Genomic DNA, 288,358 nt, shown 5'->3' with positions numbered 1-288,358 from the left:
CAGTTTGATATACACATGACATACAGTTCTAATATATTTGTAACACAAGCATCTTATATGACATACACTTCTAATACATTTGTAACACCAGCATCTTGTTAAATTAGTTTGATATTCACAAATGACATAATTATTTACAAAATTCCAGCTAGCTGTGCTGGCAGTACCTCCTTTTGTCAGTCATGTCCCCATAAATATGGATATTGCTGAACCTATTTGTGTGAGGCTGCATAATGTAAAGCTGTTGCCTTTGTTTTAACTTCATTAATTTTGTATCCTGAAAGGATATGAAACTGTCTGAAAATGTTCTGCAACACTGGAATTGTCCTTTTTCTGGTTTTGTCAGGTATAAAATAATATCATCTGGAAGTAGAATCATCTTTTCTTGACTACCGTACCAATTATATCTTTGAATTTATGAGTCCCTTATTTTCTTTGTCAGTGGTTCTAAATATAATGTATATAACAAGGGGAAAAGAGGACACCCCTGCCTGGTTCCTCTGCTTAAGGAGACATTATCTAAGTGGAACCCACCCACTTCAATTTTCACCTCTGATCCCTCATATATCCTCCTAATCAGTCTTATAATTTTATCAGGGAATGCACATGCTTCAATTGCCCTGCTCATAAAGTTCCAGCTTACACTGCCAAATACTTTCTCTCCATCAAGACCCACCAACAGTGGTATTTGCTTATATTCTGCTTCCGTTTGGATCATCAGTGTTCTGTTAATGTTGTCAAATATCTATCAATTTTGGCATCACTTTTGCCATTCTTTTAGCCATTATAGACATAAACACTTTACGATTTCTGCTAAATATCCGAGATGTTAGTGGCTAAGATTTACCTATAATCAACTGGACTTATAAGCTAAATTAAGTACACTTCTATTTGCACTTTTTTCTTATAGTATTGCATTTTATTTGTTCTTTTCACTGAATATTAATTGAATTGAATACTGTGGTCTCTCTCTCTGTCTCTACAGGGAGCTTGTTGGACATCTAGCCAGTGGTAGCAGTGGGAGTAGTTTCACTTCTTTTATATTCTGTTTAACTTCTAGCCTAAGGGGTTTGTCTTGCCATGTAAGTGTTGCATCTTGTGTTATTTCTGCTAAATAGCTGAGCTGTTGGTGGCTAAGATTTACTTGCAATCAACTGGACGTATAGGCTAAATTAAGTACATTTTTATCTGCAATTTTTTCATATAGTACTGCATTTTATTTGCTCTTTCCACTGAATATTAATTGAATTGAATGTTGTGGTCTCTCTGTGTCTTTACAGGGAGCTTGTTAGAAGTGTAGCCAGTGGTGGCAGTGGGAGTAGTTTCACTTCTTTTATATTCTGTGTTTAACACCTAGCCTAGGGGGTTTGTCTTGCCATATAAGTTTTACATCTTGCATTGTTTCTGCTATATATCTGAGCTGTTGGTGACTAAGATTTGCCTGCAATCAACTGAACGTATGAGCTAAATTTAAGTACACTTTTATCTGCATGTTTTTCATATAGTACTGCATTTTATTTGTTCTTTTCACTGAATATTAATTGAATTAAATACTGTAATCGCTCTGTGTCTCTACTGGGAGCTTGTTAGAAGTGTAACCAGTGGTAGCAGTGGGAGTAGTTTCACTTTTATATTTGGTGGTGAACTCCTAGCCTAGGTGGTTTGTCTTGCCATATTAGTGGTACATCTTGAGTTATTTCTGCTAAGTATCTGAGCTGTTTGTGGCTAAGATTTACCTGCAATCAACTGGATGTATAAGCTAAATTAAGTACACTTTTATCTGCACTTTTTCATATAGTACTGCATTTTCTTTGTTCTTTTCACTGAATATTAATAGATGTGAATATTGTGGTCTCTCTGTGTCTCTACAGGGAGCTTGTTAGAAGTGTAGCCAGTGGTAGCAGTAGGAGTAGTTTCACTTCTTTTATACTTTTATATTCTCTGTTTAACTCCTAGCCTAGGGGGGTTGTGTTGCTGTATAAGTGTTACATCTTGTGTTATTGATTATGTGGTTCTGTTTTGGGAAGGGACTGACATGCAGTTTCTAGCTTTTGTTGATTACCTACATACCACCACATCTTTCCTAAAGTTTACTTGCCATATATCATCAACGGAAATAACTTTCTTGGATCCACAAGTGAATAGAAACACACAGGGTAATTTTTAACTAGATTATATAGAAAGCCATGCAGAAGAAAAAATATTTTAAAGCGTGATAGTATGCATCCCTCCCATGTATATAACAATATTATGAAAACTCAAGGCATGAGGATTTCTCGTCAAAATAATACAGATGATGGCTTTAATAATGACCTTGAAAAACTTTCCAATGATTTTGCTTCTAGGGGCTATAGTATAAGAGAAATTACTATGAGAGAAGATGTAAAAATTCTGTGGTCTTCCACAACCCTTCCCTACTTTTCTGGCGGGGCAGTTGAAGGATGTCAATCTGTAACCAGGAAAACTGATAGTATGCCATTAGTTTTTACCCTTTGGTAGTGATTTTAGGAGGGTTAAACATGTGGTGGATGCAAACTGGGGTATGCTGACCACGGATAACAGGATTAGAGACATTGTGGGTGCTAGACCCAATTTTACTTAGCCGTTGTTTCAGGGATTTCTTATTTTTCTATGTTATAGGGACTATAAGCAAACGTAAGTTGAGATACCTGCCAGACATCAGATTGCTGGCACTTTTCCTTGCGGTAATTGTAGACACCGTCTTTCTGTTGGCACATCTAATGTTTTTATACATCCTATTTGTAAACAGAAGCTTGTGTTTAACGTGTATGCACACTGTAAAACTAGAAATATTTATTTAGCAACATGCACAGCATGTGAAAGTTTCTTCTTGACTAAATCAAACAGAATGTTTCATGAATGGATCCGTAAACACAAATATGATATAAAAAGGGCAGATTTAACAAATACTCTTGCTAAGCATGTGTTTGAGCTAGGCTCTTCACATTGCTTTAAATTTAAAGTGGTGGAAATAGTATACAAGGGACTAAGAGGTGGTTATTTTGTCAATTTTGCAGAAGAAAGGGTATTGGATCTGTAAGCAGTGTGTTGACAGGAAACCAGGGCTAAATGACAGGGTCTCTTTAAGGACTGTCCTGGAATCCAGGGATTTACATAGATGATTCCAACAATGTTTTTATTGGGTGTGTAATTGTTTAAAAACTTGAATTGGATGGTGCTTTTGTATTCAGTCTGACAAAGAACCTTGTGTTTGAAAGCACTTACTGTGATATCAAATTTATCTCCTCTCAACCGCCTTCGTCGTTGGAACTTCTTTTTGCTTTTTATTTGAACGTTTGCTGTTTTGGGAAGTTCCTCCTGTTTATCCTGTTGGAGGTATTTTCTTTTTTTTTTTTTTTTTTTTTAGTATACACATTTATCTGCACTTTTTTCATATAGTACTGCATTTTATTTGTTCATTTCATTGAATATTAATTGAATTGAATATTGCAGTCTCTCTCTGTTTCTGCAGTTGGTTCCCCACTCCCCTCCCTGTTCTTCTTGTGGTGTTCATCTTGATGGCTTTGAAATTGCACGCCCCTGTTGTAAATTTCTGTTTGGAGACTCCTTCTGGGCCCATCTGATTTGCTCACTCAACTGAGTACAGTGAGATCATATTTTGATTTCAGACACTCCTACTAGTCCCATCTCTTTAGCTTTATCTACTGTGTACAGAGCGAGCATTTGGGAAGGACAACCCCTGTAGCCTCTTAATCCTGCCCCCCCCCCAAAAAAAAGATACTTTATTCAGCTGTTCTTACTGTAACTGACTTAGTTTGCTGTTCTGTGTGCTCTTATCTGTTCACTTGCTCTTACTCTGCACTTATTGCTGCCTGTTAGTAGCCTCCTAATTTACTGCCTTCTACACTTGTTTTTAGTCATTTGTTAATTTAATTGCCTTTCTGTGTTGGAGGGAAGCCTTCTAGCTTATCAGTGAGAGTGGTAAGCACTAGGTAGCCTATCTACCACAAGAGTGGTTTCTGGCCCAGAAATTGTAGTTTATTGGCCGTTTGGGCAGTTTGTCCATCTCTTTCATTTTTCTAGTTTAAAAGCCTGCTTTTGCGCTTGTTTCTCGTTTTTCCTGTAACTAGTCTAGTCCAGATACAGATTTGCTGTATCCAGGACTGTTTGTAAGCTTCAGAGCCCCCCCCCCCAAGCCTTTCTGTGTAGGAGGGAAGCTTTCTAGCTTGTCAGTGGGAGTGGTAAGCACTAGGTAGCCATCTAACACAAGAGAAGTGGTCTCTGGCCCAGAAATTGTAGTTTATTGGCTGTTTGGGCAGTCTTTCCATCTCTTTCACCTTTCTGGTTTAAAAGCCTGTGTTTGCGCTTGTTTCTCACCTTTTCTGTAACTAGTTTAGTCCAGATATAGAGCTGTATCTAGGACTGTTTGTAAGCTTCTGAGCGGTGCCAAAGTCCACTCTTCAATTTTTTCCCTTAGATCTGCTAGTTCTCTCCTCCCCTGCACTTTTATTAACTTAGTAGTCTAGCACTTTACCAGACTTCTTGTAGCATTTATTATAGAATACAAAAGTGCGTTCATCACTAAACATTCTACAAGGAAACAGCTCCAGTACTTATTATTAATGCCCACCTTTCCAGGCATGTCTAAAGGTCAGTTCCCTATGTTGTCTCCTATTAAGCCGGTGAACTTGGGCATCCTGAGGCAATGCAGCAAGTGCCTCATGTACACCGATAACCCTCTCCTCTTACCTCTCAACACTCAGACTTGCAAGAGATGCACTTATATATCCAAATTGGAAGCCACACACTCTCCAGCCAAGACTGGAATAGCTGGTGAAGAGGATAAGGTCAACATTTGCACCACACCACATGGAACACATCGCCCTCCAGAACTCACACCAGCACTGCCTTCACATAAAAATGCAAACCACACCCACTTTCGTGTAGGCCCTCAATAAAAATCTACCCAAACAGAGACCTCCAAGGCAGAAACGCACTTGACTACCACAACACAACACTAATCATGAGACACATAACTCTCCTAAACAGTGTGCCACTCAACCAAAGCCCCTAAGGCAAAACAGCATGCCCAACACACTAGTCATAGGTGACTCAATAGTGAGGCACACTGATGTCCCAGTCACTAGGTTGAATAAGGAGAAAGTAACAGTCAGCTGCCTATCAGGTGCCAGGATCCACCACATAATGCACGCACTCTGTTACCTCAACAACAGGTACAAATATGACTCCCTGGACTACATGAAAAGAGACATGGAGGAGCTCTCGGAATATGTAGCCCAGGTGGGTATGACCCTAGCCCTGAGCAGCATCCTACCATCACCCAGAATGATACCACAGTACACGCAGAAAATGATTGATTTCAACAATTGGCTAGGTTTCTGGTGTCACTCTAAGGGGATCCAGTATCTGTCTGCCTGGGATGATGTGACTGACAGATGTTAATGCTTTGCCAGAGTTGGCCTGCATCTGTCACCCCTGACCTTCCGGATACTGGCCAAGGCTGTTGCCAACCCTATAGTGCCTTTTTTAGGCAGTGTTCCAAAGACCAAATTACCACCATAACAGATACAAACAAATGCAATCTGAGGGTCATACTGCTCAATTCTAGAAGTCTAAATCTCAAAATGCACTCACTCGAAGCACTCCTTAAAATGGAGAACATTGACATTTGTGCTGTAACAGAGACCTTGTTCAAGGCAGCAGAAAGCACCCCTATACTACCAGGCTATAACTCTTTCCACACCTTTTGGCCCCAGAACTTGGACCGAACTCCAAAGGCGGTGGTGTTTCTATATTCATAAAGGATGCACACACCTCCAGACTGATAGCCCAACATAACACATCAGAGATACTTCTGGTGCAGCTAACACTGGGTAAGACAGCGATTCAAGTTATAGCCCCCTATAGGTCCCCAACCATGTCCCAAGACTCGCACTCCACGTTCCTAAGCACCCTGGAGAATATTGGGGTTTAACCTCACAGTCTCATACTAGGCGATTTCAACTATCCCTCCATTAACTGGGAAAACTACTCGTGTACCAATACATTTGCCCAACCTTTCCTGGAGTTCATTAATTCCAGTGCCCTGGACCAGCTTGTTCTTACCCCCACTAGAGGTGGCGACATCCTTAACCTGGTCATTACTAACATGGGTGACCATTGCTCTACATCAGTAGTCAGCTCCTCCCTAGTTAGATCCGACTACAAACTAATCACCTTGGAACCCCCCCCCCCCCGCAAAGGTAACCACCATGAAAAACTTCTCCGAAGCTAACTTTGGGGTCCTAAAAACAGAGGTGGCTAACTTCACAGCATCCATGCAAATGGAGAGTAGTTACATGACTGCCAAATCATACACCAATGCGCTGTACAAACCCAAATGCATGGATCTCGCCATACCCAAAAAGAACCAAGATGCTGTCCTCCAAAAAAGAAAGCCAATCTGGTGGTCTCCTGCCATAAACTCTACAACAGAAGGAGGAAACTGATGCGGAATAAGGTGATGTCCCAAGACTGGAAAAACTCCCTTATCAGCCTCAACAAAAAGTTGAGATCCCTCATCAAATCCTCTAAAGCTAGCTATGAAAACAGAATTGCAGCAGACAGTAAAGACAACCACAAGGCCTTCTATAGTTATGTAAAGAATCTCCACGGCAATACCCAGATTTGCTCTGAGCTACTGCACAGTGGTACCTCCTATACTGAGCTGACAGATATTGCCAATATACTGGTGGACAGATTCAGCGCCAACTTTACTCCTCCCCCCTCCCAAAGGACCAATCACAATACCCGTAGATTGCTAGACACCCAGTATTACTGCTGCTGAGGTTAAAACAGCACTGTCCAAGGCCAAGAATACAGCTTCTATGGGACCTGACAATATCCTTGGCTATGTTCTACATGAGCTACAGAGTGAACTGGCACCTCACCTGTGTGCCCTGTTCAGTCACAGCCTCACCTCAGGCTTTGTCCCTATCGAATGGCACACTGCTACAGTCATCCCTCTCCACAAAGGAGGAGCGAAAAACAGACCCTGGGAACTATCATCCCATTAGCCTAATAAGTGATATGCAGTGCTATGGAACTCATCATCATGGACCTAATAAACAAGGATATAGGGAATCTCCAAACTCTGGATCCCACACAGTTTGGTTGTGTGAAGGGTGATCATGCCTGCTTAACTTGGTCAACTTCTTTGAGTCAGTCACCAGAGCTGTGGATGAAGGCAAGGTGGTTCATACAGCCTACCTTGATCTGGCCAAGGCCTTTGATACCATTCCCCATTCAGGAATCATAGAAAACTCACTAAGCTAGGCATCAACCCCTATATCACTAGGTGGGTTGCAGACTGGCTCACAGAACATAGGTTGACAGCAACCTCTCTTTTTATCACCACATTGCCACTGTGGTCAGAAAATTCTTCTGCGTGGCACATCCCATTGCTATGGGTTTTGCATCCAGAAAGAAAGAGATCATTGTCTCCCTCTACTCTTCCCTCATTAGGCCAATCATCGAGTACAATGCCTCATTTGGCATGTACCTCACTAAACACCTGCACCAACTGGAGAGGCCACAAAAGTACCTTGCAAAGAGGATCCTAGGCCTTAAACTCTTGTCCTGTATGGACAGACTCAAAAAACTCCAGCTATGCTCTGTCCCATTTCACCTACTTTTTAATGGCAATCTCTGCTTGACTTACAAAGCCATGTCTGACCCAGCTCTGTCAGAAATGCTACATTTAAAGAAATCCCAATCCCTCTGCACCACAGGCTTCAGAGACCTCAACCTCATTGCCACAGTCAATGGAACGTACTGGAGGGACAGATTCATAACACAGAGGCTGCCCATACATGTCAAGCAGAGCATCTTGCTGACCCTCTTCAAAAGAAATCTTCATGAGTGGATGAGGAATGGAAAATTCACTCTGGGGATGACTCCAGTGGCTCTACTCGACAGAGGCACTAGGAACTAAGGACAGGTGGCATGATGCCAGGGTAATCCTATGGCTAGGGTTGTAAAGGACCCAGGGCCATTAGCCTAGTACACACCTATGAACCTGTAATCATGGATTAGTATTAAAATGGGCCTTTATGAAGCTGGATCTGATGGGCCTTTAACCTCTTTAGATATTGCAGCTAACACAGTTTTCTTCCAGGATGTTGGTACTTCTTCTCTTAAAATACTGATAAACAATACCTTCCCGATCTCTATCAGTTTTTTCACTCCTAGCTTCCAAACTTCCAAAGGAATACCATCTATTTCTGGGGACTTTTTTGTGGATTTGTTATACATCACCATTTTTATCTCGTCTCCTCCTGTTATAACTATTTGTAACTGGGGAATGGAAAATTCACTCCGGGGATAACTCCAGTGGCTCTACTCGAAAGAGGCACTGGGAACTAAGGTCGGGTGGCACGATACCAGGGTACTCCTATGGCTAATGTTTTAAAGGACCCATGGCCATTAGCCTAGTACACACCTATGAACCTATAATCATGGATTAGTATTAAAATGGGCCTGTATGAAGCTGGATCTGATGGGCCTTTAACCTCTTTAGATATTGCAGCTAACACAGTTTTCTTTCAGGATGTTGGTACTTCTTCTCTTAAAATACTGATAAACAAAACCTTCCTGATCTTTATCAGTTTTTTCACTCCTAGCTTCCAAACTTCCAAAGGAATACCATCTGTTCCTGGGGACTTTTCTGTGAATTGGTTATACATCACCATTTTTATCTTGTCTCCTCCTGTTATAACTATTAGTAACTGGGCTTCATTTACATCTGACTTTTGCAAATTTAGTTCTTCCATAAACATTTCCATTTGTACCTTTTCTTGATTTCCATATTTCTCTGTTTTATACAGGCTGTCATAGACTTTCTGAAATGTTTCTAATACCTCTGTAGGCTGTCTTGTTACCTTCTTTGTTGTAGGCTCACTAAGCTTGGTAACCGCCCTTTCTACTTTCTGTTGCCTGAGTCATTGTGCTATAAGTTTTTGTGCTCTAGAGTTCTTATCAAAACACAGTTGCTTAGCAGCTGTCTTTCTAAACTCATGCATAATTATCAAGACAATCCATTATTTTCTGTTTAGCATTCTCCAGTTGCTCCTCCTCTTGTTCTGTGAGATTTCCCACTCTTCTGCAGTACTAAAACATTTGTCAGTCCTTCTAAGTAATTATTTTATTTTCACCCTATTTTTTAACTCCACTTTTATTTTATCTAACTCCCTAGCTATATTTTCAGAAGAAGTTTCTATTTTCTCTAATAGTTGGTGAATAATTTCCACTACCCATTCCTTGAATTCCTGTCTTTTCAACAGATAGTTGTGAAAGCACAAGCATATCATTTTTATTTCATCACCGAATAGGCGTACCTTCGTTGAAGGTTGTGTGTTAGGGCCGGCAACTCAGCACGTAAAAATCAACTGCCAATCATTAGCAGACCGGAGTCCCGCTGTGGCGACCCCTACGGGTGCATATCAAGACTTTCAATTAAATGCACATGCCCATGTGAAATGTGAATTCTGTCTAGCCTAGCCCAGTTTTTGTATCTTAGGAATAATATGCAAATTCACTCTGAACTCCTAGTACTGAATTCACATCTACCATACCAAATATTTTCATAATTTTTTTCAAAATCTACCTTTCTTAGTTATATTTTCCGTTCTAGAACCCCCAGACACATCTTCACTGCTGCAAATCAAATTCCACCTATAAGTAATATTCCTTGCTGAAAGGTGATTATTTCTTCCAGAATTTTCTTAAGCTCGTTTATAGCAATTTTAGGTGGAATATAAATACATACCAGTGTAATCCTCCTCCCTTGCCAGTAGCTCCTTCATAATGGTACATTTGTAGTAGTGTCTTTTTATTCTCTTCTATCACTACTGGAGCTCCTCTTGCAATTAATATAAGTACTCCTGTTTTCCTTTGTCCCAGGTATTCTTCTGAATAACCATACTAAAAACCTTTCTTTATCATAAGTTCATAGGTAGGTACTAGGCTATCGGCCCTAGGGCCCATACAAGCCTAGCCAAAAAATGTACCCTGGCTTTCGCCACCCAAGAAAATTATTTTCCTGTGCCCCTGTCGAGCAGAGCCATAGAAGTGATCCCCGGGGTGATTTTCCCATTTCCCATCCAATCATCAAGATTTTTCTTGAAGAGTGCTAATGAGGAGCTCTGTTTGACATAAATAGGTAGTCTGTTCCAAAGTATGGGAAGTCTCTGGGACAGGAATCTACCCCTCCAGCATGTTCTGTTTATTGTGGTGACAAAGTTAAGGTCCCTAGAGTGTGTAGCTCGGAGGGATTGGGATTTCTTTAAGTGGAGCATGTCCAACATCTCTGGGTTTGACATAGCTTTGTATGTTAGGCAGAGATCGCCTCTGAGTAGGCGATATGCGATGAAGTAAAGCTGTAGTTTTTTTAGATGGTCTGCATAGGGCATATGTTTGAGGCCAGTAATCCTCTTTGTGAGGTATTTCTGTGGTCTTTCCAGTTGTTGTAGATGTCTTGTGTGGTACATACCAAAAGGGGCGTTGTACTCTATAATGGGTCTAATGAGTGATGAATAGAGGGGAACAATGACCTCTTTTTTTCTGGATGAGAGACCTTTTGTGATGAGATGAGCCATGTAGAAGGATTTCCTGACCACTGTGGCGATGTGATTATCAAAGGAGAGACTACTGTCCACCTGTGTCCCAAGGTCTCTTATCACATTTTCAGCATTAAGTAGACTACCAGCTATTTGGTAGTTCATGAGTACAGAGTTTTTACCAAAGGGGATGACAATACACTTTTTGGCATTGAGCTTCAGGCCATGGCTTTGACACCAGGTATCTGTCTCATTGAGGCCCTTTTGTAGTTTGTCCACATCGTTAGGAGTTTCGATTATGGCTCCTAGTTTGCAGTCATCTGCAAACTTTGTTAGCCAAAGACCTTCTGTGTTGGCCTGCACTTCAGAGAAGTAGATACCAAACAGGAGAGGACCCAGGACTGAACCCTGTGGTACTCCACTTGTCACTGGTCTGATGTCAGATTTGGAATCCGCTACTTTCACAGTGTGGGTTCTGTCCGTGAGCAAGTTGGCAACCCATCTTGTGACATAGGGATTTATACCTAGTTTAGTGAGCTTATCTATAATTCCAGAGTGGGGGATGGTGTCGAAAGCCTTGGCGAGATCTAGATAAGCTGTGTGAACTATTTTACCCTCATCTATGGCTTTGGTGACTGCTTCAAAGAAGTCAGTCAGGTTTAGGAGACATGATCTGCCTTTTACAAATCCAAACTGAGTAGGGTCCAGAGTTTGGAGATTACCAATGTCTTTGTTTATGAGTTCCATGATGATACGTTCCATGGCCTTGCAGACCAGCTCGTGAGGCTAATGGGGCGGTAGTTCCCAGGGTCCGTCGTGGCTCCCCCTTTGTGGAGTGGGATAACTGTCGCGGTGCGCCATTCAGTGGGTACAAAGCCTAAGGTGAGGCTATGATTGAACATGGTACTTGGGTAGGGTGCCTGTTCATTCTGTAGTTCGTGTAGAACGCAGCCTGGGATATTGTCAGGTCCCATGGATGCTGTGTTCTTGGCTTTGGAGAGTGTGTTTTTTAACTGTGCAGCCGTGATTATAGGAACTTTGCATTCTTCAGGTATAGAGATGGGCCCTCTAGGTGGTGAGAGGGAGGTAAAGTTAGCACTGAACCTATCTGCTAGGATGTTGGCAATATCAGTTGGTTCTGTATATTTAGTGCCATTATGCTGTAATTCAGAGCAGATCTAAGTGTTCCCATTTAGATTCTTGACATAGCTATAGAATGCTTTGTGGTTGTCTTTCCAAATTCACATGTTCAGTTCTTTCCAACTGTGTCTCCTGTAGCATAGCTGTTTGCACCCTACATTTTTAAAATAGTTCACTACTCTTTTTTTTTTTTATTTATCTGTGAGGCTATTGACATTTAAAGACATTATAGAAAGCATCATTGTGTTAAAAAGTTGTTATTCCCACCTTTGATGTGTAGCATATTTTTTAAGAGTCTAGTTCCACAAGCATGCACTGTTTGGCAGGTTGACATTTTATATGGTTGTTTCTGGTCGTATCCATCTGAGCCTTAATCACATCTTACAAATCTTTTTGTTTTATTGAAAGCCATCAAACAAAAAAAATAAACACACCCCATACCCCCCCTAAAACCTATTAACTTAATACTAACACACAAAACTATATACAACTTCAAATATTGAAGTTTTCCCCTGCTAATAGGAACATGTGTCCCAGACTGACAGCCACACTCACATACCTGGGTTAACCTGAATGAAAGGTTATGCATGTTTAGATGCATGGTACAGCTTGTGTTTCTACGAAATGCTGTCTGGTTTTGTCATATCTTTATAGTTCTCTCAGTTGAGTAAACACTTGACTGCTTTCAGAAAACATTATTTCCTAGTCATTTCTCTTCAGTGGTGGATCCAGGGATTTGAAGAGGTGGGGAGGCGCATTCTGGAAAGTAGACCAGCAGGGTGGGGGTGGCAAATAGAAGGGTGAGGGCTCTGGAAAGATCACCTTAAACTGCTCTAACAACATGTATGAAAGACAGCAATATAAATTCAGATGCATATCACTGATGTGGCTGTGATGGTAGAGGCAGGTAATTCTTTCCCAGCATACAGCATATTTATAGGCAGTGTCAGCTATTTCAAGGCATTCCTAGATGAGATATTTGGTTACCCATGCCAAGTCAGTCTCCTTTAATGGCATAGCTCATATATACATTATGACAACCTAGCAACGAGTCCCACTGAAATTGACATCACAAGTCCCACTGGAAATTGACATCACAAAAGCAAGTACCATAGTAAATGTTAGTGGGTTTTGCAAGTAAATACTGATTTCTTGAAAACAACGAGGTTTAACTAATTAATAACAGCACAGTAAGTAAATCCCAAAAAGAAAATACTCAGTTCAGGTGTACGCAATGTGACATCTGACGCATGCATAATCTCACCTCTTCTTCAGAATCTGAGACTAAAATTCACTGCTATTACTTTTGTCTTCATTGTATTCAACTTGCAAACTGAGAACATACCAAAATGATCTAAAAATTTTATCTAAAAACTTATTTATTTATCAGATAAATCGTCAGCAGACAAAGAAATCTATTTTTTATACCACACCGTACCATACCATCATCATCATCAACCCCCTCCCCTTTTTTTCCCATTTTCTACATCAGATTGGGGTATTGTCTAAATTCTCACCATCTCTCTCCATTCACTGCCATTTTCCCCTCTCCTTCAACAATCATGCCTAACTGTCACAGATCACCTGTCACACACTCCATCCAGAGAGGATGCCTTCACCTCTTCTCCTGCCTTCTTCTTGTCACTCCCAAACCTTCTTTGCCAGATTGTCTTCTGGTTTCCTGTACATGTGCCTGAATCATAAGGATAGTCATGACATCAACATTGTCTGAACAACTGTCAAGGTACCTGTTACAAGAAAGTATCTTCTCAGAGTCATAAAAGGGCGAAAAACATCATGGGGAATCTGGAAGGGTAATGTGCCCAGACCACACAATAACAGAGCTAATGTAACTTCTAGATGGGAATGGTGGGTGATATAACTATATGCTTTGAATGTAAATGGGATGACTAACCCTATCAAGAAGGAGAAGGTTATAGCTGTCCTAAAAAAGGAAGGGGCAAATATAGCAGCATTGACAGAAACCCATTTAGGTCATCAGGAACATACAAAGTTAGCGAGATGTGGCTATGTTCTGCAGGCAAGATCTATGTATGTGGGAGCCCAAATAAGGAGCACAGTAATTTTAACATCTGCTTCTATTCTGTACAAAATCATAAGTAGTTTAATGATAAAAATGGTCACATAACACATGGATGCCATGTACTTCCAAATCATTTAATTTGCAAGATATACTGAACCACAAACACAGAATGCAGCATGAATGGCTTACATATGTTCACAGAACCACTAGTAAATGTTGTAAGCTGAAGGAAGATCTCTACATGTCAGTTTTGGTATATCTATACCGTTTATTGGCTATACTTTTCATCAAGACAGTAAATAAAACTTATTTTGTTTCTTTTGTTATTGTAACACAATCTAATAGACAACTATCGCATATGTGAGTAGACATGCATAATTTATAAAAGCATTTAACAGTATACTGTCATTGACTTCCACTGTGTATGCCTTATTAGCATATTTAGTCATTATGTAGGTACCATTACCATGAGAGAATGCATGCACTATAAAAGTACATTTTTTGTTGTGAGAGGGGCAAAAACTTTTATGCAATTCACTTTACTGTAAAAGTTACAAGAAAACAGACTTTGCATAGTGCTTAAAATTGTACATATGAACAAACTTGATCAAAGTGTTTTTTAGAGTCGTTTGTCAGCAAACCAGCTATATGTACTGAAAAATGTTACAGTGCTTTCTATATTTGCCAAGTATAAAACTGCCATGAGCTTTTATTAACATATCTCATCATTCAGATATTAATCACTTTATATACAGTTCTGTATCACATTTAGTTCTTGTAACAGTGAACACGAAGCCTCTCAAAAATGTTGTGCTATAGTATTAAAAATCTTATAATTTGCTATTCTTTTTCAGACTATATAATGTACAACATGAGTTAAAGAAGCCAGAGCCATGTAGTATCCTTAATCTGAATTATTTCCTTTCTGGGAATAATGTAGAATTATAGATCTGCAAATTTCTATAGCAGAAGGGAATGTCCATGGTAACACGAATAAAGCATTCAATTAACTTAATTTTTCATATGGTGAGATGTGTATGCTTTAATAAAATAGAGTAGTTAAGCAATTAGTATGAACATTAGTCACTAAGTATTTTAATAAAAGAAAAATCAATCCAGCTTTAAATGTGTGTTACTGCCATAAATAAACTATTCCCAGAGTTACAAAACTGTATTTTTCTTAGGATACTAATTGTTACACAACATTTTGTAACAAACTGACGCTTGAACAATGGGAGAAGCAGCTAGCATAAATACTTATACAATAGCAAAGAAAAACATGGGGACACAAAAATGTTTTACAATAGAGGAAGAAAGACACATAAAGAGGTTGATAGATGTGAAAGTTGAAACAGCATGAAATCTGCTGGAGGGGTTTATAAGGAGCAATGAATTTTGTCTGCTTATGGCGTACTGGGTATGTGTGGGAATTTACTTCATGAGTCTAGCACCCACTCGTGCCTTTTACTAAGAAATAATAAATCACTGATGGGTATTATAAGAAAATAAGCCTTCCTATCACTAGACAGTCCAGTGTTTCCCTATAATACCAACCCTGGAATATATTGCTCTACACAGAAAATGTCTGTCAGTTAAGTTGTTATGCACCGGTTTTATTATTAGTATATATTATTTTAATCTATATACTTTTTGATAAAAAAAAGTTCCTCTGCGTAATATTTGAAGGTTGCTATAGGATATATAACTGCCACTGAAATAATTATTCTGCATACAAAATATAAATGCCATGAAGTTCTTGAACAAATAATTTGCAAAGTCTGTTCACACATAGACATTGACACACACACTTTCTCATATAGAAATGAGTGGATTAAATTACACACACACACACACACACACACACACACACACACACACACACACACACACACTCACGCACACTTACCTTCTCTCTCAACCGAACAGCCATAACTGCACAGGAGCACACACACACTTACCTTCTCTTATAAAAGAACTGCTATTGTAAATTCCATATGCGAGTGTAGAATGTATTTAAATCTGCATTGGTGTATATGCGTGCAGTGACTGTATGGTCCTCCTTAAAGGAGGAAAAACTTTCACCGCAGAGTGAAGAGATTTCTGTTGAAGCCTCCAGGCCAACCTGCACCTGTAAAAGTGGGAGAGCATCCCCCCATGGTTCCAGCATCCCTTAGCCACATTTAAAGGAACTAATCAGGATATGAGGAGCAGGTCACCTGATTGTCACCACTAATTGTTTCTTTGACTTACGAAAGAAATAAAAAATAAATAAATATAACCTACATCATGAAATGTAAATGTAGCAGTAAAGGAGTAAACAAGGAATGGTCTCAGCTCTATACAGTTTTAGCAGTAAATGTTTATATTTCCGATTTCAAAAGAAAACTAAAAGCTTTTTTTTTTTTTTTTTCTGGCACCGGGTTGTGTGGGTTAACAAATAGGGGGAGGCGCATGCCCCTGCACCAAGGGTTAAATCCACCACTGTTCTTTATCAGATTGTCTCCATGGAGACATGAAGACCAGATACAGAGTTGCTACTAAGCATACATTCATTTGCTAGAAAAAAAGATTTATAATATTCAATGTTCTTCGTCATGTACTTGCTTTCTCTTAAAACTTGTTACTAGATCAAGCTAAGGTCCTTAATCCAGTCATTTCTCTATGCAAGAAGGAGAAAAATACATTGATTTTTTTTTCTTTTGTTATGATGTTTTGACCAGACCTTTCTTCTTTTTCTACATTGCTGTGCCTACATTTCTTAGAAGTGAGCAAGGAGAAAGGGATAAAATTACATTTAAGAAAAAAAAATGTTTTACTGACATTTAACTTTCTTCCCCCTCTTCTCCTAAGTATTTTTCTGAACATTAACTACATGAAGTAGGGAAAATGCCTTAGAACCCCCTACAAGTTTATCAAGAGTCAAAGAAGTCCAGATTTTTTTGTTGTCATGTTTCACAAATATAATTATTACTTTGTAATCCCACATTTATCAATTTCCAAGTTACTGGTTTTATTCCTTTTTATCTTCATTTCCCAAATTTTGTCTCTGCTTCATTTCCAACATACTGTTGATTCTTCTAATGAACTCTTGTGCTTTTTTTTCCATCTGTCAAGCATGTTCCATTGAAACATTGGAAAAGGTTTCACTGGCACAGTCTCTATGTATTCTTTATTACCAGAAGAGCAATAAGCAGAATCTCCTGTTTCACAGCTCACTTTTTGTTGGACTAACTTTTCTATTTCCTTCTTAGCATGTACTGCATCAAAAAATGATTTTGTTCTTCTAGGAAGGAACATTTTGAAGATAGCTGGGTACAGGAGTTTGAATCTGACAGCTGCTTCTCGACATTCCCTGCATAGTGGCATACATTTACTCCTCTTTTGCCTGGTGTTCAGTGAGTAATCATTCTCCACAAACACTCTGCTGTCTCTCACTTTTAGCACTTTGTCCTACTGCCAGTTTTGTCAGAATCAACTCCTTCTGCTGGTAGGATTGCATCTTTACTATTAAAGGTCTACCTTGCTTTCTCATAGCCATGTTTTGGGCATTCATGCAATGTGCCCTTTTAATTAACTGCTGTGGATTACCAATTCAGTTCCTTATTTGTGTTTTCATAAAATTAATACAGTCTGTTCCTTCCAGCATCTCTGGTACAGCAGAAAATCTCAGGTTTTCCCAATGTGCTCTGTCGTCCAATTCTATTATTTTTTTAAACATCCCTTCTTGAAAAGCCTCATATTTAGCCAGCCTTTTCTTCATTTCAGCCTCTGATTTTTGCAGTTTTTTTCACCTCATCTGAATATCTGTTTATAGCTTCTTCCATTTTTTCAGTCTTTTGCTATTTAAGTAAGAAAGTGTTTTCTTTCATTGTAATCAGGTCTGTGTGCAGTTGTCTTATATTTTTTTCTAAGTTACTGGAAGTCATGTCTGGAGCTTGCACTGCTTTTTGCTGAACAGCTGCACTACTCTTCCCAGCCAGTGTGTTTTTATTTATCTCATCTTTGTAACTGATTTTCTTTCAGGTCCTCTGTATTTCTTTTTTCCTGGCATCCAGGAAGTGCACTTACTAGCCAGTTGCTGAAATTTATCCAGAAATACAAGTCCACTGGTTTTCTCTGCTGAGTTTCTGTTTTCACACTTGGAGAACTAGAGCTAGGCTGTTACTCAATGTGCAGCCATCATGAGGGGGCCCTTTCTGCAGCATGTATATTGTCTTTAATTATTTTGTTTTATTCATTGCACTAAGAAATTGGTTAATTTGTTAAAATGCCTGGTCTAAACATGTTGTATTTTAAAAGTCTAAGTATGGTGCATTTTAGTAGTATGCACAGTGTTCTTTACAGCCTACAGCATCTGCAAAGAGGTTGACATTTATCAAGCCATGCAGTCTGCATTATTTGGTGTAATGGTCAGAGTCGTCTGATCTTCAACATCCATTCTGTAGTCATTGTTGCTTATTACTGTGGTACAGTCTTCTCTACAAGATGAGATTTAAAGGATTTCTGCATTTAGTTTAAAAGTGTTACTCTGGCAGTTTGTGCAGAGGACTGAAGCACCATGCAGCTTGTTAGTGAGCTGCTTCCTGTGGAAAGGGTGCGAGTTTTGAATCTTTCCACCTTCAGGTACCTGCTGTGTAACATTATGCTAGTCACTTAATTAGACATTGCTTTGTAGGAATTAGGAATTTGGGCTAGATTCATTAATGGCCTGTTGGACTGCATGCCTAGTAACTGTGAACCTGTTGGTTGTTGCTGCTGTTGCTGTTTGCCAGCTATTCCCTATTGCATAGCTGATAGTTAAGGAAACATTTTGGAAATATCACCAACACATCAATTTTCTGACCTTCACATTCTCTTTTCTTGCAGTCTCCCCTGGCCTCAGGTTCACCTCCAGTTATCTGCAAGTTCTTTTGCTCAGTTGCTGCTTTTTGTTTTTCCAACATCGTCTTTAGGAAGTGGGGGGAATATTTTATTGACACCCTCTTTTTCTGATTTTCTTGATTTACAGATGGCTTTGGAGCTGGTCCCCCATCACCTTCTTATTCGGTTGTTGCTGGTTGAATTGCTTGATCCGTTACACTGCCTGATCTGCCTCCATAAATGTCTTTGTGCCCACCGAAATAAAAACACTTTGAATATTGCAGAACACAACTCAAACCTCATTCCAGCTTGCTGTCTCATGACTGGAATAAACATGTTCTGTCAGGTAAATGCTGAATAATCATCTTCATCAAATATTCTGATGTCCCTGACTTTCAACACCTTTTCCCACTACCCTTTTTGTTAACATCTGTTTGTTGGTATGTTTGCATCTTCACAGCTCTTGGTCTCATCTGCTTGAGACATGAACATAGTGTTCCCTCTCTATTATTTTGCCCTGCTGTGGAACACTAGTCCAGTTACTGATATTGGGCTTTATTTTGTTGGTATATAGTGTTCCCTCTCTATTATTTTGCCCTGCTGTGGAACACTAGTCCAGTTACTGATATTGGGCTTTATAAACCTTATGCAATCTGCTGCTGCCAGCATATTAGAGAAAGCTGTAAAGTTAAGATTTACCCTCCTCCCTCAAGCTTCCAAATCTGTTTTCTGGAATGATTTCTCCTGGGAAAACTGATTTTATCAGTCCCTCCTTGATTTCAATCTCTGACGTTAACAGCTTTACCAATTTATCAGTGATTATTCAGTGCTTCCCTTAGTCTTTTGTCTGTTCTCTTTTGACTTAAAATACTTCTGTAGTGTCATAATTATTTTAAAAACCTTTGTTTATCTGAGAGATTAGCTCTTTAAAGTTACTAGAAGCCATATCTTTTATCTGCACAGTACACTGGTCTGCTTCCAACGAAATCCCTGCAAAGTCTTTTGTCTTGCACATCTTACCCCTTTCCCCCTTTCCCTTTTTCTTCACTTTATCCTTACTTCTCCTTTGTTTTTCTTTTCTTTTTTTTTAATATCTTTATTAAATTATCACTTAAAGACACAGCCAAACATGCATTAATAGAAAGGAAAACAACCCATATTTACATACCTTATCCATCACGTATGTTTTCTTTCCTTATAGCTATCAGTCCAACATTACATAAATTACTGAATTCCTGCCTTCCCTAAAAACCTCACTCCTCCTGAAAATTATTCTGCACATATTGTTACCACAGTTTCCATATATCTCTATGTAATTTGCTCCTTCCCTTCTCCAAAGATCTCTTTTCCATTTCTTTTGTCTCTCTTGCTATATTCAATACTTCATATACAATTGATTTAGACTTTGATTTCTGTTTTCTAGTAATTGATTTTTTTGGCAACCAACAGAATTAAACTTAAGGCCTTACTATGTCTAGGCAATTCAGATCATGTGTCCCAGCTCAAAGAATCGTTTCCCTAGTTACAGTCATTTACTCAAATAATATTTCATATGAGTACTTTGTGGGGTATTTTTTTTTTTTTAAAGGGCCGTGGTGGTGCAGCGGTTAGCCTTGTCGCCTCACAGCAAGATGCTCTCCCGTTCGATTCTCAGCTGGAGAGCCTTCTATGCGGAGTCTGCATGCCCTTCCAGCAGTCAAATAACATCTAAAGACATGCAGGTAGGTGCGTGAATGGGTGTGCCTTCTTTGAAGGTTGGGTGTTGGGCTGACAAGTCGGCACCATAAAAATCAACTGCCAATCATTAGCATACCGGAGTTTCGCTGTGGCAACCCCTAACCGGGATAAGCCGAAAGACATGCATACTTTGTAGGGTATTTTTAAAATGTGCTATTTCACTTCGGTCCCAAAACATATGTTCCAGTTACCTATTTCTTCCCCATCCCAACTCCAATATTTGCTGTATGTTTGAGGAAAATTCTTTGAAGTCTGCTTGGGCTATAAAAATGCCAGTGTAAACACTACCAAGCAATAATCCTAAAATTTCTGGGCTGCATTTTATACTTGACAGCTATACATATGTCTTTCCATTGTTCTCTTGTAAATTGCTTTTCCAGGCTCTCTTCCCAATCTTTCCTAATCTCCTCTGATTCTCAACAGTTTGTGTGTGACATTTTATATGCCCTACTAATTATCCATTTTTTTCACAGCAGCTTCTGTTCTAAATTCAACTAAAAACTCTACTAGAGTAGGTCTTTCATTTATGATTCCACATCCTGCTCTTTTTACCTATACTCTGATATCATTCCCTGGTAAGATAAGGCAGTGTCTAGCCTGCAGTCCATAAGTCTTCCTGACCTCATCCCATTATGTTACCTTTCCCTCTCTATTAATTTGCTCCCAATACCTTGGTTCCTTTGCTAGTTTTCTCCAGTAAATTCCAACCACTTCTTGCCTATTTTCAATAACCCTACTTGCAACCATCTCTGTTGGCAAAATCTTTCTTCATTCTTGTGTTGGCTTACTTCTTAGAATACTTTCTGCTACTTTTTAAATATATTTTGTATTGTTGTTGTCATTCTCTTTAAGAATCTGCATGCACAATCCCATTGTCTCCTTATTTCTTGAACTTTTGCCCATTTCACCATTATTCCTTTCCACTTTGAATTACAACTTTCTGCTTTTATATATATATATATCTATATATATATATATATATATATATATATATATATATATATATATATATATAGGCTCACAGGTGTGTACTAGGCTAATGGCCCTAGAGCCTTTACAAGCCTAGCCCATAGGATTACCCTGGCATAGTGCCACCCATCCTTAGTCCCTAGTGCCTCTGTCGAGTAGATCCACTGGAGTGATCCCCGGGGTGAATTTTTTATTTCCCATCCACTCATCAAGATTCCTCTTGAAATCAGGAAATCCTAAACCACCTTGTTCTATTGGACGGCTAAATGTATCCCACTTCTCACTTAACCCTTGCCGTTTTCCTTCCCAGATATATTTTTTTCAGTTCTGTATTGATTATTGTCCACAACTTCTCCTTTGGTCAAAAAATATACCTGACCTCAACATAAAACTAAGGAGCCTAATCTTTTTCATCTGAGGAGTTCTACAGTCTATGCAGATGACCTGAAAATGGGTAAAATGATTACTTGTGTTACAGATAGGGCATATCTGCAAAAGAACTTGAATAAATTGACCATTTGGGCACAGGAGAATAATATTCTGATAAATACATCAAAACTAAGCAAATGAGATTTGAGAGACATAGACTGAATGCTGAATATTTAATACAGCATGCAGTGGTGGAAAATGTAGATTCATTTTAGGACCTGGGTATATCAATTGATCCAGCTTTGAGTTTTTCTAATCATATCAACCAATTGGTTAATGAAAGTTGTTGGGCTATAAGTTGTATAAAAAGATTTATAAAATGTAGGAAATCAGAAATTATGAATTCATTGATAGTTGCATAAGCGCAAACTTGAGTATGGAATAACAATATAGAAACTTTAGAAGAAAATAAGCATGAGCAAACTGGAAATAGTACATTGTAAATGTATCAAGGGCATCCATAGATATGAAATTTAAGTTATTATGAAAGACTAAAATCTCTGAACATTGTCTCGTATAGACATTTAAGTGGGCACTTTATTCAGGTACATAGGTCTTTTAGAGCCAGTTACCTCTGCGAATGTTTGAGGTTATCAAAAAGTAGTAAAGAATCATCAAACAACCTCTGTAGATGAGCATATACAGAAGGAATGACACGTGCACTCGTTGTTTCTGTGAAAGTGTAGCTGTTACATGGAACAGACTACCATATTTTATTAAAGCACGCACTAGTTTAGATATTTTAAGAACAACCTGAACACTTGTTATGGGAATAAGTGTTTTGGTATATTGGCAGGCTAGAAGGGAATTATTGTGTGTTCCTGAAATATTTGTATGTGTGTATTAAGTAAAAGCATTTTCACTGCTTGTATCTTACTATCCACATTCATAAGCAAAGAGATTCCAGTTTTGTTTAGCCTCTTCCTACATATCCTTAACTGCCATAAAGAAGCCTTTCAAATCCATACACCTAAATACTTCAGCTTATTGTGTCCCCATAAGTGCAGGTATTGCTGAACCAATTCATATGTAGGTATATAATTAACAACTATAGCCTTTGTTTTATCTTCATTGATTTTATATTGCCAAAAGACTTGAAACTGTCTCAAAGTGTTTCTCAGCACTGCAATATCCTTTTCTGGATTTATCAGGTATAATACCATCTGCAAATAAATCCTGCTTTTCTTGGGTACCATACCAGTTATACCCTTGAACTTCTGAGACCCTTATTAACTTTGCCAGTGGTTCTAAATATAACCAAACAACAAGGGGAAAGAAGACACTCCTGCCTGGTTCATCTGCTCAGATTCAACTTTTCAGAGAAGAACCCTTCCACTTAAGTTGATGCCTCTAGTCCTTATCCTCCTAATTAGCCTTACTATTGTGTTAGGGAATGCAAATACTTCATTGCCCTCCTCATAAAATCCCAGCTTACTCTATCAGATGCTTTTCTATGCATCAAGACCTAACAGCAGCAGTGGTATTTTTCTTACTTTATACTACTCTCTGGATCCTCACTGTTCTACTAATGTTGTCAAATGTTCACCTTCCCTCCACAAAACCACAAACCACTCAAGAGATTAGGTACAAACCTGTCACCTGGTGGATAGCCAACTGGCTCACAGACAGGACCCAGGAAGTTAGAATTGGGGAGTCCACCTCCACAAAGAGGCCAGTTACAAGTGGAGTCCCTTAGGGATCGGTCCTTGGACTGCTCCTTTTTGGCATTTACTTCTCTGAAGTTTAGGCCAATATCAGTGGTCTCTGGCTGACTAAATTTTCAGATGATTGCAAATTAGGAGCTGTCATTGAATCCCACACTGATAAAAGTGTTCTCCAGGATGGGCTGACACAGACAAATAACTGGTGTCAGAGCCATGGACTAAAGCAAAATGCCAAGAAATGCCTAATTGTATTCTTTGGGAAGTCATCTACCCCTGGTAACTTATATCGACAACACACCCCTGAGAGTTGACCCAGTAGTCAGGGACTTAGGGAAAGTAATCTAGCTTTTGACCATCACATGTCTACAGTAGTGAGGAAATCATTCTATGTTGCGCAACTTATAAACAAAGGTATGGCATATAGGTCTAAGGAAGTCATTGTTCCACTGTGTATGACATTCATTAGTCCTATCTTTGAGTACAGTGCCTCCTTTGGTATGTACCTAACCAGGCATATCCAACAACTGGAATGTCCACAGAGATTCCACACTAAAAGACTACAGGACATAAGTAAAATGTCCTATGCAGACTCCCTCAAGGCCCTACCCCTGTATTCCATCTCCTAGAGGCTGTTGAAGGGATATCTATGCCTGGAAAAAAAAAAAAAAAGTAATCTCCGTGGTATCCCCGAAGTCTCAAAACAACCCACTAAAGTGTAGTGGGTCTAAAAACAAAACAGTGTAAGAAACTTCTCTGTGTGGAAGATTTTCAGTCCATAGAAACTGAGATGCCTCATAAAATCCTCCAAAGCTAGTTATGAAAATAAAATTGCCAAAGATCCCAAAGACAACCACAAAGCATTCTATAACTATGTCAAGAATCTAAATGGCAATGCTCAGATCTGCTCTGAGCTAAAACAGAATGGCATTAAATATACTGATCCGAAGGATATTGCCAATATCCTGGCAGATCGATTCAGTGCCAACTTTACCCCCTCTCACCCCCTAAATGGCCCATCTCAATAACAGAAGATTGCCAAATTCCAGTAATAACGGCCACACGGGTACAAAACACACTCTCTAAAGCCAAGAATACAGCATCCATGGGACCAGATGACATCCCAGGCTGTGTACTACTTGAACTACAATATGAACTGGCACCTCACCTAAGTGCCATGTTTAATCATAGCCTCACCTCTGGTTTCATGCCCACTGAGTGGTGCAGAGCTACAGTTATCCCAATCCACAAGGGGGGATCCACCTTGGATCCTGGAAACTACCGTCCCATCAGTCTGACAAGCCTTATCTGCAAGGCCATGGAGCGTATTATCTTGGAACTTATAAACAAAGACATTGGCAACCTTCAAACACTGGACCCCACCCAGTTTGGGTTTGTGAAGGGCCGATCTTGTCTCCTGAACCTGATTGACTTCTTTGAATCAGTCTCCAGAGCCATGGACAAGGGTAAGGTGGTCCACACAGCCTATCTAGACATTGCCAAGGCCTTTGACACCATCCCTCACTCTGGAATCATAGATAAACTTACTAAGTTGGGCATTAATCCCTATGTCACCCAATGGGTTGCTAAATGGCTTACTGATAGAACCCACACTGTAAAAGTAGCCGACTCCAAATCCAGCTTCAGACAAGTGACAAGTGGAGTACCTCAGGGTTCAGTCCTGGGGCCGCTCTTGTTTGGCATCTACTTCTCTGAAGTACAGGTCAACACTAAGGGACTCTGGCTAACAAAGTTTGCAGATGACTGCAAACTGGGAGCCATTATTGAATCCCCAAATTATGTGGATACTCTACAAAAGGGCCTTACAGAAACAGATGCTTGGTGCCAGAGCCATGGGCTCAAGCTCAATGCCAAGAAATGTATTGTTATCCCTTTGGTAAAAACATGTATCCATGAATTACCATATAGGTGGCAGTACACTAAACACAGAAAGTGTGATAAGAGACTTAGGGACACAGGTGGACAGTGGTCTCACCTTCGATAACCACATCGCCACAACAGTCAGGAAATCCTTCTATGTGGCACACCTCATCACGAAGGGCTTTTCATCCAGAAAAAAGGAGGTCATTGTCCCACTGTACTCATCCCTCATTAGACCCATTATAGAATACAACGCTCCATTTGGTATGTACCTCTCAAGACATCTGCAACAACTGGAAAGGCCTCAGAAATACCACACTAAAAGAATCACAGGCCTAAAGCAGATGCCCTACGTTGACCGCTTTAAAAAACTCCAGCTGTACTCTGTCGCATGGCGATCTCTGCTTAACATACAAGGCCATGTCAAACCCAGAGCTGTTGGACATGCTACACTTAAAGAAATCCCAATCTCTCAGAGCTACACGCTCCAGGGATCTAAACCTTGTCATCACAATAAATAAAACCTGCTGGAGGGATAGGTTCCTGACCCAGAGACTCCCCAGACTCTGGAATAGATTTCCCATACATGTCAAGCAGAGTGCCTCTTTGGACCTCTTCAAGAGGAACCTTGACGATTGGATGGGAGAAAGGAAATTCACCCCAGGGATCACGTCAGTCGCCCTGCTAGACAGGGGTCCAGGAAAGTAAATAATGTGGGAAGAAATAGCCAGGGAATTGTTATGGCTAGGCTTGTATAGGCCCTAGGGCTGATAGCCTAGTACCAACCTATGAACCTATATATTTCTAGTTAATCACTGTATATTAATCAGATCAGACAATAGTAGTAGAAGTAGCGAACATAAACCCGTCAAGTCAAAAAGTAATAATAGAAAATGTAAAATATATAATTCTACAGCATTACTAAGTATTCAAAAGCAATCCAAGCAAGGCAGGCCGTCTGTTTCCAGTCAAAAATCCTTTATTAAGTACACAGACAAGCGATCCAAGTAAAACAAAAATAGAGTAATAATTTCCTCACAAGCTTTCTAAATATATATATATATATATATATATATATATATATATATATATATATACACTTTTTATCAGGCATGGGAGTGGTTTATTGTGCTGTGCATTATCAGACACCACTCTGATGGCCCTCCTACATATCCATAAAACAAACAGCACCAGAATTAACCGTGTCAAAGACTTGAACCTTGCCTGTGATATAAATAGAACCTGCTGGACAGAGAGGTATGTATCCCAGGGACTACCCTGTCTCTGGGACAGGCTTGCCCATCCATGTAAAGTAACCCAATTCAGGTTTAACTTGGACAGTTGGATGGGAAACAGGAAATTCATCCCTGGTTTGGCAGTTTTCTCTAATGGACACACCCAACCTGTAAGTGGTTCATCTCCCAGGCCCTTGCTTGTAAGGGTTTCATCTCCCAAGCCCCTGCTTATACTTATCAAGGGTGCCAGAACTTTTCAGAGATTTGGGATGCATGGCTAGGCTTAAAAAGGCCCTTGTGGTCATTAGCCTAGTAAACATCTATGAGCCTATGAACCTGTGAGCATTGATCTACATCTGTCAATTTTGGCAACAGCTTTGCAATTTGTTTAGCTAGTACAGACATAGATACTTTATAATCATGGTTTAAAATTGAAATAGGTCTGTATGACACAAGATCTGATTGGCCTTTACCATTTTTAGGTAATACAGCCACCACAGCTTTCTTCCAAGATATTGGTTATTCCCCTCCTTTTAAAATACTGTTAAATACAATCTCCCATATTGTTATCGCTTTTTCCCTCCTAACTTCCAAAAAATACCATGTGTTCTTGGTCACCTTCCTGCAGATTGATTATATATCATCATTTTTGTCTCATCTCCTCCTAATGTAACTGTTCATTGTTGAGCCTTATCTTCCTCCAACCTTGGCATAATTAAGTATTTCATAAATATTTGCATTTGTGCTTTTTCTTGATTTTCACATTTCCCTGATTTATACAAATTTTCATATTTCCAAACTATCTCTTAATATTTCTGCAGGTAAAAATAAAAAAATAAAGTAATGCTTTGGTTGCTGAGCAATGATCCGCAAAAAAATAAATAAATAAAAAAAATAAAAATAGAACCACTCATGTTAACACACTCTGAAGTGATTTAGGGCTTCCATCCCTCAAACAGAACCTCTCTATACAAGAGAGGCTCCCCAGATTTGGTAATAATCCTTTATACTGTTGCTTAAGCCATTGTGCTAAAACATTTTGTGCTCTGGATTTATCAAAAATAGTTGCTTAAGAGCAATCTTTCTAAATTCCTCATATTATCTAATTGCTCCTTTATTTAGTCTTTTGCACTCTGCAGTTGCACCTCTTCTTGTTCTATGAGATTCTCCTTATTCTGCAGTACTTTAATCTTTGTCAGACCCTCTAAGTAATTCCTATTACTTCTTAACCGTATCTCTTTTCTCTCTTATTTGTACACTGTTTTAAACTTCATTTTCATTTTATCCCATTCACTAACTATAACTTCTGAAAAAAATTCTATCTTCCCTAATAACTCTTTAATGATTTCCACTACTCATTCCATAAATTCCTCTCTTGTTAAAAAGTAATAAAAAAGTAACTACCTATTGTTGAGTAGATCACCTTATAGGCTGTCCAAACCTGGTAGAGTGGCTGGGTCTGTCCAGTACCAACAAGTAAAAACAAAAGGAAAAGTCTGTTTATTCAAAGTAATACACTGTTGTATTCCTGTAGGTATGTTGCAGGTAGACAGCTAACCAGAGTAGAAAGTACACATTCTTAAGATTAAGTAAAACCCTGAAGCAATCCTTCTTTGAGCTTTAAGTTTGGTTTATTCAAAGTAATGAGCACTTTTGTCTGTCAGAATTTATCACATACAAAAGTCTAGAAAGAAGCACTGATTTTATTACTTGATTTTGAATTAAAATTTTACACTGAGTATACCTGTGATTTTCTGCTATACCAGAGAAACTGGAAGGATCAGACTGTTTTAATTTTATGAAAGTGCAAATTAAAAACTGGACTGGTATTCTAGAGTAAGATTTGTTAATTGAAAGGGCACATTGAGTGTATGCTTCAAACCTGGCTTTGAGAAAACAGACAAGACCTATATTAGTAAACATGTAATAATACTAGCAGAAAGAGTTGATCTTGGCAAAATGTTGGCAGAAGAGCAAAGTATAAACAATTGGAGATGTCAGAATGTTTGTAGAAAATGACTATTCACTGTACACCAGGCAGCTGAGAAACAAATTTATCCCAGCAGTCTAGGGATGTCAAGAGGCTGGTGTGAGGTTCAAGCTGTTGTATCCAGTTGTGTTCAGAATATGTTTTTTTTCCTGGAGGATCAAAATATTTTTTTATACAGAACAGGCTAAGGAAGAAATAACAGAGTTTATCCAACAAAAAGTGAGCCAGTAAGCAGAAGGGACTCTTCTTTTCATTCTTCTAACAATATAGTTCATAGAGGACTTTACCAGTGAACCCCCCCCCCAAAAAAAATGCTTGAGAGACAGAAAAAAAAGAGTTGACTAGAAGAATCAGGATTCCTTTGGACTTGAGTCTGGTGTTAGGAGATCGAGATGAACAGGACAAAGACCAGCAACACTGAATTAGTGAATAAATGGGAGACTATAAAGAATCAATCATATTTGTGAAATATGGTTTTGGAAGACAAAGTGGCAGAAAAAGACTGGACTTTTGTTAACTTTATTAAACTTGTATGGACTGTAAAGCAAATATTCCACTTTCTCATTAATATTTAGAAGGGCAATAAAAGAGAAAAAAGTAACTGCAAGCAAAACAATTTTGGTTCTTATTAGTATTTGTCTAAAAAAATCATTATATAAAATGTATGTTATATATAGTATAGCAGTTTTGTGTAGTGTATAGTCAGAGGCATTTTAAATGTGGTGAAGTCTCTTCAGAGATTATTATATGTGTTAAAGATACGGAAGTAAACAAGTGCTATTTTAGTTGTAAGAAATACAGGCTTTATAGTATCTCAAGAGAAGAAAGGCTGGACAAAAGCAAGTTTAATGTTATGCTGTGGTCTTGGGCTGCTGGGGTGGGGGAGTAAATGTGTGCTAATTGTATTCTAATTATAATTAAGATATTTTCTCTTATTTTTACAAAGTGAATGTCTAGATTAATGCCTTTGGCTTAAGCTATAAACAGGTGTGTTTTGTAAGCGAGTAGGTTTTAAAAATAAGTCAAAATATTTGTAGATGAAGGCAGTTGTACATTCTGTAATGAGTGAAATTTACAAAGATTCATTGCTGAGTACTTTTCCATGGGGTAGAGCTGTCTGAAGGTGCAAGCAATTAATTTCGAGAGTTCCCAGCATTCTTTGTTGAGGAAAATGCAAAATTTGAGGGTACAATGGGAAGCAGTTCAGTGAAAAATGGTTTGAAATTATGGAAAGTGAAGTACTGTAATGCCTTTACTAGAACAGTGTACAGTTTAGTTTTATTTAAAGATAGCCAGTGTTCTTTTCTTATGGCTAAAATGTAATGTTTTCTGAAACCATATAAGCTGTCTTTCATATTTGTGAAGTGAAGAGAAATGAGACAAGAACATACAACAATCATTGTACAGGTTCTAGGATGCACTTTAGCATGGGTGACATTAATTTTGGGTTAGGTAATGCCTGTGAGTGCAGCTGTCAATTCAGAGGCAGTCATTCATATGTGGATGGTTAAACTTCCTTCTTGGGAGATGTACATAGTTTTCTGTGTTTGAAGTTAATAGGGGAGGGAGGTGTTTTGAAGATATATTTAGTTTTTTGTATGAGGGTTTTACTTAAAACAAAAAGTCTAGAAAAATGTGTTGCAGGTTCAAATGGAGACGGGAAGAAACAGCTGTACAAAATATCAGACTGCAAAACATTAGTTTGTGCATGTAACACAAAAGTTGGAAATGCACATTAATAAAACTGTCATGTATAATAGATGGGAAGAATAGCTTTTTGTCATAATGGCTACACTATCCCTGGAGTGTAAGTGGTCTTACAAGTATAGATAAAAAGGAAAGAGTATTGATTGTATATTAACAAATGAAGAAAGCAAATAGCAATGCTGCAGGAGACACATTTGGTAAGAAATGAGCATGTGAACATGTGAATTTGACAGAGGATTTCAGGATGGGTATTCTGCAGAATGTCTGTTTTCCTCCCACATTCCAAAGACATGCAGTAGGTGGATTGAGCACTCTTAACTGGCCATAGGTGGGAGTGTGTCTGTGAATGTGTGGTGTGGATGAACTACTACGGCAGAGCTAGCCAAGCGACGGTGTAAACCTTGGCTCTAGATGATTGTCACTATTGAAGTGACACTTCAACGCATGTACAAAAATGGGAGAAGGGGAGAGTTGTGGATGGATGGATCAGGGATAAAGGAAAAGGGGAGTAATTATTTTAATTGCTAGAGGGGCTCCAGTAGTAATAGAAGAGGAAAAAGACAGTAATGGTACATTTGAGATAGTAAGAGGATATTGGCAAGCGAGGAGGATTACGCTACCATGTATTTATATTCCACCAAAAACTACTAATGTGTTAATCTCACCTTTATTCTCACTGATGGGTTGGATCCAATGTGTCAGATCCATCTCAGCCTTTTTGAAACCTCGAGGTCTTCAACAAAGCTTGTGCACATTCTTCCCTACCCACAATCCAGTTCCCCAACTTCCCAAGATCTCGTTTGCTGTGCTGCGAGAAGGATCTTCTAGCAAGCTCTGGGCTACTCTTTGTCTATTGTTAATACTTTTGATAGTCTTTATATATTCTTTATTCTTATTATCTTTATATTTACTTATTTTTTCACTAGTTCAGTGCCTTCCCTTTTGAGAGTAAATTTTTCCCCTTTCCATTAGCGTCAGATTGATAGAGGACATCTAACTTGCACCCATTTAGTTGGAAGGTGTTCCTGCCCCTTCTAGTATAAGTTTCCTCTTTGTGTTACCGTCTGTTTAAATTGGAGGACATCTGACTTGCACCTCTTTTAGTTAGAGGGTGTTCCCTTTCCATTCCCCTCATTTGAAGGTGGTGTTTGTTAGTTCATTCTTTCTCTTCTTTTCTGGTTACTGTCTGTTTTAGTTAGAGGGCAGCTAACTTAAGTCCATGTAAGTTAGAGGATGTATCCCCCCAACCACAGCTGTTGCTGTTGTACAAAAAAAAAAAAAGAAAGAGAGGTCCTTTCTCTTTTCCTTCGTTATCTAGAATTAGCTTAGCGTGTTGTTTTTCAGTTTTGGATAACTACTCTTTTGTCACTTCTTCTTTCGGCTGCTCCCATTAGGGGTTGCCACAGCGGATCAACTGTTTCCATTTTTTCCTGCCCTCTGCATCTTGCTCTGTCACACCAACCACCTGCATTTCCTCTCTCACCACATCCATAAACCTTATCTTAGTCCTTCCTCTTTTCCTGTTACCTGGCAGCTTCATCCTTAGCATCTCTTTCCCAATATACTCTGCATCCCTCCTCAGCACATGTCCAAACCAACGTAATCTTGCCTCTCTGGCTTTGTCTCCAAACCTTCCAACCTGGGCTGACCCTGTAATATACTTATTCCTAATCCTGTCCATCCTTGTCACACCTAGTGCAAATCTTAACATCTTCATCTCTGCCACATCAAGCTCTGACTCCTGCCTTTTTTTCAGTGCCACTGTCTCCAACCCATATAACATAGCTGGTCTCACTACCCTCTTGTAGAACTTCCCTTTCACTCTTACTGGTACTCGTCTGTCACAAATCACTCCTGACACTCTTCTCCACCCACTCCATCCTGTCTGTACTCTCCTCTTCACCTCTCTTCCACACTCACCATTACTGTGAACTGTTGATCCCAAGTATTTAAACTCATCCACCTTCGCCACCTCTACTCCCTGCATCCTCACCATTCCTCTATCCTACCTCTCATTCACAGACATATATTCTGTCTTAGTCCTGCTGACCTTCATACCTCTTCTCACTAGAGCACATCTCCACCACTCCAGGGTGTCCTCCACCTGTTCCCTACTCTCACTACAGATCACATTGTCATCTGCAAACATCATAGTCCACGGGGACTCCTGTCTGATCTCGTTTCTCAACTTGTCCATCACCATTGCAAATAAGAAAGGGCTCAGAGCTGATCCTTGATGTAATCCCACCTCCACCTTAAATGCATCCATCACTCTCATCGCAGACCTCACCACTGTCACACTACTCTCGTACATATACTGTACCACTCTTACATACTTCTCTGACACTTCTGACTTCCACATACAATACCACAACTCCTCTCTAGGCAACCTGCAATATGCTTTCTCTAAGTCCACAAAGACACAATGCAACTCCTTCTGACCTTCTCTGTACTTCTCCATCAAAACTCTCAGAGCAAACATCGCATCTGTAGTGCTCTTTCCTGGCATGAAACCCTACTTGATCACTAATCATCACGTCCCTTCTTAACCTAGCTTCCACTACTCTTTCCCATAACTTCATGCTGTGACTGATCAATTTAATCTCTCTAGTTACTACAGCTCTGCACATCACCCTTCTTCTTAACAATTGGTACCAAAACACTTTTTCTCCTTTCCTCAGGCATCCTCTCACTTTCCAAGATTTAATTAAACAATCTAGTTAAAAACTCCACTGCCATTTCACCTAAACACCTCCATGCTTCCACAGGTATGTCATCTGGACCAACAGCCTTTCCATTCTTCATCCTCTTCATAGCTATCCTTACTTCCTCCTTGCTAATCCACTGCACTTCATGATTCACTATCCACACATCATCCAACCTTCTCTCCCTCTCATTCTCTTCATTCATCAGCCCCTCAAAGTACTCTTTCCATCTGGTCAACACACTCTCCTCGCTTATGAGTATGTTTCCCTCATTATCCTTTGTCACCCTTACCTGCTGCACATCTTTACTAGCTCAGTCTCTCTTTCTAGCCAATCGGTACTGGTCCTTTTCTCCCTCCTTAGTGTCCAACCTTTTATACAACTCTTCATATGCTTTATCCTTGGCCTTCGCCACCTCTCTCTTTGCCATGCACCTCATCTCCTTATACTCTTTTCTACTTTCTTCATCTCTCTGATAATCCCACTTCTTCTTCACCAACCTCTTTCTCTGTATACTCTCCTGTACGTCTTCATTTCACCACCAGGTCTCCTTGTCCTCCTTCCTCTTTCCAGATGTCACACCAAGCACCTTTCTAGCCATCTCTCTTACTAGCTCTGCTGTAGTTACCCAGCTATTCGGTAACTCTTCACTGCCATCCAGTGCCTGTCTTAACTCTTCCCTGAACTCCACCTCACAATTGCCCTTTTTCATTTTCCACCATTTGATCCTAGGTGCTGCCCTCACACTCATCCTCCGCTTCTTGATCACCAGTATCATCCTACAAACCGCCATCCTATGCTGCCTAACTACACTTTCCCCTGCCACCACTTTACAGTCTCCAATCTCCTTCAGACTGGCCCTTCTACATAAGATATAATCCACCTATATGCATCTTCCTCCGCTCTTGTATGTCACCCTATGCTCCTCCCTCTTGTTAAAATACGTATTCACTCCAGCCATGTCTATTCTTTTCGCAAAATCCACAACCATCTGACCTTCTGCATTCCTTTGCTTAACATCATACCTACCCATCACTTCCTCATCCCCTCTGTTCACTTCACCAGTATGCCCATTGAAATCTGCTCCAATCACCAGTCTCACCCTTGGGTGCAGTCATCACCACTTCATCCAACTCACTCCAAAATTTTTCTTTCTCATCCATCGCACACCCAACTTGTGGAGCATATGCACTAACGACATTCATCATTACACCATCAATTTCCAGTTTCATAATCATCACTCTATCCGACACTCTCTTCACCTCCAAAACGCTCTTGTCATACTGTTCCTTCAGGATAACCCCTACACCATTTCTCCTCCCATCCACACCATGATAAAACAATTTGAACCAGCCTCCGATACACCTAGCCTTGCCCCTTCCATCTGGTCTCTTGCACATACAATATATCAACCTTCCTTCGGTCCATCACATCAGCTAGCTTTCTCCCTATACCAGTCATACTGCCAACATTCAAATTTCCGACCCACACTATCACAGTCCTAGCCTTTACCTGCCTTCGGGCATGCCTTCCCCCTCTTCTCCTCCTTTTGTCACTATGTCTCAAAAAGAAGGGAAGCCCTTGGGTGTAAAAAAATGAGATGAGTGCAATAAAAAGATGCCCTTCAGTGACTCACGCACATTGTGTCTACTGCTTGGGGCCTTTTCATCTGCAGGAGTCCTGTTCCATATGCCACACGTTCAACCAGAGGGCACTTATGGAAAATAAGAATAAGATGATCTTGAAGGGGTTATTAAAAAACAGTTTTCTGAGTCTATATCTGTTGATCCCTCCTCTCCAAAATCTGATAAGTCTGAGAGAGCATGAAAACAGCATTCTCTGGCTCTGAAATCCTCTTCGGAGACAAAAGCTAAATAACCTAAAGTGTCCACTCTGACAGTACCTACAGTGCAGGCAGGAACCTTCAGAGCAGGGACTTCATCAGAGCAGACAGAATCCTTGGCTGCAAGATCCTCTATTGATTCCTTGGCTCCAAAAGACCCATTACCTATTGAATACTGTTATTGGAGCCAATCTCCTTCCTTGGAATCCGTTACTTCTTGGCTCCCTTCTCCATTCTTGACCAGGTCAAGATCCCCAACTCTGTCTACCAGGTCAACTAGGAGTCTTTCTAATGAAGATGTGGATAGGGTGGTGCAGAGGCTTCTCAAGACACCTGCTTTGGCCAAGCTTCTTTTGGATCTGAACCCAAAGAAGTCAGATCAGACTCAACTTCCCCCTTCGGCGCTTGCTCCTCCTCTAAACCATCCTTCAGTTATGGAGCCAGAAGACTGATATCCAGCTGGTGTCTGTATCGGGTCCAGGACCTACTTCTTCTTCATATCTGGTGTCTGCCCCATGTGTGTCTGCCCAGTCAGAGCAGGTGACCTCTGGGAGCTAACACTCTCCGAGTTTTTGGACCTGGCTGGGATCTCCTCAGATCCAACCCTCCCTCTCGGGGCCTCAGCTCGGATGGGTTCAGCTCCCACCTCAGCTTCGGAACTTCTTTCTTCTACTCCACAGGTTCTCTTGGGCCTGACATCCTTTTTGTCAGGTCTAGGAAGTTTCTCAGAGCAGGTGAACTGCTTTCAAAATTATAAGGAGGATGATGGCTACCCCTCAGTCTCAGGCACAGTCCTCATCGGATCTTCCTCCATCATTGGCACAAGTGTATTTACCTTCTCATCCCCATCCACAGGACCACAGAGATCCCAGGCCTCATGATGTCCCTCAGCTGACTCCCCCATCTTCTGAAACTTTCCCAGAATAACCCACTGAGGAAGTCCCTCAGAAGAGATCATGCAAGAGAAACCACCTAAACTCCCCAAAGGAGTCTTTCATTTCAGATACCGACCTCAATGAAGCAGAAGGGTCCTCCTTGGTTGCCTCCTGAGAACATCTCCTATGGAGCCATCCTAGAAATTTTAAAATAGAGGTGACTGGCAGTCCTCATCCCCTTAGGTTGAGGAGTCTGTATACCTGAAGGCCTTTGGATCTTGCCCTTCAACCTCTTGGGTGACTCCGCCTTCTGATGAGCTTATTCAGTTAATCTCTCGGAAGGCCTGGGAGACCCCAGATTCCATAGATCCGACTCCTAGGAGCCCAGACAAGTATATTACAGTCTCTAAGGATCAAGCTTTCTTGACAAAAGATGTAGCAGTTGGTGCCATGGTCGGGGCAGCTGCCATGAAAAAGGAACTTTCCAAAACCAGTTCCTCTAGCCATTTTCATAATAAGGATTTCAGGACTAGGGATAGATATGGGAAGTGCGTCTTCTCCTTAGCAGCCTTTACCTTGCAGCTGCTGAATTATCTTACCCATTTCACCAGACTTCAGAGGGATCTGTTAAAGGAGCTATCAGACTCCCTGGTTTTAATTTCTCCAAATCTTTTGCATTTCTAATACCATGACGGGTATGGACCCTATTCCTAAGTCAAAGTATGATTAAAGTTCATGAAATTAGTATTGTTTCAATCTTTGATGTCAACCAGAAGTGCTGTTCGCAGTACCCGCAGTGTGCCCAGTAATGACGCCTCCTGCAATTTGTACGGGGGTACATGGATTGGTAACATATCTAAATACGGTTGTAGATTCTTTTTTACAAGACCCATTGCTCTTACTACTATTGGAACTTCCTGGGTATCTTTCTTCCACATTGCTGTCATTTCTGCCTGCAGATCCTGATATTTTATGACTTTGTGTGTCTCTCACAACACATTGTAGTTATTGGGTGTGGCGATTTCAGTAATCAATACAACTTTTGTCTTCTTTTCATGGGCTACTATATCTGGTTTTCTAGCATCTATCTTTTGAACTGTTGGTAATGGGTGATCCCATGTTATATAAACTTCATCATTTTCTCTGATGCTTTGTGGCTCATGGTTCCAGTGTTTTTCAGCCACTTCAGTACCATAATGTTTGCACAGTACCCAGTGCAACATTCTTGCCACATTATTATGCCTTTCAGTATACAGTCCTTCTGCCATTAGTATATCACAGACAGCAACAAGGTGTATGACTGTTTCCAGTTCGGTTTTACAAACTCTACATTTGTCTGTTTCTCCCACATGTTCAATGGGCTTTCTAAACCAGTGTGTATGTACCCTACTGTTTTGGGCTGCCAATATTTAACCTTTCGTCTCTTGGTTTTAATTTGCCTCTCCTTAACCATTCCTGCATTCATTCCTGATCAACATGAGGTTCTTTCAGAGGTGTTCTATACTTGCGACTGTATTTATGCATTTTCCACATTTCTTACCTTCTCATACTGGTCATTCACCTTATATTCTTTCTTTCGTTTTTTGGCACATTCAGTTGCTGCCTGATTTTTATCTACTTCTGGTTTAATTTCCATTCCTGCTTGATGCCGATATTTTTCTGCTAGATGTCTTAGATTTATTCTCCTCATGTTTCAACATTTTCACTACATTTGGGTCTTGTGAGGTCAGCAGATATGTGTGGAGTCCCACGATTGCAGATCTGTACATGTAATCAATTTCAAGGAGGCCCATCCCTCCTTCGGAACGGGGAATATATAATCTTGGTATGCACTGATTTTTATAAATCATTTGGTGAGCATGAAGCATCCTTCTTGTTTTCCTATCTAATCTATCCAACACATTTTTGGACCTGTCAATCACTCCAAAACTGTAAGTTAGGACAGAAAGAGCAAATTGGTTTATAGCTTGGATTTTAATCCTAGATGTCAACGCTGTTTTCAGGATTAATTTAAGCCTTCTAAAGTATTTCTTACTAAGCTTTATTTACATTTGTTCATGTTTTATTGTTGATCCTTCATCAGTTCCAAAATATGTATCCACTCCCTCTTGCTTAAGTTTTTTTTTATATCATATTTTTATCCCAAACTGATGCTTTCCTGGTGCTGCAGTTTTCCCGCCTTAAAGGTTGCGTTTGCACATTTAACAAGACCAAATGACATTCTTTTAACTTCTGAAAAAGTTTTAACAACCTGCAGTTGCACTTTCAGTTCCTTATCTGATGAGCTATACAGTTTTAAATCGTCGACAATGAGAAGATAAGAAGTCTTTACACTTTGTTGTTTCTAGGAGCCAGATTATAGCCAATGGCCTAAGCTGTTAAGTAAACAGCTTAATGGGTTAAGGGCTAGGCAGAAATCCCCAATGAATTTTTATCCCTGGGTTAATAATTTGTCTTTTATCATGGCTTAATTGCAAAGTGGTCTAAAACTGTTTCATGGTCACTGTAATGTAGTCGATCAGTGTAGGGTGTATCATATACATTTTTAAGTACTCTTTTATCCATGAATGTGGGATACTATCAAATGCTTTTTTGTATTCATTCCATGCCATACTTACATTCTTCCTCTTTTTAAAGTTCTCCACTATGACTTTATTTAACAACAAATCATCCTTTGTTCCGTATGACTTTCTTTTTTTGCCCTTTTGTTCTACTGCCATAATTGAGTTTTCTTCTAAATGACTATAAACTCTGTCAGCATCAACTCCTGCGTATAGTTTATACGTTGTCGGAAGGCAAGTTATTGGTCTATAATTTTTAGGGTAGCTTGCTGGTTCACTGTTAAGTAGGAGTATTGTTTTTCCTGTTAACCAGGTTGATGTCTGTTCAGGTGTGCATATAAATAGTTGTTACTCATGACTAAATCTTCTTGCAAAGATGTTAATACTTTTAACCAAAAGTTAGGTACTGCATCTGGGCCTGGGGTTTCCAATTAGAGGCTTTTCTTAACTTTGTTTCAATCTCTTTGGCTGTTACTTCATCCCATTTCATATCCTGTACATTTAAACTTCTTATTCTTTCTTTTACTTCTTCTGTCCATTTAGTATCTTTATGTCCCAAAGGATCTTCATAGATACTTCTCGAAAATGTATATGTTTCTTCTTTTTTGGGCAGTCTTTCAATTCCTTTTACCTTGTTTCCCAATTCTCTATAAAACTTTTTTGGGTCATCAATAAATTGCTTATTTTGCACTTTTCCTTTATATTTATGTGCATATCTTCTAAGTTTTTCCATCTGTGCTGAGATTTTTAATTTATTTGCGTTCGTGCATGATAGATCCTGGTCTGTTCTAATACTGTGGATTGCTTTTTTCACATCTATCTTTCTTAGCATTTTTGTTGACCTGTTCCCTCTTCTATTCTTTTAACAGTGACACTTCTTGTCTTGTTTTATATTTTTCTCTATTCGTTACTTCCATGACAGTATTTGATTTCTCTCTTTCCTTTCCCTCACTGCCCTGTGTTCTTGAGGGAGAAATTTATCAGTTATTAATTTAGCTGCACAGTAATATAATCTGTTTACTTATATTATATTGCATTGATCTCTATGGACAGTCCTAATTACTGTGTTCATTTGTTTTATCAGACTTCTGACTTTTTGGGTTTTATTGATCTTCTGCAGTCTATTTCTTTCATTGATCTAAATATATCTATATCTGTTAAATCAAGCAACTCATATCTTAGCTCATTTTCTTCCAAACTGAGGGCACATCCCTTGATTTCCATTTCCTGTGGGCATTCTTTAGAAAGTTCTATACCATCTTCCTGTGGCACATTCCCTTCAATTTTATCCTGTGCCAACCGTCTCTCTGTCATATGGGAGCTCACTGGCCTATCACTCCTCAACATTGACTGCATCAGATTTTCCACAGTTTCTTTTTCCTCCCTTGCTAGCTAACCAGGTGAACATTTATACAGGTTTCCTGTGGAAGGCTCCAAAATATCTTCATATGGCACCTGACCAGTTGCTTCCTGTTCCACTGGTTTCCCCTTAATTTGGATATCCATTTCTCTATCCTGTTGTGGTACTTTCTGAATTAGATTTTCTACACTGAAACCTTCACTTTGCAGGTACTCCATAACCTCAGTTTCTATTTGTTTAGCTTCTCCATTATTAGTCTCCTTTTCTACATTTCCTCTTCGTCTTTCTTATTTTTTGTATTGTAAGGTATTCCATGTCCGTATTCCTTTGCCTGTACTTCTCTTTAAATATCTTTGGTGCTGCTCTTTTTGTATTGGTTAGTTTTGCTTTCTCCTTTGCATAAATATAACACCATATTAAATCTCTTTTTCTTTCCCATGTCCATATTTCTTCTTTAGATGTCTCCTGACTTCTTTAGATGTCTCCTGATCTTCCTGCTTCTTCTTACTTTGGGGACTTACTCCATCATGCTGTGACCTTGTCTGCCATGGGAGTAAGTTTTTCCAAATCCTTCACTTCGCAGGCACTCCATAACTTCAACTTCTATTTTTTAACTTCTACTTTACTAATTTTCTTTTCTACATTCCATCTTTGTAATATTTTTTATTGTGAAATTTTCCATATCCAGATGCTTTTGCTATTTCTCTTTGAATATATTTGGGGCTGCCTTTATATTGATTATTTTGGCTTTCTCCTTTGCATAAATATTGCACCATATCAGATTTCTCTTTCTTTTCCATGTCCATATTTCTTTTTTAAACTTTTTGCATATCTCTAGGTTTTATTGTTTATATTTTCACACTTCTTCAGATGCTTCTTTTTCCAAACAGATCAAAGTTTCTTGATCTATATACTGTTTTTTCACAAATCTGTTGCATTAATGAACACAAATTTTCATTTGAAGCTTCTTACAATTTTTCCTGTAGAGGTATTTTTCTTTCTTCTAATTTCTGTCATAATCATTTTGTATAGCTTGTGTCTGGAAATGTGGGGCTTTTTGCATAATAGTAACAATACATAATTTTTCTTATCAATACCACTTTATCATGTTTATGGCTTTTCTTTGGCCTGTCAGTTTTGTGATTTTTGTGGACTACTACTTCCTTCTACAATGGAGGGGGGGGCATCCTCCCCCTGGACATGGCCTGGCCCCATTATAGGAATGTTTCTGTACTTTGAGGATTCTACACTGTCATCTTTTCCAGTCCTGGCACCAGTGTGCCTACCAGGATAGGGTACTTTTTTATCCTGGGTCTTGTACACCCAACTCTCTTTTTTTAGTATTTAACCTACTTCTGTCCATGATATATGCTATATAAATGCAGTCTATATATCAGTGTTGTCTTGGGAAGATTTTGTGAAAAACAGAGTCCACCTCGCGAAGGTACTTACCATGACCTGAGGATGAATTCAATTTCAGCAATAATACTCTCCTTTCCTTGCTGATTTATCTCTCCATTCAGATTCAGGGAGCTGTAGCTGATGCGGAGGCAGATAAAGTCAATGCACAGTTTGTCACCCTCAATGCCTTTGTTAGCTCGTCCATGCGACTCATTTCATATGCAGCAGATGGAGTGAGTAGGGTGGCGGCTTCAGGTGTCTGTATTCGGAGACATTGGGAGACAGGTATGGATGCGTCTTTGCGATTTCTCGGAGCCCTTCAAGTCTTACTTTGTTAATGCTCCCTTTGATGGCTCATCTCTTTTTGGGCCTAAAGCCAGGTATGACCTTGTCTGCCATGGGAGTAAGTTTTTCCACACCTACCAGACCATTCCCAAAGGGTCAGAAAGGAAGTAGGAAAATGTGATTCAAAAAATCACAGAGATCTTACCAGGACACACCAGGTGGTAGTTCCCCCAGAGGCAGAGCAGAGAAAATAATGACCCCATCCTTGCGGCATAAGGAGGCTGCCAGAATCAGGGCTCTAGAGAATCTTTCTTTGGTAGACCTTTTCAGCATTCCTGAAGGAGTGCCCAACTGTTCACCTTTGGAGGCAGTCAGGGGGACGATTGTCATTGTACCTCAAAACCTGGCAAGAGATAAATGACAAATGGGTGCTGGACATAATATCCAGGGGATATGTGATTCCCTTCTCCTGCCCCACTCCCGTAAACAACTCAGTTCCAGACAGTCCATCTAGTCAAAAGGAACAAGCAATGTTAGAAATGTAAAAGTTGCTGAGAAAGAGTCAGCCAAGAAGTCCCCGCAGACCAGAGAGGATCTGGGACTTACTCAAGGTTCTTTTTAGTTCCAAAGAAAACAGGGGACTGGAGACCAATCTTGGATCTCAGCCAACTAAACAAATCGGCGAAGAAGACCAAGTTCCGGATGGTGACATTGCAGTCAACACTTCCATTCCAGGAAAAAGACAACTGGATATTTTCTATAGACCTTCAGGATCTGTACCATATCCTAATGCAAAAGTGATCCAGATGATTCTTGCACTTCTGGCTAGGAGCCAGTCACTTCCAGTTTTGAGCTCTGCCCTTTGGGCTCACTACAGCCCGCAGAGTGTTCAACAAATACATGGAAGTAGTGGCAGCTTACCCAATACACCAAGGATTCTAAGTGTTTCTGTATCTGGATGACTGGCTCATAACCACCCCACCAGGCATCTCTTGCTACAGGCCAGGGACTACACTTCAGCTTTGCTCCTCCCTGTGCATTACCATAAATTATGATAAATCTGCTCTAGAGCCATCTCAAAACTTAATATTTATAGGAACAGAGATAGATACAACCACTCTGATTGCAAGACTCCCTCACAACAGAGTGCTCAAATTTCACTTACATGTGAAACTCTTAATCAGGAAAACTGGAGCCACTGCAAAACAAGTGCTTCAGGTTCTGGGAAAGATGGCAGCATCTATTGTACTTCTTCCCATACCTTGCCTACATATGAGGATTCTTCAGTGGTTTCTTTCCACACAACTGTCAATCCTAGAATTACCAAATGTCCCACAAGATTCTACTAACCAGCTCCTGCAAGAAAGATCTCGAGTGGCGGATTCACTCTCCTTCAGCATCTCAAGGCTATCCCTTTATTTCCACTCAGTCCCAGGACACAGTGTCCATGGACACCTCCCAGATGGGGGGGGGGGCATTATCTATGCAAGACAGTCCAAGGCACCTGGCAGGAACATGAGGCTTACTTGCACATAAACATCCTAGAGATGAGGGTGGTGCTCTTGGCATTGCAAGCATTTCAGGACACTCTCCCTCTAGGAGCGAAAGCAGTTCAGTCACACAGTGTGTCAGTAGTCTGGTACATAAACAAACAAGGAGGAACCAGAATTTATCCCCTTTGTTGGGAAGATGTAAGGGTTTGGCAACAGGCAACGACCTCCAGCCATTTTCTGTTTGCAACACACATCCCGGGGAATCCAACGTGATTGCAGACAAATTGAGCAGGGACATGTTATGGCCGCACAAGTGGTCACTTAACCAGAAAGTTGCTGAAAAGATTTTCTGAAAATGGGGCCAGCCTTGCTGTGATCTCTTTGCATCACCTACCAACGCCAAGTGCAGCAGCTACTTTGCCCTGATCCCTCCCATGGGGGAGTCACCAAAGGATGCACATGTTCCCGATTGGCCTCCGGGACTCCTCTATGCTTTCCCTCCAATACCTCTGATTCCCAAGTTAATGCAGAAAGCAAGTTTGTTGGAGTCTGCGATAATCCTGATTGCACCCCGTTGACCTCATCAAATCTGTTTTCCCTTCCTACAGCCTCATCTTCTGGATGAACCATGGATTCTGGACCCAGCTCCAGACCTTCTTACGTATCCGTCGGGAATGGGACATCCCAGTCTACACAACCTCAAATTGACAGCTTGGCTGCTCCACTTCCCTTGATCACCAGGTTTCCTTTTCTCTCCTCACTGGTAAAACATATTTTGTTGTCCTCCCATAAAACTTCTACATGAACATTGTACAAGAGTAACTGGAATAGGTTTGTTATCATGGGTGAATGAAAATCAGATAGATCCCCTTTCTGCCCCCATACTTTCTATACTAGAATTCCTAGAGAAACTTTTTCATGAGGATGCTGCTGCTTTTGCTGTTAAAGTCCAGATGGCAGCAATTTCAGATTTTCATGCGGGAGAAAACGGCTCAACGATTATGTCTCACAGACTCTGTAAAGCCTTTTTGAAGGGAACAACAATGATTAGACCTCCATACAAAAACCCATCTTCTCCCTGGGATCTGAATGTTATATTAACAAACATCACCCCCCCCCCTTTGAACCTTTGGCCACGTGTGATGTAAAATTTCTGTCTTGGAAAACACTCTTTTTAGTGGCTATTACCTCAGCCAGAAAAGTTTCAGACTTGCAAGCCTTGTCAACCAACCCCCCCATACCTTATTTTTCATAAGGACAGTTTCTGTACGCACTAATCCTTCCTTTCTTCCAAAGGTTGTCAGAAAGTAACCTAAATCAATCTGTTGAGCTGCCAGTCTTCTTCCTGAAGTACCAGAACAAGGATGAATACTTTTTGCATTTTCTGGACGTTCATAGACACTTACGCTTTTACTTGCACAGAACATCAGGATTCAGGAAATAGGATCAACTCTTTATATCTTCTTCTGAAATTAGAAAAGGTCAACCAGTCACAAAAGTTACCCTATCTTGATGGCTTACTTTTTGTATATCCTACATCTATAACTCTAAAAACAGGACTCTTCCCTTTCCTGTTAAGGCACATTCCACTAGGTTAGTAGCTATATCTGCAGCTTTCCAAGCAAGGTTACCCTGGGATAATATCTGTGCTGCAGCTATGTGGACATGACCTCACACATTTATTACTCATTACAAACTGGATTTGGCCTCCAGGAGTAGAACCTCTTTTGGTTCTATGGTTGTGAGGAGTATTCTCCCTTGAGCCACTCAAGAGTCAGGTTGCTTGGGATGCGGTCCCATCACTGAGAATAAAGGTAAGATTGACAACAACACATAAAGAAGTTATGTACTTACCATAACGTTCCATGTGTTTTGTCCATCTTGACCTTTATTCTCACAACCCACCCTCCATACCCCCTTCCAAAACTCTTGGGAGACTGGGTAGATATTGGATTCATGGATCTCCATAGCCTCAGAAATACTACAACTGGCCCATTGAGAAATGTAGTTCCTGTGTGTATTATTTCATTTAAGACAAGTTTTTGCTCAGCTTATGTTTTCCGGATGGGCAAACAAGATCTGAGGAGGCTGGGGAACTGCATTATGGGTAGGGAAGGATGCCCACAAGCTTTGCTGAAAACCTCGAGCTTTTGAAAAGGCCAAGATGGATCTGACACATCGGATCCGACCCATCAGTGAGAATAAAGGTCAAGACAGACAACACACATGGAACGTTATGGTAAGTACACAACTTGTTTTTATGGAACTTAAGAAGAATTTAGGAGAAATTGATTTGCAGTAGTGAGGCTATATCAGAGGACCTTTAAAAGAAAATATAACAAAAGAGCGTAGACTTCTGAAGAAATTCATGAAATAATTTGATATGGAAGATGTGAATTCAGTAATAAGAACAGGACAGAATTTACATGTCAGTCTCCAAGGTACAATAACTGGGCTAGACGAGATACAAATTATATTTCATAGGAGTTTTGCATTTATTTGAAAGCCTCGACACATAGAATAACTATTTTAAATTATGCACCAATAAAAAACAGTGTAAAAATGCAGTTATGAAGTAAATATAAGACACTGGTGTTTTCCTACCTACTTGTTAAAAGAAAGGAGTTTAAGGAATGAATAGTGGAAATTATTCATGTTATTAGAGAAGACAGAAATGTCTTCAGAAGTTATAACTAGTTAGCAGAATAAAAGGAATATGGAATTTTAAAATGGGGTAGAATTAAAAGAGAAAAGGATATGGTTAAGAAATAGTAGGAATTACTTAGAGAGGCTGACATGTTAAAGGATTGCAAAATAAGGGGAATCTCACAAAACAAGAAGAGACGCAAATGCAGAGGGCTAAAGAGAAAATAAGGGAGTATTTGGATAATAAGCACAAGTTTAGAAAGACTGCTGTTAAGCAACTACTTATTGATAATAATGTCAGAGAACAAAAACTTTAGCACAATGCATTTTTGCAGCAGAAAGTAGAAAGGATTGTTGCCAAACTTAGGGAGCCTATAAATGAAAATAAACAGAGATCCTGTTGTGATTTTAGAGGTATTTTGGAATTTTTTTTTAAATTTGTATAAAGCAGAGAATTATGGAAATCAAGAAAGAGCACAAATGGAAATATTTACACAAGAATTAATTAATTATGCCAAGCACTGAGGTAAACGAGGCTCAACAACTAACAGTTACGAAAGTAGGGGATGATATAAAAATGGTGATGTATAATCAGTATTCAGGAAAGTCTCCAGGAACAGTTGGTATTCCTGTGAAAGTGTGAACGTTAGGAGGGAAGAATGTGATAAAGATCTGGAAGAGTTTGTTTAACTGTATTTTAAAAGGATGAAAAACAACAACATCTTGGAAAAAAACTGTGGTGGCTGTATTATCTATGGACAGTAAAAATCAATAGGACTCAGCTTGATAAAGACCCATTTCAATTTTAAACCATGAAAATAAAGGACTCAGAAATGCAAGGCTATAACTGGTATGGTAATCAAAAAGTTGGCTTTATTTGCAGGTATTGTCTCATTGTTGCAGAACATTTTGAGGCAGTTTCAAGTCTTTAAAGATGTAAAACTAATAAAGATGAAACAAAGGCTATAGACTTAAATTTCGTACCCACACATAGATTGTTTCAGCAGGACCAGATTTATGGGGGGAGAATAAGATGAAGTATTTAGGAGTATGGATTAAAAAGGCTTCTGTCAGCTAAGGATATGTGGGAGGAGACTAAAGAAAAGATAATACAAAAACTGAGAAACTAGAAGCTCCTGTTTATGTATATGAATAGTAAGATAAAAGCAGTGAAAATGTTTTTAGTCCCTTTAATTTTATAAACTGGTTGGGCATATTTTTATCAACCAGAGAAGTTATTGACATTAATTAATAAAGATTTGAATAAATTTGTCTGGGAGGGAAAGAAAGCTGAGTTTTGTGGATAAGTTTATCCTTCCACTAGAACAAGGTGGTTTAGGATTACCTGATTTGAAGGGATATTTTATAGCTACACATTTAAGGCTAATATACATAACACAAGCAGAAGGTTATAATTCAAAGTTGAACTCATTGGGGATATTCATTAAATGTAAGAGAAAGTGAGTTTTTGGATGCAGATACTACAATTATACAGAATATTATATTCATAAAGAAACAAAGTATTCTGTGAACTAAGCCAACACAGGAATGGAGATTTTACTAGCAGGGTTGGATGCAAATAGGATTCAGAAAATAGGCAAGAGGTCACTGGAATTTACTGGAGAAAACCGTCAATGGAACCAAGTTATTGTGAACAAATAACTAGAGAGGGAAAGATAGTAAAGTTGGATGAGGACAAGAAGACGTTTGGACTGCAGGCCAGAGACTGCCTTCCCTAGCAGGGACTGATAGCAGAGTATATGCAAAGAGAAAATGATTGGGGAATCTTAAGTGGATCTTGTCTGGTGGCATTTTTAATCAAATCTAGAACAGTAGCTGTGCTAAAAATGGGTAATTAGTCAGACATATAAAATAATGCATGGTAACTGTAAGAATCAATGAGAGGAGGTTAGAAAATATTGTGAAGAGAGAGTGGAAAATCAAGTTAGAAGAGAACAAAAGGAGGACATATGTATGGCTCCCAAGTATGCAACAAAGTCCAGAAGATTTAATATTTTTGGTTGGAAGTATGTAATAAGTATTTTTTATACCTCAAGCAGTCTTCACAGAATTTTTCCTTGTGTAGATATCAGACATTGGAGGTTTGATGGGGAAGAAAGGTGTAATTCTGAATATGTGCTTTGGGTATATTTTTAAAGTTCCCAATATAATACTCTGTAAAAATGTTGGGTGACCAAATGGCTGTAATTAAGGATATGATTTTTGAGCACGGAAACAGGATCTGAATTACCTAGACAAACTTACTGTTTAATTCTGCTGTCTGCTTCAAAAACAATTTCTAGAAAATGGAAATAGTGAATATTATGAAAGAGATAAAAGAACTGGCAGAGGGATCTTTAGAAAAGGGAAGGAAAAAATGATAGAAATAAATAGGAATTGTGGGAACAATACATGTAGAATAATGTTCAGGAGGAGGAAGGAGGTTTAAGGGAAGAGAGGAATGCAGCAGTTTATGTAATATGGAATTGATGAGTATTACAAAAAAGGAAAACGTGTGATGTATGTCTGTAAATGGAAAGGATGTTGGTATGGCTTGTTTTCTTTTCTGTTGATGTACGTTTTGCCTTTGTCTTTAGTGATAATTTAATAAAGATATTTAAAAATGTAATTTGAGCAGATTATAATTTGCAGATGAACAATTTGCTTGTATTAAAAAGGGTTCTGTTGGACCCATATAATTACTTTTTAACTAGTATTATGAGGGAAAAATCAGCTGCAAACTACAACTTATTTTGAAAAAGTTTGTCACTTCCATCCCAATCATAAACAGTGTTTTTCAGGTTTCTTGTTCCACCCTCCTCAGTTTGCAACAATGTACTAACCTGTAGGGCCATCTTTAAATCCCTAAGATGGAATACAGTAACCAGACCCCCACCCCGTTGAGTATATGATAAAAACATCAAAAGAAGAGCAAGCCATGCCAACTTTTTAAATTTGAAATACCTTAAATCTCCTGTAGTGGTGGTCCATAGGATAAATGAAAATGAGACTTTAATAACATACCTGTATTGTATCCATATGGCTTTTTAATTCCCATAATTTTTTTACGTTTTGCTTTTTAATTCTGTTTGAGTACCGTAAGGGCAATAAAGTCAAACTCCACTAGCTGTACACATGCTATGTTTTGACCTTTTTTCTAACTTTGACAGTACAGCATACATGAATTGTTTGGCTTTACTTAAGAAACACAGAGTTTAAAACCAAACCTGATGTCCATAACTTACCTGCAAAATAGCCCAAATAACATCCAAACCAAAGGGCAAAAAGTTTAAACAAGCAAACTTTTCAGTAAAAACTGCAAGAAAGATCCCACCAAGCTGGGCTCTTCATTGTCTAATATCTTAAACCTCCTATAGGGGAGGCCAGTGGGGTATATGCATATGATCCCTTTATGACATATCTATGTTTTAGCTACATTGTCACTGAATGCCCATAACGTTTTTCATTTTTGGTTTTTAAGTCTTTTTGGTTACATTCAGACCATTATAGTCAAACTCCACTAGCTGTAGACAAGGCATGTTTTGGACTTTCTGACCTTGTCAGCACAGTATAAGTGGATTGTTTGGCTATTGTAGAAAAATACAGAGCTTAAAACCAAGTGTAATGTCCATAAGTATTAAAGTACATACAAAATGTCCCAAATAACATCCAAACCAAAGGATGAAAAGGTCACACAGACTAGCCATCCAGTAAAAACTGCAAGACCCACCCAACCAAGCTTTGATCTTCACTGTGTAATACATTAAACCTCATGTAGGGTAGGTATACTGCTAAGTATATACACAATCATAAAGCACATTTGAGGAATAAGTGGTGGTCATTTGAATTAGTTAGCCCTTAGAAATCCATTTTATGCAGAAATAATTTGTTAAACAAGTGTTATGTGGCTGAGAAGAAGCAGTGTTATAATGACGACCCAGCCTGAAGAGGAACCAACCAGAGGCACTGGACATGCTGATATGTCAGTTTGGTGTGGTTAGTATAACACTTCATGCTGGAGCACACAGGCATGTCTAGAAATGGAGATTCTGTGAGCTTGGAGTATACGTACATGTACAGTTTTTTAAACAAAATATGTTTAACAGCAGTTATGACAGGTTACATTGTGCAGCAGAAGCAGTAGTACAGACACACTCGTATAACATTCTGGCTTCATGGTGATGTACAAATTAACAGGCAAGAATAGTTTTACTTGGACAACAGCAGCACTACTTTTTAAACTTTTATTTATTTATGTGTGTGCTTATTTAGTCATTTTGTGTTTTTGTTTGTTGGTTTACTGGGTTAGTGCACTGATCAAAACTGACGATTTTCAGACACAAAGTGGATAAAGTACAGCAGACTTTGTTCAGGGTTTCAATAAAATAAACATTATTCAAGGATATACTTGGCAATATACTAGTTAATACAAAGCTAATGAATTTTTTTTTCTTTTTACAGTGAATGAGTGTGGAAGATAACTGTGTACATCACCAGGGCCGGTGTTGACACTTGCTGGGGGCCCTCCTATACACTTCCAGTCAAAGTATCACTGCCACTCAAACAGGCTTTTAATTCATGCTGCAAATTTTAGGAGTAGTATGTGCAGACTGATCTGTAACCATGATGCTGTAACATTGCTACAGGCCTGTGTACCACATATTGTTGGCCCACCTCACAGAGGGACATTTACAGTGACTGACATTCAGTTGCAATAATGTTACATTACGACAAGACTATGCAGAGGTACATCCTTAGGTGAAATAGTGTCCTAATGCAGAGGACTCCATGATACCCCCCACTACCTACTGTTTCTCTCTCACACACACACACACACACACACACACACACACACACACACACACACACACACATCCGCCAGTCCTCCCTCCTGTCTTCTCCTATCTCTGGTCCCCCACCATGAAGATTACTTTTTTCTTCCTTTTCTCACCTTTTGCCTTACTGTTCACCTTTCTTTTTTTTTTTTTCTTTCACAAGCCATGGGCCTAGTCTTTTTTCAGTAACCTTTTAGTCCAATGATGGTGTGAACAAAAATATGATTAAGGAAAAAAAAAATAACTGCTACTGTTTAATTTTACTTTTCATTGCATCCTTTCAACACATCCTAACTTCCCAAGACAGCACAGTACTCTATAGTAAATATGCTCTTAAGTACATTTTAGAGCATTTTCCTAACCTTTTGAGCCTGTGAAGGCCTAAACAAAAATCATGAATAAGAGAAGAAATTCTGTCTTATTTTTCCATTCAGGGAAGAAATAAGTTGTTCCCAGGGCTTAATGTTCAAACCTGACAAAAACTATGAAGACAAATGTTTGAAAAGATACATAAATGCTAGCTAGGAATACTGCATACCCCCCCCCCCCCCCAAAAAAAAAAAAAAGACAGTTATCATTTGTGCATCCCTCTGGTGTTAGACTGGGATTAAAGCAAAGACAGAAATGCCACAGTGATGTATTTCAATTGACTGCTGTCATACATATACGTAGTGTGTGTCCTCACATCTACCTCCAAAAGGATACCACCTGTATATGTGCTTGATGTTTAATTATGAGGAAAGTGAAAAAAATAATGATCACTGTAAATGTATTCCATCTGGTTTCCCATAGAGAACACATTGCTCCTACACAAGCTGTAGTGACCTTTTTTGCACACCTACACACCTCTGAGGTCTGTCAGAGAAGTAAAATAAATAATGACCACACTGTCCCCACCCCCAGCACAAGCTATAGTTACCTCCTGTGCACACCCCTGAGGTTTGGTTGTGATTAAATTTAAAGATATAATGACCAGACTGTCCCTAGACCACACACAAGCTACAGCAACCTTCTGTACACACCTCTAAGCAGGGCTGGTTTTAGAATGGGTGGTGTTTAAGGAGGTCTCCAGCACTAAGTGTATGTCTAAATCCATTTTTATAGCTTGGGGTGCTGCCAAATACTAGCAGCTCTAAGGGTCTGATTTTCTGTGATGTATTTTATGCCTTCTTTTTGAAAGATAATTACTGAAGACTATTTTTTACTTCTTCCCAGAAGATTTGCATATTGTCCACAGATAAAAATCTGTGATGTTTTTTATACACACACAGGCACACACTGACAGTGTCCCTGGCAAACCATGTCTGTCGCAGGATGCACAAACATTATGCATTCTCAACTTCAGAGAAACTGGAGGAATGCCAGTTCACCTACAGCATGTCTTTGATGTGCTGGAGAAGGCCAGAGCACATGTGTAAACCTATACAGAGACAGAGGGGGTGTGCAGATTCCACATAGAAAAGCTTCAGGCAAGAATTCAACCAGAGCAAAGCACTGGGGTGTGGCATATCTAGCTACGACACCACTGAGGCAATGAGCAGCTGCTTGCACATGTATCTTGCTTCTGTCAAACAACTACAGATAGTCAAGTTCGACATTTGTGATGGTCAGTGAATTAAGTTATGGCCAACTTTAACCCCCCCCTTCCCCAAGCATAATCACAGTGGTAATGATGCTTGTGATAGAAAGTGGAAGAAATTATGGGCAGCTTGTTATTGTTACACTGGAAACCCTATCTCCCTCCACAGACAGACTACAGACACGCACACACACATACACTCACACAAGCATAAGCCATAGCAGTGCTAGTTTTACACTGATTTCAGCAAATAACATTACATTGTGTGAAACTAGTATTCTGTCACCAGATCAGTGACTACTGGTAAGCAGTCATCAAACAGCAGGAGGAATGAGTCACTTTTATTCATCTTCATACCTCAGCCTCTTAGCACAATAAATCTGGACAAAGCCTAATATAATGGGGGACAAAGGCCCAAAACTAGGGACAGATTTTAAATATTGCTCTTATAAACCTAGAAAATTGCTAGAATAACTTGATTTGTGTTGACATGCATTTTATGAAATATATGAAGTCTGGAACTCAAATGCATATCATTTAGTAACTTCAATCTTCAGTGATTTGCCATAAGACCACAAAATTTATGAAGAGCAGACTAAAAATATAAGGTAAAAATCTGGACATTCTGCAAAAATCTGGATAGCTGAGAGATAATGTTCACCTCACTGAAAAGTAGTGTGTATTAGTCGTCCCTGATTTTACAAAATGTCCCTGATTTTTCTTCATATTTTTTCTCAGTCCCTTGTTAAAGTTTTGAATTGCTGGTAAGTAATTCAGGATTAAGATAGTCAATAGTGCCAGACACTAGACTTTTAAACTTATTGTTCAAAAATGCATGGTGGTGCAAAACATGTTATTCTGTTAGCTTTTTTTTAAGTGACTTAAAGTAATATTTAAAAGTTTTGCTGAGTTTCAGCTTTTATTCTTTCTTTATTTTTGGTTTTGCCCAGAATTCTTCAGAGAAGTTGCGCGTTATAGCATTTGGTGTCATGAAATTATTCATAAAACTCTCTGATAGAGAAACCTGTCTCTGAAGATCAGGAACATCTGCTCTTAATATCTTAAGTACAAACTGAGACAGTGACTGTGGACTGCCAGTATCTAGCATTTATCTTGCTCAAGCTCATTCATTGATTATTGGCTTTATCCTGACAAGGTCATAACACAACCCTGCTTAAGGATAGTGCACGTAATCAGAGAATGAATTATCTTTTTTTCTCCTCATCTTCCCCAAAAAGTGGCAGCTTTTGTGGGGCCCCCACAGTCAAGGGTGTCAGGAGTCCTCTTTCACTGTTGTGGATATTCCAGGTGACTACTGCCAGCTATGATGTTAGTTTCAGTGGAGAGAATGCCCATCAACAGGATGTAACTAAGTCAAAGGCACTATGTCAGTGGTAAAGCATTTAATAAAATTAGAAGCCTGCTACTCGAAAAAAACACTGTCACTACAGCCATAGATATCTTTAAAATCCTTAGGATCATTTATCCTATGAGTTAGTATTATTAAGTACACAGAATGCTGTACTAGCTTTCATTGGTTTGATAAACCTGTAATAAAATATCAAAATAAGGTACTTGCTGTGTTTTGGAGGCCCCCTAATGACCTCTGGGTTCACTGGTGCCTAAAGCTGGCTGTGTACATCACTGGTAGTAATTGAAGCACAGTAACAATAAATTTCCTTTGGTTTGACAAAATGGAGGAGTACAGGAAGTAGTGTAGGGGACACTAGAGAAGTTAAAAGATGGTTCAGTGACATGATCCCTTTGGAGACAGTAGTATTAGGCTTCTTTCAGGAGTTAGATGTTTAAATGTTGACAGACGTTTCAGTATGAAACAAGTTCTAGTACGTGGATTGGGAAAGTTTGCCAAAGTGTAGACATTAGACTGGAGGAGGAGTGTTTGGTGCAGTGTAAACTGGTTGTGGGTCTCAGGAAAGTTGAAGCAGTCACAGCATAACTTCTCAGGTTATAGCAGGAGCTTTTGATTAGTTCAAACTTAAATAACTTTTTTAATTTATTACAGCAGTTGATTCAGAATATATGGAAGGGCAGCTTGCAAAGAATTAATTACCATTTTAATACTTTACAAGCTGTTATTGCCAAAGGGAACAATGAAAAATGTGATAAAATATGCAATCCACCAGAAAGCACTCATGATGAACTTGCTGTGTATGCATGGATGTCTGCCATAATGCTTAGATGATCTCTGAAAAGCAGACCTTGAAGCTGCTCAGGGTAGCTGAGTTAAAAGCTGATGATAATTGTAAGGAAAGTAGTTCTGGAATCTAATTTTGTAAGAACGGCATGTCAAAGACCAACAGGCATGTATTTCAAGGATTTCTTGCTACCACTACTTTGCGTTCACCAGAACAAGGAAACCAAAGCCACGATAAGGTGCTCCCTCCTCCCAATCTGTCCTGGCTGACCCTCTGAATGGAAAGCCTGAGTTCATTCAGAGAACTGAGTTTATGAGAACATTAATACACATGGAGGGGTGAAAAAAGACTGAGAATGGACCTTCTATTGTTAGATGACGGTCCAGAAATACAGAGGTTCAGCTTCACTAAAAAAGATATTAAGTAAATGGGAAATGAAGGCCTAGAGAGTGAGATATGGCAGGAATTGTAGTACCTGATATGAAGTATTGTACAGCACAGCCGTATATGCAGGGCATGTTAATGAGGAGAGAGACTGAACTGTGAGCTGTGTAGTTGTTGTGATCTGAGCAATGCAGGAAAAAGTGCACCTACAAGTTTATATCATGGCATCCATATACTAGACAGATACAGACTTGCAAATGTACTTTCTTTGCATATATTAAACAGATTCACATATGTACATGCCTTGTATATCCCAGCCAGTTACAAACTTATACACATACATGGCTTGAATATATCAGACTTATGCATACATGCGCGAGTACACACACACACACACACACACACACACACACACACACACACACACACACACACACACACACACACACACACACACACACACACACACACACACACACATCTGTGTATTTAATTTTATTTGCCAGTTATTAACTGGGTTGCTACAATGGTGTAAAGACCCTTTTCAGGCATTGTCTGGACCATTTGGCATTAAAACAGAGCATCAGAGAGCTAAGTCACTGCAAACAAATATAGAGTGCACATTCTGCAATTAGATATAATTTTGACACTGCACAGAAACACAAGTTGTAATAAAAGAAGGAGCGAATTATAGTCATACCTACAATAATATTGTTTTATATCAGATTTGCAGTCATAAGCACAGATGTAAGCACTAAATGTTGGACAGAAATGGGGTTATAAAATATTATTCTTAGCTAGGTTTATGAAAACAGTTGCACTATATCATCAAATATTATTATTTATATCTTAAGTGCCTAGTATGGGTGAGTCCATGATTTGTTCTGAGACATTTTTCCAGGCTACTGGTGCAATTTCTGAAGGCTTTTTCTGCCAGTGCCTATGAAAATTCTGGTCTATGCTGATAGAATTTCTCAGAGAATAAAACCTGCTCTTTATCTTCAGCCTGTTTTTGAGATGGACAACAGCTATGGCAAAGAAGTGGGTAACACATGATTTACCCATGGTTGGCGTGGTTTGATTACGGCGGAGAAGCTCGAGTGATTAAACAAAGCCACTCGTGGGTAGATCCTATGTTACCCACATACAACAGTGGCTTATTGCTGTTGTACAATGCCATTAATTAAGAAAAAAAAAATCTTACTTTTTTTTTAAATAATGTCATTGTATTCAAAGTCTTTAGTGTGGTTCTACTGGCTTCCGGTAGTCTGACATATGTGCATGCACGCTGCATGTATACTAGAACAGCTACACACAATTGTACAGTTCCCAGTATGGAAAGCTGTGAGTTTTTCTAGATATATAGGTATATACTGTTGTAACCTGCTCCATGGAGCCGACAAGTATTTTAAGGTTTTTTTAAAACAGTTTAAATTCTCTACTTAGTGGCTCAGAGAAAGTAAGCTAACATGTTTCTTCCTGTAGAAAAAGAAGCTTGCAAATGTATCACTGGAAAGTGCTAAGTGGAGAATTCAAACTACTTTTTAAAAAAATATTATACCAATAGTCTTCTCCACAGAGCTGGTACAATAGAAGCATTACAGTTCATATTCCATTTGAAAAACTGGCCTTACAGCGACTGGACTTCTACTGGTATATGCCTGATGTACAACAGGCACGGTATTTTGTATGTCCAATCAGGATACTCATTTTCGAATAGTAATGGGCTTTTATTGTATAGTTAGTAACTAGTTGCACTGTACACAGTAATGGTCGTGCAATGGATAGTAGTGTTGATAATATTCTTCTATATTTCTATGGTGTTTTATCTTAGTACCAGTAGTTAATTCTGTTTATTTTTATGATTGTAGCAATCTCATATAATTTTGCATTTCATGAAATTAATACTGCATTTGCTCTTGATTTTAGATATTGCATTTAATAATTTTGCAGTAAATGCTATATCTGTGCTTGCTGTTAGATATTTCACTTAATTTTATTTTTATGAAATTAATACTGTAGCTGTGCTTGACTTTACATATTTCATTCACCAGCTTTGCAGTATATGAAACTATTTTCTTTTCACTGATTATTTCTCTGTGACAGCCTCAGCAGGCACTATGAATAGCATACATAGAGCCCAGCAGGCACTATGGGTAGTATAACTAGGGCCCCAGCAGGCACTATGGGTAGTATACCTTGGATCTTAGCAGGCACTATGAATAGTATACATAGGGCCTCAGCAGGCACTATGAGTAGTATACGTAGGGCCTCAGCAGGCATTATGAATAGTATACCTAGGGCCTCAGCAGGCACTATGAATAGTATACCTAGGGCCTCAGCAGGCACTATGAATAGTATACCTAGGGCCTCAGCAGGCACTATGAATAATATACCTAGGGCCTCAGCAGGCACTATGAATTGTATACCTAGGGCCTCAGCAGGCACTATGAATAGTACTTTGGGCCGCAGCAGGCACTATGAATAGTATACCTAGGGCCCTCCTGGCCTGGACCTACATCCATGGTGAATTTAATCTCCAGAGTAGAGACCTTCTTCTGGAACCTTGCTGGTTCAAAATTATTGTCTTTAAACTTTGGAAAACCAGAGTGGTTGCTTGTCTATATTTCGATCTGGTACTGATCCTTTGTCCAACTTGTGGTACATATTAGATCATCCATCCTTTCTTAATATGAATCTGGTCATCCATCTTTCTTGAATGTGGCTGCGGTCATCATCTTTAAGCTTTGCTTTGGTCATCCATCCATCCATCTTTGAGCATGACTGAGATCATTCATCTGTCTTTGGGTATGGGTGTAGTAATCTGGCTTTTTAATATGTCTCAATCTGCCTTGAGCTGACATTGTATGTATGGAAGATGAGCAGTTTGAATCTGGTGTTAGAGCCATTGCAAAATGTAATATTGCCCGTATACTGTATTCATCAGAGGCCCATATCTTAGAGACAGTATAGCTGGCTTCCTTTTGCTGGTCCTCTAATCACATTTATATGAGAACCCCATGCTCTATTCACATATTTATGAGATAACCCCATGGAAAATATTCTTATTGGTGTGTCATTCATGTGCTGATATTGTTTCTTCCGTACTTTGGAAAATGAGGTCCCAGTACGTCTAGTCTTGAGCCACTTAAAGTATGGGTGACATTGGATTAGTATTATGATAAGCAACAAAGATTAAAGTAATAAAAACAACAAAGCCCATAAACTCAATTTTATTCCAACATCTTACAGTGCCTCAGATGCAATAATATTGTTTATTTCTTGTTTTTCGTTAAACATTGGAGTTAATAGTTTTTTTAATTAAAAAGAGAAACAGTTATCACTTATGACATAGGCAGTCATGTATTTATATAAATGAAAACAAACCATATTGACATATTTTTAGTTAAAAATTATTAACATTATTTAACACTTATAATCTATCCAGTCATTACCCGCGGTAGTGGTGCTGGGGTAGCGTTGTCATCTCACAGCAAGACGTTGTCCCGTTCGATTCTCAGCTAGAGCATCTTCTGTGTGGAGGCATGCATGAATGGGTGTGCCTTCGTTGAAGGTTGTGCGTCAGGGCTGGTAACTCAGCACGTAAAAATCCACTACCAAACATTAGTGGACCGGAGTTCTGCTGTGGCGACCCCTAAACAGGACAAGCCGAAAGACACAATAACAATCTATCCAGTCATTATCAGTCAAACATTACATAGTTCATTCAAATCATGCCTTCTTTTAAACCTCATTCCTCTTCCAAAATGTTATTCTGCATGTATTGTTCCTACAATTCCCATTTTTTCTCTATAATTTGTTTGGCTCCTTATTACGTGATTGAAATCTTAGGTTATCAAACACCTAAAGGTAGATCACTAAATGTCGAAGTCTGAAAATTGTGAACGGACATTTCCACACAGGGAAACAAATTGTTTGTCCGTTACGTGGATTTTGTTCTTTCTCCGCTATGGAGCGATCTTGTAGTTGGTATATTTAGTTGGGGGGGGGGTGAAGCCCCCCACTTCATTTCTGTTTAAAACTTTTTTTTTTTAATTTGGCCAACTTCATTGTTTCCCTATGTGAAAGCAGCTGTTTTCGATGTTAAGGGTTCGATATGTCATGATTGTGCTTTAGGTGTTCGATAATTTAAGGTTTTGATCACGTAATATAGACCCATTTGTTACAACCCTTTTGCAAAGATTCAATTTCCAGTTGTTTTATGTCTGTTACTGTATTCACTGCTTCTACTACAGTTGGTTTAGACTTTGATTTCCCTTTTCTAATAACTCCTTCTCTAGCAGCCACCATAATTAGACTCAGCAAGGCCTTACCCTGTCTAGACAATTTCAGTTCTGTACCATAGTTAAACATGTCCTTAGTTATACCAGTATTTCTGATAGAGTAGTCCGTAGGGAATTTTTAAAGTATGCCAACTCATTACATTCCCAAAAATATGTTCCCAGTTATTTCTTTCTGTGCCATCAAACCTCAAACATTTGCATGTATCTGAGGAAAATTTATTTTGAGTCTACTTGGGGCATAACAATACCTATGCAAACACTTCCAAGCAAAGATCCTAAATCTTCTAGTCTTTGTTGCATATTTGGGAGAAATACATATATATCTGAATTGTTTCTTTGTGAATTGCTTGTCTAATCTCAATCCCCATTCCTTTCTAACTTCCTCTGATTGACTCTTAGTTATTATGCATTATTTGATATGCTGTACTAATTATCCCTTTTTTAACAGCAGCTTCTGTTCTAGATTCTACTAAAACTCTACCAGTGCTGGTCTTTCACTTAGGATCCCACTGTTTCTTTCTCTGTCTATACTCTGATATTGATGCTTGATAGGGAAGGCAATCTCTAGTTTGCAGTCCAAATACATTCTTGGCATCTTCCCATCCTGTTACCTTTCCCCCTCTAATTATTTGCTCCCAATACCTTGGTTCCTTTGCCAGTTTTCTCCAGTAAATTCCAGTCTCCCTTTTACCTATTGTCTGTATCCCTAATTGCAGTGATCCCTATTGGCAGAATCTCCTTTCTGCATTCCTGTGTTAGCGTAGTGCTTAGAATACTTTCTGCTACTTTATGACTACAATATTCTGTATGGCTATTATTGTTCTGTTTAAGGATCTGCATCAAAAATCCCAGTCTGTCCTTGTTTCTTGAGCTGCAACCCCCTGTTTTGTCATTTTCCCTTTTCACTTTGAATTATAGGTTTCTATGTGTGCTATGTATAGGAGCCTTAACTGTGTAGCTGAGTGGACAGTTTAAGAGATGCAGCAGAACAGTGAATAATGTGGGAATGTGCAGGTAAATTATAGTGTGAAAATTTGCAGTATCTGCAGTAGAATCAGTTAAAGGGTGGAACAGCAGCATAGAAAGGAGTGAATATCTGCACAAAAGATAAATTGCACATGAAGAAGGAGTTGATCAAAGATGTACAGAGTTGCAGATAAACACTTTTATTCATCTGGGTTGCTGTTTTTGGTTAAGTCTGGTTGTTCCTGGGTGGGAGTTACATTTGCGCTGCTGAGTACAAGCGAGTCTGCTTTTTGTCTGATATGCTCTCCACTAAGACTCATTTGGATTAGTTGACTCGAAGCATGAGCTTTGCAGACTTTCTAGAGGCAAACTCTCGACTCTGTTTTTGTTTGGGAAGAACAGTAAGCAATGCAATGGTTGTAAACTCTTCTGCTGTGCAGTAAGTCTGTCGCTTAAAGCTTCTCTAAAGAGTTGTATCTTGTGTCGTGATGTCTGATGACTACTGTGTCACAATTTACTTTCTCCTACCTTTCACTTTTGTGCCAGTCTTTAATTTAAACACTTTGTAAATATTTTATTAAAGTTATGGTCACAAAAGTGACTTTGTCCCCCTCTGACACCACGGCAGAGGTTACCTGAGGATACATCCATATATTTTAATGGATGCTAACCTGTGCATGTGCTGTGGTGTGTCCATTGACATGCCTTATGGAGATATCATCAAGGGCTGAGTTGGACAGATGCTGGCATGAATTAAAATAAAAGTTTACCAATGGAGTATTTTAAAAACAGCTAAATTATAAATGGAATAGGAAAGTAGACAAATTGTTTTGCTATTGGGTACCACATGCCATGGTGTATGTGACAATTCTTTCCTTTTGTTATACTTACTGGGTTTAAATTGCTGCATCTGACATAACATTTACTATTCAGATTATGTAAAAGTGAGCTGCGTAAGGACCGAAGGTGTTGTAATGACATACTCACCAAATGTGTTTTCTTGTGTTGCAACTCAAGTTTAAACATTTTCATTTACGTTGAGTGCAAACTAGCTGAGCAGGGTTGAACAGTTCCAGAGTATGATGATCTTCAAACTCAGGATCTGAAAATACATAACCTGAAACAGCAGATGATTTACTTTTCCAACCCTTAAACAGTGAATTTTGTATTTCAATGCTATAATATTACCATGTTTTTACAGGAGGCAAACTCGATATTGAGAGAAATGCCCACCTACCCCCTCCCCTACTTACTGTATTTCTATCTGTTGGTGTACCTTGGAGTAGGGGAGTAACCAGAGAGGCTATAACCTTGTATTTAACATATATTCAGCTATTTCAGACCTACCAGTTTTAAATCTCCAATCATTATTATTATTGTATTTAGAATTAAAGAAGATACTCCTGATATGTTGTCACTGTCGGTATGTTATATTGTTTGATTTAAATTTTAATTTGCCTTTTAAGCTGAGTACATACTAGCTCTGCAGGATCCCAAAGGGTTCTAACATAATACTGAAGTTAACCTTTGTGGTGGTTTACATTTTTTTTTCATTTTCACCATTTAAGCTATGCACAAACTAGTTTTGTAGGTTAAAGGGTTCCAGTATATAATGATATTGTAGCCATGTGTTGTTTTGTAATAGTAACATTTGTTTTACTTAGTATTGCAGTCTTATTCCATAAACATAAAAAGGAAAATTCAGCATTAGTATCTGTTTAACAAATGTGGAACTATGTATTGATTAATGCCACTCTTTTCTGATTTTGTTTTATTTTATCTAATCTTAAAACTGTAAAAGAGAAAACTTTGCTGCAGAATTCAATGTAATGACTGCCTCACAAAGATATAATTAGGTATCTTCTAGCAGCAGACTTTTTCTGATTTTTTTTTTTTAAAAGCTGATTTTTAGTTAAGAAAATGTATGCAGGTACTAGATGTGGTAACTTTCAAAGATGTGGTTAACAGTGATTATGTTAGGCAATGTAAGAATGAGGGATTGCCTTATTCTCACAGAACATTTTGTAATATGTTAGTGGTATAATTGCATTCTGCAGATCGTGACTGAATTGTCAGCAGCAGTCTCACATGCTCAGCATGCACATGCCCTCCATAATACAGAGAGTGGTTCTGAAAATTTGTTCTGCAGATACTTCACCTGGAGCTACAGAAAGCAGTAAGCTGAATAAAAGTAGTACCTCAGATGTACAACTCGCAAAGCAGACCTCTCACTAACTGCAATAAATCATGTACAAAAAGTCATGGTAATGTACAGTTGGGAGAGTTTATAATAAAAAAGCCTGAGACTAAAATTGAATCAAGTCAAGCTTGAAAGACGATCACTGTGACCTGGCTTTCCCTAAAACATCCTACTGTAGGAGACTGCCCGATTGATTGATCATACATTACTATTTTATTTAATCTTTTCCTATCCCAGCTATTAATTGTTAAACAGAGGTTCTTTTATTTCTGATTGGCAGTGTGTGTGTGTGTGTGTGTGTGTGTGTGTGTGTGTGTGTGTGTGTGTGTGTGTGTGTGTGTGATGTTCCTGAATGCATGGTTGCTACCTGGGTGTCTGCCAGGAGAAGGCTACAACAAGCCTGCAGACGTCTGCAAAGTCTGGGGAGATATTGGTGATCACCAAAGGGCCTTCTCTTGCCCATTATTGCTAAGCATCATATACTTCCACAGCAAAAATCAGTCACAGCACACTTGTAGACCCCTAATGTATGCTGAGGCTGTAAAGAAAAATTTGCCAAACTCTTCTAGAACTCACTGTAAAATATCTCAGCCTCCAGCACACAAGGCAACACCTACTCCTTTTCCACTCTGCTACATTGCAAATCCACATAACCCACCCAGACATAATCAGGAAAGCAAACCTAAGGCCATAAGGCTCACTACGTTTGCTTTCACACAGGGATATGTTTTAGTCATAGGTGACTCTATAGATAGGCATACAGACTCAACATTCACTAGACTGGACATGAACAGGTTGACTGTAAGCCGTTTGTCCTGTGGCAAGATCTGGGTTGTTACAAGGTCCCTGTCCATGTGGGAGTGAGTGACCTGAGGAGCTCCACCCAGTGTGACTTGCAGAGATACATGATCAAACTTACTATGCATGTGTTAGAGGCAAGAAATACACTGGTTTGAGTAGTATCTTACCTTCACCAAGAATGATGCCTATTTACAAAGACAGGATAATTGGCTTTTACAATTGGCTAAGTCGTTGGTGTCATTCTAAGGGGGCCTGGTATATGTTAGCCTGGCATGATATGGTAGATAAGACTTCCTTTTTTGCCAAGGAAGGCTTGCCCCTATCATACCAGGGCTTCTGCATACTGGCTAAAGTTTTTGCTCCCCCTATAGTGTCTTTGTAGGCAGTCTCCCCACTGGACATTTGTACATAAAAAAAAAATTCAAACCCAAATTTGGAAAACATCAGGGTGACACTATTCAATGCTAGGAGTCTAATTAGAAAGATGATAGAACTTGAGGACCTCCTGCAACTTGAACACATTCATTTTTGTGTAGGTACTGAGGCATGGTTTTAGTGTAATGACAGCACTCCTTCTGTACCAGGGTTTAGCGCCTGTCATGCCTTCAGACCCTTAGGAAAATGTGTGTGGGGGGTAGTATCTGTATTTGTTGAACACCATTACATCATACTAAATTATTTATAACCTTAACTTGGAGCATGTAGAGATCCAAATCACCATTAACAAATCCAGCTGTTAATTCATTGCTTGGTATAGCTCCCCATCAAGGCCACCCAAAGATCATAGAAATTATCTCAACACCATTGACTTATTAAATATCAAACCAAATACCTTCTTACTGTGGGACATCAGTCACCCAAGCATTGATTGGCACACACACACTTCTAAAAATAGTTATGCTCGGTGTTTTCTATACTTCATTAATAGCAGTGCAGTGGAGCAAATTGCAAAGGTGTCTGCTCAAGGCTGTTATGCCCTTGACATGGGTGTTACAAGCCTAGTCCCTGCCTGCATCCTACCTTGCATCTCCTCTTCCCTGGTTAAGTCTGACCACAAATCAGTCATCTTCTCTCTCAGCTCTAGTGGTACCACCTCACAACCAATTGAGACAATCTTTAGGGACTTGTCCAAAGCAAACCTACTTCACCTTGTAGATTTATGAAAAAAATCCCAATAATCCCTTGCAAATGGTCCCAACTAAGAGGACTTCAACATTCACCTCTGACTTTTGCCAGCACCAGAAGAGTTGCACAGAAAAGTCAGTACCCATCTGCCCTAAATGTAACTGTAAATTCAGGAGTAAACCTCACTTGTGAAACTCCCATATTAATAAACTGTTCAACAAAAGGACACTAATGAAAAGCTTTGAGAAATCCACATCTTCCCACCTCAAGTCTACACTGAAGCATGCCAGCAAGGAACTTAAAAACACTATTAGAGAACGTAAAGCAGTCTATGAACTTAAGAAAATTAAAAATCATTCTTCAGTTATGTCAGAAAATTAAGGAATAATATTCAACGCAGCACTGAGCTCTGTGGGACAAACTGATCCTTCCAGCAGAACAAGGTGGTTTAGGTTTACCTGATTTGAAGGGATATTTTAGAGCTACAAAGTTAAAGCTCATATATGTAACACAAGCAGAAGATTATAATTCAAAGTGGAAAGGGATGATGATGAAGCAAGGGGAAGTTCCAGAAATAGAGAGTGTGGAATTTTGGATGCAGATCCTTAACTCATTCACTCCGGAGCAGCTCAGAAAAAGCTGCCTGCTTAATTCCACCATAGGAACAACAGTGCAGCCTGAGCTCATTTTCAGAAAAATCCATTTGTAATACCATACAGAAAACAAATGTTCATAACTCTTTAACTATAAGAGCTAGACTAAAAATGTAATGTGAAAGTTGTTCAGCAGACACTGACCTTTCCAACAGTGTAAATGTTGATAGTGCATATCAAAGTCATTATTAAATATTTGGCAAGGAATGCTGATATTGTGCATATTTTTTACCTTTTTGGAAAAGCAGAGCACAACATCTTGGTCAGTGTACCATGTAGACCCATACAATTTGTATTTAATTTGTTTGTATGAATGTCAGTTTTAAAATGATACATTAACCATTACTGAGTGATGCTTGTTTATGGAGATATTCACAGAAATATGATTAATATTTCTCATAATTGATAAATAAACAAAGCATAATATCTCATCACCTGTAACAGACAGAGGGTACATATCAGCATAGAAGTATGTCTCAATGGCAGCTTCAAAATAATGCATCATTTGTGTCATCACCATGCTCCCTTGTAAAGATATGAGCATAATAATGAGAAGTATTGGAAATGTATAATTTTCATAATCCTACAAGACTAAACATATTGTGATATCTGTACATGTGTACAGGGCACATACACAGTTCTGTTATCATGTTGTAAGGAGTAACACTGTCTTCAAAATGAGGTATTAGTTTGCATGCTGATATGCTCCCTTGCAAAGTTAGTTACCAAAATATAAAAAAAAATCATAATTTCCATAACCTAAGTCCAAAACAAACTTTGATATCTGTACATGTGTACAACATACAGGCACAGTGCTTTTACCATGTTGGAACTATCAATACTGTCTTCAAAATGAGGTATTGCTTAGCACATTCAAATGCGCCCTTGCAAAGTTATTTACCAACATATGAAAAAATCATAATTTCCATAACCTGGGTCCAAAACAAACTTTGATATCTGTACATGTGTATAACATACAGGCACAGTTCTTTTACCATGTTGGAACTATCAATACTGTCTTCAAAAAGGGGTATTAGCACATTCAGATGCTCCCTTGCAAAGTTATTTACCAAAATATAAAAAAAAACAATCATAATTTCCATAACCTAAATCTGAAACAAACTTTGATAGCTGTACATATGTACAACATACAGGCACAGTTCTTTTGCCATGTTGGAACTATTACTACTGTCTTCAAAATGAAGTATTACTTAGCTTCGCAAGTGAGCATCTGAATGTGCTATGTACCAAAATATGAAAAAATCATAATTTCCATAACCTTAAGTCTGAAACAAACTTTGATAGCTGTACATGTGTGCAACATACAGGCACAGTTATTTTTACCAGATTATATGTTTTCTTCAGAATTTCTACAGCATGGAATGGAACTACCACTTGTAACAGCAGCCGCAATAACCATATGTTTTTCATCCTATCAGCATTTACTTTATCCTGGAGTATGATTTTCTTTTCTTCTTTTTTCTTACCACCCTGGATGGTATTCACTTTCTTGTGCTATGTATTTCTGCCATCCTGCAGGAAGGTTTGTTCCAAATAAATAACTGTTGAAAAAATCTAGGACTGAAGCTAAATGGGGAAAAAAAAAAAAAACCTTATCATATTGCTTTGAGAAGTCATCTACCCTACGGAACTATCACACTGGCAGTATGCCCTCAAGAGTTGATTTTGGAACTTATGTGGATAGTGACCTAACTTTCGACCAACATGTTGGATTACCCTGCACAGCTTATAAACAAAGGGATTACGTCTAGATCTAGGGATGTCAGTCTCCCTTTATTTAGGGCTCATTAAGCCACTCATGTACCCCCTTTTGCATGTATCTTTCCAGACACATGCAGCAATTGGAGTGTCCACAGAAATACCTTACTAAAATGATACAAGGCCTAAGCAATATGCCCTACATTAACCTACTCAAAGCTCTTGTCACTATACTCAGTATCCTACAGACTACTAAGTGATGACCTGTACCTGGAATACAAAATATCCTCTGACCCATTACTAATAGATTTACTGCACATCAGCAAGTCAAATGGCATCAGAAATACTTGGTGTCGCAGAGGATTCTGCTGCTCTGGAACACACCTCCCATCTACATAAACAAAGCCCACCCTTGTTCATATTCAAGCACAACTTGGATCTATGGATGGGCAAATCAAATTTTACCCCAAGACTGCTCCCTGTGCAATTAAGAGACATATGCAGCTCCTTAAAGCTTTATTCCATCTACTAGTCTCCTCAAATTATCTATGGTATGATCTCAGTTACTCTCACAATGGATAATATGTAATTATCAACTATGGGATGGGGAAGGCCAGTCTTAACACCAAATGTGATAGGTTAATTTAATTACCAAATAGCAAAATGACTAGCAATGGCATTTAACTTAATACTTACCTATGAGCCTATATAGGACATTTCAGGTACCAGGAAAGCAACAAGATATCGGTAGAGTCAATGACCAAATTTACGAGACACTTTAGAAAGAGGCCAGAGAAGAGAAGTGCAACAACAAAAGTCTAAATTCTGCGAATCGCAAAAGAGCGAACAACTTACCCGAGACCAACACAAACAACTTTCAAACGCAAAAACTATATTAGGAATGCAAAACATTAGGCCAGATTCTGAAAGACTTGCTCTTAGTGTAAGGCCTATCTATAAAGGCAGGCTTACACCAGAGGCCACATTCCAAAAGGCTTGTTCTTGGTGTAACTGACTGACTCTGGTGGGGGCACTGAATGAGTCATCTGATAAACCACGACTGATATTTATCAAAGCTGCCAAATCCCCAGGGCAACACTTCAAGACTGTGCAAGAGTCACAGTGGAAGTGCTGCTGGACCAGAGGAACACGTGCAGCCCTACTGAAAGACTATGTTCCCTGAAAAGGCTATCTGTGGGTAACACTTAAAGAGATTTGCACAACTCTTGTTTTTAATGGATATCTCAATAGGCTTTCAAAAGCATATGACAAATTAACTTGCTAAAAGCCTGCATGTATAGACTGCAGTTAATGAATGGATGTTTTTGCTTGATGACATTTAAACCACAGGTAAACGTAAAATCAAGAGTACTACAATGACCTACATAGTTTACAATTTATGCATAAAAATACATAAACAAGATCTCTTACCTCCATCATAGCTGTGATCTACCAAAATAATTGAAGCCGCTTTGAACTGTGAGTCAGTAACTATCTTCAAGGATATCCTATTGGGAAAAAATAATTAGAAGGAATCTATTACATTACACAAGAGTTGCAGCACTTAAACTCATTTGCTGTACTTATTTGTTTCTCATAGTACACACACTTCCATAAACGTCTTTCGTTGTTCTGTGATGTCTCTTTGTTTCGGTTCAAAGGTCAAAAAGATAGCAGATGGAAGTTTTTCCAGCTGAACTGGAGCGGCTAATCGTACGATTTTTGTTCTAGAGTGATGTTTCTTCTAATGTAGTTCTTTTTATATGCAACAATCTGTGCAGTCTTACATATAGATTTGTTTATGGAATTAGGGCCAAAGCCAAAATAATCAAGGATACTGTTTTTCTCGTATCGGTCACATAAACTAGTGTGAATAAAAGAATTTGAATTAACTTAGATTTTTTAAGAAATGCAAAGCATGTCAGCAACTATAGCGAATATCTTTTTATTGCAAGTTATTCATCCTTTCTTTAAAAATGACATTTTTAGGGAGAACAGGGCAACAATTGTAAGTCAGATATAGTTGCTCCCTATACAGTTTAACTTTAATCTTTTTGCGGAGGACAAAGAAAAACAACTCTTTTGGGTATTGTAAAATTGAGAAACCGTTGCTGGAATATATGTTCTTTTGTATGTTTTATTATACTGTATGCCTGCGCCAGTAAGTAATTTAATTACAAGTAATTTAATATGCAACTTGTGCCTGTTAAATATATACAGAACAGAAAACAAGTTCTTTGTAACTTTTGTGACAGATGATTAAGGACATACTAACAAGAAAAATCAAACCTGCCTGCTCAGTAAAGAGCTCTGACTGTGAACACACACACACAAAAAAAAGAAGCTGGAGCTGTTACGCAAGTGGTGGCTGGGATTGCAAGAATCTGATTGGCTGCCACCACTTGCTTTATCAAGAACCTTTTACACGGAATTTGTAGTAAAAGTTTAATGTGAACTTAATGTAAAACACAGTGAATCGTAACTATATAATGTAAATTACAAGTTCAGTTATGATTTCAGTGTGTTTTACATTAAGCTCAATTAGAAGACTGCACTACAGTTTCTTGCGCTTGTGGAAGGTACTCGGGGGGGGGGGGTAACAGCTTACAATTAGTAACTTCTCATGTCTCACTCTGTGTTAAGCACAGAGGCGCCATGAGAAGGTACTCAGGGTTGATGAGTTAAGGAGAATAATAACAACCATACAGAATATTACATTTATAAAGTAGCAGAAAGTGTTCTAAGAACTAAGCCAATACACGAACGGAGACAGGAGAGTTTGCCAATAGGGATGACTCCATGTGGGGTACAGAAAATAGGCAAGAGTGGGCTGGACTTTACTGGAGAAACCTGGCAAAGGAACCAAGATATTGGGAGCAAATAACTCAAGCAGGAAAGGTAGTAGAATGGGATGAGGCCAAGTAGACATTTGGATTGCAGGCTAGAGACTACTTTCCCTACCAGGGCTTGATCTCAGAGTACAGGGAAAGAGAAAGGGATAGGGGAATTTTAAGTGCAAGACCTGCTCTGGTAGAGATTTTAGTGAATCTAGGACAGAAGCAGGTGTTAAAAAGGATAATTAGTTAGGCATGCAAAATATTGCATGATAATTAGCAATTCCTCACCAAAACAGCCAAGATTTCAATTGCAAATAGCCACCTTATCTCCACCCTACTCTACGCCTCTCCAATATTTACCAACCTAAGGCAAAGTGAGTTAGGTAAACTCGAAGCTTGCTACAACAAAATAGCAAGGTTTGCCACTGGCGCAAACTGTCGTAGCTTACTGAACTAGGCTGGCTAGAACTCCCTCACCTCCTTCAATGGTACCAACTCTCACTCGCCCACAAACTACTAAATCATCCTCTAAAAGTCCCCTCCCTCCAAAATCTACTCCAACCCTATCATACCACCAGACCACTACGCTCCAGCAACAAAAATCAATTACAGGTAACTAAAACCAGGAACTCTGCTGGAGAAGCTGTCTTGTACTCCATACCAAAATTATGGAATACCCTTCCTCACACTACAACGTCTGTGTCATCACTTACTAACATCAAAGCTGCTCTAAAATCTCATCTAAAAGAGTGCTGGACATGCCCCTGTAACAAACCTCTCTAACATCTCTACCCCAACCTCTCTAATCCCTTTTTTCCACCCTTCTAACTACCTCGGATTGCAGCCAAATACATTGCTTGTAAACCTATTTCTCAGCTGTAATCTTTGCCACTGTTATTCAAGGGTAATAGCTGCTAGCTCAGCTATTAAAATACTTGCTAGTCTTTATGGCACCAATGATATAAGTGTTGTACCATTTAACTAAATAATTTCATTTTGAACTATAACTGTTTACTACTACTATTGTTAAACAAAACCTACCTATACTTCTTGCAACTTGTAATTGTTTTTAATTGTTGTTTTTATTGTGGAGCTTTTCTCCCGGGCCTCCGCTGAAAAAGGAACCGTGTCCAGTCGGATTTTCCAGGTCAACAAATGTAAATAAATAAATAAATTATGTGAATTAATCAGAGGAGGTTAAAAAAGATTAGGAAGAGAGACTGAAAAAAATTTGCAAGAAAGTAATGGGAAGGCATATTTATGGCTCCCAAGAATGCAACGAAGTCCAGAAGGTTTACAATCTTTGCTTGGAAGTGTTTTCTTAGGTATTTTTATTCCCCAAGTAGACTTCAAAGAATTTTTCCTCATCTAGAGAGCAAATGCTGGAGGTGTAATGGAGAAGAAAAATGCAACTGGGAGTATACGTTTTGGGAGTATAATGAGTTGGCAGATTTTAAAAATTCCCTACTGAGTACTGTTTCAGAAATATTGGGTGAGCAAATGGCTGTAATAAGGTTAATGATTCTTTTGCGCTGGGATATAGAATGTGAGTTGGCTAGACATAGTAAGGTCTTATTACGTTTAATTCTGCTGAGTGTCAAAAAAGCAATTACTATTAAGTGACAATCAGTCTACATCAGCTGTATTTAATATTATAAAAGAATAAAAGAATTAGAAGAGTACGTTACATAGAAATAAGTGCAAACTGCTAGAACAGTACATGCATAATAATGTTCAGGAGGAGGAATGAGATTTAAGGGAAGGCAAAAATTCAGCAATTTTTTTGTAATGTTGGACTGATGATAGTAGCAAAGAAAACATATGTGATGTATATTGTATTTAAATGGATTTTTTTTTGTTAATGTGTGTTTGCCTCTGTCCTAAGTGATACTTTAAAAAAGGTGTTTAAAAAACACTGCAGTAAGCTCATCCATAATATCACCCATTTCTGATCCTAAGGATATAGTTAAAACATTAGCAGATATATTTTGTGCTAATTTTAACCCACCTGCCCACATAGTTGCCTCCATTGTCTCTGAGAATTTAGTTTCCCTTGTAGTCACCTTGGAATAAATCTTAGAATCCCTGTCAAAGGCAGAAAAATTATTCCATGAAATCAAACATACTAGGCTGCGTTCTCATCAGTGCCAAGAAGGCACTCTCTGTGCCTTTACCCAAACTGTGCAAGTCTCGACCTATCTACAAGGTTTGTTCTGATGCCTGGAGAACAGCCACTGTGACTCCACTATACAAGGGGTGGGGGGCACTGTACCAACCCAGGTAATTATAGTCCCAACAGCTTCACCAGCTGTATATAGAAAGTCATGGAATGTATCATAGCAGAAGTTATTCATGCAGACATAGGCAACTTAATTGATCAAGATCCCCATCAGTTTGGTTTTGTGAAGGGCAGGTCTTGCCTCCTAGTAAGGGTCTTTGAAAAGGTTACAATTAGCTGTGGACAGTGGCCATTCTCTGCATACTGCTTTTCTCAACCAGCCCAAGACTTTTGATACTATCCCCCATGCTGGCATTGAAAAATTAGACAGGCTTAATGAAAACCCCTACATTGTCCATTGGGTTATAGATTGGCTATCCAACATATCCCAACTTGTGAAGGCTGCTGGTTCCCTCTTTAATATGAATATGTAACTAGTGAGGTGCCACAGGGATAATTTCTGGGCCCTCTCCTATTTGGCATTTATTTTGCAGGCATCCAAACCAATATCCCAGAAGTTTGGTTGACCACGTTTGCTGATGACTACAGTCTAGGCACCGTTATCCACTGATGCAGAACAGCCCCAGCAAGGGCTGGACTATGGCATATACATGGTGTATCAAAAATGGTCTCAAACTAAATGAAGAAAGTGCAGCATAGTACTGTTTGACAGAAAGGCTGTCTCCACCTAATGTGTTATAAATGGTACTCTTCTTCAGACATTTTATTTTATGTTACATTTGTTTACCAAGAAGGTCCAACTGGGCAGAGGAGCCTGTTTTCAGCGGAGGACCAGAGAGAAAAACTCCACTGCTAAACATATAAGTACATTATCTGAAGTAGTGTTACTTAATAAGATAAATAGAAATAGATATACAGAAATAAGGAAAGTTACATTGTTGACCTGACATACTGATCAACATGTGGGATCCTATGACGCAGAGTTTTTGGTAAAAGCATAACCTTGTTAACCAAATGACAGTCAAACATAACATACCATATAAGACACTATGTACAGTGATCTATGCTTTACATTTGGAACACGTCACATGATGTGTAGACTACGTACATTCTTCCATGACCAGTAGTGTCTTTTTTTTATAACCTTAGAACATAACACTGTTTTTACCTAGTAGAAGACAAGCTTTATCAACATTTTATTTGAGTGTATGAGAACTGAGATGCATTTATAATAGACCTAAGTATTACGTGGATGATTTTGTCTCATTTGATAATCATGTTTCCACCACAGTCAGGAAATACTTCTATCTTGCTCAGTTTATTTCGAAGAAAATAGCTTCACGATTCAAAGAAGTCATCTTACCACTGTACTGTTCCCTTTCAGACCCTTCATTGACTACAGTGTCCCCTTTGGTGTGCACAAATCCAAGCATATTGCTCAGCTGGAAAGGTCCCAGAGATTTATAACCAAGAAAATTAAAATTCTTAAATCCTTCAATTACCCCAAAAGTTTAGCACAGCTCTTCTTGCGCCTGATAGCCTACAAGTTGCTGCAAGATGATCTGCATCTTGCTTTTTGAGCCATGAGAGATCCAGACTTATTTGATCTCAGATTTGTGGCAAAACCAGTGGCTCTACAAACAGCCACACTAGGGACTTATATCGGCAGCAGCAAATAAACAAGACTTGTTGTAGAGAGAGGTTCCTGACTCACAGTACTCCTACCAGTGGGATACATTACCACTACAGGTCAAAGTACCTCTAAGGCTAGTCCCGATAACTAGACGGGTAGACACATATGTACACCAGGGTTATCATGTATTGTCCTGCTTGTCCTACTTAATTTGGGAGGCAAGTACTATTAATTGCTTGAAAAGTATGACAAAAACTTATCTGCTGAAAGGTGTATATGGCTAGGCATCTTATGGTCCCTATGATTTCTTGCCTAGTATGTTACTATGTTCATCTAACCGTAGCATAATTTAGTCTTCCATAAATATTTTCATTTGTGCTTTTTCTTGGATTCCACTTCTTTTGCTTTACACAGGTTTTCACAAAAGTTCCTAAATAAATACATGTATAGGATTTCTGGTTATTTTTCTTGTAATAGGCTTACATTTGGTGACAACCTTTTCTACTTCCTGTTGCCTAAGTTGTTGTGCTGAAAGCTTTTGTGCTGGAATTGTTATCAATATACATATTTTCCAAAATACTCCCTTTTTTCCATGTAGCACTTTGCAATTGCTTATATTCTTGTTGTGTACAATTCCCCTTTTTCTGCTATACTTAAGCCTTTGCCAGACCCACTAAATAATTCCTATTATTTTCCCATATCTCTTTCTCTCTTATTCCAACAGTGTTTTTAAACTCAATCTATATTTTATACCACTCCCTGGCTATCCATTCTGGAGAATTTTCTATCCTCCCCAATGACTCTAGAAACATTTCCCATTCCTATTCTTTAAATTCCTGTCTCTTTAACAGTTAAGTGGCAAAGTGCCGGTGTTTCATTTTTTCTTCATTATCCTGCATCTGTGTTTTAGTTTTTATTGGTATATGATCAGAAATAATTATTGAATGTGTGTCAGAACTTTCAATTAAATAGACATGCTGCTGTGAAGTATAATTTCTGTCTAGTTATAATAGCCCAGGTCTTGTACTTTGGGGAATGATTAAATTCTGTCAAAGCTCCCACTACTGAATTTATATCTTCCATACCAAACATTCACATATATTTTTTCAGAAATGTGCCCTCTTTTGTTATATTATCCTGCATTAGACCTGACATATCCTCACAATTGCAAATCAGGCTGCATTCCCCACCCATAAATAATAATGCCCGCTGAAAGCTGATTATTTTTATCCAAAATTCCCTTAAGCTCCATAATAGCAGTTTTAGGTGGACTATAAATACATACCTGTGTAATCTTTCTCCCCTGCCAGTCACCCCTTAGTACCACAAATCTACCAATTTTATTTTATTCCCTCTTCTATCACTCCTGGAGTCCCTGTAGCAATCAGTATTACTCCTGTTTTCTTGTCTCTGATTTTCTGCTGTAATACCCACCCTGAAATTCTTACATGCTTATTTTTATCCAAATGTGTCTCTTGCAAGATGGCTATTTGCACCTTATACCTCTTAATATAAATCAGTGCTCTTTTTTTTCTATACGTACATGTAAGGCCATTTACACATTCCATGATAATATGGCTAGAGCTTAATAATAGAAAGCTATTAATCCCAAATAGTGTACATGACAGTGCTTTTTGAGTGTATACTTCCAACTTTTAGCTTATATGTGATCATTAATGTCTGGTAGGCTGATTGATCTCTTTTTTGGTTGCTTCTTCTTATCTCCATTTGAGCGCATGTCACATTTTCAAGACTTTTTCTTTGATAAAAAATATATATTTTCAAATATGTAAAACAAGCACACAAAATTATGTACATTTTTCAATAAGTGATTACTTTTCCAGATGTGAGCAACTGCCATAATCAACAGTTGCGCCTACAGGCATTGCCTAGTCTAAAATTAAGTTGCCCATGCTAAAGCAGTAATGTTTAATGGCTTGCACAGGAGTTTTGATTGAGATCATTTTATCATTTTTGTGGTTGTGACCAAGCACTGCTTATGACACTGTTCTATTAACTGTGAGGGCAACTCCATTTCCTCTGCAACACTCTTACCCACAGTAGAAGATCTGAGGATTATCTAATGTGAAATAACTCATTCTAGTCCATTTTAGTTCACAAATTCCTGAGATGTCAGTGTTTATTCTGGTCATCACAGACAGAAGCAGCTATGCAAGTATGGCAGGTGCAAAGGCCAAAAAGGCAAATAGCCAAAAACAGGCCAGCATCAAATGAGTGGAAAAATAATTTATTAAACCGTGGCAACTCCAACAAGGTGAAGTGGAAAAGCACTGCACCCAAAATCAGACAGGTTTTGTCAAGTAATGCCTTTCACAGTGAAAACAAGAACAATTGTAATACAAATGCTTATATTCTTAATTAATACAAGCAAAACACAATATCATTGGTTAATCATAAGTGATCATTAAGACCTGGGGAGAAAAGTCAACCCAACTTAATAATCCAACTTCTTTCTTTCTTATTGAGTATAGTATGCCAATCTAGTTTATTAGTTCCATCACCCTGGATTTTATCAATAATCAGAAATCTAAATAAAGAAGCACTGTGTTTAACAGTATGTCTATATAAACCACTAGAAAGCCTTTTGTTCCTAATGTCACTAAAATGTTCTGACATATGTATATGGAGTAAATGAGAGGTTTGACCAACATAAAAAGCGGAACACAACCAGTTCGCCAAATAAATTACCCAATCACTACTGCAATTCGCAAAAAAATGTATATCATAGATTGTATTAGTATTTTTGCTAGAGAATTACTTAGACTTGGGCATAAAGTTGCCAAAAGAGCAATGTCCACAAGAATTAGAGCCAATCAACCTGTTCCCAGTAAGTGTCAACTGTTGATGAGATAACGCACTGTCTTTACAATGCTTATAATCGTTAAAGTGGGAGCCCAAGGTTTGGCCCCTACGATAAGAGAACCTACATCTAGGTGTCAGAAACTCAGACAATACATCATTGGCCAATAAAAAGTTCCAATGTCTGTCAACAGTATCCCTAAGGATATTGATATTCCGCCCAAAAGTAGTAACTAATCTAATAGTAGGAGCATCTTGATGAGATCTATCTCTATATTCCAATAAATTAGATCTATCTTGTGTTGATGCCCAGTTACTGGCAGACATAACATCATCTAACCAGTAACCCCTACCCTGCAACTTTCCAGTAAGGTCCTTCCGGTAGTATTCATAGGTATCGTCAGATGAGCATATACACCTAATGCATAAAAACTGGGATTTCGGTATGTTTCTCTCAATATGACTTGGATGGAGGTTGCTAGCATATAATAGGCTATTATATTCTGGATGTTTACAATGCACCTCATTACTAAGAGTGCTATCCAAATTTCTGATTACAGTAACATCCAAAAAGTTCATACGTTCAGTATCAAAATTGACCATAAATTCGATACCCCATTTGTCATTGAGATATTGAAGAAATTCCTGTAGATAAACACTATCTGCTCATCAAACCATCCAACAGTCAACCAGATATCACCTCCAAATATCAGTCTACCCCAGAAAAATATTGTGATTGACATCGTAAATCAGTTGCTCCTCTAAGTAACCCATGAAAAAGTCTGCATAAATGGGGGCAAAAGATGCCCCCAAAGTTGTCCCCTTAACCTGCCAGTAACATTCCCCATGAAAATAAAACACATTTTTGGTCAGGACGTGTTCTGCAAGACATACTAAAAGAGTGTTGAATCCAGGGGGACATAAATCTGCCTTATTCAACCAATACTGTAAAGCCTCCAAACCAGCCCAATAGGGTATGTTGGAGTAAAGGGCCATAACATCCAAAGTGCATAACAGCCACTCTGGATCCAATTGCATATCCGAAATTATTTTCAGAAACTGTGTGATATCTTGAATTGTAGATTTAACAAATTTTAATAAAGATTGTAAATACTGTGTCAAGAAAACAGACAGAGGCTCTATAAGGGACCTTCTGCCCGAAACAATGGGCCTCCCCGGTGGATTCCTAAGATTTTTGTGAATCTTCAGTAATAAGTCTAAATATGAGTGTTGAGGATCTGTAATAATACCTTCCTCCACAGCATTCTGTAGAAACCCATCAATTTCTTGTTTAAATTTGATAGTAAGATCCAAAGACATATGCATGTAAAATCTGCCATCCAATAGTTGTTTTGGGCTTCAGCAAAGTAAGCGGCCCAATCCATAACAACCACTGCCCCACCCTTGTCAGCTAGGAGAATAACAATATTTTTATTGCTACTTAAGTGTCTAAGTTCTTGTTGTTCAATCTTAGATAGGTTATGTGGCAGAATTTTATATTCACTCATCCTAAAATGTAAATCCTTAAGAACACAGTCCTGAAAAGTAGAAACATGTTTATTCATGGGGGGGTATGTAGGTAGATTTATGGAATCGAAATTCAGTAGATCTTTGAGAACTATCATCATGTTGAAAATGTAATTTAAAATTAAGCAGGCGGCAAAAAGCAATGACATCTTTAACAAAAATGTTTTCAGCCACAAAAAAAAAAAACAGGAACATAAGTCCTTTATTCAAAAGTTGTATCTGAGTCTCAGTCAATTCAACACTAGAAATATTGTGTACATTGCATGAATCAGTTATCGGGGTAACATAACCTTGAGCAAAGTTTCAATGTTTGTTTTTCCTATGTTTTCTTCCATCCCTGTGTCTAAAGAGTTATGAGTGCTGCGTTTTTAGCAATAGGGGAGACCTGAGTGTGAGAGAATTCCACATCAGTGGCGGAAGATGAGTCATCACCTGAAGGTCCACTACAGCCCTTCTGAGATTTCTTAAGGATAGACCTATGTCTTTTCCTTTTATGCATGTTAGATACTGTTTCTGAACTAACAAACTTGACACTCTTAGAAGATAAAAAAGGCTTGCCCCTCTGATAGTCAGCCACGTCCCTAGTAAATTTTCGGATTTTTTTATCCTTAAGTTGTTTCTCCAGCAAAAGTAATTCTTTAGTTAACTGATTAAAGCATGCAGAATAATATAGTTCCCCTTCATAATTTTTCACCTCATCACATAAAGATTTAACCTCCAATATACTTTTGTCTATCATACATTCATAATAGGAGGTGAGGATATTCACAAAAGCCATGGATGCATTTTGTTGGGCCTGAGCCCACTCTTCAGCCAACGCATCATCTCTTTGGTTAACTAGGGGTTGAATCCGAATTCTTAATCCTCTCTGAGTAATACCCTTTGTTCGATAGGCTTTAAAAAGTTTCAAATGCCAAACATTTGTCCTCAACATTTTCATACTTTTAGTTAGCTGAACAAGGCATTGGTTACATAAACTCGCTGAATCAGTAACCCCTGCATCTCCCAGAGGAAGGACCTAGGCCGAAGGCCTGTAAATCATTTTTGTCAGCTGAACGACCCTGCAATATTGTAATTAACTCCATGATAATATAATAGTGAAAAATGGTGAGAAAAAAAGACAAATCTTTAATTAAAGCTTTTTAGTGCTTTATATAGACATACTGTTAAACACAGTGCTGCTTTATTTAGATTTATGATTAGTGATGAAATCCAGGGTGATAGAACTAATAAACTAGGTTGGCATACTATATTCAATAAGAAAGAAAGAAGTTGAATTATTTAGTTGGATGTACTTTTTCCCCCAGATCTTAATGATCACTTATGATTAACCAATTATATTGTGTTTTGTTTGTATTAATTAAGTATATAAGTATTTGTATTACAATTGTTCTTTTTTTCACAGAGGAATGCATTATTTGCCAAAACCGGTCTGATTTTGGGTGCAGTGCTTTGCGCTTCACCTTGTTGGTGTTGCCACTGTTTAATAAATTATTTTTCCACTCGTTTGGTGCTGTCCTATTTTTCTTTGGATATTTATTCTCTTCATCTCATCTTATGTACGTCAGGTTTACCTTGGTTCATATTTCTGATGTTCCAGATTCCACTGGTATATAGTTCATAGCAACATCAGACTTTCCTTTCACCTCGAGAATCTCAGCAGAAGGATGTATTTTTGGCTTTAATCTATCTATGTCATAACCTCTAGCACTACTCTTACTTCTTGCTTAAGTTATAGTGTGTAAATTGTATTCTGTTGTAATTAGTAATTGCTTTGTAGTACATAACATTTGTGCTGCCTGTAGGTAAATTGTCTGTATACTAATCTTTATGCCAAGTCTCTTTTTTTTGGGGGGGGGGGGGGTCATTCTACATTCCTTTACAGAAATCATTACTATGAATAAATTATGTTCTGCAAATAATTTTTCATATTGTCTGTTGCTATCAAAGTTCAGTTTGAACCATGCTATTAGCAAATCGCTTAAAACAAATTGCTTTGTATAAGTGTTCCCCTTTGAAAAACATTTTTTGCTTGCATTAAAATAAATTTTTATGCACAAAAAAATCACAGAGATTGCTTCTTAATGTAGTTGATGATACGGTCCGTGTTACAAAAGCACTTCTTAAATTGCCTTAGTTTCTCACAGAAATAGTACTTCTTCATCCACCTCCCTTATTGCTGGTACTGTGAAATGTCTTCTCACCTGCTGTGTTGTATTTTCCTTGCTCCTAACTATGTTATTACCAGTATGGTTTTCCACCTAATCTATTGCAATTCACTGCTATGGTACATGCTGCTTAGGAGAGAGAGATTAAAAAAGGACTTTACTTTGGCCTGAGTGTCTCAGTAAAGGCAGGCCCACCTAGATGTCATGTCAGATGTGCACTTGCCTTGCACTGATAGGATAGTTATTCCATAGAAGCAGCTGAAAAACTTTGAGGTATATTCATATCAAATTATTTCAGAGCAGGAAAAAGTGTGAAAAGTAAAAAAGCCTGAGCTGAGACATGTGAGGATGCCTAAGGAGGGGGCACAACAAGGAGAAGTTAATGTATTATTGTTCTTACAGGCGGTAAGTGAGATCCCCATATGGAGTATTGCATGTTGCTCTTCAGACCGAATTTTCTTAAAGGCAGCTAAAATACTGCAAGCATAAGCTAAAAGAACTTAGGAAGAGCTAATTGGTTTGTACTAATGGCCAGCGGGACATTAAGATTAGCCACATTAATACACATTTACTAGTTCTCCCTGCTGAAAAGAACAGTCAAAAATTCCCAGTGGATGATGATTGTTGGTTATGAAGGTAAATAAGGGATTGTTCTGTTTGATGTGTAAATAGTCTATTCCAGAGGCATTGGAGTTAAGAAACAGTCGTACTGGCAGAGTTGTTAATCCTGTCATGGAGGTTAAGGTCTTTGGAATGGGTATTTGTTAGAATGTTGGCTTTATGAAGGTAGAAACCATGGCCTTAAGCTTAATGCCAAAAAATGCATCGTCATCCCCTATGGGAAAAACTCAGCTCCCACTAATTACCACATTGATGGGAACCCACTGAACACTGAAGGCGTTATAAGAGATCTGGGGACACAGGTTGACAGCAACCTCTCCTTCGACCACCACATTGTCACTGTGGTCAGAAAGTCCTTCTGTGTGCCACCTCATTACCAAAGGTTTTGCATCCAGGAAGAAAGAGGTCATCATCTCTCTCTACTCTTCCCTTATTAGGCCAGTCATCGAGTATAATGCCCCATTTGACATGTGCCTCACTAGACACATGCAGCAGCTGGAAAGGCCACAAAAGTACCCCATGAAGAGGATCCTAGGCCTTAAACACATGTCCTACACCGACAGACTCAAAAAAAACCTCCAGCTGTTCTCTGTCTCATATCATCTACAAAGAGGCAATCTCTGCTTGACTTACAAAGCCATTGCTGACCCAGCTCTGTTAGAAATGCTACAGCTAAAGAAATCCCAATCCCTCCACACCACACACTCATGAGACCTCAACCTCATTACCACAATCAACAGAACATAATGGAGGGACAGGTTCATAACCCAGAGACTGCCCATGCTCTGGAATAAACTTCCCATACATGTCAAGCAGAGCACCTCACTGGCCCTCTTCAAGAAAAATCTTGATTAGTGGATGGGAATCAGAAAGTTCACCCCAGGGATCACTCCAGTGGCTCTACTTGATAGAGGCACTGGGAACTAATGTCTGGTGTCACGATGCTAGGGCACTTCTACGAGCTAGGCTTGTAAAAGCTCCAGGGCCATTAGCCTAGTACACACCTATGAACCTATGGATGAGGTTGAATAGATCAGGATCACTCTTTGCATGAAAAGCAGACACACACACATACATACATAGAGTTCCCTTTCATAACATCGTGTCCCAGTTCGTCGAGTTTGAAAACATTGTAAGTGTAGAAACATGAACTCCCAGAACATCATATTTCTCTCCAGGTAAGTAACAACTTGGCCACCATGGTGAACTTTTTCCTTTATCCACTGTAGTGCGATTTTGGAGTTGATATATTTAAGTGTGGGGGAGGGTGAAGCCACCCCACTTCGATGTGCGTAATTTGCGGTTGTGACGTTTTCAGACTCGACTAACTGGTATGCAAAGTTTTGAAACTGTACTAAATATATCTATATACACACACACGGGTTTCTTTCACATGATCGAACATTCAAATATTCGACTTTCATATGACCGAGACCATATGATCGAACATTTGAATGTTTGAAAATGTGAAAAAAAAAATAAACAACAAAAAAAAAAATAATAAACAGTGCTAGCACTGCACCCCCCCACATCCCCCGCTGTTTAAATATACCAACTCCGAGATCACACTACATTGCGGTAAAGAGAAATCGAGATCCCCATTCAGACCGTTCAAACCCATGCAATGCACACACACACACACACACACACACACACACACACACACACACACACACACACACACACACACACACACACATATTATATCTATACTGTTAACTTGGGGAAAGGATGAGAGTAAGGCCATTTAATTGATCTATAGAGACCAAGAGGGAGCACCTTTAAGAAGGAGATATTTGCAAGAACAAAAGCATTGTCCAATTTTATGTTATGCTTCTTCTGTGATCACCATACCTTTATCAGAACTGCTCTACTAAACAGTTTTCTGCAGTTTAAAAGCCCTATGGCCAATGTATTACCCTGGCACTGAGGTCAGGTATGCCAGGAGCTGTGCCATTATCCATGTGTGAGATTAAAGTTTTTGGTTTAGCCATGCCACTTTACTGTGCATACCTTGTAATGTGCCTGCGGTTGAGTAGTTGGTAGGCATTGCATAGGACTGTCACTAATTTCCATGAGTGTTAAAAGCTTGTGGACACTTGGTCTGCTTGAAACATTCCTCCACTGGCTTTCCAGTCCCCACTCTGAAATGTGAGAGGCGAATCCATTCCTAGGCATGTGCCACTCCCCTCCTGCTCTCAGTCAGCTCCTCCAGCAGTGGGACTACTAACTGATCCCAGGTTATCTGGGGCATAGTCAGGGCTGCATCCTAGTATGTTGCAAAGCTGGCAAAAATACCTAGTTTGAAGAACTAGTCAGTAGCCTTATGAACACTGAGATGAAATATTCTGTCATAGATGTAGAGGTGAGTGCATAGAATATTTCTGAGAATGTGGTGGGGTTTAAAGCAGTGTGAACGTTGCCTGTAGAAGATTATTGCTATTGATGTGGTCTCTGAACCCATGTGCAAGAATGGCAAAAAGGGGTTGTGGATAGATGGATGGTTTGGCTGGATTGATGGTGAAGTTTAAAGGCCTGATTAAAACGCACATACCTGATGGCATGGTCATATGCCTTTGGTCTGTGCTGAGAGTAACACAGGTTTGAGAATAAGCATGTGCTGCAGAACTTTTGGTAGAGGATGTAGGAACTGAACATATGAAGGACAGTGCTCCCTTTGGGTGGATGGATGGCGGTAGGAGGGCTCGCCCAATACATGTTGTTTGTGGTACTAAAAACACAAACATATCCAGGCAAGCATGTAGTAAAATAATTTAGAACCACATCCACTGCATGTAAACAAAAGATTACATCAGGAGGAAACCAAGCAGAGAAAAATGTCGCCACACCAATGCCATTCCATAAAAAAATCCACCACAAAAACATACAAACCAATTGGTTAAGTGCTTTCATCCATATTTCTTTGCTTGGTTTCTGCCTGATAAATCCGTTGTTTGTGTGCAGTGGATTTGGTTCTCAGTTTGTGGTACTGCCAGGGTTAAGCATGTTAGAGTGCAGGAAATGGTATAGACATCTTATGCGGCTTTATGACCATTTACTTTATATATTGATATTGACGCATGCTTGCATTTGTAGAGTCAGGACTCTGAAGGAAAACATTGTGGTGCTCTGGCTCCCCTTTGTGATGTGACCTTTGACACTCAGACCACTGCAGGTACCTTTTATTGGTCATATACTGCTACAGATATCACCAGCAGACAGTCCTGGCATTGGGAAGAACAGCCTTGAGTTGCAGGTGCTGCTACCTGTTGGGGGTCCCACAGTTTGTGGATGACCATGAAGGCCACAGAAGAATGGCAAATGAACAGTGCTAATGAGAACTAGAGGGTAGTTTTTCAAGGTATTGCGAAAAATTAATCTACTGCAGCTTATCGATATGATAGAGGACGTAGCTAGACTGTGTGGACTTAGCATTCCTTTTCTGTTGTCAGCGCCTGTGTCTGTTTCATTCACATCTGTTACAGTCCCATCAGAATTTATCAAATCCACAGCAGGTATATTTCATGTAGTGACACTTTGTGTCATTAAATTGCTTTAAAAGAAGAGCTTATTCTGTCTGGTATTCACTTAATGCCTGTCAGATATTTGCTCAGAAACTAGTGTTCCTAATTAAGGAAGGATTTAATGAAGCTTTTAAAAAATACATGCTTTGCAGAGATCGTATCAGAGGTCTCATTAGTCTAATATGTAAGTAAATGAAAGACTGTCAGATTTATAATAGCTGTAGGCCAGGTTCTCTTATTGACTCTGATATCAAAGCTGACAAAAAAAAATACTTAGTAGTACATTAAAGATGGTTAGCTTAATTAGATGCTGTCTGATTAAGTCGAGTTTATAAAAGACTACATTTTTAAACAGTTTTGAGACTGAATATTTTATAACAGCTGTGGAGTTGAATTTTAGATTGTTTAATAGTCTTAATTTTTAAAATATAAAGCCTTATAATCAGTCCTACACATTTCAATTGGGTATTTCCCCATACATTTTGTGATTTATTCTCAGAAGGCATCTTAGCATGGTTTTCTGTTACACAGATATGGAAGCATTAAGGTGACTATAAAATAATTTATATTATGTGCTGTGCTTTTTCGTTCCATGTTTGGTGGCTGTAAATGTTTTGTTACTAATACTGTACTACATTTGTTCTGTAGTGCTGTGTCATTGTTACTTGTAGTGTCACTGTGCCATTAATATTGTCCGACTAATCTTTGTCAGTTAACGGGCTTAGCCTGACATTGGTCATTGTTTGATCAGTGTTTTACCTAGTTAAACAAATTTAAATGAAAGAATAAACAAATAAAAATGATTTACTTGTTTTGTTAAGTTAGTAGCCCTGAGCCCACTTACAGGTAAGCTCTGAGGCATAATGCATTACAAACTTAGGGACAGTTTTGTTTAATTTTAATTAAACTACCTAATCACACCAAGCAGAATATCTTTCGGATGAGGGTTCTAACCAGTATGCCTGGAGGAAACCCACATAAACGCAGGTAAATATAGAAAATGCAAACAATACTCTAACATTGCACACACCAGCTAATAAATAAATGAATCAGTAATATACCTTCTTTGTAGAACATTTAAAAATGTTTTCAAGGAATGACATAATTAAGCAGTAGATAATATTCTAAAGTTCTTTGTTATAATTATTCATTTAATTGTTTTAAATAATTTGAAAGTGACCAAAACCCATACTACTTTTAAAGTAAATAAAACGTAGGTGTTTACTAGGTTAATGACCACATAGACCTTTTTAAGCCTAGCCATGCATCTCAGATCTCTGACAAGTTCTGATATCCTTGATAAGTGTAAGCATGGGCCCGCCTGGGAGATGAACCATTTTCAGGTTACCTGTGTCCATTAGAGACATAGGTACCAAACCATGGATGAATTTCTGGTTTCCCGTCTAATTTTCCAAGTTGCACTTGAATTGGGTTAGCGAGGAACTCTGCTTCACACGGATGGGGAGGCTGTTCCATGGACAGGGTAGTCTCTGGGATACATACCTATCTCTCCAGCAGGTCCTGTTTATATCACAGGCAAGGTTTAAGTCTTTAGAATGGGTAATTCTGGTGCTGTTTGTTTTGTGGATATGCAGGAGGTCCATCAGAGTGGGGTCTGACAATGCCCTGTATGCCAGGCATGACACCACTCTCCATGTTGTGTCTTTCAGCTTTTCCCCGTTAGGCGTCACCACAGCGGAACTCCGGTCCGCTAATGATTGGCAGTAGATTTTTACGTGCTGAGTTGCTGGCCCTGACGCACAACCTTCAATGAAGGTACACCCATTCATGCATGTTTCCACACAGAAGACGCTCTAGCTGAGAATCGAACAGGACGTCTTACTGTGAGGCGACAACGCTACCGCAACATATTATCTTTAAATGCAAATGGTCTCACAGCTATATATAAATAGAAAGAGTAGTGAATCATATTAAAAATGTTGAGTGCAAATCACTATGCTATAGGAGACTCATTTGGAAAGAACTGAGCATGGAAATTTGATAAAGAAATTTCATGATGGTTATTCAGCATATTTTCGGGGACAAAGGAAAAGGACAGTGCTTGTATTAATTGCTGGAGGAGCTCCAGTAGTGATAGAACTGGAAACAAAATGTAATAATGGTAGATTTGTAGTAGTAAGGGGCTATTTGCAAGGGAGGAGTATTATACTGCCATGCATTTATATTCTACCTAAAACTACTCTAGTGGAGCTTAAGAAAATTCTGGGAGAAATAATCAACTTTCAGCAGGGAATATTACTTATAGTTGAGGACTCAAATTTTATTTGTAACAGTGAGGGTATATCTGGGGTCTTAAAAGGGAAAATATAACAAAAGAGAGTAGATGTTTGGAGAAATTTATGAAAATATTTGGTATGGAAGATGTGAATTCAGTTAGGAGCTCAAAGAAAATTTACGAAAATATTTGGTATGGAAGATGTGAATTCAGTTAGGAGCTCAAAGAAAATTTACATATTATTCTCCAAGGTACAAAAACTGAGCTAGGCTAGACATACATTTTATTTCACAGGAACCTATGTGTTAAATTGAAAGTAACTATTTATTTCAGATTGTGTGCCAATAATAACTAAAATAAAATGCAAGGTAATGAAATAAAAATGAAAAACTGGTGCTTCCCCACCTGTCTGTTAAACAGAGAGGAATTTAAGGAATGGGTAGTCGAAATTCATCAGCAATTACTAGGGAAGAAAGATATTTCTTCAAAAAATGTAACTGGGGAGGGGGATAAAATGAAAGTGGAGTTTAAAAATAAGGTAGAAATAAAAAAAGAGTGATATGGTTAAGATGTAACAAGAATTATTTAGACCGACTGACAAAGGTTAAAGTATTGCAAAATAGAGGGAATCTCACAGAACAAGAAATGCAACTACAGAGTGCTAAAGAGAAAATAAGAGACTACCTGAAAAACATGTGTGGTTTTAGAAAGATTGCAGCTAAACAATGTTTTTTGATAAGTCTAAAGACAAAAGCTTTTAGCATAATGTCTCAAGCAGCAGAAAGAAAGAGTTGCCAAGCTTATGGAGGCTGTAACAAGGAAAATGGCCAGTGATCCTAGAGAGGCAATAAAAATAATTTAGAAATTTTATGGAAATCTGTATAAAGCAGAGGATTGTGGAAATCGAGAAAAGGTACAAATGGAAATGTTTATGAAAGAATGAAATATACCAAGGTTAGAGGTAGGTGAGACTCAATTACTAACAGGATAGGAAGAGATGAGATGAAAATGGTGATGTATAACCAATTTACAAGTCTCCAGGAACTGATGGCATTCATGTGGTACCACACAAGACCGGAATGTGTGGCACAGGCAAAAACACCTCATTAATTACTAGTTAAACAAAAATAGAAGATGTAACGGTGTGTCCAGAAGGAACGACTCTATGACCAAATAAAAAATATTTAACGGCAAATATTAATAGTCAAACACAAACTGTGTTAAGCTCTTTCATCTCATACACTTACACTTGGACTTCATCTGAGCCTAATGCATCCAACATGATGTTAAATTAAAAAGTTTCCAGATCAAAGTGCAAAGGAACATGCATTAAATAAACAGTACTGTTATAAAATAAAATATTTCAAATACATAAGTACATATATGGGTAAAAAAACACCATAAAACCATCTCAGATTACATTTCATGAAATATGAAGGACTTTTTAAAGAAACGTCATTAATGCCAAGAGGCACCATGGCATTCAATAACAATTGCTAAGTTCTTTATATTCGAGTATTCTTGAGCCATCCTTGTTTAGGGGAGTCACAGTGACTGTCCTCCAGGCATCAAATACAAAACCCGTGGATAGGCTGAAGTTGAAAGTTTTAAGTAGGAGCTTCGATATTACATGCTACTCCTATATGAAACATGCATATCCATGTTTAGTGGTGTAAGTGTGCCAGTTAAAGCTTACATAATTGAAATCCATAGCAAAGGTACTTGGTTTCTTATTTAATCCCTCAACGGTGTTAAGGAAGTTTTCATGATCTTTGGGATAGATCAGTTGGGATCTGTAGCAGTGAGATAATAGATGGAATTGTTAATGATAGTTTGGATCTCCAGAAGCTCCAAGCTAGGATGATGAGTAATTTGACATAAGATGATGGTATTTTTGACAAATGGAGTGTGTATGCGAGTGCATGGTGTGGAAGAACTACTGTGCCAGGGCTAGCCACCCCTACCCCTTGAGCAAAATGGGAAAAAGGAGTGGATGGCTGCGTGTTCCTTCACAGTTACTTGTGGGCCTGAAGGCATGATTGGTGCTAAACCCTGGTATAGGAGTGCTGTCACTGCAGTGAAACCATGTCTGACTAACTACTCAAATATGAATGTGTTTGAGTTTCAAGAGGGCCTCAAATTCAGGTATTTTCTCTTTAGGAGAGTGGAACTATAAGAACAAAAGTGATAAGGTGTAAGACGTCTGAGGTGATGGTACCATGGCATATTCCTTTGCTCTGGAGATGCAGCAGTCTTAGAGTTAGTATAGATAAATAGCAAGAGTGCTTTGTTCAATACTCCAGTTAAGTTACAGCAAGACAGTATGTGTGGTCTACCTTTCAGTACTGTCTGCTTGAATGGGATAGTGCAACCCACACAAGTAGTGTAATATATGTGATTAAGATCACAGAGTGATTAGGCTGTCAGCATGAATCAGTTAAACTGAAAAAGGCTTTGCTAATTTTCCATATTATGTTCTGCCTGCCTGGACAGTGACAGTCATACATAAAGATGCAACTACTCTGTTGCTGTGCAGTTCCTTTCCTATATTTAACATTGTGATGCTAACTGAGCTCCAGAGACATGATTTCAAGGCAAAGTGCGGCTGAGTCTCAGACATGGAGAGGAAGAAGTTTTTGACCTTCTTGTTCTTGTAGTCTCATCCATGTCACAGTCTTTACCACAGAAGGCAATGCAAAATATGCACACACTTATTTGAAGATAAAATGATTAATTTATTAGTGTGAGATCAGACTTAAGAAGAGCATGATAATAAACTAATGACAGCTGCAGAATAAATTAATACAGCATAATTTCAGTTAAGTAAGAGCAGATGTAAAAACAGTGACAAGTCAGAAATATACTGATCATATTCTAATGTCAGAGGGTGTAAAACATGAGCCAGAAAAAAAATCTGAGCAACTATGTAAATGTCAAGGCCAGAAACATTACAGAGGTTTCTGAGAATAAGATAGTATGTTTGAGATAACTATGCCTCTAAGAAAATTGCTAGAGCACAGTGACATAATGCAGATTCTGTACTTCTAGAATTTAGCATTGAACATCATCACATTCCATGGCTGCATCTTCAAGCACACTTGGTTTAACACACTGCTGATTAGTATTAACAGTTTTTGTAGGCATAGAATTGCAGTTGTTCACTTGCAGTACTTGGTTATACACCCTGTGATACCCCACCACTGGACCGGAAATCAAGGAGCCTCAGTCCTCACCACTGGCACCAGTGGGGGGGCGTACACTGGGAGGATGACAAGTTATACACACAGTATTTCCAGAAGCAGCTCAGTGCATGAAGTGCAATTTCCCTTAAGAGCACACAGAGACCACAGTCAGACCGGGGCTGGTTTCTCCCTCTTTCTCCAGATCCCCAGTAAGACTCCCCACTGGCACAGCTATAGAGTTGAGATCTCAGCTGAGGGACTAAGCCAAGACCTCAAGACCTAGACTGCCCTGTCTGTCCAACCAGTGCTTCATGTCCCTGCCCAAGTAGCTGACACACCCACTCCTTCAGTTTTAATTTAAACACACACACACACACACACACACACACACACACACACACACACACACACACACACACACCTGGGAAAGGCTGGCATACGTTTACTAACTATGCCCCCTTCTTCCCTGACTATAAGGTAGTTATCACTGCCACCCATCACTCCTTATCAGCTACTTTATGGCCCTTAAAGGGTGTCCAATCTTACTGTGTAATGTTACTATCAATAAATTTGGTAGTTGGGCCAAGAGCAAGGCTATTAGGAGTGGCCCACAATGTCACCAAATAAATATGCAAGTACTCTCAAAACTTAAATATAAATATCTCTAGACAGATCAGCCACAATGAAATGTTTAAATATGTTTAATAATAAAAAGAACAAGAAAATACTCTGTATATAATTACAGTGATGTCAGAGTTCAAAATCGCAGGAAATATTTAAAACAACATTGCAGGGCAGTCTGAAATAAAGTATATAAACTAAGTGTTGCTATATTCGTGACTATATGTAAGATAATTATACTGTTACCTAGACTGACTTACTCAGAGCAAGGCTTAAAAACCTCAGCTTTGGCCGGCTAAGATCTAGCTGTATTCAACTGGACATATTAGAGAATTTAAGTACTTTTTATCCTCACTTTTTTCAAATAATACAGTATTTAAATTGATTTAATTGTACTGCATGAATATTAACTGAATTGGAAGTTTTGACTCTATTCTTCATTTAGTGCTTGCTTGACTTTTATTGTCTGTTATGTGGGGGTAGCCACATTCTTTGATTTCCTGTCAATGCCGATTTAAGTGGTACAGTTTGAAATATTTTCTGCTTAAAAACCTATGCTTTGGCCAGCTAAGATCTAGCTGTATTCAGCTGGATGAATAAGAGAATTACTTTTTATCGGCATCTTTTTCAAATAATACAGTATTTAAATTGATTTAATTGTGTTTCATGAATATTAACTGAATTGGAAGTTTTGACTCTATTCTTCAGTTAGTTCCCCACCCACCCTGTTTCTGTTTTGGTGTTAATCTTAGTGGCTTTGAAACTGCCCACCCTTCTTGTAAATTTGTGTTTGGATACTCCTTCTGGGCCCATCTCATTTGCTCACTCAACTGAGTGCAGTGAGATCATATTCTGATTTCAGGCACGCCTACTGTGTACAAAGAGAGCATCTGGGAAAGAGAACAAAAAACATTAAGCTTGTTTCCTGCCTTTCCTGTTAAGTGGTCTAGACTGTTTGTAGGCTTCTGAGCCCCCGAAGGACAAAGCCTTCTAGCTTAGTTTTGTTTCTTATAACTAGCCAGTTTTAAGTTTCAGCACTCAAATCTGTTTCTTTGAACTCAGCACTTGTTCAGAACTCATTGTAAGCACTACATAAGCTGCAAATTACTACAGCACTCAACTTTCCTCACTTGTCTAGAGGAAAGCAGTTTTTAGTACTTAATAAATAAGCACCTATCCAGGCATGTCTAAGGGTCAGCTCCCAGTGATTTCTCCTGTCTACCTGATGAATCTGGGCATCTTGGGGCAATGCAGCAATTGCCTCGTACACAGACAACCCTCTCCTCCTACCACCCAACGCTACAACCTGTGAGAGATGCACTTATATAGCCGAACTGGAAGCAAAGCTCTCTTCATCCAAGACTGGACTAGACAGTCTAGAGGAGAAGGTAAACACTTGCACCACACCACACTCATCACATAGTCCCTCAAAACCTACACCACCAAATCACACACATAGAAACACAAAACACACACCTACATTCGTGGAGGCTCTCAATAAAAACCTGCCCAAGCATCAGGGACATCCAAAGCATAAACGCAAGCAAACTCCACCCCCCCAACACAACCCAAATGACACATAGCCCACAAACTCAGTGTGCCACTCAACCACAGCCCATAAGGCATAACAACATACCCAACACTCTAGTCATAGGTGACTCTATAGTCAGGCACACTGATGTTCCACTCACTAGACTAAATAAGGAGAAAGTTATTGTCAGCTGCCTGTCAGGTGCCAGGATCCGCCACATAACGCATGCACTCAGGTCACTCCACAGTAAGTACAAATATGACACTGTCATTGCCCATGTTGGTGTGAATGACCTGAGACGTAACTCCGTGGACTACATGAAAAGAGACATGGAGAAGCTCTCCGACCTTGTATCAAAGGCATGTATGACCCTAACACTGAGTAGCATCCTGCCATCACCCAGAATGATACCACAGTACAAGGACAAAATGATTGACTTCAAAAATTAGCTAAGCTTCTGGTGTCATTCTAAGGGGATCCAGTATTTGTCTGCCTGGAACGACATGATCGACAGACCACGATGCTATGCCAGAGATGGCCTGCACCTGTCGCCCTTAGGATTCCTGATACTGGCAAAGGCTCTTGCCACCCTTATAGTGCCTTTTTTAGGCAAGGTTCAAATGACAAATTCACCACTGTAACAGGTACAAGCAAGCAAAATCTGAGGGTAATGCTACTCAATGCTAGAAGTCTAAACCTCAAAATGCACTCACTCGAGGTACTTAAAATGGAGAACATTGACATCTGTGCAGTGACAGAGACCTGGCTCAAAGCTCCAGAGAGCACCCCTGCATTACCAGGCTACTATTCATACCACACCTTTCAGCCACCTAACCCAGAACGAAGCACTAAAGGTGGAGGCGATTCCATATTCATTAAGGATATCCACACCTCTAGGCTAGTTGCACAGCATAATGCATCTGAGATTATCCAAGTGCAACTAACTCTGGGCAAGACCACAATCCAAATTGTAGCTTGCTACAGACCCCCCACCATGCCCCAGGATTCCCACTCCTCATTTCTTGATACACTGGAAAGTATTAGGGTATAACCCAACACCCTAATAATGGGCGATTTCAACTACCCCACCATTAACTGGGAAAACTACTCATGTACCAACTCTTTTGCTCAACGTTTTCTAGAATTCATAAATTCCAATGCCTTGGATCAACTTATTCACACCTCCACCAGGGGCAGCAATATCCTAGACTTGGTCATTACCAACATGGGAAACCGGTATTCCACACCAGAGGTCAATTCCTTGTTGGTCAGATCCAACCACAAGCTAATCAGCCTAGACATCCACATCCCACCCCCACCCCCAATTAGGGAAACCATCGTAAAAAACTTCTCCAAAGCCAACTTCACACTTCTTAAGACAGAAGTGGCAAACTTCATGACACCCATGCAGACGGACAATAGAGGTATGACTGCTGAATCCTACACAAATGCACTTTATAAGCACTTACACGAGTGCATGGATCATGCTATCCCTAATAGAACGAAGATGTTATCCTCCAAAAAAAGGAAGCCAATCTGGTAGTCCTCTGCCATAAACAAACTCTACAACAGAAGAAAGAAACTGTTGCAAAAAAGAGTAAAATCCCATGACTGGAGGAACTCACTGGTCAGCCTCAGTAAGAAGCTGAGATCCCTCATAAAATCCTCCAAAGCTAGTTACGAAAACAAAATTGCCACTGACTCTAAAGATAACCACAAAGCATTCTATAGCTATGTCAAGAATCTCAGTGGGAACACTCAGATCTGCTCTGAGTTACAGCACAATGGCACTAAATATACAGAACCAACTGATATTGCCAACATCCTAGCAGATAGGTTCAGTGCTAACTTTACCCCCCTCTCAGCCCCTAGAGGGCCCATCTCTATACTGCAAGAATGCAAAGTTCCTATAATCACGGCTGCACAGGTAAAAAATACACTCTCCGAAGCCAAGAACACAGCATCCATGGGACCTGACAATATCCCAGGCTGTGTTCTACACGAACTACAGAATAAGCTGGCACCCTACCTAAGTACCATGTTCAATCATAGCCTCACCTCAGGCTTTGTACCCACTGAATGGCGCACCGCGGAGGTTATCCCACTCCACAAAGGGGGAGCCATGACGGACCCCGGGAACTACCGCCCCATTAGCCTGACGAGCCTGGTCTGCAAGGCCATGGAACGTATCATCATGGAACTCATAAACAAAGACATTGGTAATCTCCAAACTCTGGACCCTACACAGTTTGGATTTGTAAAAGGCAGATCATGTCTCCTAAACCTGATTGACTTCTTTGAAGCAGTCACCAAAGCCATAGATGAGGGTAAAATGGTTCACACAGCTTATCTAGATCTCGCCAAGGCTTTCAACACCATCCCCCACTCTGGAATTATAGATAAGCTCATTAAACTAGGTATCAATCCGTATATCACAAGATGGGTTGCCAACTGGCTCATGGACAGAGCCCACACTGTGAAAGTAGCGGATTCCAAATCCAACTTTAGACCAGTGACAAGTGGAGTACCACAGGGTTCAGTCCTGGTTCCTCTCCTGTTTGGTATCTACTTCTCTGAAGTGCAGTCTAACACAGAAGGTCTTTGTCTAACAAAGTTTGCAGATGACTGCAAACTAGGAGCCATAATCGAATCTCCTTACGATGTGGACAAACTACAAAAGGGCCTCACTGAGACAGATATCTGGTGTCAAAGCCATGGCCTGAAACTCAATGCCAAAAAGTGTATTCTCATCCCCTTTGGTAAAAACTCTGTACACATGAACTACCACATAGCTGGTAGTCTACTTAATGCTGAAAATGTGATGAGACCTTGGGACACAGGTGGACAGTAGTCTCGCCTTTGATAATCGCATCGCCACAGAGGTCAGGAAATCCTTCTACGTGGCTCATCTCATCACAAAAGGATTCTCATCCAGAAAAAAGGAGGTCATTGTTCCCCCCTACTCATCACTCATTAGACCCATTATAGAGTACAACTCCCCCTTTGGTATGTACCTCACAAGACATCTACAACAACTGGAAAGACCACAGAAATACCTCACAAAGAGAAACTGGAAAGACCACAGAAATACCTCACAAAGAGAATTACTGGCCTCAAACCGATGCCCTACGCAGACCGTCTCAAAAAACGACAACTTTACTCCATCGCACATCACCTACTCAGGGGTGATCTCTGTCTAACTTACAAAGCTATGTCAGACCCAGAGCTGTTGGACATGCTCCACTTAAAGAAATTCCAATCCCTCCGGGCTACACACTCTAGGGACCTAAACCTTGTCACCACAATAAACAGAACATGCTGGAGGGATACATTCATGTCCCAGAGACTTCCCATACTCTGGAACAGACTACCTGTCTATGTCAAACAGAGCTCCTCATTAGCACTCTTCAAGAAAAATATTGATGATTGGATGGGAAATGGGAAATTCACCCCAGGGATCACTTCTGTGGCTCTCCTCGACAGGGGCACAGGAAAATAATTTTTCTTGGGTGGCGAAAGCCAGGGTACATTTTTTGGCTAGGCTTATATAGGCCCTAAGGCCAATAGCCTAGTACCTACCTATGAACCTATGTGTGGTGAATGGATCTTAATTTTGTCAGGTCCAAGACAAAATACAGAATGCTGTCTCTCTCTCAGACCTCTCAAATTAATATCTCAAATATTACTGCTGGGCTAGCTTCCAGAATGACATAATTTCCCTCTTGGAAAAGGCCCAAACCAAGAAAGGCCAAGAAAAGTAGAACACACCTTAACTCCTTCCTCACCTACTATCAAACAACCACCTCCCACTTCAGTCCACTTGCACACCTGCTGCTGCGGACAACCGTACCCCCCCCCTTTTAATTTAAAGCCAGTCTCTCCTCTCCTCCTCTCCTAAAAAACTCAAAAAAACTCAAACCAACTAGTTGACCACCTTTCCCAAGTGAATTCTTACAAATTGCAACTATCTGATCTCATAATCTAATTCTCCAATGCCCCAGCATGGTTTTTTAGCGCACCATATAGTACAACTACTGCCCTCCTTTCCTTTTCGACTGGTACACTTCTTTTTCCATCTTCATAAATGACCCAATCTCAGTCATCCTAATCCACCTGCCATACAATATTCACGACTCTCCACCTTTTAATCTGCTCCGCGCCTCCTCTCGAATCTCCAAATGACCACTTAACTATTATTTTCCCATCTCCTCTCTTCCCTCCTCTATGCTTCCCTGATCCTTAAAATAAATATAATAATTTCCTGTCATCTGACTCTATCCCAGGTGAACCCCCCCCACTGCTGGAATCTGGCAGTATTTAACATCTACCTGTGAAAATACATAGACCTCAGGTCTTTTGGCAGATGGTGGAAGTCATAAAACAATTTACACTCCTCCATATTTAAAGACAATACAGAAAGTGTATCTAGTACATACATTGTATCTTCTACTGCACTGAAACTGAAAGATACCATCTTTTTATGGCCTAGCCATAAAGTAATTTAATTTCAGCTATTTTTCTGAAGTTAACGTCCTGTATTCCAGTTTCCACTCTTAAAATATACATTTAAACAGTTACAACAGTGCATATATGTTTCTGTTCTATTCCAGTAGGGTACACTGTGGATACATTTCAAACAGCACTTTGTAAAATACCTCTTCAGCACACGTCTGTACAAACCATCTTATATGATATACAGCTGAAATACATTTGTAACACAAACTTATCTGAATTATGTTGATATTCACAACTGACATATAATTATTTATAAAATTCCAGCTAGCTGTACCACCCTTTTACTGAGAATTTTAAACAAACTGCTTCAAATAATGGCCATTTTATTGGTTATAGGCAAAGAAACACACTTAAGTGAAAGTGTATTATGGCCCTTTGTGCATGTAAGCCTGACTTAGAATCTGCAAATTAACTTTAGTAGCAAATTCTATAATTCAACTGCTAGGTGTTCAGAAAACTTAGGTCACTTTACACTACTCACTTACTTTGGCTACTAGGGATTGCCTTTTTAAATTACATATAAAGTCAAGATTTCCAGAATTGTATAGTATTCATATGAATTTCTAGCCGCAGTTTCAACATGTGTTTTAATTCATCTGTTTGTGATCTTATTGTATGTCCATATGAAATGTCCAGTTATGAAAGTGAAAGGAATGCATTTCAGATGAACCCCAGTCTTTGCTGAAATTTCATTTCAGTTTCTGGTAGTCATGTGCATCAGTGTCATCCAGATCCATGTAAATTTTCATTGCCAAACCCCAGTTACATGAACAAGACCAATGTGTTTTGAACTCTGCTACTGGATTTAACTGGAAAAAACTGCAGAAATTGATCTAGCTGGTTCCCCATTGGTGTACATAGGGGCCACAGGTAGTATTATTATTGGCTGTTATTAATTAGTGGTTACATATCAGCTCTAACTTTTCATTGACTGGGAATCAACATGACAAACATGTCTTGAACTCTGCTACTGGACTTGACTGGGGACACATTCTCCTACTATCTGGAAATTGTGCATAACACGGCGGGTTTTGGAATGCATGACACTGCACCACAGTGCACAAGGCAGCAGCAAATACTCATCTTGGTAACTACCCTATTCCTCCCAACTGCTATTTCCTTGACTAGTACACCCTAGTGATGACCTGCACCTAGCTGATACTGGCTGCTTGTGGCAACAGGTTGTGGTACCCTTTCCTCCCATCCCCTACTACCTGGACAGTAAGCCTTAGTGAGCAACTGCACCTGTTTGCACTTGTGTACATGTGTTTGCAGTTTACTGCACCTTCTGAAAGTTGCTGACATTGAAGTTAGCTTTGCTAAGTGTTGCTCCTACTATATATTTATAAACTGTAGCAGATTATTGTTCTTCTATACTGTATTATGCTGTGGCTGATAGATCCAGTGTTGTCTTTTTTTGAATACTTCAACCTCTCAGTTATCAAATGTGACTCTGATGGGGGACTAGCCACATCCAAAGGACTTCAATCCTGGACCTCCACCTCCTCAACCTATAACACCCTGATTGCTGTCTCTCTCTCATCTTATCTCATTTCTCATTTTCTGCCTTCAAAGTCTGCAGCTAGATTGCGAGCTCCACCATGGGTTTCTGTATCCTGTTGTTGTTTAGCATAATTCTCTTCTATGTTTATTCCCTTTCCCTTGTATTTGTTTTGATTAGGTTAGATAGGGTTAGGTTAGGTCTAGTTTGAAGATGGTTTGTTAGTAGTGTTCCCTCCCTTTGGCAGTTTAGTGTGCGTGTGTGCGTGTGTGTGTGTGTGTGTGTGTGTGTGTGTGTGTGTGTGTGTGTGTGTGTGTGCATTTGTTAGTTTTTAGTACAGTATTTTATTGTGTACATGTTAGGTCTTAGATTAGGTGTGTAGATTTTTCTTACAATATGTGTGTGTTATTGTCTGGCACTTTCCTTGGCATGTATAAGGAGAAAGGTTTTAAAAAATATATGACACATGGCCACAAGTTACTGTCTCAAGATGCACACGATGTGGGTGTTTATTGCCTCAGCACCTTGCACTTGGACACAGAGTGCTCCATTTGTGCAGATTTTGGTAATCACACACTGAATGAGCTGTGGGCTAAATTAGTTTTGAATGGCTTGTTGCCCCCTGGAAGTCTTGTCTCTTCCTCCTCTTTTCCCAAGAAAGGTGAAAAGGATGAACAGAGTCGGGGCAAGGAGTGCTCTTAGTGCCTCAAAGTGCAGGCTAAGGGCAAGGGGGCCTGCAAACAAGTCGCTCTTCCTCTTTCTAATCAGCCAAATTCAAAGATACAAAGACCTTTGGCACCTGACTTGGATCCAACTTCTCAGACCCATTCTCCCACAGTGCTGACTTTGAGGAAGGTTGTGTCCCCAGCTTCGAATGTGCCTAGTCCTTTTTTGATTAAAGGGGCAGTTTTAGGTAGGGTTCATTCTCCCTTTTCTCTCTCTACCCTAGGGAGTTTTCACCAGCATTATCCCTCACTATGCCTCAGATCCAGTTGTCGGATCCATCTGCAGGCAGGCAGGCCCCAAGCCCCTGTCAGTAGTGTCATCAACTTGATCAGTCTGCTCATTTAGGAGTCTTAGGTTCACGGATTTGGACCAATTGATGTGATCCTTCTTGCAAGCCCAGATTCAGTTAGGTATTGTTCCCTTAGTTTCAGGTACAAGACCAGAGACATTGGCTCCATCAGTTGTTCTTCCTTCCTTGGGCCCTTTGGTTTCAGGGCTTAGGGATCCATTTGCCTTGCCACCACCAGGGTCAGGTCCGACGGCTTGATCGATTCATGCTTCGACATATACCTTGGCCTTCTCAACTCCAATGGTTTCAGAGATGAGTGGGCAATAGAGCCGAGAGTTCAGGGCAGGGGTCCCAGAGTTGGGATGGACTCTTAGAGTTTAGAATCCTCTCTCCATTTCAGAGCTGCGACACTCAGCAGTTAATCTCTGGTCCAGGCATCAGGGCAGGCCAGATTGGCTCTGGAGACTGGCAACTCACTTGGCTCTTTGGCTGTGAGGGGTGTTGTCCCCAGCTATCTAGCTTTTGTTTCTGCCTTCAATGTCATTGAGAAGATATTCTCCAGGCCAGAGATGGAGTGATGAGTGTCAACTGGTAATCTTCCCCATCGTCATCTGGACCTGCCTCCCGCATGGGGAAGCTCTGGGACAACCCACACCTCCAGGTCTCCAGACCACCCTACTCTCAGGGCTCCCTGCCTTCTTCTTCTCTTCCAGATTTTCCATTGCGGAAGAGTTATGGTAAGAGTTGGTGCAAGAGGAAACACCTAGATTCCACAGAGGATACTGACCTTGAGAAAGGAGAGTGTTTCACAAAGTCCCCCCATAAGGACTCTTCCTTTGGCAATCTTATGGAGCTCCTTCACCACCAGTGTGGGGGTCAGATTGCTGAAGCCCCTTCTCCAGAGGAGTCAGTATTTTTGTAAAAGGAAAAAACTTCAAAGACCAATGCACTTTAGGTTCAAGCAAGGCACCCTTTATTACTTGCAGCAAGGAGATAAAGCATGTAGGTACAGGATTTGTCTGGCTCTTTGATGATCAGTATGTTATTCTTACACAGTTCTCTTCATGTCACACAGAAAATGTTGCTATGCTATTGCTGACATAGTTGGACATAACTTTCTGTATGTTTCACAGAAAATGTTACCAGACTTATTGCTGACTTGATCGGATTATCTGCTATCTTGCAAAAACATTTTGAGAAAAATAACCTGGCCTTGGGCTTATTTTAGCCCACCTTAACTTTTCAATTCTTCAATTGTACAGTTCTAATATATGTGTTACATTTTGTCTAGATTGGAGGTACATTTCTAGCTTTAGTACAAGTAATGCTGACTATGGTTTATACTTTCAAGCATTTATTGTTTTCTTTATCAAAGCTTCTAGCAGCTGCATATTTTCTCTTGGTATAAGCAGAAATGAAATATCTCTTTGTTAAGTTTCATGACATTAGCAGAAATGAAATGTCTCGTTATTTTCATGACATTAGCAGAGATGAAATGTCTCTTGTTAAGTTTCTAATAACTGTGCAGATTCATGCAGTGTGAACAGAATAAATATATTAACCCTTTTAAACCTCAAATGCACTAAGCATGCATATTACTATTATATATTTTTCTAACATTTCCCCCTTTTAATACTTTTATCTACTTTCAAGATAAGCATAAACAGTTGTTTCTTCCCCTAACCTCTTCCTGCTCAGGATTTGCAGTTGAGAGTCATTTAGTTTAAGCTCATGAAAGCATTTTCAGTTTTTTAGCAATTCTTCAAGTTCAGCATCTTGGTATAAGGTTTCTGAAACTGAAATGTCTATAAAATTTTTAATCAGTCTTTTTATGCAGGGGATGCAGCAGCACACACATACCACCAGTAGGATTATTCCTACACAGATGGCAATCAGAATGTTCATCAGGATGCTGCCCCAACCCCCAAACAATTTCTTGAAAAAGTCCGTCAATGGATTTGGTCCTGGTTTGGTCATGGCTGACACCTGCTGAGTCACCTCAAGATGGTTGTCTATCTCATGTTTGTGGTCAGGAATATACGAACAGCACTCCTCCTGGATTAAAGCACACATACCTCCTCTCGCCATTAGGGTAAAGTCAACAGCCATGCGATTTTGAAGCACCACTGTTCTCATGGCAGTCCGTTCATCAGTCACCAATTCTAGGGCAGAAAAGGTTGCATTGCTCATTATTTCGAGAAACTTAGACAATTTTCTCAGTTCCCAGATTGATTTTGTTGCTCCATATGCTGGCAGTACACCTGCCCACGATATAACAGTATCACTCAAGTCCATGTGTGACAGTCCATTGCCCACAGCATGATGGTTTTTCCAGCGCACATTGATTTGCCCCACTGGATTGACAGGCTTCTTGATTTCTCGAACATTCTGAATTTTCCTTTGAGGTAAAACTGCTGTGTGTCGTATGGCCGGAACCAGGTACCCCAAAAAACAATTCTCAGGTAGCCATTTATATGCTTTTCTACCGCATATAAAGTAACAATCTTCTACTTTAGTAGTAACTTTACTATACCCTGACCCTGCATGAAACATTTTTTCGTCAATTATGGACAGTTGCTTATAGAGGTCAGCATTATGTTTTACTTCACCAATTGTCCTATGCATCAGTTCAAGAAATGAATCATAGGTCGTGTTGCAATATGATTCAATGTTATCAGGTTTAGTGTAGCATCTATAGGGAACAGTCACATTGCAATTGCTCTAACCCATCTTGACTGTATCATTCTTATAAAAACACACAGTTCCCTTCTGTCGAACAGACAAGTGCAATGCTACTTTATCTTGTGATGTGACATCTGATGTATCATGAATTAGGTTTTCCCAGGTCTTGTTGGCTCCTAGGGGAACTGAAGTTAACAGTAAACCCCCCCCACATATGCTGTTGGTAAAGCTGTGCAAATCCAGCAATTCGAAACATTGAAGGTTTCAGCATACACAGATTTGATTGCCTGGTAAGTGTTACAAGTTCGGGTGCCACTCTGCACGCTTGTTCAGTTCAATTTGTGTGGCTGAGTAAAGGAATGGCCACAACAAAAAGATTATTGTCACTAGTACAGTCAACAGGATGGTTATGCAATATTTTTGTGGAAATGGTTGTTCTGTATTTCTGTTTTCTCCGGCTCTTCCAAGTAGGTGTATTTGGATCTTACTGGATTCCGTCATTTTAAATTTGGACACGTGCTCTTACTCTCTGCCCTAATAGGACCTTCAGCACCAATAGTTTCTTCACTGGGGTTGAGACGGACCAGTCCTATTGATTTGACCCCCCTTTGTAGCCAGACTTTGTGCTGAGGGCCCCAATGGAGAGGTAAGATTTTTGTCCAACTCAAAGTTCTTAACCAGCTTGCCATACATACCAGTCAGGTGTATCTACAAAGCTCATTCTATCTTGACTACAGTGGGTGTCAAAAGAAGCACCTGGTAGGGACCTTCCCACCTTGGCGAAACCCAATTTTTTCGCTTGATAATTTTGATCCACACCCAGTCTCCTAGCGTCACTGCCACTTCTGATGTTTGGGTTTGTTTTCTATCTGGAACAGAATTTGACTGCAACAGATGTTTAGAACTCAACAACATTTTCATATATTCAGCTAGTGTAAAATCAGCTTCCTGGTCTGATGACATGAGAAGTTTCCACTGGGGTGTATAATAAGCCCTTCCAAATAGTTTCTCAAAAGGAGTCAATCCTTTTGCTGTAGGGACAGTTCTCATGCTCAACAATCCCAGGGGTAAACAGTACAACCAAGTTTTTCCTGTCTCAGCTATTAATTTTCTCAATTTGTTTTTTAGTATACCATTATGCCTTTCAACTAGCCCTGCAGATTGCGGATGGTATGCACAATGATTTTTTAAAGAAATACCAAATTGCTTACTCAACTGCTGTGTGGTTTGATTTACAAAGTGTGTACCATTGTCACTGTAGATTCTTTCTGGAATACCAAACCTAGGAATAATTTCCTTGACAAGTACTTTTGCCACCGTAGCTGCATCTAGATTTTTGGTTGGAAAGGCTTCCACCCATCTGGAAAACATATCTGCAATGACAAGACAATACTTCTTATTTTCACATTTGTTCAGTTCTATGAAATCCATACAAATAGTGTGAAACAGATATGGTGGTGTGGGGAAACTCCCATGTTTGGAATTTATCGCCCCCTGTGCATGATGTTTGTTACAAATCTGACACATCAAACAAAAATTTTTAGAGTAGTTTGTAAATCTGTACGTTGTGAACACCTGGTTCACCAGCTGTACCATCCCCCCTGTTGAGACATGGCACTGCCCATGGCTCAACAATGCTGCATAGTGGAACAAATTAGAGGGTAGTATCGCTTTTCCCTCTCTAGAGATGTACAGCCCCTTTTCGAGGATTCCTCCTCGTTTTATCCATCGCTGTTTTTCAGCTTGCGTAGTGAGTGTCTGCATTGTTTTTAACATATCTAGATCTAAAGTTTCAGAGGGTTGTAATTCCTCATTTAAAAGAAATACTTCTATGGCTGCTTCTTTTGCAGCTGTATCAGCTCTTGCATTACCTTTTGAAATTCTATCTTGTTGCTTGGTGTGAGCTGTGCATTTACAAATGGCTACTTTCAGAGGTAACTGAATAGATTCTAAAAGATCTAAAATAAACTGTGCATGATTTATAGGTTTGCCAGTAGATGTTATCATTCCCCGGTTTTTCCACTGTTGCGCAAAAACATGTACAGTAGAAAAAGCGTACTGGCTGTCATTAAAAATGTTTACACATTTACCATTTGCTAAGGTACATGCCTGTGTCAGGGCAATCAATTCTGCTGCCTGTGCAGATAAATTGTGTGGTAAAGGTTTTGCTTCAATAATCCCAGTATCAGAGACTACTGCATATCCTACTAGGTTCTGTCCTGCAGGAACCCTTTTGCATGAGCCAGCCACATAGTATGTCACCTCGGCATCATCCAAGGGGACATCCGTGAGATCTTTTCTAGGTAGTGTCTTTTGCTCAATTACCTGCAGGCAGCAGTGCGGTGTGCCGTCTGCAGGGGTCAGGAGCAGAGTAGAAGGGTTTAAAGTCTTGCATCGTTCAATTGTCATATGAGGTTGGCTCAATAATATAGTCATACAGGAAAGATGCCTAGCAGGGGAAAGATATGCCACCTTTTCTTGTAGTAAAATAATCACGACTGCATGAGGTACTCTCAAAGTGAGAGGGTGGAACAAGACTACTGAGGCTGAAGCCTGTACTGCCATTGCAGCTGCAACTACTGCTTGTACACAGTGGGGTCAGGACCGTGCCATTGGGTCTAGCTGTCATGAGTAGTAAGCAATGGGGCGTTGCTTATCCCAATGCTGTTGTGTTAACACTTATGTCATGTAACCCTGCTTGCAATCTAAAGTTTGGAAAAAACGTTTATGGTAGTTTGGCAATCCCAGAACTAATGAGGACGCTATTAGCTGCTTTAGTTTACAGAAGGCAGATTCTGCCTCTGGTGTCCACTGTAACAAATCCTGCGCTGCCATAGGCTTTTTATATATAAGGTCAGTCAGAGGTGCAGATTCCAAGGCATAGTTTGGAATCCAACTCCGGCAAAAATTAGTTGTACCCAGGAAGGACATCATTTCCTTCTTGGTAGTGGGTTTTGGTGCTTACAAAATTGCTATTTTTCTGTCCTCATCTAACGTTCTACCTTCCTTGGATATTACATATCCTAGGTATTTGACCTGTTTTTTCCAAAGCTGTAGTTTATTTTTATTTACCTTGTGTCCCTCAGCGGCTAAAAATCGTAGAAGTGCTATGGTATCTTCTCTACAATCCTGCTGGGTGGGGGCCGCCAGCAAGATGTCATCAACATAAAGTAAAATCTGACTGCCTCTTGGTGGGGTGAATCCCACCAAGTTGCTTGCCATTTCTTGTGAGAATATCGTTGGACTTTCACAATATCCCTGTGGTAGTCGCGCATATGTATACCTTTCCCCCTGAAATGTAAATGCAAACCAATACTGGCTGTCGGGGTGTATTGGTATCAAAAAGAATGCATTGCTGATGTCTACCACAGAAAAATATTTTTGTTGAGGTTTTTAATCATTCAACAGGGTGTGTGGGTCTGGCACCATGGGTGCCCTTGGTATTACTGCATCATTTACGGCTTGTAAATCCTGGACCATATGCCATTCTCCATTGACCTTTTTAACTGGAAATAAGGGTGTGTTACATGGTGAATCGGGAGATTCTACTAGTATCCCTCCTTTAAGTAAGGCTGCTATAATAGGCTTTATCCCTGCCTCTGCATCTTTTCTTAAGGGATACTGTCTTTTTTGTGGTCTCAATGCTGACTTTGGCGTGATAGTAACTGGTCCCGCTGTACGAATGAGTCCTACATCTGATTTCCCTGTTGACCAGAGAGTCTCGGGTATATCTTGTAAGGCATTCTCTTCCTCCTTTAATAGGAGTGTCAATCAGCTGTTCTCGCTAGACTGCAAGTGCACAGCTGGGTTGGCCTGAGTTATCCAATTCAACTTTTGTACTTGTATTCCTTGTTCTGACAGTTCTAGTTTTGTCTGTTTCTCCCATCTCGTGACTTTTTCTCCTAGGGCTGCCCATTCTATATTTCTGTTTTTGGTTAAGCTAACATGTGGTAATCAATTAGATTTATAAAGGGCAAAGAACTCCTGGGGCAATGAACAGCTAGCTACACTGTTCCCTTCTGCGTCCCAGTACAGGTTACGCAATATCAATCTGTTTGCATGATTCTTAAAAAATTCTTGCTCATATTCCTTATCAGGTCCTGGTATGTTGCAATAATACAGGGTACAGTGCAACAGGTGTTGCTTATCAATGTCAAGGGAAGGGAACTTGCTGATGGCTGGATCCCTGGACCAGTTATAACCAAGTCCTGGCTGTACCGATAAAATATTTCACCCTCCGATTGCACTACAAAGGTGTTAATTTGTCGCTGTGCTTCAATACCCTGCATGGTTGGGACTACTGCTGTACCAAATAACTGCATGAGGTCTCTGCCTAAGAGGTTTACTGGGCATTTTGCAGAAACTACAATTTTGCTTCTGTGTCAATCCTGAAACTGGATCAGTTATTGCAATGTTACGGGAGAGAGGCTCCCGATACAGCTGTCCATTAGCTGCTTTGACCAGTATGTAATCAGGTGACTTTGGGTTTTCTGGCAGTTTGGAGGGTGTATCAGGGTTCATGATGCCCCTGAGTCACACAAAAATTTGACCTCCCTCCCTTCTACCAAGAGTGTAACTTCTGGTTTTGTATCTGCTAAATAGAGCTCCAAGCTCAATAAAGCTAGGTCTAATATTTCATTTTCTTCGTTGTCACTAACTTCCTGCACTTCCTCTACTCCCTCTATCACATTTTCATTTGTTCTTTCTTCGCTAGCCCCTTCTAGTGATTCTTGACTACCATATAGTCAGTCCTCACCCTCCCTGTCTTCCATTGTTGCCTTCTTGTTTTTCTTGCAATCCCTTGCTAAATGTCCCTTTTTACCGCATTTAAAACATTCTCCCCTTTTTTTCCGCCCTTCACAGTCCTCTGATCGCTGATCAAATTGTTTGTTTCCCTGCGTGTTTTTCTTGCCCTTTTTCCCAGACTGTACTACATAAACTTCTGCTCCATCTTCTACAGAAAATACTTGAGCTTTCTTTTTGCTATTAGAATGCCTTTCTGCATGCCTAGCATATTCAAGTAATGATTGTAACCTGCTTGTACGATGGTCTACCATGTGTTTTGTAATAAAACTGCTTATAGGTGTGCTACTGCCTTTTAAAAATGCATTCTTTAACTGCTGTTCATATGGGGAATCTTGTGTTTGATCTTTAGGTTCATAGGTAGGTACTAGGCTATCGGCCCAAGGGCCTATGCAAGCCTAGCCAACAAGGTTCCCTGGCTTACGCCACCCAAGAAAGTTATTTTCCTGTGCCACTGACGAGTAGACACAGAAGTGATCCCTGGGGTGTATTTCCTATTTCCCATCCAGTCATCAAGATTTTTCTTGAGTGCTAATGAAGAACTTTGCTTGACATAGATGGGTAGCCTGTTCCAGATAATGGGAAGTCTCTGGGATAGGAATCTATCCCTCCAGCATGTCCTGTTTATTGTAGTGACAAGGTTTAGGTCCCTAGAGCGTGTAGCTCGGAGGGATTGGGATTTCTTTAGGTGTAGCATGTCCAGCAGCTTTGGGTTTGACATAGCTTTATATGTTAGGTAGAGATCACCTCTGAGTAGGCGATATGCTACGGAGTAAAGCTGGAGTTTTTTGAGGTGGTCAGTGTAGGGCATTTGTTTGAGTTCAGTACTTCTGTGGCCTTTCCAGCTGCTGCAGATGTCTTGTGAGGTACATTCCAAAAGGGGCATTGTACTCTATAATGGGTCTAATGAGTGATGAGTAGAGGGTAACGATGACCTCTTTTTTCCTGGACGAGAACCCTTTTATGATGAGGTGTGCCACGTAGAAGGACTTCCTGACTACTGTGGTGATGTTACTATCAAAGGAGAGACTACTGGCCACCTGGGTCCCAAGGTCTCTTATCATGCATTTGGTGTTAAGTAGATTGCTGCCTGTGTGGTAGTTCATGCACCTGCATTCCACAGTGGTTATTAAAACATTCTAACAATCTGGCATAATACCGATCAATTGTTTCACCTTCTTGTTGGATGCATTGATTAATGCAAGTCCAGTCTGCCCTAGGTTTCCATTTTTCAGAGATGCGGTCTGTAAGACCTTTTACTCTGGTGTCTAATTTTGCACTGCTATGTGGGAGGGGTCTTTGTGCAGCATCACGGGGATTCCAATTCCCACTAATCATGTACCAATCTGGCCCTACAATTTGTCTAACTACTTTTTCTATTTCTTCTCCGTTTAGGTTATAACTCAACCTCATTCCTTGTAAATCTTCTGAGAATTTTCTGAAATTAACCTTTGGATGGGGAATTCCCTCAGTGGCTTTCCGGATATCTTCCGGAGTCCAAGGTCTATACACTAAGATACCTGGGTCCTGATTGTCTTGACCCGCCTGAGGATTGGGTACTTCTATAAGCGGGCACATTTCTTCATCTTCACCTATAGATCGTGAATTCTTAACTATTTGCCATAACTTGATACCTTCTTCTGAATTACCTGCCTTTGTTTGGGACCTGGTCCCAATGGGATCTTTAATTTTAGTCAGTTTTAATTTCACAATATCTCTATCTTCAGTGACCGCAGGATATAGTGGGGGTGGACTAATCTGTTCACTTGCTTCATATTCTGGTAAGGGAGGCGGAGGTGCTGATGCTATTACTATGTTATTATCCTCCCTATCTAAAAACATTGATTTTGAATCTTTGTTTTTTTTGTTCCCTACGGTTTACTTCCTCCAGCCACCTGTGTGCCTGAGGAAGTCCTAATCAACGTTGCTTTTACCCGACCCTTGGAATCATTTTTGAGCTGTTTGATAAGTGAGGATTTTTCTAATTTCCATAGAATTCGTATTTATTAACCCATTTTGAATAATATCTAATATTGTCGGCACGCTGCGACTGCATATATTTTGCGTCTTCCATTAACTGCGGGTTTTGGGGTCTTTTTGTGCAATTATTACCCATTTTGTTTTACCCTTTGATCGTTACGTAACTTCCAATGCACATTTCTAGCTTTAGTACAAGTAATGCTGACTATGGTTTATACTTTCAAGCATCTATTGTTTTCTTTATCAGAGCTTCTAGCAGCTGCATATTTTCTCATGGTATAAGCAGAAATGAAATATCTCTTTAAGTTTCATGACATTAGCAGAAATGAAGTGTCTCTTGTTATTTTCATGACATTAGCAGAAATGAAATGTCTCTTGCTAAGTTTCTAATAGCTGTGCAGATTCATGCAGTGTGAACAGAATAAATGTATTAACCCTTTTAAACCCCAAATGCACTAAGCATGCATATTACTATTATATATTTTTATAACAATTTTTGAAGTCTTTTGGTGTGGTCCCTCCTCTAGACGTACTTATCGACCTGGTGTCTCGGAGGGCTTGGGGAACTGAATATAGTGGAAAAGGGCAGATAAGATCTTGGCTCTCCCTAAGAACCAGCAGGAATGGAGTAAGCATCTCACTGTTGATGCTATTATAGAGGCAGCAGCCACCAGAAAGGACATTTCAGAAGAGAGTTCTTTGGTCCATCCCCTGAGCAAAGAGTCCAGGGCTTTGGACTACTTAGGGAAGTACACCTATGCATTAGTGACTTTCATGCTGAGAGCGTTAAGCTACTTGGCTCATTTGACTAGGCTTCAGATCTATATTGTCCCCTGTAGAATCAAGGGTAGTGAAGGTGCAGCAGGCTCCAGTGACTCAAAAGACTCAGGAGATGCTGTTGTCAGCCTTGCAAGTCTATCTACAACATGTCTGTGCTCCTGCTTTTCAATGCAGCTGATGGCACATCTCAAGCAGCTGGTGCCAATTTTTCCATACGCCATCACTCTTGGATGAGATTGTGTAATTTTGCAGACTGCTTTAAAGCGCCCTTAGTCAGTGTCCCTTTTGATGGCTTCTGTCTTTTGGGACTAAAGGTCAAAGGCACATTAACCAGGACTGAACAAGACAGGAAGAAGCCCTCTGCCTTCAGAGTGCGTTTTGCCACCCCACAACAGACCAACTGTAGGAACCGAGGGGGGGGGGCAAGCATCTCTTTTTCCAGAAAGTGCAGCAGTCTGTTCAGGAAGCTCCTGCTGAAAGTTCCGCTTCCTGCACGGCAGAGGTAGTCTGCAGAATGAGGGATTCCATGTAGCTTGCTTATGGAGGCTCTTTCAGTACACCTCAAGGGTTGCCCTGCTGTGGATTCATTCAGGGTCACTTGGCTCTCGACCCCAAAGCTTGGGAGCTCATCCCCTCAATTGTATGGGAGTTGAGAGTTGTATTCAGGGGCTATATGATTTAATTTTATTTTTACTGGGAAAAAATATCAAACATCTTCCAGAAGTTCCACCCTATCAGAGAAAAGATGCAGTTGTCGAGATTCAGAAGTTGCTTGCCAAGAAAGTCATCCAAGAGTTTCATCAGACCAGTCTGGGGTCTATTCCAGGTTCTTTTTGGTACCAAAGAAAAACAATGACCGCCGACCAATTTTGGATTTAAGCTAACTGAACAGTTTTCTGAAGCACACCAAGTTCCGGATGGTTACGGTGCAGTCCATTCTGCCTCTGTTGAGGAAAGACGACTTGATGTGCTTGATCTATTTCAAGAATGCCTACCATCCCATAAAGATTGCAAGAGAGCCCAGGAGATATCTCCACTTTTGGCTGGGAACCAATCATCATCAGTTCAGGGCTCTGCCTTTTGGACTCACCACCACCACCCCCTCGGGTGTTTATGAAGTGCATGGTAGTTGTGGCAGATTGGCTCAGGTTGCAGGGATTCCAGTTCCTTCCTTACCTGGACAGTTGACTCCTCGCCACTTCCATGGAGGCTTTGTTAGCCAAGGCCTAGGACTTTTTACCTGCCCATAGGAATCACCATGAACTACATGAAAATCTATTTCACAGCCTTTTCTGGTGTAGGAGTTCATAAGATGTCATTTGAATACAGTGCCCTACATAGCAAGGCTTCTAGCTCACAGAGCAAGTTCCCTTCATGCAGAAGAGAATAATTTACTTTCCTGCCACAAGCCTCCAGATTGTGGCCATATGACCCAGAAGCCTTAGAACCACATTGATTTGCCTGGTCCCCTGGCAAGGTACTATATGGGGATACTGCAGTAGACAGTAGTGACTCAGTGGTCTTATTTAACACATTCCTTGGATTTTCTCACTGTTCTGACAAATGTCTATTGGACCCAGATCAAATGGTACCTGGAATCTCCCTTGGTTTCAATGGGGATACTGTTTATTCTTCCTTTTCTTCAGGGTACAGTCGCTACCCTTCTGGATGTATGTATGGGGGGGGGGGGGCGCCATTTTGAAAGAAAGATGGTCCAAAGGGCTGTGTGCTCAAGGCACACCAGTTTCTTGGAGATGAGCAGTCCAGTGTTACAGGCCTTTCAGGACCTTCTCCCCAAGAGTAAAATCTCCATTGAAATAGACAATTTGTCTGTGGTTTGGTTCCTGAACAACCATGACGGAACTCTGTTCTATTCCCTTTGTCATTAAGCTATGAGAGCAAGAAAATGGGCGATCCTCTCTCAGCAGTTTCTTACAGTAGTACACATCTCAGGGAAATCCAGCATCTTAGTGGATGGTCTGAGCAGGAACATTCTTCCCCACGAGTGGTCCCTGAATCCAAGAGTAGGAGCCCACATTTTCTGGCATGGAGCACTAAGTGCTGTGATCTATTTGCCACCCCTTCCAATGTGAAGTACAACAGCTTTTACACTCTGGTTCCCCAATGGGAAAGTCACCCAGAGGTGCTCTTCTGTATGCTTGGACTCTGGGTCTTCAGTGGGACAGTAGCCCAAATATGCTGTTCTCTATGTTTGCCCCCAAGTCCTCTTTATGCTTACCCTTCTGATTGGGATTCTCATTGCTCTCTTTTGGTCCTGATCAGTTTGTTTCTCATTCCTGTGGCCTCATCTTTGGTACCCTCTTTTGGTTCTAGGTCTCATAATAAATCTGAACTCTCACCTAGCGGGAATTTCCCAGCCCAGTCTCCTGACTCTCAAACTGACTACATAGCTTCTCCAATTCTATTGATCGCCAAAGATCCCATGGTCTCTTTTAGACTTGCCCATATTTTAGCCTCCTCTCAAAAGCTTTCTACGTGAACGATTTATGCTAGTAGATGGAAAAATTCACAATTTGGGTGTCCTCAAAATTTCCTTGTTCAGTATTTTCATTCTGGGTTAACCTGTTCTACTATAAAGGTTCAGGCAGCAGGTATTTCAAATTTTCATATTGGCAGAGATAGTACTCCAGTAGCTGCTCTGAAGATTCCTAAGGCCTTTTTTAGGGGTATGTTCTTGTTACAGCCTTCCATTTGGGATCTCATTCCTCACTGGGATTTCTTCATGTTTTGGCTGGCTCTCCATTTGAACCTTCAGCCACTATCTCCTTGAAGTTGCTATCTTGGAAGAGCATTTTCTTGGTGGCTGTCACTTCAGCTAGAAGGTTTCAGAGCTGCACACTTTATCCTTGGTGTCTCTGTATTTGATTTTCCACAAGGACAGGATTTCCCATATGGCTAATCCTGCATTGTTGCCTAAGGTAGATTCTGAGACTACCTTGAATCAGTTTATTCACTTGTCCGTGTTTTCCCGAATTTTAGTGATGGGGGAGAGTATTTGCTACATCATCTTAATGTTCATAGACAGCTGATATTCTATCTGGACAGAACCAAAACCTTCAGGAAATCAGAACAACTTGTCTCCTTTTCTAAGATCCTGCTGGGCAAATCAGTGTCAAAGACAACCTTGTTCAAATGGCTTTTTCATTGCATTTCTTTTGGATATCATTTGAGAGGAAAGTCTTTACCTAACAGGCCCAAAGGTCATTCTGCTGGAGAGGTGGCTACATCTACATCCTTTTTCTATAGAGCTTCTGTCAATGATAATTGTGATGCTGCAAGCTGGGCTGGTATCCACACCTTTGTGCCCCATTACAAATTGGATATACAGTCACGGTCGAGGGACTTGTTTCGCTCCACTGTTCTGCAGACTGTTCTCTCATAGGGCCAACCTGGGTTAATACATGGCTGGGGCTGTGTTCCACAGGTTGAATCACGATGGAAAAAGACAGCACTGGATACAAACATTATCTACTTGCATAATGATAGATCCATGTTGTCTGTTTCCATCTGATTCAGTCATCACTTCCTCATATCCCCCTGCAGTGGAGTAGTTTGTCCAGGACAGCAGGCAGCTGAGCTATCGAGGTATTCTTTCCATCTGGGTGTCCTTTGCTAATGTCCTGGAGTATTTATATTTTACATATTTTATAATGATGGAAGGGGCAAACGCTATATGAAAGCAGGGTGTTATGGGTGAATGAGGAGGAGCACTAGGGTTGAAGACTTTTGGATTTGGCCAGTCTTAGATCCGAGCCAGCTCCAATAACCCATCGGCTGAACCAGAGAAAAACAGACAAAATGGATTTATTCTTATGGTAAATACATAACTTTCATTGTACAATGATGCTGTATTATAGCTTTGCTATTTTGGCATCATCTCGTTCTGTGATATTGTATACTTGTTCTGTTAAGGGAATAAGGTAGTCTTTCCCCTGTAAATACATAAACATTGGTTAACAATATAGGGCATTCCTTAGGTTTAATAATGTTAAGGAAATGGACAGTTTTCTTTATGATATTATAGTCTATGATTATGTTGTCTACAGTTTAGTGATGGTGTTTGTATATAGTGGAACATAAAATAAGCACAGTTTCTAAAAAATAAACATTTCACTAACTTTTGAAATTGCCAAAAGACAGACACTGCCTTTCAACTGAAATCAAGCTAATGTGTGAATTCCCCTATACAGTGAGAAATACAGGCAACGTAAACTAAAAATGTCACAATTCACGTTATCAGTTGCTAAAAAAAAGACACCACAGCCTGGAACAGGTTCCCAGCACAATCTTTAAATTTTCATGAAAATAATTTAAACAAAATAAGAGAATTTAACTGTACTTGCTTTAAATACTTAGGATAAAGTAATCATATGCAGTATATGTCTATACTGTGTTTCTATATGATTAGGTCTGAAGTTTTCAATTTGTGTAATGTAGAAAGTTTTCTATGTGCAGATTATTTATTTGTAATTAATACTAATGAAAGACTTGTTTATGTCATATGTAAAAATGTTTTCTCTTTTGTAAATGTATGACTGCTACTGCATGTTGTATATGAACCTACTTTAAATGTAACTGTGCTTGCCTGTTGGCCTGCATTATGGCTTGAAAAGTGTCCACTACCAACTCATTTACCTGATTAACAAAATAAATAAACAGGCAAACAAATAAATCCAAGTAAAAAATCTGTGATAGGGACTCTTATCATACAAGTGTGCTGTAAAGAAAATAACTTTCTGTGCTAACTACCATTTTCTGTCCAAGTCCTAGAATCCCATAAAGAATGGGACACAGTCTTTCACTCAAAGTCCAGTAATTTCCTTTTAGGTCAGGAATTAACGTACATAGCACACGAGTACTTCTAAGCAGCTCTATTCTGTCTGGATTCCTTTGAAAGAGGATGCTTAGGTTTTATCAGGTGTAATCCACAATGAGTCTTCTTACTGTAGTACATCATCAAGAACTGATATTCTAGGCACACAGGTAAATTCCACGAAATGCCAACTTCACTCTGAATTGGGAGGGTTACAGCCCTCTTTCTTGTACATCAGTTAATTACCTAATTAGTTCTATTCCTTGACCCATATAGGAATCCTGTCTGCCTAATATGCAATGTCACCTTGTCTTTTTTTAAAGAAGCATTTCTGTTTAGTGTATGTAGTCATAATATTTATATTATTTAAACAAAAACTTTTATTTGTGACATTTGATCACGCAATTTACTTAATTTTTAATTATTTTGAGACTTCTTTCTGGCAGGCTCCAGCGTAGTATGATACACTGCCCCCCCAGCTTGTAGCCCCCTCTTTTGGGCACAGTGGATGAGCCCTAGAAAGGCCATTTGCATTATGACTGGTTGTTCCTAGCTTGGCCTTTCCAGATTTCATCAAGTCTTTTGTAATATATTACTGATGTATAAGATAGGCATGTGGGCAGCATTATCCGTAGTTTCACAGTGAATTTGAAAGGCTGCAAGGAGAAGTGACCACCTCCATAGATTTGTGCTCCAAGTCATTTGTCTGTTCGATCACAGCAGTGGGGCATGGTCTATGACTAAAGTTAATTCTCAACCAAGAAGGTGGTACTTTAATGAATATAATCCCCAATTGATTGCTAAACATTTATTCTCCGAAGTGGAATACCTGGTTTCTGCTTTGCTCAGTTTTCAACTCAAAAGTTATGCGGGATGTTCTTCCCCATCAAAGGTCTCTCATAATATTGCCCCTAAGCCTGTGACTCATCAATATTTATGTTAACAGATCTGCTGAAATCCAGAAAGGCCAAGGCAGGTTCTGAGCATAGTATACTCTTCAACTGATTAAAAGCATTTTCTGCTTCCATAGTCCACTTTATCTTGATGGCATTTTTCTTTTTGTCAGATTTATTTTATGTTTTTATTTTTTTATTTTACATTTGTTAACTGGGAATGTCCACTGGGCACAAGTCCCTTTTCATTGGAGGCCTGGGGAGAAAAGCTCCATATATAACTAACAAATAAGGTCACTATTAGTACAAACTTTACATTATAATGAAGACAGTGAAATAATGCATCATTATAAGAGTCACACGTCTAAGAATTCGACTACATAAGAATAAGCAAAAATATAAACACGATACCATCTGACATATTTACAATCTTAGGTCCTATGCCCATTAATACAACTTAAGGTCTATGAGCAGTCAGGTAGGAAGAGTAGTGAGCAGAGTAATGTAGTGGTGGATCTAGCCTGGAGCAGTACAGGAACACAGCCAATTGTTACTGAGGTGAGTTTTTAGTGATCTCTCGAACTGTGGTAAGGAAGGGATGGTAGGTATATGATTAGATAGAGCGTTCCAGATTTTAGACATGTAATTAGAGAAGAGTGATTCCCCTGCTGTATTATTAGCTTTAGTTGCTTTGAGAAGGAATTTGTTACTGGAGCAGAGAGTCCTGTTACTGGAGTGGGGGAGAAGTAGGTTTTGTTGTGCATGTTTTTTTTCTGGTTGATACAGAATTTTATGAGCCAGAGAAAGTTGATTGCAGTGTAAGAGTTGTGTTGCCAGTTGAGCTGCCTAAAGACTGTAGAGTGGTGAGATCTAAATGAAGAGCCTGAGGCGAATCTAACTATTTTGTTATATCAGGAGTCAAGTTTAGCTAAGTCTGCTTTTCTGAGGTTGGTAAGAATAGGGGAAGCACAGAGGAGGCTAGAGATCAGGTGAGTGCGGGATATGGTTAACTTTGTACATTTGGTAAGATAATGTCTATTTCTATAGAGGGTACTTAGTTTTTTATGTACTTTATTGATAGTCTGGGAGATATGAATATCAAATCTCAAGTTATTATCAATCTCTTCTCCAAGAAGTTTGGTGTGTTCTGCGGGAGAGATAATAGTTTTTTTTTACTGGACATGATGTTAAAGGTGGTGGTTAACGAGGTGGATCTAGAAGGTTTAAAGAGCAGACATTTAGTTTTAGTAGGGTTAAGAATAAATTGGATTTTGGATAGCCATGCTTCAACTGAAAGGAATGATTCTTGTGTTAGTGTGTGGAGTTCATGTAATATAGGAGCTGCACAGATTAGTGTAGAATCCTCTGCATATTGTATGACAGATGCATTGGGAGTAGAAGTTGTTAGTATAGAGGGTGAAAAATAGTGGACCTAGTATGGAACCTTTGGGTACTCCAAAAGTAACTGGTAGAAGGGGTGAGAGTTCTTGCTGCCACAATACTGCTTGCTGATGGAAGGCTAGATAGCTTTGGAACCAGGCTATGGAGGATTTACTAAGTCCTAGATTGGATAGCGCTTTGATAAGTATATCATGTCTGACCATGTCAAAGGCCTTTGATAGGTCGAGAAAGGTAGCAGATACAGATTTACCATTGTTTCTGTGAATGTTTACTGTATTGGTGAAGGACACTAGGGCATTGGTGGTACTATGAAAGGGTCGAAAGCCATGCTGAGTGTTCGACAGGAGTTTATGGGTATGCAAGTAGTCCATAATTTGGGAATGTATGCATCTCTCCAGGATTTTTGCTATAGGGGATACTATAGCTATTGGGCGGTAGTTTGTTAGTTCTGCAGAATTACCTCCCTTATGGAGTGGGATTATATGTGATATTTTCCAAATTTTGGGGACCATGGGTTCTGACACAGATCTGTTAATGAGAATGGATATTGGGTAAGCAACAGCTTTGGCAGCTATTTGCAGGAATTCTCCTGGTAATTTGTCTGATGCCAGTATTGTGGGCTTACATTTTTGAGGCATTTTCTTATCCTATCTATAGAGACTGGCTGGAATTGAAATGCGTTATTGTTGGTATGTGTTGTGCAGGGTTCTAAGGAGGGGGGTTGTTTTGATTGTTCTGTTGGTTAGCTAGGATTAAAATGGTCTCTGTAAAGAATTTGTTAAATTGTGTTGCTATGCTCAATGAATTGTTTTCTAAGGTAGGGAGGGAGTACCAGTTTTGCCTGGTAGGAGTATTCTGTTAATGGCTGCCCAGAACTTTTGAAGGTGGTGTTGATGCTTTATTTGTAGGCTGGAGTAATAGTTAATTTTGTCAAGTTTTGCTTTATTCTGAAGTTTCTGATATTTTTGTTTTGCGACTTGAGACTTGACAGTGTGCCAATGGTCCCAGGCTTTGTCTCTGGCTTTGAGGAGGGATTTGGTATCATTAGTAAGCCAAGGTGTAGCATTAGATTTGATTCTGATGGTTCTGGGAGGGGCATGTAGGTTTACTATGTCTAGAAAGGTGGCATTAAAGTATTTTACTGCCTCATTTAAATCAAGGTGTTTTAGGGGTGCCCAGTTACAGTTTTTTAGGTCAAAAATGAAACTGATATGGTTAAAGTTCTTTTTGTTTCTAATGAGTTGGTAGACAGTCACTTTGGCATGATGGTAGTGCTGTCATAGTAGAAAGGGCAGTAGATGGTCACTTAGACCATTAGGGAGGTACCATTAGGGAGGCAACCTACAAGAGATGGGTGGACTGGTCTATTTGTTAGTATCTAATCTAGGATTGATTGTCTGTTGCCTTGTCAATTCTGGTAGGTGTTTGGATGGTTTGTGTAAAACCATAGAGGTTAATATGATTTGTTGGGTGAGAGAGTTACAGATTAGCCAATCAATATTAAAATCTCCCAAGATAATGGTTTTATTTTGGAGTGACATACAGAACCAGTGGAGTAAGTTTTCTAGATTGGATATATTGTTACCAGAAGGTATATAGCACCCCATTATGTTTTAGTTTTTTGGAGTTGAGTTTCAGTTGGGTAAAATTTTATTTCTGTGTTGTCCACAAAGGGATATTTTATGTTTAATGCCTGCACTGTGAGGTGATTTTTAAATGATATGGCAATGCTGTCACTTTTTTTGTCAATTCTATCTTTCCTTAGGATGATGTATCCTGGAGGAATTATTTCATTATCATTGATGTGAGGCTTAAGCCAAGTCTCCATTATGACCACTATATCTGGAGTGTATAGTAAGAGGGTCTATATTAGAAGCACAAAACTGCTTTTGAGCGAACATGTGGAGAGAGACACATATTCATTGAACCGCATTTAAGCAATTCGATGAATGTCACAGGACAAGGAGGTAGTTGGACAACTGCACGGAGTTGCCCTTTCCTTCGCTGTAGTGCGATCTCAGAGTTGGTATATTTAGTTAGGGGGATGTGGACAAAGCCCCCCACCTGATAATGGTTTAATTTCTATTTTTTCTGAACAGCCACATGATTTTGTTCACTAGGAAAAAATTTGATTATGTGGCCGGCCGCTGTTTACAGGTTTTGCGTACTATGTGTCGACTTTTATGTAGTTGCATATATGTGCATTCATTGTTCTGATATAGACCCATAATGAGAGACTGGCATACAGATCATGAATTTTATTGGAGATGCTTCTAATGTTTATATTTAGTAAGAGTAGGTCAGTTGATTTCCTAAGAAGTTGAATTAAACTATTTGGGTAGTTAGCAATTAGAGAGATGGAAAGGTTTGAAGAAGTAGCTGGTCCACGGTTTGGATGTATATCCCCACAGCGAGATAATTCAGAGGCTATATAGAAAATAGACTGCAAAATGTTTGTAATATGCCTGTCATATTTTAGGGAGATTTGGGGATAGTGGGGGTGAGGTGGTAGTCTTATATAAGCGTAGTCAGTGGGTGATAAAGTGAAAATAGAGGAGGAGATAGGAAAGTGATTTGGACTGCTATTATAGTGGAATGCAGCAGTGGCAGTTTGGTGGGAGGTTTCATGTAAGTGGGTATGGTAAGAGGTAAGTAGGGAAAGACTTGATAGTATAATTTGAGAAGCAATGTGTAGTATTGGCATGTTATAGTGTGAGCTGTACTAAGTGACAATAGTTAAGTGTATGGGAAGTAGTTTTTAGTGGAGTAGTGATAATTATAATATGTGGGTCTAATCCTGGGGAGGGGTTAAGAAAATTAGTCAGATGGTAGGGTTAGTGTGATTGATTGGGGGTGGCTAATCTTAAATTTGGTTGTAGTGAGGGTGGGTGGGAATTGAGGGCAGGGTATGGGGAGCAAAGTGAGCCTGAGCATAACGGGGATTCACCGTCTGGGAGAACAAAGCAAGAAAAAACAATCAGTGGATAAAAACGTTAGTAATGGATGATGTGAAAGAAACACTGACCGAGCTTAATTAGAGTCAATAGGGACAAAGTAGGAAAGAGAATGTTTAGAGAGTGTGATAGTTAAAAAAAAAATACTGAAGAATGGTGTGTAAGAAACACAGGAAAGAATGTAAGAAAGAGAGAGGGTTTAAAGCAGGTTCTGGTGGGTTACAAACTACAGAGCAATGCCTACAGAGAGGCATAGTGGATATGGCTGACATACAAAGATTAAACTGCGATATTGTCTTTGTTTCTAAAAGTTAAATTTGGTGAGACCTGAGGCTGTCCTTTATAGTGGATGACTGATTTCACTGTGGGAGATCAGCACCATGTAGCAGGCTGCTGGACAGGGTTAAAGTAGGTTGAAATCCTAGGACCAGATAAGGCAGAGCCAAGTTATTTCCTCAACAACATAAAGCCACTTTTCGTCCTGCTTTTCTTCTCTTTTTTGCACTGTAATGCCTACATTTCTGAAGAAGGAATATCTGCCTCATCAAGTGGTTTCTTCCCCTGGGCAGATCCAGCAGCATCCCTCGCTATGTCTCTGTATCCCAGTAAAGATGGGTCTTCCATGCCTGGCTTCAGCACTGGAACAGGTGAAGAGTATGTGGCTGATCCCAGTGTGTGATGGCTGAAAGGATTACACCAGAGGAAGCAGGAGATGTGAGCCAGTGGTGTGAGGAATGACTGCTGGTCACTACAGAGTTACTTATTGGCTGATGTGAAGACCGCAGAGTTGGCAAGGGCTCTCTGGTAAGTTTTTTCTTTATTATCAGCAATACTTTACCAGTAAGAATGGCTTCTCAGTTTCTCAAACTGGTTGCAAGAAGGTTTATTACTTTGCTGGTGAAATGAAAGGATTAATCTATGAACCTTGCATTTGTGCAAGTCTTGGTTCACTTACTCAGAGTCGCTTATCTTTTGGCTACAAAGAAGGAGACTGACAGATTTAGTTTGCATTTGAAGCCATCCCTGGTAAATGTAGTGAAATAGCCCAATGGGTGTGATTTTTTTTTCAGAAATACCATATCTGTAAAATGAAAGAGAACTATTTAGCGCACTAGCAATGGTATAATCCAAACATGACTCCAGTTAATCCCCACAAATACCCTAATGTGCTTCTTTGAGCCAGGAGTAGACTGGTTTCTTACAACATCCAGTTTTTTTCTTTCTAGGGCTCGGCAATTCCCCTAACAGTTAAATAACCTAAATATTTACCTGAGTCATACCTAATTTGTGCAAGATAGTCAACCTGGGTGTGTTTCTGAGACTCTAGTATAGACTTCTTGGATGGATGGGAGTCCCAATCCTCTGAGTGTAATATTACATTATCTAGTTAAGTGGGAGCATAATTTACATGTGGTTTTAGAATGCAGTCCATTAGTCTCTGAAAGGCCACAGGGGCATCATGTAGTCCAGAAGGAAGGACAGAGTCTTTTCTTTAGCTTCAGCCATAAGAGGAATCGGTCAGTATCCCTTTGTAGGTCTAATGTGGTAAAGAATCTTGTCATCCTAGGACTTTAATGATGACATCTGACTAACATTTTGATTAAAGCCTTTCCAGTGAGAAAACAGAGAAATTATTTAAAAAGCTATCAAAAGTTGTATGTTTGGGTAAAATTTGATTATCGGATAATAATTACAAAGCTCGGATGGTTGCATAGATAAAATTTGTGAAATATAAATGGGAAATCAACCAGAAAGGAAGAAGAGAAAGCTCTGTAAAGGAAGAACCTGTCAGCTGATCAACAAAAACAGTTCATAACGCAGCTTTAATACAGGAGATGACTTCCAGTAATTTAGAGGAAAAATAGCTATTTAAAATAAGTGAGTCACTGGAGGAATATATAAAAAGAAATGAAAAAGGCTAGAAAAATTGGAGACTTTTTGCTATACCAGAGAAACTAGGAGTAGACTACATTTCCTGTAGGATCAGAGGCATTTTTGGATGCAGAGCGGGCTGTGGAGGGAATAAAGTTTAGCTAACAGTGAAAGAGCTGGCAAGCAGAATGGGACACTGATTTGTAGTCTTCCTGACAATAAGAAAGCCCATAGAGTCTTTGGCAGTTGAACTCTTTTCCATTATACTAAAGGAAAATGCTTGATTAACAGAAGCAGCCCAAGAGCTGAACAGAAGAATCAGAAGTACCTCATAATTGAACCAGAGACTAGTTTTGGGAGATTGAGATGATCAAGAAGAAGACCAGCAACAAAGTGAAATTAGTGAATAAATGGGGAAAACTAAGCATAAATTCTATTCGATGTAGTTTAGTCATGTGTGACCTGGGTGAGACCCCATGTGGTATTTATACTAATTAGGGGAAATTTGGCCAGGGCATTTGGGAACTTCCCCTACTCGTGAGTGGGACCCATTTTGCAGAATGCTTCTTGTTTCCATTACAGATGCAGAGGCAGCCTGTAGAAACAAGGAGGCAGATGGAGAGAGAAGGAGATAATGGCGTGGTAAGAAAATGGGGGAGAAAGTAAATCTCAAGATAGGAGAATGTGTGCAGGATTCTGAGGAGATGTTTCAAAGAAATCTGATGGAGATGAGTCGGCAAATGATGGATGCATAATTATAACCCTCCAATCAGGAGAGCCTCAGGATAATTTACTTAAAATTAATGGTGATGTAGAGTGAGGCAGAAAATGAAGGAGATGTTTCCTGGGGGGGCATTGTGGAGAAAATATGAAAAGAGGATGCAGAGACAGTCCTGAAGAACAGTGGTGAGATGGAAAAGAAAACGTATGTAGCGAGAGTAAAAGAAGACAAAAGGGGCGTTGCAGAAAAAAAAGGCAGATAACTTTTAAAAGTAAAGACAAAGAAATAGACAGGTATGAACTGTAGCACAGTTTAATAGTTCCTCTGCCTGTAAAAGCACACGAGGTAAGAGCATTTATTCTTATTAACAAAAAGACTTTTTGTGACATATTTTTGACTTTTTTTTCAATGGAAAACTTTATTGGGGAATATAAAAAAAAGAAAGACTGTAACCCCTGGAATCTTTATGTAATAAACACATTTAACAGGAAAACAAAAAGAAAATTCATGTACAGTTTTGAACAGAGGTGGAAAGAAAGACTTTGATAGGACATTTGAAAACTTTATGCAAAAAAGTACCGAATATTGCAAAAGTTCATGATAAAAGGGGTTTATGGACTGGTGGATGGGGACTGTAATAAGGACATTTGATAAGTAACTGTGATAAAAGAAATTGTTATATTTGTGGGTAAATGGGACATGATGCAAAAAAGTGAATTGAAATGTTATAAATGTAACAAAATTGGATAGTTATGCATGGATTGCAAAAATGAACATAAGAGTAAGGAAAAAGAAAGAAGAAAATGAACAAAGAGAAGATATTTTTAGAAGTGGTAGAAATAGAAGTAAAAATAGATGAGAAAAAATAATAGAGGACACAGAAGAATGTTCTGAAATAAGTGATGAAGAAGATATAAATTGGAAGTTAGTAAAAAGAATTCTATTGGTAAAAGGGTAAAAGAAAAAGAAAATTTAAAGGGATAAGTACAGAAGAAAAAAGAAAGGAAATGAATGAAAAAGTATATACAGCTAATGATTGGGGTGGTTTAATTGTTAAGGTGTCTTTCTCACAGACACAAGGTGCAGTGTTTGATTCTCACCTTTGGGATGGAAATTGGCTAGGTTTAGAGTGGCCTATTAAGAAAGCTAGCCTACTAATTAGCTATGAACGTATGAAACCATGAATCTAAGGAAAAGGGAAAATTAAAATTTTAAGAGTACTTTCCATAAATGTGAATAGTATTAAGAATATAATAAGAACAGGGATTGGTATAATAAATGTGATGTAGAATTAATTATATTAGAAAGACATAAGATTTTTAATAAATAAAAGATTACACACAGAGAAACTATGGGGAGAAAAGATAATATGGAATTTGGGAAATTTAAGATGTTCTGGAATAATCATATTCTATAGAAATACAGTAATGACATTAGATGTAACTGTAGCAAAAATGTGAAGATTAATAATTATAGATTTAAAATGGAAAGAACAGGTATATAGAATTAACACGATATGTTTATACTAATTGTAAAGAAAGGGAACACAGTTCATCATATTTTAGACTATGTAGAGATAAAGTGTAAATGTGACTTAAGAATCAAGTATAGAAAGAAAGGAAATGATATGAGAAAAATGTCAGAAGTTATAAGATGTGGTAAGTTAAAACTTTGGGACACAAATTCATGGACTTACAAAAGGAGTATGCATAGAACTGAAATAGATTAACTAAACCTTTTAATACTATAAAATATAGCAGAAGGGGAGGTAGTTGAAACAGGATTTTCTGATCATCTTGCAGTATAGCTAGAGATAAAGGAAAACAAAGAATATATACAAATAGACAAATGAATACAATGATAAATGAGAAAGCATGGAATGAAGAAGGAAAGAGATTAATAATACACTTATGGAAAGATCATATTAGTATGAGAATATTTTATAAAATTAGTCTAAATGATGGGTGATATTTAAGGAAAAATATAAATGTTTTTACAGTGGCTATATGATGTGAGAAAAGTAGGGAAAGAAAATATAAAAGAACATATAATGATGTATTGGAAGATTTAGAACATAACAGAAAGCACTTCTGACAATGAAAAATTGTATGAAAGAAATCAGGAAAAATACAAAAAATGTTATATAAGCAAAGATGCTTCTCTTTTTCCTTGCAAAAATATTGAGTTACTTAAGCAGAGTAGTAAAGGAAGATGATAGTGTAATGAGAGAAATAAAAATGTAAAAGGAGAAATAGAACTCAGGAAAAGATTATGATAAAGAAAAAAGAACCATAGAAAGTAAAAAAAAAATAAAATAAAAAGAAAACAAATCACTGGAAAAGGAGACTTCTTTAAATGAACTAGTGAAAGTATTAGGAGAAGTAACTATAGATTCAGCTGCATGACCAGATGGAATAGGGTTTGGAATGTATAAACATTAGAGGGACTGGCAAAAAAAATATTTTTAAAGCTTTTGAATGAACGGTTAAATGAAGGCTTTATGTATAAAGAGTTATGTAGTGGAATACTTAAATTCGTATGGAAGGAGGAGGATAGACAATTAAAAACTGGAGCTCAAGAGTATTGAATAATATTGATTATAATATCTTTATGAAAATAATACAAAAGAGATTTGAAACTAAAATGGAAAATATTATGGAAGATAGTCATCAGTGTTAGAAAAACACTGAATGGCTGGAGACCTTAATAATTAATTTGATACAACTGGGATGTGAAATCTTATGGGTAATAATGAAACAATATAATATAGGCAAGAAAGTTAAGAAATTGTCAGTGTATAGTAATAATAAAGTAAAAATACTACTTGTAAATGGCTGGTTAAGCCAAGAGGTATGTATGAAGATTGGTGTAAGTCAGGGATGCCCAGTGAGTTGTATGTTCTTTATATCAGGTATAAATGTGATATATGTGATAGTATATGAAATAAATTACAAAATGAAGGAGGCAGGTTATATAACACCTGAAGGGCTAAGAATTCCAGTTCTGTTAACATAAGCAGATGACATTATAATAATTGCAAAAAATTGGATAAAAAACTCATAATGTGCACAAATGAGTGTCTAGAGGTGATATGGATGGTTTTAAATAGAGAGAAAATAAATGTTTAGGTGATGTAGTAAAGATACAGGGTATATATTTTACAATGAATGACATTTCTGTGTTCGCTATAAAATTTAGGAATAAGGAAGTAGAATTCAGTGGGGGAAAACAATAGAAAAAAGAAAGCAAACCTGTCTTTTCCAGAGAACATGTAAATTATCATTCAGAAAAAAATGCTTATTTGATAAATTCAGTACTGATGGGAAAATTAGCATACTTAGCAAGTGTAATTTATGTTGTCCACAGTATTTGAAAGGGAATTATTGCAGACTTTTTTTTAAATTTATATGAGGTTCTAGATTAAACACAATAAAAAGAGGAGTTTATGGTTAATTAACCCAGTGGTATATGCTGCTTCATTAAAATTATACAAGGTGTTAAGATGGATAAATGAAAAAGATGAGAGATTAATGGTAAAGTGTAGAAATATAAGTATGAAAATTTGGAGATATGGTAAAAAAGAGGAAAAAAGAGTATATAAATGAAGAAATAAAATGTTACCAAGAAAAACTATTTTGTAGAAAATAAAAAATGATGATACCGAAGAAGATAGAAAATTTGGTATAAGAATGTAATTATAAAACATTACTAGGTAAAACCATGGGAAAATCTAACATATAAAAAATGAAAGCTATAAAAAGAAGCAAGTGATGTAATCAGAAAGTAGAATGTCAAGATTTTTGTGGAGACTGGTAATAAATAAATTACCAGTAAAAGGAAATATGCTATATGAAAAGAAGAGATATATGTTTATATTGTCAAGAAGAAGAAACCATGAAACATAAGTTTTTGAAATGTAAGAGTAAAAATGTTATGGGAAAAACTACATAAAGAAGATTTTTCCAAAGATGCAAAAGAAGTGGATAAAATAAATATGGATATAATTAAATGTGGAAGTTATAGGAACAGAACTATAGAATATGTTAAAAGAATAGATGAAAATGTTCATAGGTTCATAGGTAGGTAGTAGGCTATTGGCCCTAGGGCCTATATAAGCCTAGCCAAAGGTACCCTGGCTTTCGCCACCCAAGAAAATTATCAAAATATATCAAAAAAGTTATTTTATGTTATACGGGTTATATAGAATGAAAGAATAAATTAAATCATGTTTATTGGTAAATGGATTTTAGCAACAGTATTATGTAAAATCAGATGGTTGTTATGGAAAATGCAGTGGAGGTCTAATAATAAAGAAACTTTAGTGTGATTGTAAAGGAAGTTATAAATATGTATAAATAGATTTGTATATCTATTTGTACATTCATAAATATTTGTAAGTATGTAAATATTTTCTTTTTGTATATAAATAAGGGACCCCCACTCTTTTTGATAGGTGTTGTGGGAACTTTGCATCCACCTGTGCTACCACCAACTCAAGCAGATTAACCCCTTTCTCATCCAAAGGCAATAAACTCAGGAGTGCAGCACCCCCTTATGCTGCACTGCTGTATCAGTAATCAATCTACCTGGTGTGGGAATAGAACCCGCAGCCTTTTGCACCAAAGGTGAGTATGCTACCTTTTGCACCACTGACAAACCCCACTTTGTCATTAATGTTCAGAAAGAGACTGAATGGACACGGCTGTAACCAAAACAGTCTTTGTTTGCATTAATATTTCTGTAAATGTTTCCTGATGCCAGTAATGTTATTTCATGAAGTAATTTTATATAATATGCGGTCATAGGCATATTAAATGTGAGGTGGAAGGAGTTTTATGAGATGTTCATCGTGTTTCACTGTTGCAGTCATTACACTTGGGTTATCCGCCGGCAGGCTACCCGCAGTCGTCCCGAGTTCCAAAGTCTTGGTCCGGCGTTGGTTGCTGTCACCTCTTCCCTGACGTCAGAGCACCAGGAGTATAAAAGATGCAGCCGACGCCATTTTCTTCAGTCTTTCTTGCCACACGGTGCCTGAAGCAAAAGCAGTTCACAAGTGCCGGTCGGCCGACTCCTGAGATTTTCGAAATTGAGTTTCAGAACCAAAGTCTTCAATAAAGCTAAGTACCCCGTTGGGGAAACTTTTTCTTGCTCCAGACTGATGTCAGTAAAAGTTAATAATTGTATTTCTTGTGGGAAGCAAATACCTCATAAGGACTTTCACTCTTAGTGTATTCCTTGCCTAGGCCCTGACCACAACATTACTAGTTGTCGGTTTTGTGCTAGATTCAACAAACGCACTATTAAACGTTGGTTTGATTTTGCTTTACATTATTTTGGCTGAAGGTTTAATTACATAATGCCGTCGGAACAACTGATGACTGGAATTTATAAAAAACGCAAAGACAAAGAAAAGGACAGGCATCTGAGGTCCAAAACCGACGGTGAAGCCTCTTCTAGGCCAGTCGCTGGTTTGCCAGTTCTCAGTGAGGTGCTTTTGCAGCCCCTGACACCCGCTACCTCAGAGCCACAGGCCGTATCCGACAGTCACGTGGAGACACCGAGGCCTGTGGAAACTCAAGGTATTGGGCCCATGGAAACTATTCCCTCAGATGGGTCCGGAGCCGCTGAGCAGGCATCGGTTTCTGAGGGTGAGCTCTGGACAGATAGGGAAAAAAAGTTTACACTTCTGCTGCTTTAGCTGTAAGGGTTTTAAATTGCCAGTTTCACATGCTTAAGTATCAACAGTATATCATGTCGTTGTTAAAGCAGAAAATGGTTTCAATCTCAGAAAGTCCTGACAGTAAGGAAATGCGGGATTTATTGCATGCAGCTGAACAAGTGGGAAAGCATACTTTACAATGTGGTTTTTATTCATTAGAGGCTTCTTGTAGAGCTGCAGTTACAGGCTCTGTTATTCGAAGGCATGCTTGGTTGAAAGAACAAAGTTTACCTGACCATGTTAAAGTAAAATTATTGGATGTTCCACTACAGCATACCTTGTTTGGTGTTAAGGCAGAAGAAGTGTTAAAGAAAATGGAGGATAAAGCAGAATCAATGCAGACAGTAAAGGATTTCTTACAGGTTCAACCACCTAGGTTTAGCAGAAACAGGCCTTCAAAAAATTGGTACTTTCCGGTGTCAGGTCACAAAGAGGCAGATACAGATGCCCAAGACGCAGATCTCAGCCCCAAGGCTCCTACAGACCTAAACGATGGGGTGCTTCAGCCCCCAAAGGAGGGGAAGACAAATCACAACCTTATAGGAAACAGTCCCATTGACTTCCCTCTACAGATACCAAGCACTTACCTTTTAGCAGCACCCCTAGGGGGAAAGCTAGCACTTTTCTCAAAAAATTGGCACATAATCACCCAGGACAAATAGGTACTGAATATTGTTTCTCAGGGTTACAGGTTCCACTTTCACACACTTCCAAATCAAGAGGTATGCCGGACCTGCCACAAAACCAGTGGGCAGAGGCACAGAAACAAATTGCTGCTCTCATGGACATGGGAGCTATCCAAAGAGTACCACAGCAAGAACATGGGCAAGGATTTTACTCAAGACATTTCTTAGTACCCAGAAAGGAGAAAGCCTGGAGACCAATACTGGACCTGTCAATCCTAAATACTTTCCTGGATGTTCCAAAATTCAAAATGTTAACACTACAGCAGCTTTTACCCATGCTGGGCAAGAAGGCTTGGCTAGTTACTTTGGACCTAAAGGAGGCATACCTGCATGTCCCAATCAGACAAACTTGCAGAAGATACCTCAGATTCATAGCAGGCTCAATGCATTACCAATTCTCTGCACTGTTCTTTGGCTTATCTACTGCGCCCAGGGTCTTCACAAAATGCCTGGCACCAGTAATTGCATTTTGCAGACAAAAAGGAATTCAAATATATCCCTACTTGGACGACTGCCTTATTCAAGCAGAGAGCAAGAACATTCTACTAAAGCATCTGGCATTTGTAAAAAGATTACTAATTTGCCTAGGGTACACAGTAAACAAAAAGAAATCAAAACTAGTGCCCTCTCAAGAGATAATATTCCTGGGTGCAAGCTTAAATACAACTGCCCAGATGGCTTATCTCACGCCAGACAAACAAAGGCAACTGACTCAATACTTTCAACTGATGGCAACAAAGACCCAGCTCCCTGCAGGAAAACTTCTGCAGGCCCTGGGCTTCATGGCATCCTGCATTCTACTAATTCCATATGCAAGACTGCATATGAGGAAACTACAATGGTATCTAAAAAGTGTTTGGACTCAACATTGTCACAGCCTGGAGACAATCATAACTTTAATTCCCTGCCTACAACAGGAGTTTTGATGGTGGTCCCAGGCCTGTCACCACAACAAGGGACAGCCTTTCAACTTACCCACAGCCAGGCAGACAATAAAAATGGATGCATCGGATTATTCCTGGGGGGCACATATGGCAGAAAAATGTATTCAGGGCACATGGCCCAAGGAACAAATGCATCTTCACATCAATCAGAAAGAGATGCTAGCTGTACAGAATGCCCTGACAGCTTTCAAGGACCTACTACATCCAGGACAACTACTAATAAAGACAGACAATACCACAGTTATGTGGTACATAAACAAGCAAGGGGGCACACGTTCCTACCCCCTATGCAGGCAAGCCATGACCTTGTGGAACACAGCACTAACCGATCAGGTACATCTGCAGGCACAATTCCTGCCAGGAACAAAAAATACACTGGCAGACGAACTAAGCAGAAATCTCATGGACCCTCACGAATGGAAACTAAATCCATAGGTGTTCAGCATGATAACAAGGAAATGGGGACGCCCAGACATAGATCTCTTTGCCTCCCCTCACAATTGCCAACTACAGAAATTCTGCACAAGAACTTATCACTCTCAAGCATGGAAAGTGGATGCTCTTTCATTCAGCTGGAAAGCTCTGACAGTCTATGTCTTCCCTCCAATGCCTCTTCTTACCAAGGTGCTCCTAAAAGTCAGACAAGAAAGGCCAAAGATGATCCTGATTGCCCCAGACTGGCCACGCCAGCACTGGTACCCAATCCTAAAGAGCTTGTCTCAGGGCCCAGCTTGGCCTTTACCTCAAATTCCTCATCTTCTGACTCAACAGAACAATCAGATTCTGCACACTCAACTCAGAACCTTAAATCTGGCAGCATGGCAGATAATGTAGCCACTCAGACTGCACCTCTCTCTAAAGCTGTTATGGGTGTCATTTTAGAAGCCAGGAGGCCCAGCACTAGGAAATCTTATACAGGAAAATGGAAGAGATTCTGTGCTTGGAACCAGGCACAAGGGCTCGACCCACTTGTTCCAAATATACCTCAGATTTTGCAATACCTAACTGAGATGCTGGACAAAGGCCTATCTTTCTCATCAATTAAAATCCATGCCTCTGCCATTTCAGCTCATTACAATACGGAGCCTCCTGTTTTTTCACATCCTCTACTAAGACAGTACCTCCGAGGAGCAAAAAACATAAGACCACCAAGGAGAGCACCAGTACCAACTTGGGATCTCAGTTTTGTTTTAGAAAAACTCACACTGCCTCCTTTTGAACCAGCCAGCACAGCTGATATAAAATTCTTATCATGGAAAACTGCTCTGCTCCTAGCAATAACTTCAGCAAGAAGAGTATCAGAGTTACAGGCATTAATGGCTGTGGAACCTTTCATCATTTTTCACCAGGACAGGGTTTCTCTCAGGACAAACCCAACATTCATGCCAAAACTAGTTTCCAATGTGGCCCTGAACAAAACCATTAATTTACCAACTTTCTACCCAAATCCCCAGAATAAAGGGGAGAGACTTCTGCACACTTTGGATATACACAGACAGCTACGATTCTACTTGGACAAAACAAAAGCTTTCAGAAAAACTGAGCAACTGTTTGTAGCCTATGCTGTAGGATCACAAGGAAAACTTATCACAAAGCAGACAATTTCAAAATGGATAGGACACTGCATCCGCTTCTGTTATGCACAACATGGCAAATCAGTGCCTAAGGTCATTAGGCCACATTCTACCAGAGCAGCAGCCACTTCAGCAGCCTTTCTCAGAGGAGTACCAACCAAAGACATTTTAGAAGCTGCAACCTGGAGCTCAGTGCACACTTTCACCAAGCACTACCACTTGCCTCTCTACTCTAAATCCAGAACAGGCTTTGCCACTGCAGTCCTGCAGGGCCTGATAGCCTCTCCAAATCCAGTCTAGACCCAGCCGCCCAACCTCAGCTTTGGAATTCAACCCAGGTGTAATGACTGCAACATTGAAACACGATGAACATAGTACAGTTGTGTACCTACCATAAATGAAGATGTTCGAGTGTGTTCACTGTTGCAGTCCAGGTTACCCACCCTCCATCCTCCTTTTCATTGCTGGGACTACTCTGTACTTCTCAACTCTATACAACCTATGTGGTGTATTTGCTTATAGATGAAGGAAATGTTTATATTAGTACATGCATGCTGTTTGGCATAATTTTATTTTTCCAGCCTTCCTATCTGGGGGCACCTGACATCTGGGGCAAAAAAAACTGAAGAAAATGGCGTCCGTTGCATCTTTTATACCCCTGGCGCTCTGACGTCAGGGAAGAGGTGACAGCAGCCGACGCCGGACCAAGACTTTGGAACTCGGGCCAACTGTGGGTAGCCTGCCGGCGGATAACCCAAGTGTAATGACTGCAACAGTGAACACACTCGAACATCTACATTTATGGTAGGTACACGACTGTACTTTACTGCTGTGTATGATAAGGATACAATATGTACTAGCTGTACATCTTAACAAGATAAGAAAGTGTGGAAAGAAGCCAGTTAAAGTTAATGTAATGTTATCATCTTTGACTGCTGGGAGAGACTCATTGTGCATTGATCTTATTATATGCAGAATTAAAAGATAATTTATTTTGCAGAGGACCTCAAGAAAGTATCTCCCAAGTTCACCACTCTATCATGTATTGTCAGTTCCTTGATGAGTTTGATCTCCAGTGCTGAGAAGGGTACCTCTCAAGTGACCAGTGCATTGCTTTGAGGTATCATGTATGGATGTGGTTATGCGGGTTTGCGGAACCCTTCAAGCCATCATTTACTAATGCCCCCTTTAATGGTTCCTCGCTTTTTGGACCATCAGACAAAGAAACTTTGACCCACAGTGAGCAGGAAGAGAAGACTGTGTCAGCAGTTGGGATCAAGTGTTCTACCCCTCAAAGGTCCTTCTCCACAAACAAACAGGGAGGTAAGAAATTATGGTTCTGAAGGTCGCAGGGCTCCTTCCAAGATGCTCCAGAAGATTCCTCTTCCAGAGGCAGGGGAAGAGGATTCAATGGCAGATGCCACCCTAGAGGCAGAGAGAGTCTTCAGAATCAGGGCTTCATGGAACCTGTCTCCAAGAAGCCTTTTCAGCTCCCCTGAGGCATTGCCCAACTGTCCTGCCATGGAGGCAGTCAAGGTTGGTTATCATTATATCCACATGCCTGGATATCCCTAACAAATGATCATTGGGTGCTCAAGATCATATCCAGGGGTTACTACATTCCCTTTTCACAACCATCTCTATAGCCCAAAAGACCTCTCCCCAGTGTGCCACCCAGTCTGAGAGAACTGGCCCAGATAGAAGTGGTAGCACGTCTAGAAAAAAAGAGCTATCCATGAGGTCCCAGCAGGACAGAGAGGATCCATATATTATCTTTGCTTCTTTTTGGTTCCAAAAAAAACTGGGGACCTGTGTCTGATTCTGGACCTCAGCAACTTGAATTTGTTCATCAGGAAGTCGAAGTTCCAGATGGTCACTGTTCAGTCCATTCTGCCTCAGCAACTTGAATTTGTTCATCAGGAAGTCGAAGTTCCAGATGGTCACTGTTCAGTCCATTCTGCCGCTGTTGCAGAAGGATGATTGGATGTGCTCCATAGACCTCCAGGATGCCTACTATCATGTCAAGATAGACAAGCGCTCCATGAGACATTTATGCTTCTGGCTAGGCGCCATTCATTTTCAGTTCAGAACCCTACCATTTGGACTTACCACAGCCACCAGGGTGTTTACCAAATGCTTGGCAGTAGTAGCAGCTCACCTGAGGCTACAGGGATTTCAGGTCTTTACATACTTGGACTATTGGGTCCTTACAGCTCCCATGAGAAATGAACTGGTCTCCACCACACAGTATCTTTTGCAGACTTTCAAAAATATAGGCATTACAATCAGCATGGCGAAGCTGAAATTATCTCCTGTGCAAAGCGTAGAATTCATAGAGACCCACCTCAACACAGTCATGGAGATTGCAGCTTTACCCACCCCGCCAAAGAGTATATTTGATCAGCCAACAGGTCAGGGCCATCCTGGAGGTTGTTCCATAGCTGCCAGTCCACCTTATCCTCAAAGTCCTAGGCCCCAAGTCAGCAGCCATCCTCCTTGTACCACTAGCAAGATATTACATACGAGTGCTTCAGGGATGCTGGCAGTCCAGTGGTCCATCCATTCTATATCATCTGATGTCCATGACAATTCTGTTGACACCTACAGTGGTGGCTTTGGTCTGAAGATTTCTTCCGAGGCAGACTATTTTCTCTTCTGCCACCCAAGGCCACACTGACAACGGTGGCAATTCATACAGGCAACATGTCAGTGGTCTGGTACATCAACAAGCAAGAGGGAACACATTCTTAGCCACAGTGCAGAGAAGCCATGAGAGTGGGGGAATGAGCTATCTCTTTTTCTTGCAATGCACGTACTCAGGGAGGCCAACATCTTGGCAGACAGACTCAGCACGTCTTTCCTGACGCCTCACAAGTGGTTCCTCAATCTGTCACTGGTGTCTCAGATATTCAGCCATTGGGGCCAACTTTGCTTCACCCTTTTTGCATCCCTAATGAACAACAAATGCAGCAGGTACTTTGCCCTGATCCCCCAGAGGGGCAGTGCCTGAGAGATGCTTTTGTCCACGATTGGACTCCAGGTCTCCTGTATGCACACCCTCCTATTCCATTGATTCCTAAGGTGCTTCAGAAAGCCCAGAGACTGAAAAGTTCCAAGATTCTCATTGCCCCCTTCTGGCCCTGTCAGGTGTGGTTCCCCTTCCTGCGGTCTCATCTGAAGTATCCTCCTTGGATACTGGATCCCATTCCGGATCCCATCTCTCACCCTTCAGAACAGCAACCTCCAATCTCTTCATCTGACCACATGGTTTCTCCATTTCCCGTAATAATAACAGTACACCCTGGCTTCTACTGTCAGGAAAATTATTCTAGCTTCCCAAAAACTGTCTGTTCAGAAGGTCTATTGCAATAAGTGGAAACGTTTTTCCATTTGGGCTGCGGAAAGTAATCTTTATCCTTTCTCAGCACTGGTGCTAGATATTCTTCTCTTTTTATCATCCCTTTTTCAAGAGGAGGCTACTTTCTCAACTATAAAACTCCAGTTGGCAACCATTTCTAATTTTCATGTCAATAAGGAGTTTACCTTTCCCACTAGATTATGTAGGGCCTTCATGAAAGGCGTCTTTCTTCTTAGACCTCCTGTCAAAGACCTTTCTCCACCTTGAGATCTGACACTGATGCTGCAGGCTCTCACTCGAGTCCTTTTGAGCCAACTCATTTATGTGGTATTAAATTTCTATCTTGGAAGACTGCCTTTCTTGTAGCCATAACTTCAGCTAAAAGACTTTCTGAATTGCAGGCCTTGTCCTCCAAGCCATCATATGTTATATTTCATGCAAACTAATCCTTCTTTCATGTCCAAGGTAGCCACTGAAAGTAATATTAACCAGAACATTCAGTTACTGGTCTTTTTTCCTAACCACTCTAATAAGGGTGAATATCTCCTCCATACTTTGGATGTGCATAGGTAGTTGAGATTTTATTTGCACAGGACTAAATCCTTTAGAAAATCTGATCAGTTGTTTGTAGCCTTTTAGTCACAATCTGTAAATGGATTTCTAATTACATTTCCACTATTTGCTGTCTTAGGAATTTGGAATTGACTCGTCCACCTAAGGCTCATTCTCTCAGGTCAGTTGCTACCTTATCAGCCTTCTTCACTAGTATGTCCATAAATGACATTTGTGCTGCGGCCACTTGGTCTACTCCTCACACCTTTGTTGTTCATTATAAGCTGGATATGGTCTCCAGGAAGAGAGCACATCTTTTGGTTCCATGGTGCTCTGGCACTTCCTTCCTTAGGGCCGCCCAGGATTCAGTCGTAGCTGGGGATTCTGACCCAGTTGTGAGGAATAATGAAGTGGATAACATCAGATCTGTAGTCATGTACTTACCATAACTTGGTATCTGTGTTATCCTATTTCATTATTCCTCACTTCCCGCCCACTTTCACCCTTCCATGTTCTGGAGGTTCTGGAAAGGCTGAGGTCTTGGGCTGTTGCTCTCCTGTCCCATGGGGTACATCTGGCATTAATATGTAAGTGTAGATATGTAGTTATATCTTTGAATATTTCTTAGCGTTCCAACATCAAACTCGATCTGAGGGGTAAAGTTTAGAAAGGGATTATGGGAGAGGGAGGAGCTTGAGCCTTGAATCTTTGTCTGTGAAGTGCTGGGCCGGATCCGACATCGGATCCAAGACCCAGTCTTGGGGAATAATGAAATAGGATAACACAGATACCAAGTCATAGTAAGTACATAACTACAGTAGTCCATAATCTAGTCAAGTGGATCATTTTCATTTAAAATGGGAGTATGTTTACAATTGATTCTTTGTTTGTTTAAAGAATTTGACACATGTTTTATCATAGATGTAGATTGCACAGTTTTAGACATATGTTCATTGCATAACAGTCTCTGCTGTAGTATATTTGTGGCATCCTTACAGTCCCTTTGAAACTTCTACTTTCATAAATTAGTTGGTAAAGCCCTTTTAAATTTATTAGTTGGTAACTTTTATATCATTTTACCGTCAGGATGTAACCACAGTTTAAGTATGTGTTTAAAACCACAAAAGTGGGATTTTAACAATTTTGTTAGATGAAAATGTCCAGCTGTGAATTTTTGGGTCTATATTAGATCAGCGAATGCTGATTGATCGACGTTATGTAAGTGAAAGGTTACAATCGAACTGTCAGATCAGCAATTTTTTTTCCTACGGAAAAAAATCGCTGATCCAAAACACATACACACAACACAAGCACACCAAACAAACAGAAATCCACACACATCTAAAATCTGACACCTAGCCCTACACTAAACTATACACACACCACTAACTATCCATTTACCTTAACCCAAACCCTAACCCTAAGGTCCGTCACTATCGCACACTCACCTCACCCACTCCCTAACCCTAACTCACCTAAACCTGCCCTAACCCTCACGTCCACACAATCACACACATACCTAACTCTAACTCACCTAACCCACCCTAACACTCACATCCACATAATCGCACACTTACCTGAAACCGACCCATAACTTTCCACCACAGCACTGAAAATACTGAAGCAACAGAAACAGACAACCAGATTATTTCCCTAGGAAAAAATTTGGGTTTCTGTTGCTTCCATATTTTGAACATTTGCTTAAATAAGTTCAATCAATCAGCATTTGCTTGTTTAAGCGTTCGCTGGTCTAATATAGACCCGGATTTTTTGAGCTTGGGCTGACAGTGCCTCCCATACTTTCTTATAGTCTTGATAATCAGTCCCTTCCATGTTCATGAATCCTTTTAATGGTCCCCCAGTAAGATGAGCAGAAAGAATCCTAATTCAGTCATTCCACTCCCATCCTTTCTGGTGGGCATGGCACTCAAAGGCCTGCAGTTATGCCTTAAAGTCTTTCTTCTTGCTTATTTTTTCAGTTGTGTTGTCTGTCTTTGGCATTGACGTAGTTCTGACAGTGGACACCACACCCATAGTGGCAGTGTCTGTGGTTTACAAGAGTTGCTCAACTGTGGTCAGCTTGGCATTTTTACAGGCTTGATACAAGTGCAACCTACTCAGAAGCAACACAGCACACACCAGAAAACTTGTCAGTCACAACAGCACTAGTCTGGTTTCTGTCTTTATGTGGGTTAAATGCATGCAGGCAACAAAAAGAAAAATCCAGATTTTTAGCATAATTGCAGGCACCAGAAAGTATTTGCACCCTCCAACAATGTGTTACATTAATATAACAAAGTCTACAAGTTCATAAAATAAACACGTTTATTATAAAATGAGAACAAGTCAGTGGTGAGACTTCTCAAAGAACAAATGCACCAAAGAAAATAATTTTCTGTAGATACTACCACATAAAAATCATACAAAATACCTTCTTTCTTTCCTGTCCCTGTATCCCATAAGCAAAATTACATAGGCTGTCACACAATATTGAATAATTGCCTTCTGGGCAGTAATTAATGTCCAAAGCATGTAGGTGCTTCCAGGTAGCTTTCTTCTGTCTGAATTCCTTTGTAGGATGATGTGCAGGTTTCACCAGATATAATATACAGTGATTATTCTTTCTGCCTCATACTATTCAGAACCTATGTTCTAGACAAACAGTCCCCCTCAATGAGACACCAACTTCACTCTGAATTTGTAGGACTAGGGCTACAGCCATCTTTCTTGTACATCAGTTAGTTATATTATTGTTTCTAGTAACTAAACAATGCAGGAATCATCTTTTTCTGTTGCACAGTAGTACTTGCTTATTTAAATTATTTTGTACACAAAGTTTACATATTTTAAATCAACATTTATAGTTATGGCATTTGTTAATGCCTTGTATGTGATTGTACATTATTTTGAGACACGAGGTACTTCGTACTTAGTGTAATTGATGACTGAGACTTTTTAAAATGAGGAAAAAATGAGACACAAACTGTTGACATGCTTAGTTAAAGTAATCAAACACGTATAACCTGTTCAGAAACCAGTACTTCATTATTGACAAATAAGATATTAAATAGATGAGCGCTTTCGTTCTTAACCGAGCTTCATCAGATTATTTTGTTGAAGGGTCTGTGCCCACACCCTGTTTATTAACCAAGCTTTGGTATTAAACCAGCAAGAAAAAAGAAGAAATAAAAAGCAGGTAAGGTAAGTTAACATGTGGTTTTGGAAGGATTGTATGGTGTGCGTGGTGGAAGCTGCTCATGTGTACTGTGGTAACTGAATTTATAGACATTTCTCCATCCTGTGTTTCTGTAGGGGTTCAATGGTGTACATCTGTGACTGCATTTTAACACTTTTAGTAGAAAACTATGGGGTACAATATAACTCCATCTGTATTATTTTAGCAGACATATTCATGTGATTTATCTTATATGCATGTGCGCATACACCATCTACCAGCTTGGTGTGCAGTAACATCTGACTTCTGCAGCCAGATTACACAGCTGTCTCTCTATAAGAAGTTGTTCGTTTCCAGTGCATTTTCCATGCACTAGCCCTTTGTAGCGTTGAGCATCTCTTTGAGTATTTTTAAAGAATGTATTATATTTTTACACTAAATGTAATAAATACTCACTATACCATTACAAACACTTCTCCAAAATGTATCTGTATGAGCTGTATGCACTAACTGTACGCATCTAGCTTGCATGCACAAATAACAGTGTTGTTTACTCAAACTGGAGTTTCAAAGCTGTAGAATGAAGATTTCACTATTTCAGTAAACCACTTGCAAAACTGCCAGTTCATTAAAGTGTTACAGTGTTGCTAATTGTCTTTTCTTCACCTTAACAAACAATCCATGTACAAACAACACCATGATGATTCTGTCATAGTTATTATATTCAGAAAAAGAAAACGGTACAGTGACATGTTTGTTGTTATAGTAGTAATCACAGTAAGCAGAGAAGGGAGGTGGGCGTGTACCTTCATCTGACTTTAATCATCTGTACATGTCTATAAGAATATTAATCTAAGTACAGTGTCATGTAACATTTTGGTTTTGGGTGACCCCAAAGAAAAACATTTAAATGAACAGTTTGTTAGTGTGAATGTATTGTCTTAGTGAGGAAAGCAACTTCTGACATGGTGATTCTGAGACATCTGTAGCTAGGACTCAATGAGTGAAATTGTGCAAGGATTTAAACTCGCTAAGGCTCAAGTAGCTGAATACAACTCAAACTAGGAGTTGAAGACCTAACAAAAACTCAGAAAATATAAATAAGACTATCTGTTCGTGCATGTACTGAAAATAGCTGGGGGAAAATACTAGATTTTGGGGAACAGTTTAATTGTAGATGTGGGCTACTTAGGTTGAACAGGTTACATGTCCCCATAAAGTCACTCTGAGCGATTAAAAAGAGACCTGCTAGCTTATTAGGTTGGTTTCCTTTCTCTGGCAAGCAAACTAAGGAACACTGAAACCCAAACCAAACTTATAGCCCACAGAGTGTAGTACCTTAGGGGAACAGAGATATATCCACAGGGATACATACTTTATATTTAGTATCAGTACCAGTCAGAAGCTTCAGATTTGATATGCCTTAATCACTCCCATAAATTATTACTTACTATACTTACATGGTCATATACCTTCAGTATGCTAGCATATTGCCAACCAACATATGAAAGTAAGTAAGAAATTATTGAACATGAAGCTACAAACTGATACAGGTAGTAAATGCAAAGCACGCATTGCCGTGGATATACCCTCTTCCCCTGTGCGTGAGATCTTGAAACATCTCAATGCTTTGCACTCGGAGAGCAGATAGTTTGGTATGTGACCTACAGGATTAAAGGCTATGAGCCAGAGAATTACCCTGTACCTTTCGCACAGGGTTTGATTCCCTCACTTTCTACATGCAGACTATATGCATGTAAGTGCTGCAGCCATAGCTCAAAGCAAAGGGCAGCTATACAAATACATGGAACTTTCCCTTTCCTAACTGTCTGAGACGTGCTGCTAGAATAGCTGTGTAATCAGGAGGCCATTTCTGAACTCTTGAATTTCCAGCTATTTCAAATAATGGTCATCAGCATTCTTCAGGTTTACTCTGCTATGAATAAAGCCAAATGAAAACTAATGGAACCATTTTATATAATTTAACTGAATGCTTCACTTACATTCATTCACTGATAACATATTTGATAAATCGATTTTTTAATAACCATCTGTGGGTAGCTGTCTTGTTAAAAAACATGGCCTGTCTGGCTTTCTGATATACTGGAAGGCCCTCGTCAGCAGATTTCTTATGCAAAGGTCAGAATTCACTTAAATCCTAATGGGGTATGTTATCTGTCTTAAATGTTTGACTTTTTATTGATGGAGAACAAATCCCCTGATGGATCTGACAAGTAATATAAAAGCAGTCTCAGGAGTATATTCATAGTCCTGTTAAATGACAGTCAAACTAGCTCCTGTCAGAAGTTTGAGACCTAATTCTCCGAGTCCTTACACTCTGAAATATAAAATACAATCTACACAGAAAAACATACAAATTGTGAAACTCAGTTACCACTTTGAAGTATTTTTTGCAGGGGAATTTCACTCCTTGCACTCACTGAGAAGGGGCTGTGGTCCCATTACTCCCTAACATTTATGTAACCCCTTAACATTTATGTATATTAACTCCAAGACTGCTCCTCCTGAGAGTGCAAGCGAATACTGTGGGTTATTGCACTTTCGGACTTAGTGTGTTTCTCCACATTTATGATTTTTTGCTCAACTATTATGAGATTTGCTGTTGGGGTCCTCAGACTATCAGTATACACCCACTCAAAGCATTCTGAAAAAAATACCGAAATGAATGCAGTACTGATGTGAGAAACATTTTTGTTTGTGTTGCCATAGTAACCTTAACAACTATGTACGTAGTCCAGATTTTTCAAATTGTCACAAATTTAAAAATATGCCTCTTTTAAAAGTGAGCTTTGAAATCAGTTCAGAAATTGTTATATTGCTGTAACTCAAGTGTCAAGCATCAGCAACACTTTTTATTCCTAAATTCTAAGACTTTCATATGCACCACAGGCATATTTTTTATTAAATTTAGCTCCAAGAATTCCCTTCTGTCTCAGGAAATGGGGCTTCCTTTATTTGCAAGTCTATGTGCAGCCTTAATATTTAGCTGTTATATTATGCAATAATTGCAAGCAAGTTAATGTGTTTCCTTTGTGAGGTAGCACTAGTTCATTGTAGACCTTGTTTGTATTCATGGCAATCCTACAACTATATTGTGCCCTTTCTTTCAGTCCCCAGCTCCTAGTAGGGAGCAAAGAAAAACGAGTTTTGGAATAGTTTTCATTTCAAGTCTACAAATTCTGGCTTTATAAATAATGGTTTACCATGTGACCACCTGTTTTTTTTTTTTTTTTTTTATATAGAATAAACCGATGTTAGATTGTTGAACATTTTTCACTAACATATCTGAATATGCTTTGACAAATGACACTGTCAGAATTGTTCAACAAGACTTGATGGAGATTATGTATGCAAACAGTTCCCCTTCATAATATCGAATTCCTGAATGCTCGAAATTCAGTAACTCGAAATTATAAAGTTGAACCAACAAAAATCACAAAACCCACAAGCACGAAAACAAAAAACCCCAAACATACACAATATGCCACCATACAACCCATATAACATAAACTACAAGCCCTACACTACATGTACGCATCACTTACACACTTCCTGTCCCGTAGCTGACATGCATAAGCGTGAATTTGAGATATTTGTTGCGCTTATGCAGATTCGCCCTTCTGCATTTTCGACTTTACAGTCTCGAGTTACTGAACTTTGAGCATTCAGTAATTCGGGATTGTGAAGGGTAACCATGCAAACATGCCAACATAGTGCTGGTCAGCTGAGGATTGTGCTACATAATAAACCATGCATACACGAAAATGGTAGTCACTATGCATTTGGCTTGGCCACACTATGAGAGGTCATATGACTCGGGAGCACTGACATGTATGCAGCATACTTGCCACAATGCTTATACAGAACTGCATTGAAGTGACGCATGTGTGGAACATTTGCACAGCCTAGAGACCATTCAGGGTCTAAATAGGAGTGTATCAGCTTTATTTTATAAATGGAAAGGAAATGGGGTGATAGTCATAAAGAAGAAAGAGGAGACAGAAGGATAAACAGAAGGTCATTGGGTAGGAAAAGTGGTATGAGCTAGTGGAAGGAGGGTAACTTTTTTGTAGGGTAGGTACCCTTTTTATTTTTGTAGAAGAAGGGTATAGGGAGAGGGAGGCAAGGAGACGGAGACGGTGTGGGTTGAAAGGAGGGTATGGAGATGGGCAGGAGGGGAAGACAAATACCTAACAAAGATAAAGACTGACAGGGGAGGTGCTGATACAAAAGTGAGAGCACATGACTGGACAACAAACAGTGGAGAGTGACTGGCACACGAGGAAGAACACCATGATGGAGGACAGGGTTGGCTGAAGACTACACGCCTCTTAAACTCTTAGCACAGGAAGTCTGGACAGACCATAAAATAATAGGGGAATAAAGTCCCAAAATAGGGACAGATTTTAAATATTGGTCTTGTAAACTAAGAAAGTTGCAAAAATCGCAGGTTTTGCATCCACATGTATTATCTGAAGGGTGTGAAGTCTGAGACTCAAATGTGTAATTATTTAGGTCATTATTTAGTGGCTTTAATCCTCAGGTATACTAGAAAACCACAAATTTTATGAGGAACTGACCAAAAATGTGAAACAAAAATCTGGACAGTGGAGAGGTATGCTGCCCGTCTAGCTGTCCCAGCAGGGAGCCCATACAGAAGTCAGTCACATCTGTGGTTGACATCTTGGGAAAGTGTCACCACTGGTGGCCCGATGGTCAAGGTTGTGTGGTTGTGCAACTCTGGCAGTTGCATGAGTGTGCATTCCATGTTGACAGTCAAAGTCTTGTGCCACCGGTCCACATCTGTCTTTATCAGCTGCCGCACCCCCTGCCAAGTGACCCAGAAAGATCCCCACTTGTCATTCCCTGATATGGAAATAGTTCCTCCACCCCACTGGAGAAGCAGTACCAGGAGCCACCAGTGAGGCTCCCATGTCACTTCCTACAGGATGAACTTCATCACCCAGTAGAGAGGCTGGCCTGAGGACTGCTAGAGACCCAGCAGATGTCAGGGAAGCAAGTGCAGGGTGTGGTGGCTTCTGCCACACCACATAGCTCCACAGCTGACACTGCAGAATAAATGAACATAAATGGAGAGAAATAAAGTAAAGATAAAATAAAAAAAAGAAAAAAAAATGACAGAGAAAAAGCAAAAAGTACAGAAGCAGCAGTGGTACACATTCATATGATGTGCCCTGGAAGGAGAAAAATGTTAGGTAAGTAGGGATATAAATGCATGGGGTACTCCTGTGATAAGACAGAGGATAACACTTGTGGATAAGACTGTCCTTGTCCCTGTCATCACTGTGTGGGACAGTGATGCCGGTTTTGCATGACAACCATTGTGTGCTATAGACAGTAAAGGAAGAAAGAAATAATCAACCTACTCAGATGAAATGTACAGCCCTGTGGAAGACAAATGTGTGCGGAGTTATCATACACAGTTTGACAAATGCAGTAATGTGTGGCATAGGTTGACAAAGTGTTGCATAGAACATGCCTAACAGCAGCACAAGTAGACAATGGGCAAGAAATCACCATGGTAACAGTACACCTGGAAAGTAAAAAGTGTCAGTGCAGTGGTACACAGCTTCATGACAGTAGAAACACCCATACTATTCCTGGAATAATTAGCACAGTGAATGACACTGGCATGTGAACAAATGCATAATGAAATGGCAGTCTCACTGGGCAATAAGCAAATATGTGATGATAATTGCATAAGGACAATAGAATGTTGAAGCAACACAAAGGAGGAAAACAGCCTGACTGCACTGGTGCACCCAAGGTTAGTTCAGCTGACATGCAGACAGCAGAATCAGGAATAACTGGCACAGGTCCGGTCAGTAAGACCTGCATAATGAAGGAGATAGTGCTACATAATGAAGTGCTACATAATGAAGCACTAACTGTATTTAAAGCTGTATATCAGTGCTACAAGCAGTGAGCACATATGCAATGGTTAGATTTAAACAAAAATATAAAACTGGTTAGTGCTGCTATAAGCAGGTGAATCAGGTATACACAGTACACTACAGTACACTTCCCCTGCCGCAGAGTTAATCTTTGCACTAATTCAAGCAAAACCTGGATCAGAAACCATAAGTATACCCCTGGTCTGGCATCTGTGTGTCTATTACAAAGAAGATGCTTTTAAATGCTTATCCACACATGCCCAAGTATGTATACCGTCACAATACCCTTGGGAACCAATACCTATCAAATTTTACTGGGAAGCTTGTCTTGGCTTAAAAAGGCTCCTTGGGTCGATAACCTGGTATTTTACTATGATACTATGAAAATCGGGTCTGCCACAAAATGTAGACAAGTGTTTGTTTTCCCTGTGATCTTCTGCTGTGCTTCAAAACATGCACACAAAATAAAAAATGAGCACAGGATAACCATGGACATCATAAACAGCCTATAGCTATGCATTTAGACCTGCTGTAACATGATAAAGTATTAAATCATCATTACTGTAGTAATCTGATTGCTTCTCCATGCCCTTTTTCCAGCTGGTGAGCTTTCTCACATCATTTCATTTATATCAGTACTGCTAACCATGTGGGTGGTGCCTGTGATATCAGTAACTGCATGACAAGTGAATGCCAAGCCTTAGCTTTGTACACAAGACCCTCATTGGAGTCCCTCCAGCAGGTACTCTGAGTTGTATGTGCACAATCCAAGAAAGGTGTTTACCTCCGTGTTCTAACACACAGGAGCCCTGCCATACTCAGATCCTGCAGAGGTCATAGCTACTCAACAGGTCAACTCCAACACTGTAGCATAATGCCCAACTATAGTAGCTCACAACACATGACCTATAGTGCATAGCAAGGCGACAACTGCACTGTCCTGCCCCACAGGTGCTCCTACTCTGTGTGATTTATATGCGCAAACACTCCCTCAACAGGCAGCGCCCATTCACATTACCACTTTGTGATTTTGTAATAGTGCAGCCTTGCTACAAAGCCATGGGCACCTTAAATCATCACTGTGCACATACATGAGGCAGAGCAGGCCTCATAGTGCAGAATATGGATAATCATGTGTTATATTAGTGGCTTGATTCAGAGAACCTCACTCTATATTGCTTTATTAGAATAATCGCTGTCCTGTGAGCCCCTAATTAATGATGTGAACAGCATGATCACCATATTACAAGATACCACACTACAGAAATGGATACATTACTGAAACCACAGGATATTGTAGCATATTGTGTTATAGAATCAACAGGAATACTGGTAATGTACACCAGTTTGCAGGGACAGTCCCAAGGTGTATCACTGTATCATACAACTGTCACATCATGGCCTGGCAGGAGCATTGCAGACTGTGTTGGGAGGGGCCAACACAGTTAAGGCACAGGAAACAGGGGGCACATCTATATATTAGTGCCATGGGAGCAGAAAAAATGGTAATTGTTCTCCTGAGGAAGGAGCAGTCATCCATGCCTCACTGCCTAAGTACAGCTGCACAGAATAGGGGAAACAGGCCTAACAACTGACATATATGTATGTATGGGGTACAGATTCAGGGTGAGCACAGGGAGGCTGCGTTACATACACACATGGCAGTCGATATTGGGCCCCACTTCTAACATTGAAGACTTGTGTTATAGGCACTGGAGGGATGGCCCATGTACATGGACTACATGTCCACACATAATACAGTCTCACACAGTGTGGAAACAGATACATAGTGCATTGCACAAGACAGTGATTGCCATGAGGTCTGCTCCAGCACCATACATTCAGCTTACAGAGACAAAGCCTTTCCTACTAACATTCAAAAGCGAGAAGGACTGGACACTAATTCTGGGACATGGCCTGGATGTATTAGCAGGATTGGACAAGACTGCCTAAGTGTCTTTTGGAGCCCAAATAGAGTACCGGCAATTGTGAATCATGTGGCATATTGGTAGTTCATCAACCTGGTGTACACAGACTTCACTTTGTGCTGTACTATCAACCAAGAACATTACAGCTACAATTCCAAACACCTGCAGCTCAGGTGATGACTGCCCATGTATCTGTGGGGGAGGCACCAAGTGAGTTGTATGACATTTCTTTTCAAGCCAACATTGACATGCATCTCTGCACAGTATACTCACAGATATCATGTCACATTTCTGTTATGCAGGGAATTCAGGACAGCAACATATGTATCCTGCACTAACAGCAATGTATTTGCTCATAAACTGTGTACTAACAGGAATGTATTTGCTCATAAACTGTGTAAATTCCTGGCATGCAGCTGTCTGTCTGATGCATGGTTGATGGTGGAAGCCATACATGTTAGCACTAACATGTTGGTACATTATCTGTATGCATTGCAGGCTCAGCTTGGAGAGGATCCAGTAGTATGGATTAGAGCAGCCCTGATATCCACACATCTGTACAGGCTGATATTGTTGACATGAGCACAGTGTGCATATGACGCAGTCAGCAATACTAACACTGGAAGGAACATTACCCTCCCCCATGGCTAAGGGGAATGCAGAGGTCTAGGAAGCCCCACCTGCATCACTATTATTTTGACTTTAAAATACAGATGAAAAAATGCAGGTCACTGTTTCACTGCATTAATTTGTGCCTGTTTGACTGTTTTTGCTCTCTGTGCCTACTTATTACCTGCACTTGTTTTGCACTGAAATATTACTTGGTTAACATAGACCAGATCTAGCCTGTTTTTATACACTTGAACTTAAATCCAACCATCTTACATTGAGAAAGGCTCCCCTGCACCCTTGTGCCAGAAGAGTGTGGATATAACCTTGTCTGAGCTAGGAATTGCTGTAGGAAGGATCATTGTGTGATTTCCTTTTGGCAGACTAGTTTAAAACTGTTTTAATTTCTCCTTTATATACACCTCACATTTGGTCGCAGCTGTGCACTGCGCAACGGGGGTTAGCCGTGCCTTATATTGATGCAAACACTTAGAAACCAATTTTTCCCTAGACATCAGTCAGTGAAACCCTTCCAGGTTTACTGCTGCTGTGCAGGCTACTCAGCTGAACACTGAGCAGCATAGCCTCACTTTTCATACCTGATCTTCTATAGAATAAATCCCCTTGTTAATCCCAGCGCTATAGTTGATCTAATTTGCCCTCTCACAAATTGGTATTTAAGAATTACCAGCTACTATGGGCTGTCAGTTTCCCAGCATTTCTCCAGCCAGCCTAATTGACATGGACATCCTGAGGCAATGTAGCAATTGCTTCATGTATACTGACAACCACTTGTTCTTAAAGCAAACAAATACAGTATGTCAGAGATGTAACTATACCACAAATCAGAATCAGTTCTGTCACATAACAATAAACAGAACTTCAAACAGGTTGTCAGCACACACACCTCTCCACTCACACAAGATAAGATAAAGACACACAGACCCATTCACTAAAAGCCTACCAAAAGACCGGAGACCTCCCAAGTGCAAACATCTTACACATACCGGTACACAAACAGAATCTACCAACACACATAACAACACACATATCAGTGTCTCAACAATTAAGCCCGTAAGGCAAAAACACGTCAAAACCTAATGTCCTAGTCATAGGTGACTCAATAGTGAGACGCACAGATATTGCCCTGACCAGGTTGGATAAGGAGAAGGTTGTGGTCAGCTGCCTGTCAGGTGCCAGGATACATCAAATCATGCATGCATTCGAGTCACTCAGCAACAATTATCATTATGACTCTGTCATAGTACATGTTGTAGTGAATGACTTGAGACATACCTCTCTGGACTATATGAAGAGAGACATGAATGAACTGTCAGATTGTGTCCCAGCAGGTATGTACCTAGCCCTAAGCAGTATTCTTCCTTTACCTAGGATGATACCACAGTATAGACAAAAATGATTGATTTCAATAATTGGCTTAGCTACTGGTGTCACTCCAGGGGATCCAGTATCTGACAGCCTGGGAAGACATGGTTGACAGACCATGCTGCTTTGCCAGAGATGGCCTTCACCTTTCTTCTCAAGGCTTTCAAATATTGGCAGAGTTGCTTGCCACCCCATAGTGCTATTTTAGGCAATGTCAAAACAACAAAATGTCCAGCATAAAGAAATCCACTAGACACAAACTCAGGCTCCTAGCGTTAAGCAGCATGCCTTTAACAGTAAACTGCACTCCTTGGAAGCACTCCTCTCCTTGGAAGATGCTGACATCTTACTGAGATTTGGTTCAAGGCTGCAGATAGCACCTTGGCTGTACTATGCTACAATGCCTTTTACATGTTCAGACCTCAAAATGAGCATGAAAGAACCAAAGGTGGATATGTATCCATCTTCGTTAAATCCAAATACACCTCGAGACTGGTAAACAGTATGACTTCTCTTGAGCTATTCCAGGTCCAAATAACTATAGGCAAAATACCCTACCACATCATCACTAGCTACAGGTTCCCCACCATGAACCAGGAGAAGTACACCACCTACTTGGACTTGCTAGAGTCGCTACAGCCAAACACCTTGTTCATGAGAGATTTCGACTATCCTTACATTGAATGGGTGACTTACAAGAGCACAAACACTATTGCCCTGATGTTCCTGGATTTTGTTAATTCAAATGCCCTGGAACAGTCATCCTGCACCCATACAAGGGGCTCAAATGTCCTAGACCTAGTTCTCCCCAACACATGGGGTCACTGCACTACTTCCTGTGTTTTGCCCTCCCTGGTAAGGTCAGACCATAAATCAATCTCGTTTGAAGTAAAAATCAGACATGATACCCCCACAGGAGCAAAAAAATGAAAAATTTCTCCAGAGCAAACTATAGCCTACTAAGTGATGGTATAAAACCCCTGGTAACACAGCCAACAATGATTCCTATGTGGAAGAGTACACAGTTGCCCTGTATAACCACTTAAATGTATTGACTCAGCTGTACCTGACAGGACTAAAACCAGGTAGTTCTGAAAAAACAAGCCACCCTGGTGGACTGTAAATATAAATACATTTTATATATATATATATATATATATATATATATATATATATATATATATATATATATATATATATATATATATAAAAAAAAATATATATATATACATACATATACATATATAAAAAGAAAGAAATTGATATCTAAGAACATGAGGGAACTTACTCAACAAAGGAAGAATACCCTCCACAGCTTGAACAAGCAAAACAGATATCTTGAAAAAGTCTCTAAGGCTAGTTACGAAACTAAATTAGCATCCCTAGATAAAGACAACCATATGGCATTCTTTAGCTATGTCCGAAACCTAAAAGGGATTGCCCAGCTGTGTGCCAAACTTACAGTGGATGGTAACCCTCACACTAAACCTGAGGAAATTGCCAACCTGCTAGCTGAAACATTTGGCAATAACTTCACCCTCTGTCCACACCAGCCATACCCCAAAGCATTCCTGACACCAGTCCTCTACTGAGTATCTCTAAAGAACAGATCATACAAGCGCTCTCCAAGGCCAAAAACATGGCCTCTGTGGGACAGATCATTTCCCAGTTTGCTTATTAAACATTCTAAAATAAGATCTAGCAGAACTACATAGCACCCTCTTTAACCATAACTGAGCACTGGCTTTGTTCCGACAGAGTGGAGAACAGCAACAGTAATCCCCTTGCACAAAGGGGGTCCAACAAACAACCCAGGAAACTATCGACCCATAAGCCCAATCAGCCTTATCTACAAGGCCATGGAAAGAATCATCATGGACCTTATCAGCAAAGGCACAGACTACCTTCAAACTCTTGACCTGACCCAGTTTGGTTTCATCAAGTGTAGTGCTTGCTTATTAAACCTGATGGACTTTGAGAATGTCACCAAAGCCCTGGATGAGGATAAAGCAGTATATACCACCTATCTTGATTTAGCCAAGGCTTTTGATACAATTCCCCCAGTTAGGGATCAAAGGTTTCTAACCAAGAGAATCCAGGGCCTCCAAAATGTGACTTGCATAAAAAGACTGAAAGCCCTTTCACTGTACTCTGTATCATACAGGCTGCTGAGAGCCAACCTGTGCCTGGCCTACAGAGCAGTCTCTGACTTTGCCCTAATGGAAATGCTGCACATCTGCAAATCAAATGGACAAGAGTCCCTCACTCAAGGGATCTCAATATAGATTGTGACATTAACAAAACATTGGAGAGAGAGAGAGATATATCTCCCAGAGACTGCCACTCCTGCAGAATAAGCTCCCACTTTACGTGAAGCAGAGGTCCTCAATGACCCTATTTAAGTGCAACCTTGACAGTTGGATGGGTGACCATAAATTCACCCCGGGGCTGACACCTGTGTCTCTCATGGACAGGGGTAGTCCATGGTGATCATAGAATTGCTCTGCTAACAACAACCATCTAACTGTGGCCAGTTAGGATACATGTGTTTTTATACGGCTAGGCTTGTAAAGTCCCTAGGGCCATTAGCCTAGTAACCTCCTATGAACCATTGTTTAGTGAAGAGTGTCCTGTCCATGTGTATCCCACACATGATGCACATGTAGTAGAAGCACCATCAGTATCCAGGGGACATACAGCCCTTGAGATGTACACACTTGACTTCAGGGAGAGGGTTCATGGGTGCCTGTTGATGACCTGAGGCACAAGTATTACATGCTATTGGTGTTATCATAAGCACTGACCAGCATCTGTGCAAGGCTGTGGTCCAGGTACATATGAATGCTACTCAGACCATGTTGAAGGGGCTAAGTGTGCAGTGGGATCTTTATGAACTTGTCCATTGCCTCTGTGATTACCTCCAATAATTACAGAGACTGGCAACCCATTTGGCAGCTATTAGATGGTCCCTGTGGTTGCTTACTTATGGTAGGCATAGTCAAGACAGGGACATTTGTACACTTCATTTCGGTTTGGCTTCTTTGCATATATGGCTACCTGTATTGTTGCCTCCACCCCTAGACTTGATCACTCACATGGATGGGGATGACACTTTCCTGCTTCCACTGCCACCTCGACTACTAGATGTGGACACTACTGTTCTGACTCCACTGTCACATTCCCCTGCAGTGGCCTCTCACTTGGATGTGGAAAATGTTTTACAGCTCCACTGGAGACTCACCCCACACAGCACAATTAGACTCCCATAGTTCCACAGTGGCCCACTTCTAGGTAGATGCTCCTTTAATGATGCACACCTTTGGTTGGATAGGCCATAATGACAAGCAGCCAACTGCCATGACTACATAGCAGGGAACATGGTCACAATCTCGCATATGGATCTCATACACACCATGGCCTCCCCTGGCACACATGCATCCATGCCTGCTTATGCAAGAACAGCTGCTATACCTGGCTAGCACATCACTCTTGGAAACTCCACATCATCAACTGAGAACATGAACCCCAACACCCCACAATACCTTAGCCATGTGCATACTTACTGCAGGCACTTCATGACCCCTCATCATGTGTTTATCCTGTTGTCCCATGCCACTCTACCCCCTGCCTGTACAAATGATGACAACTACAGCCTGCCCACCACTTGGTTAATGTTGGTTAAGTTATATCTGATGTGTATCATGGTCAGCCATGTACTGTACTGCAGAGTCCAGATGTGTGAATGCATACATCATTTTTATTCTGTGTTTGTTCTGTCATGGCTCAGGTTTGAGAACGAAACACTGTGGTTTTGCCTGTGCCATAATATATTATCCAGTCTGCCTTACATGGGAGCCTGCCACAAAAGCATCCTCATCCATCTCCTCCTCCACTGCTGGTACACCAGCATTAGCCAGTGCTATGGTCTCCCCTTGTTGTAACAGTTTATATAGTAATATGTTGTATAGCATGGAACACACCCCATATAACTTGCTGCATGCCTTGTGAATACACCACATTGTTCTGTCAAACATACTTAGGCACCAGAAGTGAGATTTCAGCACTCTGAACACGTTTGTGGATGTTCTGTAATTGCTTCATTGCTGTGTTCTGTACCCTCTTTGCTTTTTTCGCAGGGTAGCGGTTGGGGGTCATCAGCCATGGCTTTGAGGCATATGTGGAATCACCAGTAATGCACAGCAGGAGACACCATTATGAGTGATCCACTACATGTCATCATGTCACTGGATCATCCTGGTCTTTGGTGGTGGTGGTGTGTACACCTGCCAAGTAGATGACCCTGTGGAAAATCCTCTAATATGAAACACCAGTATAGGTCAGACATGTACCAGGTGTCAGAAACATGGAAGCTGCTTGTACGTTACACAGACACATTGTATATAATACCCTGTGTGTTGCACATCACCTGATGGCTGACAGAGTGGAAACATTTCCTGTTGTTAAACCAGATGCTACTTTGACCAGGTAGGCCCTTAAATGCAATGTGGGTGCAGTCAGTGGCATATAGAACCATAGGAAAAGGGGCTGTGTTGTTAAATGTCTGCTTAGTGTTGTTTCTGTCATCTGCTGTCTGTGGGAACCCCATCTGCTCCTCCACATACATCAGCATCACATATAGAAACTGTTGCAGGGTTTACAAGGATGATGGTTGCAAAACTCCTAATGTGACTCCAGTTGGACAGAAGGTATCTATAGCAAGAATACCTATTGCTGCAGAAACTTTTGTATGCATGCAAACAGACATTCCATGCTTTCCCCTTTATTCCATGTGAAGATGGCAACCTGATCCCATATGGGATGAGAATGCAGAAGTCGAAGGCATGCAGAATTGAGTACACTGGTGTCCAAAGTAACTGTTAATGCATTTTAAGTAACTAATGTAGGTGCTTCTCTTAGCATCATTGCACAGATGAGAATCCTGTCACTAAAAATGTTGATCACCATGGCCCTTTGCACTATATTTATATATTTTTGAATTGCGACACCATGTCTAGTGACATACATCACTACTCAAGCCCCAACACTCTAGCCCAAAGGTTCCTAGAGTTCATAAACTCAAATGCCATGGAACAACTAGTCACCATCCCCACAAGAGGAGAAAACATACTAGATCTCATCATCATGAACATGGGGTCACAATGTTCAACACCGGAAGTATACCCCTCACTGGTGAGATCAGACCATAAACTAATCTCACTGGAAGTCCACATCCCGCCCCCACCTGAGATAAAAAAGACCACAGTGAAGAACTTCTCAAAAGCCGACTTCACACTTCTAAAGACTGGCATGGTCTCTTTTAAGGCCCCCGAGCCTGCGGAAACCATTACTCAAGCCGTTGAATCACTCACAAATGCCTTCTACCAGCACCTACAGGACTGCATGGATCAGGCAATCCCAAACAAAACAAAGACTCTTTGTACCAAAGGCAAGCGTCCAGTCTGGTGGACCCCAGCCATAAACAAGCTCTACAACAAAAGGAGGAAGCTACTACAAGATAGAGCAAAATCCTTAAAAGAGAAAACACCTTTGATCATTATAAGTAAAAAACTAAGATCTCTCATAAAATCATCCAAGGCAAATTTTGAGAGAAAAGTCGCTAAGGACTCAAAAGACAATCATAAGGCCTTCTTTAGCTATGTTAGAAACCTGGGAGGAAACTCCCAGATATGCTCAGTATTAGTTCAAAATGATGTAAAAATTACTGAACCTACAGACATTGCCAACATACTGGCTGACAGGTTCAGTGCAAACTTCTCCCCCCCCCAAAAGGTGAGATATCTATACCAGAGGATTGTAGCCCCCCAAACATCTCTAACGCTCAGGTGAGAACGGCTCTCTCCAAGGCAAAAAACACAGCATCCATGGGACCAGATGGTGTCCCCGGTTGTGTGCTCCACGAACTCAATGAGGAATTAAACCCGCAGTTAGGGCAGCTGTTTAATCTTAGCCTCACCTCAGGATACATGCCTAAGGAGTGGCGTACGGCAACTGTGGTCCCACTTCACAAAGGCGGTGCCTCCACCGACCCTGAAATTACCGTCCCATCAGCTTGACAAGCCTGATCTGCAAAGCTATGGAGAGGATCATAATGGAACTCATAAATAAAGACATAGGGGACTTGCAGACTTTGGATCCGACCCAGTTTGGCTTTGTCAAAGGCAGATCATGCCTTTTAAACTTGGTTGACTTTTTTGAAACAGTCACCAAGGCCATTGATGAGGGAAAGGCAGTCCACACAGCCTACCTCAACCTGGCAAAGGCTTTCGACACAATACCCCACTCAGGTATCATTGAAAAACTCATCAGCTTAAATGTAAACCCATACATCACAAGATGGGTTGCAAATTGGCTAAGTGACAGAACCCACAGGGTCAGAGTTGCTGGCGCCATGTCAGACTCAAAGCCTGTCACAAGTGGTGTCCCACAGGGCTCAGTCCTGGGCCCACTCCTGTTTGGCATCTACTTTTCAGAAGTACAAGCAAACACAGGAGGGTTATGGCTGACAAAATTTGCAGATGACTGCAAACTGGGCGCCATAGTTGAGAACACATCTGACACAGATATCCTTCAGAAGGGTCTTATAGAAATGGATAACTGGTGCCAGAGCCATGGCCTAAAGTTAAACGCCAAAAAATGCATAGTCATACCCTTCTGGAAAAACAAGGTTACCCCTAGCTACCATATAAGCGGCAACCCACTAAGCACAGAAGAGGTTATCAGGGATCTGGGGACCCAGGTTGACAGTAACCTTTCGTTTGACACTCACGTTGCCAAAGTAGTTAGGAAGACCTTCTACATTGCCCACCTGATCATGAAGGGATTCACATCTAGATCAAGGGAAGTCATCGTCCCCCTGTACTCATCACTCATCAGACCAATGATTGAGTACAATGCCCCATTCGGAATGTATCTGACACGACACCTGCAGCAACTGAAAAGGCCCCAAAAGGTCCTCACCAAAAGGATAAAGGGTCTCAAAAATATGTCCTATGCTGCCCGACTGAAGGAACTCCAGCTCTATTAAGTCACTTACCGTCTGCTCAGAGGTGACCTGTGCCTGACATACAAGGCCATGTCCAACCCAGAATTGATGAACATGCTTCACCTCAAAAAATCTTGATCCCTCAGAACTACAAGGGCAGGAGACTTAAACCTTGACACAGTTATTAATAGGAAGTGCTGGAGGGACAGATTCATCACCCAGAGACTCCCTATGCTGTGGAACAAAATCCTGGTACATGTGAGGCAGAGCACCTCGCTGTCTTTGTTCAAGAGAAATCTTGACCAATGGATGGGAGATCGCAGATATACCCCAGGGACTATCTCAGTGTCACTGCTTGACAGAGGCACAGCAAAATAATGGGCATAGTATCCTCCAAACTAAAGGGGTGGCGAAAGCCACAAAACTCTGGGCTAGGCTTATAAATGCCCTTGGGCAGATAGCCTAGTATGAACCTATGAACCTATACGTAGTAGCTCTCACTAGCATATTGATGCTCATTTGCATGTCATTATACATTCAGTCATTTTGCATAAGATGCATATGCTATTTTACATTGTAGCATGGTCATGCTATATGTGGCTCTGAATTGGCCCTTCCTGCACACCACCTCCCAGTGCACTATTTCAAGTACAGGCAGTCCCCGGTTAAAGGACGACATCCATTTTTTAGTCTGTCCTTAAGTCAAATTTGTATGCAAGTTGAAACATGTACATGGAACGTTCTACTGTACTGTAATACAGTACAGTAAAACATTCCATACAAAAAAATATGTTAAACTTACCTCTTTTTAAGCTTCACTTCACATTTCTGTATTACAGGCATCACTCACAAATGTTTTCCACTCTTTTCTAACCTTTCAGACCTCTGCCAGACCTCCTACTGTCACCTAGACCCTAGTGAGCCACAGTGTCATTTGTCCATTCTACTGTACAGTACAGTAACTGCTTCAGTACTGTGCACTGTCCAAGCCAGCAGTCTCGACCAATCAGATCATCAACACAGTGATCTCTTAACCAATCAGAACTCTTATTCACCATGCAGGCGGAAGTAACTGCTCTAACAAGATGTGCGAGCAGCTTCACGAATGGAGAAAATGGGGAAAAAGAAAGTACAACAGAATTCTTCATTTTAAGGTAAGATTTGGGCAGCTTTAAAGATTTTTATTTATTTTCATGTTATTTCCAACATTGCAGGAGTTCGCTTTTATCTATGGGTTCTCCGTAAGTCAGATGTCTGTAACTTGGGGACTGCTTGTAATACAAATCACTATTTTTTTTATAAATTTCTCCCCTCTGTTAAGGAATTAGTTTCAACTATGATTAAATACTTCAATCATCATTCAAAAGACAACCATTCACGTGGAACTCCAAATTCATTTGATCATGCTAAAGCAAGAGAACCCATTTTAGAACAGTAGTGCCCAGATTCGGAAAGGTTACTGAATGAAGTACGGAGGGTGTTCATTTTGCAGTAAACATTTCCGATTCAGGGACAGCTTTAGCACAAAGATATGTAGCACCAATGTGGGCTGTCTCTGCAGACATGCTAAATATTAATGAGGCATTCCAGAGGAGCAACACATGCTAATTAGCCATGTGCTTTCATCTGGAAATTCCTGAGGAAAGGCATTCATGAATCACGTTGCTGTATAAAGTGCATTGGCATAGAGAACATGGGCAAAAGCATCACGTTAGACATTAAGTGACTGGTTGTTTAGCCGGAGTGTGTGTAGGCACATGCATGTTTGTGTGGGGGCTGCATTTGTGAGTCCATGTAGAAATGTTAATGGTATAAGGTGTGTGTGTGTGTGTGTGTGTGTGTGTGTGTGTGTGTGTGTGTAGAGGGCTAGTACTATCTCCCCACTCCCCTGTACTAACTAGCAAATCCTGCAACATTGGGGAGTGGGTCTCTAGAATCAATGGATAACTATAAGATTCTTTAAAGGCAAAAATAGTAGAAAATAGTTTTGCAACCTGAACGATGTTGGGTGGGGGACACATTAGACACTAGGGATAACTCTTTATATCATGTCTTAAAAACCTTTTGCTGGGTGATAGAGATTGGGTGGGGGAGCCCTAGACAGCAGTATATAGTGTGCCTTAAAGGCACTTAAAAGGATTCAAGCTGCCAACGTTTGACATACAACACTGTACATTAGTCCTCTGTGCCACCAGTAAACACTAGGGATGTTTGTAAACTGTTATGCAAGTCACTGCAAAAAAAAAAAAAAATTAAAGTCAAAGGGGGTAAATTTTTAAACCCTGCATCTTTTTTTTTTTTTTTGTTAAATAGGAGACTTAACCAACTACACTAACTCATTAGTTAGCGTAACAGGGTCTTTTATCTAATGAGAAATATGAAAATGTAATGTGTGACAGCCCAAAAGTAACAAAGGACAGGGCAGGTGTAAGAGACAACAGCAAGAGCTTTAACATCTTGTAAAATCAGGGACAGTTGAAAGGAATGGGTGAATGTGTCCATGTAGGAGGGGGCTCTAGGACAAAGTTGACGAGAACACTTGACAACACCAGGGAGAATTTTTCATACAGGAGTTGGAGACCCTTAAAAAGTTAATAGAGCAACAGGTCTAGCATCACAATGCAGTTTCTGAGCAGTAAGAAGTATGAAACTCTAATGTCTGGCATTATTGCCACTGCAATCATCTGTGATTTACCAGGGGCAGTGAAAAATAGAGAGAGACATAGGGGGACATTTGTCAACTCAGGGACAAGTAAGAGTTATGTTGGAGTTTGTGTGGGAGAGTGAATAAAGGGGTACCTTTGCCACCCTGATGCATGGGGCACAATTGTTAACCTCAGAAAAGTCATGATTAGCACTAGTGGTACTTAGGAGCGATTCAGAGACATGCTGATTAATTGATAATGAGATATTTCTTCATTGCAGCTAGCATATCTCTGAATTGCAATTTACCACATTGTGTAAACAGCTCCTTTTGGCCACAGCTCTTACCACTGGTGGTGGGTTCTCCCTGAGTATGATTATCAGCAGTTAACATGCAAAATGATTAAAGCTATCACTGGATATGATTATCAGCAGTTATTAAGCAAAGTTATTAAAGCTATCTCGAATAAGAAAATATAAAAGTAGAAGAAAGCTAAAAAAAAAAAGAAAAGTTGACTCAGAGACATTTGGAACTGATGATGTGATGCATGCTATGACAAGCAGATACAAAAGGTTATCTCAATAGGGGGAATAGCAGTTGTAAAAGACCAATAGTATCAGAGAAATAAATGTGAAGAGATAAAGAAACAGCAGTCAAGGCATTTGCTAATACACATTTTTTAAATATTAGTAAGTCACAGAGACAATTTTTAAGCTCAGATTAACTAGTTCCATGGCACCAGATCCTTTACTTGCATTATTTTGTTAGAATTAAATCCTTCCTTTCTCATCGTGTTACATAGTTTATTTAATAGGGTTTTGAAATTTCTTTCCTGAAGTTTGGAAGCTGGTGAAATGCGAGACTGCATGTAAATGGGTGAACAACTGAATTATTGTTTTGTCATGCTGATATTGTATCATATTTGGCAAAACGTTAGAGAATGACTATTTCCCAGACTCTGTAAAAGTAATATTTGTTCTGAGTCTTGCTACATCAACTTAAATTCTTAGTGGAATTCTGTAAAGACATCTGTAGTAAATCACATCATATTCTGGTAGTCACTTTCTGACTTGACGTTGTTCAAGTATGTGGCACAATTCCACGTTTTGGAATACATATTTACATAAATATGTTCCTAACATATTTATGTTAGAAAAGCATTTCCCACAAATGTTGAAACAAAAAAACAAAACAAAACACAGAAGGTTGTCATTGTACATTCATCTGGCACGGCCACCCCCATAAGATGATCTCCAAAGTCAGCCTTACTCTGAGAAGAGGCAACTGTTTGCTTCTCCCCTTTCTTCATCAAATTCAGAAAAAAGCACCATTTTTTTGAAACATAGTGCTTGTATTTTTCCAATTGGATTACAAACTGATTTTCTCCTGGATTTATTGGCTGGTGCCTAATGTATATTTGGTCAACTGAGCAGTTTTATGTAGTCCAGGATTCAGCGTCCTTCATTGGTATCTGCTTGTCATCTCATAGATCTGCTGGATTTTGTGGAGTTCCTGCTTGTGGATCTGAAACTGGCTGCTTTAACAGTTTGTAGCCTTGACAAGGAGACCTTTTCTTCTAGTGGTCAGTGCTGGTGATCTTTGATGGTGCAACAAGCTGGTTTAGATTGAACTGTGATAACGTTTGTGGAACTACCCATTTGCTCTGTGAGCACTTCATTTGAACATTCTGCTGACAATTATGTAGGACACTCCTTCTTGAGAATAGACTTTTCATCTAGATGAATATGGTGTCATGCCAGACTCAAAAAAGGATAATTTTTGTGTCCAAAAAAATGTGTTGCACTTACCTGGCTGTATTCTTTCATGTTGATAGACTGTGCAACCCACTCTGTCTGATGACCTGAATACTTATCCTCTGATGATTGTGAGGAAGCTGCATGAATTTCTCTGGAGAAGATTATTAAGCTAGGGCACTCCTTTCCCTGGGGTGGGGAGGGGGGCACCCGTTGAATGTTATCAGTTATCAGTGACAGGTAAGGGGAACTTTTGCTTGATGAAGTTTGAATATGTCAGTTTTTATAAGTTTATAGACACTGTTTCAGCTATGAGCCTGACCAGTTGTGATGTGGCTTTTGGCCTTGTGAGACTAAGTATGTATTTTGACTCATTAGGGTCAAATTTTCTCTGCATACTTGGGCCATAACAAAAAACAGGATGTTTTCATCCTCATTGAATGAGGGAGGCTGTGATTACCCAGAGTCTCAAAAAGCCATCCTTACATGCAGTCTAGTTGGAGAATTATTATCCAGAGCAAACTTGCTAGAGAATTAGCATTCTGCCTTTAATTTTCCCTTTGTTGGAAAAGCTGGACTGTGCACAGATATATTCCCATCTGGTGTTGCATGACTTGAAAGACTCGTGTCAGTCTGACTTTAGAAATTAGTGTAGAACAGAGGCAGCACTCGTTCAAGTAATCATATAAAAACGTAACCTTGTGCTGAATCCTGTCTATCTCCTTTTATGCATAAGTTAAAATTGTATACCAAAAATATGGGACAACTGCAAAGGCTGCATGTTTGCTGGACTTCAGTGGCTCACGGTAGATGTTTGATTTACATTTAGTATTACACTGTATTACTATATATAGCTCAGCAGTTTAGCAGTATGATTGGCTGAAGGGCATCTCCACACCTGTGATAAATTGTATTATCACTACTCCTAAACCACCTAATTTATGCTGCCTTGCAATTAATATAAGGCTAATGGCATGTTCATAAAATAAGACATATGTCACAGAGCCACAGTACAAGACCTTGAGCAGGTCTACACACTTATAACACCACCTCTTTTTTAAAATGTATATAAAAAACAAAAATGCAGAATAAATATAAAAAGACTGATGCCTGTTAAGATTTCACAGAATTAGTTCCTTAAAATAATGCACCAGCCCTCAGTGGCAAACGAATACAGACTACATCACATAGGCATGTCGTACATTGTTTCACTGTACAAACATGTTTGGTAGCAAATGCTTTTGTGCAACTGACTAACCTTATTATAGTTAAATAAAACATGTTTAAAACAAGTCCTTTGCATAATAGTGTTTTCACCAGATGTCTATTAGGGAAACAAGATTTACCTCTACTGTACCTATAAAACACAAAAAACAACACAGTGTATTGTCATATACACACACGTACATAACTAATTTGACCACTTTCTTCCACAAACCATAAGGATTTCATCAGATGAACTAGTGCAGAACAATTAAGTAACTGGAATACCGCTACCTTCTCACTCTTAACCCACATTGATCAACCATACTGATCTCAGATAAATGTAGCCACATATAAGGCTTGGTAGTGATTTTTGCTGTAGTATATATCTCAGGGGGGTCTACTTCTAAATTTTATACTTTCAAAACGTTGATTTTCTTATGGTAGAGACCATAAGATTGAAGTTTTGAAACTTCAAACTTTTTAAATGGAGATCGTCGTACAGTGTGGAACAGTATATTTACCATTTTCTTCACTGTAGTGTGATCTTGGAGTTGTTAGATTTAATTAAGCAGGGGGGATGGGGGGGTGCAGGGGAGCTTGCCCCCCCCCCCCGCAAAAACATTAAAAAAAAAAAAAAGATTTTTTATTTATTTTTTTTTATTTATATTTCGAAGTTTCAAAACTTTGATCTTATGGTCTTGACCATAAGAAAGTTGACATTTTGAAAGTTCGAAATTTAGAAGTAGACTTGTATCTCAGAGCTATGTTACAACCTTGTTTAAGTAAATGTTCCATAAATGCCTTGCATTATGAATTTATTTTATTTTACAGTGACACATTTTTATGAGTGCATTTATTTGCAGATACGTAGAGCTACAGTGGTGGCAAGTTATGCACCCCCCCCCCCCCCGTTTGTGTAAACTTGTTCAAGAATTTAGAGGCAAGTGAGTTACTATGCAATCAAAATGAGAAGTTTATCATCAAAATTTGTTAATTTCATAAGATATATTGATGTAAATTTAATTTGGATGGACACTATGATGAAAGTAGAATAAATCTGAGAGTCTCCTTCTTATTCAGATGTTTTCGAGCATCATTTCATTTCAGTAAAATAATTTTTGAGGTAGTCGGGAAAAGGACCATAAAAATACTGCAGGCAGACAGTGTACAGAAAAGTAATGATAGCAGATGTTTTTATTATTTAGGATGGCAATACATTTACATTCACTGCAATTATTGAAAGTATTACTATTTGCTGAAATGGTGTGCTGTGATGATGAAGTCTGTTAGAAAATATATATGGATAATTAGGCCAAAGTGATTAGTGTAAGAACGTGGGTTGCAGAAGCATACTTGGAATTAACTTTGAAGTGTGTTTGGCAAAGAGTGGAGTTTAAAAGTTTGGCTGACACAAACTTATGGTTCTTTTGTGACAAGATATAAAGTTTTGATTGGTTGTGAACTGATACTGAATGAAGTGGAGCATGCCATCTGAAAGTACTCAGGCATGCCATCTGAGAGTACTAGTATGCCGATGGCAGATGACATGTGGTTGCAGCTAAGAAGTGTACACCTGCCCCTACCCATTCCATTTTCCTTCTGTACTGCACACTCAGGAAAATTTCCGCTGACTTCCCATACACTAATGCTTTAGGTAGTATGTTCAAAGTCTTACCACACACAATATTGCTTTGTCTGTTTGTTTGTTTCTATTTCACTTTCTCTGTGAAATAATATATCAGATAGTGTATCCTGTTTTTTTAACTTTGTGGTCCCAATAGAGCAGACCATCGTCTGCCACTGATGCCTCTCCTCAATCTCGGATGTCAGGAGTCACTCCTGACCCACCAGACCTAATCTAAAACCCTTTCATTGCTTGAGATTGAGATATCCCAGTTCAACGTCATTCTTATGGCAGTAGAGATTTTATTTATATGCCCTACCTATTCCCCCATCCTAGTGCCATAAGGTCATTATTGCAAGAATATTTGTTGTTGCATGTCCCTGGTATTTGTAAACATGAGGTACATGCTGCCAATATCATCATGAGGGCTACCATCCATGCTTATGACTCTTCTCCTTCCCTCAGGATAGTAAATTCGGTAAAGTACTGCTGCCTTTCCTAGCCCCCCCAAACTGACCAGTTGAACCCACATCCCTGATCAAAAATGATCAAAGGTATCCCCTAAATTCATTGGAAAGCAGGAAGTTTTGTAGGAGAGTTGCAGTCCCCTCATGTAGAGTGCTTCACCACCACGCCTGCACTTAAATTTAACATGATCAGTTATCCAGAATCATTTGAGAAAAGAGGCAGTTTCAGCCAACTTGTTTTTTGGTGAACAGCAATGTAAGAAAATGGCCTGCACCCAGTATACCCAAAACTCTGTTTTACATTATCCCCTCATCTGCAATACGTGACCTACTCACCTCTTCTCTCCTTTAACTCTGCTGTTCCACCTGAAACCTATCTACTGTTCCACCTGACACATAGTGATGTAGTGTCCATTTCACATCCATTTTTCTTTTATTTCAGTGTTTGTCTCCTAGTCTCCTGTTTTCTTTGTATAGCTGCAGTAAACTTTTTCTATCTGCTTAACATGTATCTATGTGGGTCTATATTACATCGCGGAAATGCAATTCTGGCGAATACCTATACATCGACACCTAATCAGGGAAGTGATTCCCTGAAATTAATAAGAACAAGGAAATACTTGCCTGCAGCACAACGTACCAACATCTACATGGAATCAAGCCCACCTAAGTGTGGGGACTTGCCCCCCCAACTATATATATACCAACTCCAAGATCGTACTACAATGGAGAAAAAGGCAAAGTTCTGTTGTTGGCCAGCTACGTCATTGCCCTTTTTAAATTCAGCAAATCGCTTCGCTGGTTAGGTGTTGATGTATAGGTGTTTGCCGGAATTGCATTTTGGTGAAGTAATATAGACTCATCTGTGTATGGATGCAAGAAACAGACACAGTATTCCAGCTGCAGTTTTACAAGTCTTTTGTACAAAAGGAGGATGACTTCAGCATTTCCAGGGGTTGCATGCCAGCACCCTAGTTTTCTCTGTCAAAACTCATTTGCAAAGTATTGCATTAGTAACTCCACCATCCTTTTTCCTGTGTCCTGCATTGGACAATACACATACCATGTATATTTTCTGAGTTCATAATCTTGAACTGTTTTACAAGAAATCACACCTACCACTTTACGTGTCTACTGTTCCAAATACACTCACACACACACACACGGTTTTTGAATAAGACTGGTATCTGTATCTTTGACCATTTCTACAGTACTGGCAGCATCGACAAACAAGTTTTATGTTCATGTTTATTATAGTGCTTCTTTTCTAGGCTTTTTACATGGCAAAAACAAAGCAATGCAATATAATTAATAGTACAAAAATGCCATAATCAACCTAAACAATAAATTAATTAAATCCACTTTATTGTCCAAGCTGACATTAAAGTAAATGTTATTTTGGCACTTGAACCCAAGCACCTTATAATTAAGAATATTAAAATGAAGAATAAATATTGAAGTAAAAAACGACTAACATGTGAACTGCCTTAATGAATATTTGGATCATCTCTAGTGTGACCCAGGTAACTGTGATTCAGTTACTGTCCCCAGCACTGTTGAAGCTTGGGGGGGGGGGGAGGCATGGCCCAGTTACCTCTTCCAGGAAGTGGAGAGGTGTGCATGCCCATAAGAGCAGATAGACTCATGCTTCCCAGGGAGGGGAGGAGCTGTTTGCAGGTAATACTCCTTGCAGAAATGAGAGGATGGCTTCTGCAGTCAGCCCACTCTGTGCCCCCACAGCACTTTGCAGAGTGCATGTATTGGAATAGATAAGCAAAACAAAAGCTGAACCACCCCCTGATGGCTGTTGCCCAGTAATGGGGAAGAAACTGGTCCACTGGTTGAGGGAGGGTTATCATAAAATTCTAAAAAAAAAAAAAAAATTGCAGACCTCTTCTTGAAGCTTGTCTGCACATGCACACACCCATGAGATTTGTCTGTAATAATTTTGATGTCACTCAGTCACAGGAAAGGGCGAGCATTTAGTACCCTATGAAACTGAGTACTTCCACTCCTCAGAAGCTGCATAACCTCATTAATAAGCCACAATAAACCCACCAACTTACATTCATAAAACACCTTGAATAATCCACAAAAAGGAATAACATTATATATAGCCGTCCTCTTGAGACACCATATGATAAAGTCACTTAGACCTGAGGATGAAATATCGACAAAACAGAACCTAGAGAGATGGAAACATTAACATGGTGTTTCCCAAATATTTATTTAACAGTAATAAATGCATTTGAACTTTAAATTGGGACAACATAGTACATTCTGTAAGCTGCTGAAGTAGAGCATACAGCTGGATAGAAGCTGTGTAGACAAAAGATTGCATCCTAACAGTGTTTAAATGATCCTTCTCAATAGTTAGAATTCTGTCAGAGAACTGTATCTTGACAAGTTCAAAGTACGCCCTTCAGATTCCTAGCACTATAGGACAAGAACTTTGGATGAGAATGTGGGATTGTGGGATCACTGGAATTATTGTGCAGGGTTTAGGAGATTTTATGTGATTGTGGATAGATTGGTAGATATGTTTGTAACAACCCCTTTTCCCATTTTTGCACATGAGGTTGGGGTTTCACTTCAACAGTGACAAGAAAATGCATTGCCTTATCTTCAGTGCCAACTAAAATTATATGCTTTTGTGCACCTGCAGTTTCTTGTTAAACTGTTTGTGCAGCCCTTGATAAGTTCACACTTCCTGAGTCCTGTTTGCCAGTCCTGTTCTGTTAGTCCTTCCTCCAAGTGCAGCTCTTACAGTAGTACTTTGCTATTATCCTCCTCTTGAGAAAGATGGGCAGGCTTTGACCAATCATGTATATCCCTTCACAGCCTTTTCCAGCACTGTCTGGTTCACTAGTCAGACTTGAGTCATCTGGGGTATAATTAGGGCCAAACCCTGTATTCTGTTGAGGTGGCTATGTCTAGGAGAATGCAGGAGTTTGGAAGAGGCACATAAGCTATTCTTGGTGCAGGATTGAGAGTTAGCTTAGTGACAAAAACCATGCCAGGAAGCCCTCAGTAAAGAAATCCATGTAAGGAGCCCCTAGTAAAAATTCTGTGCCAAGAAGTCTTGCATAAAAATTCAGTATCTGGAACCCCCAAGTAAAAAATCCATGCTGTCAAGGCCTACATAAAAAATGCCTGGAGGCCCTGGGTAGAAGGCAGCACAACAGTCCAGCTGTAACGTAAGGATTACATGGATAATAAACAGATTAATGAACTTAATATGAATGGTGTTACAAAGATGGTAACAAACATAGCTGACATGACCCCTCAATAACAATACCTCATTCATGGATGCATCTTATTCCACACTCTAAATACCCCATGATAAGTCATTTTCTCCAAGTACTAAAGCAACAGAGGGACCTTATGAACATTGCAACATAGCTTGTGTTGTATGAAACCCTATCCTCATATGATTGAAATGTAACCATTTTATTTTATCTTTATTCAATAATCTAATCATCTTATAACACCTGCATTCGCAGTTTGTAAATAAATATTCCTGTGGATTGACTTTGAATAGCTCATAGTTTAGTTTTTTTCTTGTTTTGTAGTGGCAAGTTATTCCACACTCCCGGGGTTAGCTTACTGAATAGCTTCTCCATAAAAACTCGTCCAGAAGCAGGGCATTTTAGTTTGATCTCCCATGACTGTGAGGCACCTAAACGGTTTCTGCCGTTTTTAATTTCTCCAAGTCTTTTTGGTTTCTAATACCATGACAGGAATGGACCCCATTCCTAAGTCAAAGAATGATTAAAGTTCATGAAATTAGTATTGTTTCACTCTTTGATGTTAGTCAAAAGTGCTCTTCGCAGCACCCAAAATGTGGCCAGTAGTGACTCCTTCTGCAATCCATACAATGTTACATGAATTGGTAACATATCTAAATATGATTGTAAATTCTTTTTTATAAGACCAGTTGCTCCTACTACTATTGGAACTGTCTGGGTATCTTTCTTCCACATGGCTGTCATTTCTGCCTGCAGATCAGTGAGCTGTGAGAGGCAACTGATGAGGTGTGATGTCTGCCTTGTGAGCTAATGGCGGGCAATGCTCCTGATGTAACAGTTTGACTGTAGGAGTAATTAGTAGCAAGGTGGTTATGTCCCACAACTGGGAGTCAGTTTGTAATGAAACAAAATGATGCTCACGAGTGTCAACTGCAGTGCTTTCTGCTCTAATCCACCTGGTGTGGGTGGTCATGCATCATTTAGATGGCAGGCAGAGATGGTAATGCAACCAAGTTTTATTTTTCTAAGTAAACAGACGAGATCAGACAGGAGTCCCCGTGGACTATGATGTTTGCAGATGACATTGTGATATGTAGTGAGAGCAGGGATGAGGTTAAGGAGACCGTGGAGAGGTGGAGATATGTTCTAGAGAGGAGAGGAATGAAGGGCAGCAGGGCTAAAACAGAATATATGTGTGTAAGTGTGAGGGAGGGAAGAGGAATGGTGAGGATGCAGGGAGTAGAGTTGGTAAAGGTGAATGAGTTTAAGTACTTGGGGTCAACAGTTCAGAGTAATGGCGAGTGTGGAAGAGAGGTGAAGAAGAGAGTACAAGCAGGGTGGAGTGGGTGTAGAAGAGTGTCAGGAGTGATTTGTGACAGACTAGTGCCCGTAAGAGTGAAAGGGAAGGTCTACAAGAGGGTAGTGAGACCAGCTATGTTATATGGGTTGGAGATAGTGGCATTGACAAAAAGGCAGGAGTCAGAGCTGGATGTGGCAGAGTAGATTCGCACTGGGTGTGACGAGGGTAGACAGGATTAGGAATAAGTATATTAGAGGGTCACCCCAGGTTGGACGGTTTGGAGACAAACCCAGAGAGGTGAGATTGCATTGATTTATATCTGTTTAAATGTTTAAGAAGTTTATATAATGTAAAATTTATTCTATTATTGTAAAAATCAATAAAAATTTTCTAAAAAAAAAAAAAAAAAAAAAAAAAGGAAGACTTAGCTTTATTGGCAGATGATTTTATTTTGTACTTGAAAAATCCAGAAAAGGACATTTCAGTATTGTGGAACATTTTGAAAAAGTTTCATGTCTTTTCAAGATGTAAAATTTGTGAAGATAAAAGAAAGGCTATAGCAGTAAACTGTGTAGGTGGGAAGGTGGCGTAATGGGTAAGGTTTTTGCCTTACAAACACAAGGTGCAGGGTTTGAGTCTCACAAGGGATAATTGGCTAGGCTTAAAATGGCTTGCAAGGGCAGTTAGTTTAGTACTAAACTACGAACTATGTATCTCCATATGAATTGGTTCAGCAATACTCATATTTATGAGGACAGGTATTTAGGTGTATGGATCAAAAAGGATTCTGCTATTGCAGCTAAGGATATGAGGGAAATCACTAAACAAAAGATAATACAGCCCTTGAGAAAAAGGAAGCTCTTGATTATGGATATGGATAGTAAGCAGTAAAAATGGTTTTAGTCCCTTAATATTTATATATGAGTCAGCCATAATTTTATCAACAAGACGAGAACTTGTGGGCAGAAATAGAGTTGAAGGAATTTATTTGCTTGAGGAAGAATATGAGTTAAGGGGAATAAGTTGATTCTTCCATAGAACGAGGTAGTTTAGGATTACCTGATTTAAAGGGGTATTTTAGAACTACAGAGTTAAGGCTCATACAAGTAACACAAGCATAAAGTTATAACAGTGGAAAGGGATGAAATTGAGAAATAAGGAAAAATTATGATTTTTGATGCAGGTACTTAAGGAGAATAACAACCATACAAAATGTTATATTCACAAAGTAGCAGAAAGTATTCTAAGAATTAAGCCAATCTGGGAATGGAGAAGGGAGATTTTGCCAATAAGGATGACTGCAAGTAAAGGTACAGAAAATAAGTAAGAGGGGGCTGGAATTTACTGGAGAAAACTGGCAAAGGAGCCAAGTATTGGTAGCAAATAACTAGAAAGGGAAAAGTAGTAGAGTGGGATGAGGCCAAGCAGAGGGATGTGGCTTGGGATCCATAGAAATGTCCCACATTCAACTCCATAGCTGCTAAGGGCTACCTTGCTTACATCTCACCTACAAGTAGGCCATTACCTTGGTGGGACTAACCTGCTAAACAGTAGTGAATACATACATTAATAAATATTGTATTCTAGTTTCTATTTCAGTGTCTGTACTCCTCTTTCATGTTGTGTACTTTCTCTGTCTAGCTGCCATGGCTGTCTCCCAGAGTCAGGGCATCTAGCAGGAACACTGCCATAATTGGTTGTGATGACCTTATGATGGTAAGGGCTGTGACTTTAGCTGAATTGCTATACAGGCATTGTACTAAGTGAATATACTTTTTTATTAGTGTGGGTGTTGGATGTGCAGTATTTTTTTAATGGAGCATTTGTGCTCCTGCATAAGTCTTCCTCCAGTAAGGTGAGCCTTTGAGTTGAGGAGACCCTGTGGCATCCTAGTGCAGTTTAATTTCTCACCACTGCACTATCCTAAGTCACACATGGTGTCCCCCGAGTCAGTTTTTCTCAGGAATAGGTTTTACTGAGCTTGATAAAGCTCCTTATGTGATTTATGCTGCAACTGACCAACCACGAGTCTGCAGTTTTGCATGTGGGTGGTAGATCAGTCCCACCATCAGAGTGGCCATTTAGGTGTAACCCATTTATTGTATTAGTCTCTGAGTAAGAGATGTGATGAGTAGTAGCAGTCTGAATTCTAGCCCTATTCCTGCCTATGCCTCAGAGCTTGAAAATTTAACAAGCTGCATGAATCTCTAACCTATTCCTTTGTGTCCACTCCCCAGCCCAGAAGAAGAGCAGTCCTCAAACATTCACCCATCGCTAAGACACCAAAAACCATGCTAGGACTTCTGCCTTATCTTCATTCAGCTCACCTTAGGAATTTTTTTGAAAATCTTATCTGTAGTCAACTTACTGAATTCCTTAAAGCCACTGTTGTTCTGTCCCCTTACCAACACAGTTTATGGACAAGAAAAAGTATTATGACTGCACTCTATACTTTCATAGATGTCATCCTTATTAATGTGGCCAAAGGCCAACCAACAGGTGTTGTCTTTATTCACCCTGCAAAAGATTTTGATAAAGTAGACTGCACTGTTATATTAGGCTCACATCTAGCAATTGTAATAAACAAAAAAGCTGCACAATGTTTTGATTGTGTCCTCTTTGGTAGACAATTTAAGCTTCAGGTAGGTCCTATATGCTGCACCTCAGCTGCTGCAGGAGTTCACAGGCCATCATCATATTCTCTGTTCTGTTCTTTCCTTTTAATAAGCTAATCTCTGACATCCCATAATCCCTCTCTTCTTAAACACTGATGGCATGGTCATTTACAATTCCAGCCTTTCACATAAGTACCTTAAAAATAGCTGGAATCATGCTTATCTAAAATGTCTAACTGGTTTATTGACTTATCACCCACAAATTAATGCTCAACCAAAAAAAAAAAAGTTATTGTGGTACCTCACAAAAACTAGCTTAAGCCCTTCCAACCATCCCAATCTTTTGTGTGTGTGTGTGTGTGTGTGTGTGTATGTGTGTATGTATGTGTATATATATATATATATGTATATATATATATATATATATATATATATGTATATGTATATATATATATATATATATATTTGTATATGGTCCTACTTGAAAAAATTGAATTACCATAATATTAAACTATGGAACGTCGAGTCCATAATGTCATGTACTCTAAACATAGCAAGTTTAAAAGATCGAGTGCTATAACGTCGAACCAACAGTTGAAAACCCAGCACTATAGTATTCATGTGTCTGTAGTTCTACGCTTTAATCTGAAAGCATATATAACAGTGTTTACCATTGTAAGAAGTAGATTTGAGAAATCTAAACATGGCGGAAAGAACAGTCTGTAGCCCTGGAGTACTAGGAAATCTGTATCCTTTAACTAAATCACAGAAGGGTAAGGATGCACTAATAATTGATGGGTAAATTTATAACTTGGAACATACAGTAAATTTAAAAAGATACTGGTGTTGTAAACAAAATTGGTAAGCAAGTGTAAAGGTCGTGCAATTACTATTTCAATGTCCGGAAAGAAGTTGTGTAAGAGTACTTTACACATGCTGTCTATCCAGCATGTTTTGTTTGACTTGCTGACTAAGTTTGGATCCCTAGATTGGGTGAACCTCATACTGTTTGACTTGTGGATGTATAGCAGCTCCATCAGAACTGGATTTGGGAGTGCCTTGTAGGTCAGGCATAGGTCACCCCTTAATAGATGGTAGGAAACAGAGTAAACTATAGGGCATGTAGTCTGTCCACCTATGACATGTTGTTTACACCCTGTATTTTCTTTGCGAGGAACCTCTAAGGTCACTCCAGCTGCTGTAAGTGCCTAATCAAGTATGCCAAATGGTGCATTGTACTCAATTATTGATCTGATGAGGGCTGAGTATAGTTGGACTATAATTTCCTTGGATCTGGATATTCTTTCCATGATCTTATATATTAGACTAGTCACTTTTATGGGTCTGTAATTTTCCGGGTCGGTAGGTGGTTCCCCCTTTATGAAGGATGACTGTTGCTGTCCTCCACTCTATCTGGACAAAGCCAGTCCTGGGGCTGTGATTAAACAGAGATCCTAATGGGCCTGATAAGTCCTGATTTAAGCTGTTTGAGAGGAAACCTGGTATGTCTTCAGGCCCCAATGAAATAGTGTTTTTAGTTTTAGAGACTGCAGTAGTAATCTGTTCTTTGGTGATAATTGGCGGCAGAGTGTGGAGGGTATTTCTTGAGAGAGAACTGGAGTGATGGGGAGGTGAAGTTTTAGCTAAATTTGTCGGGCAGCAGATTTGCTGCATCTTCCAGCTGATTGTAGCTGATGCCATCAACAACTTGCCATCCATGCTGTAAATCTAACTTCTTGCTCATTTATCTTAATGACATTATGTCGAGTTCAGAAGCTAAGTTTTGTTTGTTTATATCTTGGCAGTGTCTGGTATAAAGATACGGAGGAGAAGCTTATGTGTACTTGTCTCTCCTTCCTTTGTGTTATGTAGCATACACCAATGCAACACAACTTCAGCATCAATGTATGAAGTTAAGGGACATGTAGTGTGGATTTAGTATTGTCCACACTTGCTTATTTGAAGTATTTGTGTGTGTGTGTGTGTGTGTGTGTGTGTGTGTGTGTGTGTGTGTGTGTGTGTGTGTGTGTGTGTGTGTATTCCTGCTGTGTGTTTGTGTGATTGTGCTTGCACTTGCCTATTATAATGTCTCTGTGCACCCACTTGTATGTGATTGCATGTGTGTGTGAGTGCCTGCCGTCATGAGTATGTATGTGATAATGGTCATATAGGAGAACTACAAATGCTCTGTATTCCCCTACAGATGGATGAAGCCTTTCTGGCTAGCACAGTCTTCTTAGGCCTAATCAAATAAAATATTTAATCTTGTTGTTCACTCCCTCCTCCTAAATGCTTTTGTCAGAGTGGGTTTCCATCACAGTGCCATACTGTGTTCAAAGACTTTCTCACTTTTTTGAGCCTTCAAAATAAAGATTGGTTCCTCTTCCTCCTTCCCAATCCCCGACCAAATTTACCAAAGGAATACCTTAAGAATCAGTTCTTTCTTCTGTTCTTTTCTCTGTATTTGTAGCAACCTACTCTGCAATTTATTTAACTTACCTATCATCTTTTGTACAGATGACATGATAATTTACAGAAGCCACCAGTCCCACTCTGTAAATCTCTCTAACAGGATCCCTCCAGGCTAACCAGCGGGATAATCGTCCTCATCACTTACACACACATAAACCAAAGCCACGATCTTTGGGGCTAAACAGAAAGTGAACTCTGACCCTCCTCCACTTAGTCTGTATATCATAAGACATAACCTTTAGAAACTGTTACAAACGTCGTATACGAAGGTTTTCCAAGAAGGCTGTACATTGATCAACAGCTTAAGTTCAGCTCTGCTAGTGTGAAAACAGAAACTGAGAAAAAAATGTGCTGTTGAAACTGGGTAAAATTCAGTTTCGGGCGAATAAGTACACTGCCTACTTATCGGCAAAGAAGAAATTTGGAAAACCTGAAAAAAATCAATCAGAAAAGGTGAAGAGAAAACACTGTCTGGGAATGATTCTTCAGCTGTTCAGCAAAAAGTAGTTCAAGCTTCACCACTGGTTCAAGAAATGGCTTCTAGTAATTTAGAGGAAAAAATAAATCAGATGCACTCAAAGGTGATTAAAATAAATGAAACATTGAAAGAATATTTTAACTCAAATAACAAAATGCTGAAAAAATAAAGGAAGCTTCAATTAGCTGTTCAGATGAACTGATAAAACTGTAAAAGTCAGAGGCTGAAATGAAGGAAAAACTGGATGAGTATTAGGCTTCTTCTCAAGAAGAGCTGTTTTAAATAGTAGAGTTACCAGGCAGAAAGCGCAGGAAAAAAAAAACTGAGATGGCCTGCTCATAGGTTCATAGGTGTATACTAGGCTAATGGTCCTGGAGCCTTTACAAGCCTAGCCCATAGGATTAACCTGGCATCATGCCACCTGACCTTAGTTTCCAGTGCCTCTGTCGAGTAGAGCCACTGGAATGATCCCCGGCGTGAATTTTCTATTTCCCATCCTCTTATAAAGATGTTTCTTGAAGAGGCTAGTGAGGTGCTCTGTTTGACATGTATGGGAAGTCTGTTCCATAGCATGGGCAGTCTCTGGGTTATGAACCTATCCCTCCAGCACATTCTGTTGAGTGTGGTAATGAGGTTTAGGTCTCTGGAGTGTGTGGTGCAGAGGGATTGGGATTTCTTTAGATGCAGCATTTCTAACAGAGCTGGGTCAGACATGGCTTTGTAAGTCTAGCAGAGATCGCCTCTAAGTAGGTGATATGAGACAGAGAATAGTTGGGGTTCTGTCCATATAGGACAAGTGTTTAAGGCCTAGGATCCTCTTTGTGAGACACTTCTGCAGCCTGTCCAGTTGTTGCAGGTGTCTAGTGAGGTACATGCCAAATGGGGCATTGTACTTGATGATTGGTGTAATGAGGGAAGAGTAGAGGGAGACAATAACCACTTTCTTCCTGGATGCAAAACCCTTAGTAATGAGATGTGCTACATAGGACTTTCTGACCACAGTGCAGTGTGGTGGTCAAAAGAGAGGTTGCTGTCAACCTGTGTTCCCAGATCTCTTATAAAGCCTTCTATGTACAGTGGACTACCATCGATGTGGTAGTTCATGGGAACTGGGTTTTTCCCAAAGGGGATGATGACACATTTTTTTTGGCATTGAGCTTAAGGCCATGGTTCTGATTCCAGTCGTTGGTCTCATTGAGGCCTTTCTGTAGGATGTCAACATCACTTGGGGAGTTAATAATTGCTCCCAACTTGCAATCGTCTGCGAACTTTGTCAGCCAGAGTGCCCTCATGTTGAACTCGACTTTTGAGAAGTAGATACCGAAAAGGAGAGGACCCAGGACTGATCCCTGTGGGACTCCACTTGTGACTGGTCAGCAGTCTGACTTGGAGTCAGCTACTTTCACACTGTGGGTTCTATCTGTGAGTCATTTTGCAACCTACCTAGTGATACAGGGGTTGATGCCTAGCTTAGTGAGTTTTTCTATGATTCCTGAGTGGGGAATGGTGTCACAGGCCTTGGCCAGATCAAGGTAGGCTGTATAAACCACCTTGCCTTCATCCACAGCTCTGGTGGCTAACTCAAAGAAGTTGACCAAGTTGAGCAGGCATGATCTACCCTTCACAAAACCAAACTGTGTGGGATCCAGAGTTTGGATATTCCCTATATCCTTGTTTATTAGGTCCATGATGATGCGTTACATAGCTTTGCATATCAGACTTGTCAGGCTAACGGGGCGATAGTTCCCAGGGTCTGTAGTCACTCCTCCTTTGTGGAGAGGGATGATTATAGCAGTGTGCTATTTGGTAGGGACAAAGCCTCTGGTGAGGCTGTGATTGAACAGGACACACAGGTGAGGTGCCAGTTCACTTTGTAGTTCATGTAGAACACAGCCAGGGATATTGTCAGGTCCCATAGAAGCTGTATTCTTGGCCTTGGACAGTGCTGTTTTAACCTGTGCAGCAGTAATACTGGGTGTTTGGCAATATACTGGTGTTGTGATTGGTCCTTTGGGGGGGGGTGAAGTTGGCACTGAATCTGTCTGCCAGTATATTGGCAGTACCTGTTGGTTCGGTATAGGAGGTACCATTGTGCAGCAGCTCAGAGCAAATCTGGGTATTGCCATGGAGGTTCTTTACATAACTGTAGAAGGCCTTGTGGTTGTCTTTACTATCTACTGCAATTCTGTTTTCATAGCTATCTTTAGAGGATTTGATGAGGGATCTCAGCTTTTTGTTGAGGCTGATAAGGGAGTTTTTCCAGTCTTGGGACTTCACCTTATTCCGCATCAGTTTCCTTCTTCTGTTGTAGAGTTTGTTTATGGCAGGGGACCACCAGATTGGCTTCCTTTTTTTTGGATGAGAGCATCTTGGTTCTATTGGGTATGGTGAGATCCATGCATTTGTGTACGTGTTCATACAGTGCATTGCTGTATGATTCGGCGGTCATGCAACTATTCTCCATTTGCATGGGTGTCGTGAAGTTAGCCACCTCTGTTCTTAGGAGCCCAAAGTTAGCTTTGGAGAAGTTTTTCATGGTGGTTACCTTTGCGGGGGTGGGGTTGGGCGGGATGTGGATTTCCAAGGTGATTATTTTGCGGTCAGATCTAACCAGGGAGGAGTTGTCTATTGGTGTAGAGCAACGGTCGCCCATGTTAGTAATGACCAGGTCGGGGATGTTGCTACTTCTAATGGGGGTAAGAACGAGCTGGTCCAGGGCATTGGAATTAATGAATTCCAGGAAACATTGGGCAAGTGTATTGGTACACGAGTAGTTTTCCCAGTTAATGGAAGGGTAGTTGAAGTCACCCAGTATGAGTGTGTTAGTTGGACCCTAATATTCTCCAGGGTGCTTAGGAACATGGAGTGAGTGTCTTGGGGCATGGTTGGGGACCTATAACAGGCTACAACCTGATTTGGTGTCTTACCCAATGTTAGCTGCACCTGAATGTTGGGCTACCAGTCTGGAGGTGTGCGCATGCTTTATGAGTATGGAAACGCAACCACCTTTGGAGCTTCGGTGTAAGTTCTGGGGCCGAAAGGTGTGGAATGAGTTATAGTCTGGTAGAGCAGGGTTGCTTTCTGCTGCCTTGAACCAGGTCTCTGTCACTGCACAGATGTCGATGTTCTCCATTTTAAGGAGTGCTTAGAGCGAGTGTATTTTGAGATTTAGTCTTCTAACATTGAGCAGTATGACCCTCAGATTGCATTTGTTTGTAGCTGTTACAGTGGTAATTTGGTCTTTAGAACACTGCCTAAAAAGGGCACAATATGGGTGGCAACAGCCTTGGCCAGTATCCAGAAGTCATGGGGTGACAGATGCAGGCCATCTCTGGCAAAGCATCGAGGTCTGTCAATCATGTCATCCCAGGCAGACAGATACTGTATCCCCTTAGAATGGCACCAGAAACTTAGCCAGTTGTTGAAATCAGTAATTTTCTGCTTGTACTGTGGTATCATTCTGGGTGATGGTAGGATGCTGCACAAGGCTAGGGTCATATGCCTGAGCTACATAATCCGAGAGCTCCTCCACGTCTCTTTTCATGTAATCCAAGGAGGTACGTCTCAGGTCATTCACACCCACATGTACAATGACAGAGTCATATTTGTACCTGTTGTTGAGGGACCTGAGTGTGTGTGTTATATGGCAGGTCCTGACACCTGACTGGCAGCTGACTGTTACTTTCTCCTTATTCAACCTAGTGAGTGGGACATCAGTGTGCCTCACTATCGAGTCACCTATGATTAGTGTGCTGGGCATGCTGTTTTGCTTTAGGGGCTTTGGTTGAGTGGCACACTGTTTGAGAGTTATGTGTCTCATGATTAGTGCTGTGTTGTGTTGGTCGAATGCATTTTTGCCATGCAGGTCTCTGCTGTTTGGGTTGATTTTTATTGAGAGCCTCCATGAAGGTGGGTGTGTGGTTTGTGTTTTTATGTGAAGGCAGTGATGGTGTGTGTTCTGGAGGACTATATGTTCCATGTGGTGTGGTGCAAGTGTTGACCTTCTCCTCTTGACTAGCTATTCTGGTCTTGGCTGGAGAGTGCGTGGCTTCCAGTTTTGATATATAAGTGCATCTCTCACAAGCCTGAGTGTTGGGAGGTAAGAGGAGATGGTTGTCGGTGTACATGAGGCATTTGCTACATTGCCTCAGGATGCCCAAGTTCATCAGGTTAACAGGAGAAAGCACAGGGAACTGACTTTTAGACATGCCTGGAGGGGTGGGCATTAATAATAAGTACTGGAGCTGTTTCCTTGTAGAACGTTTAGTGCTGGTAGCACTTTTGTGTGCTACAATAATTGCTACAAGAAGTCTGGTATGATAAAATGCTAGACTAATAAGCTAGTAAAAGTCCAGGAGAGGTGAGAACTAGCAGGTCTAAGGGAAAAATTGAAGAGCAGACTTTGGCACCTCTCAGAAGCTTACAATCAGTCCTGGATACAGCAAATCTGTATCTGGACTAGACTAGTTACAGGAAAGGTGGGAAACGAGCACAACGTGGGCTTTTAAACCAGAAAGTTGAAAGAAGTGGAAAAACTGCCCAACGGCCAATAAACTACAAATTCTAGGCCAGAAACCTCTCCTCTTGTGGTAGATAGGCTACCTAGTGCTTACCACTCCCACTGATAAGCTAGAAGGCTTCCCTCCAACACTGAAAGGTTTGGGGGCTTAGAAGCTTACATACAGTCCTGGATACAGCAAATCTGTATCTGGACTAAACTAGTTATAAGAAAGATGGGAAAAGCGCAAATGCGGGCTTTTAGACCAGATAGTCGAAGGAGATGGAATAACTGCCCAAACGGCCAATAAACTACAATTTCTGGGCCAGAAACCGCTCATATTTGCATTAATAATCCCAAAACCATGCTACATACAAGGTATCACAATATTTTTTTCTTGAAGTATACATGATGGCAAACACATTTGTATTGATTTTTGACCTCTATCAATGAATATGTGTTAGAACGCTAAGGTGATAACTTATTTTTTTAAAGGCTGAAGCCACACCCACTGGGAATTAAAGGTACACACTCATTGTCCCGTTCGATTCTCAGCTAGAGCGTCTTCTGTGGAGACATGCGTGAATGGGCGTACCCTCGTTGAAAGTTGTGCATTAGGGCCAGCAACTCAGTATGTAAAAATCAACTGCCAATCATTAGCGGACCGGAGTTCCACTGTGGCGACCCCTAACCGGGAAAAGCTGAAAGACACAACAACAACTCAGAACAGCTGTACTGGAGGGAATGAGTTAAAGTAAACAAGTACTTTTTATAGGGCTTTACAGTATAACAGGAGAAGAAAGGTGGGACAAAATCAAGTTTAATGTTAATATGATATGATCTTGTGTTGCTAAGATGGGGTGGGGTGTAAAACTGCACTGATTATATTATATGCAGAATTAAATTTTCTCTTATTTTTACAAGGGTGAATGTCTAGATTAATGCCTTTGGCTTACTGTATGAATGAGGATTATTTTGTAAACAAGCAATCTTGAAAAATAAGACAAAATGATAAAAGCCAGAAAAAATACAGTTTCTGACATCTGCAGAAATATTAGCTGTTTTTTTTCCATTAGCAAATGGCAGCAGTACATTCTGTTGTGTGTGAAATTTATAGATTCGTTGCTGACTGCTTTTACATGGAGACGAGCTGTCTGTAGATGCAAGCAGTTAATATTGAGAGTTCTAAGCATTCTTTACTAAGGGAAATGTAACATTTAAATGTACAATGGCAAGCATTTCACAAAAAACATTTGAAATTATGGAAAGTGAGTAAAATATAGCAGCGTCCTTAGCAGCCTTGACACTTTAATGCATTTAATAGAACCATGTACAATTTAGTTTTATTTAAAGATAGGTAGTGCACTTTTTCTTAGGTGTCCTCCCCGCGGTCGAGTGGGCATTCAAAAGACATGCGTTGAATGGGCATGCCTTCGTTGAAGGTTGGGCGTCGGGCTAGCAACTTGACACCATAAAAATCATTAGCGGACTGGAGTTCTGCTGTGGCGACCCCTAACCGGGAAAAGCCGAAAGACAAACAACAAAGTGCATTTTTTCTTTGGGTTAGAAGTTAATGCTTTCTGAAAGCATAGAAGTTGTTGTTCATATCTGGAAGGGAATAGAAATAAGAACAGAGCACAATCAATATAAGTGGAAACACAGGCTGTAGTATGCTCTTTAGCATGGATAACCTTATTTTTATGTTAGGTAATGCCTGTGGGTGCAGCTGCCAATTTGGAGCAATTGTTCCTGTCAGGAGGGGGGGTGGGGATGATCTAAAAATGTATTCAGTTTTTTGTTTGCAAGTTTTCAGTAAAACCGTCTTGAAAATGTGACATAGGTTCAGAGATGAGAAGAAACAGCTGGATAAAAGATCATCCTGTCATACATTAGTGTGTGCATGTAACACAGAAGATGGAAATACACTCAAAAAATTGTCATGTATAGTAGGTGTGAACAGTAGCTTTTCATCATAATCTATATTCTATCCATATTATTTTGGGATGTAAATGGCTTTATAGGCACAGACAAAAAGGGATGAGATGACATTATATTAAGAAATGCAGCATGCAAATAACACTGCTGCAGGAGATGCATATGGAAAGAAATGAGTATGTGAATTTGACAAAGAAAATATTTCAGGATGAATATTCAGCAGAATATCAGGGTCAGAGAAAAACTGGAGTAATTATAGTATTTACTAGAGGGACTCCAATAGTGATAGAAGAGGGAAAAAAGGCAATAACGGTAGATTTATGGTAGAAAGGGGCTATTGGCAAGGGAGGGGGATTACACTGGCTGGTATTTATATTTTACCAAAACTGCTATTATGGAGCTTAAGATAAGTTTGGGGGAAATACTCGGATTTCAGCAGGGAATATTGCTTATATGTGGGGATTGGAATTTGATTTGCAATAATGTGGAACTATCAGGGGAACCTAGGAGGGAAAACTTAACAAAAGAGGGTAGATTTCTGCAGAAATTTATGAAAATATTTGGTATGGAAGATATGATTTCAGTAGTAGGAACTTGGACTTGATTTGCATATTATTCCCCAAGGTACAATAACTGGGCTAAACTACACACAGAAATGTTATTTCACAGGAACATGTGCATTGGAATTTACTGGAGAAAAGTGGCAAAGTAACCAAGGTACTGGGTGCAAATAACTAGAGAGGGATGCAGCCAAGAAGACTGCCTTCCCTACCAGGGATTGATATCAAAGTTTAGGCAAAGAGAAGGGGATAGGGGAAGCAAGTGAAAGACATGCTGTGATGGAGTTAGATGTATCTAGAGCATCAGAAGGTGGTCTTTGAAAAGGGATAATTAGTATGTCATATTAAATATTACAAGATAACCATAAGAATCAGTAATAAGGATGTTAGAAAAGATTGGGAAGAGTTACTGAAAAAGCAATTTACAAGAGAATAATGAGTAGACGCATATGGCTGCCAGGAATGCAACAAAGTCCAGAAGGTTTATGATCTTTGCTTGGAATTGTTTGGATAAGTATTTTTATATCCCAAACAGACTTCAAAGAATTTTTCCTCAGGTAGATAGCAAATGTTGGAGGTATGATGGAGAAGAGAAAGGTAACCAAGAACACATGTTTTGGGAGTGTAATGAATTGACAGGTTTTAACAATTCCCTATTGAGTACCCAGTCAGAAATATTGCGTGAACAAATGACTGCAGTTAAGAATATGATTTTTTGAGCTGGGACACAGGATCTGAATTGCCTAGACATAGTAAGGCTTTATTAAATTCAATTTTGTTGGCTGCCAAAAATGTAGTAACTAGAAAATGGAAATCGAAGTCTAAACCAGTTGTATTTGAGGTATTGAGTATTAAAAGAGATGAAGTGGAAGAGATTTGTAGAAAAGGAAAGGAGCAAATTACATAGAAAGAAGTGGAAATTGTGGGAACAAGGAGTGCAGAATAATGTTCAGGAGAATGAGTGAGGTTTAAAGGAAGGCAATAATTTAATAATTTATGTACTATTGGACTGATGATAGTTTTAAAGCAAGAATATATATGTGATGTATGATGTATGTAAGTGTAAAAATGTTAATATGGTTTGTTTTCTTTTCTGTAATGTATGTTTGCCTATGTCTTAGTCGATAATTTAATAAAGGTGTTTAAAAAAAACTTTCATTTACCTAGTGATTTGGCTAGAGAAGGACCTGAAGTTCAAGCATTATCTTACTGTCACAAACTGTAGCGCGAGGTCTCTCTTTTCATGGCAAAAAAAAAACAAAAAAAACCTCCCAGCTCTCCCCTGAAGAAAGATCAGCCACAGAGAAGAGTGTTGTTGCCACAACTAGAGTATAAATTTACCAATCATTGCCTCGGCATTCAAGCATAATGACACAGTGCTTCAAACCCTCTACAACAACATCTGTAGATTTTTTGTGTTAGCCCCAAATAGGGAGCATTACTGCTGTATGATTTCAAAAGCAAAATGGCTTTCTGTACAGCATAGATGCAGATTACTCTTTGTTCTATAGTTCATAAACTCCTTCAGTAAAACTACTTCCTTATCTTAAATGCTCAGCTCACCATCTGGAATAAGAACGGTCACCTCAGATCCATTCCCAACTTTGTCCAAGCCTTAAAAGTCCCACAAATCCAGTTACACTCAACAAGCACTACTTCTCAAGATTAACCCCACTTTACTTGGGAATCCTTTATAAGTGATATAAAAGACACTTTAACTGCTTTTATCAAAATTCTTTCCAAATTTGCTACTGTTTTCATTCTGAAGGAGTAACATAAACAAAAAGGCACCATGCATTGCAACCCAGGCTACTACACTTCCTTACCCATCCTAGGCTGTAGAGTACAGACCTTCTTAACCATCTAATTTGCTCTACCGTTATTTTTTCCTGAATGTCATTATTCATTGCCCCCCTTTGCTTCATTCCTCCCAGTCTTACCCCATTCCCCCATCTCCAAGCCTTGCCAAAATTAAGGGTGTCCTGGGGGGGTCTTGACAACAAATGTAAACAAGAAACATCTTTATTAAATTATCAATTATGACATAGGCAATCATACATTTATATAAATGAAAATAAACCATATTGACATATTTTCAGTTGCAAACATTATACATCACTTATAATCTAGTTAGTCACAGTCAGTCAAACATTAAAAGCTCATTCAATTCCTGACTTCTATTAAACCTCATTCCTCCTTCAAAACATTATTCTGAATGTATTATTTCTGTAATTCCAATTTTTTTATATGTAATTTACTCCTACCCTTTTCTAAAGATCCCACTTCAATTGTTTTACATCTGTTACTATATTCACTACTTCTAGTACAGTTGGTTTAGACTTTGATTTCCATTTTCTAGTAATTGCTTTTTTGGCAGGTACCAGGCTTAAACTCAGCAAGGCCTTACCATCTCTAAGCAATAACAATTCTGTGTCATAGTTCAAAAAATAATTTCCTTAGTTACACCAATTTTCTTAACCAGTATTTCTGTTAGCATAGTCTGCAGGGAATTTCTAAAGTCTGCCAACTCATTACTCTCCAAAAAAAATATGTTCCTAATTGCCTCTTTCTTCCCCATCTGTAACATTGCCAATCTACCTGAGGAAAATTTGTTTGGAGCTTGTTTAGGGTATAAAAATACCTGTGCAAATACTTCCAAGCAAAGATCCTAAATCTTCTAGAATTTGTTGCATATTTGGGAGCCATACATATATGGCTTTATTGTTTCTTTGTGAATTGCTTAGCCAGTCTCTTTTCCCAATCCTTTCCAACCTCCTCTGATTGATTTCCTATAGTTATCATGCAATATTGTATGCACCCTACAAATTATCCCTTATTTAACAACAGCTTCTGTTGTATAATCTGCTGAAATCTCTATGGCTGCTGGCCTTTCATTTAAGATCAGTCTCTAGCCTGCATTCCAAATGAATTCTTGACCTCTTCGCATTCTATTACCTTTCCTTCAGTAATTATTTGCTCCCAATACCTATGTTCTTTTGCCAGTTTTCTCCAGTAAATTCTCGTCCTCTGTTGCCTATTCTCTGTACCCCAAATTGCAGTCATCCCTATTGGCAAAATCTCCTTTCTTCATCCCTGTATACTGACATATGCTAATACTTAAACGTACAAACCAAAGAAGATCAGGAGTAGGCTGTAGATTCCAGTATAAAGATTAATGTGAGGTAGTTCGATCTCATCTTCATTTTTACATATGGGTTCAGAGCCGATCCTTGGCTCCGACTCGGACGATTTACAAGCTGGAAGACTTCTGGTTGGCTCGTGGCTGAGCAGGTGTCCCATGGTGCGCCAGTACAATCACCAGATCTTGTTTGCTGTGTTGACGATTTCAGTTGTGCTTCTCTTGGCTCTGGCTAAGTTTTTCAAATTCTTTATATTCGATATTGTATTTCAGTGCTTTATTAGAACTTTTGTTGTATATTTAGTGTTGCTAATATATTAGGCAGTTGTATTGCTTGACCTTTTTGGGTGCAACTTCGTTTACTAGTGGTTATTGGTATCCTGTGTGCCAGTTAGTTTTAGGCACCATTGCGCATTTTTTGATTATTAGGTAGAGTATTTGTTTTTGGCGGTTTTCTGCTGTTAGTCAACAGGGGCTCCTGTTGTCTTGTCTGTTGTTATTCTGACCATTTTTGGTCACTGTTGGCAGTTAGTTTTCTGCTATATTCACAAGAGATAACTAGTCAGAATACACCACGAGACACCTTCTTCAACAAAAAGTCTTTATTCGAATAGATATTCCAGTAGATAAACAGGTAAGGATAAGCGCTTTCGCTTGCTGCTAGCAAGCTTCTTCAGATCAATGTCCATATATTTTTTCAGTGGTTTATATAGCAAAGCAGTATCTGCTAATCATATCATTAAGTAATTCATTATGCAATTGAGACGTATCCTTAATTAAATATCTCATTACTGAATCAAGCATCTAAAGATCCAATTTGCTACAGTGATAAGCTGAATGCATCTCTTCGCTTGTCTCTACATAATTAAATAAATCACTGTATTGTATCTGTATTTAAAACCTTAACATATTACTGGGATTAAAATATTAAAGTGAAATAAAACAAAACAAAACAATACAAATCAAAGCGATCTGGCATACATATAACTGAATGACACTTCAGAGTTAAATGAATTAATAAATTAATACATTCCTATTAACTAAAAATTCTTATGCTTTTCTTGATATAAATACAAATCGAAAGTGTCACTAAACTGTCTCGTATAAATGCTGGTTAATTCATCATCGCGGGTCTTTTGATATGATCCCAAGACAGTTTCATGCACTTACAAAATGAATTTTCATGGCTTAATGGCATCTAATATAATGTAGCGTTTAATGTACTAAAGCTCACGTTATTATTTCTGTGACTGCTAAGAGAAGCACTATCGCATGGCCTTCGTGTAGTCAAAGTTGTACCAACTCATGCTGAAATACATATATATCATAAATTTATATAAAGATGCCAAATGTATATAAATAAATAAATAAATATGTAATATATATCTGTACATAAAAATTCATAAAAATTCATTAAATTCATGATTCAATGTATCTATCTTATACACAAGTTCAGATGATACATAATATGACATTTATTTTATTATTGTTATCATATCGCTTCATCATATGATGCCTATGATGCTTCATCTTTATTCTATTAAAAATTATTATTGTGAATCAAATATAAAACCTTGGAGATGTCAACACATGTATTTTCTAACTTATCTAACAATCGATGTTAAAAGGCATCCCATATAGGGTGAAATGTTGAGTGTACCTGACCTCATATATTCATTACGAATAACGCTAAATGTCAAATCAATTGACAGGTGAGAGCCTAACTGACTTCCATCTGACCTAGTAGTCAATGATTTTGGGTGCAACTTCGTTTACTAGTGGTTATTGGTATCCTGTGTGCCAGTTAGTTTTAGGCACCATTGCGCATTTTTTGATTATTAGGTAGAGTATTTGTTTTTGGCGGTTTTCTGCTGTTAGTCAACAGGGGCTCCTGTTGTCTTGTCTGTTGTTATTCTGACCATTTTTGGTCACTGTTGGCAGTTAGTTTTCTGCTATATTGAGATTATTTGTTTTTGGCGGGGATCCGCTTGTGAATTTACTAGGATTGCAGCCTCCCTAGTATACTACCTGTTATTAGAAATATAGAAGTATAGAAATTTATTGTGTCATGTACTGTTTCTCTTGTGTGAGTGGGCTTTCCTTTCTGGTTTGTTTAAATTAGAAGACCTAACTTTCTCTACACCGGGCTACGCCCGTTTAAGTTAGAGGACCTAGTCCTCATGTAACTCCTTTAGAAGACCTAGCTTTCTCTACACCGGGCTAGGCTTGTTTAAGTTAGAGGATCTAGTCCTCCTCCTTTTTCTCTCTTTCAATCTCTCTGGGTTTTGTGTGTGTAATAATGTCTAAGGAAAGTAAGGAGCATAAACCCTCGGGGTTCAAAAAGTGCATGAAATGCTCCAAAAAGATGTCTTTAACTGATGGCCACAGTAGCTGTGTCTACTGCCTAGGGGCCATCCACTTGCAGGAATCGTGCTTGTTTTGCCATGCTTTCTCTCCTAGAGTGTTACAGGAGAGAAAGAACAAACTCATACCCAAGGGTCTATTGAAACCATGCTTTGAGGAAGCACTTTCCAGTTCTTTGGCTTCCTCTAGGTCTGGGAAATCAAAATCCTCAAAAAGACCTTCTCCGGCACCAGCTGGTGTCTCAGAGCCACCTCCTAAACAGTCAAAACAGTCCAAATCTGCCTCCTCGGCTCCTTAGCTTTTGGAGCCAAAGGAGAGCATCATGGTGGTGTCAGAGTTGGTTACAGTTGTTTTGGAGCCGATCTCTGAACCTATTGATACAACAGTTGACTCTGCTACTTGGAGCTGGTCTGTAAGCTCCCTACGGTTTCTGTAACAATTAAGTGTCCAGTGCCCCCCAGGTCAAGATCCTGTACTATGTCCTCCAGGAGCCTCTCAGAAAAGATGTGGAAAGGGAGGTGCTGAGACTCCTGAAGTCGTCTGCCTTATGAAAATTATTGTTGGCTCTGACCCAGTCGGCTCCAGAGCCACTTGGCCCAGCTTTGCCCTTGTCTGCTATTCCTCCTCCGAGCCATACTGGCCTTTCGGAGCCAGAGTGCTTGGTGCCAATGGAGGAAATGCTGGCTCCAGCTCACTTTGTTGCTGCCTTGGAGCCGGGTTCAGCTCCAACATGCTCGGTGCCATCTGTCGTGTCCAGGGGCCAAAGCTCTCCTGTCATCACCGACAGGAAGGGTTGGAATCTATCTTCTTTGGTTCCGAGCCTTCCTCTCAGTGCTTTAGCCAGAGTGAGCTCGGACCCTGCATCTATCGTGGAGCCGACAGCTCTGGCTCCATCACCGATCCTCGTCTCTTTAGAGCGGGGGAGGTCTTTGGAGCTGGAGACGTCGGCGTTTGAGATGATGAGGAGCATGCTGTCTCATTCTCTCGCCCCTACCAGTGGTAGCAGCACTCTTCCCTTGAGAGCACCCACTTCAGTCTCAGCCCCTACTCTCTCTGGAGACAGCAGAGACCCGCAGCCTCAGGAGCCATCGGCTGCTGGCCCCCACTGTTCTGAGGCTTCCTTGGAATGTCTTTCTGAGGAGCCTCCCCGGAAGAGGTTATGTAAGAGGAAACATGTTGACTCCCAGGATGAGTCTTTCACATTGGACACTGACCTCGAGGAGGCAGAAGGGTCCCCCAAGTTGTCCTCTGATGATGTCTCCTTTGTGGACATTTTAGAGATCCTTAGGCAGAGGTGCGACTGGCCCAATGTTAACCCTTCTGATGAGGAGTCTGTGTACCTGAAGTCTTTGGGGTCTCAACCTTCTGCCTCTTGTGTGTCTCCACCTTTTGATGAACTGATGGATCTAGATAGTCGAAAGGTGTGGGATACTCCTGACACCGTGGAGCCAGTCCCCAGGAGACCAAACAAGTTCTTGTCTGCCCCTTCTGGTAAAGAGTTCTTGTCCAAGGGCATTCCCATAGATGCCATAATGGCGGCAGCGGCCATGAAGAAGGAGTTGGCGGAGACTTCTTCATCTGTTCATCCGCCAAACAAGGAGTCTCGACAGATGGACAGATTTGGGAAGCGTATCTTTAGTTCAGCGGTCTTTACCCTTCGATCGATGAACTATCTCATGCACTTCACGTGGTTGCAGAGGGATCTCCTCAAGGAGTTAGGAGATTCCATACAAAGTGCGTGTACTGAAGGAGTCCCTGACAAGATTTCTACTCAGTTGTCCACCTTAAATTCTGTGGTTAACTCCTCCATGCGACTTATCTCTTATGCTGCAGATGGAGCGAGTAGAGCAACGGGGTCCGGAGTTGCCTTGAGGCGCCACCCCTGGATGCGCTTATGTAATTTTGTGGAACTGTTCAAGTCTACTTTCACCAACTCCCCGTTTGATGGTTCTTCATTGTTTGGTTCCAAGGTGAAGGATACAATCACTCGGTATGAACAAGAAGGAAAGACGCTTTTTGCTGTGGGAGTGCGTTTTTAGTGTCCCTTCCAGACCATACCCCAAGGGTCAAAAGGGTGGTAAAATGTGGTTCAAGTAGTCCCAGAGGGTCTTTCCTGACTCACACGGTGAATCCTCCTTCAGAGGCAGAGGAGGAGGAAATGGCAGACGTTGCCCTAGAGGCAGGGGTGGTCCACAATACCAACAAGGCCGTGATTCCTTTCGAGGACGACCTTATCAGTGCTATTGATGTGGAGCCCGACTGCGCTTTTCTGGGGATGGTCGGGGGTCGCATTTCTTTGTACCAAGAAGCCTGGCTAAATATTACTCAAGACAAGTGGGTACAAAGAGTTGTTACCAAAGGCTATATCATACCCTTTTCCCTATTACCGTTTGTTCCCGAAAGGATCCCAGATGTACCACCCAATCACAGGGATCAGGCAACTGTGGAGATCAACAAGTTGCTCTTAAAAAGAGTCATCCAGACTGTCCCAGCAGACCAGATAGGATCCGGAACTTACTCCAGGTTCTTTTTAGTTCCAAAACGAACCAGATATTGGAGGCCAATATTGGACCTCAGCAGATTGAACGAATCAGTGAAGAAAGACAAGTTTCTGATGGTAACACTGCAGTCCATACTCCCGTTGTTAGGGAAAGACTTTTGGATGTGCTCTCTGGATCTTCAGGACGCCTACTACCACATAAAAATGGACGAGGCATCCAGAAGACATCTACGCTTCCAGCTGGGAGCCAGTCACTGTCAGTTTCGCGCTTTGCCCTTTGGTCTAACCACAGCCCCCAGGGTGTAATACATGGCAGTAGTGACAGCTCACCTGAGACATCAGGGATTCCAGTTGTTTCCTTATTTGGATGACTGGCTCCTGACTGCCCCCACCAGGCATCTACTCCTCCAAAACGGATGCCATGATTCAACTTTGTGCTCAGTTAGGGATCTCCATAAATTGGAAAAAATCTGCATTATTGCCCTCTCAATCTGTGATTTTTAAAGGCACAGAGGTAGACACAGTGAACATGACAGCGCGTCTCCCTGCCGAAAGTGCACAGAACTTAATCTCCCAAGTTCAACATTTTCTTCCGTTGCGAAAAGTCAAAGCGAAGTGGGTTCTTCAGCTCCTTGGGACTAAGGCTTCCCCAATTCTATTAGTACAATTAGCCAGGTTGCACATGAGAATTCTCCCTTGGCTTCTGTTTTCCCAATGGTCCTTCCAATATCTCCCACTGAGTCATCCTATCCTGCTGACGGAATCATGCAAGAAGGACCTTTTTGGTGGATAGCTCCCACTCAACTGATCATGGGTTCCCCCTTTGTTCTGGCCCAACCCATTGCTACTGTGACCATGGATGCTTCCCTGATTGGGTGGGGGAGGGCATTATCTCGGCAGGACTGCCCAAGGCACGTGGCAAGAACACGAGGCTCATCTGCATATCAATGTTCTAGAGATGATGGCAGTGCTTCTTTCAAGACCTTCTTCCTCTAGGGAGAATTGCAATACAATCAGACATGTTGGTGGTTTGGTATATTAACAAACAGGGCGGTACCAGATCTTACCCACTCTGTCGAGAGGCCATGTGAATTTGGGAATGGGAGATTTCTTCCCAGTGCTTTCTGGTTGCAACGCACATTCCAGGGACGAACAACGTGATAGCCGACAAGCTCAGCCGGGCAATCCTAATGCCTCCCGAGTGATCTCTGAAATGGGAAACAGTGGATCAGATTTTCTGGAAATGGGGAAAGCCTTGCTGCAACCTTTTTGCCAGCCAAGTCAATACCAAATGCAGCAGCTATTTTTCCCTCATTCCCCCTCCAGGGGAGACTCCGAGAGATGCTCTGGCTCATGATTGGCCCATGGGACTTCTGTATGCCTTTCCTCCAATCCCTCTCATTTCCAAAGTGATTCAGAAAGCCAGTCAGCTGGGAAGCAAGTTGATCCTCATTGCTCCTTACTGGCTTTGTCAGGTCTGGTTCCCCTTCCTCGAGCCTCTCCTCCTGGACGATCCCTGGATTCTGGACCCAGCTCCAGATCTATTGACTCACATGTTGGGTTCGCTACACCCCTCAATCCACAACCTCAAATTGACAGCGTGGCTGCTTCAGTTCCATCCCTAGTCAGGCTTCATGATGTATCATCCTCCGTGTCACATATTCTTATGTCCTCCCATAAACCTTCAACTAGAAGGCTGTATGGCAGTAAATGGAAAAGATTTTCTATTTGGGCACAGAGAATGAATGTAGATCCATATACTGCTTCTATCCCTGTGATTCTGGATTTTCTTTCTGAGCTTTTTCAGCAAGGATCTGCCGCTGTCACTATCAGAGTCCAGTTGGTGGCAATTTCTCATTTTCACTTAGGTTTTCCAGATACCAATTTAATGTCTTATAAGCTATGCAAGATCTTTTTGAAAGGGGCCACTCTATTGAGACCACCTCTGCAAGAACTAGTGGCTTCTTGGGATTTAAATTTTGTGCTGTCCAAATTGACATCTTCCCCCTTTGAACCTTCCCACTCATCTTCACTAAAATGTTTGTCTTGGAAGACCTTGTTTTTGGTAGCTATCACATCAGCTAGATGGGTATCGGAGCTACAGGCCTTGTATATTAAGCCACCGTATTTAATTTTTCACAAAGACAGGGTATCGTTGCGTACTAGACCCTCTTTTGTCCCCAAAGTTTGTTCTAATGCTACCTTAAACCAATCAATAGAACTCCCAGTTTTCTTCCCTAACCACTGTAATGCAGCTGAGTACCGTTTTCATCAGCTAGACATTCAAACACAACAATGTTTTTATCTACAGCGGACTAAGGTTTTCAGGAAATCAGATCAATTATTAATTTCCTTTTCTGACTCTAGATTGGGCTTACCAGTTTCTAAAGTGACACTATCTAATTGGATATCCAGTTGTAATGCCTTTATCTATAGCTCAGAGGGCAAACCTTTACCCTGCAGGATCAAGGCTCATTCTACCAGGTCGCTGTGTACCTCTGTAGCCTTTCAAGCCAGGGTACCACTTGATAATATTTGTGTAGCAGCTATGTGGGCTACCCCTCACACTTTTATTACACATTACAAATTGGATTTGGCATCCAGGGGTAGAGCATCCTTTGGCTCCATGGTGCTCAAGAGTATTTTCCAATGATCCACCCAAGAATAAGGCGCTAGGGACGCTGTCCCATATGTAAAAATGAAGGTGAGATCAGACTACCTAACATAAAGAAGTTATGTACTCACCATAACATTCCATGTTGGTAGTCCATCTCACCCTTCATTTTTACCGATCCACCCCCATCCTGGATGATCTGGAAGTAATAATTTGGTTACCCTTGGCTGGAGACCCTTTAGTATTGGTTGTTTTTATGGTTGTTATTCTAGTGAGCAGCAAACAAGATCTGGGGATTGTACTGGTGCACCATGGGATCCCTGCTTAGCCATGAGCCAACCAGAAGTCTTCCAGCTTGTAAATCGGCTGAGTCGGAGCCGAAGATTGGCTCCAAACCCATATGTAAAAATGAAGGGTGAGATGGACTACATAACTTCTTTTTTATTGTAGAACAGACCACAGAATAAAAAACATAACCGCTTTCGTAGGTGTGTACCCCACTTCATCAGATGTAAATATGTTGCATCTTAACCTTCATCTTATACTCTGAAAGCACTAGTCACATGCTATTAGATAATCATGTGACCCAAATATTTAAAGCCATACATACATAGATACCTTATGTATAATTGAAATCACTCTCTTATAAAAAATAGCAGCAATATATTCAGAATAATTTCATACAAAAATACGTATATAAAACTTCATGTAAAAAACACGTATATAAAAAACTCACTTTTCCAATAAGAATGAATGCAAGAAATACACACATAAAATTTATCTAAAGAGGGGTCTTTTCTTTAATATAGGCTTCAGGGGTACATAGCCATTCAGGCCATGTCCACTATCTGCCTTAAGCCTTACAATCCATTTGGCTTCCAGAGCCTCTGTCTTGTTGCGGACATTGCCACCCCTGATACTTTCATACACCCTCCCTAATACAAGAAATTTAAAAGTATGTTCATCGTCAGTCTCACTGACATGTTTAGAGAGTGCACTTACTCTCTCCTTTCTATTAATGTGGTACACATGTTCCCTAATCTGATCTTTAAATGCTCTGTCAGTTTTACCAACATAAATTTTCAAACATTTCAAACAATGGGCAAGATACACTACATGTTTTGTGTTGCATGAAGCAGAAACATTAAAATTATGTTTTCTCTCACATTGAATTGTCCTAACTGGGATCCCTGTACAGATTCAAGCCAACATAGTAAAGCTGCGTTCGGTCAAGCTTAGTCTGGCAGCATACTGTTACAAATGGCATGATTCGAACAATATCCAGTTTTTTCGCATGGTCCGATCACGAGATTGCAGTGATTTTCTAAATTTTCTAAGTCGGGTTTCAGACAAAAAAGGGTCCTAGCTCCCTTTGTAATATTGTTGTTTTTTCCTTATTTAACCTGCTTGAGAAATAGTGAATCACTGTATTTCTGTGGAAACATACCTCATAGTCTCCATACCTGGTGTATACCTGTTGCCTGACACGGTATGTTGTGCATCTCTGTGTAGATTAACAACCATATAAAGAGGATTAGATCTGTCCTTACTTTTTGGAAGCTAATTATCCATCGTCGATGCTAGTAACTAGACATGCAGACGAATTTTTTCAGCAAAGCTAGGTTGGAAGAACCAACTCCGACCGTTTTAGAGCTGTGGAGTGTAATGACCAAATTCTTGCTCTCAGGAGAGACTTTACTTTCATAATGTTCCTCTCGGAGGTAGCCAGGCTGAAGGGGCTTCTCAGGTAGCTGTTCTCCTCCTTCAATGTTAGGCCTCCTTACTGTTTCCAGGTTCAGAGCAGAGCCAGGGTTAACTTCATGGGTTCTCCTAGTTCTTCAGGGTCTCGCCATGAACTATGTTAAAATGCAGCAAATTTATTACATGATTAGAGGTTACTATCTCATCTAATATGACTGGGTTTGAGCCTGGTTCAAGATTGAGCATGTTCAGAAACCTCTGATACTATCTATACCAGATCTCCTATTCGTGATTCTGAGTAGTCTTCTGACCAAGATTACATCTCAGGATTTTACTTTCAGGTCTTCAATCATCAGTTAAAAATTTTTAAAAAGTGGAAGTCAAGATTTTCTGGTTCCGAAAAGGCTTGGGAATTTTTTTCTACCCCAGCATAGGCCTTTAGCTATACCTCCTGTTTGGATGTGGTAGAAGATGTTTTGCAGAGGCTTCTGAACCCTGATTCTTTGCCTCCTGCCCCAGTTAAACCGATAGGTATTATAGGGTGCCTGAAGCTCATAAGTATCTTTTAAGAGTCCTAGGGCAGACCCAGAACGTTTTCAGGGCCTAAAGGTGTTAAGGCTTCTGTTGTTAAAAATCCTGTTCCTCCTGATAAAGAGGAAGGGCTATCATAGATAACAGAAGTGATCATGTTCACTTTGCCATCCATGTTTTGAATTGCCTTTCACATGTAAAACCTAATCACTATTCTTTATTATTGAAGTCACTAAGGCCATCCTTTCATTTCTAGTAAGTTAAATTTTTGCAAACCATTTGTTCTGTGTTTCTAACATTTGTAAGCATTCATCCTGTATACCATTGTTTTGAAGGCCTGTTTAATGGATTCACAGTGGTTCTGTTCTAGGTTTCTGAAAGACATTCATCAGTTTACGAGCATTAAAGACAAGGGTTTAATCCTTGAAACAATCTAAATGTGATATTAGCTTCCGTAGTGCAGTTTACTGAAAGGATGAAAAAAAGTCCTTTAAAAAAAGATGTTCATTTCTTTTTGCGGTTACCTTGAAAGTTTAAGAATTGGCCTACTGGGTGAAGGAAGGATTTTTATGTTTCCTGTAGGGGTAGGCCCCTAATTTGGTAGGCAGACTCAGTCCTTTCTGGTCAGAACAGGAGTCCCTCACTGGTCTTCTGGCAAAGTTTCGGGTTGTCCTAAGGTGAAGCCAGCGCAATGATGCCTTTCAGCGCCAGACAGCAGAGTCAGTGACAGCACTTGGCATTGAAGGTATTTTCGGAATTGGGCTTTCATTCCCATGACATTATTGGTATCATTACCACGGTTACAGGTTTTATTTCCATACCTTGCCTCCTTTCAAAGGCATGCCAGACATTCCTCCTTACAAAGTAAGAGGCTCCAAGCAAATTTCTCTGTTACTCCAAATAGGGGCCATTCAGGGTTCCTGTGCCAGAAAGGGGCCTAGGATTTTATTCTGCCTGTTCCTAGTACCAAAAAGGGGAACACGTGGAGACCAATTTTGGATTTATCTATCCTCAACACTTATCTGGACATTCCCAAGTTCAAAATGTTGACGTTACAACAGCTTTTACCTCTGCTGGGCAAAGATCACTGGATGGTAACTTTAGATCTCAAGGAGGCTTACCTTCATGTGCCTATCAGACTAAGTTGCAGGAAGTATCTGCGTTTAGCTGGAATTCTCATTATCAGTTCTCTGCATTGCCCTTTGGCTTATCTACTGCCAGAGTATTCACAATTGAAGTCTAAGGTAATGTGAAGGTAAGTGTACTCAGATTGTTTAGTTCTGTTTCTCTGGGTACATTTAATTGGTTTATTTAAGCTTCAGTATATGGAGATGGCTCCTAGACACCCTCTCAAGAATCAGTTATGGTGGACAGATTTTATCTTGTGAATTTAGGTAACCCTTTATCAGGATACGGATGTTCTTAAGAGTTTTAAGAATCAGTTAGGAGCCTCATCAAATAATAATTTTGAGTACCCATTTTTATATTGGCCTATAAGTGGTGGAAACTTCATATCCAGTTTAGAGTTAGTTGGTAGCCAGATAATTGCTTGGCCTAAACAGGACTAACCTTATTTTCGTAGGGCAGGGCCATCCTTTCATTCAGAAGATTTTTTTCACCATATGTTCTGCTTGAACCTTTGTGAGAAGCATCCTTTAAATTTTTGGAGTTATTAAGGATAGGGTATTAATATTCCAGGTTTAAGTTATTTCCTCTGCTATTAAACATCATCTTAAGGGTTAAATCCCTGCAAAACTTTTTAATATCAAAAATAACTTCAGTAGTGTCCGAGTACCTGCTTGGTATGAAAGAAAGTCCTTTCGACAAAATGTTCATTTCTTCATTTGAAAGTACATAACTTGATAAGTTCCAGACTAAGCCTTCTTGTGAAAGAAGGATTTTTTGATGTTTCCTGAACCAGTCATCTGCCCTTCGAATTTCCTTTTCTGCCAACTTCTGCTCCTTTCCCTGGTTCTGGAAACCAAGTCCCTCACTGGTAGGGGGAAGCAAAGTTTCTGTTGTACTAAAGGGTGAACGCCAGCAGCATTGTGTTGTATACCTGCCAGTACAGCAGAGTCAGCTGACTGATGCACTTGTGCTATTGTAAGAAATATTTTCGGTCTTGCTCCTGTTCCGTTCCCTTTTTCACTTGTTAGTGCTGAATTAGCTTGTATAGCTCCATTCAGGATCGTGGATTCGCTCACAGGAATCTGCATTATAGTTGTATCGACTTCTGCTTCTTTCTCGGCTGTGCTCTGTCTCAGAAGTTCCCTTTCACCAGCCAGTAGTTCCTGTGGTTCGTCAAACCGTTCAGTAGGCATGTGCACATGCTCTAACTTCGAGCCGTTGTCTGTAAATCTTGGCCAAGAGAAGACATTGCCAAGTAAAAAATCTTTACGGTCTCTTTCCACTTTCTTCATCTTTATTTTACTTAATTTGCGCTCATATGTAGAGAATGAGTCCAAAGTCTCCACAAATTAAGTGTCCAAGGTAGCAGTGTCAAATAGTGATAAGAGCTCACCATATAAAGTTTTAATTGAGGAAGATAGACTCTGTCTCCCTATCAGCTGCTGCAATTAGCAGTTTCATATAGCTGACGCTGGTGTTTAAATTAACCTCCTGCCACTCGGTTAATAATACAAGATCACAGTTTACATGTGAGGGCATTTTCAGCACACGAAGCCCCCTCATAACTATACCTTCCTTAATGCAGAGCTCCATAAGAAATTTTTCATAGAGGTTCCTTTTTAGTTTAAAGAGTTCATTCTCTATGGCATGCAGCTTATTTTTCAATAAAACAATATCAACACCACTGGCCTAATTTTCCGTGCTCTCATAAGAGCAGTTAAAAAGTGGATTCTCATTGCTTTCAGTAACTTTTAACAGCTTCTCCACATTAATGGAATTACCTTGTGAGCAAATGACATGCTCTTGATCCAAGCCAACAATTTCTATTTCATCAGCCATAGTCCGAGCAGAGGTGGTAACCAAAATCAGCACAGCAATAAGAATAAAAAAACAGCTACCACCAAAGTTATCTGGACATTAGTACCAAATTTACACATCCAGATGAAAAAAGACAGTATCATTTTAATGTTTCTGCTTCATACAACACCAAACATGTAGTATATGTTGCCGATTGTTTGAAATTTTATGTTGGTAAAACTGATAGAGCATTTAAAGATCAGATTTGGGAACATATGTACCACATTAATAGAAAGGACAGAGTAAGTGCACTCTCTAAACATGTTAGTGAGACTGACTATGAACATATTTTTAAATTTCTTGTAATAGGGAGGGTTTATGGTGTCCGCAACAGGACAGAGGCTCTGGAAGCCAAATGGATTGTTAGGCTTAAGGCAGATAGTGGACATGGCCTGAATGACTATGTACCCCTGAAGCCTATATTAAAGAAAAGGCCCCTCTTTAGATGAATTTTATGTGTGTATTTCTTACATTCATTCTTATTGGAAAAGTGAGTTTTTTATATATGTGTTTTTTACATGAAGTTTTATATATGTATTTTTGTATGAAATTATTCTGAATTTATTGCTGCTATTTTTATGAGAGAGTGATTACAATTATACATAAGGTATATATGTATGTATGGCTTTAAATATTTGGGTCATGTGATTAATAGCATGTGACTAGTGCTTTCAGAGTATAAAATGAAGGTTAAGATGCAACATATTTACATCTGATGAAGTGGGGTACACATCTACGAAAGCGCTTATGTTTTTTATTCTGTGGTCTGTTATACAATAAATAATCTTTATACTGGAATCTGCAGCCTACTCCTTGCCCTTTTTTGGTTTGTATCCTTCTGGACTCTTTTGGCTTTTTGGAGCTGGAGACCTGCTTTTGGTGGTAGCTGTTTTTTTTATTCTTGATACTTAAATGTGCCTTATTAGGACTACTTGGTATTACTCTCCTTTATCTTATATATACTTTTGTTGCATATTCATGTTCTTTGTATGTATATATTTTGCTTGAACTTGCACTCCCTGGCTGAGTACGAAAATGACCCACTGAGATGATTCTTTACTTACCACAGTTAACAAATGAAAATAAAATAAATTAATAAAATAATGTGTGCATGCATTAGTGTGTCACAGTGTGTATGTATGTATGCACGTCTGTGCTGTGTGTCTGCATTCTTGTGTTTGTGTGTGTATCTGTATTTGTGTGCCAGCATTTGTGTGTTATTCTTAGTGTATGTGTTTGAGTGTATAGTGTGTGTGCGACTACATACAAACTTATGTCTGCTGTAGTGTGTTTGCACTTATGTTTTGTATATTTGTGTGTGCATTTGTGTAAAAGTGTGCACATTTGAAAGTATGTGTACATGCTAGTTTGTGTAATTATACATTTACTTGATTGTGTGTATGCATTTGTGTATTGTAGTGCGTACATGTGTTAGTGTGTGTGTCTGTGCTGTGTATGTATGCATTTGTGCGTAAGTGTGTGCATGTGTGGTGCGTGTGAGTGTGCTTGCACATGCATTTGGTAAAGTGTGTAATGTGTGCATTCAGTGTGTTTGTTCCATGTTGGTAAGGTTGCAAGGTAAAGAGTTAAAGTGTAGGCAGTCTCACCGTATGGCTGACATTTGAAGGCTGTATGTCTCTGTCTTACATTGTTGCAGGTTAAGGGGCAATCAGAGTTTTGGGATAAGCTATAGGAGGTCCCAATGTATGGTGATATCGTTTGGAGGCTGAATGTTTATGCCACACATCACTAAAAAGGTAAGGATGGCAACTATAACAGGCTAGTGAATGGGGGGGGGGTTGTGCCCCCATGATGGTATGATATGTTGACAGTCCATGAGAAAATGAGTCAGTTTTACCAGAAAAAGACCCTTATTAAGGAACAGTAGACAAAGAGCACTCTTCCTCATTACCAGTTTATGTAATTTCAAACTGCAGAAGCCAAGAAGACACCATTGTCTCTGAATCTGTAAGTTTTGATTATACACAGCAAAAATAGAGGATGATGAGGTCAACATAGAAAGGGGGACTCCAGTGAACTGTACCCCTGTTTTAACTGCATGGTTGAAGGAACACAGGTCATTTACCTGGGGGGAGGGGGTCACTAGTTCAAAGTAAGTGAGTTGACAGAAAGTAGAGCTTAATACACTGCTGTTGCTGTAATATTACAGTCCAAATAAATTTATAGCCGCCTGGTAAGGTCTTAGAAAAGGAGAAAATTACTGTCAGCTGCCTGTTGGGTCCCAGGATCTGCCACATAACGCATGCACTCAAGTCACTCCACAACAAGTACAAATACGACTCTGACATTGTCCATGCTGGAGTGAATGACTTGAGATGTACCTCCCTGGACTACATGAAAAGAGACATGGAAGAGCTCTTAGATCATGTGACCCAGGCAGGTGTGACCCTAGTCCTGAGTAACATCCTGCCTTCGCCCAGAATGTTACCACAGTATAAGGACACAATGATTGACTTCAACAATTGGCTAAGCTTCTGGTGTCATTCAAAGGGGATCCAGTATTTGTCTGCCTGGGATGACATGATCGACCACGATGTTTTGCCAGAGATTGTCTGCACCTGTCACCCCTGGGATTCAGGTTACTGGCTAAAGCTCTTGCCGCCCCTATAGTGCCTTTTTTAGGCAAGGTTTAAAGGATAAAACCACCACCATAACAGATACAAGCATGCAAAATCTGAAGGAAATACTACTCAATGCTAGAAGTCTAAACCTCAAAATGCACTCTCTTGAGGCAATCCTAAAAATGGAGAACATCGATATCTGTACAGTAACTGAGACCTGGTTCAAGGCTCCAGAGAACACCCCTGCAATACCAGGCTACAATTCTTACCACACTTTTCGGCCACAAAACCAAGACTGAAACACTAAAGTTGGAGGAGTGTCCATATTCACCAAGGATATTTACACCTCCAGGCTAGTTGCCCAACACAATGCATCTGAAATTCTCCAGGTGCAACTAACAATAGGTAAGACTGCAATCCAAATTGTAGCTTGCTACAGATCCCCCACCATGCACAAGATTCTCACTACACCTTTCTTAACATACTGGAAAATATTAAGATACAACCAAACACCCTAATACTGGGTGATTTCAACTACCCTGCCATTAATTGGGAAAACTACTCGGGTACCAACTCCTTTTCCCAACGGTTCTTGAAATTCATAAATTCCAACGCCCTTTATCAACTAATCCATTGTCCCACCAGAGGCTCCAATATCCTAGACCTGGTCATTACCAACATGGGAGATAGATGCTCCACACCAGTGATCACCCCCTCATTGGTCAGGTCTGACCATAAGCAAATCACCCTTGACATCCACATCCCACCCCACCCCCCCAGTAAGGAAACCTCCTTAAAAAACTTCTCCAAAGCAAACTTCATGCTTCATGTCAGAAGTGACAAACTTCACAACACCCACGCAGATGGGATCTGGAAGTTCGACTGCAGAATCCTACACTAAGGCACTGTACAAGCACATCCACTCGTGCATGAATCGTGCCATCCCAAATAGAACCAAGATGCTCTTCTCCAAAAAAAGGAAGCCAATCTGGTGGTCCCCTGCTATAAACAAACTATACAACAGAAGGAAGAAACTATTGCAGAAAAGAGGAAAATCCCAGGATGCAAACCCCCCCCCCTCACCAGCCTCAGTAAGAAGCTGAGATCCCTCATAAAATCCTCAAAAGCTAGTTATGATAATAAAATTGCCAAAGATTCCCAAGACAACCACAAGGCATTTTATAGTTATGTCAAGAATCTAAATGGCAATGCTCAGATCTGCTCTGAGCTACAATGGAATGGCATTAAATATACTGATCCCAAGGATATTGCCAATATCCTGGCAGATCGATTTAGTGCCAACTTCACCCCCCTCTCACCCCCTAAAGAGCCCATCTCAATACCAAAAGATTGCCAAATTCCGATAATCATGGCCACACAGGTAGAAACCGCACTCTCCAAAGCTAAGAGTACAGCATCCATGGGACCAGATGACATCCCAGGCTGTGTACTATATGAACTACAAAATGAACTGGCACCTCACCTAAGTGTCATGTTTAATCATAGCCTCACCTCAGGCTTCGTGCCCACTGAGTGGCGCACAGCTACAGTTATCCCGCTCCACAAGGGAGGATCCGCCTTGGATCCCGGGAACTACCATCCCATCAGTCTGACAAGCCTGATCTGCAAGGGCATGGAACGCATTATCATGGAACTTATAAACAAAGACATCTGCAACCTTCAAACACTGGACCCCACCCAGTTTGGGTTTGTGAAAGGCCAATCTTGTCTCCTGAATCTGATTGACTTTTTCAAATCAGTCTCCAGAGCTGTGGACGAGGGTAAGGCGGTCCACACAGCCTATCAGGACCTCACCAAGGCCTTTGACACCATCCCCCACTCTGGAATCATAGATAAACTTACTAAGCTGGGCATAAATCCCAACGTCACTCGATGGGTTGCCAACTGGCTTACTGACAGAACCCAGACTGTAAAAGTAGCCGACTCCAAATCCAGCTCCAGACAAGTGACAAGTGGAGTACCTCAGGGTTCAGTCCTGGGACCACTCTTGTTTGGCATCTACTTCTCTGAAGTACAGGCCAACACTAAGGGACTCTGGCTAACAAAGTTCACAGATGACTTCAAACTGGGAGCCATTATTGAATCCCCAAATGATGTGGATATTCTACAAAAGGGCCTTACAGAAACAGATGCCTGGTGCCAGAGCCATGGGCTCAAGCTTAATGCCAAGAAATGTATAGTTATCCCCTTTGGAAAAAAAAACATGTACCCATGAATTACCACATAGGTGGCAGGACACTAAACATCGAAAGTGTGATGAGAGACTTAGGGACACAGGTGGACAGTGGTCTCACTTTCGATAACCACATCGCCAAAACAGTCAGGAAATCCTTCTATGTGGCACACTTCATCACTAAGGGATTTTCATCCAGAAAAAAGGAGGTCATTGTCCCACTGTACTCATCCCTCATTAGACCCATTATAGAGTATAATGCCCCATTTGGTATGTATGTACCTCACAAGACATCTGCAACAGCTGGAAAGGCCACAGAAATGTCTCACTAAAAGAATCACAGGCCTAAAGTAAATGGCATATGCTGACAGTCTAAAAAAAACTCCAGCTATACTCTGTGGCATATTGTCTACTCAGAGGTGATCTCTGCTTAACATACAAGGCTGTGTCAAACCCTGAGCTGTTGGACATGCTCCACTTAAAGAAATCCCAATCCCTCAGAGCCACACACTCGAAGGATCTAAACCTTGTCATCACAATGAGCAAAACATGCTGGAGGGGTAGGTTCCTGACCCAGAGACTCCCCATACTCTGGAATAGACTTCCCATACATGTCAAGCAGTGCGCCTCATTGGCCCTCTTCAAAAGGAACCTTGTTGATTGGATGGGAGATGGGAAATTCACCCCGGGGATCATGTCAGTTGCCCTGCTAGACAGGGGTCCAGAGAAGTAAATATTGTGAGAAGAAATATCCAGGGAATTGTTATGGCTAGGCTTGCATAGGCCCTAGAGCCGATACCCTAGTACCAACCTATGAATCTAAGACATTCCGGATAACCACTGCAAATATGGCTGTTGGATCTACATAATCAAAACCTCCCCCCAGGCTTTAAGACTGCCTTTAATTTGCATGTATCTTTAAATTCCTCCTCTTACCCAGAAGTTCTGGTCCATGGATGCAGTTATAAATTATAGCACTTTTTTTTTTGGTGACATTGAAAATTGCTGCTTTACAGTGCTCTCGTCTTCTTGCAGGAGAGAGCAATGTTATCTAAGCTGCTATAGCTAAAAATTTGGTTCCTTTTTTTTTGTTCCCTTCCCCCTTACTTCATACTTTCTGGTCTTCTACCCCAGTGCTCCCCATCCATTGCTTGGTCTACCAGCCCCTGTTTTTATCACCCAGACTAACACCAATTTTTTTTGCCTGGGGCCAGTGAGGTACTTAAAGGTGTACTGGACACTTTTGCCAGCAACTGCTTTTGAGACAATGAGGGATTTTTTGTGTAATAACCTCCCACTTCCCTACGCCCATCCTGGTATCATTCAAAGCCTACTCCTTTTATGGATCATGCCTTCCCTCAGGGAGAGCTGAGATGAATGTCCCTCCTCCCGGGATAGACATGCTCATCCCTCCCTGCCAGTGCCTCAGACACCCAAGCTGCTAATCAAACCTGGGTTGTCTGGGCCATCGTTAGGACTTTATCCCTGTGTACCACAACACCAGCCAAAACTGAAGTTGTTATTCTGTTGTTGGGGTTTTATGTAGTGGGGTGTCACAGAACTGTAAGAAATCTAAGTTCTTAATTTCATATGTGATGGGCTTTTTTTTTTTTTTCAAATTTAACACAAAAATCAAAATAAAAGTATAACAGAAAATAGAAAAAAATTTTAGCACATGGAGTAATGGATGTGGGTGAAGAAAAATCCTAGTAGCCAGTTAAAGCACTCATTGTATTATGTATGGTATTTGAACATGGACTGAATCAAGACTGGAAAGTCAATGGCTATTATGAATTAAAACTGTTTTATGAAGGCAGATGAAGTTAAAAATTAGGTTAACAGACTGCCTGCAAGAGTAAAATGTAGCAGTAATCATTCATCACTTAAGACATTCGCTTTGGAATGCACCTGGAAATCAAGTAGGCTGCAGGAGAAGAAGCCATGTCCAATGGATGGCGTTTTATTTTTAGGAAAAGGGACTGTTAATCTGATAATATGATGACCTCTTCAGAAGGCAATGGATTCTCCAGTTTACACTATTAATGAAGAAAAGTAGACAGGCTTTAGAGGATGTCTAGTAAACTGTTTGCTGTGCTTTCAAGGACCTTCCTTCATGGTTCCTTTGGTTAGGTTAAACTCATCCCTTCCATCAATGAGCATGACATGTTTTTCCGCAAGTTTTCATACTGAGAGACCACCACATGTCCATGAGATATCACAATGTAGTGCATTAACTATAAATACTCACTTATTCCCCCATGCTCTCCATTTGAGGTGCTATCAGTGTCCAGTGCTATGCCAAGTGTTGACTTCTGAAGCTGAAGTCTGATGGCAGTGGAACTCCTGTGTGCTACTTCATAGGTTGAGTGGTGCCTTTAGCCTTGATGGGACATCCTTCTTTTTCACAGAACCCTTCCTGGTTACTTTTTTGTCATTCCAGGTGCAGAGCTATGCTATTCCCTTCCAGGTGCCCTGCACTTAGAGGATGTCCAGGAAATCATGGTATGGCAGTTTGGGTATGTATGCATTTGTAGGCCTATATTTGGACCTAGCTGCATCTTCTGTGTAAGAATGCATCCATACTCTTTTGAGAAGATAGTAGTGGTGCAGACTATGAAAAGTCTGTGGTGGTAGAACTGCCATACGTTTTTTGATCTTCTCCTTGTGTCGATTCCTTGTGAACCTCAGAGAGAGGCTTTCCCTTTCCCTTTAACATTCATGGATGTTTGTTTACGAAGGGTGTAGATCACCTAGGCTTCCTTTTTCTGGTCAGTGGCCTCTCACCTGTGGTGTAGGGTCTGCTGCTGGCCAATTGCAGCTAAGGGAGGGCTTCTGGCTTTTCTGACTATGGAGTCTGTAATCTTATAGGGATTCCTTGTTTCTGTTTGGAATCTGGTTTGTAGTGTGGCTGTTTATCAAGCAAGCCAATATTCGCCTGCAGGGTGCCTTTGCTTCCTGACTTCTGGCTAGAGTCTCAGGTTTCATTTTCTCATCAGTTTAAAGTCTTGTGAAGGAGAATGTGCTGGCAGTGACTCTAAGACACACCTCCAGTCTGTTACTGTAATTGATGATCACATGTGACTGTGGCTTTAGAGGCCTTGTTTGGGTTCCGTCTTCTGAGGTGTGGCACTCAGGATATTCATGCACCCAGCACTAGTAGGATCACTGTTCTCCCTTTCTCCTGCTGTGTACAGTAGGCAGAGAACAGGATGCTGAGGTAGTTGTATTCTCACATTTATGGGTTTGCTTGTATTTTTTTGCTACTGATTACTAATTCCACATCTCAGCATACTGTTCAGGAAAGAAGATCATACCAATTCTTTGTTCCTTTGATTACTGAGTGGGATCTGGACAGGGTTCCAGTCTTCTGGTGATGCAGGAAACTACCCAGGGATGTCCCCTATGATTTACGCAACACTGGCTGTACCTCAGGACCTGGCCCAGAATTTATTTCTTTTAACCACTAGAGTACATGGGGGCTGGAAACTGATAGGAAGCCATCCACTTGTACATCCAAATGGAAGTGCTTCTCAGTTTGGACACAGAGGTATCCTGTGCCACCTCTTTCAGTTAATTACAGGTGTTCTTGAAGTTCTTGACTTCAGTAGGCTTGGATCTTGTTTTTGCTAGGAGGATTCCTAGGCAGTCTTCTTCCCATTGTTCCTGATGGAGAACAGGATTGAGGTACAGCTCTATATTTCCTGTGAAATTGTATATATTTTTTTTCCATTTTGAAAAACCCTTTCCTTATGGAGGACCTGGACTTCATGTTCAACAGGCTTGCTTTTCCACCATTGGGCTTTTGTAGCTCAGCACTGTTGAAGTTCATCTTTGAGCTAAACTCTCTTCGTTGTAGTGCTGTCTCTAAAACGGGCATTCAGAAGTTTCAGGCCTGCAGGTGAGAGGACCTCCTTTGACCCCATTCTGGATTTAGAGGCATAGGATCATAGGCAGTTACTAGGCTAATGGCCCTGAGGCCCTTACAAACCTAGTCAAAGAGTTTATCCCCAAAAAAGAAATCTCAGTCAGCATTTATCGCCTCTGTCAGTGAGGGATACAGGTAGAACCCCCAGGACAAATTTGTAGTTTCCCATCCACTTATCAACTCTGTTTGATATGTGTGAGAAATCTATTCCAGAGATGGTGCAGCCTCTGGGAGACAAACCTGCCTCTCCAGCAGGTTTTGTTAATGTATATTAAATTTAGGCCTTTTGAGCAAGTAATGTGTGAGGAGTTATACTTACAGATATGGTAGACAGGTTTTGGAGGCCATGGATTCTTTTTGTGAGGCATTTCTGTGACCTTTCCAGCTGGTGAAGGTTTTTGGAGAGGTACATACCAAAACGGGGCATTGTACTCCATTATTGGCCTAATGAAGGAGGAGTACAGAGAGGTAATAACCTAATTCTTTTTGGATGCAATCCCTTTACTTATGAGGTGATCCGAGTAAAAGGCTTTTCTGACCACTGCTGCTACATGATGGTCGAATGTGAGATTGTTGTCAACCCATGTATCCAGGTTTGTCACCACAGGTTGTGTGCTTAGGGGGTTGCCATTGATGTGGTAATCAGTAGGGGCCATGGTTTGCTGAATGGTATGATAATACATTTTTTGCATTTAACTTAAGGCCATAACTTTGGCACCAGTTATTTGTTGCTGTAAGACAGTCTTGTAGTATGTTAACGTCATTTGAGGAGTCAAAGACAGCACCCAACTTACACCACTAGTGAGAGGTCTGCTGTTGGAGGTGGAGGCACCTGTTTTGACCTTGTAGGTCCTATCTGTGAGCCAGTTGGTCACCCACCTGATGAGATAGGGATTTATGCCAAGTTGTGTTAGCTTTTTGATGATGCCCAAGTGGGGGATTGTGTCAAAGGCTTTGGCCAAGTCAAGGTAAGCTGTATGTACTGACTTTCCCTCATCCAGGGCCTTGGTGACCGTCTCAAAAAAGTCAACCAGGTTCAACAGGCAAGATCTTCCTTTGAAGAATCCGAACTGGGTGGGGTCAAGTGCTTGGAGATTGCTTGTGTGCTTGTTTATGAGGTCCATAATAATATACTCCATGGCTTTGCAGATCAGACTTGTCAAGCTGATGGGGCAATAGTTTCCAGGGTCAGTAGTGGCACCACCTTTGTGCAAGGGATTGACAATATCAGTTCTCCACTCTGCTGGAATGAAGTCTGTAGTGAGGCTGTGGTTGAATAGGGTGCCTAATGGTGAAGCTAGTTCTTGCTTGAGATGGTGCAGAATACAGCATGGGATACTATCAGGTCCTGTGGAAGCTGTGTTGTTTGCCTTGGATAGGCCTTTAACAGTTGATCTATGGAGATGTGAGGTGTGGGACAAGTATCGTAAGTAAGATTCTCTGCCTTGATCCCAGTTCTCCTTGGAATATATTTTGATTATTTATTTATCTGAATTTATTTTGATTTAGTCCCAGAACCAAACCATTTTCATTCTTTAGTTTCTTCATGAGGATGTAATTCAGGAGATGATGAGGTTGCTTGACTCCTGGAGTTGGCCTAGTTACTCAAATCTTCCCTGAAGTGGTTGTGCTGGATTACTTAAATGGATTGGTGGTCCATCTTTCTAGCTACATGAAAGGAAGGGCTCACAGTTTTTAAACAGACATTTCTTAGTGGATTATTAACTGCATTTTATTCTGTCATCAAGTGACTCTGCCCATTAGCTTTTGCTGTGGTCAGAGTCTGCTCCATCCAGGAGTTGTAGCTGTCTCCAGTGCCTGTTTTTGCATGTCTTATTGCAGACACAGATGCCATGACCATTTGGCCCGTAGTATTCTTTCTCTACAGCTATTATTTTTTTACCTCAGATGTGGGAGTTAGGCCTGTCTTAGCATAACTGTATGTAGGGCACAGACTTCTGATTTCTGTTGGGGTGTGGTCCATCTTGTTCTTCCAACATAGTGTCTTACTTTTTTGGGATGCATTCCAACCAGATTTCTATCAAAGAGCTCTTTGAAATTGATATAGCAGGTAACTTTTTGCCATATTAGTTGTTACTCAAGACCCTCCTTGATGGGTCAGGAATACCATCTCAGTCATCCCCTTCTCCCTGTGGGTGGTAGCCCCATGTATAGCTTTGCACCTACTATGCATGTGTACTGCCTCTCATTTGCAGGCTTGCATGATTGCATTATCCCCTTCCTCTTCATGGTGCTGATAACAGCTGTGGCATGTTAGGTGACAGACTGGGTTAGGTGAAGAATTGTTCTAAGTATGTTGTGAAATATAATTAAACAAAAATGAATGGGGAACATTGAAATGTATAGTGACTGATGCAGGTTTAGTTGTTAAGCCAGCTGATAAAGGAGAAATTACTGTGGTCATGCGTAAAGATGTATACTTGGGTATGCATTAGAAAATGATAAATATTGAAAAGGAATTTCAAATATTAGGAGTTAATCCTCTAAATGGAATTTAAGCATGCATTATTTCTGTGGTGGAAAGAATGGCCCAAAAAGGGATTGTTTAAGAGAAACTAGGGGAATGTTGTTTCCAGTCCACGTATACCCCTGTTATATGCTTTGTCCAAAGTACATAAGAATATACAGAATCCCCCAGGTAGGTCTGTTGTATCCCAAGTGGAGAGTCCTTTGGAGAGAATAAGTACAGAACTAAATATGCTTATACAGGTTCCTATCTAAACAATGAATGCTAACAACAGGGACCGTTATAACATCAAACTGAGGACATAGAAAACCCGTAGCATCTAACAAGAAAGGCTTTCATTGTGTGGGATTACAATATAGTGGGGATTAGGGTTTTCCTTCTTTCCCCACTGTAGTGTGATCTCGGAGTTTGTATATATAATTAGTAGGGGGTGTGGGGATGCAGCCCCCCCACAAAAAACGGGTTTTGCGTTTCTTAAGGTTTGCTGTTCCGAGTTTTCAATGTTCCTGGTTTGCTGTTTTATCGTTCGCTTTTGTGAACGTTTAGTGTTTAGATGGGGATCTAACTTGTACAGCTCTGTTTTTGGCTGATTATTGTGTATGGCATATTGTAACCAAATAATGAAGTATGACATAGTTATTATAACTATTACAATTTTAGTTTTTCTGTGAAGTCTTTTGAATATATGTGTTTGCGTTTCTTAAGGTTTGCTGTTCCATCTTTACGCATGACCACAGTAATTCCTCCTTTATCAGCTGGCTTAACAACTAAACCTGCATCAGTCTCTATACATTTCAATGTTCCCCATTCATTTTTGTTTAATTATATTTCACAACATACTTAGAACAATTCTTCACCTAACCCAGTCTGTCACCTAACATGCCACAGCTGTTATCAGCACCATGTCTGTTGCTTAATTGGTTTATAGCACTGACTGGGCTTGTCAGACTTACAGCAGTATAAAGGAATGAAGTTTAATTAATGAGATCAGAACCTTTTAAGATATACTGCAGATTCATCAGTTTGATGTATTTAATAAGTTTACAGTAAACTCTCAGTTAACTTGCACCCATGGGGATTGGTAGATGCTGGATAAGTATAGTTTCTGGTTGCTTGAGAGTTACTATTAAAAATAGACCTAACAAATACTGTACCCTACACTGTACCATACCATACCAGAAACACTATATTGATTTAATTTTAATATTGAAATATAATAATTACAAGTCTGGCTGAAATAATATTTTAAACTTCTATTTCTGTTAGAAAGTGTGGCAAGCGGAATGGTTTTCAGTGCCACACTGAGTGGATTGGAACTGAATGAATTGAATGGAGAAGAGAGAGTGTGATTGCATGTATGAAAGCAAAATCGACTGTGTGTGAGAGATCGGAGAGATGTATGAAAGCTGAAGAGTGTGTGTGTGAGAGATGGGAGAGAGAAAGAGTGAGAGAGAATATACAGTCTGATGCAAACTGATTGAGATTGTTGACATTTTAGTGATTTGACTTTTTCTCAGGTTGCCGAGAGAGGAAATTTATTTGTATCTTCCTTTTTAAAACTCGAACTCTAAAAACTTAAGGTATGTTTTTGCAGGGGGGGGGGGGGGCAGAAAGTGCAACACATGAAAAACTGAATTGTTCATACTGTACTGCATTTCTTCAATTTTTCTGGTTGCTTGAGTTCCAGTTAATTGTGAGTTTACTGTGTATAATAAAAGTTAAGCTCTACCGGGTAATGGCTACTGGGCTGCACCCCCCAGCTAAAAACAAAAAAATATGTTAAGCTAATTCAGAAAGTCAACTATTTAAAAACAATAGACTTTCTTGACATCTGGTTTCTGTTTTCTTGTGGCTCCTTAGAACTCCATGCATGCTTGGAGCTCTGAAGAGATCCAAAACAAAAAAAAAAGAAAAAAAGAAAAAATCCAACACTGGCTTAATCCAACAGCCTGGCATTAAGATTATTAGTGCATTATCAGCTGTGATTGTTTTTTTTTTCACTAATCTGCAGCATGAAGCAGTGAGGAGCCATTATTGTTGGCTCAGGTGACCTCAAGAGATTGAGACAGCCTGAGAAAGTAAGAAAGTGGCTAACGTGTGAGAGGAGGTACAAGTGGCTGAGTACGGGAATAAATTGTATTTTATTTATTTTCTTTAATGTATATATAGTACTCTTTTCAGGCACTCTGCCTGCTACTACTAGTATGTGTGAAGAAGGTAAGTATTTAAAGTGTGTGCATTGTGTGTGTGTGTGTGTGTGTGTGTGTGTGTGTGTGTGTGTGTGTGTGTGTGTGTGTGTGTGTGTGTGTATATATGTGTGTGTATATGTGTGTATGAATGTATGTATAATGGGTATATAAGCTCTGATCTGTCCAATTTTGCATCATATTTTGGTCTTTTTTGGGTGAGTGGGTGGGTTGCAAATTAAGACCACAGCTGGGTTCTGGCAAAATAAATCAGTGCAGCATACTTCTCAACTGTTCAGAATTTTGCAGAATGTCTAGATGTTTGCTCCTCATAAAATGTATGGTTCTCTGGCAAATCATTGATGATTGAAATCACTAAATAATGACTGATATTTGAATTTGAGTTCATATCCTTCTAAAAATACATGCCGATGCTAAACCCTTTTATGTTTTTTTCAACAGTGTGTGGTTTGTCAAATCAATGAGAACTGTGGACACTAAATAATGACAGACATCTGAGTTTCAGACTTGAGAGATTTCAGACAAAAATCACACTAATACAAAGTCTCTTTAGCAACTTTCTAAGTATGTAAAGGTAGTATCTCTCCCCGAATTTGGTCCTGTGTCACCCATTATTTTGTAAGTGTCTCCTTGATTCTTGAGTTAAGGTGCTGATAGGTGTTTGGGTATGTGGGAGGAGATTGCAGTGAGTTTTTCTGACAGTAGCGAGATGAGGAGATGCATTTTTGGCAGTTATTTATATATTTAAATAAAAATAAAGTCCCAACACAAACGTGGTTTCACCGATTTAACAGCACATAACACAAAGATTCCAACGACTGAGCGCTTTCACCATAAGAATGGCTTCATCAGAGTAACGTTGCCTGGTACAAACAACATTAAAATAACCCATCTCCTACCTGCTGACCAATCCACATTGAATGACATCACCGCAAAAAATTAAAAAAAAACAGTTGATTATACATAAAATATAAAAACATGATTGAACCAAAATACAAGATAAAAATGCACTTGTACAATATGCTTAAAGATAAAAAGTGGTGTGATGCTGATATACGTTGTTAAATGTATAAAAAAGAAATTTTATTTAATCACATTTGCTTTAGCCTTAAGTGTAGGAAGAATAGCAATGCTGTCATTGAGGCCAGGTGGATGCGTAGCATTTAGCCTAAGTTGCCACATCGTCTCCATATTTTCCACGTTTAGTGTCAAGTCACCTCCTCTTTCACTACTTTTCACCTTGTCAATGACAAAGAAAATAAACTTTTTAAAATGAGTACATGTACTATGCCTATAGAGTGCCTTGTGAGCATCTTTGCTTCTGATTGCCCTAACATGTTCTGTGATCCTTTCCTTAAGTCTTTGTACAGTTTTGTCCACATAAAAACTGGTGCAGCTGATACAGGTGGCAACATATATTAACATGTTAGTGTTACAGCTGCACCTTCTCTGGCTCAAAGAAGGGGCTGTAACCAGGTATGGACACATATGGGCCATCATTGATGTACTTGCACACCCTACAGGTCCCACATTTGTACATTCTCGATATAAAAGACTTGTTACTAGAATTCTCCATAAAGTCCTTAACATTTCTCCCTTGACTGTAAACTATCCTAGGTCTCGGGCCAAGAATTTCCTTACTTGCATCCTTAAGACGAAAGTGCCATGCGTAGTTGATGGCTGAAACAATATCTTGGGAGAGGTGATTGTATCTAAGGACCATTGTAGATGAACCATCAGACTGTTGTTGGGGTGGTTTTACTGGTAACCCAGCACGAAGTATAGGTTGGTAAAGGGTATCTCTTTTCTTTAAAACCTCATGTTTGACCATCAAAATTAATTTTAAGGGGTATTCCCTATCTAAAAACATCACTACAAGTTGAAACAACTCACATTTAAAAGTATCAGAGTTGTTCACCAATCTCAACAGTCTGACCATCTGCCAGTTAATAATTCTCTTCTTCTGGTGATAAGGGTGACAACTACTAAAATGGAGCGTGGAATTCGAAAAAGTTTCCTTCCTGTGGATACCACTTTCTAGAATCCCCCCATCAAAATTCAAATGGATGTCTAAATAATTTCTCACACGCATGCCAAAAGTTGGTGAACCTGAAAAAAATAGTGGTGGTGTTTAAAAATTCAAAAATTTAAAAATTCAAGGAACTCAGTCCCTTTCCATAGAATCAAAATATCGTCCAAATGTGATTACATAAAATTTATTTTTTATATATTTAACAACGTATATCAGCATCACAACTCACAACACTTTTCATCTTTAAGCATATTGTACAAGTGCATTTTTATCTTGTATTTTGGTTCAATCATGTTTTCATATTTCATGTATAATCAACTGTTTTTTTTTAATTTTTGCGATGATGTTATTCAATGTGAATTGGTCAGCAGGTAGGGGATGGGCTATTTAAATGTTGTTTGTACCAACCAACGTTACTCTGATGAAGCCATTCTTATGGTGAAAGCGCTCAGTCATTGGGATCTTTGTGTTTTGTGCTATTAAATTGGTGAAACCACGTTTGTGTTGGGACTTCTTTATTTTTATTTAATTGTTTTTTGCTTTGTTAGAAGACTTGATGTTTTTGTGACAATTATTTATATATTCTTTTCATTTGATCTCAACCAAATTCCTGAGGTGTACAGTCACAATCATACAAGTGGCTGTAATTGATGATTGTGTGTGTGTGTTTGTGTGTATGTGTGGGGACATAGATGATCTAAACTGTCTGCAATTGATGGTTTTGTGCGTGTGTGTGTATGTGTGTGTGTGCACTTGTGCGTATGTGCATGGCCTTAGATACTCCCAACTATCCCTGATTTTGCAGAATATCGCTGATGTTTTGCATCAAGTTTTGGCCTGTTCTTCATAAAATTTGTGTTTTTTTTTTTTACTGGCAAATCAGTTAAATAATGATGACAGACATTTGAGTTTCAGACTTAATAGCCTTCAAAACATGCTAATAAAGCTTATTATTCAGTCAGGTTTTTAAGTATATAAAGGCAATTGCTGTCCCTGATTGTGGTCCTTTGCCTACCATTATTTTAGCTTTCTCCTTGATTCTTGAGATAGGAGGAAAAGATGTATGAGATGGTTGCACAATATTGAGACAGCAGTCAGATAAGAAGATAAATTCCTGTGTGGCAGTTTTTATGTATTTATTCATTCATTTGATGCAGCCAAATACCTGAGGGATACAGTCACAGTCCTACAAGTGGCTGTGGTTAATAGTCGTTCACATCTATGTGTATGTAAGTGTATGTATGTGGCATTTAAAAAGCTGAAATAAGAACAACTTTTGCCAGTAATTATCTTTATTTTATTACATCCTGGTATCTGAGGTAGATATAGTAAATAAAGTTGGCTTTAATTGCTGAGTACAGGGGTTGTCTGTGGATGAAAGTGATTGACACTGTTGTCATTTGTTCAAGTTAAGCAGTCAGTATTTTAGTTCTACAGAGGTAGTGTGCATTTGGTTGAAGCTGTTATGTTATGTGACTTGATAGACTAAAGAATTGAAAAGGATTTGGTTTTGTGCTAGTCTAATGAGATCCTCCAACATCCGACCTGTCTTCATTGTGATCATATCGATCCATCAATCTCATTGGCAGCCTTCCTGTCACATTGTACCCTCAATTTTTCCAATCATAATGCCCTTTTCCAGTGATCTTTCCATTCGAACCATGCAACCAAAGTACGACAAACGCAGTTTCATCATTTGTGTTTCGAGTGACATTTCCAGTTTAATTTCCTCTGTGATCGACTTATTGGTCCTTCTTATTGTCCATGGTACATGCAGGATTCTTCTCCAGCACCACATTTTGCATGAGTCAATTTTCCTTTGATCTTGTTTTTGGATTGTCCAGCTTTCACAACCGTAGTTAACTGAGAATATGAGAGTCTGAACTAGTCTTATCTTCGTCTGCAATCTGATGTCATTACTTTTGAATATTATATCTAGAGACTTCATGACTATCTTGACAAACTCCAAGCAATGTAATATTTCTTGTGTGCTAGTCGAATCAGTGGTCATAAGGGCACTCAAAAAGTTCATACTCAAAATCGTCTCAGTTTCTTCTCTATCAGGCTTGAATTTATTGATGTTTTCCAGTTGATATAATCTTGGTTTTCTTCATATTCACTTCTGGTCCGATCCTTCGACTTTCTTCTCTGACTTTCCTCAGCAGATGTTCCACATCTTCTTTTGTTTCATTCAGCAGTGTTGTGTCATTGGCATATCTCATTGTTTCAATCTTCCACCTACACATATTCTAGTGCTATCCTCCTCTAGAACAGCCTTTTGGAATATGGCTTCAGCATACAGAGTGAACAAATATGGTGACAAATTGGAGCCCTGTCATACACCTTTTCAAACCGAAAACCAACTTGTTTCTGTATTTCATTCAAACTGTAGCTCTTTAGCGGTCACAGATTTTTTATTAACTGTATGATAGGTTTTGGTATTCCCATTTGCAATAGAGTTGTCCATGGTTTTTCATGATCAAGACAGGAAAAGGCCTTGCTGTAGCTGATCAAGCAAAAATAAATAGGTTTCTGATATTCCTTAGTCTTTTCTAGTATCCATCAAATGCCGTCAGTGATATCTCTTGTCCCTATTCCTTTCCTGAATCCTGCTTGACAATCTGGTGATTCTCTGTCTACGTATGACTGCAACTGCCACTGGATTATCTTTAGCATGATTTTGCTTGCCTGAAAAAGTAGAGCAATTGTCTGGTAGTTGCCACATTCCTGGGCATCTTCTTTCTTATAAATCAGTGCAAAAATAGATCTTTTACAGTCTGTTGGCAGCTTTCTTTGCAAACTCGTTGACACAATTTGGTCAACTCAGCAACGGTTCCATCAGATCCCTTAATGAATTCTGTTGGTATTTCATTTACTCCAGAAGCTTTGTTCTTTGACAGGGTATCAACTGCTGCAGTAACCTCTTCTTTCAAAATCTCTGGCTCTTCTTCCATTAGGTCTTTTTTTTTTAAACAACTTTATTGAATTATCACTTGTGACATAGGTGAATTTACATTTATACAAAAGTAATCAAACTGTATTAACAAATTAACATTTACAGATATTATACTTCACATATATTGCTATATATTATATAACCTAGGCAACATTACATAAATTATTCAACCCCTGCCCCTTTTTTAAACAAGAAACATCTTTATTAAGCCATCACTTATGACATAAGCAATCATACATTTATATAAATGAAAACAAATCACCCCCACCCAGTCCTAGGTGCAAGAATTTTATATCACAAACCATGCTGACACAGTCCCAGTTGCAAACATTATACATCACTTATAATCTACCCAATCATTTTCAGTCAAACATTACATAGCTTAAGTCCTGCCTTCTTTTAAACCTCATTCCTCCCCTGTATGTATTGTTCCCACAATTCCCATTTTTTCCTGTGTAGTTTGCTCCTACACTTTTCTAAAGATCTAATTTCCAGTTTTATCTCTGTTACAATATTCACTACTTCTAATATAGTTGGTTTAGATTTTGATTTCCATTTTCTAGTAATTGCTTTTTTGGCAGTCACCATGATAAGACACAGCAAGGCCTTAACATGTCTAGGCAGTTCTGATTCTGTATCGTAGCTCAGAAAAATCATGTCTCTCGTCAAATCAGTCCACCCATCCAGCATCTCTGACAGTGCATCACACACCGCACTCTCAGAAAATAAGTTTCAAGTACCTCTTTCTTCCCTGTCACACCTCCACCATTTGCTGTTTACCTGAGGAAAAATTTTCTGGAGTCTACTTGGAGTATAAAAATATCTATGGAAACATTTCCAAGAAAAAAATTCTAAATCTTCTACATTTTATTGCATATTTGGGAGACATACATATATCCTCCCATTGTTTTTTTTTTTTTTTTGTGAATTGCTTATCCAGTCACTCTTCCCAATCCTTTCTAACCTCCTCTGATTGATTCTTGCATTTATCATGCAATATTTTATATGCTATACTTATTATTCATTTCTAATGGCAGTTTCTGTTCTAGATTATACTAAAAACTCTGCCAGTACTGGTCTTTCATTTAGGAACCCCCTATTTATTTCTCTTTGCCTATACTCTGCCTTCCCTATCAAGGATTGATATCAGTCTCTAACCTGCAGTCCAAATAAATTCTTGACCTCTTCCCATTCTATTACCCTTCCCTCTCTAGTTATTTACTTCCAGTACCTTGGTTTCTTTGACATCTTTCTCCAATAAATTCCAGCCCCCTCTTGCCTGTTGTCTATATCCCTAATTCTGTCATCCTAGTGGCAGAATCTCTTTTCTCTACTCCTGTGTTGGCTTAGTTCTTGGAATACTTTCTGCTACTTTACGGATATTACATTCATTATAATTATTGTTATTCCCCTTTAAGGCCTGCATCCAAAATCCCAGACTCTCCTTGTTTCTTTTTTTTTTTTCTCCATTAGGTCTTCATCTTTATACTACTCGACCACTTAATTTAAATAGAGATTCTCTGTATAACTCCTCCATCGTTCTTTAATTCCTTAGGCTTGTTCATTATCTTTCCATCAGCATCTTTGTGCATTCCCGTTCTTGGTTGAAGTTTCTGCCTTATCTTTTTGATGCACTGGAAATCTAATCTGGCTTTCCCATGTACATATTCAGATTCGGCCTGCTGGCAGATTGTGCTGAAATATTGTTCTTTGCTCATTCTGATTTCTCATTGAAATAACTGACTCAAACATGTCATCTTTTTTTCCTATAGCCGTATATTTTGGCTTTTCTTTTTCTGCTATCTTTTTAGCTTATTCGGATATCCAGGGTTGCTTCTTCTCACTTTGAAAGTGTTCTCTTGACCAACTCAGTTATAGTTGTCTTTATATCAAACCAAAGCTCTTCTGGGACTTTATCTTCTGCGTTTAATACTTGAAATTAGTTGTTAAGTCTTCTCTAGTATTCCTCAGGTATGTTACCTAAATCATAATCTGGCTACCTGATTAACTCTTTTTGCAACTACACTTTGAATTTACAAACCAAAAGTTCATGATTGGTGCCACAGTCTGATCCTGGTCTTATTCCAGTTGTCATTACTGCTGACTTCCATCTCTGGTTGACACATATATAATTTATCTGATTTCAGTAAAGCCCTTTTGGTGATGCCCGTGTGTAAAGTTGACACTTATGATGTTGGAAGAAAGTATTCATGATTGCCAGACTCTTGGTCATGCAGAATTCAATGAATCTGTTGCCTTCCTCGTTTCATTCTCCACCGCTGTACTTTCATTTCCTTTTCCTTCCTTCGCATTCAGGTTTCTCATTATTATTAGTAAATTTTGTTTAGATGTCTGTTCTGTCTCAGTTTTTCAACTGATCATAGAAATCTTCAATTTAGTCTTCGGCATCACTTGTCGGGGCATAGACCTGCATGATAATCATATTAAGTGGTGCTTCTTGAAAGCGAATCAAGATCAGTCCAGTGGTGATGGTGTTATATTTCAGCACTGTCTGTGCGAGTCCGTTGTTCATGATGATCGCAACTCCATTCTTTCTCTGTGTTTCATGACCACTATAGCAAACCCGGTGCTCATCCGATTGGAAATGTCCTTGTCCATTTCACTTTAGTTCTCTTATACCAAGTTTATACATGTTGGTTTTGTACATTTCAGATTTAACAGTGTTGAATTTTCCTTGATTCATGCTTTTTATGTTCCAGGTTCCGACTTTGATCATATCTTTGCAACTCCACATATTTTCTTTCCATCTAACAACTTCAGCATCAGGATGACTGTGCAGTTTTTATCCATCAGAGTCACAAACACCAGATGTACTTGAAACGACCAGTTGCTCTTCCCTAGTGGCATGATGAATGCCATCTGACCTAGGGGACCATCTTCCAGCACTATATTGAATTTCTTTTTGTTGACTGTCCATCGTTTTCTTGGCAAAATACAGAAGTAGATTGCCAGGCCTTTCTCCTGCACAGTGTAGATTCGATGTTGTTGCTGTTGTCACGTTGAGTGTGATCATTCGTCTCCAACACTGCCAGGCCACTGCTGCCCAGATGGGTGGAAACCTCTTAGTCTGGCACCTCCACTGTAACATGTCTGCCTTGGGAGACCCTTCTGATAGTCAGACTACTGACGGCATAACTTCCAGCTTCATAGACTCACGCAAGCCTCAACGGTGTACCAGGCTAGGTTTCCTCATCAGGGTGGTTGAAGCTAGATGCTGGATGTTTTGAGACAGTCTGATATCTGAAGTGTGCAATTTTAATAAAGCATTGTAACTGATGAGTATGGGGATTGTCTGTGATGGAAATGACTGAATATATGTGGGAGAGGGGGTTGCAGTTTATCTAAATGTAGCAAATTAGTCTTAATATTTTCACTTTCCATCACATTCAGACATTAGCTTTGTATTCAGTAAGTGTCTGTCTGTGCCAGTCTGGGTAGGATGCATGTGAAAACAACTGACTTGAGTGTTGCATGGAGTAATATCACCAATTAACAGCACTTGGTTTTCTAATTGACCTTTTAGCTTTGATTCCTTCTATGTGGAGTCAGCATATACTCCCTGACTCAGGTCTGTATTAGTTCACTGAAACTCCAGTTCTGCAAATACCTGTTCATCTACCACTATTCAGCAAACATCCTTTTTATTGAATGTTCAGATCAGCAAACTTTTTTCCTATGGCACTGAGTTAGTTGGCCAACATGTGAAAATTTGCCCTTTTCCCCACTGTAGTGCAGTCTCAGAGTTGGTATATATAAGTAGGGGGTGTGGGTGGGGTAGCCCCCACTTTGGTGGGTTTGTTGTACTGCAATGTGTATCGATCTGTATGTTGGCCTACTAAATTAGTTACCTTGGGAAACGTTCGCTGATTTGTGCTCTCGATAAAAGGGTAGTTCACTGAACAGGGGTTGATGAATAGGTATTTGTGGAATTGGAGTTTTGATTAAATAATATAACCCCCCCCCCCCCCCGACTCTATATGGGTTTTATCCATGTGTGTCAGTTTCTTCTTCCAGACCCTTACCTGTATAATATATATCTCTGGCTATTTGTATTTTTATTTTCATCGCAAATCTTACACCAGAAGGATACACAGCATATAATTACCTCTGTTTGGAGGGCTGGAAGGCTGACACATTTCCCAGGTAGGATTTTTGTATCTTTATATTTGTCTTTTCAGTTTATTGGTGAACTACTGTTTTATTAGCTTTGAACATTAAGCTTTAAAAACAACTTATTTTTCCGTGAAAGAAAAAATAATTGTGAACTTTTTCCCTTACTTTTGTTTTGTTAAAGCCATCATTCAATAAACAGTTGTTAAGCATCTCAGAGCATCCAGAACTCTATGATTACTGGACGCTTAGCAGCCCTCAAATCCCCAGCTTAATTTACTTGCATCCACTGGACTTATTACATAAAATCTTGATCGTGTCCAGTTAGTGTGTGTGTTAAATATCGTGTTTGAAGGCGCAAAACATGCTTTTCTTTATGCTTGTGAACAGTTTTTTTTGTGCAAAAAGAAGGGTGTGTTTTGAAGCCTTTATAAAAAATATAAAGTTTTTAGTACTGCTTCTGAACGCCGAAGACTAAATGTGATAAGCCATGTTTACTGCATTAATATTCATAGGAGGACAGGGAGAGGTTATTTCATTCCGGGTTCCAGCTCTAATACTGCTGGATTAGCGTAGGTAGTTAATTGTAAATTAGTGATGTAATTACCAAACTGTTAAATTAACAGTTTGGCAGAAAACTATAACAATATTTCATTAGTTTTCAGCAAAACTGTAATATATCTGAATGGTATGTGTCTAGAATTACGAAAAAACATGGGAGAGAGGTACAGGGGAAGTGCAGAGAGGTCTAGTGTGCTATTGGGAGGGCCATTATTTATTTATTTATTTTGATGTTTGTTGACCAGGAATGTCCGACTGACCCAAGGCCTATTTTTAGTGGAGGCCTGGGGGGGGGGGCCCTTACAGTAATTAATATTGACAGAGTAACTAATAGTATTTTTGATGGTTTAAATACAAGGATGTCTGTACAGTTTGTAATACAGAATGATTAAACAGAGTAATCAACAGAGAGTTATTATGCAGGCAGTTCAATTGAGCATCATTTGATAAACAGTAGGTATTCAGAAGGGAGAGACCACAGTTAGGGTAATGAAGAGAGATGTTAGGGGTTAGTGGATGAAGGAGGGGGAGTTAGTGAGTGGTAAGACATGGACAAATCCATGAGTTAAATAGGTTGGCTTTTAAGACTTTTTTGAAGGTAACAGTGTTGGATATAGTTTTAATATTTAGTGGGAGCTTGTTCCAGGCAGTGGCAACTGAGTAACTGTAGAGGTGCTGGCCAATGGTTCTTTTTGGTTTAGAGATTCCTAGCAGTGACTGGTTGGAGCTGTGCAGTGAGTGACTGGGGGTATATAAGGGAGGAGATGGCAGGGCAGGTGGATGGTTTGCTTAAGATGGAGTGAGTATGAAGGAGTTGGGGAAGTATGAGATGGTGAGGAAATTCTAGCCAGTTTAAGGTCTGTAAAACAAGGCAGTGGTGAAAGTTGTAGGGTTGGTTAACAGTAAAACTGGCAATTTTATTGCAAGTAAGTTCAGGCTTGGACTTGCAGGTTGGTCATGATAGGTGAGGTGTGTAGAAATATGGGAAGGAGATAGGAGTAGACAAGGGAGAGCCAGGCATTACTGATAATGTATTTTTTGTGTCTATATAAACGTCCATGTGTCTGGTGAGTTTTTTAATGCTATCAGATTCTTCCTGCAGCCTTCCCCTTTGCTTTAAGTTCACCAGCTGCCACTGAGCTCTGGTATGGGTTGTCAGTCTACTCAGAAGTCTGTTTGGTGACATACCCACCAATATACAGGGGATGGTTCCTTCAGTTGCATCATCAGTAACATTATAAAAATTAAAGACACCTGTACAGCTGCTTCTGTGGCTTTAGAACCCTGTGGAAGTCTGTAAATCTGTGTAAAAGCCATGGGACGCCATCTGCATTGGTTGTAAAACCTTTTCTACTTTTACCCCAAGTGACTGGTCCATTTCACTGCTTTCCTTAGGCTATATTGACTCATTCTGTGCTTATAAAACTTTTTTTTAAGTCTTAACTGCACCTGTATAGTTTGTATCCCCCTTCACTCACAAACACACACAAATGCACAAATTTTGCAGCTGGTTTTTACTCAGTCTATTGACACATACCTTAACAGCTCCCCAGCAAATTGTTATTATATCCCTATCTTTGCAACAAAGCTTACACCATATGTATGGCCCTTTACATGTCTAATTTTACCAATTGAGCTGCAGTGAACATTTGAGTTGCTTTCATTTACTTCTGCATTTTATACCTAGATATTTGTCTCCCTTACCAGAAATAGGTCCCCTAGCTTGTTTCTCTGCTTATTTTTCCGATTATGCTCCATTATTGATCTTGTTCTTGTTTAAGTACCCTGTTCTGTCCTTCTTAAAGGTGCTGTCTTCAAGGGTAGGATCATGTCTGCAGAAAACCCATTTCAGTTAGTATCCAGCTTGGCTAGTGAGTAATAAATAAACTGCTTTTGCTTGAATACTATTGGCAAATACTGATGGGTGACTAAGGTTATACTGTAGACATACAAGAATTGTTATTTCCTTTTCTTGGTTTGAGCTTTTTTCAAGTATTTAAGTAGGGTAACAACTGTACTCTGGTGTTTTATTTTTAGTGTGCAATTTATAGTTTGTACTGTTACGTCTTGGCTGCCATCTACAGCCTGTGAGTCTAATGATGCAGGAAATGTTTTTTTTTATATATATATATATATATATATATATATATATATATATATATATAGCACAGGAATTTAGAAGCAAAAAATCTCAGACATGCTCTGTCATCCCAACACTGCCAGCAGCTGGATGGAATTTATTTTAAAACCTCAATCACTATATTTATTGAGGAAACAAAGGTGCCACAATAGCCTTACAATAATATGACTTCCTTGTTTTTACAGGGCACTTAGTAATTTAAGGTTAGGGTTAGGCAGTTTTATGTGTTGTTACCCCCTTCCCCCGCCTGAGGAGAAGTGAATGTGTCACTGGATAAGTAACAGTTTAAAGCCTGTCATGGGGAAGTTTTCCTAACAGTTTAAGGAACAGTACTGTAATTCTCAACAACTACCAGCTAAGACCATGAATTTTAAATATGTATTTTTTTGAGAGTTCCTAAGCCGCAGTGGTACAGCGGTAGCATTGTTGCCTCACAGCAAGAGGTGGTTCTTTTCGATTCTTGGCTGGAGTGCCTTCTGTGTGGAGTCTGCATGTTCTCCCCGTGGTCGAGTGGCCTCTGAAAGACATGCGTGAATGGGCATGCCTTTGCTGAAGGTTGGGTGTCGGGCTGGCAATTCGGCACCATAAAGATCTACTGCCAATCATTAGCAGACCGCAGTTCCGCTGTGGCGACCCCTAACCGGGAAAAGCCGAAAAGACAAACAACAGTTTTTTGAGAGTTCATTTGGAGATACTTTCTTCGGATTCTGATTTCCATGTACTTGTCCACTGTACTTCTACAGCACATGGTTGAACAAATGCACTAATCGATGTAATAAAAGTTTATCTAATGCTAAATATACATAGTTTTATTAAGTGTAGTTAGACAGCAAGACTGGAACCATATCTATTTATCTATACAGATAGATGGATATAGATATACGTACACACACACACACACACACACACACACACACACACACACACACACACACACACACACACACACACACTGCATTTTTGCATTTTTCTAATGACAAAAAATTCACATTTGTGGATAAATGAGAAAAACATTGACAACAGTATTTAACAACAGATTTCAAATAGTTAACTTTAGGTTTATTTATTTATTTTTGTTTTTATTTTTCCTGCTAATTGAAAAAGACACTAAGTTCAAGCCTCTTTTTCAGGGGTGACTTGAGAGCATTCTGTAGTCCAGTGACTTACAATGCAGTACACAAATGGAGACAAGAAATCAAACCCTGAACTGAAATGTAAAGTTCATTAGCAACTTGTATACATTTTTAGTAATGACTTTATCAAAACCAGGTAACATATTTTACATTAAATTGCTTTGTACACAGTAGTCCAGTTACAGTAGATCGTAACAGAAAATTCCAAGTACAGAGTTTTCCTACAAAATCTGTTTTCCAAAACATTCAATGTGTTTCCATCTCCAGCCTTTCTGAAAAGCAGAATCATGTCTTTCTATAATATACCTAGACCAAAATTCTAACTTTACAAAGGAAGAGGATGAAGGAATAATCCATCTATCTCAGTGATATTCACGCCCAAGTTTCTCAGTTATTTTCCATCATGGTTCTGATCTGTGATCCTCCTGCTGCAGATCTTTAATAATCGTTTTCATTGCATCTGCCTTTATTATATCATATAACATCTGGTTCATCAGACATTGTATTCATATCCTTCTAACCTTTTTGCCTTACACTTTTCGACTGCCTTACTCTAAAATTCTTCTGGAATATAGCAACCTCATCCAGTAATATAATGACACACATACTGACTTCTAATCGAGTCTGGTGACTTAACCCATTAATTCACATCAGGTAAATAACAAAATGCAAATAGTTACACACACCTCGCACCATACCATTGTGTCATAACCCTGTTCTATCATCCTTACATATGATGTTTTGCCAGTCTATCTTTCCAAAATAAAAATAAAATAATTCTCCCTTAGGGCAGTTGCAAATAGATGATGCGTTAATAAATAATAAAAAATAAAAGTTAAAGATGTATAACATATTCATCCTTCTCACTCCTAGCCACTCACATACCCTAGCAATCTCCCATAGTATCCTAGTTCTTAATTTCTTAATTTCCTAATGTTCTCCGACTCTTAACATATCATCATCATAACCCTGTAGCTCTTTATTGCCACAGTAGAGTGGCACTTTATGGAACAAGTTAAGAATATCTTTGTAGTGCATGGAGTACTGCAGTTATATTCCAGAATTGGAAAATGGGTTGTCAAGCACCTTTCTGACATCAGAAAGGTGCTTAAACTTTTGTTAAGCACCTGTAAACACTTCTAAGCTCCGGTCTTGTGCTACAGCATAAAGGCATGCAGTGTGAAACACCATTGAACTGCAGAAAAACCTAAAAAAAGCTTAAAAACAGTTGATACTTCACTCTGCCACACTTTTAAACAAAGAGTTTGGAATACAAAAATCTTTTAAAGCCATTTGTTCCTCAGAGGGATGTTAGACTTATGTCCACTGTGTGGCACAGATAGTGGCAGAGATAAATGTTTTATGGTTCTCAAAGCTGTAAAATACTTCACACTTCCACATTTTTTTCTGTACCTGGTAGTACATTTATTAGATAAAGCTCCACGTGCTACAAGAGATCATGGTTGGGTCACAATGATCAAAACTTTTATTATGTGTTTTCAGCATGGATACCAAGATTCTTATCTCGAGCTTTGCTGCATCTTGAGGTGAATTTCTTGACATCCATGTCTCAGATAATATATTGGCCATGATTGGAAACTTGATCATAACCATTTGTGGCATGCATTATTCAATTCAGAAGTCTTTTTCAAATTACATTAGTTTACAATTGTTGAACTAACATAACTCCTAGTGCCAGCTTATTTCTATGTAATCCTTTATGTAAAACCTCGGCACAATTGTGCATGAACAATACCTTTGACTCTTCTTATCTGGCACTGATTTTTGTAGAAACCTTTTGTCTGTGGGATTTCCAATAAACATTATGGTTAACTGATGAGATGAACAATCGGTTATCAAACAACAAGCCACAGAAAGTCCTCCTACCAACCTACTTCAGTCCTTTATCCATTCTTAGATCACTGTTATGTGGAAAGCTTCTTAATAGTAAATGACAGCATTATTACTATTGTCTAAATAAGTTACTATATATAATTCACTGTAAGCATTGTTGCTGTTTTCAAACTTCTCAAATAAATGCACAATTATCCCCATTATTATTAACCGTTTAAATATATAACACATATCCTGCGGAACTTAACTTTTAAACACGAGGGCAGTATTTGAGGATAAGCATGATATTCAGCATGCTTTGGTATAACCTTGTACCTGAGTCCAAACAATGATCCACATATATTAATTTTAAAAACTTTTGTAATTCGTTGGTCATATTTATACCAGTTTTTAACTAACGCTCATTTAGTGACATAACATTTGAACAGTTTTTGTTAGTGTTGACCAAAACTCAGACATTAATGCAGCATTTAAACACATGTATAAACAGTCTTATAATTAATAACAATTGCAACTTGAACATACATGTCAAAATGTTAAAGCTTTGCTGTACAATACTCATATGCACAAACACATTTTTAGATAACATTGTTTCAGTGGCTTAACATTTTAACACCATGTTGTTAGTTCTAGTTCACACTTGAACAAGAATATACCATTTTTGAATATAAACGTGTGACAGTAATTCTTACACACAGTTTGAGAGAGGTTAGTTGGTATGAGAAAAATAACATATTACTAATACACCAACTGATATGATAATTGTAAATAATTTCTCTAACCTTGGATCTCAAACTATGCAGAGTTCTGGTACAAATGAAAAATATACAGTCTTAATGCAGTCATTATGCATTATGAGTCAGAAGACTTGATGTCAGGAGCCCCTCCGTGAACACAAAAGGAGCTATAGCCAACATTATGACGATATTGTAAAAATGCTTAACATATACAGTGCAGTCTTTACTTTTCGAATATTAATCAGTGATAGTACTACTGAAGAACACATTGTCTAAGGACAGCCACTGAGTATTGTACATTTTAGGGCTATTTACTACAGGACCAATGTTATCATAGGAAGTTACCTATCAAGAAACTTGAAGAAAACTTATCTTCTGAGATGGGGCCAACTTCAAAACATTATTTCTACTCTTTTACCAAGATAAACCAGTTTTGTCCATTAAGTGGACATCCATTCATCTTGCCTGTTGACATTAGTCTTTCTGTTGCAAGCATCCTTATGCTCATGTTAAAATTATAACACTTTATTGTAGGTCAGCCATTAGTACCCATTCTTCTTCAATTTCTATTATATGTAAGCATTCATTCCTGTTATCTGGATTCACCACTACCAGTTCCTCATTAACTTAATCTCATGGCACGGCAACCATTGTAGCCTGTCCATAGCCAGCCGAGCTGAGGTAAGCATCTGCATCCAGGTTAGAAAATATATCTTTAAGATTGCTGGAATAGCCATCACCCTTCTTTTACAGCAGTTGAAAACTGTGCCCGTTGATATATGGTTGGTCTCATAGAAATCATAATCCACTTAAACAGGCCTCTCATCCATAGCTACCCTTTTACCTGGCTGTCAAAGCTATGACTAGACCACTTCTTTTTGTACAAAGATTCAAAATGAACCAGTATGACTAATGCTCTACCATATGCTCTATCTGCAGAGACAGTGGCAGTCTGTGCACCTTTTCAGCACCCAGTGGTCATTTAGAAAAAAAAACATCCACTCTGCCATCATCATTTTCAAAAACTCCAACCAGTCAAACTATTCCTGATCTTCCAATGTCTGACCAGGTTCAAAGTTCTCTTTCTTGCCTTTTGCTGTTGTTGTTGCATCTTTCGGCTTTTCCCAGTTAGGGGTCGCCACAGCGGAACTCCGGTCCGCTAATGATTGGCAGTAGATTTTTATGTGCCGAGTTGCCGGCCCTGACGCACAACCTTCAATGAAGGTACACCCATTCACGCATCTCTCCACACAGAAGATGCTCTAGCTGAGAATCGAACAGGACAACGTCTTACTGTGAGGCGACAATGCTACCGCAGCACCATCATCTTCTTGCCTTGTCCTGTAATGAAACTAATTTCTGTTTTATATAGACTGTTCGGCTGCTTAACTCCAGTGATTTACTTTGGGAAAATATCACCCTCTGCTGGAAGGGATTTATAATATCATATTTCTCCTTACTTAAACAACTCACTGAAATCATTTCAATGTGACTGAAGCTGTTTGGCTTAGCAGTTTAACTTCCAGACACCAGAGCTGGATCCCAACACAAGGTGACCTAGGCAGCTGCCTAGGATCCAGTGCTGGTTGGCTGGCTGGCTGGGGGGGGGGGGGCAGGGCAGCTGGCTTAAAACAAATAAATAACTAAATAAATGACTCTCACTGTCCTAGATATGTGCATCTCAGAAATGCTTTTGAGATTCAGTCCAGCACATACATTGTTATGTGTCTGTGGTGACCCCTAACCGGGAAAAGCCGAAAGACATACATTATGTGTGTCATCAAACATGTAAGATTTTGAGTTTCTGAAGCAGAACAGTAGGAGATTTGAAAGTGCTGGCAGCACCAAACAGCAGATCTCTCAGGTAAGAGATATATTTGGCTAGAACAGGGAAAGTGATTGCAACTCATGGATTATTCAGAAGGTGTGTGTTTATGAAATGTCTCCAGTTAGGGGTAGTGTATAATTAAGTGACTTGCTTAATGTTAAACCCTGAACTTCAGCAATGGAAGGCAAGGGTCTTAGCCAGCCACACACACTGCCACTCACTCTTATCTGTCTCCATTTTTTCAGAGCATCTCTCTCTGATTTTGCCTCTTATTCTTGAGGGCAACTTGAAGTTTGAGCAAGGCTCCTCAATGTTCCCCTGAACTGTAAGATTAGTAACTACCTATGACCCAAGAGTACTTATGGTGTTAAGGAAATAAATTAATTACAATAAATATGAGCATCATCACATGAGCCATGTTCTTTGGATTTGATCCTTGGTTTCCTTGTTTTGTTGAAGCCAACAGTCTGTTATTTAGCTGGGAAAAACTTGGATAGTATAGTCTATGAGTTTAGTATTTTAACTATGAATATATTTTTAATTTATCTTGTTTTTTGCAGACTCAGGTGTGAAATGCAGTGTGTTTGGGCTTCAGCAGTTTGTCTAACACTTAATGCAGATGAGTGAGGCTATGAGCTATTCAAGAGCTGCTTCCTTTAGTAAATGCATTGATTCCCTCTTCTTTATGACTCTGCCTGATTACTTCAATGGACAGTACTCTTGGACTGTTCTTGGAAAGGGACACTTGTGTCTGGTGTGCTGTCCCAGGCTGTTAGCAAATGTGTTACACATTTGTATTTTGAATTCCTTCTTCCTTCGCATAGATGCTAATTAGTACTTCACTGTATGCTATTTGAATATGAATCCTAGCAGGTCTGTTGTGGTTTTAATGAGATACCGGATGCATTTTCACTAAATGTGAGCTTCAAGGGAAGAGAAGTTTACTGCTTCTCATGCTAAGTCTGTTTTCAACATGACAGTGTTTTGTTTAGAAAATGTCTGTCAGTGTTTTTTGTAAAATTTGAAATAAAGGTTTTGAGTGAAATCCAAATCTCTGTGATAGTTGTGAAAGCAAATGAGAAAATAGCATGTACACTGACAGGTTTGAACAGTGTTTGAGACAGCCAAATAATGGGATATTGGTATGGCTGAGGAGATCCTGATTCATTACCTTGATTAGAGCCTGATTTGTCCACAGTCCAGCCATGTTGACTCTGGATGTGTATGTTGTAACAATACAGCGTCATTAGACAGTCAAGTAATTTAGCCCTAAACCGAGTACTATCAGATGGGATAGCTATTCTTGATTATAGAAAAGACATAGGGAGGTCAAATTAGATACAGGTGTCTTGCAAACATGTAAGCCTCCCCCCCAACAAAAACAGCATGTTTTATGCAGTGATATTCCTGTGTTTTGTATGACCAGTCACTCATGGGTTGTTGAACTGAAGTTGCTGCAGCATTTAAGTTGTATTTATATGTTTTGCTTTATTCATTGCACTAAACAATGAATTAATTCATTAACAAGCTTGAATTGTATAATATATTGTAAACATGTTGCATTTTAGTAGTCATCTAAACATGTTACATTTTACTAATCTATTTTTGCAGTACCTTCTTTGTAACCTCCAGCATTTGCAAAATAGTTTACATTTGTCACGTCATATAATTTGCATTATTTGGAGTGATGCTCAGAACTGTCTGATCTTCAGCATTCATTGGGTAGTCATTGTTGCTTATTTGTGTGGTATAGTCTTCTCTACAAGATTGTAATGTAAAGGATTTCCCCATTTAGTTAAAAAACATTACTCTGGCAGTTAGCTCGGAGGACAACATCTCCAACTTGTTAATAGATTGTTTAATATGGCAAGGGTGTAGGGTTTGAAGCTTTCTAACTTCATTTACCTATTAAGCCACTTAACCAGACAATGCATTGGAGAAATTGGGAATTTGGGCTATGCTCCATGATGGTCTTTAGGACTGTACATCTTAACTATGAACTTGTTGTCATTGTTCACCAGCCATTCCCAATTGCATAGCTGATCTAGTTCAGGAGATGTTATGGCAATATCACCAGCACAGCATTTTGTGTAATGCAGCTTAGTTAATTTATTCTTCAAGGGCAGCAGGCACTGCATTTATAGGTAAAGCACTGAAATGCAAAGTTATTTGCCAGCAGTAACTTCTGAATTCGTAATAGTTCTCTTTGATGTAGAATTATCCAAATGACTTCTACTTTTGCAGAGATTGTGCATATTTGCATAGCGTATGTTGTCAGGTGGTTAATACCTCTTATGCTGTCGTCAATACTCTTCTATTTAAACTGTGCTATGCATGGTTGGATCTAATGATAATGATATTTCTACAGTTTAATGTAGTTCATCCAAAGATAGGGTCTATATTAAATCAGCGAACGCTGATTTATTGACCCTCTTTAAGCGAAAGCTGAAAATCCCAAACACTCGAAACAGCAATTTTTTTCCCCAGGGGAAAAAATTGCTGGACTGTTTTCGGGACTTTATTTCCTCCACTGTGGTGCAATCTTGGAGTTGGTATGTTTAAATAGTGGGGGGTATGAGGGGCACAGTCACCCACTTTTACTGTTTTTAAGTTTTTTTTTTTTTGTGGAGCAGCGATCTTTGTTTTTCCCTGGGGAAAAAAAATCGCTGTTCTGAGTGTTTGGGATTTTAAGCTTTCGCTTAAAGAGGGTCAATAAATCAGCGTTCACTTTTTTAAACATTTGCTGATTTAACATAGACCCCAAAGATACCAGTAAAATACATTTAATTTATTTTTTCATAACAATAAGATGTATACATAGTCAACAAAGGGGCTACAACTGGGATTGGAGGTTCTCTGTGGATGAAAGTACTTTAAGCTCTTATATGGTTATTTAATTTATGTATTTGCTTGTTTGTTTGTTTATGTATTTATGCATCCTTTGTTAACTGGGTTAGCCCCACTAGGCTAGTAGCCTCTTTTCAGGGGAGACCTGTTAAACAGTCTTTATCTGGCTTAGCAGGACTATTGTGCATAAGTGTGTGAATTAAGTTGTCATACTTTGGCTACTGTAATTTTGTGGGAAACAATTTTAAAATATGTGACCTTGGTCATTATTATTATAGTTAATAATTTTTTACACAGATTTCTGAGAAAGATGCAGTGATCTACATTGTAGTTATAATCACTGGGTTTGGATATTTGTGGATAAAAATGACTGAGCCTGCTGAGCTGATAAAGTTAAGTCACTAGTCTTTGCAAGATTAGGTTGCATTTGTGTAAAGCTAATTGGAATACTTTACTGTGGCCATTTTTTGTATCACAATCAGACATTTGTTGTGTAAATAGTCAATAAAATGGCCATAAGTGTTGGCGGATTATAAAGACAGCAGTTTTGTGTGGCCTTTTATGGTTTAAATGTTCTGAAATTTGTAATTTTGACATTATTAGTTCATACATTTTGTTTCACTGTTTACTGGAAAAATGTTCTAAATTACACATTTAAAACACACTCTAGCAAATGTTGCTATATTAAACAAGAAGTTTAAAGTAATAAGGAAGGCAAATCAAAGAACAAATGCATTGATGCATAGTCCTAAAATGTGTTTGTGGGGGGCATGTTTTAAAAATAGCCCGGTTCCAAGGTATACTTAATCTGTTACTGACCAGATGCATTTTAAATTGTGAGTTTCAGGGGAAGAGAGGTTTACTATTCCTCATGCAAAATCTGTTTTCAGTGAAACTGTTTTGTTTAGCAAATGCCCATTAGTGTTTGTGCTAAAAATGTTGAAATAAAAGTTTTCCATTAAATCCAGATCTCTGCAATCATTGTAAAAAATAAAGAAGAAAATAGTGTGTACACTGACAGGTTTGAACAGTGTTTATGGTAACTGGGGAGAGACAGCCAAGTAATGGGACACTTGAATGGATGCGAGGGGGGGTGTCCATCATCCTGCACAGGGCCCCATTTGACCATGGTTTGTCTCTGGGGACGATACTCACTGGACTCATTCTGTTACCTCCCCAAACACTTTTTATTTCTACTTCCACCGCTCTTTCACCATTTTCCCATTTATGCTAATCGTTGTATGACTTGTGTTTTCTTCTCACAATGCTTATAAATCTGTGGTAAAACTATTTTTTACACACAGTCTTTTATATGCATTCATTAATTCTCCGTCCATGATTTTCTTCAGTAAATGACTCTCATACTTTCTGCCTCATTCTTATACAGCAGTTATCCCCCAAGCTTGTGTATACGTCTGCTTGACTATTACCTTTCCCTCATTTCTCACCATTAACATTATGGAGCAGAAGGAGATTTCAGTGCCTATAATAAAACCTTCAGTATTTTCCAGTGCCATTTTGTGGAAAACACAACATTGTAAGCAGAGACAGACATTCATCTCTCACAAGGAAATTATTCTTTTAAACTTGGACACAGAATCAGGATTGCCCAGACATAATAAGGCCTTACCAAGTTAAAGGCTATTGGCTGCCAATGAAAGTAAATACTAGAAAATGGAAATAAAAATCTAAACCATCTGTAAGTGAAATATTGAATAATGTAAAGGAGATAAAAGAATTGGAGGTGGGATCTTTAGGAAAAGGAAGGAACAAATTACTTAGAAGTAAATGGAATTTTGGGAAGAATTCATGCAGAATAATGTTCAGGGGGAGGAATGAGGTTTAAGGGAAGATAGGAGCTGAGCAATTTATGTAATATTAGAATGGATGAAAAATTGTTAAATAGAAAAAAGATATATGTAATGTATAATATATGAAAATAATGAAAATGTTAATATGGCTTGTCTTCTTTTTTATTAATTTATGTATATCTATGTCTTAAATAAGATGTTAAAAAAGACATTCAGCTCTCCTTGCAAAGTGGCAATCATGTAAAACATTCACAAACTCCCATTCCTCTCATAATGTGTTATTCTGTCTCATGTATCTCACATACACACTTTCATATTCTGAGTAGCTTTTGCATTTAGCTGCTTTTGGTTACATTTCAAGCAACGTCCTAGTCTGTCAGAATTTTATTATCTTTAGTATTTACTCACCTTCAAGACCACTTTGGTATCTTTCCCCCTTATCCAGTATTTATTTAAATTTTTTGCACCTGCACATCTGAGTTCCATTATACCCCCCCCCCCCCCATTACTAACAGAGTATCTGTTCAATTTAAATACCTAATTAGGTCATTTCCAACCCAAACTATAAGAGATATCTTAAAGCAAATATGCCATACGTTATGAATCTTGACATTTTTAGCGTAGTTATCCTTCATCTAGTCAGTCATCTCTTTAAAATAAGACGCCTTTATTGAGTTATCACTTGTGACCAAACTGCAGTGGTGGTGCTGCGGTAGCGTTGTCGCCTCACAGTAAGACGTTGTCCGGTTCGATTCTCAGCTAAAGTGTCTTCTGTGTGGAGACATGCGTGAATGGGCGTACCTTCGTTGAAGGTTGTGCATCAGGGCTAGCAACTCGGTACGTAAAAATCTACTGCCAATCATTAGCGGACCGGAGTTCCACTGTGGTGACTCCTAACCGGGAAAAGCCGAAAGATACAACAACTTGTGACATAGGCAAGCTTGCATTTATATAAAAGTGATCAAACCATATTAACAAGTTCACATTTACAAATGTTATGCATCACATATATTGTTCTGTACAGTATACGCAAACCAAAATTACATAAATTGTTTAATTCCTGACATCTCTCAAACCTCATTCCTCTACTGAAATATTTTTGTGCATGTATTGTTCCCACAATTTCCATTTTTTCTATGAAATTTACTCCTTCCCTTTTCTAAAGATCACATCCTGTTCTTTTATCTCTGTTAACAATATTCACTAATTCAAGTATGGTTGGTTTAGACTTTGATTTCCATTTTCTAGTAATTGTTTTTTTGGCAGTGACAAAAATTAAACTTAACAAGACCTTACTTTGCTTAGGTAATTCAAATCCTGTATCCCAGCTCAAAAAATCATTTGCTTAGTTGCAATCATTTGCTTGCCCAGTATTCCTGACAAGTGTACTCTGCAGGGAATTTTTAAAGTCTGCCAACTCATTTTACTCCAAGAACATATGCTTCCAGGTACCCTTTTTTCCCCATTATACCTCCGACATTTATCATCTACATAAGGAAAATTCTTTGGAGTCGTCATGGGATATAAAAGTACCTATGCTAACACTTCCAAGCAAAAATCCTTTTTGGATGTTATGTTGCATATTTGGAGTCAGACATATGCCCTCCCATTGTTTCTTTGTGAATTGCTTATCTAAGCTCTCTTCCCCATGTTTTCTGACCTCCTCTGATTGATTGCTGCAGTTATCATGCAGTATTTTATATGCGCTACTAATTATCCATTTAACAGCAGCTTCTATTCTAGATTCATAGATTCATCTAAAAAGTCAGCCAGTGCAGGTCTTTCATTTAGGATCTCCCTAGCTCTTTCTGTTTACCTATCCTCTGATATTAGTCCCTGATAGGAAAGTCAGTCTCTAGCCTGCAGTCCAAATGTCATCTTGGCCCTTCCAATTCTATTACTTTTCCCTGTCTAATTATTTGTTAGCAATATCTTCATTCCTTTGCCAGCTTCCTGCAGTAAATTCTAGCTCCCTGTTGCCCATTTTCTGTACCACTAATTGCAGTCATCCCCATCGTCAGAATCTTCTTTCTCCATTCCTGTGTTGGGTTAGCTCTTCGTATACCTTCTGCTACTTTATAAATGTAATATAAAGTATAGCTGCTGTTATTCCCCTTGAGGATGTGCATCCAAAGTCCCATTCGCCTTATTTCTTGAATTTCCCCCTGCTTCATCATCATCATCATCATCACTTTCCACTTTGAATTTTAGTGTTTTGTTTGTGTTATGAATAAGAGCCTTAACTGAATAGCTCTGAAGTATTCCTTCAAATCAGGTAATCCTAAACCACCTTGTTCTATTGGAAAGATCATCTTGTTCCACATGACTCTTGCCCTCTTCCCCTGCCAGATAATATCTTTGAACTCTTATTACTATCATTGCTATACACAACCTCTCTTCTAGTTGATAAAAGTATTTTTTACTGCTTGTACCTTGCTTTTCATATCCAAAGACAAAAGCTTCCAGTGTGTCAGTTTTTGTATTACCTTTTGTTTAATCTCTTCCCATATATCCTTTTTAATCCATACTCCTAAATACTTCACGTTATATGTCCCATAAATATGGTTATTGCTGAACCAGTTCATGGGTGTGTAAATAGTTTACAGTTATAGCTTTTGTTTTATCTTCATTAATTTTATATCTTGAAAAAACCCAACCAGTCATTCATCTGCTATTCTTCATATTTACTAACCTGCTAGCTCACTCTGCTATCTTTCCTATATCCAGCTTTTGTTTAATTTTTTTAGTTACTCAGCAGGGCCTCACTAACAGTACAGTTTTTTGTATGTTCAACAAGGGAGCCAATAAATGAAAAAGTTCCTATTATATATCCTATCTGACCGTGTAAAACTTTAAACCTGCCTCCAGTCACTATAACAACTTAAAATAATTGCTTATTGCCAAATATATAAATTAACAAGTAGTATAGCTTTGTTTAAACATTGTTAAGCTTTTTTTTTTTGATAAAATGAGTAACATTTATTATACCTCTTATAGACTGTAGCTTTAGGTATGCCTGTACTCACTATAGCAAACAAAATTGTCATTTTTATTAATCATCCATATGAGAGGCCTGTAGATAGGGCGGACACGGTGGTGCAGTGGTTAGTATTGTCGCCTCACAGCAAGAGGTTCTTTGGTTCGATCCTCGGCTGGGGTGCCTTCTGTGCGGAGTCTGCATGTCCTCCCTGTGGTCGCGTGGGTTTCCTCCGGGTGCTCCAGTTTCCTCCCACATCCAAAAGACATGCAGTAGGTGGATTGGACACTCTAAATTGGCCCTAGGTGTGAGTGAGTGCGTGTGTGTGTGTGTGTGTGTGTGTGTGTGTGTGTGTGTGTGTGTGTGTGTGTGTGTGTGTGTCTTCTGTGGAAGGTTGGGTGCCGGGCTGGCAACTCGACACTGTAAAACTCCACTGCCAATCATGATCGGACAGGTGATCCGCTGTGGCGACCCCTAGCTGGGAAAAGCCAAAAGGAGAAGAAGATGAGAGGCCTGTAGAAAATAGTATGCCTTTGCTATTAATAGCACTGATAAAAAAATACCCTGCTAACTAGCTAAATATTCTTTATCCCCCTACACACACAAAAAGTGGGATACACTGAATCAAGGCTGATTTTTTTTTTCTTCCCATTGATGCTGAACTTCTCTTTACACGTCTACATCCTGTAGCTTAACAGTCTCTTTACCTTTATGTCCCACACACATTTGAGCCAAATGTCCAGACTGTTTCTTAACTTAGTGAGCACCCTTTTTAGATCATCAAAGATGATCATTTTACCATTCCTGTATACTTTTATCACTACCGGCAAGGACAGTTTGAGCTTTAGGATTTTCTTTTGCACTTCTGGACTGCTTCCATGAATTGCATTTTTTCTTGTAAATTTACTTCCAGAAAATCTTGCTGTACAGACACTGGTTGACCAACCACCACTAGACACTACCTTGGTTGCTACAACCACCACAGTACTTACTGTTCCTTGTAATATGATAAAAAAGCCATTAAAATTGGCCTGAGTTTCCCATATTTCATCTCAGACTGCAGCAATGTCAGTCTTTTGGCTGACTGAACACCCAGTGAGGCTTTGGCAAACCTAGTCCAATCAGTCATTTTATTTTCAACATAGTCCTCTAAATTCCGTTTTTTCCCAACTTCTAAAACTCCATAAATTAACAGATTACTTTTTCTCATTTTACCTTCCTTAGCTATTAGATTCTGTTCAGTTTCACTGCTTTACTGATACTTCATCTTTCTCATGAATTCTCTCCCAGTGCTGCTTAATTAATCCCTCTAAATTCCTGCTGCTCCTGCAGATTGTTGCCTCATCTCCATCATCCAATGCCAAATGTCTAGGGAACATCACAACAAGCCCATCAAATTCCAAAGTTTGACTTTTATTGCTTCCAGTCTTGGCACTCATTTGGAGTAGAGCTAGTGGAACCTCAAAGCTATTCACGGGTATTATTGTTTCTCTTTACTGCCACTTTTCAATATATCCTCTCTCTCTCTCTCTCTCTCTCTCTCTCTCTCACAACATGTTTCAAGAAATAATACTTTCCTGTCTCTTTAGACCCAATCCCATCCCATGTCAAATAAGATTATTTTTGTTACTTTTTTCATGGTTTGATAAATTCTGCTCTGTTCTTTTGAAGAAGTAAACCAACCGTCCATCAGCATCTTGCATGCACTCTAGGACTACTGTTTGAAAGTCTCATGCAGACGTTTCATCTGAAACTGAGTGGAATAAGAAAACTCATCAGATAATGGACATTTATGACTCATCATATACATTGCCAGAAAAGGCAGGGACAGGCACAAAAGATTTTATCAAGAGAATGTTTTAAGCTGTTTTGTTATGCCTTAATTCATTAATATATTATACAATGACTGGCCATTCGTATTCAAAAACGTGCACGCTGATTGGCCAGCCCAACCAGCGTGCCCATTGTAAATCTCACAATATACCAATGGAAAAAGGTCCGTTCACTCGGACTTCTTTCCATTTGTATAGTCCAAAACTTTTATTTTTTTTTCAACAAAAATTTAAAAAAAAAACTATAGTCCATACTCCAGACATACTCAAGAGGCAGCATTGAGGAATTACAAAGAAAATCAGGTACATTATTTAAAACTAGAGACACATACCTGATTTTCTTTGTATTTCTTCCATTCTGTCTCTCTTTCCTACCCCTAAAGTAGCCCAAACTTTTTTTTTAATAATAAAAAAAAAGAAAAGAAAAATGGAGACTTTCTTTTCTCCATTGTTTCCTTTTCAAAGCATTGATGTACTAGGTATGTGTGGGAACGCAAGTCCCATACGCATGCGCAGTACATCAAAACAATGCAACAGTATACCACCAGCCGGGGAAGAACAGTAATGCGCCGTTATACAAAGATATTATTTAGGAAAAGTAAGTATTTTTTTCTTAAATAATGTCATTGTATAATAGCAATAACCGACTCCGTGGTTGTGGTATATTGAAATTTACCCACGGCTGGCTTTATCAAGGGCAAAGTCCTCATGATTAAAACACACCAACCATGGGTAAATCTTCAATATACCATGCCACATCATTGGTTATTGCTTAAATATAGTATATAAAGAGAGATGCAGTTAAAAATGTTGACAGTTCAGAATGTCGACAATATAAACTTCAGTATCAGAATGTTGATAGTTTAGAATGTTGAGAGAGTTAAGTGGGTTGGTTCAGAGTCTGATCCAGCACTAGGCAATCTTTGCAATTGCCTATTACCCACTGGCTTTGGGGGGGGGGCTGCCACAACCCTTAACTTTTAATTAAAAAACAGTTTTTAAGGATGCAATCTGTGTATGTATCATCACACACGCATGCACGAGATTTAAACAAAACTTCACTTAAACTCTCCTGTTCAAGGACCATGCCTCCGCTCAGGGAGTACAGAGATGATCACCCCTCCCATGGAATAGGCATGCCCCCATCAGTGCCTCAGATGCACAAGTCAGTAATTGAACCCTAGTCACCTGGACCACAGTTAGAGCTTTATTCCACTACACCAAAGTGCTGGCTAATTTGAGTGTTTTTGTTGGTATTGGGTGTCAGTATTTTGATGTGCCTGCATTATGAAATTGCAGTATTTTGGAGTCTCTGTTTTGAGTGTCTGTATTTTGACGTGCCTGCATGTTGAACAGTAATCATATATGCGTGTGTGTGTGTGTGTGTGTGTGTGTGTGTGTGTGTGTATATATATATATATATATGTGTGTGTGTGTGTAGCTGTGTCACTTTATTAAAGTGACACAACATTGAACAGCTAAACATCAAGCCTAAAAAAATCATCTCAGTCCTTTGAAACGGAATAACAAACTACTAGTTACATATACCAACTCTGAGATCACGCTACTATGAGGAAAGGGCAATTTCCCTGATCTCCGCTCTTCCACAATCTCAGATACTAGAGATCTCCTTCATTGCTATGTGTTCAATGTCCTGGGATGCGATATTTTAGATTTGACATAGTTGATCAATGTTTTTTCACATCAGCAAAGTGGCAGGGATTTATATGTATACAATATCCATCGTGTTCCATGCTAATATATCTTGTTTTTATGCATTTTTTAATTTTAATAATTTAGATTTGTGTTTGTGTAATGTACTAATTGCAACATTATTATATAAATTTAATAAAAATGCTTGTGGAAGAACAGTGATTGAGATTTAGAGTCATGGACTGAGAATCTACTGCAGGTATGTGCAGTGTAAGCAACTGCAGAAAAATTCATTCAGAGACGTCTTTAGCTGCAATGAGAAAATCATCATTATTGGCTAATTTGCATGTCTCTGAATCATCTTTATTTACCACCAGTGCTAAAAAAGAATTTTATGGCAGTGATTACTTTTTGTGACCCATGCATTGCATTGACATAGGCATTCCCTCTTTCACTCTCACACACACATACAGATATTCATACATGCTTGCACACACAAGCGCACACACAAACACAACCACACACTCACAGACATTCCCAAACACAAGGAGATCTTTGCTTGCCATCACCTCCCCCCACTCAAGCAAACTTAACAGGCACACTCACCCATTTGCCTGCACATGTATACACTCTTGCATTTCGTAACCCCCTTTGCCGGGACCACTTTTACACACAGTACTGTCAGTCTATTCATACCCCTGCAAACATACACACACACACACACACACACACACACACACACACACACACACACACACACACACACACACACACACACACACACACACCACCTCCACCACCTCATCAATGAACTTCACTAAACTTGCCTATGAATCGCTGACTTCTTAGACTGTCTTAGGAGATAGTGATAGTTTCTTTTCTTCTTTTTCATTTTGATTTGTGTTAAGTGTAAGCTGCCAAAATGCTTTTTGTAGTGTATTTAGACCTTTCCACAGATTAAGTAGTTTTTTGCTAGGCCTCCTGGTTGTAACACCAAGCAACTAAACTCACTGTTCTTCACAGTGCATTCCTGAGATGTTATGTTGTCTGCCATTTCCCCTGGTTGATCCATTTAGTCATCTTTGACAAACAGCACATACAATACTTACTTAGACTGACAGGCTTTTATCAGCTTTCCAGTGTCCATTCTGGACTTTTGGCACAGATATGTCAAGCAAAGTAAGATAAAGTCATATACAAAGTGACTCAAGATTTTATTTGTAAAAACAATAGTGGAATGATTGCTGTCTCATGTTTCATGCAGTGGTAACAAATGAGTTGGCACAGAATTATCTTGGCATTTTCTAAACCAGTTGTGCTGTTGAGGATTGACATGTTTATAACATAAGCAGGACAGGCGGGACTTCCCTGTCCCCATGAATGCTTTGCAGTTTATGCTGCAGAATCCCTAGACATCCCGACACAAGCAAAGTGATACAATCTCCAGCATGTTCTTAGTCTGCTCTGGAGCCTTCTCTCACTGGGTCTTGCGTGGTGCACTCTTGTGAGAGTTTTTTATAGAGCATCCAGACTGTGTGCCTCAAGTACGTGAGCTGAGTTCTTTCAGCCCAGATGAGCAGTGCCTTTACTCCTTGATCCTTCTTGGGTTACCAAGTTACTGGTATCAAGGACAGTGTCCCAACAACCCTGTGAGGGGACCTTATGTCTGCTGCTTATATTCGTAATCTCATCCTTATAAACACTGAGAGCCATGAACATAAATAAGGATGAAGTAAAGATTGACCACTAAATCGAGAGCCGTCTCTTATGGCTCTGCATTCACCACTACAGTCCTACACAGCACCTGCACTACTGCTACTGCTGTACCCATCTTCTTGTCAGTCTCTTTATTCCCTTTGCATTCATTCATGCACAACTCCCCAACATACTTGAAGTCCTCCATTCGGAGAAGTTGCTTCCTCCTCGCCTCCAAAGAACGTGTTATTCTTTTGTGGGAGAGAGACATGGATTCTAATTTGGAGGTACTTATTTTCATGCCAGCTATGAAGTGTTCAGCATTGAACCACTCCAGCAGACTCTGATGTTCACACTTACTTGAGAACAAGTGAACATAATCATTTGCATGTAGCAAAGATGCAGTCTTTGCATCCCCAAGTTGGATTATGTTTTCAGATCAGTGACTCCTCAATATTCTGCCCATGAAAATCACAGACAGGAGATGAGACAAGGCAGTCTCTTGGCAGAGTGCTATGCCTGCCTTGAACTATGTCACGCTAATGCTGACAATGCAGATGCAACTCTCATTATGCAAATGCAGGAATCAGATATTGCACAGCAATTGCCCCGGAGCACAGTACTGTTGTAACATCTCTGTAAAAGGAAAAAACTTCAAAGACCAATGCACGTTAGGTTCAAGCAAGGCACCCTTTATTACTTGCAGCAAGGAGACAAAGCATGTAGGTACAGGATTTGTCTGGCTCTTCGATGATCAGTATGTTATTCTTATACAGTTCTCTTCATGTCACACAGAAAATGTTACTATTCTATTGCTGACGTGGTTGGACACCGCTTTCTGTACGTTTCACAGGAATTGTTACCAGACTCATTGCTGACATGGTTGGATTATTTGCTGTCTTGCAGAAACATTTTGAGAAAAACAACCTGGCCTTGGGCTTATTTTAGCCCACCTTAACTTTTCAATTCTTCATTTGTACAGTTCTAATACATGTGTTACATTTTGTCTAGATTCAAGGTACATTTCTAGCTTTAGTACAAGTAATGCTGAGTATGGTTTATACTTTCAAGCATCTATTGTTTTCTTTATCAAAGCTTCTAGCAGCTGCATATTTTCTCATGGTATAAGCAGAAATGAAATGTCTCTTTGTTAGAAAAATATATAATAGTAATATGCATATTTAGTGCATTCAAGGTTTAAAAGGGTTAATACATTTATTCTGTTCACACTGCATGAATCTGCACAGCTATTAGAAACTTAACAAGAGACATTTCATTTCTGCTAATGTCATGAAACTTAACAATCTCCCTCAGAACAATGGGGTTCCTTATCACTATTGTAGTATTCCTTATTAAAAGGATATTCTACTGAGGATAACTATATTTCCAGCCAGCATACCAAAGCCTTAGGCCCTTCCAGGTGCCAGACGTATGCCCTGCATTCAAAATGTGAGGTACATAAGTGACAGATGAGTGCCTAATCCTCAGAGCTTCTTTGGCACCAGCCTGAACACTACCTTTTGAATTTGATCTGTCAAGTTGTTCTTGTTTTGTTTCCACTACTGAACCTGAGGCAGAAAAGTACCCCGTTGGGGTCTTTTCCTTCTTTTTTTTGTTGATTTAACATTTTACATGTCATTTAGAAGAGGAAATGTGAATGGGGGACACAGATTCTCCAACAATATGCCTAGGTGCAGACCACGATCATACTCTGTGTATTATTGGTCAGGGTTTTGTTCCCAAGATGCTTTTTAGTTATTTGTCCTCCCTTTCTGTTTACTTAGAAAACCACCGTCTGAACTTGATTGCCAAGTGAGATAAAGGTTTTGAATACACCCTCCCAGACATTCAACCACCTCTTAAGAAAAAGTCTAAAAAGCTATGTTTATAAATGTCTGTTGTCCAGCCTGTGCTAGAGGTGTCTGTTGGATTAGATAAAGAACCTGAGGATCATGCAGTTCTGATGCTAGCTACCTCTTTCATGACCCAGTTAGAAGCCAACATGAGGTTGGTTTCTTGCACATCCACTGAGGCCGAGCATATGTCTGCTACAGATGAGGAGGAGACACTACGGCTGATTATATCGGAAGGGCCTAGGAGGATTCTCCAGATATTTGCTAGGAAAGAGGTTCTCTCATTAAATCAGGCAGGGCTCTGAACCACCTAAGCTTGTTAGGGCTGGCCAAGGATCCCTATAAAAAGTGGCAGAATTTCACTCAGAGGTCTTTTTAAGGCCCTTATGGCCTTAAAGCTCTCTCAGTGGGTTATCTGTGCCTCCTGCTGTTCCTTTTTCTTCTACACCCTCTAAAAGGCAGGGAGGGAGCCAGACGCTTCTGATGATGTGGATTTTGTTTCTGGGGAAGAATCCATAGTATCTTCTTCTTGGATCCATTCTCATCTTGCTCTAGAGTTAGAAGATGATTGTACTCTTTCTCTGGACTCTCTATTGAGGAGCTTTTTTTGGTGACACCATTGTAAAAATGATGGAACATTTTCAGTGGGAGAGTTCCCAAATATCTGAAGTTTAAAAGGGGTGTTATACTCTTTTACAAATGGAACCTCCTTAGCTTTTTGCAGTCCCTGCTGTATTGGAAGCTCTTCTTGACAACTTTACTGCTGCTTCTCAGGCTCCTGAGTCCAAGCCTCCTGCACCTAAGTAACTTGATAGGTTTGACAAGGTGCCTGAGGCTCAAAAACGTTTATATAAGAATCTCTCCTTTGACCCTGCAGTCATTTCTGTTTCTGCTGATAAACCTTCCAAATTAAACGTCTTCTTCCAAACTTCTCCCTTCTGTCTAGGACAGTAGGTCTGTGGACATGTATGAGAAAAATGTTTATACCTCAGCCTCCCTAACTTTAAAAGCAATAAACTAACACATCTGTATTGACCAGGTATGTGCTGGCTCTTCTTTCTAAATTTGGTAGTGTTTTGACTGACATGCCCGAATCTGAAGCTAGGATTTCTGCTGTTACTTTGAGTTCTGCTTCTCAGTTGGCTCTCCATTCTATCAAGTGCAGTTATGATGTTGCTGATGCATCTTCTATGGCAGCTGTGTTAGGTTCTATTCTATACTATATATTATGGATCTACTTCACAAGGTTGAAGTTTCAAAACTTCAAATTGCAAATGGTCGAGACCATAAGATCGAAGTTTTGAAGCTTTGAAATTGTCATCATCATCATCTTTTGGCTGTACCCATTAGGGATTGCCACAGTGGATCATCTGTTTCCATTTCTTCCTGTCCTCTGCATCTTGCTCTGTCACACTAACTACCTGCATGTCCTCTCTCACCACATCCATAAATCTTATCTTAGGCCTTCCTCTTTTCCTGTTACCTGGTAGCTTCATCCTTAGCATCTTTTTCCCAATATACTCAACATCCCTCCTCAGCACATGTCCAAACCAACATAATTTTGCCTCTCTGGCTTTGTCTCCAAACCTTCCAGCCAGGGCTGAACCTCTAATGTACTTATCCTAATCCTGTCCACCCTCATCACACCCAGTGCAAATCTTAACATCTACAACTCTGCCACATCCAGCTCAAACTCCTGCCTTTTTGTCAGTGCCACTGTCTCCAACCCATATAAATTGCTGGTCTCACTACCCTCTTGTAGACCTTCCCTTTCACTCTTACTGGTACTCGTCTGTCACAAATCACTCCTGAAACTCTTCTCCATCCACTCCATCCTGCCTGTACTCTCTTCTTCACCTCTCTTCCACACTCACCACTACTGTGAACTATTGATGCCAAATATTTAAACTCATCCACCTTCACCACCTCTACTCCTTGCATCCTCACCATTCCTCTATCCTCCCTCTCATTCACACACATATATTTTGTCTTAGTCCTACTGACCTTTATTTCTCTTCTCTCTAGAGCATATCTCCATCTCTCCAGGGTCTCCTCCACCTGTTCCCTACTCTCATTACAGATCACAATGTCTTCTGTAAACATCATAGTCCACGGGGACTCCTGTCTGATCTCATCTATCAACCTCTCCATCACCATTGCAAATAAGAAAGGGCTCAGAGCTGATCCTTGATGTAATTCCACCTCCACCTTAAATGCATCCATCACTCCCACTGCAGACCTGACCGTTGTCACACTACCCTCGTACATGTCATGTACCACTCTTACATACTTTTCTGACACTCCCGACTTCCTCATACAGTACCACAACTCCTCTCTAGGCACCCTGTCATATGCTTTCTCTAAGTCTACAAAAACACAATGCAACTTCTTCTGACCTTTTCTGTACTTCTCCATCAGTACTCTCAGTGCAAACCGCATCTGTAGTGCTGTTTCCCGGTATGAAACCTTACTGATGATCGCTAATCATCACATCCCTTCTTAACCTAGCTTCCACTACTCTTTCCCATAATTTCATGCTGTGACTGATCAATTTAATCCCTCTATAGTTACTACAGCTCTGCACATCACCCTTATTCTTAAAAATCAGTACCAAAACACGTTTTCTCCATTTCTCAGGCATCCTCTCACTTTCCAAGATTTCATTAAACAATCTGGTTAAAAACTCCACTGCCATTTCTGCTAAACACCTCCATGCTTCCACAGGTATGTCATCTGGACCAACAGCCTTTCCATTCTTCATCCAGTTCATAGCTATCCTTACTTCTTCCTTGCTAATCCATTGTATTTCATGATTCACTATCCCCACATCATACAACCTTCTCTCCCTCTCATTCTCTTCATTCATCAACCCCTCAAAGTAGTCTTTCCATCTCCTCAACACACACTCCTCGCTTGTGAGTATGTTTCCCTCATTATCCTTTATCACCTTTACCTGCTGCACATCTTTCCTAGCTTGGTCTCTCTGTCTAGCCAATCAGTACAGGTCCTTTTCTCCCTCCTTAGTGTCCAATCTTTCATACAACTCTTCATATGCTTTATCCTTAGCTTTCGCCACCTCTCTCTTTGTCATGCACCTCATCTCCTTATACTCCTGTCTACTTTCTTCATCTCTCTGACAATCCCACGTCTTCTTTGCCAGCCTCTTTCTCTGTATACTGTCCTGTACTTCCTCATTCCACCACCATGTCTCCTTGTCGTCCTTCCTCTGTCCAGATGTCATACCAAGCACCTTTCTAGCAGTCTCCCTTACTAGCTCTGCTGTAGTTACCCAGCTATTTGGTAACTCTTCACAGCCACCCAGTGCCTGTCTTAACTCATCCCTGAACTCCACCTCACAATTACCCTTTTTCAGTTTCCACCATTTGATCCTTGGTGCTGCCCTCACACTCCTCCGCCTCCTTCTTGATCACCAACGCCATCCTACAAACCACCATCCTATGCTGCCTAACTACACTTTCCCCTGTTACTACTTTACAGTCTCCAATCTCCTTCAAACTGGCCCTCCTACATGAGATATAATCCACCTGTGTGCATCTTCCTCCACTCTTGTATGTCACCCTATACTCCTCCCTCTTGTTAAAATACGTATACAAAAGAATACTTCCAAATCAATCACAAACCAAAACGGAAAATAAAGCTACGGATCCACCAATAAGTGCTTCACCACTTGCTCGCACACAATGCGATTTTATTGCAGCTAAACGAACATAAAACTCTTTAGTTCATGAACAGTTTGCACCAAAATATGATAAGAAAATGAGTTAAGTGCCTTCACCCAAAAATTTGGGCTTCATCAGAACAATTCATAGTAGATAGCTTAGTCCTTGAATACAAAGTTTGGCGCCAAAATTTGTTTAAACCTTTAAACACTTTTAAAGCGACAGAGTCCATATACTGCAGTTCAAATCCGTAATACAAAGCCACAATACAATGGCTACATCTTATAAATGCTATAAATACTATAGTATATCATATAAGCTTAAAACAACTAATACAAAAATATATATCATGCATACAATTCAGTACATAAAAATCAATACATAAGATTTGAAAATATCTATAAACATATCTAACTATATCACGCCCACTAACTATAAAAAGTAAAATACATGAATATATAACATGTGATTCCTTTTAAAAAATGGGTTGCAAGTCTACTATCTAGTCAAATGTACTGTATATAACTAATCTATACTAAACAATATTGAATTAAAAAATATCTAAATAAATGTATATCACTGTAAGTGGTATTCTAATGATGACAATGTATATAACTAACATTACTAATACATTTTGAATAATAATGAATAAATAAATAATGAATAAATAAATAAGGAACATAAAATGATGACCATGGCCTGTTGTGTTTGAACTATTTATTGTCATATCTCCAATATGGGTTTAAGTGGGACATAATCATTTAATCCAGGTGGTGTGGTTGCATCTAAATATATTTGCCACCATACTTCCTTATAACTTAATAAGCTTTAGTTGTCACCCCCTCTAGGGTCCATTTTAATAATATCCAATATGGCAAATTTAAACTGATGTGTATTATCATTTTTCTCTATATGACTATATAACCCATTGGTGGTGTCTTTCATTCTAATACTATAAATGTGGTCATAAATTCTCTTTTTAAAACATCTTTCCCACATAACAGCTTGAGCATATGTTACACTTTGCCATATATATAACCATTTTAGTGTTACAATTGCCTGTTTTAAATCTTACTATTGTATTATGTCCATTCTCTAGTTTTATTTTATTCTTTTCCAATATGTAACTACATTGGTTACAAGCTCCACATTTCTTACTAAGTGCTCTATTACCTCTCTTAATGTTCTTAGCCCCTCCATGGTAGTGTTCTATATATTGTCTTATATTTCGTCCCATTTTAAAGATAAAATATGATTTGGTACCCATAATTTCTATTAAGGTACTATCACCCATAATTAAATGCCAATATTTGTACATCAGATTTTTTATTTCTTTAGCAGTCACATTATATTCTATAATACAGGATCTTTGTTAAGGGCCTATCTTACTATTATTTTTATTATTATTAAGTTCTACTTTCTGTTTCGACATTGTCTCCACACCCGAACCTAATAATGGCTTATATTTTATATCCCTTTCCTGAATAATGTGTTGTGCTACATTGGTCATCATATCTAAAGGGTAACCTCTTTGTTGAAATAAGTTTGTTATAAATTTCAATTCTCCTATCATATTATCGTATTCAGAGGTCATCCGTGCAGCCCGTATACATTTCCCTTTGAATACATTGTATTTAACTTTATCTGGGTGGCAGCTACCATATTCCAGATAATTATTGGAGAAGGTACTTTTGCGATGTAGTTTTGATTTTACTTTCCCTCCTTGTTGGTAGATGTACGTATCTAGGTAGGCCACACCTTCATAACTATGAGCATAAGTGAATTTTAAATACTCTCTGCTGCTATTAAGAAAAAGGATGAAAGACTGGAGTGTATTCATATCACCTTCCCTTAGTATATATATATATATATATATATATATATATATATATATATATATATATATATATATATATATATATATATATATATATATATATATATATATATATCATCCAGAAATCTGGAATAATGTTTGAATATTTATAATATATACTAGGGAACAGTGTAGTGTTTTCCCAATCCAGCATAACTAGGTTTGCATATATTGGGGCACATGCTGCCCCCATAGCAACACCCCTAGTCTGCTTAAAGTACTCTCCTTCAAAGAATATATAATTATTGTCTAATACTATGGACATCATCTCCAAAATTACACATATTTCATCCCATTTAAAATTAGAGTATTTGATTATACTGTTGGTAAATGCCTCTAAGCCTTCTTCCTTGGGAATGCATGAAAAGAGATTGACGACATCAATAGTAACAAAAATGGTATCATCTTTCCAAGCATTGGTGGGATATTTACTTAAAAATTCCCATGAATCTTTAACCATATGGAGTATAATACTATAAATATATTTTAACTTTGTATCAATATATATACCTAACAGAAATGTTTGAAATTTACTTCCTGATATTATGGGTTGAAAAGGTGGGTTGGAGGTGTCCTTATGTACTTTGGGTATGCCAACCAAAGTAGCTAATTTAGGATGTCTGACTTTTAGATAATTATATAAATCACTAGTGATTCTATTCCTCCAAATATGAGTCAATTCTTTGGTAGGCTATATTAATCTCATTTAATGATTTGGTTTCATAATTTCCTGAATAATGTAAAATGTCATACATCTTTTTTATATATTCGATGTTATCATAAAGGACAACTCCTCCCCCTTTATCGGGCTTCATCACCCTAATGTTATTGTCCCTTTGTAAGTGTTTCAAAATTTTCTCTTCCTCTTTAGTTAGGTTACTAATATCTGTAATTTGTCTAAGTTCATTATATCTTTGATATATTTCCCTAGTCACAACTTTTTCATAGGTATCCACTATAGGATGACTAGGTGGAATATATGTGCTTGCTTTTGTCAACTTGTCACTAAAATTTTTATTATTGTTGTGGTATGTCTGAATTGTCTCCTTAAATTGCACAGCTAGATTAATCTTTCGAATATATTTTTTAAACTCACATACACAATCAACAAGATTAAATTTTGGATTAGGTATGTATTTCATACCTTTAGTAAACAAGTCAAAATGTGAGCAACATATGTTAGTATTGGAATAATTGTAAATACTAAAATTGTTATATGTATATATATTGTCCTTGGTTACTATATCATCTGTCTCACCAGCAACTTTTAATACATTAATTCCTACTTGTTTCTCCACCAATATCTCTGATTGTCCCTCATATTCGAAGGGTAATATTGTTGATGCTTTCTGTTTTGGAACGGTTGTCCCTGTGTTATGTTGCCCTTCTGAAAATTTTTCCTTTATGATGGGGTGGTCTATCCTGACTATTTTGTTCTCCCTGTGACCAATTATTATTCATATTATTATATTTATGCTTTCCTCTTTCCTTAGGCCATATATAAGCCATGTCTTTTTTATATTGATCTACATCCCTCTCTATTTTTCTAAACTTTCTGTCCCGAATATTATTAATCCATCTATCAGCCAAATGATACTGTTTGATGTACAATTTCTCCCATTCAGAAAACAACAGGTCATTAGTAATCATGGTATTTAATTTACCAGTTTCCTGCACTAACTTACATAATTTTTCATCATTAAATTTGATACGTAATTGCATAAAATTATATCCACATTCATTAAAAAATGTGTTGAATTCATTAATCCCATTATCTGTTAAATCCAAACCCATGGGTTGTTTGAAAATTTTCAAACCCATTGGTACTATCTTCATTTCAATACATTTGAGCAAGTAAGCATTGTCAACTTTTAACCTATTAATACTTTTTAACTTTTTGCCCAATAAATAAATCATACTTTTTAAGCTCCCCACATCATCTTTTTCGGGAGACTTAATATTCTGATTACACTTTGTATTATCCAAATTACAATTGACCGTTAAAAATTGATTGAAGTGATTGTCCTTATTAGTAAATCCTGCCCTTTCTGGCTGAGAACCAGAATGAGTATAAGTGTAAACAGCACCTTTATTATGTTGCGCACCATTACCAGTCACTGAAGAATATGTTTTAAGTGGTAATGCTCTTTTTAGCTTGGCGCCAGTTTTTTTAGCTTCATCATCCATGTCATATATCGAAAAATCGAAAGTAAAATCAGTTAAATTGATCCTGCTGCTATTGAAAGGATCTGTAATGTCCAAAACATTGCTATGTCCCTTCAGACTGCCTTTATGACAAGAACCTTGTCCATTTGGTAATATAAAGCTATCATTGTTGACTTCTCTCTCCCCAGTAAAAATATTGGTCTCTCTGATATGGGAATTAGCACCATTAGTGATGAGGTTGGCCCCCAATGGCCGTATGTCACAATTACTAGTATTCTTGTTGGTAATATCTGGAGTACCAGAACTTTTAACGTTATCAGCATCACTAGATGGACGAGCTAATATCTCAGCATGGTCATTATTGTACAAACGATTGACTAAATCAAACAGTTTATTCAGTTCACCCTTTACCTGCTTAATCTCGTTATGTCCATCCTTTTCGCAAAATCCACTACCATCTGACTTTCTGCATTCCTTTGTTTAACACCATACCTACGCATCACTTCCTCATCCCCTCTGTTTCCTTCACCAACAATTTTAATAAAAAAAAAAAAAAAAATTTTTTTTAATGTTTTTGCAGGGGAGCAAGTCCCCCTGCACCCACACTCCCTTCTAAATAAATATACCAACTCCAAGCTCACACTGCAGTGAGAAAAACAGTCAATTTCTCATTCCACTCTGTACGGCAATCTTCATTCAAAACGTTTGAAGTTTCGGAACTTCGATGTTATGATCTCAACCATTTGCAGTTTGACGTTTTGAAACTTCGAGCTTGTGATGAGAATCCTATATTATATATTACTCCTGGTTAGGTTACAGTCTCTTCCTGAAGATATAAAAGCCAAATTGCTCCCTTGGCCACTCAAAATATACTTGGTTCTGCTGTAGAGCTTTTTAAAACCTTACAGGAGAAATTGGTTATGCACAACCTCAAACAGATTTCTTTTTTTTATTTTCCGTATCCCTAATTGTCAAAGATATTATCCTTCTGAGTCTTTATTTGTGCGTTGGCAGCAAAAGCCTCCCTCGAGGGCTAAGAGATCCTTCCAAAAGGGTGTTTCTGGATAAACCTGCCCAGGATTTTAGAGTTCAAAAGCCCTCTTTTCCTGACAAATCTGCTTCTATTTGACATTTATCCTTCCCTCCCCTTGGCCAAGTTCCTCTTTCCCTCTGGTTAACTCTGTCCTATCCCATCTGATGGTAGAGCACCCTAGATTCCTGGGTTATTTCCATAGCACAGAAGGATTACTTCATGGTTTGGAAATCTCTGCTACCCTTTTGAGCGATTCCTCAGCCTTCACATTTTCAGCTTCCTGTTTTTCCTCTCGTTCTTCAGGGCTTTTTTAACTCAGGCTGTTCCTCCCACCCAGAGAGGCACAGGTTTTTATTCCAGGATCTTTCTGGTTCCCAGGAAAGTGATCTGTTGAAGGTCCATTCTGGATCGTTCCTTCATCAACACTTTTCTGAGAGTACCCTCTTTTAAAATGTTGTCATTCCAGTCCTTGTTTCCCTTGCCTCCTTCCTTAGGCCTATCCAGTCTCTCTAAACCTGAAGGATGCATATCTTTACATTCCTGCTCACCTTCTCTTCAGAAAAAAAAATACAGTTCTCTGTTTCTTCCTCACATTATCATTTCTCTGCTTTGCCTTTGGGTCTTTTTACAGCTCCGAGAGTCTTTACCAAATGTCTGGCTGCAGTCATAGATTAGTGGTGTACAATTTTTCACTGTCTTGATGACCTTCTTGTTTGATTTTACAAATGCTTCTGTTTCAAAGTGTGGGGGTCACCCTCATTCCCAAAAAATTTGTTGTGATCCATTCACAGGATGAAGTTTTCCTGGAATCCAGAATTAAGACCTAGTTTCTGATGGTTTTTCTTCCTCCTCCCAAGATTACCTTCTTGACAGCTTTCTTCCAGTCTCCTCCTCTTTTACAAGTGGTGCCTGCTAGAGAGCTTCTGCATGCTCTGTGGTTCTTGGCCTCCACCATTCCAATGGTTCCTTTCACCAGACTCCACATGAGGAAGCTTCAGTGGTATCTAAAGACAGTCTGGCTTCAACATTCTCATTCTCTGAAATTTCCCATTCCTCTCTTGCCTTGTCTCACACAAGAATTTTGGTGATGGATTCATCAGATTTCTCTGAATCCAGGACTACCCTTTCAAGCTCCTCCCCCCACTCAGGAACTGTATACAGATGCTTTAGATCTGGGTTGGGATGGGCCTTTTCTAACCACATCAGGGTCCATAGAGTGTGGTCTTCCCAGCAAATGGAAGAGCACATCAGCATGAAAGAAATGGAGGGTCTACTTTTGGCTCTTCAAGTGCGCATTCCCTCTCAGCTCTCGGTCCTGTCCGAATTTACACAGACGACACAACTGTCATGTAGTATGTAAGCAGACAAGGGGTCACAAGTCATTCTTTCTTTGCAGACTAGCTTTTCTTGTTTGGGAATTTGCTAATAGTTATCTCATTCTTCAGGTGGTTTACATTGACTCAGAGCACAGTCTAGTGGCAGATAACCTGAGCAGGTCCAGAGAAGATCCTCACAAGTGGATTCTTCACAGAGGTCTTCCTGGACATTATCTGTTGGTTGGATACTCGTCAAACAGATCTATTTGTCTTCTATCTGAACACAGAAATTCTCAAGTTCTTTTCCAGGGTGCCAAGTCCTCTAGCTAGGAAGGTGGGATACCAAGTCTTTTTCTTGGAGAGGGATGTTTCTGTATGTCTATCTCCCTCTTCCTCTGTTGCACATGGTCTTATACAAGATTATGTGGGACAGATCTAGAATCTTGCTGGTGACTCCCTTTTAACCCAAACAGCATTGGTTCCACCTTCTGTTTCATCTGGTTAGGGGCAGTCATCACAAGTTACTTCACAGGATGGCTCTCCTCACTCAGGACAAGGGCTCTGTTATTTGTTCATCCTACAGTTAATTTGGTGATGGGGTTTTGATTCCTTTTTGACACCACTTTTCTGAGGATATGCATCAGGTCATCCAAGAGGCCAGAAAACCTAGTTGTAGCAAATCCTATGTTGATAAATGGAACGATTTTTTGTTTGGTATCACAAGGATGAACAGGACCTTCTTTTAGTGGGTATTCCTACTGTTCTTATTTGTGTGAGTTCCTCAATTCTGAACTGGCATATTCATCTGTTAAAAATCTCATTTGTTAGCCATCTTTGCTTGTCTGCCTTTGGATCTGCTATTTTCCTCTAGATTTGAAGATAATAGATTTTTGAAAGGTGTCTTTTATATTGGGTCCCCAAGAAAGTCCATTCCAACTTCTTGGGACCTTAATTTTGTTCTGGAAAAAATTAATTCCTTTTGAACCTGCAACTTCTGCTACTCTCCAATTCTTCACCCAGAAGACTGTTTTGTTGGTGGTTCTTACTTCTGCAGAGAGAGTCGCTGAACACCAGGCCCTCATTCACCCCTTTCTGGCTTTGCATAGAGATAGTTTCTCTTCATGCTAATCCTTTTTTATGCCCAAGGTGGTCAATGACTTGTCCTTAAATCAGTTCAGTCATCATCCTTCTTTTTTCCTTCACCTCAGAATGGTGAGAGGGTTCTACAAACTTTACATTTGCGTAGAGAGCTCAGATATTATGGACTTACCTCAGGCTTTATGCCCACTGAATGGCAACAGTGAACGTTATCCCACTCCACAAAGGGGGAGCCACCACGGACCCTGGGAACTACCGCCCCATTAGCCTGATGACCCTGGTCTGCAAGGCTATGGAATGTATCATCGTGGAACTTATAAACAATGACATTGGTAATCTCCAAACTCTGGACCCCACCTAGTTCGGGTTTGTAAAAGGCAGATCATTTCTCCTAAATGTGATAGACTTCTTTGAACTGGTCACCAAAGCTGTAGATGAGGGTAAGGTGGTTCACACTGCTTATCTAGATCTCACAGAGGCTTTCAACACCATCCCCACTCTGGAATTATAGATAAACTCACTAAACTAGGTATAAATCCCTATGTCACAAGATGGGTTGCCAACTAGCTCACTGACAGAACCCACACTGTGAAAATAGCAGACTCCAAATCTGACTTCAGACCAGTGACAAGTGGAGTACTACAGGATTCTGTCCTGGGTCCTCTCCTGTTTGGTATCTACTTCTCAGAAGTACAGGCTAACACAGAAGGTCTTTGGCTAACGAAGTTCGCAGATGACTGCAAACTAGGAGCCATAATCAAAACTCCTAACGATGTGGACATCCTACAAAAGGGTCTCACTGAGACAGATGCCTGGTGTCAAAGCCATGGCCTCAAGCTCAATGCCAAAAAAGTGCATTGTCATCCCTTTTGGTAAAAACTCTGTACCCATGAACTATCACATAGGCAGTAGTCTACTTAACACTGATAGTGTGATAAAAGACCTTGGGACACAGGTGGAAAGTAGTCTCTCCTTTAATAATTACATCGCCACAGTAGTCAGGAAATCCTTCTACGTGGCACATCTCATCACAAAAGGTTTCTCATCCAGGAAAAAGAGGTCATTGTTCACCTCTACTCGTCACTCATTAGACCCATTATAGAATACAGCACCCCTTTTGGTATGTACCTCAAAAGACATCTACAACAACTGGAAAGGCTGCAGAAATACCACACAAAGAGAATTACCAGCCTCAAACTGATGCCCTACGCAGACCATCTAAAAAAACTGTAGCTTTAGTCGTCGCATATCGCCTACGCAGAGGCGATCTCTGCCTAACATACAAAACTATATCAAACCCAGAGCTGTTGGACATGCTTCACTTAAAGAAATCCCAATCCCTCTGAGCTACGCACTCTAGGGACCTAAACCTTGTCACCACAATAAACAGAACATGCTGGAGGGATAGATTCCTGTCCCAGAGACTTCCCATACTCTGGAACAAACTACCTATCTATATCAAGCAAAGCTCCTCATTAGCACTCTTCAAGAAAAATCTTGATGATTGGATGAGAATGAGGAAATTCACCCCAGGGATCACTTCTGTGGCTCTGCTCGACAGTGGCACAGGAAAATAATTTTCTTGGGTGGCGAAAGCCAGGGTACCTTTTTGGCTGGGCTTATATAGGCCCCAGGGCCAGTAGCCTAGTACCTACCTATGAACCTGTGGATAGTCCTAAAGATTTTAGGAAGTCTGAGCTACTTTTTGTTTCCTTTCATGCCAGAAAATTGGGTTTAGCTGTTTCTAAGCAAACCACCTTCAATTAAATTTATAAGGCCTTTTCTTTTTGTTATTCTTTTCATAGTGAACAGTTTTCTTCTTCAGTTTGTGCTCATTCTTCAAGGGCTTTTGCCACATCTGGAGCCTTTTTAAGGGTCTGGATGCCAGATCCATTTTGGAAGCTGTTACATGGCTTTCTGTAAATACTTTTTCTAAACACTGCAAGTTAAATGAAATTTCTTGAGCTCAAGCTGGATTTGCCAGAGCCATCCTTCATGTGTTTTTGGAGGGCTCTTTGGTTGTTTCCTGTTCTCTTCCTCTACAATAGCATTTGTACTCTCCCTTTAGTAAGGAATACTGCAACAAGGATAAGGAAAGATATAGTACAGTTGTGAAAGAACTTATCCCCCCCTCCTTCCCCCTTCTTTGTTCTGTTTCCTTGCCTTCTGGTTGAGGGGCACTCTTTCTTCCCTTTCTTGATGCACATGCTCTTTCTTTTGTTCCCCTGGTTTTCTTAGGGCAATTCAGTTTTGAAGCCCCATTTCAGGCTTTGTGCCCACTGAATGGTGCACAGCAACAGTTATCCCACTCCACAAAGGGGGAGCCACCACTGATTCCGGGAACTATCACCCTATTAGTCTGACGAGCCTGGTCTGTAAGGCCATGGAACATATCATCATGGAACTCATAAACAAAGACATTGGTAATCTCCAAACTCTGGACCCCACCCAGCTCGGGTTTGTGAAAGTCAGATCATGCCTCCTGAACTTGACCGATGTCTTTGAGGCAGTCACGAAAGTTGTAGATGAGGGTAAGGTGGTTCACACAGCCTATCTTGACCTCGCCAAGGCTTTCAACACCATCCCCCATTCTGGAATTATAGCTGAACTCACTAAACTAGGTATAAATCCCTACATCACAAGATGGGTTGCCAACTGGCTCACTGACGGAACCCATACTGTAAAAGTTGCGGACTCCAAATCTGACTTCAAACCAGTGACAAGTGGAATACCACAGGTTTCAGTCCTGGGACCTCTCCTGTTTGGTATTCTACTTCTCTGAAGTACTGGCTAACACAGAAGGCCTTTGGCTAATGAACTTTGCAGATGACTGCAAACTAGGAGCCACAGTCAAGTCCCCAAATGATGTGGACATCCTACAGAAGGGCCTCACTGAGACAGCTGCCTGGTGTCAGAGCCATAGCCTCAAGCTCCATGCCAAAAAGTGCATTGTCATCCCCTTTGGTAAAAACTCTGTACCCGTGAACTACCACGTAGGCGGCAGTCTACTTGACTCTGAATGTGTGATAAGAGACCTTGTGACCCAGGTGGACAGTAGTCTGTCCTTTGATAATCACATCGCCACAGTAGTCAGGAAATCTTTCTACGTGGCACACCTCATCACAAAAGGGTTCTCATCCAGGAAAAAAAGAGGTCATTGTTCTTCTCTACTCTACACTCATTAGACCCATTATAGAGTGCAGCGCCCCTTTTGGAATGTACCTCACAAGACATCTGCAGCAGCTGGAAAGGCCACAGAAGTACCTCACAAGGAGAATTACTGGCCTAAAACAGATGCCCTACACTGACCATCTTAAAAAACTCCAGCTTTACTCCGTAGCATATTGCCTACTCCTAGGTGATCTCTGCCTAACATATAAAGCTATGTCAAACCAAGAGCTGTTGGACATGTTACACCTAATGAAATCCCAATCCTTCCAAGCTACATGCTCTAGGGACCTAAACCTTGTCAGAACAATAAACAGGACATGCTGGAGGGATAGAGTTCTGTCCCAGAGACTTCCCATACTCTGCAACAAGCTACCCATTTGTGTTGAGCAAAGTTCCTCATTAGCACTCTTCAAGAAAAATCTTGATGAGTGGATGGGAAATAGGAAATACACCCCGGGAATCACTTTTGTGGCTCTGCTCGACATGGGCACAGGAAAATAACTTTCTTGGATGGCGTAAGCCAGGGAACCTTGTTGGCTAGGCTTATTTAGGCCCTTGGGCCAATAACCTAGTACCTACCTACCTATGAACCTAAGATTAGCTGCCCATAAGTAACTTATGTACTTCACATTCTGGATGTAGGACATGCATCTGACATGCAGTGCCTGGAAGGGCCTAAAGCTTTGGTATACTGGCCATCCTTGGTAGAATATTCTTTTAGTGGGGAATACTGCAATAGTGAACAGTAGGACATCAGCTGTTACGGTATGTTTTTATACAACTGTACTTTTCTAGTACAGTCCATCTCTAGGGTCACAAAGTACATGTAAAATGTATTGCTGAACTCCTATAATTTCTCCACTACCCATATAAGGACAAAAAGTTGATCATAAGTTCTTCCGTTAATAGGCAAGTACTAGGCAATCAGTCTGCAGACCATTATATGCCTAACCACCCATATTCAAAAGTTCCATCTGGCTTCAAGGAGGAGAGTACAGGATAAACCAGGGATGAACTTATGGCTGCCCATCCAGTTATCTAGGTTTACCTCAGAGGAGACGAGGATGCTTCTCTTTTTTTTTTTTAAATTCTCTTTATTGTAAATTTTCACAAAAATTGTTAAACATACAGAAAATAAACAGTTACAACAGACATAAATCCTAAAAAATCAAAGACAAATACATCAAATCAAAACTATATACAAATCATACAATGCCCAAAGCTTCTTGAATGGGTCCAGTATAGCGTGAAGAAAGTAATTGAAATCCCCATAAGATCAATATTCAATTAAGAATATGGTCAGATAATATTCCCCAAAATTCCTTAATAACTGGTTTGCTCTTAATATTGTGGAACAGAAATTTGTGTGCCTTAAGGTATTTAATAGCTGTTAATTTGAACCCCTCCCAAGAGAGGGAGTGTCTATTCTTCCAATTTAAGGAAGTGTAATATTTGATGAACATAAAGATAGTAATTAAAACCTTGCATTTCCTCTCAGATATGCCAGGAGGTGGGATATGGAGGATAGTGAATTCCCATGAGAGGGTGTATTTTTCATAGCCAATTTTCTCAAGAATCACTCTCAAGGCACACCAAAGTTTGTAGGAGCACTTGCAACTCCAGAACAAATGGAGGATGTAATCCGTTTGACTCGAGCAGTAGCAACATTTGGGGGACTGATTTGGGAACATTCTACTAAGGACGTCCGGGGTGAAGTATGCATTATTCAAGATCATTAGATGAGTGTATTTCATCCTTTTGAAAGGAATAGATTTAGAGCTTAAATTTATAGCTTTTGAGATCTGGTTTTGGTTAATAGCAGGGTTAACCTTTGTCCAAAACTTCGAAATACAGAGAGCATTCTGATCTCCGAGTGAAATAATGACCTTGTAGGAGTTTGCGGTAATTTTTTTCCCAGTGAGAAGGAGTTTCTTTATCATTTTACATGTTAAGATATCATTTTCTGATGCCAGGGGGTGGTCTAGATACTTTTGTATCAGCTCTCTAATTTGTCGTAAAATACTCAGGTATTTTTTGGGTAAGTTCAGCTTAGTTCTCAGGTTAGTGATATTCTGATGCCTAAAGGGGAACAGATCGGCTATAGAAGTATTCAAAAGGAGAGGGTATTGATCCAAATTAAACATATTTCCATTTAATTTAAGGTTGGGATTCAGATGAAGTGGTTGAAGAGTTATAAATGAGTGGGACAGGTACAGAGAATTGAAGAGGGCCTGGAGGGATTTTATGCTAAATAATATGCTTTTTGAATGCTTTAATAAACCTAAGTTTGATTCATTTAAAAATGGGAGTGCTGCGGGGTTAAATTTTAATGTTTTGACAAAACTGTTACCTAAAATCACCCATGTCGGGGCCCACTCAGAATTATCTCTCTGATAATACGCAATCTTAAATATTCTACTACTATTTATTATCTGATAGTAGGTTTTGAAGTCAGGAAGACCCACCCCACCCCTCTCCTTCGGGTAAATGAGTTTTGAATAGCTAATTCTAACCGATTTAGGAGCCCAAATAAATTTCGAGATGGACGATATAATCCTTTTGAAGAAGTTGTTATGTAGAATGCAGGTGGTTGCATGAAACGGATAAAGAAGTCTAGGAAGGATATTCATCTTAATCACCGTGGTTCTGGCCAAAAAAGGGAGCTTGAGTTTTGACCATCTATCAATATCGTTTTGGATATTATTCCAGTATCGGACAACATTATCCTGATAGTAGTTTTGGTTACCCTGTGAGAAGTGAATACCTAGATAATGCAGTTGTTCTTTCGTTTTGAGCTCTGATTCTGAAATTGTATTAGGCAACATAGAGTGGATATTCAAGGGAAATATTAAGGATTTGTCTTTATTAAGTTTATAATTTGCGAGCTTAGAAAATATTTTAATGGAAGATAATATTTTGATTAGGTCAGAGCCGGGGAGGGTGAAATAGATATTTAAATCATCTGCGTATGCTGAAAAAGAAATCTTCGAATTATAAATACTAGGGGGATGATGAAAAGTAGATTGTTTAATAAGCATGAATAGTGGTTCCATATATAGGTTAAATAGAAGTGGGGAAAGTGGGCAACCCTGTCTGACCCCGTTGACAATTTTGATCCTGTTGGAGAGTAGATTATTTATTTGAAGCATAGTGTAAGTTGCAGAATAAAGGGTTTTTATTTTGTCTATAAATGAGATTGGGATATTGAAGAAAGGTAGCGTAAGAAATAGGAATTTTGTACTTAAGCGATCAAAAGCCTTGGATGCGTATATAGGGTTATATAGGGTGCTTGCTAAGATTGGAATGGTGTATCATAGTTTCCAGTAGTAATGTTTGGTCATTAGTTTGCCTTCCCGGGATAAACCCCGATTGTTCGGGTGAGATAATATAAGAGATGACCGCTTTCAGCCTATTAGCTAGGACCATTGCTAGGATTTTCATATCTAAATTGATTATGGAAATGGGTCTATAGTTTTCAGGATTTTTCGGGTCCGTATTATGCTTGGGAATGAAGATAGTTTTAGAGGCGTTTAAATGCGTATCTTTAAAACCATTTAAAATAATATAATTAAACAATATCCTCAGTCATTTAGATATTTTTGTGCTAAATACTTTGTAAAATTCTGCCGTAAATCCGTCGGGGCCAGGGGATTTGTTAGGTTTAAGGTTATTAATGACACAAATGATCTCCTGTGTGTTGATGTCTCTCTCCAGGAATTTATTTTGTCTTTCCGTGAGTTTGGGAAAGGTCAAGTTTCTCAAAAAAGATTGAATTTCTGTTTCGTCAACCATGTTTCCTGTGGGTCCATATGTTTGAGTGAAAATATTTTCAAATAATTTGATGATTTCATTGGGTTTCTGGAACTCCTTCCCTTTATAATGAATCTCTGGTATAAATGTAGAGGTTTTAGATAAATTGATCACTCTGGCCAAAAATCTGGAGGGAGATTGTATCACATCCGTGTATAAGGCCAATGACTTAATTTCATGAAAGCTCAGGTTATCTGATTGTAAAGAAATTAGGTCTTTTTGTAACTGGATAATACGTTCTTCTAGGAGCCGGGTGTGGTTTGTTTGGGCTTCCTTTTCTGCTGAATGTAGCTGAGAAGTTAATTCCCTTTCTTTTTTGTTACGAAGTTTTTTATAGTATGAGGCTTTGTTTATCAGGAATCCCCTGATCATTGATTTAACCGCGGCCCATTCATAATCTATTGGAGATTGGAAGGAGTCCCTAGATTTAAGAAAATTATCAAGGTATTCTTCAATTTGAGCAGTAATTTCCTCTTTCGTCAGGAGGTTGGGGTTCAATCTCCAGCAGAGAGCTGATCTGTTGGTTAGGTCTTTGTTGTGTTGGTAAATAGATAAAGAGATTTTGGAATGATCAGAGAGAGATCTGGGAGATTGATTAAAAGAGATGTCCAGGTTGTAGAAGGCCCGGGAAATCAGAAAAAAGTCCAATCTGGACCAACTTTTGGTGCAGCTAGAGAAGAAAGTGTAATTGGATTTTTTTTGAGTAGGGTCTAAAATTATACTCGGGTCAAATAAGTTAAAGTCTTCTTTCAGTTCAGTCAGGGCCTTATATGCTGACAGATTATATCTCGCTTTTGAGTTTGATCTATCAGATCTGGGGTCCTGCACCGAATTCCAGTCTCCACCAATGATAAAGTAGTGATTGGGAAAGGAGGTAAGGAAGTTGTATAGTTTTGCGAAGAAAACTTGTTGAGCGTAACATGGGGCATATATGTTAATAACGAGAATAGGTTTATCTAATAAGGGGTGATTTGAAGTGAAGAAAGACCACCTACCCTCATCATCTGACCCCATCTTATCTATATTTGCCCCGAAGCTATTTTTGATAATAATGGCCACTCCAGCACTTTTCATAGTGCTTTCTGAGGCTATAATGTTTTTGATCCATGGTCTCAATTTTTCTTGTTCCCATTGTTGATTCAGTAAATGTGTCTCTTGGAGGAAAGTAATATTAGAGGTAGATTTCAATGTTAGATGCATAAGCAATTTTTTTTTCTTAGGTGATTGTAGTCCCTTAATGTTCCAAGATTCTAAGCTCCACATCAACCAGTTGAGTTAAGTAGATTATACAGGGGGATATGTAATAGAGGATATGTACAACACTGAACCTTACTATCAAACTGCATTAATAATGTAGGGGCAAGTATGATCGATCCTTCCCGCTTATTCCCAGTGCTTACCCACCTCCCCCTAAGCCCGGAAGGGTCTGGGAACCACAACTTGCTCCGTATAATGCTTAACCAGTTAGAGAAAAAACATGTTCCCAGAGTATGCCTCCTTAATCGCCGTGAGCAAAAATGCATAGCAAACCCAAGCAGTGCTTAAACCAAGACCACCGCTCCGCCATAGTGAAGGAAAATCATGTAGAACTATAAAGCAAAAGCAATTTATTTAAACTTCATAAACATGTATTATAACCCCATTGCTGAACTGAACCCCCCATCTTCCAACAGTCTACAAGGTTAAACTTTAATCATATCATTGTGTAGAGCTGAACAGCAAACAAAAAATATTTACATTTCCAAGAAGACTACTTTGCTTACAATAAAGATCCATAACCAGTCTCTGCGACATTCCCATTATTATAACTATAACAGTAATTATAACACTTTTTATTAGGAAACAATCTTATCCTCTGGATGAAGATACTTAATATCATTCTACCATTCCCTCTTGACACTAATCCTTGTAATCCTTGTGTACTTTCGGGAATTTGCTTCACTAAGAAACAACCCCATAATAGACTGCATCATTAGGTTATATCAGTGTCCCAGAATATACCTATGGTCCACCTGCTATGAAGTAGGGAAGGTTCTTTATTTTGTAGAGGCTATTGCTTCCCAAATGACACAATCATTCTCTCCAGACCTCAGGACATATGATTCAGTCAAAAATGCCATTACTCTTAACTGTCTTACTCACCAAGTTAGCTGGCAGGGTTGAGCCTTTTGCTGCTTCCAAAAATGACCAATGATTTTATTTATATGTACAAGTTAACCTTATTTGAACTTGGCAGTGTCATAGTATCTAGTGTTTGCTCCAAGACAACAGTAGAGATTATGTTGCAATAGTGGGTAATTTTTAACCAAGTCACTAAAGGCTGCATATGAGTGTAATGTTTTGACTTTCTATTCAAGCAGTACAACTCAACCATATCAAGTGCAGCAAAGTTCATACATAAAAACAGATTTCAGAACACAATACACCTGTTAACATGTGTCTGAGGAACTTCACATTGTGCTGTTCTGGTTTTATTATATTCTACTGGTCCATCGGGTGCATAGTAGCAAGCGCCAACCAAACTCTGCCCAAAACCCAGCAGCAGGTTTTTGTCACACTGTGGTCATGAATCAACAGTGACGTGTTTCTCAGCCATATGAATATTCAAACCGAAAAGGACCACCTACCGAGGATTTGTTTATTCTTGGAACAAACACATATCAAGTAAAATATTGGAAATAAACTTTTTTTTTTTATTTTTTTTTTTATTTTTGTGATTAAGCATAAGTGAATATACTGAACAGACACTGACCATATGCTGGTGAAATCAGACTTATTTCTACCCCCCCCCCTGTGAAATCCAAGTCATTACAGCTGGACATTTTAATGCCCTGTACAAATAGCCTTAAACATGTAGATACAAACATTACACTTTGGGTAGGGCAAGCTAGGATTTGGTTATCCACTATCTTGAAATATATAAAGAGGAATTGCAAATCATGTCCTACAACAGATTCTGTTATTGACACAGTACAGTAAAACTCTGCAGACTAAAGGCAAGAACCTGTAAAAGTATAATATTTAAGATCACACTAATTCAGTGGGGGAAAACAGTCTGGGATATTGTGTTTAAATTGTTGTAAATTAAAGCACTAAGGAACCTAGAAGAAAATCAATCTAAAACACTTATTCCCTTATTGCAGCTATAAGTCAGAAAGTAAAACAGTAGATCTGTTCAGCTTAGAAAATGGGCAGCTGAGATTATTCGTTAACACAGAATGTCATGGGGATAAATACTGAAGGACAGTTGGTTCTTTGCTGCTTCGTGATTTGCATTTCAGTATGCCATACATAAGCACGAGTTTACCTTAAAGTAAATAGCAGGAAATAGAAAGGTAGGATGTTGCGACCACGTAAACTGCTCTGCCCTTCGTGAGATTTGTGCTGATGAGCGATCTTGGTAATTTCCCATTAGAAGCGATTGCAACAGGTTGGTGCTGGAGAGTCCGCTGAACCAGGCAACGATTTTGTTCTGTTGTACAAGACATTCCTGCATGGTGGAAAAGAAGGAAACCGAAACCTGCAACCAAAAAGAAAAGAAACTTCCGTGTGACCTGACAAGCACCAAAGGAACTGTATGCCTTTAAGACCCAATTGCATGCTGGGACATGAAGGGTCAACGACCTTCTGGAGGACCGACAGGCATGTCAACAGGCCAGGGGTGCTGAAAATAATCCATGAGGTGGAACAAAATGCAATGGAACCAGCAGCGCCAGCGATCCAAGATGAGAGACCTTCGTACCATCAACTGACAAGGTAACTTCTTGTTTCCTGGCCTAAATTCCGAAAATAACCCAGTTGAAATCAAACGCACGCATTGAGGTAAAAATGATGGATAATTTAATTTGCCTTGTCTGGAACTTCATTGAATGTCTTTTTAAAGGCCTCCTTAGCCTCTTCGAGGTTTTGTGCAGAGATCTGTACACCCTGGTGAGAGAAACTGAGGGTGCTAGGGTAGCGCATCTGGAATCTTATTTGTTTTTTGATCAGATAGGCACAAAAAGGAGCTAGTTTTTGTCTCTCCTGTTTAATCGGGGCTGGAAGGTCAGGAGAGAGGAAGATTTTTGAGCACTTCCAGTCAATGGATTTTTTCTTTTTTGCTGCTATTATTAATTTGTTAACATGCTGGTAGTTAAGAATCTTCACAAACACTGGTCTTGGAAAAAGACTGTTAGTTGCCGGTCTTAAGGCTCTGTGAGCTCGTTCTATAATTATTTTATCCGAAAGGGGTTCTTTGTCCAGGAATATAGAGAAAATGTCTGAGATGCTCTCTAGTAAGTCCAGTTGTGGAATATGTTCTGGGATGCCCCTGATGATAAGGTTGTTGCGTCTGGATCTGGCTTCGAGGTCAGTTAGCTTCTGTTGGATGCTCTTCATTGTTGTGTCATTATTTTTTTGATCTTTGAATAATTGATCAATTTTAATCTCATTGTCCATTACCTTTGCTTCTGTTTTATCCATTCTGTTTAAAATTTTGTCAATGGATTCATTAAATGATTTGATCTGCTGTGAGATACCTTGAATTGCTGTTTGAATGGGTTGTAGAGCAGTCTTCTGTTCTTCCATGCAAGTTGAGTCTGTTTTATCTTTTGAAGTTAAAGGTATTGCTTTAGAAGCCTCTTGTTGTTTGGTAGTTCTGGACCTTTTCAGGGTTCCTTCTTTTTCTGGGGAGGCTATAGCTGAAAATTTTACTTTAGTAGTTTGTGTTTCCATGAGATCTAGCTCCTTTGACATGGTTATGAAAGATTTTCCAATGCTTTTTTAACCCACAGGAATAGTAGGCCTTTGAGGCCTAGAGCACATGCAGATCCAACAAGCAGCAGACAGACAGACAGATCAAGTGCAATCCTACACCGTAACCTTTCAGCAACCTCTCCAAAACGCAGGTACAATCACCAAGTAAGGTTTTTGATAGCTTAGTAAAGTAATTAAATGTTGTGAAGTCTTTTGATCCTTAAGATAGGTTGTTATATTTCAGGTGAGTGGCAGAGCTATGTGGAGACACTGCTTATAGGATGGCAGCCATTTTGGTTCTCCTTCAACGAGGATGCTTCTCTGCTGACGTGCAGTGCATAGTTCTACAGGTGGGAGATACACTGGGATATGAACCTATCACAACCACAACAACCTTTATCTGTTAATAAATGTTTACTTCCTTTAACCTGTTATTTGAGGACTGTTTGTCCTGTGAAGGAATAGAAGGTCAGAGAGGATTGGATCTTTCATCACTCAAAAGTTTAGAAACAGCTCCCCACAGAGAAGTCTATAAAGAAACTGACAGTAGAGAGTGGCCTGCCAGTCTGTCCTGTTAACTAAGATTTTTGAGGTAATTAAGCTTTTCATTTAGGAGCCTCTGAGACCTGTCAGGCTGAATGAGTGATATGTTTAGGCATACATGCTGAAGGGGGCATAGTATTTAATGAGTCTGATGAGAAAAAAGTATAGGGAAATTAAGACTTCCTTGAACCTAGAGGAGATAAATGCCTTTGGAAATTAAACAAGATAGATAAAAGGTAACTACTACATAGACATGATGTTGATAATTTCTTATTTTTTGACCAAGAGTGCTTTTTTGCTTTCAGAAGTGACACATCTGACTTTAACCACATGGGTTTTGTCAGACAGCCAGTTAGATATTCACCACACAACAAAAAGATTTATAATTCAGATTTACAAGTTTATCAGTAATGCCTGTATCAGGAGTAGTGTCAAAGGCCTTGGTCAGGTCTGAGTATGCTGTACACAGGCTTTGACCAAGTCTGGGTATGCTGTACATAGGCCTTGGCCAGGTTCAGGTATGCTGTACCTACTGTGGAACCACCGGGTATGCTGTATCTACTGTGTAATCACTGTTCACTGCTTTAGTGACTTTTTCAAAGAAATTAATGAAGTTGAAGAAGCAGGACTTTCCTTTCACTAAGTTGATAATGGCTCTGGGTTAACAGATTTATGTTGTCCAGATTAATGAGGTCTAAGATAATACATTCCATAGCTTTACATGTGCAGCTAATGAGACTAATGGGTCTACAGTTACCAGGGTCTGATCTTGTGCAGTGGCATTACAATGGCTACTTTCCAGGCTTTAGCAATGTAACCAGTAGGGAAGCATTGATTAAAAAGACTAAGTAGGGGTTCATATAGGCCACATTTGGTACCGATAATTAGGGAACCTGGTACATTATCAGGATATGTGGATGCGGTGTCCTTGGCTTACGTGACTTGTTCCATATTAATAAAAGATGATGGCCATGACTACTAAATCTGGAATCTGTGGAATAGAGATAAGTGTGGGTTAAGTAAAATTTGAACTAAATTTGTCAACTAGGATATTAGCTATTTCCTTTGGCTCAGAGTGAGCAGTATTATTATTTTGGACTGTCTCCAAATATTGTTGACTCTTGGTTCTTAACTTCTTAACATTGTTAAAGATTTATATTTAGTTTTGTTTTTTGTGACAATTTTAAGTTCTTATTTAACTTTGGGCTTCCTAATGATTACCTTAAGAATAAGTAGAGTGAGATTTCTTGTAAACATTAAGTAATTTCTTTCTCTTGTTATATCATTTATTTATATGGGCATTCTACCATTAAGGGTCTGTTTTTAGATTTCTCATAGTATTTGGTAGACCTGTTTAAGTGAGAGTGGACTTCAGAGGCATAGGCAGGGACAATAGCAATGGGATCCATCAGAGGAAGATTACAGCAGAATGTATTTAGGTCATCAAGTAAGTGAAGAAGGCTTGCCGTTAAAGTTATACGGACAGTTTTTAATTGTTACTGTCCAATTAGATGCAAGACTATGTGAATACTGAGTGGTCTGAGGCTATCCAAGCCTTGTAATGAGCTGGATTTCTAACTGTCCCACAATTAATTGTACATGGGCGACACTTGGGTATGCAGTTGGATGGATAGCAAATACTAGTTTGATAAATTTGATCAGGTCATGCCTACTGTTTGGTAGCATGTGCCAGTTTTCAGAAATGTAGCACCGGTCTATATTAGATAATGGCTTCAGGTGATTCCAGTGTAAGAAACGGTGCATTGCTAGCATGATTTCCTTCTCATAGGGAATGGCAGGGAAGCCAATGTGGTCACCCTTAAATCCTATCTGAATTTATGCAAAGATATTGAGGTACATTTGGCAAAAGACAAATGAGAAGGTCCTCACCAGGATACTTATTTTCTTAGGTTTGAAAACTGAGATGCCTTTCCAGTCCTTTAGAATTCACCAGACCGAGTTGAGGGCACTTTGTGAGGAAAATGCAAACATGAAAAGCTGATGCAAAGCTCAGATAGGTGAGGTTTTGTCCTTATTAGGACTGCTGAACTCTATATGCAGAGTGGTGGTACACAGGAAGACAGAGTGATAGTAATTCTGTTGAAAAAGAAGTCAGGAAAACACCACAGGATGAGAGTGATGATTCATTAAGGGGGACATACCTACCTGGGGAGAATTTACTGACAAAAAAAGATGGATGATGAGAAATGAGTTATAACTGTATATAGATGCAGCAGGAGTAATAGGTATGGGAGGTAGCAATAATGACAATTAATTGCACGTCAACAGTATGGCAACATTTACAAGATATCACCTTCCAAGAAATTATGCCAATCAGTGTGGCAATAATAACATGAAACACAAACTTCACTATTAGACAGAAGAGTATCAAAGTTGCTTTGAGCACAGGCACTAATTAATTAAGTGACATGGTATTACACAGCATGAGGACTAGCTCGTCTTTTTTTTCTACATGCTATTTTCCGGGACAGATTAATGTGGTAGCTGACAGCTTATCCTGTTTAAAGTTGTCCACATTCAAATATTTGGCTACATCGACAGATAAACAATGAATAGTCGAACCAGATGAGGTATGAACAACTTGTGAAAGCAAGCAGGTTAGTTTATTAAGCAGTCATGGTCTCCCAGACACAAAGCTCTAGAGTGGGACGTATATGGCATTTGCAAATATTGTGAGTGTACTGCCATAATAGCACAGGAAACTCTTCATTCATAGTATCCTCTCAGTATACCGGTGAGGTATATCTGTCACAGACAAGGCAGAAGGCAAATAGAGTACACTTGGCATAAATCTTTATCTTTCAGTTTCAAAGTTAAGTGAGTAGGAGTTGGAGTTTGGAGAAACCATGCTGATCCTCTAGCACCCCCCCCATCCCCGTAAATCCACCACTGACCCAGACACACACACACACACACACACACACACACACACACACACACACACACACACACACACACACACACACACACACACACACTCTTAGCCCTACTTTACCTATTCCATAACTAAACCCATTCATACATGCATTCACTCACACAAGATCACTCTCACTCTGTCTCGATATCTCACATGCACAGTCTCCTCTGCTTTCATACATGCATTCAGATCGCTATCACTCTCTCTTGATCTCTCACACACACATTCTCTTCTGCATTCATACATGCATTCAGATCGGTCTCTCTGTCTCAATCTCTCACACACACACACAGTCTCCTCTGCTTTCATACATGCATTCAGTCACACACACAGAAACATAGACATACACGCATGCACACTTTTTTCTGTTTTATTTATTTTTTTACGCTCTCTAAACAGCTGTTTAGCGAGTGTAGAATAATAACATGAACAATCTCTCTGACTGTCTTACAGATATAGACAGCACAGGACAAGGGCTATGACACAATCTCAGTTTTAAGAATAAAGAAACTACACTCTTCCTTGCAGTTTCCACCAGATTTTTTTTTAATAATTAGGACTCCACTAACTGCATGCAATGATCAGTCACCTGAGTCAAGAGCAATGATTCACTACTATAAACATGTCAATGTCAGCAAAACAAAATCGTGATTTGAAGGGGCCACGTGGGAAATCATGGCACCCTATTATTTTGCCCCCCCAAAATGGGAAATACTGAGAAAATTGGTACAGATAAGAGGTATGTCTCTTCCACATCTGCACTTGTTCTCATCTTGGCATGGAAGACTTAGAGAATCTGCCTTTGGATGATCAGAATGATTTTCAAATAATATTTTAAAGAAAAAAAAGTTCTCACCTAAAGAAAAAGAAGAGCTGTAATTTGTAGTAGAAAATAACAAGAGAGTTCATTGAAGAAGGTAGCTTATCTAGTGACAAATGTAATGGTGTGGAATTCACTGGGCTGCGTCTCAAAAGGAAGACCAATGGGAAGCTTTGTCTAATGCATGGACTGATTATTAGAGTGGCATAAACATTCTGGATCTGCTGTAAAGGACATTTCCTTATAGAACTAAGTTTTACAGTTTCAACATTGCAGAGGAAATGTGGCAAGATTTTTTCCAGCTGTAAGCAGACTGGGATATATTTTGATTGTTTTCAGAGCTATTAGGTGGCCTTGCATATAGATGAATTATACAAACCTTTAAACAGTCAAAAGCAGAGCATTTGCCTGTTAAGGCCAACTCCCTTTCTAATGTGAACATGTGTATTGTCTCTGTGCTACACAACACAACTATGGTTAGGATTTTATTTTGTTTTTAAGTGTTTTATCTTAGAGAGGTGGCAAGGTTGCCACCTTTTCAAATGGCCAAACTGGGACATTTTTGGTACAAACGTCAGATTTTGCAGGGAAAAACATACCCACGGCCAGTACAAAGGACAGAAATTCACTTTTTTGCCTAAATAAAAGCTTATTCTTGTAGTATTCTAGTTGCTTAGTCTGTTTCTTATAACATTTAGGTGTTTCAGATACAGAATAACTGTGTTATGCAAGTATTACGTAAAATATAGGAAATGTTTTTGTCCTAAAATCTCAGGACATTTGCCATTTTTTCAATTTTTATGCAGGACACAACATCCCAAAGAGGGACTGTCCCTCGCAAAGTGGGACAGGTGGTAACCCTAGAGGTGGACTGATTTAAACTAGACCCTTTTTAGCCTCACATCCTCTGGTACAATTAAGATTTCACACTTTAATAACTTCTGTTCCTGATTTTTATGTAATGGCAGGCCACATCCCAAACTTATTGGGAATCTGCCTGACAGAGACATGCAACTTGTACAAAAGGGCAAGAAGGCTACTTCTAGCTGTCTTACATGAAACAATATGTTTAGTCACCTGTGTGCCTAGAAGCATAAGTACAGTCAGTCTAGGAAATGTGGGGGAACATTCCCGATGGTTTAGTATATGTAACCTTTGAAATCCATATGAACATATATGAAGTGTTTTAAATGATTTAGACAAAAAAGGTATTCTTTTCTATAAAGATAACAAAAATAGACTGACATACATATCCAGGAATGTGAATATAAGAGGTATTCAAAGATATTGACCAAGACAGGTGTCATCTCACTAGTTTTGGGAAATCTTTTAACATGAAAAAAGGTGTATGCTGGCACACACATATTCATGGGGGTGAAAGTTCTTCTGTGTTGCAATGAAGCCTTGTCTCTTTACTCAAACCTCCTAACTTGAGTCATGGTTCACTTCCAAAATGGTCATACTGAGGCTTTTTTTTTTTTTTTTAAACACAGCTTTATTGAATTATCATTTGTGACATAGGCAAATTTACATTTATATAAAAGTAATCAAACTATATTAACACATTAACAAACATTATACTTCAGGATAAGAGAAACAGAAATGTGTGCCACTGTGAATAAACGTCCTTACACACAAACAAGAATGGAAAGGACAAAACACGGCAGTAATAAAAGCAACAAATTTAATAAACGGGTTAGCGCTTTTGCACCTGACACTGGTGCTTCTTCAGACCATCACATTTGAAAACAGAAAATTTTATTTATTTATTTTAGATTTGTTGACCGGGTTTGTCCAACTGAGCTGAAGAGCCCTTTTTCAGTGGAGGCCCGTGAAGAAAAGCTCCAACATATTATACAATTTTCATTATAAATTAGCATTAAACAGCAATATTACAGGATTATTGCAAGGCATTAAGTAGCAATACAATGTTATACAGTGTCGATAATCAGGAGTATAGCAAAGCTCTTTCAAGATGTATAAAAATAAATAATATGTCATTAAGATGAATATAGTTTTTGGGGTAAGTGGTTACAAAAACCCATTTTTATCTTAATGTAGTTGCATGAAGGCAAGACAATTACTATAGAATGTTTCTCTGAGGCAATTAGCTAATAGGTTGTAGATGACAGTAGAAATATTAAAATGTAATTTTATTAATTAGTTTAATTAATTAAATTAACGTAATGTAATTAAATGTAGAAATAGTATATTTATATACAATAAATAAAATCAATTAACCCATTAAACATTCATTTAAAGAGTCAACCTATCAAAAACTTGTATAAGGAGACATGTATACTGTCATATGACTCTTAAGCACAAAACAATGCCATCCTAAAATTCTGTATAAAATACACTTCATAATTGGATATTAATAACATCTACCATAAAAACAACAGTTCTGTCTACTCATAACTAAATAAAACACAATTATCATAAAGAACGCGCTTTTAAATACAGCTTCAACACAACCTTCCCATTTAAGTCTGCATGTAATTTGATAATCCCTCTTGTTGCTCGTCTTATGTGCATTAAGAAGACATTGAGGCTTGGGTGTTTAAGTAGTTTGTTGTACACAAATATATCAAGATGGATGGCAGGAGCACAAAACTTAAACTAACTGACTGACGCACTACATAATTGCATGCTCACACTCTGGCCGCTCACTCAAAATGGCACTCTTGCTTGCACATGCTCAGAACTTATTGTGACGATTGGGGAGAGATGGGCGAAGGCTACCAGCCCAGTGCAGGAGGAGTCTGAGAGAGATCTTATGACTGATCTCCTCAGTTAGGCTCGGGCTGACACCTTGGTGGAAGGGGTAGCACTGTCCCAGAAGCTATCTCCTACCCAGGTTTGAGAAATCCGAGCAGTGATGCAGGAATTTGGGGGCATATTCACTGAGAAACCAGGGAGCACCCACCTGGTGCAGCACCAGGTGGATACAGGACCCCAAAGGCCAATCAGGCAGGCCCCTTATAGGGTGCCTGAGAGAGTCAAACAGACTCTGAGGGAAGAGGTACAGGAGATGTTGGAACTAGGGGTGATTCAAGAGTCCAACAGTCCCTGGGCCTCACCAGTGGTACTAGTGCCAAATAAAGATGGCAGTGCCAGGTTCTGTGTGGATTACAGGAAATTAAATAGTCACACACAGTCAGATGCTTACCCCATGCCTAGGACAGATGAGACTCTGGGTGGGGCTAAGTATCTTACAACCATTGATCTTACCAAGGGTTACTGGTAGGTGCCCTTGACTCCCAGTGCTAGAGAGAAGTCAGCCTTTGTGAATCCTTTTGGCTTGTATGAGTTCACAAAGATGCCCTTTGGGATAAAGAATGCCTCAGCGACTTTCCAGAGGCTGGTAGATCATATCTTAGCAGGAAGGTTTGCCCTTGCTTGCATGCATGATATTGCTTTCTACAGCCATTCCTGGCAAGAGCACCTTCAGCATGTCAGGGAGGTGCTGGGCAGACTACAGAGGGCAGGGTGACCATTAAGCTGAGCAAATGTCAGGTGGGTATGGCAGAGGTCTCCTACCTAGGACATATTGTGGGGAGTGGTAAGATAAGGCCAACACCTGCCAAAGTGGAAGCTATTCAGGCATGGCCTGCACCTGTTACCAAAAAGCAGGTAAGGGCATTATTAGGGACAGCAGGGTACTACAGAAAGTTTTTTTCCCCAAGTATAGTACCATAGCTGCTCCCCTCACAGATCTGACAAGGAAGAGCAGGCCAGATATGGTAATGTGGACCCCAGCATGTGAGCAGGCATTTCAGAAGCTTAAGGAAACTTTGGAATGACCCCCTGCATTAGCCAGTCCAGACTATAGCAAAGAATTTGTTGTGCAGGTGGATGCTACAAACTATGGGGTGGGGGCTGTACTTGGCCAGATTTCTTCAGAGGGAGAAGAGCACCCAGTGGTTTAGCTCAGTCATTGGCTCCAACCCAGGGAGGAATGCTATGCAGTGGTAGAAAAGGAATGTCTAGCCATAGTGTGGGCACTACAAAAACTTCAGTGTTATCTGTATGGTAGAGAATTCACTGTGATGACAGATCACAACCCTCTAACAATGTTAAACAGAGCCAGTCAGCAAAATGCCAAGTTGCTAAGATGGAGTTTGAGGTTGCAAGCATATGATATGTCAGTGTAGCACCACAGTGGGAGTAGCAATGCCAATGCAGATGGGCTCTCAAGACAGGGAATGGGGTGAGGTGCACACAGATAGACCTGACACTCTCTCAAGCGGCATTTCTCAAGGGGCACTTGAAAAACTTGCTTGAGTTCCCCGGGGGGGGGGGTGACGAATGGGGAGAGATGGGCAAAGGCTGCCAGCCTAGTCAAATAGAATTTGATACATAATTCTATCAACTGTATAAATAAATGTAAAATACAGGCATATTTTCTTGATAATAAATGTAAAATACAGGCATGTTTCTTGAGTGTAACGAATACTGTGAAATGTAGAACTGCAAAATTTGCGACAACATTGCACTCTACTGGCCCAGTGAAGCATGTAGTGACCCTTTCATGTTAGAATTCGGATCCACTGTGACTGGATGAAGGTTTCATGCCCATTGTTTTAAGGCTAAAGTTTATGACCAGAATTTATATGTGGAAGGTGCTTTATTGCTCTAGTTTCTGTTAGAATATACATGTGAAATGTCTTCTATTGTTGCAAGTTTCTGTACAGGTGTTAGATTGCTAAATAATGCAGTTTGTTTGCCTGGGAAATCCTAAGTGTCAGAAATGATGTAATTTGGGGAGGGACCCAGCAAACATGTTTGTTAGTAATGTTTAAAAACTATTTCTCACAAGAGACTGAAAGCATTTTGACATTGGACATCTAACTTATCAGCACTCAGCCTTGTGCTCACATGTAAGTTTTAGCACTGTAATTTCTTGTAGGAATAGTTAAAGCTAGTAAAGATTAATTAGGTATTTTTCTTTGAAATCAGACCTGTCCTACTGTATTATTTTAAGTTTCTGTGTGATCTCTGAACTCTTAGATATCTCTGTGGTGTAGTAGTTTTGTCTTGTGTTTTAATTATTTATTATTAAATATTTTTAAAACCCTCTACCTGTGGCTGCTTTGTGTGGAGATAAGCTTTACATTGCATATTTTAGAGGGTATTTTAATAGGCCACTCTAAAGTAAACCTTGACTGTTGGTCATACTACCATTGGATATTAATATTGCACAGTAATAATTGGACACCCTTTTAAGGGCGTTTTAGTAGCTGATATTATTAACTGGGTGGTGGCAGTAATTACTACCATATAGTCTGTGTAAAGGGGCACAGTTGGAGAATTTGTGTCAGCCTTTCCCAGGAGTGTCTGTGAAGTTGTATAAATACTTATCTCAAAGTGCGTGTGTGTTGTGTCAGCTACTTGGCAGGGACACGAAGCACTAGTTGTACAGAGAGGGTACTGGAGGTTTTAGCTTGCCCAGTTAGGCTGAGACCTGGACCCTGTAGCTGTGCCAGTGGGGAGTCTTATTGGGGACCTGGTGAGCAAGGGAGCAACCAGCCCCACACTGACTGTGATCTCTGTGTGCACTTGAAGGGAAATTGTACTTTACTGTGTATATTAGTTATCCTTTCCTCTTCTATGAGACGACCTCCCTGGTGTTACTGGTGAGGATTGAGGCTCCTTGATTGCTAGGCCAGGGCACGGTCGTCACACTTATAGGTACTGCTGACTCACTGGAAAGCTTCTTAAAGGTATATCACACACTCTGATCTACAAATTTAACCTCATACTGCTCAGTAATTTTTTTAAAATCTCTCATACACAAACTTTCAGTTAAGTATTCAATAACCATGAATGTAAAAGTATGAGTAGCTCCACTTTCCATCTAGGATTGCCAACTTTTCATGTCAAAAATTCTGGACATGTATGTAAAAGCAAAATGCATGCAATTTTGGTACTCCTGTCCCCTCCCACACAGCCATTCCAGTGTCCCATTACTTGGCCATTTCTCCATTTCTTCCTAGTTGCCATAAACACTGTTCAAAACTCTGTGTGCATACTGTTTTCTGCTTTACTTCTAGAATGACTACAGATATATGGATTTAATTTAAAACTTTTATTTCAAATGTTATAGCACAAACACTGATGGACATTTGCTAAACAAAGCAATACAATCTCGCACTGAAAACAGATGTATCATTAAAACTTCTCTGCCTTTGAAACTCACATTCACTGAAACTGCATTGAAGCCCACATTCAAAGAAAATGCATCTGGCCAGTGGCAGATGACATTTACCTTTGGACTGTTTTTAAATCATAGGCCTCTTGCACACATTTTTAGGACCATGTAAAAGTTATTTGATTCACCTTTCGGATTGTATTAGATTATAATATATAATAATTAAACTGTATCCCTTGCATACTGCAGCATCACTTGTTGGAGCGTTTTAGATTTATAGTTTTGAACATTTTTCCAGTAAGCAATGAAACAAAACATATGAACCAATAATGACAAAACTGCCCATTTAAGAACATTTCAACCATGAAAGGCCAGTCAAACGTGTGTCATTAGAATCCTCCAATATTAGTCAATATGCACAATTTCTGCCGAAGTAAAAGTCATCTGAGTAATTCCACATTAAAGAGATGTGTAACTAATGAAAATGTTGCTGCTAGCAAACAACTTTGTATTTCAGTGTTTCATCTACAAATTCAGTGCCTGCTGTCCTTGAAGAATAAATTGCCTATGTTACATTAAAAAATGGTAATCTGGTAATATTACTGTAGGGGATGGATGGCAAACTGAAAACAGGTTCATAGTTACTAGGCATCTCATACAAAGGAGGGCATACTCAGGACTGCAGCACCACCACTCCCTTGAAATACAACACAGTATCAGCAATCCATCCACATGTTGTGAAATACTACTTCCCTATAAGAGTTAAATTCAGCCCAAGACATACATTATCCAAAACTGCATACAACGGGTGTACGTCAAGAGTTACAAAAAAAGTTCACAAGCCTACAGTTTGCTTAACTACATTCTCTACAGTTTTGTACAGCCTGTGTCTCACAATCAGAAAAATACAGGTACCCTTAACAGACTGTTTAGACCTTACTGCTCCACTGTCAATATTTTATACTAACATGCTGTTGGCCCAGGATGTGTTCACTCAACCTAGTGGCTGTTAAGTGATGTTGCTGTGAATGTGTGTATTGTGTATATGTTTGTGTATATGAGAATGCTTTCTCATTGTGTGTTTGTGTGTGAGAATTTCTCTGTGATTCTGAATGTATATATGTGTGTGTGTGGACATTAAATACTTACATAAATTATGTATTGGATGTTAAATACTTCCTCCAACAATCATTACATATACTACAAGTTTGAAAGATTAGGCAGGGAATTATTTTACATAAAGAATGGGCAAAAAAATGTTGTATATGCTTTTGTTTTCATTACTATATTTTTTAAGTGCAATAATGTCCTCCAGGGTGGGAGTTATAGAAGAAATAATAGACCTTTCAGAAAGCATTGCCAATAACGCCCTTGGGCGGTCCGTTATTTCCCAAATAAAGCTCAGCCTATCAGACATTATTGCTTGGTTTGTGTCCTCTTGGCAAAATACTTCTTTCCACCATTGCTAAAAGTAGAATGAATTACTCTCTGAAACAGTATGTTGCTTATCTATTCAGCCTGTAAAAAAAAGGAAAAAAATGAGCTGACACACTCAGCAATTTGCCCAGTAATAGATTAGAAAGTAAGAACATACACTCCTTAGTGCTGCATTAGCAAAACATTGTTTGAAATGTTCATCTTTTATACACAAACACATACACACATTAGCACACACATGCACCCAAATGTATCTACTTACACAGGGCTTAAATTAGACAATGTTTTTGGTGGGATCTTTAATGTTCCAGGGTGAAATAGGAAAACACACAGTATAACTGCAATGCCTTGTGAAATAGGACAATACATAGTATAACTACACATACATTTTGAAATTAATAATGGATAGATTTACTGACCAGTGTAAGTAGCATTTATGACTCAGCAGACAAGTTTTAGCAGGATTTGTTTATGAGTAACCTTTTTAATTTGTAGTTATGAAGATGTATTAGGAATAGATTATTAGATGATTTGTTTTTTTGCTCTTCACATCATTTCCTCTCAGTTTAATTTTTGTGTTTCTAATTAAATTATCCATTTACTCATATTTAGTAAGAAAGATTACCTCCCACAATGCTGATAAATCGAAAATTGGTCCCACAGCCTCAAAGTCAAAACATTACAAATTTAAACACACTAACTTTCTATGGGGGCAAGTGCCTATATTCCCAATCTCTCTACCTCTGTCAGTCTGTGTCTACATATATATATATATATAAAATCCAAGAAAGGATACAGGTTACACTCGTAGCTAGAAAAATACTTTTATTTAGAGCTTTCGTCAGTCCATGTGAATGACTTCTTCAGAATACCATTAAAACATTTCCAAACACTTTTTATATCATCACATGCTGTGCACATTACGTCCCTGTTAATCAATTAAACTCTACAGACCTACACTTTAAAGCTATACCCCCTCAATTTATGTATGGAAAAAATAAGTAGAAAAAATGAATCTGATATAACATTACATAAATAAGTAAAAACATTTCTATTGCATTCATAGAACCACTTGTTTTTTTTCTAAAGCTACTATTACTATTTTTTTCCATCTTTTTCAACTTTTTGGTTTAAAAGAACCTTGTTTGCACTTTTCCCACCCTTCCTGTAACTAGTCTAGTCCAGATACAGATTTGTTGTATCCAGGACTGTTTGTAAGCTTCTGAACAGTGTCAAATTCTGCTCTTCAATTTTTCCCTTAGATCTGCTAGTTCTCTCCTCTCCTGCACTTTTACTAGCTTATTAGTTTAGCACTCTACCAGACTTCTTGTAGCAATTATTGTAGCAAACAAAAGTGCTACCAGCACTAAACTTTCTACAAGGAAACAGCTCCAGTACTTATTATTAATGCCCACCCCTCCAGGCATGTATAAAGGTCAGTTCCCTGTGCTTTTTCCTGTTAACCTGATGAAGTTGGGCAGCCTGAGGCAATATAGCAACTGCCTCATGTATACTGACAACCCTCTACTCTTACCTCCCAACACTCAGACTTATGAGAGATGCACTTCTATATCCAGAGTGGAAGCCACGCACTCTCCAGCCAAGACCGGAATAGCTGGTCAGGAGGAGAAGGTCAACACTTGCACCACACCACATGGAACACATAGCACTCCAGAACACACACCAGCACTGTCTTCACATAAAAACACAAACCACACACCCACCTTCACTGAGGCTCTCAGGTTATCTACCCAAACAGCAGAGACCGTCAAGCCAGAAACCCACTCGGCCACCACAACAGTAATCACGAGACACATAACTCTCTTAAACAGTTTGCCACTCAACTAAAGACTCTAAGGCAAAACAGCATGCCCAACACACTAGCCATAAATTATTCAGTAGTGAGACACACTGATGTCCCACTCCCTAGGTTGAATAAAGAGAAAGTAACAGTCAGCTGCCTGTCAGGAGCCAAGATCTGCCACATACCACAGCAGGTACAAGTATGACTCTGTCATTGTACATGTGGGTGTGAATGACCCAAGACCTACCTCACTGGACTACATGAAAAGAGACATGGAGGAACTCTCAGATTATGTAGACCAGGCGGGTATGACCCTAGCCGTGAGCAGCATCTTACAATCACCCGGAGTAATACCACAGTACAAGCAGAACATGATTGATTTCCGCAATTGGCTAAGTTTCTGGTGTTATTCTAAGGGGATCCGGTATATGTCTGCCTGGGATGACATGACTGACAGACCTCGATGCTTTGCCAGAGATGGCCTGCATCTGTCACCTCTGGGCTTCCGAATACTGGCCAAGGCTCTTGCCACCCATATAGTTCCTTTTTTAGGTGGTGTTCCAAAGACCAAATTACCACCGTAACAGCTACAAACAAATGCAATCTTAGGGTCATGCTGCTCAGAGTTAGAAGTCTAAATCTCAAAATGCACTCACGCGAAGCATTCCTTAAAATGGAGAACATCGACATTTGTGCTGTAAAAGAGACCTTGTTCAAGGCAGCAGAAAGCATCTCTGCACTACCAGGCTGTAACTCATTCCAGACCTTTCAGCCCCAGAACTTGGACCAAAGCTCCAAAGGCAGTGGTGTTTCCATATTCATAAAGAATGCGCACACCTCAAGACAGGTAGCCCAACATAACACATCTGAGATACTTCAGGTGCAGCTAACATTGGGTAAGACAGCGATTCAGGTCGTAGCCTGCTATAGGTCCCCAACCATGTCCCAAGACTCACACTGAACGTTCCTAAGCACCTTGGAGAATATTAGGGTCCAACCTAACGTTCTCATACTGAGCGACTTTAACTACCCCTCCATTAACTGAGAAAACTACTCATGTACCAGTACCCTTGCCCAGCATTTTCTGGAATTCATTAATTCCAATGATCTGGATCAACTCGTTCTTACCCCCACTAGAGGTAGTAACATCCTTGACCTGGTCATTACTAACATGGGTGACTGTTGCTCTACACCAATAGTCAACTTCTCCCTGGTTAGATCCGACCACAAACTAATCACCTTGGAAATCCACATCCCTCCCACCCCCCCACCCCCACAAAGGTAACCACCATGAAAAACTTCTCCAAAGCTAATTTTGTGCTGCTAAAAACAGAGGTGGTTAACTTCATAGCACCCATGAAAATGGAGAATAGTTGCATGACCGCCGAATTATACACCAGTGCACTGTACAAACACGTACACAAATGCATGGATCTCATCATACCCAATAGAACCAAGACGATCTCCTCAAAAAAAAGGAAGCCAATTTGGTGGTCCCCTCCCATAAACAAACTCTACAACAGAAGGAGTAAACTGATGCAGAATAAGGTGAAGTCCCAAGACTGGAAAAACTCCCTTATCAGCCTCAACAAAAGGTTAAGATCCCTCATCAAAACCTCTAAAGCTAGCTATGAAAACAGAATTGCAGATAGTAAAAACAACCACAAGACCTTCTATAATTATGTAAAGAATCTCCACGGCAATACCTAGATTTGCTCTGAGCCAACAGATATTGCCAATATAATGGCTGACAGATTCAATGCCAACTTTACCCCCCTCCCCCCCAAGTGACCAATCACAATACCAGTAGATTGCCAGGCACCCAGTATTACTGCTGCACAGGTTAAAACAACACTGTCCAAGGCCAAGAATGCAGCATCTGTGGGACCTGACAATATCCCTTGCTGTGTTCTACATGAACTACAGAGTGAACTGGCACCTCACCTGTGTGCCCTGTTCAATCACAGCCTTACCTCAGGCTTTGTCCCTACTGAATGGCAAACTGCTACAGTCATCCCTCTCCACAAGGGAGGAGCGACTGCAGAGACCCCCGGGAACTATCGCCCCATTAGCCTGACGAGTCTGATATTCAAAGCTATGGTGATCTGCAGCTGCTGTGCAGTCCATACATCTTCTGGAGTTCAAATTCTACCCACACAGAACACAAAGATGTAAACAATCTCAGCTTCTGCATCTGTGCGACCGGACGCAAAGGGTGTTCTTAAAGAAGGGTGCTCTTTTTAAAAATAAAATAATTTTTTTTAATTAAAGGAAAAGATTTTATTTTTTCCAGATAGTACAGGGTAGTTTCTGTTTTCCAGACAGTGTCCCTTAAATCCGGACAGTCCAGAAGGATTCTGGATGGTTGTCTAGCCTAATTCCATCACGTGCTTAGCCAAAGCACTTCTGCCTGCATCTCTCTTATGTATAGCAGCCAAACGTTCTCTAATATGCTCACAGAAAGAGTGATTAGTTTTTCCTACATGGAATGAACAACATGACCCACAGAAGACTAAATATACAACATTTGTAGTCAAACAAGTGGCTGTTGCATTAAACTTATAAGTTTTATTCATAATAGGATGGGAAAAAATATTATCTTTATTTAAGACATTACAAAAATTACAACCCCCACATGGAACAGTACCTCTTACTTCTAACGGAATATGTTGTCGACTGTCATTATAACATAAAAGTCTCTCTAAAATGTTCTTATTCCTAAAATAAAATCATGGATATTCATCAACTGTATTTTTTTTCTGCTCATTGGACTTTAAAATATACCAGTTCTTTTTAATAATTTGGCAAACTCTATTAATATTTCTTGAATATTGTAGTCCCATTGATACAACTGAATTTTGTTGTGAAATATTAGTAGCAGAAGATTGTGAGACTTCAGAATTTGAAAAATATGGAATAGCTCTATTATTCCTAAAATGTGTGGCATCTTTAGTCATTCTCTTTACTTCATCATAATTATATTGCTGATTTAACGGATCAGTCTTATAACCATTAAGGTCATTCTTACACTATGATTGTCATCATTTAATCTAGAAATGTGCATCGCTTGCCCTTTCAGGATATTCTTATACATGTATGATGGATGCATAATATCTCTTCAAAATGTTATTTTTTTCTACAATTCTTTCTATGTAGGCCAGTACGAAAACTACCATTGAAATATTTAAATATCCTAACATCTATGAAATGTATCTGACACATTGAATAATTATATGTAAAGCTTAAATAATCAGTAGTCTGATGCAAAAATTTTATAAAGTCACTTAACAATTCAACGGAATCTGTCCACAGCAAAAATATATCATCAACAAATCTATGCTAGAAACTTATATAGCCAATAAACATATTATTTAAAATTAAATTCTCTTCCTATTTTGCTAAGACTATATTGGCGTAGCTATGGAAACAAGAAGTGCCCATAAGCTATACCTTGTCTTTGAAGATGATAAACATTGTTAGAGAAAAAAACATTGTTTTCAGGGATAAGCTCATGTTGACACCATATTGCCCCTTATTATAAAAATAGGATTTAACTGCATTTAGTCACTGACTATAGGAAATAACAATAAATAAAGACTTGATATCCAAAGAGACCATTAAAAAATATAGTTGGTGAATATCTGCATTTTTATTTTAGGAATAAGAAAAATGTAAACAGACTTTTATGTTATAATGATAGTCAACAATATATTCCGTTAGAAGTTAGAAATACTGTTCCATGTGGGGGTTTTAATTTTTGTAATGTCTTAAATATCACAATAGTAAAACACTTAAAAGCAAATAATCCAGCAAAAATGTCACAGGAAACCTTCTCCTTGAAAAGAACCAGACATCAGGTAGGGTAAGGTTATAAGCGCTTTTGTTCCCTTTATTCACACTCAGTACAAATGGAACTTCATCAGATACCACACTCCCAGTTGCAGACATTATACATCACTTATAATCTACCCAATCATTTTCAGTCAAACATTACATAGCTCATTTAAGTCCTGCCTTCTATTAAACCGCATTTCTCCTCTGTATGTATTTTTCCCACAATTCCCATTTTTTTCTATGTAGTTTGCTCCTATCCTTTTCTAAAGATCTCAATTCCAGTTGTTTTACCTCTGTTACTATATTCACTACTTCTAATATAGTTGGTTTAGATTTTGATTTCCATTTTCTAGTAATTGCTTTTTTGGCAGCCACACAACAAGGCCTTACCATGTGTAGGCAATTCTGATTCTGTATCATAGCTCAGAAAACATGTCCCTCATCACACCAGCATCTCCAACAGTGCATCCCACAGGGGAATCTTTAAAGTCCACCAACTCACCTCAATCCTAGAAAATATGTTCCCAAGTACCTCTTTCTTCCCTGTCATACCTCCAACATTTGCTGTCTACCAGATTAAAAATTCTCAGGAGTCTATTTGGGGTATAAAAATATCTATGTAAACATTTCCAAGCAAAAAAATCCTAAATCTTCTAGATTGTCTTGCATATTTGGGAGATATACATATATCCTCCCATTGTTTCTTTGTGAATTGCTTATCCAGTCTATCTTCCCAATCCTTACTAATCTCTTCTGATTGATTCTTGTAGTTATCATGTAGTATTCTATATGCTGTACTAATTATTCCTTTTTAATGGCAGCTTCTGTTCTGGATTCTTCTAAACACTGTACCAGTGTTGATCTTTCATTCAGGACCTCCCTAGTTCTTTCTCTTTGCCTATACTCCATCAGACCTTGATAGGGAGGGCAGTCTCTAACCTGCAGTCCAAATAAATTATTGGCCTCTTCCAATTATATTACCTTTCTCTCTCTAGTTATTTGCTCCTAATACCTTGATTCCTTTGCCAGTTTTCTCCAATAAATTCCAGCCCTACTTGCCTGTTGTCTATATCCCTAATTGCAGTCATCCATATTGGCAGAATCTCCTTTCTCCATTCCCTGTTGTCTTAGCTCTTAGACTACTTTCTGTTACTTTATGGATATAATATTCTGTACGATTATTGTTATCGTTCTTAAAGGCCTGCATCCAAAATCCTAGTCTCTCCTTGTTTCTTGAGCTTCCCCCTGTTTTCGTACTGGGTCTGTTGTGCTAGCTGTCATATCCAGGTTTGAAAATTACTTAATGAGTATTTCTACTAAAATATGCCGCCATATATGAATGTGGCATTGAAAGGACGAAGTTTCAAAGTACATTTGTATACATGTCATTTTGTTATGTTCACTTGAAATGTTCAGACAATGGATGGCAGGATTGGTGTGTCTGTGTGTATTGTACAGAGTGGAGTTGATAGTGTTAATATTCCTGGGATAGCCATTAACTTGCATTATATTTAATGCAACCACTACCTTTCTTTCCACTCCACTAACTACCTTGATTATTGCAAGCTGAGATGCTCATAAGCCAGTACTTATTATACAGCATGAACTTCTTCTTCTTGTAACATTTGTTAATGTCTGGTATGCACTTCACAGATAAAGATTCTAGTTGTCTACTGATGTACTATGTTCTTCATCTGTAAATATGTTGTAAGTAATTGCTATGTAAATTGTTAAATCACTATGTAATCCAATGTATATACTGTCTGTTTATTTTAACTGAGGAGCTTTTCTCCCCGGGCCTCCGCTGAAAATGGACCTACGTCCAGTCGGACATTCCCAGTCAACAAATTTAAATAAAATAAAATAATAAATAAATATGGTTACCGCTTTTGCTGCCTGTATGTCCACACTGTATGCATTCCCTTAACTTTACCTGTAAAATGCTGTCTATGAACTTGAATTTGTGCCTTTAACAGGATTTTCTGTTGAGATGCAGCATTTTATCTCTTTTGAGGCAGTGTACTTTTTTTAGTTTCCCCATGCAAAACTCTCTGATGGGACGTTAGATGAAGGAAATGCACATTCCACAAAAGGTATAAAATACCGAAAGAACAATTTCATGAAACCAGAAGATACATATGTCACATACCCTTATCTTTCATTTGATCAGTAATTTGGAAATTTCAAGAAAAATAAGAATAGTATTTCTGCTTTTCTGGCACTCTGTCTCCTAAATTTGCTCATTCTATAAGACATTGGAGGTTATATATAACGTCGACTTTTCACTTTATGGATTTCAAAATGTCATTGTTTTCAGTCAACCTTTTGCTTTAAGAAACAACACACATCTCTTATCCCTAAAACACTCTAAAGTGAGAAAATTGGCTACAGTACTTACGCCGTCTGAAGACTTCTGATCCACCATGTTCCTAATTGTACTCCTACAGGATGTCATAGTACTGCAGTAACACAGTTCCCGCTACTATGTTCTGGAAATATGCAAAGTGCTCAAAAAGTCATCCCATCGTGTGTGTGCGTGTGCATGTGTGTGTGTGTGCACGCTCCCCAGAACTGACTGCTACTGCACTTCATATGACTCCTGTTTGGGGTTGGGAAATGACCCGGTTTTAGACCTGTGCAGTTTTGTAGAACATATGTTCCATGTGTTCAGTTGTGATATAACATCTGGCAACATCTACTTTGCAGAATACTTTTAGGGCACTCCACATACTGTATTATTCATAACATTTAGGGATATAGTACTACTCTTAGTTCAGGACTTTTACTACATAACTTACTTCTGCAAGTTTGTACACAAATGTGATAAGCCATTATATGGGGAGCACTGTAGTGCTGATGTGAAATACTGTTATAATTACATATAGCTTAGAATATCAAGCTTTTAAAATTATAAACAAATCATCTGTAAGTTATATACAGCCAGTAAAGATCTAAAACCTTAAACTGGAAATTACAGATTTATATAAAAACATAAATGTAAATTATAGAAAACACAACACTAAATGAAAAAATAATGAACTAAATTGCAACATTCCTGAGTATCCCAAATAGTGTGCATCTGACATCAGAACTGAATTCATACTAAAATAGTAATACTGATGTCTATTCAGCAGTCATTTTGGCAAGTGAAGCTACTGCTCATTCTAACCATCCTGCCATGAAACCTATGCACTCCTTTACCAGCAAAACACCCCTGCATGCATGATTCCAAGACCCAAATTAGGAGTCCCCAGTCCTAAAACCAGCAAATCCAGCCAAACACACACAAGATAAAATATATATTAGTAATAACAATGTCAAAGAAAATCCATGGGTAAAAAAATATATATTGTAAACTATTTCCCCTGACCTATACTTGAAAAATTAAAATGAGCATACATCCTCATCAAATTCACAAATTCCCAGAAAAGAAAGTCAATGAAAAAAAAAAGAAATAATACAGAAAAAGCATATACAATTGAATGCATATCCACATATTCCATGCTTACATGTACAGGCTAAAGTAAATGCAATCAAAAGAAGACTTGTCAAAGTGGGAATCATCAGACTGCTTTGATTCCTATTTCAGCAAAACTGTGTGACTGCAAGTTTAGAGAATGCAAACCTGTGAGTGAATGATTCCAGGATCTCCAGGTGTGTGTGTGTGTGTGTGTGTGTGTGTGTGTGTGTGTGTGTGTGTGTGTGTGTGTGTGATTAGCAGAGAAAGGTGTTTATGTATATCAGTGTTCATTTGATGGATTAAAGCATGCAAGAGATGAAGAAAGTTTGTGTGTGTGTGTGTATGTGAGTGCGCTCACATGTGAGTTGCAAGGGCTCCCTATTGCAACTCTGAAGCTTAAATATCTGAAGACCATAAAATTGAAACCAAAACCTTGAAAACCACAAAAGACAGACTCAAATGATTAAAACTGAAAATCCTGAAATAATAGTTATAATTAGTAAGTAATAAAGCAAATAAAAATTATGAATTTAATACACCAAATGAAAATAAATAAAAATATATATTTTTGCTGGGGGAATGCGCCTTGCATCTCATTTATGGGTGCACCCCACAGACTCCCCTAAAGTATATACTCTATATAAGATTTAGGATATGCACAATCCTTTTCTGTTACACAGAGCTGTTAACATACATGCATGACTGGATTGCTTGTTTCACAAGTATGTGAAACCTGGCATTTGCACTGCACATTTTATAGGTGTGAAGGGTACAGCTTCCATTTGCAGATTGCTGGAGTTGCAGTCTAGAGAATTGTTTTAATTTTCATTTGGGTTGTTGAGACGATTAAGGTAATGTTTTACATTTGCTTTCATGTAGGTACTCAGTATTACTTCAGGATTTTGAGTTTCACTCATTTGAGTTTTAATCAGTTGTTGTTTTCATGAGTTTGGTTTCATTTGTAAAGTTTTCAGTCACCTGAGCTTCAGCCTTAGGACAGGGAGTCATTTTTTGTGACAGTGATGTATCAGCAGATCATGAGATTAAAGAAGATTCTATTTTTCCCATTGTTGCAGTTTTGGAGTTGGTATTTATTACATTGCATGGATGCGGGGTGCAGGTGTAGCTTGATCTCCTTACATTCACTGTTACAGTATTCTTTACATACGGGATTCCCTGTTGTGGAAGCCCGATGTCAGCCAGTATACCAAAGCCTACTGTTGCTTTAAGGTACGCTGAACATCACACATATGCTCCTCATGTAGCGTAGGGCATATAGGTGATGTCCAGGCGTACCATCCTCTGAACTTCTTTGACGCCAGTCTGAATGTATGTCCAGATCATCAATCTGAATGCCTACATCATTTTTGCCAGTTTGAACACAGTTTTCATTTGCCAATTGAACACCTGCGTCATCTTGCTGGTACCAAGCCATTGCTGATAAGTACCCCAATGGGGTTTTGTTTATTCTTAGCTTTTTTGTTGATCAGGGTGTTAATGTCATCCAGGAAGGGTAAATCCCCATAAAAACTGCCATGATAAGTGTCTTTTTGCGTAGGAGCTTCTCATGACCATGCAGCCTGTTCAGTTTGTCAGGCTTTTGTACCAAAAACCCTTTGTAGTATGCTTTCTTCCCTTTCTTTGTATCTTGAAAACCAGCACCTTAAGCTTCTTCCTAAAGATACACTGGAAAGAACTTCCCTCCCCGAGTGTCAGCTGTTAGGGAAGAGGAAAGTTAAAACATATAGACCAGAATCTTCCCCTGGCCAGTCTCCGTCGGGAATTTCTACTGAGGTCAGTGAGAACCTGCAGGCTCTCTCAGCTTTGTTGTCAGAGTCCTCTGCCGCAACCAGGTTGGAGGCCAGCGAGGATCCAGCTGGCAGCACATCCAATGAGGCTTTGCAGGTGACCATTTTGGACGTTCCTGGGGGTGGAGCCACGGTTGATTATTTCTCAGGGGCCTAGTGGTGGTGTGCAGATTTTAGCTAGGGAAGAAGTTCCTACTACAGTTATTGAATGCTGTCGTGAGTCAGAGCCTTCTCAGTTTTATAGGACAGATGTTCCTTTAAAGAAGAAACAAAAAAATAAACATGTTTCTCCTGCTCCTAGGACTCCACAGAGTGAGTGGCAGGCCTTTATTCAAGGTTTGTTTAATGCTTTGATGGCATCAAAACTTCATCAGGGGTTTTTGCTCCAGCTCTCCCTTGGTCCTTACGCCCCTTAAAAGGCCTGGGGAACAGGATTCCTCTAAGGATGAGTCAGATTCTGATGAGGAATCTCTTGCTTACTCTTCCCAAATTCCTTCTACTTTAGACGATGGGTTGGAGAAAGAGGACTCTAATAGTCCTGATACTCCTCTTGAAGAAATTTCATTGGAGGACACAATCACCAGGATGATGGAATTTTTTAAATGGTATTGTGCTCAGGTCTCTGAAATCCATAAGAGGAACTATGAGTTGTTGCAGATGAAATCTCCGAAACCTTCTGCTATTCCTACTATATTAGCTGCTTTTTCCCATCCCTCTAAAGCTCCTGATTCTTTGCCCCCTGCTCCCAAGAAGCCTGAAAGGTTTTATAGGGTGCCTGAGGGCTGTAACTTTTTGTATAGATGTCCTGCTGCTGACCCCTCAGTGATATCTGTAGTCTCCGACAAGCCCTCTCATTTGCGTACTTTGTCTAAGTTACTGCCTTCTGATAAAGACAGCAGAACCATGGAAAGGCTAGGTAAGGTTTACACCTCAGCTACGTTGGCTTTTAGGGCTATCAGTTATCAGGCAAATATGTGCAGGCATGTGTTGGCAGTTCTTTCAGGCTTGTCAGCTTATTTCTGATTTCCCAGACTCTGAGGGTAAAACTTATGCCCTTTCCTTGTTAGGGACTTCCTCTTAACTGCTTTTGGTTCAGTAATGAGGAGGTAGTCTTGGCTTAGCTTTAATCTTTGCCTGATGATATTAAGTCTAAGTTGATGGATGCTCGTCTTGATAATAAACATTTTGTTTCGGGAAGCAGCTGCTGGTTTGTTTGTCCCTTCAGGATAAGGGGGAGGTCTGACAGGAACTCAGACATGTGTTTGTCTCTCATGTGCTTAAATTTGAGAGAAATTACCCCAATAAGCCAGCATTTGTTCACAGACAATACCGTCCTCCTAAGGGCAAAAAGAGTGGCAAGAAAGCTCCTCCTGCTAAGGCTACTCAGACTTCAGGGACTCAGAAGTCTTCCTTTCCTGATAAACTAGGTGCTTTATGACAATCCATCTCTTCCCAGCCACATTCCTCTTTCTTTACGCCTTTCTCTTTCTGTTACTATTTGGCTTCAGATTACTTTGGAATCTTGGGGTCTGTCCATCACTTGTCAGGGGTATTTCATGGTGTGGAAGCCCCGTTCCCCCTACCCCATTTTTATGGGCATTCCTCAGCCTCCTCGGGAACAACTTCCTTTTTTCCCGGAGGTTCTTCGAGACCTTTTGATTCAGGGTACTATTTAAGAAGTCCTTGTGCCCCAAAGGGGGAGGAGGTTTTACTCCAGAATGTTCTAGTGTCCAGAAAAGAGGGTACTTGGAGACAAATTATAGACCTCACTTGTCTAAATACGTTTCTGAGGGTGCCCACCTTTTGGATGCTGACCCTTCAGATTCTTTTTCCTCTTTTGTTCTCTCAGGCCTTTATGGTGTCTCTGGATCACAAGGATGCTTATCTTCATATTCTGATCCATCCCCTTTTCAGGAAGTTTTTCCGTTGCTTCTTGGCATTTTCAGTTCTCTGCTTTGCCCTTTGACCTTTCTACTGCCCCAAGGGTATTCACCAAATGCCATGCTTCTGTGATTGCTTCTTGTAGGCTTCAGGGGATCAGAAAATAAGCACTGAGGATTCTCAGTTTGAGAGACTGTACCCCAAGGCTTCTCTGAGTCTGAATTGCAAAGGCGATATTAACTTAAAAAATAACCATACAAAGACTGATTTCCAGCTGACGAACTCAGTCTAGCCAGAAAAGCTTCCAAGTCGATTTAAGAGAATAATCCCAGTACTCGATATACGATCTCATACTTTCCTATTAAAGAAGTTAAATAAAACCACTAAAGTCTTTCTTTTGGTTTTCAAAAGCTTTATTTTTGAAGAACGTCCAAACAAAGGTGTCCCACTCACCAGGTTAGATAAGGAGAAAGTCACGGTCAGCTGTCTGTCCAGTGCCAGAATTCATCAGATCACACGTGCACTCAGGTTTCTTGGCAACAAGTACCATTATGATTGTGACATAGCTCATGTTGGAGTGAACATCCTGAGACGTACCTCACTGGACTGTATGACGAAAGATGTGATTGAACTCTGAGAATGTGTCTCAGACAGGTATGTTCTTAGCCTTGAGCAGCATATTACCCCCACCTAGAATGATGCCACAGTATAAACAAAAAATGATTGATTTCAATAACTGGCTTAGTTTTTGGTGTCATTCAAAGGGGATCCAGTTTGTCAGCTTCGGATGACATAGTCGACAAATCTCACTGCTTTGCCAGAGACTGTTTGCAACTAGCACCACTAGGCTTTCAGCTGCTGGCAAAGGTTTTCACCTCCTCCATA

The sequence above is a fragment of the Protopterus annectens genome, chromosome 1.part2, assembly GCF_019279795.1.
Source record: "Protopterus annectens isolate FY-2018-M chromosome 1.part2, PAN1.0, whole genome shotgun sequence".
Lineage (NCBI taxonomy): Eukaryota > Metazoa > Chordata > Ceratodontiformes > Protopteridae > Protopterus > Protopterus annectens.
The sequence above is the reverse complement of the archived record's forward strand: the minus strand, read 5'-3'. Positions refer to the sequence as shown.